The 252,897-nt window shown below is 37.5% G+C and overlaps 11 protein-coding genes across 15 annotated transcripts; 5 read left to right on the forward strand and 6 right to left on the reverse strand.

Annotated features, from left to right (window-relative positions):
- Positions 1-312: 312 nt before the first annotated feature.
- On the reverse strand, positions 313-25,386 carry LOC114245935 (NHL repeat-containing protein 2). Its single transcript, XM_089740220.1, has 11 exons — positions 25,041-25,386; positions 24,448-24,614; positions 23,407-23,566; positions 22,850-23,028; positions 14,886-15,033; positions 14,542-14,709; positions 10,950-11,117; positions 9,352-9,471; positions 7,991-8,095; positions 1,974-2,083; positions 313-1,290 (listed from the first exon to the last, which is right to left on the reverse strand). The coding sequence occupies exons 1-11, from the start codon at positions 25,195-25,197 to the stop codon at positions 487-489; spliced, it is 2,286 nt and encodes a 761-aa protein (XP_089596346.1). The 5' UTR covers positions 25,198-25,386; the 3' UTR covers positions 313-486.
- A 3,312-nt stretch (positions 25,387-28,698) lies between these two features.
- Atg4a (Autophagy-related 4a) lies at positions 28,699-34,201 on the forward strand. The gene is made up of 9 exons (XM_028173279.2): positions 28,699-28,956; positions 29,869-30,064; positions 30,279-30,425; positions 30,661-30,740; positions 31,243-31,388; positions 31,794-31,928; positions 32,528-32,626; positions 33,567-33,732; positions 34,009-34,201. Exons 1-9 carry the CDS (start codon positions 28,833-28,835, stop codon positions 34,065-34,067), a joined length of 1,152 nt encoding a protein of 383 aa, XP_028029080.2. The 5' UTR covers positions 28,699-28,832; the 3' UTR covers positions 34,068-34,201.
- A 2,484-nt stretch (positions 34,202-36,685) lies between these two features.
- LOC114242204 (protein phosphatase 1L) lies at positions 36,686-39,886 on the reverse strand. The gene is made up of 2 exons (XM_028173276.2): positions 38,739-39,886; positions 36,686-38,634 (listed from the first exon to the last, which is right to left on the reverse strand). The coding sequence occupies exons 1-2, from the start codon at positions 39,735-39,737 to the stop codon at positions 38,251-38,253; spliced, it is 1,383 nt and encodes a 460-aa protein (XP_028029077.1). The 5' UTR covers positions 39,738-39,886; the 3' UTR covers positions 36,686-38,250.
- A 1,217-nt stretch (positions 39,887-41,103) lies between these two features.
- On the reverse strand, positions 41,104-92,146 carry Ziz (dedicator of cytokinesis protein Ziz). Its single transcript, XM_028173386.2, has 33 exons — positions 91,903-92,146; positions 89,920-90,039; positions 88,103-88,275; positions 87,111-87,405; positions 86,353-86,527; positions 85,415-85,622; positions 83,506-83,809; positions 81,585-81,802; positions 80,770-80,960; positions 77,197-77,441; positions 76,427-76,626; positions 75,935-76,328; positions 75,748-75,864; positions 75,335-75,517; positions 74,754-74,891; positions 74,343-74,538; positions 74,190-74,260; positions 73,948-74,107; positions 72,782-73,018; positions 72,522-72,642; positions 71,961-72,104; positions 71,646-71,866; positions 71,077-71,313; positions 70,364-70,524; positions 69,168-69,288; positions 68,232-68,336; positions 67,033-67,163; positions 65,477-65,618; positions 50,291-50,703; positions 48,384-48,600; positions 46,697-46,862; positions 45,526-45,651; positions 41,104-45,091 (listed from the first exon to the last, which is right to left on the reverse strand). The coding sequence occupies exons 1-33, from the start codon at positions 91,948-91,950 to the stop codon at positions 44,878-44,880; spliced, it is 6,192 nt and encodes a 2,063-aa protein (XP_028029187.2). The 5' UTR covers positions 91,951-92,146; the 3' UTR covers positions 41,104-44,877.
- Positions 51,293-55,559, forward strand: LOC114242283 (prostatic acid phosphatase). The gene is made up of 7 exons (XM_028173389.2): positions 51,293-51,534; positions 51,670-51,783; positions 52,690-52,929; positions 53,478-53,660; positions 53,734-53,854; positions 54,483-54,694; positions 55,297-55,559. The coding sequence occupies exons 1-7, from the start codon at positions 51,397-51,399 to the stop codon at positions 55,453-55,455; spliced, it is 1,167 nt and encodes a 388-aa protein (XP_028029190.2). The 5' UTR covers positions 51,293-51,396; the 3' UTR covers positions 55,456-55,559.
- LOC114242282 (venom acid phosphatase Acph-1) lies at positions 56,916-65,464 on the forward strand. 3 transcript variants are annotated; one of them, XM_028173387.2, is made up of 10 exons: positions 56,916-57,069; positions 58,037-58,158; positions 59,143-59,210; positions 59,747-59,854; positions 61,151-61,232; positions 61,323-61,480; positions 61,808-61,990; positions 62,089-62,209; positions 62,571-62,812; positions 64,882-65,464. In XM_028173387.2, exons 1-10 carry the CDS (start codon positions 57,041-57,043, stop codon positions 65,038-65,040), a joined length of 1,272 nt encoding a protein of 423 aa, XP_028029188.2. In that variant the 5' UTR covers positions 56,916-57,040; the 3' UTR covers positions 65,041-65,464. The 3 variants fall into 3 exon arrangements, with proteins under 3 accessions (XP_028029188.2, XP_028029189.2, XP_089596350.1); XM_028173388.2 differs by lacking the exon at positions 56,916-57,069 and adding an exon at positions 57,563-57,788; XM_089740224.1 differs by lacking the exon at positions 56,916-57,069 and adding an exon at positions 57,823-57,841.
- Positions 92,147-102,799: 10,653 nt separating the features above from the next.
- Positions 102,800-179,392, reverse strand: LOC114240890 (tyrosine-protein kinase transmembrane receptor Ror). 3 transcript variants are annotated; one of them, XM_089740223.1, is made up of 8 exons: positions 178,990-179,392; positions 111,482-111,563; positions 110,824-110,967; positions 109,071-109,171; positions 105,647-105,838; positions 105,162-105,321; positions 104,484-104,642; positions 102,800-103,958 (listed from the first exon to the last, which is right to left on the reverse strand). In XM_089740223.1, the coding sequence occupies exons 1-8, from the start codon at positions 179,047-179,049 to the stop codon at positions 103,174-103,176; spliced, it is 1,683 nt and encodes a 560-aa protein (XP_089596349.1). In that variant the 5' UTR covers positions 179,050-179,392; the 3' UTR covers positions 102,800-103,173. The 3 variants fall into 3 exon arrangements, with proteins under 3 accessions (XP_089596349.1, XP_089596347.1, XP_089596348.1); XM_089740221.1 differs by having other exon boundaries at positions 105,162-105,375; XM_089740222.1 differs by lacking the exon at positions 178,990-179,392 and adding an exon at positions 135,659-135,679 and having other exon boundaries at positions 105,162-105,375.
- Positions 179,393-203,784: 24,392 nt separating this feature from the next.
- On the reverse strand, positions 203,785-210,813 carry LOC114250222 (uncharacterized). The gene is made up of 4 exons (XM_028183997.2): positions 210,353-210,813; positions 206,768-206,959; positions 205,551-205,762; positions 203,785-205,089 (listed from the first exon to the last, which is right to left on the reverse strand). Exons 1-4 carry the CDS (start codon positions 210,532-210,534, stop codon positions 203,924-203,926), a joined length of 1,752 nt encoding a protein of 583 aa, XP_028039798.2. The 5' UTR covers positions 210,535-210,813; the 3' UTR covers positions 203,785-203,923.
- Positions 210,814-214,307: 3,494 nt separating this feature from the next.
- RsfS312 (ribosomal silencing factor RsfS-like protein, 312) lies at positions 214,308-216,633 on the forward strand. The gene is made up of 3 exons (XM_028183986.2): positions 214,308-214,725; positions 214,958-215,218; positions 216,358-216,633. The coding sequence occupies exons 1-3, from the start codon at positions 214,443-214,445 to the stop codon at positions 216,525-216,527; spliced, it is 714 nt and encodes a 237-aa protein (XP_028039787.2). The 5' UTR covers positions 214,308-214,442; the 3' UTR covers positions 216,528-216,633.
- A 125-nt stretch (positions 216,634-216,758) lies between these two features.
- Positions 216,759-218,961, reverse strand: CycY (cyclin Y). Its single transcript, XM_028183985.2, has 2 exons — positions 218,809-218,961; positions 216,759-218,706 (listed from the first exon to the last, which is right to left on the reverse strand). The coding sequence occupies exon 2, from the start codon at positions 218,582-218,584 to the stop codon at positions 217,574-217,576; it is 1,011 nt and encodes a 336-aa protein (XP_028039786.2). The 5' UTR covers positions 218,585-218,706; positions 218,809-218,961; the 3' UTR covers positions 216,759-217,573.
- A 1,938-nt stretch (positions 218,962-220,899) lies between these two features.
- On the forward strand, positions 220,900-248,120 carry Acci (apoptotic chromatin condensation inducer-like protein). The gene is made up of 20 exons (XM_089740406.1): positions 220,900-221,034; positions 221,109-223,069; positions 223,164-223,368; positions 223,519-223,663; positions 223,794-223,906; positions 224,980-225,074; positions 227,445-227,719; positions 228,627-228,724; positions 229,605-229,679; positions 230,120-230,172; positions 230,548-230,735; positions 232,220-232,389; positions 232,854-233,084; positions 234,033-234,265; positions 235,259-235,469; positions 237,218-237,455; positions 238,220-238,367; positions 239,032-239,192; positions 242,831-243,042; positions 247,528-248,120. Exons 2-20 carry the CDS (start codon positions 221,115-221,117, stop codon positions 247,618-247,620), a joined length of 4,899 nt encoding a protein of 1,632 aa, XP_089596532.1. The 5' UTR covers positions 220,900-221,034; positions 221,109-221,114; the 3' UTR covers positions 247,621-248,120.
- Positions 248,121-252,897: the final 4,777 nt, after the last annotated feature.

A 252,897-nucleotide genomic window follows, 5' to 3' on the forward strand; every position in this document is an offset into this window, starting at 1 on the left:
TAAATAAAAATAACGATTTTGTTTTCCCTTTGATGTGTCCCCCGTCGGACGGATTCCTTTTGTTTGTTTTAAGTTTATTTTATACAAAATTTTAGGTCTTTTATTTATCGATTGAGGCACTACGAAGTCTGCCGGGTCAGCTAGTAAAAAATAAAATATAATGAACTCCAAACAAAATTAAAGTGTTTGCCTGTGACCTCGAAATTAAACTTTATTTTAGCTTATAATAAGGTTCGTTGCATTTGAACAGACCAAAAACAGGCATAGGTCTCCTTGTAGTTTTTGCTGAAGTGATTAAAAAAGTAAAAAAAATACTTGAAAAACTGTTTTATTAAACAAAACAGACATGGAGTATTCGTTAAATTACATTAGTATTATAATATTTATTTATTGCAAATGTAACGTTTTACACAGGTAACTTTCGGTGATTGTAGAAATTAAAATAAACCTTCCACGGTACATACAAAAAATCAGTCACTCATTTATTTAAGAGGCAGTTTTATCAGTTCTACTGTCACGATTGACGGGATTCACTTTACAAGTGATCTTGTACGACTCGATCATTTTGACGGAGTCACGAACCAAAATCGTGGACCGTATCGTGAAGGTGTGAGAGAAACAGACCGACGCGTCGCACAAAGACGTATGGAAACTGAGGTACAAGCGATAATGCGTCTTATCGGTTCTCTGCTTTAGTTTCATATCGACTCGGCCGGGGAGCTTCGAGCCTTTGTTGGAGCAGCCGACGAAATCGAAGTCGTCGAGCGTCACGTCCTTATTGTTGCTGTCTCGGACGCAGATTTGCCAATTCTGCGGCGCCCCAGGTGTGAACTTAACATTCTTTATATCAACGTCCAAGCTAACGTTGAAATAAATGATTAAACTGCCACATTTCCTGTTCACGAAGAGATCGCTCTTGTACAGTATCAAGTTCTCCGGCTCCGTGAACTTGGGCTCGGCGAGGCGCACCTTCAGGTCCTGACAAACGTTCTTAACTAGATTAACGATTCTAACGCTGTGATTGTTCGTGTCGGCCACGTATAGATATTTCCCGTCGGGACTGATCGATATCCCGGAGGGTTCGTTGAACTGCGCCGGCTCCGTGGTTTCGATTTTGGTCGGGTTCAGTGACGTCACCTTCTGCAGGCCGATGTCTACTTTCTTGATTTTGTGATTGTACGTATCGGCCACGTACAGAACTTTGGAGGTCTCGCAATAAGCGACGGCCAGCGGATGCTGAAACTTGGCGTCTACTCCTATCTCGTCGACGTCACCGAACGCAAACAGATTCTGAAAACGATAAACGTGTAAATGTGTTTACTGGGTTTACTGTGTTTACTGGGTTTGAAGGGTAAGGCAGCCGTTGTAACTATACTGTCCTTAGAACTTATATCTCAAGGTGGGTGGCGCATTTACGTTGTAGATGTCTATGGGCTCCAGTAACCACATAACACCAGGTGGGCTGTGAGATCGTCCACCCATCTAAGAAATAATAAAAAATGTGTATGTATATGTATGTGTATATGTATATGTGTATATATTTGTAACTTAATATAAATTTAATTACACCTACCACTATTTACTCTGCACTACCTTTGGTTGACTGGTAGAGAATGCCTTGGGCATTATGTCCGCCAATGTAAATTTTACATGAAGTGTAATAAATAAATAAACAGTCAACACCGATTGTATTCATTATTCTACCTTTAAACACATAATATTCCGTTTAAATCGGATATCAACTTGACCTTAACAAATACTCCACATTGGAAGCATTAAATAGGGTAACCATGATTTCAATTATTACATTTTAAATTGAAAAAAATTCCGTCATAGATACCACTACACGTCCTATTATAGTTTGAAGTTATTTTAATCAATTCGATTCAATCTATATATACAGAAAAACGAATAAATAAAACAATTGGACTATTGTAAAGACCAAAATCCCGTAAAAAAAAACGTATACTCACCAGAGGATTACGGTCCCCGCCGCACAACGTGGACACCTGACCAGTATTTAATGCAAGTCGTCTTATTGAGGAGCTTTCCGAATCCGCTATGAACATTTCCGGATTTGAACCTGTGAACGATTACAATTACATATATACACCAATGATCAATGAAGCTGAAAATCCCAAAAACTACTGCAATTTGTGGTTACACGATACTGTTGATACGATATTCAACTATACACTTCCCTGCGGTCCGTAATTTTTGTTTGGAGACACGTACACACTCGTAAACCCTGTTTATAAACTTTAGTAGATTTCTAAGCACATTAACTTACGACTCTTTCAACTTTTCGAAGTTATTATAAAATCCGTCTACATACTCGTTTTCATGTTTATTATTTTTATATTATTTATTATATTATATTTTATATTAGTTATTTTATATTTTTTACGGTTACTTGAGTTCATTGATATCATGACATCAACACTACCCTCAAAGACTCGAGATCGAATATTCAATTGTATTGCATAACTACAGCCCCACCCTTTTTTTTTTTTTTTTTTTTTTTTTATTTATTGCCTTTGTAGGCAGACGGGCATACGGCCCACCTGATGGTGAGTGGTTACCGTCGCCCATGGACTTCAGCAATGCCAGGGGCAGAGCCAAGCCGCTGCCTACCGCTTAATACTCTCCACAAGCCTCGTTTGAAGAAGGACATGTCATAGCGCTCGGGAAACACCGTGGAGGGGAGCTCATTCCATAGCCGGATGGTACGTGGCAAAAAAGATCTCTGGAAACGCACTGTGGATGATCGCAGTGGCTCCAGGTAGTATGGATGAACTCTACTCCGGTGGCGGGCGGTGCGATGGTAAAAACGAGATGCTGGTATCATCTCGAACAATTCCTCAGAGCACTCCCCATGGAACATACGGTACAAAATACAGAGGGAACCGAAGTCCCTCCGCAGACCCAGAGGCTCCAAACGATCCGAGAGAATGGGATTATCGACAATCCGAGCGGCCCTCCTCTGTATGGAGTCAAATGGAAGAAGCTGGTATTTGGGAGCCCCAGCCCAGAGATGGGAGCAGTACTCCATGCGAGGCCGGACTTGTGCTTTATAAAGCAAAAGTCTTTGTCCAGGCGTGAAGTACCGCTTCGCTCTGTTGAGGACTCCCAGCATTTTGGACGCCAACTTGGCTTTGCCTTCCAAATGACTCCGAAACTGGACATCGCTCGAAATGTCGACCCCAAGTATCCCGATACTCTCGGAAGGTTGCAGGGATACTCCTTGGAATTGCGGCGCCATGACAAAGGGGTCCTTCTTCGCAGTGAACGCGCAAACTTGTGTCTTTATCGGGTTGAATTGAACCAAGTTCAATTCACCCTATTCGGAGACTCGCCCCAGAGAGTTCTCCACTTCAGACACAAGTTTTGATCGTCTCTCTTGCACCACGCTCCGAGAGAGACTCTGATGGCCGATATATCGCGCATCCCCCGTGCTGTCATCCGCATAGCAATGCATGCCATCAATAGACAGCATGTCATTGATATACAGGATGAAAAGCGTGGGGGAGAGCACCGAGCCTTGTGGAACGCCAGCGTTAATGGTCATGGTATCAGAACAGTCACCGTCTACAACGACCGTGATGCTCCACCCATCCAAAAAGCTAGCGATCCACTTGCAGAGACCCTCGGGGATTCCGTAAGATGGTAACTTCGATAGAAGTGCCCTATGCCAGACCCTGTCGAAGGCCTTCGCGATATCAAGGCTCACAGCAAGAGCCTCGCCCTTGCTCTCCAAGGCTTCAGCCCACCTGTGAGTAAGGTATACAAGAAGATCGCCAGCTGAGCGACCGTGACGGAAACCGTACTGTCAGTCACTGATCAGCTGGCGATCCTCCAGATACTTCAGGAGTTGTATATTAATTATTCGCTCCATCACCTTGGAAAGCAAGGAAGTTATCGCGATAGGCCTATAGCTCGATGGGTCCGACCGGTCACCCTTCTTGGGGATAGGGTGGACGTGGGCAGTCTTCCATGAAGACGGAACCCTGTTAGTGCAATAAGAGAGGCGATACAAACGCGTTAGCGCAGGCGTCAGCTCAGGGGCGCACGTTTTCAGAACCACTGCAGGGATGCCGTCTGGCCCGCTCGACTTATGGACGTCCAGGAGTCGGAGTTCCCGCCTGACTGCACACTGTGTAAAGCAGATCTCCGGCAGGGAACTATCACACCGGAGGATGTTCGGTGGTGTGGCACCCCCGTCGTCCACAGTCGAGTTCGAGGCGAAGAGTTTGACCAGAAGGTCAGCCTTCTCTTTCGCACTATGGGCCAGACTGTCATCGGATTTGCGTAGTGGTGGGAGACTAGACCTGCAAAAGTTACCTTCTGCAGCTTTGGCGAGCGACCAAAAAGCACGGCTCCCAGATGGATAGCTCTTCAGTCGCTCGCCAATTCTAGCAACGTGCTCCGATTTCGCCCTGGCAATAACCTTCTTGTAGGACCTGGAAGCGGCGTTATATTTCCGCCTTTCCCCTGAGATGTTAGGATCCCGACGTCTCCTGGCATTATCCCATGCCACGTATGCGGACCGCTTGAGGTGTGCAGCATCCCTGCTGGCATTATTATACCAGGGTCTGCTGCGACCCCCAACGGGCACTTCAGAGGAGGGAATAAACAATTCCATCCCCTGGAGCACCACGTCTTTAAGACGGTCCGCACAGACGTCAGGATCAGCAGAGGAAAAGCAGAACCGCCCCCATGGGTAGGATGCGTAAAATTCACGCAATCCATCCCAATCTGCTGACATATACCGCCAAACTCTTCGATACCCGGTCGTCGTTCGACGATCAGGACGAGAGAGTGGTACGGCAGCACGAATAAGGCAGTGATCAGACGATCCAAGCGGAGCGTCGACCACCACACTGTATCCGGCCGGATCTGTGGTCAGCAGAAGGTCCAACAAAGAAGGCTCGTGCCCCTCGATATCTGGGACACGGGTGGGCTGTGTCACCAGCTGGGAGAAGCCGTAGGCCAAGGCGAAATCGTAGGCAGTCCGACCCGGGAGGTCAGTGGTTCTGGACCCCAACCACTCTTGGTGGTGAGCGTTAAAGTCTCCAAGAACCACCACCTCCGCAGATGGGTACTGCTCAAGCACGCGGTTAGTCCCCTCTTGCACATGCTCAAACAGAGCTGAACCTGCATCACTGCTGTGGGACCTGTACAGGCACGCGTAGATTCGGCTACGGCCCCCGTGATCTACGCGCAGCCACAAGAGGGACAGGTCCCGTTGTTCGAGGCCCCGAAGACGGCGACAACAGACATCAGCCCGGACGAATACGCACACCCCGGCTTTACGCAGGAAGTTGTGCTCCAATACGTAGCCGGGGTATTCAAGGTATGAGGTATCATCCGGAGCAGATATCTGCGTCTCCGTTAAAAAAAGCAGGGCAGGCTGCGCCGTCTCAAGGTGGTGGTGTACGGCGTCAAGGTTGCTATGTAGGCCCCTGACATTGCTGAAATCCACATTAAATGTGGAATGGGGAGCCGCCTGTAAAACCCTTTTCTTTTTTTTCGACTTCATTAATTAAGTTGTTATATTTCCGGAGAGTAGGATAAGGAGAGGTAGGATGTTAGAGGTGAGATCGAGGCAACACCTGAATGAAGCGCGGAACATAGTACGTGCTCGACCACGGGTTGCGTGAGAGACTGACGCAGGGCATGGAAGGGCCCCCAGTCCACTCTGTGTGCGATCGCCGGGATCCACTCCGGTCTCCGACTCCGGCACGACGACCGCACGACAGAATTTTACACCGGTTGGCGGGACAGCTTCCCGGGGCGGAGTTTAGTAGAGACACCCGGGTTCAGGTCCCCTATTGACCGGCGGGCGGCAGCGGGTACCGTTTCACTGGGTCTCCCTATACCCCCGTCAAACAATCACGCCCCGTGAGTTCGCACGCACGTCTGCTCCGCAAGTTCCAGGCGTCACCAAGACTCACCCACAACAAGGAAGGGGAAAGGGAAGGGATAGAACTGGCTCTCCAACCCACACGCCGGAACACAGCTAGGCTATTTGGCGGCGGACTCTAGTTGGAGGGTGGTCGCCAGCCAGTCGGACTAAGTCCTACCACCGGTTATGTTTTCGGCTCCCGTTTAGCACCACCCAGGGGTCACTTGTAGGGAATCGCGGGTTAAACCTACGGAAGCGGGAAGCACCAACCCTTCAAACCCTTCAGTAGGCAGCGGCTTGGCTCTGCTGGCATTGCTGAAGTCCATAGGCGACGGTGACCACTCACCATCAGGTGTGACGTATGCTCGTCTGCGTACAAGGGCGATAAAAAAATAACCGGAAAGCGCGACTTCGCGGTAGAAATATGTATATCAGATGATGGGTACCTACTCGTGCTCATAATTACCCTTTTTTATTTATTGCTTAGACGGGTGGACGAGCTCACAACCCACCTGGTGTTAAGTAGTTATTGGAGCAGGAGTTATTGGAGTAGTTATTTAGACATCTACAACGTAAATACCGCCACCCAACTTGAGATATGAGTTCTAAGGTCTCTGTATAGTTACAACGGCTGCCCCAGCCTTCAAATCGAAACGTATTACTGCTTCACGGCAGAAATAGGCAGGGCGGTGGTACCTACCCGTGCGGACTCACAGGAGGTCCTGCCACCAGTATATTATTAGAAGTAAAGTATTAGTTACAACGGCTACCCCGCACTTCAAGCCGAAACGAATTACTGTTTCACCTCGGAAAATAGGCGGAGTGGTGGTTACCTACCCGTGCGGACTCACAAGACGTCCTACCACCAGTACCATTAATGTATTGTACTTCAAAAACGCTTTATTAAACAGGAAAATACACCATTTCGGGGTTTAAGAACTGACGTTGTATAGTAAATTATTAGTTTACATTTCATTCATTATACGCAACACGCCCGGGTTGGGCATACGGGCAGGGCATATGGTTAGAGGTAAAGATAAATGGAGCAAAATTGTGACACGATGGTATCCTAGAGAAAGCAAAAGGAAAAAAGGTAGACCGCAAAAAAGATGGGATGACGACATAAGACAAGTGGCAGGCGTCACATGGAACAGAGTGGCTCAAGAAAGACATGAGTGGAAAAGGTTGGAGGAGGCCTTTGTCGATTGGCAAACAGATCTCCAGAAAATAAGAAAAAATCAAATAATAGGCTAGATTAAGGTTTAAATAAAATTTAAGTTTTCTATATAATATTATATTTAGTCATATAATTGTTATATGGATCTGAATAAAAGGCTATATATTATTATTATTATACGCCAACACGCAATACAATCACGATAATTACGCAGCTTTTAAACTATTACGTTTGTCCGTGAGTTTGCTACACGCTTACGAATTAATTCTCTACTACTGAGACTCTTGACAGGGTCAAATTCGTTTCTCATACGAGCGTTCGATGTCAAGTCGTCGATACGATTTTTTTCCAAGTTTGAGAAACATCGTATTGCGCGCTTAGGAAGGAAAAAGGTAAGGTATTAAGCGTGGACAGTGATCAGATGCTACAACTAGTGATGGGGAATGTAGGTGTTCCTACTATATTTATTCATATAATTTATTAATTTACAATACACACCTACTCAATTAATAATATTTATTTACGTATTCTATAATACAGTTTTCTTTGTTGCGATCTTTCGCTCGTACCTATGATTCATATTGTTTTTGGACTTACTACCGCTTTATCTGTGCCTACTGTTCTCCGTACTTTCTCCTTCTTCAAACGAGGCTTGTGTGTACCTAACGGTAGGCAACGGTTTGGCTCTGTCCTTGGCATTGCTGAAGTCCATGGGCGACGGTAGCCACTCACCATCAGATGGGCTGTATGCTAGTTTGCCTACACGATCAATAAAAAAATATATTGTGTAAATAGGAAATAAACTCTCCATCCTATTATGGACTCCTTATTGTGTCGCCCGGCACTGGTGACCCTACAAGCGACCTCTAAAGAGAAATAAACTGGGTGGCCAGTACAGCGGTACGTACCGTTCCTGATGGTGAGTCCCCCGGGCTGCGCGAAGGCCGCCGTGTTGGGGTAGGCGCTGTTCCGCGCCGCCTCCGCGCCTGACCCCGCTATGCACGCGCACGTACCTGGACACGACGGGGGGAAATTTAAAAACAATTACGGGGGGGGGGGGGGGGGTTGGTTCGTACCTAAGCCAATGGTCTTAAGAGACCCACCTCAAGCACCAGGTTGAGGTGGGTCAAGGCTATCAGCATAGGTAGGAACACAAAAAATGAGAGACCATTTCAGCGTTGCCTTAACCAGTAGGTGAGCTCACGGGGCTCAAATCTGACGACGTTGCTAACACTAGCCCTAGCAAGAGCAATCCTTTGCAGAATCTAGCACCGGATCTGAAACACTCACCCACCGAGAAGATCCGGCGAGAAACTCAGTGGGCTCAGGGCGCTGCTGACATTACTGATAATTCCAAATGCGTTCGGGTCTAAAGGATGAGACAGCCTTTATAAAACACTAGCGACCCGCCCTCGCTTCGCTTCGGAAACATTAAAACACACACGTAACAAAAAAAAAAAATTAAAAAAAAAAAAAAAAAAAGTAGCCTATGTTCATCAGGGACAATGTCGGCTTCTAATGGAAAAAGAATTTTTCAAATCGGTCCAGTAGTTTCGGAGCCTATTCGAAACAAACAAACAAACAAATCTTTCCTCTTTATAATATTAAGTATAGACAAACAAGACGTCGACCTCATGTGTAGGAAGGAAGTATTTGTATGAAGGCAAATATACCAGTACAAAGATTCAAATTCTTGAGCCACAAGATATTTGATAGATACCTGAATCTCGATTTATCTCGATTTCAAGATAAGCGCTTGGATATATACAAGTTCCGAACAACAACATTGGAACCGCCGATCGACGGTCTACCGATAAATTACATTTTATTTATTTTTATTTATTTATTTATGTACACACAAAAAAAAAGACATAGTACATAGTAATAGGACAATTATGTACAAAGGCAATGCTTATTTCTTTAAGAAATCTCTTCCAGCAGACCTGCGAGAGGATTATGAGAATAATAATTAAAAGTGATGAGTGTGTTGTGTGTGGCTGTTCTACAGCCAAAATAATAAATACAACACGAGAATTATAGTAATGCACATACACAGCAAATATTGTTAAATTTGAATACAAAATGTTATAAGTAACACAGTATATATACAGTTATAAGTAACACAGTATATATATATATATACAGTCGCTTGATGGAAGATCTTTCCTTTCGTCGTATGCCTCCACAGATTATAGTTGAATGAATTTTAATTATCTGCCAACAGCTATGAGAAAATTCCTTAAAAATCACGCATATATATAGGTCTCACCTTCAGTATATGTTTTGTATTTCCACCATATGGTAGTGTCCAGGAACAGCGCCCAGATCTGATGGGAGCCGGCGCAAGCTATCACGAGTACGCGTCGCTTTTCATCCTTCTTCTCTTTATCTAAAATAAAAATATACAGAGTTTTAAAACTTTTTATTTTTAATGGAGGGACTGTTAGTGGCTCGGAGGCCTTTCTAACTTCAACAAACCTGGTAAGAGTTTAAAAAAGAAAACGCTTTAAGAGCTTTATCCTAATCACGATAATTTGGGTTCTTAATATGTGTTAAATTTTCACGTTATAATAGTAGGACGACTTCAAGTTTTTCAAATACTTTTTCCATGTTTGCTATTATTGGAACGAAGTTCCTTACGGCAGGCTTGGAGGGGATAGGGATTTTGCTGCGCGACCGAACTGAAAAAAATGTGATAATAAAACCGTAAGAAAAAATCCGTGGAAAAAAGTGCGTGGAATAAAACCGTTAAATGAGACGTGCGCAGGCGCGACAGTCGCATACACAAGCGAGTAGTGTATAATACCTTTCTCTTTCTCCCTCTTTCTTTTCGTTCTCTCATCCATTCTCTTTCTATTATTATTTCTATTTTTCTATTTCTATGTAATTTTATGTTGTCAAACAAAAATAAAGAGACATATTTTGTTATTTTAGTTGATAATTTGAATTACGATGTTTTTTTATTTTAAGTAATTTATTATTTCCTAAAATACTGAATTTCCTAAATACTTTCTTGTACTTAAATAAAAACTAATCAGCAAAATTTAAGAGAAAAATCAAGAAAACCTACATAAAATTGAGCACGATTTTTTTGCAATTTGTGTCGATGCTACATTAGCCGAAGGAACTTCGTTCCTACCTGGTGTCCCACGACACCACATATTTTTTTTTGTTGAAACGGTGGTCCATTCGCTCGGACTCACTGGCTCATGTCGAAGCACAGGAATTCGCAAATACAACGTTTTCTTTTAAATTGTAAAAATATCTCTAGCTCGCGACTATCGGGCTATTGACTTGCCATACAATTCAGAAATATTATTGTTAATTGTTGAAGACCTCCTACTCTAGTCCACTGCGGCTGAAAATCATCTAAGACCATCAATTATTTAGTCAACTATCCCTAATAGATAGCTTCGCAGCAATCATTCGTAAACGAACCGCTTACCTGATTGGCCGAGTGCGGGTCAGTCACAAAAGCTACCTGCGGCTATTCGCCTCGTGGTTGGATCTGGACTGCCCAAATAATGCAACCCTGGACAGGTGTGTATATTGAGCACTTTGAATCCAAACCAGCCTTTAGGTTATGGTAGTTTTGACATTCATTTTTACTTTTTATTATTATTTTTATTTTTTATTCCGAAATTGATTCGATGGAATTGATTGATGAATTCCGAAATTGTAGTAGTAAAATCTGAGGTAAATTAAATAAATAAAATAAACTAAACTAAATCGGATAATCAACGCGCATACTGCATGAACAAAAACTCACTATGTTCATTTTTAAAATGAGCAGATTTATTTGAGCAATTCTTCAGTACATAACAATCAGTATTTTTAGTTAAAACTGATTTTAAGAGCACATCTTACCGGTAGCCTCTGGTTTGTTGCTTTTGTCGTTTCTGTCGGCGTCTGCGGGTTGTCCCGGGGGTCGGGGCGGCGGGAGGAGAGGTCGCACCGACATGTCGAGGTCCGGGGTGCTGTACAGGACCACGTCCCACGGCGACGATAGCGGTTGCATTCCGAGACATTTACCTCCTAAATAGTTCATCAATATACGTTTTAGTAGTACTCTAAGCGAGAGAGAGAGAGAGAGAAATAAACAATATATGTAGTTAAAATTAAAATACCATAACCTAAAATATTTTTTATTTTAGCCTTTATGTCTCAACGTGGATGAGATTTATATTCTGACATTTATGGGCATCGATATATTACCACTAGATAACGCATCACATACAAAAACCAAACACAAATATGGCATCGACTAACTGATCTGACTATACCATCAAGTGGAGAAAAACGATGTATAATATAATAATTGTAACCTAAACTATGCCTTTCCCCAAGCAATAAAGTGCAGTTTAGATTATTTTAACATTCACTTACGACCTTACGCCATGAATGACAGAAAAAGATAGTTTTTTACAATAACTTTTATTCCAAATTTAACCTTATCTCATTAAAGATAAAGAAAAAATTTACACGCATAGCATTTTACTTACGCCCTTTTAAACTTACGATATTAAGACTACTGCTCCGAACAAAGTATTACGGAGTCGCACTTTATACTTTTTTTGTAAGAATATTTTGAGTAATTTATTTTTTATTGTTTTTTTAATTCATATTCATTCAATTTTTTCAATTTAATTCCTTATGATTAACAACAAATATTGTATAACTATAGATAATTATACCTGAGTTAGCTATATTGTACCTTGCACATCGGTGGGGAAAATGGATAAGAGCTTTTTAAATCACAACAACATAATCCCCATCAAATTGTTTTATTTATTAAATACATGTCAGATTCGGTAAAATGATCTGCACAAACCACACTGGAGCAATTAGGTTTGAAATAATTGTCGCTTCTTTTTTCTTTTATTACTCTGTTATTAAATCTGTAAAAATGTAAAAACAAATTCCAGTTTACAGATTTCACTTCGCCGTCCGTTGTACAGACGTCTGTTGCATTCGTATCTGATCTAGCGATACACGGAGTGTTCGAATCCCAGACGGGTACCAATTTTTCTAATGAAATACGTACTTAACAAATGTTCACAATTGACTTCCACGGTGAACGAATAACATCGTGTAATAAAAATCAAACCCGCAAAATAATTTGCGTAATTACTGGTTGTAGGACCTCTTGTGAGTCCGCACGAGTAGGTACCACCACCCCATCTATTTCTGCCGTGAAGCTGTAATGCGTTTCGGTTTGAAGGGTGGGGCAGCCGTTGTAGCTATACTTGAGACCTTAGAAGTTATATCTTAAGGTGGGTGGCGCAAATGCGCAAATGGCAGCGTAAATACGCTGTAGATGTCTATGGGCTCCAGTATAACCACTTAACTCCAGGTGGGCTGTGAGCTCGTCCACCCATCTAAGCAATAAAAAATAATAAAAAAATATAAAATTATGTGACTCCAACATTCAGAACAAGTGTAGATTGTTCTGAAATAGCCCTATTTCATCCTTGTCTTGCATGTAACCGTTATTATGTGTGCGAAAGAAATAACTGCGAAGCAAAATAATAGGATTTAATTTCTTGAAGTACTAATTTGGTAAGAATAACTGATTTATTTCAAATATTTATCACTATCTGTTAATAAAAATTATAAAACTTACCAAAAATACTAAATTTCATATTGTTTTCTCTTTATAAGCGTGTTTTTTACATCTTTTTACAGCGCATTTTAGGATCGTTCCACTCGACGGTCGGTGTGACACTGACGGCAAAACAGTGCTTAATATGAATCTAAGCACTGTTTTGTTTGGTTACTTTTGACGCCTTTACGCGGGATCTAGTGGTAATATATCGATGTTTATGGGCACTAACAAGCTCTTCAAAATCGCGATGAGACATATGTACATGCATAATTGAAAACCAGGGCTTCTAAGTACGAGTACGGAAAAATACCAGAGTCAAAAACCAGGTTTTAAAAATACTTGAATTTATTTGTTGGTATCAATGATTTTTGAGAATTAATATTTTATGAATGCATATTTACGCAATTATGCTCCTAATTTTGTTTCAGTTATGTTCGCTTATTTGATTGACGAGTTCCCGACTCGATCGGATGGCATGTGCATTAAATTTTCGTTTCATGCATTCGGATTTCATCGGAAATACTCGGGCTCGGCAACCCACTCCTTGCGCGTCAAATGCGTCAACGCGCTGAGTCCCGTACGCGGCGCCGCGGTGTTCAAATTTGAAAATACTTGCATAGGAATTCAACCCGTATCCCATGACAAATAAGGAGCAAAATCATATAAATAAAAAAAATACTTTGAAGTTCAAGGTATTTATTATTCACAAATCCGATTGTGTTTTTTATTCCTAATAAGATATGAATCATTTTCCTATGCAGTATTTTCATGTGCAGTATTTTCGTGTAAATCAAATGTTATCATAGGGCTTTAAATGTAAAAATACATCAAAATTGTATTGCCTGTTTTTATACTGGCAAAGTTACCCCGTTCTCAATATAATATTGGCCCACAATTTTTTTGTCAATTTTGTGAGATTTTCACTCTATGCTCATGAAGAATCATTTAAATTTCAATTGTAAACGTTTAAAACCCACGGAAAATCCATAGTTTTTATTAATATCCAGGAAAACTGAGACAATACGTACAAAATTGTTTGCATGGCGGGACAAAGTTACCCAGATGGTAAATATTGTTTGTCTTTATTAATATTTTTCTATAGTGTAGTCTTGGCGAAATTTGAGATTATAGAAGCATAAGTCTTTGAAAATAGAATCATAATAGTGTACAAACTTACAACTTCAATTAATTATAGTCGAATTTCGACTACTGCGGGACCACTAGTACGTGTAAATACCCTGAGTAGATAATAAACACCCTGACAGAGAGCAAACGAACCTGTTCATCGAACCAACGACCCTCAGCTCAACAGTCAGGAACACTAAGTACTGCACCAGCAAGTCAGTCAAGTCAAGGTAATTAGTAGTAAGAGTAAGTAGGTGAATTGTATTATTGTATAAAGCTATTGTATTCGAAGTCTATACAAAAAATGTTTTAGTATTCAATGAAATATCGTCTTGTCGCATTAAAACTGTATAATCTCAAAACTTACTAATTTTACAGGAGTGTTTTAAAGCTTTATAGCATGTGATATTTTTAATATTAATAATCATCTTTGCAACATTTATTTTGTATTTTGTACCAGTTACATTATCTGTCTTTTAAAGTAAGATAAAATTATGTATTAATTTGGTTAATAGTAGTCAAAACATAGGTAAACTAAAAAAAAAATTAAAACGTAACTACACTCTTTTTAACAGTATTTATTAGAAAAATACTGGTGATACCAAATGATTCCGCATATTAACTCAATTTCGAATATTTTTGGAAATTGTACAATTTTAATGCGAAAAGACGATAATATGTGAAAAACATGTTATTTTGCCCGATTCATATTCAGTGAATTGGACTGACCTAGGTCTCCATGCGCGCTCTGCTGTCCCGTCCCGGCCAGCAGCTCTACGGTACCGTCGTCAAGGTGTATGGCTCGCAGCGCGTGGTTGTTGGTGTCACAGACTGCTAGCACTGTACTTGACAGCCAGCACAGACCCTGGGGCGTATTGAATTGGGCTTCAGCAAACTCTGTATGAACAAGAATTCAGGTCAGAGATTCCTACCCTTATAACAGAATGTATGCTATATACCAAAGGAAAGGATACAGCTGTAATCGCAAGCTAATCAATATAGAGATCTACCTACTTATTGAACTTATTTAAACTAATACACTGCACTCTGTCAGCTTCACATCAAATACATACTTCCATCTTTGAATCCGGGTTTTGGTCCTCCAATGATACGTAAGACGATTCCAGAACAGTCCGTCAACAGAACACGGTGGTGGCCCGTATCAGCAATAGCTAGGAATGGTTCTTCTGATCTACCTTTGTAGAATGTATTCAGCGCCAGCTATGAGGAATGAAAGATCATTTTCATGTGACATGTCAATGTTTAGCTACACTAATATTTTTCTAAGGATTTTATTATTATTTTCTTATTGATTTATTGATTATTTTTATACTAAGCAATAGTCATCATCATCATCATCTTAGGCCTTACAGCCCAGGGTGGGCCTTAGCCTGGTCCAGTATGTCTCTCCAGACTGCTCTGTTCAGGGCTTTCTCCTTCCAGTTCTTGACGTCGATATTTTTGAGGTCGCGCTCCACGCCATCCAACCATCGGAGTTTGGGTCTCTTTTTATACTAAGCAATAGTACTAAGTAGTAAATCAATACTTATAATTGTTTAACAGATATTTTGATATGAATGTTTGTTTTCCTTTTTACCAATAATTATAGCTTACTAGCTGTACCTGTCCACTTCGCTGGGCATTTAAAATTAACATTATTATTTCTTACCCCCACAAAGATTCTCATCATGATCATGGTGTAGGGAGTCCAACACTCCCCGGGATCTGAACGGGACCTGCAGCACGCAATGATTGCGTGCTGCGGGTCTCGCCTGCGAGGGAGATGCTGGACTTCCACCGGGCGCGTCCGTAGGTGGCGGATCACGGGATCCTCTGGGCGACATTCCCAGAGGTATCGTCCGATCTTTTTCGTTGCAAGGATTCTTAGGTTTAGGTCCTAGGTTTAGGATTAGGTTTAGATGTAGGTTAAGGTCCTAGGTTTAGGATTAGGTTAAGGTTTAGGTTTAGGATTAGGATATTTTAGCTAGGCTTTGCAACGAAAGAGATCGGATGACGCGGACCAAATCAGCACTAGGAGGAACGGAAGGTCGGCGCCCTCCACACTCTTCACTAAGTGAAGAGTGCTCCTTCTGGAGAGTGCAGCTTCCGATGGCACCGGTTTGCCGGCATGCCGTGAGCGGTGGCACCCTGTGCCCCGTTGTCGTGGAAGTGAGCCGGCGTTGCATTTTTGTGACTGCTGGCCGCTGGTTGCCATGTCCCCGGCTTCGGCTACAGGGGAGCGCCCCTCAGATATGGGGGGTACCGGTTCGCCGGCGTGGCTCCGTGGTTGCTCGTTTCGAGCGTCGGGCGGTGGTCTACCGAGTTGCCCTGGGCATTCGGTGGGCGACCGGCCAACCCGTAATCCCCACTGAGTGGGGGGCGGTGACCGCTGCCGCAAGGCACGGGGTCGCGAGGACGTAAACCTCTATAAAAAATACCCCAATCCCAAGCTCCGATGCCTGGCGAAGGGATGAATGGCTGGAGGGAGTCCAGTCCCGAGGGCATCGCTCGATCCCAGGGGACCAAACCCCTGGTTAAATAACAAAGGAAAAAATGAAAATGGTCAATTGGAAACAGATATTACCCCAGGAGGGTACCTCTCGCTCAGCGGGAGGAGAATCCCTCCGTGCCTCTGAGCAATCGGAGGCACGCTGCCCCTCGTATTCTGGGGGGGGCAACAATTGCTAAGAGGATGGCGGCGGCAGCACGAGCCGCGTAAGGGAGAGGGTCCCACTCGTGCATCCCGAGCGCTGTGACAGTGCGCTCTCACTGCGCTCGACCCAAAGCTCCGCAAGGGGCTGCGTGTCGAGCGGTCGAGAGTCGCCACTTTTTGTTCACGACAGCGCCGGACTTTTCGTCAGTCGGAACCAGGCTGACCCGAGAGCTCGAAGGAAGCGGAAGTCGGTCAAACGACCGGCGGCTCCCGCTCCCTCCGAGTCCTCGGAGGTGGAACCCGCACCTGCCAAGTTCCTGGCAGTCGAGGAAGGGCTGGTGAATGCTGCGGCGTTACCCCCCATAGGATGCGGACCTACACGAAATTTGACGGTGACCTACGGCGAACCGGTTGTCACCACCCCGGTGCGGACCAGTGCCTCCCGCCGTAGAGATGCAGCTCATGTGAGGGAAGGTGAGGTTGAGCGACTATCCCGCTCCCTCGTCAAAGAAATGGAGGCTACGGATCCACGGGGGACATTCGTAGTCTCGAAGGAGATTGTCTCCGCGGTGGCGACCAAATCGGGCTCGTTGAAGGGCACATATGTGCAAGCCCTGAACCGCGTGGCCACCGCCGTGGAGACACGACTGGACGATCTCCTAAAGCGAACAAGCACGGACGAAGTGATTAGCCTGCGGTTGCAAATGGAGCAACTGCAGGCACTGTACACTTCCGTGCAGGTAGAAAACGCGGAGCTTCGTGCGGAGAGTGCTCGGGTGCGGGAGGAGATGGCCAGGATGCGTGTGGTCCTTGACGATGTCGTGGGAGGTCAAGGCAGCTCGGCCTCTCCGCCACCCGTGCCCTCACCGCAGGAAGCAACGGATAAAGACCGCGAGATAGAGGAATTAAAGAGGTGTCTCGCGATAATGGAGGCCCGCACGTCTACGGTGGAACGCGCAAGGCCTCCACTGGCGCACGAGCGGCCTGTGCCCACATATGCGACAGCGACCGCGGTTGTACCAGCGCCCACGGGGGCTGCAGCCAAGGTGCGTATGGCACCCGCCACACGAACGGTGCGCAGCTCTCGTGCACCGGCCAAGCCCGCTGGACGACGAACGCCCGCCCAGCCCACGAGGCCCCAAGCCGCTGCTTCTGCCCCGCCCCAGGCCGCTGCTTCTGCCCCGCCCCAGGCCGCTGCTTCTGCCCCGCCCCAGCCTGCCAAGTTGGGGCCTGGCAGAAGCCGCAAAAAGCGAGAGAGGGGCGTGAATGCCGCTGAGACGGCGCAGATCCCCCAGCCCCGCCCATTACCTCCTGCTCCGTCCAACATGGATGAGGCCTGGAACACGGTGGTGAGGCGGGGGCGAAGGAAGGCTGCAGCGCCAAGCACCCGAACCACCCCTGCGGTCGCCTCCCCTCAAGCAATGGGTCGAGCGACGACTGGAGGAGGGAGAAAAGGGCGCAAGGTGAAGAAACCGCGCGCCCCACGGTCGGCAGCGGTCGTATTAGAACTGCTGCCGGCTGGCAAGGAAAAGGGCCTCACCTATGGGGAGGTGATGGCTCGGGCGCGCGGTAGCGTCGACGTTGACGCCATAGGTGTGGAAGGGGGACTCCGAGTCCGGCAGACGGCCAGCGGGGCTCGGCTGTTGGTATGTCCTAGTGCTGACTCCGGCGCGGCCGCAGACAGACTGGCAGCCCGGCTTCGCGAAATTCTGCCGGACCCGGAAGTGGTGCGCATAGATAGGCCTGTCAAGATGGCGGAAGTCAAAGTGACGGGCCTGGATGAATGTGCCACTAAGGAGGAAGTGGCCGCCGCTATTGCGTCGCAGGGCAACTGCGCCCTCGCGCAAGTGAAAGTGGGGGAGCCTCGGAGTTGTTACTCTGGATCTTTCACTGTGTGGGCGCGTTGCCCTGTGCAGGTGGCCACTCTTTTGGCCACGCCTCCACAAGATCGGCCCGCCGACTCGCCGGGGAGGCTGCGCGTGGGCTGGGTGATAGCCCACGTGCAGTTGCAGGAGGCACGTCCATGGCGATGCCTTCGGTGCTTTGGCACCGGTCACGGCCTCGCCAAGTGCCCATCGGCTGTGGATCGCAGCGGACTTTGCTTCCGTTGCGGTCAGGCTGGGCACAAGGCAGCCTCTTGCAGCGCCGCCACGCCACACTGCGTGTTGTGTGACGCGGCGAAGCGGCGGGCCGATCATCGAGCCGGAGGCCCGGCCTGCTTCTCCGCCCCCTCTTCCACAAAGAGGCGGCGTGGCGGAAAAAAAAAAAGAGAAGAAAAAGGCAGAGAAAGAGCCGGCTGCACGTGAAGCAGCCGGCCCGTCAGTTCCCGCCGCGGCCGTTGAGCCGCAAGGCGGGACGGAAGACGAGGGAGCGATGGATGTGACACCTCAATAATGGGTCACGTCCATCGCTTCCTCCAAGCGAATGTGAACCACTCCGCCAGGGCGCAGGATCTCCTCGTCCACACCATGGCGGAGTGGTTCATCGACATCGCGATCGTCGCGGAGCCATACTTTGTACCTCCCGACCGGGAGGATTCCTGGGCCGGAGATGTCGATGGCTCTGTGGCGATCGTGATGCGACAGTCGGCGGCGTTACCCCCCCTTGGAATGATGGCCAAGGGACCCGGGTACGTCGTAGTTAGGGTCGACGAAACCGTCGTGATCGGGGTGTACTTCTCTCCGAACAGGAGTCTCGCCGAGTTCGAGCAGTTTCTGGGTGGGCTCGAGGTGTTGATCCATCGCTTCGAGTCTCGCCCGTTGATACTGGCGGGGGACCTCAACGCCAAATGTACGGCGTGGGGTTCCCCTCGCACGGACTCACGCGGCGAGTTCCTGTCGGAGTGGGCCTTCGCGACCGGCCTCTGTCTTTTGAACAGAGGTTCGGTCGCGACCTGCGTGCGGTGGAATGGGGAATCACACGTGGACGTCTCGTTTGCGTCCCCATCCGCCGCGCGCCGTGTCCTTGGCTGGCGTGTCCTCGAGGGGGCGGAGACGCTCTCAGACCATCGGTTTGTCCGATTCGAGCTCTCTGCTTCCAGCTCGTTGAACGCGCCGGCTGAAGACGCCCGCGGCGAGGAGGAGCTCCCGCGTAACGCTCCCCGATCATTCCCACGATGGGCACTGAAGCGCCTGAACAAGGTGCTCGCGGTGGAGGCGGCCACAGTGGCCGCGTGGGCGCCGATGCCCGCGCGTCTAGTGGACGTGGAGTCGGAGGCCGACTGGTTCCGGGGTACAATGCGTCGCGTCTGCGATGCTTCGATGCCCCGGATCAGCGGTCGCGCTCCGCGTGGTGGTGCGTATTGGTGGACGCCCGAGATCGCGCTCCTCCGAGAGGAGTGCGTGCGGGCGCGCCGCCGAAGCGCCCGCCACCGCCGTCGCCGCGTTCGCGATGCGGACTTCGCGGAGGTAGCGGCCCGCTTGCATGCCGACTGCCGTCAGAAGCAGGAGGCACTGCGGCGGGTCATCGGCGAGGCCAAGTCTCAGAGCATGAAGACGCTCCTAGAGACGCTCGACCAGGATCCCTGGGGGCGCCCGTACCAAACGGTCCGCAAGAAATTGCGGCCGTGGGCGCTCCCGGTAACAGAGCGTCTCCAGCCTCAGCAGCTGCGGGAGATTGTCTCCGGGCTGTTCCCGCGGATGGAGAGGGACTTCGAGCCCCCCTCCATGGGCGCGCCGCCACGGGGTGATGTGAGCGGTGATGCCCCTGCTGAGGTGGTCCCTCCGAGCATCTCGGAGGAGGAGATTCGTGCGGCCGTGTCGAGGATGCGGAGGAAGGACGCGGCCCCCGGCCCTGACGGTGTTCATGGTCGGGTCTGGGATTTGGCCTTCGGTGCCCTTGGGGACCGGCTCGTGCGGCTCTTTGAAGCCTGCCTCGAGTCGGGACGGTTTCCGAAACAGTGGAAGACGGGCAGACTTGTTTTGCTGAGGAAGGAGGGACGCCCTGCAGACTCACCTGCGGGGTACCGTCCAATCGTGTTGCTGGACGAGGCGGGAAAACTGCTCGAGCGAGTGGTGGCCGCCCGCATCGTCCAGCACTTGGCGGGGGTGGGTCCCGATCTGTCAACGGAACAGTTCGGATTCAGGGAGGGCCGCTCGACCATCGACGCGGTGATGCGCGTGCGCGCCCTCTCTGATGAGGCTGTCGGCCGGGGCGGGGTTGCACTGGCGGTGTCCCTGGACATCGCCAATGCGTTCAACACCCTGCCCTGGTCGGTGATCGCAGGGGCGCTGGAGTATCACGGTGTCCCTGCGTATCTCCGTCGGCTGATCGGGTCCTACCTCGAGGACAGGTCGGTCATGTGCACCGGGCACGGTGGGGCGGTGCTCCGCTTCCCCGTCGAGCGCGGTGTCCCACAGGGGTCGGTCCTTGGCCCGCTCTTGTGGAACATCGGCTACGACTGGGTCTTGCGGGGTGCCCTTAACGCTCCTCTCCCGGGTCTGAGCGTAGTTTGTTACGCGGACGACACCTTGGTCGTGGCCCGGGGTAGGGACTTGCGCGAGTCTGCCCGTCTTTCCTGCGCGGGGGTGGCCTTCGTCGTCGGCAGGATCCGAAGGCTGGGTCTGGAGGTGGCGTTCGATAAATCCCAGGCCCTGTTGTTCCACGGGGCCCGGAGAGCGCCGCCTCAGGGGGCCCACCTCGTGATCGGAGGCGTTCGCGTCGAGATCGAGGCGACCGGGTTGCGGTACCTCGGCCTCGTACTGGACGGTCGTTGGAGCTTCCGTGCTCACTTCGAAAGATTGGGTCCCCGACTGATGGCAGCCGCCGGCTCGCTGAGTCGGCTGTTGCCGAACGTCGGGGGTCCCGACATGGTGGTGCGCCGCCTCTACACGGGGGTGGTGCGGTCAATGGCACTGTACGGGGCTCCCGTATGGTGCCACGCCCTGACCCGTGACAACGTCGCAGCGTTGCGACGTCCGCAGCGCGCGATTGCGGTCAGGGCGGTTCGTGGGTACCGCACCGTCTCGTTCGAGGCGGCGTGCGTGCTCGCCGGGACGCCTCCCTGGGACCTGGAAGCGGAGGCGCTCGCTGCGGATTACGCGTGGCGATGTGATCTCCGCTCCAGGGGGGAGCCGCGTCCCGGCGCGGCGGAAGCTTCAATCTCGGCGTGCCGTGCTCGAGGCGTGGTCTCGCCGCCTGGCGGACCCCGCCTACGGGCGACGGACCGTCGAGGCGATCCGCCCGGTCCTCTCGGACTGGGTGAATCGCGACCGAGGACGTCTCACCTTCCGAGCGACGCAGGTGCTCACGGGACACGGCTGTTTCGGTCGCTACCTGCACCTCGTCGCCCGGAGGGAGCCGACGCCGAAGTGCCACCATTGCAGTGGCTGCAACGAGGACACGGCGGAGCACACGCTCGCGTGCTGTCCCGCTTTCGCGGAGCAGCGCCGCGTCCTCGTTGCAAAAATAGGACAGGACTTGTCGCTTCCGACCGTCGTGGCTGCGATGCTCCGCAGCGATGAGTCCTGGCAGGCGATGCTCGACTTTTGCGAGTCCACCATCTCGCAGAAGGAGGCGGCGGAACGGGAGAGGGAGAACTCTTCCTCCCTCTCGGCGCCGTGCCGCCGCCGTCGAGCCGGGGGTCGGACGAGGGCGTTTGTCCAGCTCCGGCCCCTATGAGAAGGCAGTCTCCTCCCGGTGATGGTCACGGGGCGACCTAAGGGGGTTGAGACTGCGCCGCACGCTACCGTCACTCTAGCGCACTGGCACCAGGAGGACGGGACGACGCGTCGGTGGCTGCGGACTGCGATGCGGCCCGCATTTTTGTCGTCGCTGTCGTCGCCGAACATACTGTGGAAGAGCAACCCGGTCGGCGGTGTATCGCGTTCCGACCCGGCAGGCTGGTTCTGGCCCAGCGGGGTATCCCGGAACACCAGCGGCATCGCCCGGGCGGCCTGAAGGGCCGCCGTACCGCGGAGACTGACGTCGTTGGTCGTCGACTATCCCCTCGACGACCCGTCGGTCGGGCGTCCTCGGGGTGGCGCCGCGTGTCTGGTTGTAGTGTTGACCGCGGGAACCCCCCTACTCTGACCGGGTTTTGACCCCGGACGGAGATCGGACGCCGGGTGTAAGAGTGCAGGGGAGTCGTTTAGTGGGTGGGCCCTAAATTCCTTGGGCCCGCGGTCTGCTCTCAACACCTGCAGATCGTAGAGTCTCACATACCCCGCGCGCCCCCCGAGGCGCGGGGACCTCGTAGGAGGTTCGGCCCTCGGCCCGAAAAAAAAAAAAAAAAAGGGAGTCCAACACTCATATAAATATTAGCCTATCCATTAAGTACATGTATTTTCTACATGAATAACAAGTTTCAAGTCAAAAGGATGCATGGTTCAGTAGTTAGAACATCCATAAAAACCACTGCAGATTTATATATTAGTATAGATTTACCTTACTGGGAAATGAGAGAACATCATCTTCTTTAGATTTGGTTTGATTTGAAATTGCAATGGGCAATGCAGCATTTGAAATCCGTGATGAAAAATGTTTTAATGTTGCATCAACAAACATCACCAGCTCATCTTTATGACCTTCTCCAGTAAAGACAAATAATGGTTTGCAACCGAGACCTGGAAATTTATGTACTTACAACCGTCTACTTTATTATTAGTTTTCACATTAAAAAGTAGTGATTTAGTTTTTTAATTAGTTTCCTCGAAGCTTAATAGTTCTTATGTGAATTTATTCTCTAAATATAATTAGTTTGAAAATATGCACTAGAAAGTATATGGTGGCTGTGTCGCTAACATTAGTGATGTTCATGAGCCTCAGTAGCCTCTACCATCAGGCATTATATACAATTTTTTGCCTATATTTAATAGGCAAAAATAAGGCTAAAACTATGTATCGTAATTCAGAATAATAATATTATATTAAGAGTGAAAATGTGTCATATGAAAAATTATGTTAAACCATCTGATTTATTATTACTATATATTAATATTTACCAAGTATAAGTATAGTGGGCCAGCACTTAATACCAAGAGCTTCCCAAACAGAACTCTCGGCATCGTTCACAACGGGATGCTGAATGTTGTACCTTTGAACAGCAGCTGCAACCTTACTGTAGTCTTTTTCATTTAGGAATTTAGCTGAATGTACACCAATCTATAAAATAATAGCAAATACTATACTGCCATTGATGCAGTACACAAATACATCTACGTCTACCTTAACAATACATGCCACTAGGATGAAGACCAGAGTAGTTATGAGAGAAAGATACTTAAAATTAGATGAGCGAAACATACATAAAATAGCGCGTTTTTTTTCCTTACTGCTTAGATGAGTGGACGAGCTCACAGCCCACCTGGTGTAAGTGGTTACTGGAGCCCATAGATATCTACAACGTAAATGCGTCACCGACCTTGAGATATAAGTTTTAAGGTCTCAGTATAGTTACAACGGCTGCCCTACCCTTAAAACCGAAACGCGGGGGCGAAATAGGCAGGGTGGTGGTACCTACCCGTGCAGACTCACAAAAGGTTCTGCCATCAGTAATTACGCAAATTATAATTTTGTAGATTTGATTTTTATTACACGATGTTATTCCTTCACTGTGGAAGTCAATCATGAACATTTATTAAGTATTTCATTAGAAAAATTGGTACCCGCCTGCAGAATTCGAACACCATTGCATCAATCATTAAGAAATGCACTAAACATCTTATCCTTTAGGTCACAACAACTTCGAATCGTTTATAGTGCTGATTGGGCCAATGAGCTCTATCAGATGGATATGCATGGTCCCCCACATTTATATGGTATCAAAAAAGTGACATTGAATAGAAAAGCTCAAATTGAACACAAGTTGAATGGTCTTCATTCTTCATTAAGTCAGCTTGACAAAATTCATATTACGGTCTAAGGCCTCCAGTATCTACTTGATACCAGTAAGAAGCTTCAAACTTGCTGCAAGTGTAATCAAGTAACAAGGGCTATAAAAAAACTTTTTTTATGGAAAATATTTTGGTAAAATAATTACTTACTACAACAAGTCCATTTTCAACCGTATACAGTTTTTCTAAATGTGCCAGGTCGGGTAAAACATGATAACAGTTTATACAACAATAAGTCCAGAAGTCCAACACTACCACCTTATTGAGGCAATGCTGGGACAGAGTTATTGGTTCTGAAACATTGATCCACTCTAAACCTGAAACATTTGTGATATTTTGACATCCAAAAAGTAGAAATTCAGTTTTGTAAGCAAATGAATTTTTTTTGATAAACATCATATTGTTTAAACAATTCCAGTCTTAAAAACGTTTTGTACTATTTTCAATAGTTTGAAAATTTAAATGTTCTATTATTGTTAGATAGAACTGGGTTGCTCTATGGCTAAACCAATATCATACATTTTTATGTTTTAAGTCTGTTTGTACTGGAAAAGTTAATGTACTTCCGCTAAGAAAAACTTCATTCACTGGGATGTGTAATGTATTTTAATGATTACGATTATAATGAATTAATCTTGACTACCTGATTATTTTTTTGGATTATATTGTTTATATTGTTAGTAGTTTATAACATATAGTCGTTTATATTGTTTAAATATTGCAGTAACAATTTCAGTTCTTACTCTTTTTGAAGTCTTCGACTGGTGCCACGCACGGCCATACTTTCTTGATATGGTTATTTATTAGAGTGTCACGTTCAGCTTCGTTGTTTGCACTACTTAGAGCTTCAGTGAGATCCATACATGATTGAGCTACAAAGTCTAAGGGGCTGTGCTCCATTGTATTGTTTGAAGATACAAATAAATATCTATCTTAAAAGTTGTAAATACTACTTAAACTAGAAACTTTCATTGAAAAGCCTTTATTTTTTTAATGAAAAATTTGTAAGCGTCTTTACGTATTTTCCATTTAAATTAATGTAATACATTATCATTCAAGCACCTTTCTATTCAAAAATTTTTTTAAATGGATTTTATGACCTGGTAAGTAAGACTTTTAGGTCATGTCTTATTTTAATTTAAATTCATTATTTTTATGAAAAATGATCATATGCAGAGAAATGAAGATGATTAATTTGAGACATTAATTGACTGGGATGAAATTAAATGAAATGAAATGAGATGATATGGGATGAAATATAATGAAAGATTTTTTCAGTGGACTTTTTGGAGGATCCCGATAAGTTACGTCCAGCGGTTTTATTTAATTTTTCCACATTTGTGCATTTTCACAGGTATTAAACAGTCAATAAGCTACCGTTATTATACATTTAAACCTGAAGAAACACTAAATAGACAAAATAAAACAAATCACACAACTTCACTCTTCGCGTTCCCGCCAAAAAGTTTTAATTAAGCTTTCAAAATAGAGATTGTCCATAGATTACGTACATGTGGACCTGTTGCTGCACCTGCTGTGAACCACTGTGAACATGAAAACACATTAAAAGTGTCACTTTTTAAACTTGTCCCTTAACCAAGATGGTACTCCTTAGTTCTATACTCCATGCTTAATATGCAGTGAAAGTAGAGCTTTTTAGTTTCAATTTTATAGCTTGGAGCATAGGTTTTCGCGAAACCATTGGAGTGGTGACCACCACCTTATGAGTGGTGATTTTGCCAGAAAGATATCGATCTGTAAAGCTAGTCGAATTGAAGTCTAAATAATTAATTCATGAGCAAATCGAGGGCAAAAAGATCTACCTATAAACCCCTCTACATATTCTATGAATGTCTATTTTTAATGCGTAGATTATAGTACTTATAGATATCATAATATAAATACCACCACCCACTTTGGAGATGATCGAAGGTTCAATTATAATTTATAGCGCCTAAATGGAACAGGCACGTTCCATTTTTTCTTCTGTCACATACTTTTCGAACCAGAAAGTACAACTGCTTCTTATCAATTAAATATTATATTACGTGTCTCCATCTATAAATAGCAGTTGGCGATTGAAGTACGCTGGTATATTATACTGAGAGTTTTTTTTTTTTTTATGATTGATAGTTTACTGGTGGCCCGAAGGCCTTTCCAGTTTCACCAGGACAGGTGGGCGAGCAAAGGCTCAGCCAAGAGGGGCGGGATTAGCTAACAACTGCTCGAGCGCCTCCGAAGGAGACCTAACAACTCAAGAGCAATTGCTTCGCGAATGAATTTACTACCGGATCGGAATCGCGACCCGCTGAGAAGATCCGGCGAGAAACTCAGCGAGCTGATTCATGGGTTAGGTTGCACGGCGAACTCTTTGTCGAGTTCGACGAGTACGGTTACCGAGGTCCCTAAGCCTGCTCCTAGTGTTAGAGCTGAAGGCGTCTAATGCAAAGGTTATTGGATCTGATGGATCCGTAAGAACGTGTCTAGGGCGTCGACGGTGACTGGCTCTTGCGTGATCAGGATTCGGGGAGTAGTCAGCGGCGGCAACGATAAGGCGATTATCATGACGCATAGCCTTATCGAAGTACCGTTCCGACGCTGACTTCATGTGTTTCTGGATAGATTCGAGGCCCAGGTCGTCGTGTAGGTCAACGTTCCTCAGGAACCAATATACTGAGATTGAAATTTATTGAGAGGAGAACATTGGAGCTTACGAAACCCACGAGAAGAAATGCATGGTGCTATTCTGGGCCGAAATCACGCAGCCAAAACACATTAAATGTATCTTTAATTAATTAATTAATTAATTTTTTTTGGGTAATTGCATTTTTATTAAAAAGAAAACTTGAATCTCGATTCACAATTCGGGAAAATGAAACAAAGCCGCTGGACGTAACTTCTCGGGATCCTCCAACAAGTCCAATGAAAAAACCTCAGTAAATTACCACCATTTTACTGGGATTATATTTCATCCCATATCATCTCGCCTCATTTCATTTAATTTCATCCCAGTTGATTAATGTCTTAAATTAATCATCTTCATTTTTTTTTTTTTTTTTTTTTCCTACCTAAGCTGATAGCCTTGAGAGGCTATGTCAGCGTAACCCTAACTTTAGTAGGTGAGCTCACGGGGCTCAAACCTGACGATGTTGCTAACACGATCCCTAGCAAGAGCCGTGCTTCGCAGAATCTACCACCGGATCGGAAACGCGACCCATTGAGAAGATCCGGCGAGAAACTCAGTGGGCTGTGTCTGAGAGTTAATTTACTCGTCGAGCCCTTCGTCGCAAGCGACGGGTTCGACGAGAACGGTGACCGGTGCTTGAAGTACCTAAAAGCACCGTTAGTGGATCGGGAGGATCCGAGATGACGTGTTTTGGGCGACGTCGACTGCTTTCCATTCTGTCCGCAGGATCGGGAATGTAGTTACCGGCGGCCACGATGAGAGGGTTCTCGTGTCGTGCCGCTTTATCGAAGTGGCGCATGGACGCCGACTGCAGATACTTACTGATGGACTCTAAGTCCAGGTCGTCGTGGAGGTCGACATTCCTGACGAACCACGGGGCTCCGACGGCTATCCTGCAAAAACGGGATTGAATGACTTGGAATGATTTCAAGTGTATGCGGGCCGCGTGAGCGAACACTACACTTGCATAGGTCATGACAGGGCGTATGCAAGTTTTGTAGAGTGTCACCTTATTTCTAAGGGACATTTTACTTCGCCTACATATCATCGGGTAGAGACGTCCTAGAATGAAGGCGGCACGATCGCGTACCGTCTTGATGTGGGGGCGGAATGTCATCCTACTGTCGAGGGTGACGCCTAAATATTTGACCTTCGGGGCCCACGGTATGGGCTGGTCGAACATCGTGATTGGGCGAACGGCGGGGGCGGAGGTGTTGACGCGCCTAGTCGGGAGGGGGATGCTCAGCGTGGTGTTCGGAGGGCGACCCCTTTTGAAGAGCACCGCTGTGCTTTTCGTGGGGTTGATGTCGATGCGCCACTTCCGGAACCACTGTCCCATGGTGGTAGCTGCGGTCTGAAGTCGTCGATGAAGCAACGCCTTCTTCCTACACGAGTAGTAGATGGCGGTGTCATCGGCGAAGAGCGCCAGATGGGTCTCCGGAGACCGGGGTATATCATTGATATACAAACTAAATAGTAACGGGGAGAGGGCGGAGCCTTGCGGGACTCCGGCTGTGACGTGACGGGGCCGGGAACGCGTTCCCTCGACTCGATATCGGAACGATAATCATCTTCATTTCATTTCACTCCTTAAATATCATTTTTCATAAAATTATGAATATAATTTAAATTAGGACATGAATTAAAGGTCTTAGGTACCAGGTCATAAATCCCTTCAAAAAAATCAGCTCATTACGTCTATTATCTATGCATCAGCTGAAGTCTGCTGAACAAATGAAGTCACGTTGTTGTTTTCGTGTTGTTTATTTTATTCTAAAAGTAGTAAATACTATACATTGACGTTGTAGATGAAACAATAAAACTTTTCGTAAAAAAACTATGATTTAAAATGGATGCTGTATTTGATATGTGTTATCTGTCGGGAGCGGATGGTAATAATGTTGAACCTAACGATATTCCTAAAACAAAGGAAAGTATATGGGTACTGGGGAAAAAATACAGTGCTATACAAGGTATGATTTAAATTAGAATTTACCGAATATACAAATAAAATTTATACACTACGTAACTGAAGAAATCTATCTATTTTTGTTGAGTATTGACGTTCAATTGTGTTTAAGAATCGTCCACAGTATTTGTTCACAAAACTTTTTAATTGCAGGCTTAAAAACTCAGAGCAAAGCTAACTTATTTAAAGTTACATAAACAACGTATTCAGTCTCTAATTTTGAATTTGAGACATGAAGTAAATCACTATACATTACCTTGATTAGAACTATTTAAATTTTTTTTTTTTATGATTTTATGAATTGTGTGTCAATAAGAAAGAAAATAAATGCTAAACTTTCCTTTATGGTCCATCGATTTGAAAGTTCAGATTTTAATTTTGTACGTAATACTCTTAAATAGAAAGCTTTTTGTAAAATTTTAAGCTATGAAAACTCATGGCTTATGAGATATATTTTTTTAGTTTCTATAAAAAAAAGTATTCGTCAAGATAGACGTCAAAGTTGACATTTTACGTTCCATTCACAGTAGATGTGTATCTTAATCCATTTCATATCATGTTTTTTATTTAAATATATTTTATTGTTTTAATATATTCCCATATTACATTTGGTGCAATTAATGTGCACAGTGATTGTTGCCGTAGTATGCAATTATATTGTATTTTTATACAAAATTAACTAATTTTTGTTTACACTATGGAAAGGAATGTGAAATGATGCACTTTTTTTATAAGATCTTTATATCTGTCTGTAATAAAATATTTTTTTTTATTAGATTAAATATAACATTAATTAAATTGCTTTTTTCTTGGACATCCTCGTCAGCAACATTGCACTCCCTTTTGTCCTTCAGTACTACATTTTTCCACATTTAATTAGATTAAATAAAATTAAACAGAAAATAAATGTTCACAGATTTGGATCGTATTAGAAGAGATATCACATCAATAATATGGTGTACGTACAGAAAAGGCTTTGTACCAATTGGTGATGAAGGTTTGACTTCTGATAAAGGATGGGGCTGTATGTTACGATGTGGACAGATGGTATTAGGTGTTGCTCTTGTCAGAGTACACTTATCTGTTGACTGGGTATGGTCACCAGAAACAAGGTAATTGTATTTAAATGATTGCAAAATAGTTAATTTTCATAATACTTCTTTATCAATTACTATCTTGCTGAATCCAATTTCGTTTAATAAATGGAGTTAATTTTTCTAATGTTGTGTACCTTTATGTAGTTAATGGTGAAAGGTCTCTATTTCACTTTATATTATTATTGAATAAATTATAAAAATGTGAAGAATTAATTATAAAATTTTACAGGGATCCAACTTATTTAAAGATCATACAAAGGTTTGAAGAAAGGAAACAAGCACCTTATTCTATCCATCAAGTGGCATTGATGGGTGCCTCTGAAGGAAAAGAAGTTGGCCAGTGGTTTGGACCTAATACAATCGCTCAAGTTTTAAAGTGAGTATAGTATTCCAAAATTAAAGATGAGATATGAAAAATCTCGAATTCTTTAGGTGTGAAAGGTTAAGAGGTGATATAAAGGAAATTTAGCACTGAATTATTTTTTCCCAATACTTTGTTTGCTCTGTGTTTATGGAATATATTTGTAAATATAAAAAAATAATACTAATGAAGTACATCAATAAAATTAATTTTTATCAAATACATTACACATTAATTGGTATGTTTTCAGAAAACTGACTGTGTATGACAAATGGAGTTCATTAGCAATTCATGTTGCTTTAGATAATACTGTTGTCAAGGAAGATATCTGTAAGCATTATGGACAATTTGTTTATTTTCCAAATAATTTGTAGTTTAATTGTTAATTAATTAATTATATAGCTATCATAACTCTAGGATAGGAGATTTAGATGTATAACAATTACACTAGAGTTTGAATTAATACAAGTATTACTTTGTAGAGGAAATTTGACAGGATGGCCAAACTCACTCTTAAGGGCTGCAACTACTTGATAAAACAATCAAAGTTTTCTGTTTGCTAAAAAAAATTATTTTATATTTCTTATTGTTGCTATTGACAGTTTTTAGTGTTATCAATAGTTTTATTTATTTATTTAGTAGCAAGTTTTTTTACTTCAAAATGTGAATAACAAACGGGAAACGTAGTACATTAGAACTAGAATGTTGAGGTGTAAAAGATTTTAGCCAAATTTCCACAATTGGGCGAACACTATTTGTCATTAATATCTTTTGATTTAAAATTGTATAATACCTACATTCTGTCTTTGTAATCTGTTCGTTTTTGTTACAGTGCAACAATGTTTAGTTAACAATGATAGAGGTGACACTTCTTCAGCGCCTGACGGTGTGGTGTCAGACTGGATGCCTCTATTGTTAATAGTTCCACTTCGGCTCGGACTTAGCGAAATTAATCCTGTCTATGTAAATGGATTAAAGGTGTGGTTTTCAGAGCACTATTCCTTACTACTAACACTCGTGGTAGGACGTCTTGTGCATCCACACGGGCAGGTACCACCACCCTTCCTATTTCTGCCATGAAGCAGTAATGCGTTCGGTTTGAAGGGTGGGGTAGCCGTTGTACTGTTAAAACTGAGACCTTAGAACTCACGTCTCAAGGTGGGTGGAGACGTTTATGTTGTAGATGTCTATGAATTCCAGGAACCATTTTTTTTTTTATAAAAAAAAAGCTTTTGTGTAGTAAAAACAAATTTACATTTGCATTAGAAAGTGTACTCATTTTAATTTTGTTATTTTATCACATGTAACATATATTTATTACAGTAAAAAAATCAGGAAATGTTGTTCTTATAAAGATTAAAATAAATGCATATCTTTCCCTAGATGTGCTTTCAATGTCCGCAATCGATTGGAGTCATAGGAGGCAAACCAAATCAAGCTCTGTACCTGATTGGTTGTGTTGAAGATGAAGTTATTTATTTAGATCCCCATACAACTCAACGGTCTGGATTAGTTGAGGTAATGACTTAATAATCATTCATACAAATTTACACTTGTTCTTTGTTATCCCATCTTCAGATATATTTTTTAAATAAACTACTAGAAATGTATTACTTGCCTTTACTTGTGTATGTAAATTTTGATTGGCTATCAATCATGAGCTCTCATGAGCACATGTCTCTTAGCTTTCAGCAAAACTGAGATTAGCAGCCAAAGCTCAGACATTCGCATGAGTGGCAACCTATGTATGCAGTCCCACTTTCCAGATTATAAATTACTTATATACTTAATTTAATGTACTGAAACATGTTTTCGTAGTAAAGAAATGTATTTTGTTTATTGGATAAGCCCATCTGGTGCTATTTGTATTTTGGTGCCTATAGACATCACAACATGAATGTCACCAACCACCCTATAACATGTGGTCGAGGTCTCAATGTGGCGCCATCTAAGCGAGTTTCAGATTCCCTGCCTGAGAGAAGCCTGTTGGCTGTGTCCGATGAACACCAGTTTAAAGAGATTTGACCGTTAATTATTTTAAGTAAAAGTATTAATTTAATAGACTTTTATTAATTTAATAGACTTTTACATAGATAAAAAATATTTAATTTTTTTAGAGTAAGATTACCGACGATCAAAAGGAAATGGACTGTACATATCATTGTAAATATGCATCTCGAATACCTATCCTTTCCATGGATCCTTCAGTGGCGGTGGTAAGTGATAATTTTTTTAAATACCAACTCGACTAGTACCAGATTAAGCTATTGATTGCGTTGCATCGTAGGGTTACATTACATTAACTGACAGGAGAATATCGGGCTATCATAATTTGAATGCGTCACTTGAGAAGGCGGCACGACATGAGAACCCTCTTGTCGTGGCCGCCGGAAACTACATACCCGATCCTGTAAACCGAATGGTAAACCTTCGACGTCGCCCAAAGCACGTCATTACGGATCCTCCTGATCCATTAATGGTGCTTTTAGGCACCACAAGCACCGGTTACCGTCCGCGTCGAACCCGTCGCTTGCGACGAAAGACTCGACGAGCGAATTAATCCATAGACACAGCCCACTGAGTTTCTCACCGGATCTTCTCAGTGGGTCGCGTTTGCGATCCGGTGGTAGATTCTGCGAAGCACTATTCTTGCTAGGGTCAGTGTTAGCATCACTCCGGTTTGAGCCCCGTGAGCTCACCTACTAGATAAGTTTACGCTGAAATAGCATCTCAAGGCTATCAGCTTAGGTAGGAAAAAAAAATTGAAGTGTACTTTCCCTTGTGGTTAAGAGGTACTTACTTGTACCTATGGCGATGTTCAGATTTCGGGCCGGTTATTCGAAACAAGACAGCGGTTTAGCTGTGCCCCTGGCTTTCCTGATATCCATGAGCGACGGTAACCGCTCACCATTAAGTAGTCTGCATGATCGTTTGCCTAATGGGCCTTTAAAAAAATGTACATACAAGATATATCGTTTCTTGTTTGAAAATGTCATTGCAGTACAACTGAGACATGCGTCAGAACGACGGCATTACTGTTGTGTATGGTTTCCAATTAAAGCAATTAAAAGAAAATAAGTTTAAGTATGTTCTATCAACTTACCAAGCTAACACTACTATAAATAATTAAAGTTTTTTTTTCATGTATTTTTTTAGTGTTTCCTTTGTCGTACTAGAGGTGATTTTTATGAGCTGTGTGAAACTATAGAACAGGAGTTTATGAAAGAAAGCCAACCATTGTTCGAAATATGCGAGAAACGACCGCCGCATTGGGGACCGAACACAACCGACATTGACTTTCAAAGCACTTCACTCTTTACGGGTAAACTCGGATTTGTTCTTGTTTATTTATTCTTAAACTAGCGACCTGCCCTCGCTTCGCTTCGGAAACTGTAATTTATTATTGATTTCTTCACTATTTAATGGATGTTATTATACATATAGACCTTCCTCTTCAATCACTCTATCTATTAAAAAAAACCGCATCAAAATCCGTTGCGTAGTTTTAAAGATTTAAGCATACATAGGGACAGAGAAAGCGACTTTGTTTTATACTATGTAGTGATTGTTGTTGCTAAATTTATACTTGTTGTTCCAGAGTTTGAAGACGTGGACAGACAGTTTGACGACTCCGATGAAGAATTCGAAATTCTTTGAAAAACGCAGATAATGTGGCCTTATTGTGTAAATTGAACATTACGAAAGAGTATTTACTAAAGACATTTTTACGAACCCTGTCACAGGTTCGCTATTTTTTGTAATCACTAAACTAACAATTCAACGAACTATAAGCAGATTATTTTTCTGATAAACGTGGTAGGCTCTTTCATTGAATAATCTTTTTGGAATTCATTGTCAGCTGTTTATGTGTACAGTACCAAATCAACATTTGAGTCTTCTGATTTTAATTAACTTAATAACATCTGGTTTCGTGTAACTCATAAACACGAGATTTTTTTTTTTCATATTTGTATTATTTATTATTATTAATTATTATTATTTACTTCTACATAAATCTGTATTAAGATTACATAATATGGCTGCTGTTTTGTTCCTATTCAGAAGGACACGACGTCACCTTGAGCTTAAAATTATTAGACCAAGGTCTTGTCCTGTTCGTCGGTATGGAAAGAGATACAATTCTATAAACAAGGATCATTTAAAATATGAAACTTGCATTGTTAAATTATATTGTCCTGGAACGGGTAGATACAATATTTGAAATGCTATGTCATTTAAAATTTATTATAATTTATTTGTTGACAACTAATAGAAATTCTTATTAGTTTTATCTTTAGAGTTTACAACTCGCACCAAATTTGGAGAATTTTTGGTTCAACCCGATAATTCCTAAATCGAGTATAAAACATTTTTTTTTTGGAGATTATGAAGAGTCTACTCCTATAACCTCCCCATATGATCTATCAGGGTAAATGTAAAAAGTTTGCAACTAATTACCCTGTAATTGTTATGCAATATCGAGACATGGTATTTATTATAGTTTATTCAAGCACTCTTACGTTTGTTATTGATACGGTTTTTTAAACTATTAATTTGTTCATTGCAATTTTAACTCGCACTGTGTGTCGTTATTTCAATATTAACATAATGAGAATGCCAAAACTGTTGAGTGATTTAGCACGATGGATTTTTGATATATTAATTGTAAACTTTGTAACGTTATTTTATATTTACGAAGACGACAGCACTATATTTAAGTAAGTACTAGAGTATATTATAAAATCCTAGTACGCGTATTTTCTTAGTGCCGAGTGCATAAGCTGTTGTTGGATAGTTTGCAGTGCCTTTAAACGCAACAGTGACTTGTAATTTAGATAAAATTATAACATTCCTAATTTCGGAATCGTAGTTATATTATGGTTTATTTTATTTTTTTAGGTATGTCTAGTCAATAATAAGCCTCTGATATTATTATAACTCGGATCTTCTCTTTTATTTGTTACATACGTCGCTTTGCTGCATTGTCTCCCATGATTTGTAATTTTAGTTAATTAGTAGATAAAAGAAATTGCCGTTCATTTTATTTAATTACATCTTACAATGTTTGTTTTACATATTTATGTGTCGCATTATTTTATTTCTAATGTTTTACTCGGCAGTGTAAAAATGTAGATATTTAAATAATGGAGAAAATGAGTCAAATGTACTGTAACATTTTTGTAACTTAGATAACTGCCAAAGACCTGAATATTTTTGTATTAAAGGGAAATAATATTTTAACTGTGTTTTATTTACATGATACCTGTTATTGATTATTTATTTTGTAATAAAACAAGTCTTTAAAATTACCACATTTATTTATCGAAAATTATTTTATTTTATTTGGTAGGTACGAATATTATTAGGTACGATTTTATTTGGTAGGTACGAGGTAGACTGAATATGAGTTTCAAACAGGGACGAAATATTTTAGTAGGTAATCAGATTTCATTATTAGGCATAGTATACTTGGAAATAACAATACTTGAATTTTTTAAGGATAAATCTTCTTACTATGGCTAATGGTCTTTATAGATAAAACTGTGTTAAAAAAATATTTATGCGGGTACGCACATGTATTTTTTTGCGCTCACCTAGTTTACCTACTAACTGATAGATCGCTTGCACACTTTCCATTTCAATTAGGTACTGGAGTAAAAGCCTGTAATATTTAATTGCTAAGGATAAAATTAGGTAAATGTAAATTCATTCCCAACATACATGTACACGATGATGGCGATAAGGCGTTGGGTATAAAAATTGCTTTTTAGTCAATATTGTCGAAAGGATTGAACTAATCCTTAATAAAACCCAGCATAGATAAGTTGCAAGGTGTGGTATGGCATGTATCTCTAGAGAAGTTTGATAAAATTTAACCAGTTCCATGTAGCGCGTTAAGATGGTTACTTTATTATTAGATCAGAAAAAAAAACTGGTTATTTTTATTTTTACTTTTTAGTCAAATATCCGCCAAAAATTCTTGTGTAAAATTCGTCCACGATTAAGCGATTTGGTAATGCTTTTGATATGTTCACAATAGAAAATAAATTATTTATGAAAAACTGGTCACGAGGAACAAAATACGCACCGCAGCCAACTAGTATTAATTTGCAGTCCATAAATTACATTTCATTACCGCGATAGAGGAATTAATATATTTTATGTATGATTCATGCCAAAGATAGAAGTCATAGATAACCTTTGATCATGGAACACTTGTAGGTATTCTAATGAGGTTAGCAATAATCAATAGACAGTTTGCAGTACAAACATAATTTTAGCAGTATACATTTTTTTATTTGACACCAATGAATTTCATAATCCTATTGAGATGACAACATAGATAAGTAATTTAAGATTTTATGGAAATCTTATTCACACTGTTTACTATTCCTATGGTATATTTGCATAAAGTTACGAACAACAAAAATAACAAAAAAAAAATGACTAGCACCACAGGCAACATAATAATTATGGGGGCATTGTTTTTACTTAGCCAAAATAATAACTACAGTTCAACAACATAACAAGTGTTAGTAAAGAGCAAAAATAATTACCTATCTTAGCAAATTCAGACGATCATATAAACATTATATGAGTCGTCTATTATCAAAGGTGGCAATCTGTGCATTTGGACAAAAAAATGTTATTGATATGTCAATACAGATTGATATGAATATAATCGTCTCCTTCAAAGAATACGGTTCAAAACCTGCATTAAATAAAGGTTAATACTTAACCTGTTATTTATCTAAGATGTCGTTCAGAAGAGTTTTGTGACTGCCAATGGAATACAAAGTCAATAATTCGTTTTTCTGATTTACCAATAATTGTCCAAAAGTCACATTGCTGGCTTTGATAATAGTCGACTCATATATTGTAAATAAAGCTGAATATTGTAGTTAATGTACTTTTCAGACAATCAGATGAAAAATATCGAGGCTTTCATGAATATAAACGTCCAAAATATTTATTATATAAGAAATAAATTTAGGAAAAAGTGCATTTTTATAGCATTCTTTTATAATATCTATTACAACATTCATTATCATACAACTGTTTTCATACTATATATTATTAACTACTTGTACACAAATATGACACCTGATAAGTACATAAATTTATCTCTAATGTTGTTGAACAACTTTTTTTTCAGAATATCTTATCATCAATAACATCAAATAGATTTATGAAAATCTGCATACACTTCACAACCATCCATAAATTCAAATATTAAATTTCAAAAATATATAATTAGGTACATGCACATCCGACATTATAAAATATAAGTTACTCTGGTCTAAGTAACAAATTTACTTTTTAGTTAAAAACATTTTCTTTAAACTTTATTTTCAGAATAGTTGCTTTAGTAAAAATACATTTATTCTCCCTCAACTTCATAAAACATTAAATGTATATTATGCTTGTTATTTTATTAATTTGTTTCTTCACACAAAAGAAAATTTGCCACATTAATGTTTTTAATTTTGGGGTTTTTAGTCATTAATTACTTGTCTTGCGCATATTTATTTATTTACAATATATGTATATATAAAAACACTAGGGTAATCTTTTAGAAAATAGTATAAATTTTTTACTGGATGGAAAGATTCCAAATAAATACTTCTTCAAATGCACTATGTATTCATGGTAAGATACTGTATTAACTTTTCAGAAGGTATTCTTTATAAGTTATCATGGCTCTCAATTGCTGTAATTGTTCAAATTGCTCCAAGTACGAGACCTAATTGTTATCAGGCATAAAATTTCTAGAAAACTGTGAAAAATGTACCTTGAAATCTCTTACGAAGATCTAAACTAAGGAATAAAATTATAATTTCTACTGAACTCCTGCGATGGTTATATTGGTATTTAGGAAGTTTATGACCAAAACTGTAATATTATCAACCGATCCTCTATAATATGCTTGTAGTGTTAAACTTTTTGCCCCATAATCTGGTTCATCAAGTCTTTCTTTAATAAATTTCACAGCTTCTTCATTGGTAAATGTGTCCCAGAGACCATCAGAGGCTAAGACTAAGAACATAGGTTTATGATCATTTAAGTTAAAAGTAAGTATATCTGGATCTGCTATGACAAATTTCTTATCTTTGAGTGGGTAATCACCCATAGCTCTTGAAGTGGCTAAGATACCTGCAACTCTCCAAACTCCATTATAAGCAATGTAACCTCCTGCTGCCTCAATTCTTTTTTGTTCCCTTACCTGAAATTACAACATTACATTTAAATCTTAAATATTTGCTTTAATAACATTATTTATAGACTAATCTTAACGTTCTAAGTATGAGGGATAGCAATTACATTTACCTGTTGTGGTTTATGGTCAAATGAGACAGGAATAGCATTGCCTCTCGAGTCACACATGACTCCCCTGGAGTCACCAACATTGGCCACTATCAGATGATTATTTTCCATTATTGCAATAAGGGCTGTAGTGCCGGCAACATTCAAAGACTTCTTTGCAGCTTCTACTAGTAATCTATCTGCTGCTAAAACTTCATCAGTCAATAATTTTCCATAATTAATTTTTCCTTTGTCAATATAACTAGATAATGGTATGTTGATATTCTTAACTGGCTTAGTTGTGGTCCGCACTTCTCGGGTGATGATTGGCCTTGCTTTAGAAAGCTGGGCAAGCAATTCAGGATCTGTTATTTCTTTTTTTGATGTATCATCTGCAGTACTAACTGACTTTTTGAAACTTGTTTTACGTTCAACATTTTCCTCTTTAGGTGCATACTCCTCAATAATTTCTCTAGATATATCAGATATTTTACCTTCTTTGAAAGCGTTAAGTTCAACAATTTTGTTGTAAAGATTCTGTATAAGATGGTCCTTAGCATAGTTAGCAGCAAACTCTCCGCCGTGTCCATCGAATATAGCGAATAGTGATATGCCTGTGTTGTTTACATTTTCGTTTATTATAAATCTATCTTCCATGTGCATTCTTCTACCTTTGATTGCGTAAGCAGCACTTAGCGTGCCTTTCAGTTCCCAACTTTGCTTGTCTGCATCGGATCCCTCCATGAGTTTCATTCGTTGAACAGCGCTCATAGGATTCATCGCTTGCGACAGTCTGCTTAGCATTGTTCGACTCCATAATTCTATACTTTGAAGATACATTAAGAAGATCACAATAGCTAGTGTGATCACAACTACTTCAGATCGCAGAAAATAAAGACGCACCATTTTCCATAAATAGCTCACAGGAGCGTCAAGAAAAGTGCTACTGGTGAATCTAGACAATATTTTTACAAAAGAAACGTATGTTTGATGTAATACTCTGTCTTCTATCTCGTCTTCCATGTCCCCGTCAGAATTACTTATTTACACAGTAGAAGGCTTAATTAAACACGTTTAATACACTTGATCAGCAGTATTTTTTGTATACAATATAAATACACTATTAAGTGTATAATCTATGAATACACCCAATCAAAATCAAATTCAATGTCTCGTTTTTTTTTATACAACTTCTTTACGGCCATTTGTTACTCAACATTTTAGCCTGTTTCAATTGTAAAGTGGCGGGAATTAACTAGACTTCAAAGTGTTTGTAAAACACCAAGAACAACATAGCGTGTTTTTTTCGATTTCCTCACATTTTTCATTTTCTAAAGTATTTATTGGTTAATAGTCTACTATTATTATACATTTAAACTACACGAAACACTAAATGGAGACTATACTTTCCCGCTAAGTCTGTTGTCCAAAGTTGTCCGATATTTATTATTGATCTGACTGTTCTTTTTTGTTTTCTATTGTTCTGAATTTTACTCTTTTAGCCGAAATTCTTATTTATAATTTTTTTTTATTAGTGATTGGGTATTATAAAATAAAGTTTATGTATTTCAAATTAAATATAATATAAAAATGTCCCTTTAAATACTAGGAATTTATTGTTACGTAAATTAATTTGTTGGAAGAGCCCGATCAACCGCCGCTAACGTGTTTGTGGCATTTTTCAGTTGTACACGTTAACAGATGCTAAAGTTCATTAGCTGTAATAATGTAATGTTTACCAGATTTAAATTTTTCTTAGATCTGATTTTTTTTTGTATATTGCAAATCGTTTCCCATTAATGCTAGTATTGCCAGTGCTGAACAGTACACTTGAGTTCTTTTTAAGAACATAGACGGACGATGAACTCACATATATCTTACCTGGATCTTGGGCCAGTTACTTTAGAACTGAATCCTTCCAGGGGAAAAATTAAGACAGTAGCACCGACGCACACAACTGTTCTGACAGATATCAATACGCAATAGGCGGAAGACGCAGATGTTAGCACTCTCCCAGGCTGAGCACCATGGCTCGCTTAAAAGTTCGATGCAGCTCTAGCATAACCCCGGAGGCAAAAAAGAGGAAAGAGCACAGGAAATTAATATCTAAGCACTTTCAGCTTATTATAAAATTATCGACTATTTTGTCAAGCCAAGATCGATAATTAGAAGTTATAAATTCCCGAATTTTTGGGGAAAAATTCAATTACAATATGTATCAGTTTACTACATGTACTTACACATGCTATACTTTTTTGAATTGATTATTTAACCTTAACCTATTTTTCAATTTTATGTTTCTCCTATTTATTTTGAGATATTAATTTCGTATTTAGAGTCGATGTTAGCTTAAATTGCCTCAGTTGGTTTCGGGACAAGAAAAAACACGTTTATTTTATAAAATGTATTAAAATGGTGAAATAGAGATTACATTAAAGTATTTATTTTTAGTATTAGGTATATATTTCTTACAGGGACTATGCAGTATTAATTTTAAAATTTCAAACCAACACTTTAAAATATTATAAATATTAACAGAAGCGATCAAATCGAGTATTATACTTGTTCATCATTGCCTGAAACGAAATCTGGAAAAGTCAAACCAACTTTTGTTAAATGTAAATTTAATCTATTTTGTGAACATACTTTCAAACGCATGTTATACGTGTGTATCACAGTGATGATACAATACATTTGAGTCGTCTATTATCAAAGGTGGCAATCTGTGCATTTGGACAAAAAAATGTTATTGATATGTCAATACAGATTGATTTGAATATAATCGTCTCCTTCAAAGAATACGGTTGAAAACCTGTATTAAATAAAAGTTAATAGTTAACCTGTTATTTATGTAAGATGTCGTTCCGAAGAGTTTTGTGACTGCCAATGGAATACAAAGTCAATAATTCGTTTTTCTGATTTACCAATAATTATCCAAAAGTCAGATTGCCGGCTTTGATAATAGTCGACTCATTTAAAGTACTGCATGGGTCGCAGAATATATTATTATAAAATTTTTTAATTTAATTTAAGCAGAAAAAGTTAAACAGCTTATGTATTCCAGAGAAATAATTAACAACTTTTATATATATTTTGAATAATATCTCTGTGTACGTATATATTTATATAAATGAAAGAACGTTGAATGAATGAATTCCTTTTCAATACAATTACGGAGGGTAGAGGTAAGGAGAACCGTCTCTTTGTGTGAAAAAGTGTCCGTTAAAATCAGCTAAATAAGAGTGGCGCTAGTAGCAAACGAGTAAATTTTAAAAAAAGCGCTGAAAGTTATTAGAAAAAAGTAGAAAAATAAAAAACGGACGAAAGAACTGTACGTACTACAAAAGCACAAAAAGTATTTTATTTAAAGCTGATAAGAAAATGCAATCGATGTCTCCACGTTTTACTACAGCTATCATTTTAGGTTATATTGACGAAATTCGTTTGGGACTACGTAAACATGTGAGGTCTTGTATATTACACTGTCACTAACTACTCTAGTCATTAAATATATTAAATTTCATAGCTCAGCATACTTCAATCAGTTAACAACTGCTCAATTCATATCATCATACCCTGTGCCTATGCTAGCGCCATTCTGGAGAATTTTTGGACTGTTATGTAATGCTGAAAGTGGGACACTTTTTCAAGCTTCTCCCATATGAGACGGTTCTCCTTACCTCTACCCTCCATAAATACAATGTACACAAATCTCAGTTTGGGTAGTTTGACAATTATGTTGTAATATATTATATGTGTTTATACTATTTCAAAGTTTATGATTTTTTTTAAATAAAATTTATGTGTAAAAGTAATACAATATACTTTTCTCCAATCTTGATCAAATCACATAATTTGTACATACATAAATATAACATGATACTATTAGAATAAAACTTGTTATCTATTGCAAAACATTAAAAGCAGCAGTGGATTAAAATTCCAGTAAATCATCGAAGCCATGCATTAAAATTAATTTATAAGCAAAGAGTGGAATGAAAGTAAAGTCAGCAGAGTCTTATAAGATAAAATAAATTATGTAATACTGTATATAAAAGAAAAACACAGAAAGAACATAATACGATTACTTATGTATCGATTAACTAATTATATTACATTACAGTCCTATAAGATTATTTGAAAAACACAATTAAGTACGTAGAGAGACAGAGAAAATAGTATTATAATACATTTCAATCCGTGATTTTACACATCTGAATATTAAGAAAAAAATTAATATATTTTTAAAATACATTTGACAGTAAATACATTCTAAATTTTTACCTATTATGTTGTACTGTAATTAAATGTCTTAGAAATGGAAAAAAGTAGAAATTGTAAAATTTTAAGACTTATTTCTGGTTTTTGGATTTTACAAAAACAAACTGAATATATTTTATATTCACATTAGTTTATGGTACATAATTATAAAGCGATTTGTATAAACACACGGCTTGTCACATATTATAGAAAGGTTATCTCTTACAAAATTTACACAAAACAAACAAAATAAATTAAAACAAAAATACATTATTTGTTCATATAAAATACGATAAAACTTAGAAAAGATAGAAAACAAATAAAAAAACAATTCATCTTTGTTACTTACAGTATTTTATAGTCAGATATATTATGTGACTGATATAAAATAAAATCAAATAAAATAAAAACATGAAAACTGGAACAGAATTTGTACAGGGATGGAATGAATTTATTTAAAATAAACAACAATAACTTAAACGCATGTTCTTCACGTGACAACAAATTCGATATCTATTACAGGAACTTACAGTTGGCAAAACCAACTTTCCAGGATGAAAGATAATATTTTATTCATAGTTACCACCAGGTAGGTAACATTTTCAATTTATTTATGTGTGGATATTAATTTGTATAATAAGAACATTGATGATTGATATCTTTGTATTAACTCGAAATATATAATCTAAGTCTACATTACGAAACCACCATTAATGGTTTTCTTTAGATTAAATCAATGAGTAGTTCGATTACTTCATTCGAAGTTTCTATTCATATAATGTATTTCGAATCACATACTATTTACTTATTGGTTTCTAAACGATTAAGACGAATCAAGATCTATCGATTATAATAATTTTTTTACGCCAATAAAGTATTATACTTTTAGGTAGTTTTGTGTAGTAACGTTATAAGTAGGTATTAAATGCTACTTTTTGTGCTCTTGTTTCAGCTGGGTGGATCGAGGTCAACTTATAAATTATCGATTCGAATCGATTGCTATCGATTATTATGATAAAATCAGATCTAAAAAACATTGTATAAATATATAAAAGTCATGGCACGTCCATTATTCGGAAATTAGATTTAAATTTTAGATTGGAAACTGCAATTGACGAAGATCGATATGAAAAAAAAAAGTGTTATGTTGTGTTTTTTAATGAGACGTTTTTCGATAATTTTCAGTCTTGTTTACATTTAATATTTCATTTGAGAATGTTTATTGTTAGTTTGAGATAATCAATATTAATAATATACCTCATTGCACAATGCAATTTGTTTTTTTGAATACTATAAGTGTAAATATTGGTGTTATATTTTTAAATTGAATATGTTCTAAGAGTATGAATTTTAGGTTCTTATTGTCACAATTATTAGATTATAGACAAATAGATCATTAACAAACTACAAAGTATTGGTTAAATTGCTATTTTTTATTATTATTATTATCAAGACAATCCAAACTAAGGTTTTAAGTTTTGTAACGATTTTTACTATCATTTCCTATGTTCGTGCAGCTACATAATTGATTTATTTATCGATGTATCAATTGACTTTGTTCATGTCGCCTATATTTAATTCAAATAACTATATTCTTCTAAGATACAAGTTAAGAAACTATTGGTAAATTGGTTGAGTTAAATTTGTGTTTATTTATTCTTGGCAATTCATACATTGCAAAGACATCTGGCCCACTGACGTTCTCGCCGCATCTTCTCAATGGGTCGCGTTTCCGATCCGGTGGTAGATTCTGCGAAGTACTGCTCTTGCTAGGGTCAGTGTTAGCAACACTCCGGTTTGAGCCCCGTGAGCTCACCTACACACGTTAGGGTGAAGCTGAAATAGCCTCTCAAGGCTCAGCATAGGTAGTAAAAAAAATAGATGTAGAGATTATTTTAGGAGGTTAAGCGTTACTAGATTCGATTTCGACACCGGTGACCGTGGTACTGAGGGTCCCGTTGACGAGTATATCGTGCAGCGGCTGTCCGAGCACGGACGACAGGGAGTCGCTGAGCTTGTAGTAATTACTTTCGAGAGCTTCGTGGTACGACGTCTGGTCGGAGTTTATCAGTTTGGCGTTGAGTTGAAGTGCTGAATGACACACCGTCAGAAATTCTCTGTTGAAGAAAAATTATTCTTTATCAAAAATCGTCTGATGTGAAATAATGTTCACTACTGAAGAGTGAATTAGATTTCTAAACGAAAAAAAAAAAGTATATTTCAGAGCAGTTTCTAAGATCTTTTTCATCGAAGTAAAGTTACATTTCACATTGAATGGGCTTAAACTAGATTTTTTTGCACTATAGTTTACGACAGGCATACATCAGGTGGCCTGTATGCCAGTTTATCTACAAGGACAATAAAAAAAGACATATAGACCTTCAAAATTAGTAAAATACATGCATACCATAAATATCTTTACAAAATAACTTTCACTAGAAAAATCTATGAAACCTTTCAAAATTTGTGGGATAAAATTTCGCAATGATCTTTTATCGATCTCACTCAGTGTACATGATTCGTAAATTGAATAATTTTTTTTTGTACTCACTTAAATATGGCTTTCAATTTATCGACCATCTCATCGGGGTACATGTGGACTAGAGTTTGATCTAAGAATGCGTTCGCGTACGCCAATGGTCCGGCGTTTACTTGTACGCACACGCTTCCTTGCAATCTGAAAATTTTATTATTATGTTATTACATTACGCTGTTACTATTATACGCAAGTTGTTCGTGATTAGGTTAGGTTTTTTTTTATTGCTTAGATGGGTGGACGAGTTCACAGCCCACTTGGTGTTAAGTGGTTACTGGAGCCCATAGACATCTACAACGTAAATGCGCCACCCAACTTGAGATATAAGTCCCTACCGTTCAAACCGAAACGCATTACTACTTCACGGCAGAAATAGGCAGGGCGGTGGTACCTACCCGCGCGGACTCACAAGAGGTTCAACCACCAGTAATTACGCAAATTATAATTTTGCGGGTTTGATTTTTATTACACGATGTTATTCCTTCACCGTGGAAGTCAATCGTGAACATTTGTCGAGTACGTATTTCATTAGAAAAATTGGTACCCGTCTGCGGGATTCGAACACCGGTGCATCACTTCAACACGAATGCACCGGACGTCTTATTTTTTAGGCCACGACGACCTCAAAATTTACTAAGGTACATTATTTACTAAGGAAAATTGTTCCCAACTCTCAAGATTAGAGTCCCCGTATAGTTAAACAAATCTAAACGAATACACTGGGCTTCTTATCCAGTACGACACAAGTTCTTGGAACAATAGGATATTTCAACATCATCACTTTTTTAATTACATACATGAGTGAATGGGCATTTCAATATCGCCATACACCTTGAAATATAAGGTTAAATTTGCAGTGGTATTATTTAGGGGCTGTCTCATTCTTCAAATGGATTGCATGATTGCTTTGCGGCAGAAATAGACCGAATAATGGTACCTACTTGATTCGGCTCACATTACGCCTTAGCACCAGTAAATGGCGGTTTACCATAGCAGTACGCTGGTTTAATACTCGGAAAAAATAGATTGTGTTGATTGGTTTTCTATGTTCTTAACATTACGGACATTGAAACCCTCGCGTTCGAGAGAGGCAGCAACACATATCCATCTCTGTTTTCGGAACTGTTTTCACAAACAAAAAAAAGTTATTAGCTGTTGTGTATCAACAAATATAGGCAATAGATACCTTAGTTGTAGTTTCTTCAGATCTGGAGATTTCGTGTTGACAACTTCGGCGAGTTCAATTACTTGAGTCTCCATCTCGGTGATAGCGACCTCTATAGGACTTTTCTCTTCAACTTGCGTCTCGATCACAGGCACGCGACGTTTCACGTACGGAAACCAGCTTTCGGCTGCAATAATTATAAAAAAAAAATTACGAAGGGTTTTCGATGTTTTTTGGTATTTATTACACCATTAGCGAACACAGTCTACAGTAATTTCTGTTACCCGGATGAAATAGCCTATGTTTGATTACAATCGTTTTTAACTAATGCTATTTTTGAAAATCTAATAGTAGATAGCCACTGAGTTTCTCGCCGGATCTTCTTTCTCAGTGGGTCGCGTTTCCGATCCGGTGGTAGATTCTGCGAAACACGGCTCTTGCTAGGGTTCGTGTTAGCAACGTCATCAGGTTTGAGCCCCGTGAGCTCACCTACTAGTTATGGCGACGCTGATATAGCCTCTCAAGGCTATCAGTTTAGGTAGGAAAAAAAATTTGTAGAAGTGGGGAAGTGTTCCCAAAAATAGTACTGGCTGGTAGACTGTAGACTGCTAGATTATCTAGGAAATATTTTTTTGCTCATTTTGTGGACTTTTAAACAAAGTCTAAATTAAATGTCAAATAGCAAGTATCAGTTCCTTACATTGTAAAGCATCGCTAAATTAAGAAATTCATATCACGATAAAATGTATGATACAAATGCAAATAGTTATGTATCGCAACACGACATATTATTGTAAAGTTCATTATTTACTACGTGGGAATGAGGCGGTCCGTTCTCGGTCTTTTCATATTATTTTTAAATGTTTACTTTTTTACATTGAAAACCTTGTTAGTATGTAAATAGAATAGAACATAAAGAGCGGTTCTTCTTGGCTCATATTGAAACCGGTGGTCGTTTTGTGATTCATCTATACTTAATATATAAATCTACAGTGGTTTTTACGGATGTTCCGTTATAACTACTGAACCGAGTATCCGATTGACTTGAAACTTGGTATCCATGTAGAAAATACATGTACTTAATGGATAGGCTAATATTTTAATGAGTGTTGGACTCCCTACACCAGTTGTGGGGGCGTTAATGACGAGAATCTTTGTGGGGGTGAGAAATAATAATGTTAATTTTAAATGCCTAGCGAAGCTGACGGGTACAGCTAATTAGGTATATAATGACACAGAAGTCGAATTATATTATTTTAATTTTATCATCCAGAGTTACCATCGTACTGCCCGCCAACGAGTACGAGTTCATCCATACTACCTGGAGCCACTGCGTTTCCAGAGATCTTTTTTGCCAAGTATCATTCGGCTTTGGATCGAGCTCCTCGCCACGGTGTTTCCCGAGTGCTATGACATGTCCTTCAAACGAGGCTTGTGGAGAGTATTAAACGGTAACAACGGCCTGGCTCTGCCCCTGGCATTCTGACGTTTATGAGCGACGTTATCCACTCACCATGAGGTAGACCGTATGATTGTCTGCCTACAGGGGCAATTTTTTTTTTATGTATTGCCCTTGTAGGCAGACGAGCATACGGCCCACCTGATGGTGAGTGGTTACCGTCGCCCATGGACTTCAGCAATGCCAGGGGCAGAGTCAAGCCGCTGCCTACTGCAATAAAAAAAAATCTATTCAATATAGTAGATTCACCTGTTAGATGCGTCAAGCGCAAGTGCTGTTCGTGCACTGGTCCGCGGGCCGCGCCGCTGCTGGTGAATGGTGTCTCGAAGACGAATCTGCGCACGTTGTGCACGCGTTCGAACGAGCTCTCCGCGCTGGAGCCCGTCGTGGTGACCCCCTCTGGGGCCGCACGTACCCATGTAACTTGGATGTAGGCCAGCTTACTGTCTAGTTCTTCGCGATTAACCTGAGTTAAAGCATTAGATTAGTTTAGGTTCACATAATCCTCTAGATCAGTGTTACGCAAACTATGGGTCGCGGCCCCTATGTGGGCCACCAAAAAATTGTTGAGGGCTGTTCGGCCCTTCAAACCGAAACACATTACTGCTCGACAAAAATAGATAGGGTGGTGGTATCTACCCGTGCACTAACACTAAGCACTAGCACTAACCAGTGGACTAACAAGACGTCCTACCACCAGTAATATTCGATGTACACGGTCAGTGCATAGCTGCTTCTACTTACGCCTGTCGGTTGTTCCTTTTATTGGATAGTATTACTATGGATATACTCTTCAGAAAAAAAAAATCAAAAATATTATCTTGTTCTACACTTTCGAGTGACCTTGTACCCGCAAACTAGTCAATATAATTTAAAATGTCGTAAAAACATGTATGGACCAGGCTTGACGATGAAGTAAAAAAAATTACACCATCAAATAATAAATTAGAATTCGTTTTGTTCTTTACAGTAAACGGTAAAACTACATATTCACATTTTCTTTCACACCTCTTCATTGTTCGTCTGTAGATTGTCTGGAAGAGATCGCTTTCAGCTGTAAAGCTGACCATCAAAATCTCTCCTGAATTTATTTGTGATATTTATAGCATTTAATGAAGTCTGGTCTACACTACTGTCCGCAATGCTACGCGTAATAACATCAGCTCGAATAGCACAACTTTTTTTATATTGCTTAGATAGGTGAACGAGCTCACAGCCCGCCTGGTGTTAAGTGGTTACTGGAGCCCATAGTAACGTAAATGCCGCCACCCACCTTGAGATATCAGTTTTAAGGTCTCAGCATAGTTACAAGGGCTTTCCCACGCTTCAAACAGAAACGCATTATTGCTTCTCGGCAGAAATAGGCAGGATGGTGGGACCTACCCGTGCGGACTCACAAGACGTCCTACCACCAGTAAAGAAGGCATAAAGAAGACAATACCGATAATAATATTCAAATTTAAACGATTAAAGGTAAATAGTGTTAATATGAATAATATGAATAGCTGATAATGTCATACAATAGAACGTTTAACGACACGGCCTTTACAAAGACTATGAATACATTAAAATTATACATTACATACATTATTCAGATAATGGTGTGTAGTGAATTATCTAAAAAAAACAAAAATGTAGGTCTACAAATTGAACTCTTTTTCAAGGCGGATGTAATATCTATCTACCTATCTATTTGTTATGAACGTATGACCTTATATTAATAGAGCATGGACATTTAAAAAAATTAACTAAATATATAGTAGTTATTGAGGAAAAAGACGAAAAGTTTAGGGTCGTCCACTGAAATTTTCATATATTTGATTTTAATCTGACACTACGAACTATTACTGGTAGTAGGACCTCTTGTGGGCACGCACGGGTAGGTACCACTACCCTGTCTATTTCTGACGTGAAGCAGTAATGCGTTTCGGTTTGAAGGGCGGGACAACCGTTGTACTGTACTGAGACCTTAGAGCTCATATCTCAAGGTGGATGGCAGCATTGATGTTATATGGGCTCTAGTATCCACTTAAAACTAGGTGGGCTGTGTGTCGTATTGCTTGATAATGGTTAATACAGAAATATAATAATGTATTAGTGCTATTATTATACATATAAATGTATTAGTAGTCACTTGTACTGTATAAATTACTCACGGGCGCCGAATCCATAATGATCTTAACGAAGCCGCAACCGAATTTTTGTTCGTAAAACGTTTGGAGGTTCTCAGAAATTTCGCTGAGCGACGTCAATTTAGGTTCCTTGTATATAAATTCGACGCCCTCTTCGTCTTCACCGAAATGCGCTTTCCCAAAGAACGCGACACGGTAAAACCTGCCGAGTAATCTTTTTCCTGAATTCGTGACTTCGATTACTTTAGCGTATGCTTTTGTTAAATGCTGGTAGCATGTTAAAAGCGCTTGATAGTCCTTTCTTTTCTCGTAGATCGGAATGACGAGACGATACAAAGGACCCAGGAGTTCGTAACGTTCCGCCTTGTCGGCACATTCTGCGCATATCAACAACTGATCCAGCAATGCTTGCTCGTTGTAATGCACGTCAGCCATTCCTGAAATAATAATACCTTTATTAAATGAGTGCTACTTCTTATTGTATTTTTTTAAAGGTACTTACTACATTGAGCTGTGAAACGGAAAACAAATAATATTTTAAAATTGTAGCAGCAATTATCTTTTACGTGAAATACCCTCTTCAATTCGTCCATGTTTTTTAATATTATATGTAGACTAGCTGTACCCGTCCGCTGCGCTGGGCATTTAAAATTAACATTATTATTTCTCACCCCCAAAAAGATTCTCATCATGAACGCCCCCGCAACTGGTGTAGGAAGTCTAGCACAACATATAAATATTAGCCTATCCATTAAGTACATGTATTTTCTACACGGATACCAAGTTTAAAGTCAATCGGATGCATAATTCAGTAGTTATGACGGAACATCCGTAAAAACCACTGTAGATTTATATATTAGTATAGATATAATGTTCCCGGACATTCGTACTATTAAGTTCTAGGTTCTATTAACTAAATTCATATTAATGTTTTCATTTGAAAATTAAATGACGTTAACACTTTGAAGATCGATCCCGCAGACCCTCTTTAACAGCCTATGCGGTGTATATCTATTTAAACAGAGCAGAAACTACACGAGTCGCAGTCGAAAACGGTCCGCGAACGCGCGTACCAATGTACCGCTGATAACAAAATTAGCTAAATCGACTCGGCTACATACGTATCAAGCATGAAACTATTCTCGACTGTATGGTTTCTGTTAGTAGTTAGTTGGTGCTCCGAAAGTACGCCCACGAGAAGGCTCGTCGAGCAGAATGTCGTGTCTGACAAGACTCTACAGGATACCGATTTGCTCTTAACGTTCGTGGTAAGTGTTAGGATGAGTTTTTCATCCTGCCACGCATTTGTAGCGTGACCGTGGTTCCAGGTTACGAATGATACATTCTTTGTATAGCATTACGATAAGAAATTCTGTTATAAATGCGATTTTATTTTTTGTCAGGTATTTCGTCATGGGGACCGTACACCGGATCAAGAAGAACTGGCGTTGTTTCCGTCATCTACACAGGGCAATAAGGACTTGTTCTACCCTTACGGGTTGAAGGCATTAACAAATGTAAGTCTTATGACTATTATTATTAAGCCTATCACGAAATCTAGTATTAAAATATTATGGAATTAAATTGTTTTTTCACGCAAAAACCATATAATTACATTTGATTCGTGTTAAAACGAAATGTTTAACAATAAATGTGTTTGTATTTAGATTATTTACAGATTTGCGCATCCAATAACTAACTGATTTTGTAAAATGTATGGTTCACTATTTGTCAAAAGTATAAACGCGATTAAAAGTAGAACAATCTATCCTAATATTAATATTATAATTATGAAAGTTTGGATGTTTGGATTTTTGTTACCCAATAGAGGGATGTTCCGCAAAAATTGGGGAATATATTTGCATGGAATTTCAAACAAAGATAGTTCATAATCTGAGCTAACACAGGATCCTTTTTATCACGATAAATGACATGAAACAGGCAACGTTAGGTATATTTACAATAATAAATAAATACCATAAACCATACCAATAAATACCATAAGGTGATCGCTAACAGATTTACAAATAAATTGATGTTTTATGACACAAGCAACTTTTTATCTTGGGAAATACGTTTTATTCATCTGAATTAGAACTTTAATGAGGGGGAAATTGCGTGGTACGTCTAGTATTTTGTATAAAAACAACAAATTTCTACATAGCTTTGATATTTTGCTCTTAGTTTTTTTTGTAAGCATGATGCTAAACGACCATTAGAGCCCTAATACTTGTTTGATGGGCAAAGAATTCGTGGCTCAGGGTAGCATACTCCATCTTATTATTGATAGCTGGACAAAATATTATAATGTAAGATCATTTGATGTAAGCGTCTCTGTTAATCAATAAAATTATCTAATTCTTTTTTATAATAATATAGGATATTTAAGAGATAAAAAAATGTAATAAATGTTATTTGAGCAGATGGGTAAACGTCGAGCCTGTTCAGTCGGGAAATATCTCAGAAAGAACTATGATGGATTCCTTTCAAGGTTATACCTACCAGACGAGATTGTTATCCGCACTACGGATTATGATCGCACTAAAATGACAGCTTTAACTGCGATGGCCGGATTGTACCCACCAGAGCCGGAGCAACGATGGAACCCCACATTAAACTGGCAACCCGTCCCATATAACACTCCACCGCGCGATGAAGATGACGTAAGGACCTTCACATAAGTAACTAGTTTTTTACTGGTGGTAGGACCTCTTCTGAGTCCGCATGGGTAGGTACACCCCGCCTATTTCTGCCGTGAAGCAGTAATGCGTTTCGATTTGAAGGGTGGGGTAGCCGTTGTAATTACAACTCTAGAACACCAATGAGACCTCTAGAACTTATATCTCAAGGTGGGTGGCGCATTTACGTTGTAGATGTCTATGGGCTCCACTAACTACTTAACACCAGATGGGCTGTTAAAGTTTATATAGCAAATCCCACTTACGCGAATTTAATTTAGCCATGAAATTAAATCAGAAGTACTCCGGCAATATTTGTGATGAGATAATTGAAAAACCTGTTCTACCACTTTTTTTACAATCAAGTTTTACAATCGTAAACTGAATAGTAGTATAACTTGTTGAATATAGGATAAAAAAATAAAAAAATATCTTATAATATGTTAGCAAAAATATTATCTAATCATATCAGTTTTGTAACGATGAACTTTGACAGATCAAGTTGCGTAAAAGGTTTCTTTTTCGATTTTCAGTTATTATATTACTACAACTGCCCTCGTTATATTGCACTAAAAGATGAAACAGCTAGTTTGCCGGAAATCCAAGATTTATTGGCGCCGTACAAAGACCTCTTTCAATATTTAGAACAGCACACGAAAACTAATATTACTACATCGGAAGATGTTTTTTATTTAGACAATCTATTTCAAACACTGGTTAGTATTTTAATTTATTTATTGAAGATAAAAGTAGTATTTTACTTCTAATGCACTATTCGATGTATTCCAGAGAAATGTCGGCGTAGAAACGCCAAAATGGGCACAGGAAGTGATGCCGCAAATAAAAGAAGTTACAAAAATCGAATATGCCATTCAGTATTATACTCCCGAATTGATAAGGCTATCAGCTGGTGAGATATACCTATCTTAAGTATATCTTATAATACACGTGCAGCTGATTTCAGAATTTGTCATGTTTTTTTAAGTTAGCTTTAAGACTACGATCTGTACTTGACATCTGTTCATAAACTCTTTAGCTATAAAGAGATAAGATCGTGTAATACAAGCAACCCTGAATATTTTATTGATTCTGTGGTTTCGTATTCATGAATGAGGTGGCGGGTACAGTTGTGCCTATTTCTGCCACGAAGCAACCTTGTGTTCTTATTTCTACGGTAAAATAGCTGTAATTCTAAAAGGATGAGATTGCAATTTTATATCTCAAAGTAGTTTAGGCAGCGCTATTCATGCTGATGCAAGGGCTAGATTGAAACCAATTTTTTGTTTTTAATTTTCTTATATATATTGTTGGTCGGAGCATATTTTTTATTGCTATTGTCGGCAGACGAGCGTACCGTCCACCTGATGGTAAGCAGTTGCTCTCATTTGCGGACTTCAACAATGCCAGTAACACAGTTTAGCTTCTGCCTACTGGCGAACTTTCCTCAAGCAAGACTGCATTTAAACATTAGACACAACGTTTGTGCAAAAGGCCAGAGTGAAGTGCCAGTATTGAAAACAGGCTTAACCTTATTTCAGGGGTTTTGTTAAACGAAATCTTAAATGCGACCGCTTCATATTTGTCCGGTGATACCGAGCAACATAAAGCACGTTTGTATTCGGCACACGAAAACAATGTAGCGGCAATAATGGCAGCCGCTAAAGTTTTCATACCTCATCAGCCTAATTACGGGTCTACGATAGCCATTGAATTCCGAAGGAATCGCACTTCCGGAAAATATGGTTTCGCGGTAAGTCTGGATTTCACGAAATCTACAATGTTTTTACTTCTTTCTAAAAAAACTTAATATACATTTTAGGTAGGAAAAAATGTAAGCCACTATGTAAGCCACAATATACCTCTTACTACTCTTATAATATTTCTGTCTTTTGTTTTGATTAGGCGTACATTGGAACAACGCCTTGTGAAATGGATATGAAAAATTCAGTGGTCATCTATTTAAATACTATTCACACACCTGTTTAATCCGGAATCTTTTCAGAATCCGATACTTCTATATTGTGAATAATACAAACGACTGTTCGATGACCTTCAATAAATGACAACCATACAACTACTTAGTGAAGTAATTTAAATTGACCGTGAAATTAAAACCATTAATCTATTGGTTTAAATATTGACTTTCATGTAAACTTGAACTTTGTTTTATTTTGTTTTAAGTTTAATAAATTTAGGAAAACGTTTGTTCTTGTGAAACCTCTGTCACAAATACAAAATCACATTCGTGACGAATTATCGTGAATAGGATTAATTTTGTACAATGTTATTTTCAGTAAATATTATGACGGTGTCTTGTGTGTTTGTTAAAGCTTATTATTATTGTGTGCTCAGGCGGTGTATGCACGCGATGCCGGCGGCCCGGGGAAGGTCCTCTCCGTAGACGGATGCGGCGGAGAAGCGTTTTGTGAATACGAAAAATTCGTCAATCTAGTCCAATCGTATAGAATTACATTAGAAGATTTTGAATACATCTGTCCGATATTAACTTAAGCTTGAATTGAATTTCAATTAATTTGTTTGTTAGTTTGTGTTTCATTGATGCGATTTAAAAATGTGTTGTTTAATAAAATGGCTGTGATTACGAAAGAAAGGTTTCTGGTGCGTTTTTATTTACCTGCTACATTTAGATATTCGTGTAAATGGCCGACATGTCGCGCAGAATCTGCGTGTACGTGCATAGTATCAATCTACAAAATAATTGTGGATTTCGATTTGGTCTTAGCTCTGTGACATGTCGTTCATCAAATGAGGTCCTTAATTATAGAAAACAGCTTGGCTGTGTCTATGGTAAAGTTGAAGTTCTTATAGTTGAAATCGACTTTTTATACATATCATAGTTTTACTCAGGATTTCGTCTTCATACGACGACAATAACAGTAAAAAGTAAAAAAAATATGATAAATAGCAATGCCAACGAATAATTGAATGAATTCGTACTATCTTACAAGAAAAACACATTTTATTAAAAAGAAACAGTTTGTAATTAATTAAATAAATGGGTTTTAGGCATAAAAACAAAGATAATACTTTTGGCACGGCAAACTGTTGCGGACTAATTAAATAAATAAATTGGTTTAATAGTTAATTATACAAAATTTGAACGAAAATGCAAAAACCAACCGCTACAAATTAAAATTAAAACATCGTGAATATAGATGAAGTCTATTAAATATGCGTTACAAAGGATAATTCAAAAACTACTGGTCAGAACTTGATAAACTTTAAATGGCATTACACGAAAAGAAAGAAAAAAAGAAACGAGAAAGTTGTTAGAGGCCACGACCAGAAGCAACTGTGATATTAAACAGAAACATCAAAATCGGTACACTTAAAAACTTCTGGAGTAACACATAAAAGATACAATATTATAGAATTGTGAACCTCCTTTTATAATATGTTAAAAATGGTAATTGTACTCTTGGCATAAACTAGAACTACTCAGGAAGAAGTAAAATAAATATCAAAAGAAGAAACAGAAAAGGTCCCTTTAGATTGGACGTTGAAATTTATATAAGCCCAAGGAGGTTTAACGTCTTAATGTGGTATAAGGGGAAGAAGACCCTTGGCAAAGGAAAGTACAGGATTGAAGAATACGGAGACATCTCGTTACAAGCTCACGTTTCATTTTAGACCTCACTCGGCAGATTACTTATTATAATCGGATATTTAATTCCTAATGCGTCGTATTGTAAACTAAGAGCAAATTTTAAAAGTACATTCTTATTCTTTCAGACTGTATGTACTACAGACGTGGCAGTGACCTGCAATAACCATTCAATCCTAAAATCTTTTATTATTTACTGTAGTTTGCTTTGAATTAATAAAATAAAGTAAAGCTACCACGATAATGACAAGGTCGTTTTACGTTGTGAAAATAATGTGAAACATCTTGGTATTGTTGATGCAGTAATTACTGGTAGATTAGATATAATTAAACGATGATAGTAGCCTACTGTGTCTAGCACAACGTCTGTTTCTTTTGTGATTTATTTTAAATGTATGTGGATATCAGACAACGTGTACCATTATTATACTTCATGATTTAGTTTGTTTTTTCCCAGTGATAGTTTGAATTATGGTAACCTTAATAACCATTTGCACAAAGTAAGTAAATTCACTTTACTTTTAAAGTTTTAATCCGAATTCGATATTTTTTGTGATGCGAGATTGTATTTAGAAAACGTAAAGGCTAATTGTAATTCTAAAATGGTATTGTATTATTAATTCGCAGATTTAAATGAGGATGTGTGTGTGTGAGCAGGGCAGTCGGAAAACAGGTTTGGTTCAAACGGACTTGCGCGATTTATTAATTCACACTGTCAGACAAATCAAAACACCCTAGCGATTACCAATGATACAATGTATTTCAGTGCTATTTATAGCTAATATTTACAATTGCTATAAAGATTATTATTTCTATGTAATATACGAAATTTTCAATGATTATTAATAAACAAATTTGAAATCAAAATTAAAAAAAAATTCTAAGGCTGCTGTGGTATCCTTACAAATAACATGTTCGGATGTCATGTGTAGATAAGTACTGTGGTATAATCGATTGGGCAAAGTCAATCATCATAGGTCGCAGCGACCGTGAATCTCCCGTGCGTTATTCAGTGGGACCCCGCCTCCCGAGCAGTGCGCTTCCCATCTGTCCACACGCAATATTACCATACATACGAACAAATTTGTATCGAGTGCATCTTCTCTACAAGTGTTCAATGATAGAATTTTGACAAGATCAAAATATGAACCACATTAATTATTAAGAAGCAGACACAATTGGAATACAATGTAGAGGTGCCGACTCGGCGTAGAAAAATGTGAGTGACAAATAGAACGACATGTGATCGAAGAAAATTTAAGTCGCGGATTGGTAATTTGTTCCGGAATTCTCTACCGTAACACTATTTATTTACATCACCATGACTCAAACATTAGTCGAAGCTATAATAAAAAGCAGTATTTCTTTTGAAAGTTATTAGGATATAAGTAGTGCAATGTATTTATGGAGGAGGTTATTCGCTTAGTAAGGTCAAGGTGCGTAATTTTAGTAAGTGCGTTTGTGCAGGAAAGAGGGCGGTCGCGAGGAGGAGCCGACCAACGCGCCGGAAGCTACACCGGCACCGGGTATGCGCACCGAACACACTTGCTGTTGCCTCGGCGTGTTGGTGGGCATCTCGCTCATAGCCGGTACACACACACACACACACACGATTTCTTGTTTATATATATTACTAGCTGACCCGACAAACTTAGTAGTGCCTTAATCGATAAATAAAAGACCTAAGCTTTTATATAAAAATAAACTTAAAACAAACAAAAGGAATCCGTCCGACGAGGGACATATCTAAAGAAAAACAAAGTTGTTATTTTTGTTTAATTCCGAGCATTTTCATATTTATCTACCTTTTAAACCTTCTCTGGACTTCCACAAATAATTCAAGACCAAAATTAGCCAAATCGGTCCAGCCGTTCTCGAGTTTTAGCGAGACTAACGTACAGCAATTCATTTTTATATATATAGATAGATATATAGATTATTTATTGCTTATATAGGTGGAAGAGCACACGGCCTGGTGTTAAATGGTTGCCAGAGCCCATAGACATCTACAACGTAAATGCCGCCATCCACATTGAGATAAGAACTGTAACAACATAAACGTCTCCACCCACCTTGAGACGTGAGTTCTAAGGTCTCAGTTTTAACAGTACAACGGCTGCCCCACCCTTCAAACCGAAACGCATTACTGCTTCACGGCAGAAACAGGCAGGGCGGTGGTACCTACCCGTGCGGACTCACAAGAGGTCCTACCACCAGTAAATTGATATTAAGATAAAGTGAAGATTATGATACATGCTTTTTCCTATTCCTCATTTAGTTTAATTATTGGTTAAAGTAAGTATTTCATTAGAAAAATTGGTACCCGCCTGCGGCATTCGAACACCGTTGCATCGCTCGAAACGAATGCATCGGGCGTCTTATCCTTTAGGCCACGATGACTTTCAAATAGAAACTTTTACGTTTCGTAGCTATTTAGAAAATAAAAAAATAAACTTTTTTTTTTATATATTTTCAATTTGGATACAACATATGCTGCTTTAAGACTGCAGTGAGTTGAAATAGTAAATTTAAAAATGCCTCATTTTTTTGAGTTTATTGTATTTCTCTTATAGCCCTCGTAGCAGTAATACTGATGAAGGATACTACGGTAGAAGTCACAATACTTCGACAGGTACATGTGGTACGTAAATTTGTATGGAGTAACGAAAATTCTATGGGTAATAACAGCATGTTAGATGCTCTTTCAGTGATAATATTATAATTTGATTTTTAATCAGAATATTTATATGTATTATATTATATTAACTAGCGTCACGTATCCCGAATTCCTATCACTCGGGTTGTAAGCTTTTTTTGTAATTGCATGGATTTCAGGGTTGATAAGTAGAATAGATAATCAATACAAGGATTAGAAACTCAAATTTTATGGTGGGCGATTGCATCAATTTCATCGACAATGTCTATGTGGCTCCCAAGCCGGTTAACGGAAGGTTGAAGGACAATGGACGTTGATCTTGTCTGACCACCTATGCTAATATTATAAAACTGACAACTCTTCTAGTTAATGAAGATTTAATAATATGTTTACCTTAAGATTTTTTAATATCTTTTTTATTTCGGATTCATGAAGTAAGTTATATTTACGGAAAACCAATAAAGAAGGTAATTTTTTGCTTTTGCGATAAAAATCATCAACATATTTGGTTTTTTTTTCAGTTGATGTCTCATGGCGAGAGGACTCCAAGTGAACGCGAACTCGAAATGTTAGGAACAAGTCCCCCAGAGCATGTGTTTTCACCTTACGGCGCTGGTGCTATGACAAATGTGAGTTGTATTTTTAATTATATACATATTTTTCAAATGTTACTTAAACATAATTTTGATGTACTGGCAATAGTCACTTATTGGTAATGTACAAAACAATGCCTTTTTTTTTAATAAATTAAAACTCATTGGTACTTATTTACTTAAATAGATAGGATAGTTTCGCTAGCGACAAGTATTATTAACTGTTCGCTCTCTATAGCCAAACTCATCAAAGAAGCTATTGATATTTCAGAATCTTTAAACTTCAACTTTGGTGATGTCTTCAGATTATCTGTGATTCAAAACATATTAGGTTCAGTCCAAAATATAATAATAGATTCTCAAGTCTTTGGATATCTACGTGCACAACCTTTTTCAAATCACAATAAAACTATTCAGCCGAAATTCAATGAACAATTGTAATTTTAAAATGACATGATAGTATGTATTAAATTTTCGAACAAATGTGTGCGCATAAATTTCGTGGGAACCGCGGAATACCTAATTTATCACAAAGGCGTGTTTTGTCGTAGTTCCTCCATTCATTAAATTATGCGACCGTGGGTCGTAACGAATGGATTACCTCGATGCGGGCCGCGCAGACGTCATGACTTTACTCTCTCGGCGATTGAAAATTTTGCATATAGAGATTACTTTATATGCGCCGGCGCTCCTCTCCGTCCACTAACAATACAATACTATTGAAAGTAATAATAGAGTGATTGTTGCGTTAGCCCAGAGAAAAACGTTCGTATTAAATATAATAATATGTATATTATTATCGCGTTTTGTGTTTCGCTACATTTGCACGTAAAGTTTTTTAGAGGTATTAACAAAAAAAAAATCAATTAAGTGAACAACAGAAACAAAGAAACTTGTCTTGATTCGATTACGTTAATTAAATTAAAAGTTAACAAACATCTTAACACGTTTTATGATACAAGATTTTTTAGCGTCATTATGCAATATCGAATTTGCGGAACTAGCGCCAAGGGTTCTGCTAATTTGGAAGGAAGGCAGAAGATAAATGACTTTATAACGAAGAGCTCACTTCCCGGTACGCGGGAGGGAGTCTCTATTCCCGAAGGTCGCGGGCGGGAACGATGTGTTCCTCAAGAAGCGTAGATTGCCGCTCGCTCGCTAATAATGATTTATTACTTGACACATGTCACCGAGGATTAACAGTAACGCATTCAGATGATGAAAATAATTTAATTTAACTCTATAAATTGATGGTTTGCTTTATTTTCAAACGAAACAAAGATATACGATGTAAAGATTCATTTTATGTAATAATTTTATTTTCGTGGACAGGAAGGAAAAATGTTGACTTTCGAAATGGGCGCATTACTTAGAAAGAGATATAACGATTTCTTAGGACCACTTTACGACGCAGGTATTATTTTTCTCAATTAACTTGCACTAGATATTGATAGTTTAAACTTATTAGATTTGTTTCGTATTGTTTTTTTTTTGTATGCTTCAGAAAGCAGCATCGTTATAGCCTCAGATACAAATTTAAGTAAGATGACAGCTCTGCTGATATCGGCTGGATTGTGGCCGCCGCCGGAAGAGCAGCTCTGGAATGACACAATCGTGTGGCAGCCGGTACCTTACAAATATCCGCCACAAAGCAATGATTTTGTGAGTCTATACTATAATAATATATAAATCTACAGTGGATTTTACGGATGTTCCGTTATAACTACTGAACCATGCATCCGATTGACTTGAAACTTGGTATCCATGTAGTAAATACACTTGTACTTAATGGATAGGTTAATATTTATATGCGTGTTGGACCCCTACACCAGTTGCGGGGGCGTTAATGATGAGAATCTTTGTGGGGGTGAGAAATAATAATGTTAATTTTAAATGCCTAGCGAAGCGGACGGGTACAGCTAGTCTCTTATACTTCGATAACGAGATTAGGCATAAATATATATTTTTAATCAAGGTTTCGTTTCACAGCTTCTGTACGAAAAAAATTGTCCACGTTATAAACAAGAAAAAGGAAGAATATTGAATGCGTTCGTCGATGAAGGCCTGCTGGTGCCGTATCGGGATCTGTTTCATAAAATTGCGCAAATGACGAACACGAATTTTAGCACACCACAAGAGGCTTATTTCTTAAACAACTTATTTCTTATACAGGTCGGTGAGCGAATTAGTTGCAACGAATGTACTGGTTTATTTTAAAACGAAAGTTGTTTTCTTGAACATGAATTTTGAAATGAATTTCTTTACTTTAGGACGATATCAAAGTGGCAAATCCGAAATGGGCAAAACACGTTAAAAGGAAATTGATGGACATCGCCCGTCTTGAATACTCAATGATGTTTCACAACAATCTTTTAAGGAAATTGAGTGGCGGTATGTTTTTTTTATTACATTTTTTTTTTCAAGGGAAAATATGATGTTTAGTTGAAAACGATGGATTGAAACGTGGCTTTAGAGATTATCAACGCAAAAATACACAATAAACGTTTTAGGGGCTCGCACCGACCACAGAAACCATTTATATAAAAATGTTTGTTTAACTTGATATTTAAAAGGCGAATGATAAAAATAAGGATATTCATTTCATTGCGTACTTGCGTAATTATTATCATTAAAATGTCACGCTTGTACATAATTGGTGTTTCGTGAAACCGGCATGAAACGTAAATGTAATTAGTTAATTACCATACATCTATTATTTATCATGAATCTACATTTTTATTATAAATCGTAGGGGCTTTACTGCATCAAATAATAAAAGAAGCCGTTTCGAACGCATTGGGAGCGTCGCGGTTACGCATGATCGTACGCACGGGCACGCCCGTATCCGTGGCAGCCGTGCTGGCGGCGTGCGTGGCGCCGCCGCCGCGTCTCCCCGACCCCGGGGCCGCGTTACTCTTCGAACTACACGAACGACAACCGAATAAAGGAAAAAACGAACCATCACTCAACGACGAGCAACGTTTCGGATTTAAGGTATGAGGTACCTACCTACTTAGTCTGGCCATAAATACTGTTACAATTAAAAATAAACAAAATATTACATTTGAATTTGGAATCTGTCATTTTTATATGATTGCTCATTGAGTTTTCTCATTTTGGCGCCAATACATTGTACAATATTTTGTGATCCAAAAGATCTGGCCGTCCACGTAGTGTTCGTACGAAAAAGGTGGTCAAAGCAGTAAGGGAAACAATCCGTACGATTGGCAGTGAAAAATTTTCCCATGGAAAGAGTACGTGCTTCTATTGATAACTGGCCTCAACGTTTAAAGGACTGTATTGCAGCCAATGGAGACCGTTTCGAATAAGCTTTTTATACTTTAAATTGTTTTATATTTATGTATTAAACTAACACACTGTAAAAGTAATACATGTTATTTGTAATAGAATTTTTTTTTCCTTTGTCTCAGTATTTATGGCAAGACTAGGTATACTTTATATTTATTGTCAAACTTTTGTTATTGCTTAAAGTTTGTGGTCAAATTGAGAATACGTTAATATTGTTTATATTTAATATTATTTATCCACAGTGTAGTCTTGGCGAAATTTGTTAATAAAGAAGTAGAATGGTCTTTGACAATAGAATCTTAATAATATTCAAACTTATAATTTCAATTAATTAGAGTCGAATTTCAACTACTGGGGGCACCAAGTTTGTATTAAAAACAAATAAGAACTTCTAGTCAGGCAAGTGTTTCGCTAATTTGAATTGATGTGATATTACAATTCAGTGAATAGGATTTATTGCCGGCTATACGAGTCCTAAAGTGCATTTACTAAGGTATGAAAGAAAGCGCTATAGAAGTGAATTCTAAAACGTTTTTATAAGCCTAACCTGTACCTATCAATCTACAACTCTAATTTGCACAAGTACCAATGTTCAAAAACAATATCACTATTTTATTATTTTTGTGTAATAATCTGAACTGAAAAAGATAAAAAAGACATTATTCGAATTTTATTTTATTTGCTCTCTATTATATAAAAACGTGATTTTTTAGTTTGTAAACTTATATTTATTGTTAAGCTTTATTGCCGTATTTTATTTTGAACATAAAATTTTAATAGCTTACAAATATATCGTGAGCACTCGAGCAATAATGAACAATTTGGAAGTCAAATACATTATTTTCAATTAAAAAAAAAATGTTTTGGAATCGAACCTCATTATATTATCGTACGATAACGAAGGATGCGCGGTGTGTAATCTCATAAGACACGCACCTTTCAAAACGGGTTTTCGAGTCTTTGGCGTCATTACATAATATAATTATCTGTTTTATACAAATTAAATAGTACTTTTATGTATGAATAAACTAGTTATGCTTTAGAGAAACCCTTTTTTGTCTATACTAGGGGTAATTTCCAAAGCTGCTACGAGAATAAACTACTATTATAGTCCAAAATAGGCGGACACCAAAAAATATTTTTGCTAATTGTGGCAGGTAGCCATCATACAACGCAAGATAATTGACAGATGCCTGAATCTCGCTTACGACATTTTCAAGATAAAACGCATATATACAAGTTCCGAACAACAACATTCGGACCGTCGGTCTACCGAGCAAATATCGCCCGCTCGGTGGAAGATCTTTCCTTTCGTCGTTAAAGCCTCCCAAAATAAGCTAAGCATTCGTAATGCCCGTCTTAATTTCCGTGAACTTTAATAGAATTTATGTTAAAAATCGTTTTCTTCTAGTGTATAAGTTCTCTTTCCTTTTCATTATTAGATATATTTTGTTTGTTAAGCGCTTACGTTATGACGTATGAGGATAACGCGATCACTATTTCATTCTTAAACTACACTATTTCCTTGAACATACTTGTTTTAAAAAATTACCTATATCTAATTTTACGATTCCAGGAAAATCCGTAAGCCGCTAAAAATTGATTACAATTTTTTTAATTAGCTGAATACCATCATTTGTTGAATAAAAACTACTCGAATACGAATTTCACGAAATTACATGATTACGCGCTCGACTTAACCATCTAATTATTGAGATGACTGGAATTATTTTGTGATAATATATTTTTTGCAGATCTATTACTGGGACGATGATTCGGCTGAACCTCGTCTCATGGAAGTACCCAATTGCAATTCTTTCTGCACGATTGAACAATTCAAAGAGTTAACGAAATACATAATTGCCCATAATTATGAAGAAGACTGTAAGCTCGTTGCGGAACAAACCAATTGAGTTACGTTGTAAAGCATTCGATTTAGTGACACCTTAGAGACATTCTCACAACACGTATCCATTAAAATCAACGTGAAACTTTAAATTTATCTTTATTAGCGCAAAAAATTAATGTGTGTTAAAATTTTATGTGTGTAGATACGTAAGTAATCAAATTATTTATGTACAGTTTGTCGTCATTAGTGTTAGTAATGTTTGATAAATATGGTTTTACGAAAATGCTTGCTTACCTTAAAATATTTTTTTTGAATTATTTAGCTAAATTATAGTTTATTCCAATTTTATTATTGGTTGTTAGCTTTATTTTTTTAACTACCTTAGTTCGAACAACACTGTAACTGTTCTAAATTAGACTGGCCGTGGACGCTTTTATGTTATTATAAACCTTATTTTAACACAATTAAAATTAGTATTCGTGTACAAATGTTTTATTTACCTTCGTCTATCTTGAGGCCGGTCTCTTCGCGTGGAATATTCTTGGAAATGTCTTCGAAGACATCGGCCCCCCACTGTATGGCGCCGCGCAGCTTCAAGTACTCGGCGATGAGGGCCGCTATGTGCAATTGACAGCACATGGCCTGAAAACAATAACATGTTGAATATTTTGTTTGCGAATTGTTTAAATATAAATTTTGTAATCACTACATAGTATAAAACAAAGTCGCTTTCGCTGTCCCTATATCTGTCTGTCCCTATGTATGCTTAAATCTTTAAAACAACACAACGGATTTTGCTGCGGTTTTTTTTAATACATAGAGTGATTGAAGAGGAAGGTTTATATGTATAATAAAATCCATTAAATAGTGGAGAAATCAATAATAAATTACAGTTTCCGAAGCGAAGCGAGGGCGGGTCGCTAGTTTAATATAAATTTCATTGCACCTACGACTATTTACTCTGCACTACCTTTGGTTGACTGGTAGAGAATGCCTTAGGCATTATGTCCGCCAATGTAAATTTAACATGAAGTGTAATAAATAAATAAATAAATAAATCATTTGAAATTGCTATAATTTTTTTTAGAATAGTATCAAATGTATCGGTTGAAAATGCATACATTATTCTTAGATTCATACTATAGATTAGAATGTTTTAATTAATCTTCAAGGTGATTTAAGGATTATTTATGTCGAAAATTATAATGTTTAAGAAAAACACTATGCTAGTTTTTTTTAGTAGTAAACTAGTAGTAACTTGTAAAGTTTTTTTGGACGGGCAAACGAGCTCACGCAAATGCTGCTATTTTGAGACATGAGGTCTAAGTCTCAATCATATATTATAGCGGATGTCCCTGCCTTCAAACCGATAAGCAATAGTGTTTCGCGGCAAAACTAAGCAGGGTGATGGCACCTACCCGTGCAAGTGTAGTCGTCGTGGCCTAAAGGATAAGATGTCCGGTGCATTCGTGTTGAGTGATGCACCAGTGTTCGAATCTCAGGCGGCTACCAACTTTTATAATGAAATACGTACTTAAAAATGTTCACGATTGACTTCCACGATGAAGGAATAACATCTTGTAATAAAAATCAAACCCGCAAAATTATTATATAATTTGCGTAATTACTGGTGGTAGGACCTCTTGTTAGTTCGCGCGGGTAGGCACCACCACCCTGCCTATTTCTGCCGTGAAGCAGTGATGCGTTTCGGTTTGAAGGGTGGGGCAGCCGTTGTAACTATATGTGAGACCTTAGAACTTATATCTCAAGGTCGGTGGCGCATCTACGTTATAGATGTCTATGGGCTCCAGTAACCACTTAACACTAGGTGGGCTGTGAGCTCGTCCACCCATCTAAGCAATAAAAAAATAAAAAGCATTAGTATATATAAAATAAATTATGTAAATTCGAAACACTATGACAATAAATCTAGTTTTATATTTGTTACAAAATCATGTATTTAGGACGTAATTATGCAAAATTCGACATATACTGTGAAACAGACTTGATTTCACAGTATTCGCATATTCGTTTATTTATATAATATTATCGTTACCTCATCGTGGTCTCCTTGTCGCGCGTTGTGCTCCGCGAGCGTCGCGAGCCAGGCGTGGCGCAGGCGCGGCGTGGCGCGGCACGACGCCGCCAGAGCGTGCTGTAGCTCCGCGAGGTGGACGCTACCTGCACCTAAGTCCGAAATATATTTTTTAAATCAGCCAATCATGTAATCAATTCAATTCAATTTGTTATTCAATAATAATAATAATAATAATAAAATCATTTATTGCCTTTCACACAGATCCAGATTAATACATTTAGATAAGATTTTTTTTTAAAAGGATTTGATGACTTGGTAACTAAGACCTTTATTTAGGTCAAGTCTTATTTTAAATTTAATGTAAACTTTTATAAATGAAAAATGATACTATGAAATGATATGAAGTTGATTAACATGGCATGAAATGTAATGAAAATGAAATAAAATGTAATGAGATGAGATGATATGGGATAAAATATAATCTCAGTAAAATGGTGGTTATTTACTGAGATTTTTTCAGTGGACTTTTTGGAGGATCCCGAGAAGTTACGTCTAGCGGTTTTGTTTTATTTTTCCACATTTGTGCACTTTCACAGATTAAGCAGTTAATAAACCACCGTTATTACACATTTTAACCTGAAGAAACACTAAATAGACAAAATAAAACAAATCACACAACTTCACTACTCGCGTTCCCGCCAAAGAGTCCTCATTTAAGAAAAGAAAAGTAAAAAGGCAAAAGGAGGTGGCTCAGCTAATGCTGTTCAAAGTAGATTATATATATTATGATATACTAGCGACCCGCCCTCGCTTCGCTTCGGAAACATTAAAACACACATGAAACCAAAAAAAAATAATAAAAAAAAAATTAAAAAAAGTAGCCTATGTTCATCAGGGACAATGTTGGCTTCTAATGGAAAAAGAATTTTTCAAATCGGTCCAGTAGTTTCGGAGCCTATTCGAAACAAACAAACAAACAAATCTTTCCTCTTTATAATATTAGTATAGATTAGTATAGATGAACAGCGCTGATTTTGTGTGACCCCCATTCCCCTTTGGTTTATTGCGCGAGTCAATGTGTACTGACTTAAAAAGTGGTATAAAATATATACAAAAATTATATTTAATTATAATATGTTTTATTCGTATGAATATTTTAAAACTAATTATAAATCCTGTATTTTGATCTGAGAAATACATGCGTATAAGAGACCCACCTGAGAGTCCCGAGAGACCGGAGCCCCCCACTCCGGCGAGGCGAGCCCGCGCGCCCACCACTGTACGGACGCGCCGCATCAGCTCCGCCACTTCGCTCGACAATCCTGTTACAAAAGCAAATAACATCATATTTAGTACTTTCTAAGTAATGTGCGACGAGTCTTAAACCTAATATATCTATATATATACTAATATATAAATCTATAGTGGTTTTTACGGATGTTCCGTTATAACTACTGAACCATGCATTCGATTTTACTGGTGGTAGGACCTCTTGTGAGCCCGCGCGGGTGGGTACCACCACCCTGCCTATTTTTGCCGTGAAGCAGTAATGCGTTTCGGTTTGAAGGGTGGGGCAGCCGTTGTAACTATACTTGAGACCTTAGAACTTGTATCTCAAGGTGGGTGGCGCATTTACGTTGTGGATGTCTATGGGCTCCAGTAACCACTTAACACCAGGTGGGCTGAGAGCTCGTCCACCCATACCCATCTAAGCAATAAAAAAAAACTTGAAACTTGGTATCAATGTAGAAAATACATGTACCTAATGGATAGGCTAATATTTAATTCGTGTTGGACTCCCTACACCAGTTGCGGGGGCGTTAATGATGAAAATCTTTGTGGGGGTGAGAAATAATAATGTTAATTTGAAATGCCCAGCGAAGCGGACGGGTACAGCTAGTAAATAATATAATTATATAAGTAAACAACCTAACAACCTAATATAAGTAAACCACTACATTTGTAGTTATTAATTTTAGTAGGTACTGTGTTAGAGATGTGCACCGAAACAGAATGTTGCCTGTCGCGACAAAAGAAATATTGTAAATGCACATCTGAATATTCTGCACAATTTCCTTTCAAATTAAATTTCAATTCATAATTTTCTGTGATGATTCTTTTTAATACTGATTAACGTAATTACAAATCCTTACCCGTTCCTTTCATTGCCTTGTCACCTGTAGCGAAGCAGTTTATAACGGACAGACTCTCTTGGAAACGTTTGCAGTTTAGTGCGTTTGAGCTGTCTAGCAGTTTTGAGACCGCCATTATGACCTGAACAAATCGAAATTTAACTTTATACAAAAATCATAATACATAATAATATTATCAAATCTATTAATACGTTATATCTATATATTAATAAATGAAGCAAAAGCTTTGTATCCCTTTTTACGAAAATTTCGCGGACGGAGGAGTATGAAATTTTCCACACTTATAGAGAATATAGAGAAGAAGTGCACAATGTTTTTTTTTTTTTAAATAATGCATAAAAGGTACAACAAATCAATAAAGAAAACATTACACACACTACCATGTATTTGACGCACACGCGCAAGCATACTATTTATTTATTGTCAAACTTTGTTCTTGACGTCTGTGGTCAAACTGAGAATAGACGAAATATTGTTCGTCTTTATTAATATTTTTCTACAGTGTAGTCTTGGCAAAATTTGTTGATTATAGAATTGTAATAGTCTTTGAAAATAGAATCATAATAGTGTACAAACTTATAATTTCAATTAATTATAGTCGACTACCGGACAACCACTATTATGTATACAAATATGGAAAATTGTTCATATTATTTTTGTGAATGATCCACCAGTGTATCAAGATAGAATCAGTGCTCCAAAATACACCAAAAAAGTATTACGATTGCTGGTGGTAAATCGTAAGCCCGGGTAGGATACCACCATTGTCATTTCAGTCGCGAAGCAGTCGTGCGTTCCAGTTTCAAGTGTTGCAGATCCGTTATATAATACTATTGAATCTATAGTATAGCAATCTCTTATAACACACTATGACATGTTACAGCAATTTTACAAACAGCTGAAAAAGAGGTCAAATTTAAATGTTAACAGTACGACATAAAAAAAATCTTGAAAAGAACATGAAAACTAGAGTTAACTACTTAACATTCTCTCATCAATTATAAACAAAGTTACTTGGATACTATAATAGTTTGTTTTTGAGACCAGGACACGTATCGTTAAACATGTCGATGCCGTCAATTAATGCACATATTTGGTTAGTTTATTGGTTTATTCTTTATTGGTTGGTTATTTTACTTTTAAGTTAACATCCAAACTCGATGCGAAACGATTTTGTTTCCTATTACGATTCTTACTTGCAAATGAACTCTGGTGAGATCCCCACCGGCTCCGTGTTGGAAGTTAGCCCGCATCAGCAGATAGAGGGCGGCCGCTGCCTCCCGCCGCAGCCACGCCGCGCGCGCCTCGCACAGCCGCACCACGCCCGACACCACGCCGGCGCACAACGTGCTGCCCCCTTTAGTCATATTTTGTAACTTGGATAATTACTATATAGGTACTACTACTAGCGACCCGCCCTCGCTTCACTTCGGAAACTGTAAGTTATTATTGATTTCTCCACTATTTAATGGATGTTATTATACATATAAACCTTCCTCTTCAATCACTATCTATTAAAAAAAACCGCCTCAAAATCCGTTGCGTAGTGTTAAAGATTTAAGCATACATAGGGACAGAGAAAGCGACTTTGTTTTATACTATGTAGTGATATACTATAATTAATAATTTACCGGTGGTAGGACCTCTTGTGAGTCAGCGCGGGTAGGTACCACAGCCCGGCCTATTTCTGCCGTGCAGTAATGCGTTTTGGTTTGGAGGGCGGGACAGCCGTTGTGATTATGACATTAGATGTCTATGGGCTCCAGTAACTACTTAACACCAGTGGGCCGTGAGCTCGTCCACCTATCTAAGCAATAAATAAAAAAAAACAAAAAAAGTTTTTTTTTTGAATTTCATTTGGTGACGACTATACAAATAATCTATTAAGAAATGAATTAATCGAACATACCTTCGAATAGTGTTTCAGAGAACTGGTTGATGTAGGCTCGCAAGGCTGCGAACAGGTGTTTGTACAGAGTTTCGCTTTGTGGACACTGTAGTAGTTTTAGATACGGTTTGGCGCTAACTCCATTAGCCGCTCCAAGATTCTTCATAAATAAGCACGATCTATCTATTATAATGAGGCCCACTTCTGTGGACAAGCATCCTGCTGCTAACACCGTATGTTCGGCCATCGCTTCTAATTCTGTAAGAAACAAAATTAGACATTTCAAATTTATTCACCTAAAACAATCCAGTTTTTTTTTATAAAATAGCCTATCCATGCATTATAGTTAGTAGTTATCAGTAAATAAATCTACTGCTCGTAGGACGTATTGTGAGCGGGTAAGTGTGAAGTTATTACAATACGATTTAGACAACTAAGTTCACCATCGATGTTTTAGGGGTCCGGTAAGTACTTTTAAACTAGGTGGGCTCGTACAGCCATAATTGTATATATGTAAAAAATTAGAAACAATTCCGTTTGCAATAGTAAATGACCTCACACCGCATATGCATATTCTAAACTTGACTTGCCTGTTGTAATCGTGGCAGTATTAGCCAGATTTTCTCTGTTAACTGTGTTATTCTTCTCGACAATTATGGGAGGTTCCTTAGAAAAATCCGGTGGGCTCATCCGGGCGGGCAGCGTCCTGGCCTTCACCGGCTTCGGCTTGCCGTTGCAGTCCGGCGTCGTCGCCTTCAGTTCACTCAGAATCTTCTTTCTTCCAACATACTGGAACTGTTCTGCGCAGATTCTATTTAAAAAAAAGGTTTATTTCATTAAAATTTACTAACACTAACACAACGATAAAATAATGCTAAATTAATTATTTCGTTAAGAAAACTTACTCTAAAACGTTAAAGAATGACTGTATGTAGGCCTCAGATAGAGTCTTCCACCAATCAACGAGCCTCTCTTCATCCAAATACTTCAATACAAATAGGAAGCATAACAGAACATCGCGGACTTCCTCGGCAGACATCACGCCGAAACTGAACAGACAACATTGCATTTCACTGTTAAAATTGTTTTTTCTAAAATTATGAGATTAATTCGTTTCTGAATTAAAGTAGTGTAGGATATGAGAGATAGTTGCAACCCTTATATAAATAATAAATAAAATAAAATAAATTTAAATAAAATAAAACGATTACAGATTGCTGTTTGCTGTGGGACAGGAAAATAAATTTACCAGCCACATTCATTCGCAAATACAACGCAGTGTTATCTTTTTATGAAATTTACAATAAAGGATGACATAGCAGAGGGTAACCTTCAAGAAATATTATGGAAAAATCAGTTTATGTACGAAGCCAGTTGTATTCACTCTCCACAATTACCCAATTTTTTAATAGTTTCTGAATATCTATATTGAAAATATTATCTACCGGGCAAATAGAGTTACTTACCGATTAACTTGATCACCAATTTCGCTCAAATCTAACTTGCCTATATTCCGAGGAAGCGAGTCGCCGCCGGACATGGTCGAAACCGATTCAAGGGAACTGTGCGATGCGTTGTTTCCGGGATCTAGAATAAATATAATTCAGTAGCAGGCTTATTGTTAGTTATTCAACATCAGTTCGAACGTGATATGGTATATACTACTGTAGTTAAAGTTAAAGCTCATTAAGCTTAAAGTCTTTAGTTTATTTCCGACGAGACTTACCTTTTGCATACAAGTGATTACTTTGAACGTTTGGCGGTTCTTTGAAGTGAGTGGAGTTGCGAGCCGGCGTGTGCTCGAAATGCAAAGTCAATCTATTTCTGCGCGGGGTACTGTTGACTGAAGCGGCTTCCTTAGCGCAGCTGGTAGTGGTGTTGGCAGCGTCGCCGTCCACCTTGTCTACCCCGTTCTCTAGCACTGGACTGGCTAGAGACTTGGTGACGAGGCGATGAGCGTTATCTAGAATTTTTATTTATATATGTTCATTATTATGCTTCTCATATAATTATACATGATCAAATATCGTTGTTGTTAAACCAAAACCTGCATATGCACTTTTTGAGATTTTTACTTTGTGACTTTTTCGTATAGTTCACAGCCCTATCTACCGTATAAAAAACTGTTATGTGTCTATAAGCTTTAATATTTATGTATAGCTTTCATTTCATAGTAGTAGTAGTAGGTAGGCAGCGGCTTGGCTCTGCCCCTGGCATTGCTGAGGTCCATGGGCGACGGTAACCACTCACCATCAGGTGGGCCGTATGCTCGTCTGCCTACAAGGGCAATAAAAAAAAAATATATATATATATTTAGTTCTTAAGAATTCACCTTCATATAAAATTTTATACGAAAATGTTTTTACTCGTTAATTCAAAATAGAGTTTTTGCACATACCTTTTTTTTTTTCCACAGGAGAAAATCGCCGGATCCCCACCCGCGCGGCAGGTGGGGTATGTGGGAGTTGAACTTCACTAAAAACTCCTGCCGCTCACAACCGGCGCCCTACCTCGGACCGGGCCGGAGCCCAGTCGGGGCTATTGAAACGGCGGGACAGGGTTGACGCAGAGCACATTACATCCATCCCACCGTCCCACGGACGCCGGACCGGCGGCCGCCAGCGACACGACCACCGGTTCCCTCGTTCAGCGGGCCGAGAGCCCGCTTTGATGGCGCCGCGTTACACCTTCCCCCAGAGCGGTCGGGGGAACGCGGTTTACCATCACCCGGCTTTTTGCACATACCTAGCAGATTTTGGTTTGACAGCGACGATATGCTGTCTCTCTCTGACAAATGTGTGTTTTTTAAGCAATTAATTTTTGAGATTTTATCGATGTTTCCCGTAGTATAGAAACGTTTTGATATTTTCATAAAATTTACGGTTGATTTACCTAAAACAATAGTAAGCCAGGGCGAATAGAGATGTGCTATCCTCGCACGGCACTGCTTTGATCGATATCGATCATCGTGTTCGTGTTTCGTCAGCAACGTCCTGAGCACGTTCAGAGCCACTCGGCGTTTCTGAGGTGCTTCACGAAGTGATTGTTCCACCTGTTATTGAAATTATTACAATATTAATGGGATGACCTAATTACACGCGTTTTCGATAACTTTTTTTTTTCTACTAACTTACATGTTTTAGTAGTGTTCCGGCTAGAAAATGTCGCATTATGAAGTCTTCCGTTAATTTTAATCTGGCAGGATCTGAAAATATATTTTTAGGAGCGAAATTATTTTGACGCAAAATTGTAGATTTGGTAATTGTAATTGTAATCACTTCGCTTACCAGTATCACAGTCTTTACCGATCTTATTCGCTTGAAGAGGTAAATTGAAGGGTACGTAATGTTCGTGCAAACAAATTGTCTGTAAGAATGTAAATTTGAAATCGAACAGAGCTTTGGGATCGCACGCCTTAAACTTGTCGAGGTATTTCTTTATTTGACGAAATACAAATCCACGATCCATGAACGATAAGCAAGACTGTAAATAATATGTTACGTTTATAAAACTAAAATTAAAATATAAATAAAACTGACATTCGGAATACGTTAAATTACGTTTGACATTATTTGTAAGAATGCACTAGTGAAAACTGAAGTGTTTTAGTTAATTGACTAATAATTTTATTTGTAACTTCTTTAAATAAGTTTATCGATATGACTCTAAATAAAAAATGTACAGCGAAAAATGTCTACCTTAAGAAAAATGGCAAGATTTCTATTAAAAATATGAGTCTGCATCGGCTGTTGTAGAATGTACGACGGCTCTACCATCGTGACCAGTTTGTCAATATTCTCTAATAAATCTGAATGAAACCTCTCATTCCTGGACATCTGTAAAATTAATTACTTCAATTCAATTGTTTCGTCTACATTTTTTGTCTAAGCCGGTGCGGTCCATGGACTTGAAATTTTATACACTCGACTGTACCCGAAAAAGACAAGTGACAGTGCTCGTGATCACTACGACAAAAACCACGATCGAAACTTATGTCGTTAACATTTTTTTAATAGTTGTATACAATGAAACCCAAATAAATATAAGGTGACGCGGGCGATGCTGTTACAAGGGAATAAGGGAGGCCTGCGTTTGCGTTACATTGCAGGTTTACGAAATATGAAATAACAATGTTTTTGTTTTAGTAAATCACTATTCTTTTCCGGGTATAGTACCATACTGTTATTTCGGCTTTGAAAACGGTCCTCTTATTAACTGTATATTTCAAAAAATATATATTAAAGTTATATATATTTTATTTGTATTTCGTGCATCTCACCTTTATTCGTCCTGTGTTAATTAAATACTGAGCCATACTTTTCACAATTATTTCGAAGAAGAAGTTGGAGTACTGCATGAATTTATGATTTAGCAAAAAATCTTGTTGATTGGGGTCTACGAAAATATGTAGAGGCGCTGTTAGAACTGTATGTAACTTATATTCAAGACAGTTAAAAACATACTGAAAAAAAAAAGATTTATTTTATTGGTGTCACTCTTTTGATATCATGGATCTCTCCTTTCTTTCAATGAACGATGACAGAAATGTTTCACTGTTTACTTGGTGACCTATAACAACTAAACTATAAACTGATCACAGAGACCCATAGACATATACATGTTTCATTCAGTCAGTAATATCATAACGATACGAGTAGCAAGCTTTTACTAGTTTATTAACAAATTCCATACCTTCACATAGCTGTCCAACAAATCTTTTCTCCCGTAATCATGAATCAAATGAACGAAGTGAACAATTAATTTGACAATCTGATAGCCCATTTCCGATGTGTAACTCTTTTCAACAGTCTGTAAAACAATATATACATGTCAAAAACTATAGTATTTTTTTAGCATTTTGCTTGTAACCTTTACATACCATCAGTTCGAACAGCTGGTTTAGGATCGTCGGTAAGAAACCAACAAGTGAGCTGAGTTTGACTGCGTGTGCGGCTTTCAGTGCGTTGCAGACGTCATTCCACGGCGGGGGAGAAGGCGACGTGGGAGGCGAGTTACTCTTCACCAATCTCTCCGCATGATTGAACAGATTGTGCAAGTGATTATCCCTGGTTGCGACTGTCGAATCTAGTACTATATGACACCGGAACAGTTGCTTCTCTCCTTCGATCCATACTATTTCCGGTCCGGAATTCCCTTTGCCGAGCCCGAGAGGTTGTATCGATAAATATCCGGAGGGCAAATGTGTGGAAACCGGTAGGTTTATAAGCTCGTCGACAAATTTATCGTTTTTCAATAGCGGGACCCACGCGTACCTAAGAAAGAAAGTCACGTTAGTGTTGCCAGATGACTGACTAAATGATTTATTATTATATAACACATTTGAGTGTTATCTGTTTATAATTCCACTTACCCGATACACGTTTCGACATTCGTGTCGTTTTTCTTGGCGATATCGCAAGAGATGTGGTAGAATGTGAATAGTAAATGATGCTGTGAATTAATTGTGGCGGGCAGACGGATTTTCGCTTCGTCCGACCAGGCCGGATTAGCGTTATGATGTAAAACGCAACATCTGTATTGACTCGTCATTCCTGTGCGGCCATATATTGCCTAAAATTGTTATTGTTGATATGAAAAAATTTAAATCAATTGTCAATAATAATCATAATGGCTGCGGACAAGTCACGCACAGTCGCCTGGCACGAACCTAAGATTCCTAGTATTGTGGGAACCAGGGATTGATATACATACTTATATACGTTTAAATATTATACATTTACAGATATTAAACACCCACATGTACATCATACGAATGTTTGCCTGATGTGGGAATCGAATCCACGACCCTCGGCTCAGCCGTCAAGAGCGCAAACTAGTGCATAGCCACGTCCGTCTAATAATGAAATGAAGACATGAGTTGAATGGGATGAAAGGGTTAAGCAACATTTTTAAGATTTTTGTGTTTTTACATTGAATGAAGGGGTTATGTGACTATAAACCATATTAGACCTTAAAACTCTAGGCTTAAAGGCTATTTTTAGAAATTGTATGTGACGAAGGAGTTATGTTCGAAGAAAAGTACAAGTAACAAAAGTTTGTTGTCCGTTTTCTCAAAATTAACAAACTGTATCATATCTCCTTCGCCAACTCATGTCTTCAAATATACAATAACAATTATACCTGTAGCGGTTCACTGTCGCCCGTGTCGCTATTCCTGAGTTCGATAGTGCAGGCGATGTTCCTAGCCCTGGCGAACATTTTTTGAGATTCGAAATTCAGAGCAAGCGGTCGCACGTAGAGGTGATGCACGTAGGCTGCGTACGGTTGCTCCGGCTCCACGTTCAGTGTTGCGAGCTCTAGCGTCAGGGGCGCAGCCGGCGGCAGCGGAAACGGCTTAAGGGCCGCGTACGCACTCGTCATACAATCTACATTAAAAAAAGAAGAAGATATTTTGACGTTTTATTGTCATTGTTGGAACGTAAAAATTTTTGAAATAGTACGGTACTTAACTATAGGTGTACTATACATGAGGCCTATAAAATCAAAGGCAGCTAATCGAAGTCTGTCAAATATTCAGGTAAACTACAAAAATCGGCTCTAAACACGTCATTATGGATCCTCCCGATCCATCGAAGTACTGCTCTTGCTAGGACCAGTGTTAGCAACACTCCCGGTTTGAGAAGCTGAAATAACTTTGTTCGAATAGCTACTGTTAGAGAATTTGTCACTACTCGGCCCCTCTACTCAGTGACGTCAGGCGGTGGGGCGAGAGTCACGTCATCGCGCCAGGTGCCTATAAATAGCAACGCCTTTGCTCGAAACATTCATTCGATCGGTGGCGTTCGTGAGAGAAGGTAGTCGTGGACATGGTGTGCGTGAGTCATTGTTTTAAGTCTTTGTAAACGTGTCCCAACTGTAATTTTTTTAAATGGTTCTTCTTCTGATTTTTAATATCAGAAGTGGGATAAAGGACTCAAATAGCCCACAGTAGAGTAAAACTCTGAACTTTGTTTTGTTTTACAATTACTGCTTACTTTGATGCTTTCATACTTTTCTCAATCCGTGGACCTTACCCAATGGTGAGGATGGTGCCTCACGGGCATTGTCGCCAGCTCGGGCCCCTCAATGGTTCCTGCGGCAGTAGCACGCAAGCGACGTGCCGTTGCCTACGCGCGCCCATCTACTTTTGGCGTGCATACTGCACGTGTTGCTCGCGTACCGTAACTGTGCGCGTTTGCCTACTTCTGGCGTGCAAAATGCGCGCACTGCTCGCGTACCGCTGCCTGCGCGCGCTCGCCTGTTTCTGGCGTGCATACCGCACGTACTGCTCGTGTGCACACTGCACGTGATGCTCGCGAGCCACCAACTTCACGGTGCCGTACGACTGGCAGTGACGCAGAGGGCGATGTCGCTTAGTCTGCGGCCTGCTGCTGCGGACTACCCAACGGATTATCTATCAGGACGGTCGAGCGGGACGCCCGCCACACGTGGTGCAGCCTCGCATCGTGTGAGCAGATTGGAGCTGGGACGGCTGCCCTGCCTCCACATCATCCTTACGAGTGGACCCTGGTGACATGCAGCCTTTTCTTCGAAATTAATATGTGAAGGTCGAGGTGGGCACTTCGGTGCTTTCCTTCCCATTTTTGAGGTTGAGGTGGGCACGACGGTGCTTTACTTCCCATTTTTGAGGTTGAGGTGGGCACGACGGTGCTTTACTTCCCGTTTATTTTTTTGAGCAGTATGGTAGATGCGGATTCGGCCGGATCTTGCGTCCCTACTGTTCAGCTGTGTTGTGTCTGTAATGTTCAGTATCTGTATCGGTGAATATTGCCGACAACAGCGCGCTACTGTTTTAGACGTTTCCTGTACCGGCTAACTCAGTAAAGGAATCGTGCAGGTGTTTCAAATTGCGCAGTTTGGGACAGTTGTGCGATATCTATTCTTCTCACTTCAAATGTTTATCTTTGGCTCGTCCTCGCTGCAGATGTACGAGTGCACGCTTGCGTCTGTAGTAGGGATTGAGGTCTGGGTGTAATTTTTTTTTTTGTTACGTTGCAGAGGGTGACCTTGTTGATGCAAGCTCTGACGTAGCTGGAGGAGATATGCTTCTGCTGAGGGATGAAGCGGTCGGGGACGCCTCGCCGTCGGAAGCGGCCGTGTTACAGAGTCCTGGCAACCCCCGACATTGTGGCTGTTGTTTTGCCCCGACATTGTGGCTGTTGTTTTGCCCCGACATTGTGGCTGTTGTTTTGCCCCGACATTGTGGCTGTTGTTTTGCCCCGACATTGTGGCTGTTGTTTTGCCCCGACATTGTGGCTGTTGTTTTGCCCCGACATTGTGGCTGTTGTTCTGCCCCGACATTGTGGCAATGCCCCGACATTGTGGCTGTTGTTCTGCCCCGACATTGTGGCAATGCCCCGACATTGTGGCTGTTGTTCTGCCCCGACATTGTGGCAATGCCCCGACATTGTGGCTGTTGTTTTGCCCCGACATTGTGGCAATGCCCCGACATTGTGGCTGTTGTTTTGCCCCGACATTGTGGCAATGCCCCGACATTGTGGCTGTTGTTTTGCCCCGACATTGTGGCAATGCCCCGACATTGTGGCTGCTGTTTTGCCCCGACATTGTGGCAATGCCCCGACATTGTGGCTGCTGTTTTGCCCCGACATTGTGGCAATGCCCCGACATTGTGGCTGTTGTTCTGCCCCGACATTGTGGCAATGCCCCGACATTGTGGCAACGCTTCGTAGTTGATATTGCCCTCTAAAAACCCCGATAGTGGTTATTGGATGTGCACACTTGTGGTCTGGTTGGAGTGGGTGACTGCTAATAATAGCAAGAACAAACATTGAGCAGCTTACTAAGAGTTTTCTGTTTTGAATGACGATGAACACAATGGGCACTTGTCCAATGAGAATGAGTCCCATGGTGATCGTGTTGAAGAGGAGCAGGAAGACCAGGTTGGGGTGGTCGAGGGAGACCAGCCTGAAGGGAACCTAGCTGACGAGGCCGTTCAGCTGTCAGGAGAGGCCGTGTTAGAGAATTTGTCACTACTCGGCCCCTCTACTCAGTGACGTCAGGCGGTGGGGCGAGAGTCACGTCATCGCGCCAGGTGCCTATAAATAGCAACGCCTTTGCTCGAAACATTCATTCGATCGGTGGCGTTCGTGAGAGAAGGTAGTCGTGGACATGGTGTGCGTGAGTCATTGTTTTAAGTCTTTGTAAACGTGTCCCAACTGTAATTTTTTTAAATGGTTCTTCTTCCGATTTTTAATACTACGATATTCTTTATTTTAAAGTAGATTTATAAAGAATGAGAATATTACTAATAATCAGAATTTTAAATGATAAAACTTCGTTTATTAGTACTTAGTACTGAGTAAAAATAAAATTTTTGAACTGAATTTGTTAGAGATTTAGCTGCATTTGTTATAACATGAAAACACTAAAGCGTGTCCAACTAACTAAACAAGATAGCGCCATTGTTAATCAATTTTACGACATTATGGCGTTTAGCTGCCTTTGATTTTATAGGCCTCATATATTATTTATAATGGACAGACGAACAGGTCGTTTGAATCGATACCTACACTGTGTGGATAAGGTTTATTGATGGATACATGTTTTTTTCACGTTTCGATTTCGTAACAAAAAACAATATATCAGTTATTTTAGGGTTATGCAAACATGCAAACGGATATTTTCCGAAATCCGAATAAAACATTATATTTAATAATATCCTACATATCTTACTTGGTATTTGTTCGCTTGTCTGTTGTATATTTATAGAGAGCCAGCCGGGTATAACGGTTAGTCGAGCCAGTTTCTCGGGTTTCCGATAATCAGATAGAATTTTTAATAAGTCATCATCCGACATCTTATTAGGCTCCTGTCGGTATATCGCAGAAAACTCTGAGGTTACATCCAAATCGTTGCTGTACATTCTGGAAACGGGCGGCGATTAATTTTGTAACACTTAAAGCTTTATTTAATGAAAGGCGATTGCATGCAGCACAGATGCGAATGTTGCGATGGATGTGTGGAGTAACGAGAATGGATAGAATACGGAATGAATATGTTAGAGGAAGTCTGAAATTGGCACCTGTGACAGAGAAGCTGAGAAGTGCGCATTTGGGATGGTATGGACATGTGATGAAACGAAATGAAAATGAGGTTGGTAAGAAAATGTTAACTATGAATGTGGAAGGATATAGAGGAAGAGGTAGACCTAAAAAGAAATGGATGGATTGCGTGAAAGACGATATGGGTAAGAAGGGAGTGAGCGAAGAAATGATATATGATAGAAGAGTATGGAAGGAGAAAACAGCTTGCGCCGACCCCAGGTAACTGGGAGAAGGGCAGGATAATTATGAAATGATGACTTAAACATTTATTTAACATAACATTAACAATGACATAATGGATCTTTACAGTTAAAAACTACTACAATCTGCTCATTACTTTACATTATAGAAATAAAAAACTGCTTTTTATTCATTTTTTAATGCAATTATCTATTTACTTTCAATGCTGAGGTGCATAAAATTAATTATTAAAAAATTACTTACTTGTACAAAGGCTTTGCTGCCCAAGCGAAAGGCATTTTGTAGTTTCCGACGCGATTCCCATACGCTTGCACGTTTTTGTGAACTTTAAGACCGAGCCTGGGGTCTTTGGTCGCTTTCATATACGGTTCCAAAACTTGACTAACATGACCTTGGAGTATTTTGTCTATTTTAACTACTAAAAATAAGTCCGGATGTGGATTATTCACCGATAAAACCACCTGAAACGGTTTTATTTCATGTTTGAAAAGCGCTTTTATAACGGACGCGCGATAAGCCGACATCTAAATGAAGCGTATGACCTAAATACCTCGATATAATGCTTGTGAACTTTGATCTTATAGCCGGGAATATATTAAAATATAAATACAAACGTAGCTAGTATTTCGTTGGTAGATTTATTATTTTTTACTGCTGGTAGGACCTCTTGTGACTCCGCACGGGTAGGTACCACCACCCTGCCTATTTCTACCGTGAAACAGTAATGCGTTTCGGCTTGAATGGTGGGGTGACCGTTGTAACTATACTGAGACTTTAGAACTCATACCTCAAGGTGGTAACCACTTAACACTAGGTGGGCTGTGAGCTCGTCCAACTATCTATGCGATAAATAAATAAAAAATATGATTTTCACAGATGAGCAAACACGTTCATAGTTCGTCTTGAAGTCAAAATCTCAAGTGTTTTGTAATATGGCCTGTCTCAAGCAATTGAAGGTATGATGATTCACGGCAGAATCGGGATATAAATAGTTGTTTACATAAGCTCACAATATCCTCTATCGATAGTAGTATATATAAATTAATTGATATGTTTTTGGCGGATTCGTTTTCATTACCTAATGTTTTCTCATATATTATATATATATATGTCGTGGATAACGACTTTTAGTAATATTCAGACGGTGGTTTTGACTATTATTTTAAATGATGAAATGTGAGACTTTTTGGCGGGAACGCGAGGAGTGAAGTTGTGTGATTTGTTTTATTTTGTCTATTCAGTGTTTCTTCAGGTTTAAATGTGTAATAACGGTGGTTTATTAACTGTTTAATATCTGTGAAAGTGCACAAATGTGGGAAAATGAAACAAAGCCGCTGGACGCAACTTCTCGGGATCTTTCAAAAAGTCCACTGAAAAAATCTTAGTAAATGACCACCATTTTACTAAGATTATATTTCATTCCATATCATCTCATTTCATTTAATTACATCCCAGTTGATTAACGTCTCAAATTAATCATTTTCATTTCATTTCACTCCATATTATCATTTTTCATAAAAATAAGAATATAAATTAAAATAAGACATGACTTAAAGGTCTTAGTTACCAGGTCATAAAATCACTTAAAAAAAATATGATGAAATGTTGTTTTGATAAATATCACAAAAATGTAGGGTAGACTCCGTAACGTATAAAATGGCGGTACGTGGACAGAGTCGTGGCAAACCGTGTCAGACAGTCATTCCGTCCGTGGAACGAAACTGTCGGTTTCCCTGTCATTGTGAAAGTTGTGTGTGTTGAGTTTCAATAATTATTATTGAAAAGTTTTATTGACTAAACTGAGTTCAATCGAATACGAGTGATGACAGAAACTACCGCTTAGCCATCCCTGGCGCGTGCTGACATATATATATATTTTGGTTGTTATCACATCGCAAAACATTCTGAATCGAAGCAAAAATTAAACTTATATATATGTATGTATGAATGTATGTATGCATATATGTATGTATGTATGTATATACTTTTTGTAACTTAATATTATAAATTTCATTGGACCTATCACTATCCACTCTGCACTACCTTTGGTTGACTGGTAGAGAATGCCTTAGGCATTAAGTCCGCCAATGTAAATTTTACATGAAGTGTAATAAAAAAACAAAAAAAAAAAGATCAGATTAGAATTCAAAACAAAAAAACCTACCTGTCTCTTCGACCGATACCATTCCTCCGGTATCTGTTTTACATCTAATTTAACATCGTAACTAAAGTTTTCGACTAATGACTTTGTGCATTCGTCGTCCTTGACTAGATCCTTGACGGCGTCGTGGTTCAGATCGAAGTGGAAGTCCTCGGTTAGTTTCTTGCCGCATCTCGCGTCGTACAACGCGAGACGAGTGTAGTAAGGTTCGACCTGACATAACAACTCTTTGTCCCCGTCTATGGGCGCTTGTAACCTAAACTTTAAACTTTCGCATTTGAGCAATATTCTTTGGCCAAAATGTTCTCTGTAACGAACAAACAGCGTCGTTTTAATATTTTCAATCTATATATTAATACGTGAAGCAAAAACTTTGTACCCCTTTTTACGAAAATTGCGCGAACGGAGGAGTATGAAATTTCCCACACTTATAGAAAATATAGAGGAGTGCCGAATGCTAATATTTTTTCTTAAATTATATTTATAATACATTAAACCAATAAAAAAAGCATTACACACACTACCACATATTTGACACACACACACTTATATAATAATATTATACTCTTTGTTTATTGTCAAACTTTTGTTATTGCTTAAAGTCTGTGGTCAAATTGAGAATAGGTTAATATTGTTTATCTTTAATATTATTTGTCTATAGTGTAGTCTTGGTGAAATCTGTCACTATAGAAGTCTATAATAGTCTTTGACAATAGAACCATAATAATGTTCAAACTATATATAGTATTTCACGATTGACTTCGACGGTGAAGGAATAACATCGTGTAATAAAAATCAAACCCGCAAAATTATAATTTGCGTAATCACTGGTGGTAGGACCTCTTGTGAGTCCGCACGGGTAGGTACCACCACCCCGCCTATTTCTGCGGTGAAGCAGTAATGCGTTTCGGTTTGAAGGGTGGGGTAGCCGTTGTAACTATACTGAGACCTTAGAACTTATATCTCAAGGTGGGTGGTGCATTTACGTTGTAGATGTCTATGGGCTCCAGTAACCACTTAACACCAGGTGGGCTGTGAGCTCGTCCACCAATCTAAGCAATAAAAAAAAATTGAGAATAGGTTAATATTGTTTATCTTTAATATTATTTGTCTATAGTGTAGTCTTGGCGAAATCTGTCACTATAGAAGTCTATAATAGTCTTTGACAATACTACTATAATAATGTTCATACTATAGTATTTCAATGAATTATAGTCGAATTTCGACTACTGCGGGACCACTAGTTCAATTAATTTCGTTTGCATTGAAATTGTAATTGAATTACTCAACGAACGCAAACGAGATTGAACATGTCCAAAATTTTTTGTTATTACGTAAATGCGATTATTGCATTTCGTATTATGTTAGTGACTGCAATATTATGATGATAGTTACAAATGTATTTTTCATGGTCACTTTCATCAAAGTAGATGAGGTCAACTGTGTATAATATTATGTTGGTTTGACCAAAAGTTCTACGGATGACGTCAAAATCCATCGGAACCATGTATCCAAAGCAAGATCATTCCAATAATACTAATAGTGCAAACTGAAGACTGAAATACGTACGCTTACTAAGCAATTTTTGCAGATATTACATTCGAACTCTTTCTAATATCGCACCTTTAGTATAGAAGTGGCGTAACTAAAAAATTATGAAAATTAGTTTTAAATTTCGAACATCTTATAAACATGTTCAGAATAGGACAAACTTACTTTTTCCGTCTCTTTTGAGTCGCGCATACCCTATAGTATTAAAATCTAAATACTAAAAATATATAATTCTTAAATTACATTTTTGGAATTCAGAAAAAAAAAAAAATTTTGGATTAAGCCACTTCAATTCTAAAGGTGGCGATATCGCTTTTAACGATTACTTCATACGGTTAGGAAAATCACTCTCGTAACTTACTTGAATGGTTCCAACTGAGGTTCTGGCGACGGCGCTCGTTTGTACGGCAACATGAATACGTTGAAGCGGCTCTCGTTGCGCGCCGCCGCTATGGACAGGTCCGTCTCCCGGGAGTATCGGATTAGAAGGGGGTTCATGCTGTGCTCCAGGCCCTTGAGAGTGCCGTACGTCGGAGGAGGCGGCTCTGCGGTCAGCGACACGTCCGCATCTACAATGAGGAATTAGGAGAATCGATTTTAGAATAAAATTCGAATAAGAATCGATTTTAGAATAGAATAGATTTTAGATTCCAATTTTACTGGTGGTAGGACGGACCTCTTGTGAGTCCGCGCGGGTAGGTACCACCGCCATGCCTATTTCTGCCGTGAAGCAGTAATGCGTTTCGGTTTGAAGGGCGGGGCGGCCGTTGTAACTATATTGAGATCTTAGAACTTATATCTCAAGGTGGGTGGCGCATTTACGTTGTAGATGTCCATGGGCTCCAGTAACCACTTAACACCAGGTGGGCTGTGAGCTCGACCACTCATCTAAGCAATAAAAAAATAAAAAAAGATACGGTACAAAAAATATACATTTAAAATTGAGCAAACTTATCCAACGATGCTGCCGTTATATAACTTCAATTTTATTAGAAAATCTTATTTCAGGTTGATCAAAATTTTAAATTTGTTTAAAAGTAAATCTTATTATTTTTAAATGATGTCATATTAATAATGTATTTTTGATTTAATTAGATTTATATTTATCTTTCATCTAAAACTGAAAGCAAGACACAATGACGAACTATTTTCAAGTCAGGTAGGACCTACTTGAAATAGGTTAAGAACGACTGCCGAAGTAGATAAGACCTATTACGTTTAAGTAGAACTAAGTTGGTATTACATATGTAATAAATAACAAACTTATAGTAATACAGTAAAGTGATTTATCAAGTTAACCTTTATCTAATGCCTCGTTGCTTTGGTTTGTTTCCTGATTATCTTGGTTTTTCTTTAACGTTGCTTTAAATGTGTTAATCCATTGATTCATTTCCTCTTCGTTTTCCGCTGAAAACGTGTACCCTTTACCGCCAGACATGCGTAGCTCGAAGCTAAATCTGCCGCGTTTGGTATTCTGTTATGAGATTTTACAAAACTGATTTAATTATTTCATTTCAAACTTGTATACATTTTAACAATTCGATGACGATAGTTTAAATTTGATTATTTTTTTACGTTTTTTATTCATTAAACTTTCTGAGCCACCAAGATCACGAACTATTCTGGACTAGGACTGGAGCAGTTACCAGTCAGTTTTAGTCATTTCGCATATTTATTAGAGAATGGCTACAATTTTAATACAGTCTTGATCACATTCTATAGTGTATATTGCTCCAAATGCAGTTCTTTCATATATACAAATAAACATACACAGAGAGGCGAAAACCTGAAACGATTGATTACCAAGCGCAACTTTTATGATACTAAAACCGCATTCATGAGACTTGAATAAACAGCATCATGTTTCTAGATTGTGTGCGGTGTTGGACAGTTGATATCATGCTTCTTAAACCCGTAATCGATATGAAACATAACAACGCTAAAATAATATCCGGAAAGTTACTTCACATATTATATTTATACATGACCTGGTGGATAGCCGCCGCAATGCAGACAGACACACGCGTTCATCGTACAATTGTACAATATGTACTTACACGAACAACATCAGAGCAAAAATCCATTACGATAGTGAGCTTTGTTTCCGTTTTCTTATCATCTTTATAAATTTCGAGTATGTAGGTGCCGTCAGCTTCTCTGATCATTGAGCAATAGCGTTTCTTAAACGATTTAGATGCGAGATTTCCGAAGAGCCTATCCGATCCGATCTCAGGGCCTTTGAGCAAATATCCTTCTTTAGTACCGAGGTCAACTTTCGTAGGTTGGTTCTCATCATTTTCCGTTTCCGCGTCTATGTCGTATACCTCTTCAGGCAGTTTGCTTACGACGAGCCTTCGGAGAGAAAGCATTCGTTGAAAAACTGGTATCAGTTGTAGGTACTTCCGAGATGAGTTGCGTCTAAATTTATTCTGAATTGAAGAATCGCTACGAGATTATTGCCACGTAACGAGAATTAAATTGCCCCATATATTAAGCATTAATTATTATGCACGATTTCAAACAAAATGAATAAATTATAATAATGTTAGATTTTACGTAAAAACCCGTTCGAACAATCCCAGTGAAAGCGTTAAAACGTCGCGCATAAGCATATTTTTTATGATAATCCGCGCATCCTTTAGTTACGTAAATATTTCCGTCATTATGTTTGTGTTTAGGAAGTGACTCACAAATCAGATTTCAGTAATGAACATTCCAACATAGCCTTGAAAAATTGTTTCAGTTATGTTATCCATCCATCATGGTCATGCTAACTGCGTTAATTGCACACTCAATGAACACTGATACATATCTAGCACTAAAATTATTTATGTGATTTAAACCATTGTTTTAGTGTACCCCAAATAAATGTTAACATTACCAAGCTGCGGATTAATGAAAATTAAATACTTAAAAATTGATTTATGACTGAATTAAGGAAATACCTATTATTCTTGCTTTTATCATTAAATTGGAGTCTTGTAATTTAATTTTTATATACTAAAGTTCTAATGTACCAAACATTCTATTGTAACAGAGGCATACAAACCTTGGCAGATTTACATAAGTCCCAGAATAGTTGCTATATTTGTAGTGAATAAGATTCCAACTAGAGGCATAGCTGAGCAGAGCTTGTCTCGTGAGCAAGGGACACGATGCAGCTATCCTCACATCTGGAACTGCAGTAGTGACAGTTCTCCAGCGCCGAGGAAGGACTACACTCTATGCATAAAATTTATAAGTTTTTATGTATACAATTTATTTCAATTCATTTAAGTATATATTTATGAGAATTAAAGAAGCAGTACTCATAGGCGTTTTCAAAACATCGCCTCTACTAAGAAGATCAGAGAGAGCCTTCTCTTGCCTAGTGATATTCTATTTTAAGGCTCAGGGAAGGCCTTCCTGTCAGCTTCATTATATAAATAAAAATATCGAATTATACTTTAAGAGATCTTGATCTGTTACATGTGTTGCTAATAGGGTCCAAATCCTATATGCATAGAAAGTTTAAAGGGATTAAATAAATTAATCAGCATTTTCCCTATAATTTGCACAAATTTCTTTTAATCCATAATTATTTATTTAGTGCATTGGCAGAAGTGCTTTTAGTAGATAAGGTTGTCTAATTTTATGATATCTACTTAAGAATTCAAATGGTAAAGTAAAATATCCATGTAAAATATTCACATGTTAAATGTATTTACAATATATTGTTATTTTTAATGTGTTGAATAAGGTATATAGTACATATTTAATGTGTATTTTTATTCTCATAATTTGTAATCAATAAATTACTCTTTTAATTGAATTTTAATTTTAATTGAATTGAAAATATTTTGAAGTCGTCGTGGCCTAAAGGATAAGACGTCCGGTGCATTCGTGTTGAAGCGATGCACCGGTGTTCGAATCCCGCAGGCGGGTACCAATTTTTCTAATGAAATACGTACTCAACAAATGTTCACGATTGACTTCCACGGTGAAGGAATAACATCGTGTAATAAAAACCAAACCCGCAAAATTATAATTTGCGTAATCACTGGTGGTAGGACCTCTTGTGAGTCCGCACGGGTAGGTACCACCACCCCGCCTATTTCCGCCGTGAAGCAGTAATGCGTTTCGGTTCGAAGGGTGGGGTAGCCGGTGTAACTATACTGAGACCTTAGAACTTATATCTCGAAGTGGGTGGCGCATTTACGTTGTAGATGTCTATGGGCTCCAGTAACCACTTAACACCAGGTGGGCTGTGAGCTCGTCCATCCATCTAAGCAATAAAAAAAAAAAAAAAAAATTGTTTTGACACAGACATCCACTGCAGGATATTGGCTTGAGATATAATTAGATTAAATAGTTTTGTTACCCTACTTTGTGGCTGTAAAGTCTTAATTTATGAAACTTCATATGTACCCCAATACAGGCTTGATAATGTGGGTACCATTGTTTAAATAAAAAGGTAACTGCCAGAAATTTTGAACAGTATTGTTTTGTTTAGGATTCATTTATGTTTTATTCACTGTTATATAGTTATTTCTAATTTTCCATTCGAGTCTGCATTGAACTCTGCTCCTTGGTCTTTTTTTCCTGCTACAAGTTCTTATCAAGCTCTGCTTGTGGCATTTAGAATGTCAAATTGCAAATGCAAATATAATTAGCTTGTTTAGCAATCCAAGAAAATTACAATAAAGAATTACGAGAAATTATATTTTCCTGGAAGAGTACAGTTATATAATGATTCTTACAACATTCACTATCTCCTTTAGCTGCTGTGAAAGATTTATTGTATTACAAAATTTAGTGACATCATACACAAAAGCAACTTTGTCTTGTTAAAACAGCAAGTGATAAACAACAGCTTGTGATACTTACTGAAATATCATCTGTTGGGTATAAGAGGATATCCCTCAATGGATCATTCAGAAGTAAAGTTTTATTATCTTGAATGTATTGTTCAAAATCAAGTGCTGTGCATTTGCGGGCGATGATGTTCTGAAAAAATTTATTAAAGAACAGTTCACAAAAAAAATATATGAAATCAACATAACAACTTATTAATGACATTTTATTTAACAAAGAAATTGATTTCATTCATGACTCTAATGCATGATGCGGTACAGTATTTAAAGTCACCAACCACCAGACCCACAAAACAATCTTTTTATCAGTTACCTAACTCCAAAATCTTTTTTTATTTTTTTATTTGCCAGATAGGTGGACGAGCTCACAGCCCACCTGGTGTTAAGTGGTTACTGAAGCCCATAGACATCTACGACGTAAATGCGCCACCCACCTTGAGATATAAGTTCTAAGGTCTCAAGTATAGTTACAACTGCTGCCCCACCCTTCAAACCGAAACGCATTACTGCTTCACGGCAGAAATAGGCAGGGCGGTGGTACCTACCCACGCGGACACACAAGAGGATACCACCAGTATCATCTGGACATAATCTTCGAAAATCTTAGACTTAGCAGAGGCAAAAAATAGATTTACCTATAAAACTTTTTATTAGATTTTTGTAATGCTTTCACAACTAGCTCAAAAAACATATAGTATACATAGTTACTGAAGCACAGCATTATATTTCTAAAGTCTGACAAAATCCTAAGATTCTATCAAACAGGGATCAAACCTACTGAAAACTAAGCAAATTTAAATTACATTTTGGTCAAGGGTAACCTAAAGCCATTTTAAATAACAATAAAGAAGCAGCAACATATCTACCACCTAATTTTAAAATCACACTGATGTAAATAAAGCCATTTAAAAAGATTTCTTACTTATAGCTTGAAAGTTGTAATTATACTTATTTTAAAAGTAATCAATATCCTAATTGGTTATTTATAAATGCATTACATATATCTGAAAAAAGTCCTCATTTATATTTTGCCTGTAATGCTTTTAATTAAATAATTTATATTTGACTTGTTGGCTCAATGATGATATGGTTGTATGACATGTTCTATTGTGATTCTGATTTCTACAATAGTGATACTAAAATGCTAAGAGATGATATTAGTATAATCGATCTAGTGAATTTATCTTATTTCCGTATTTATTTAATTTTTTATTACTGATTAGCAGAAAACCATTTACTCTTATATTTAAAGCCAGGGCTGAACATAAAAAAAATGATATGGTTTGGTTGATTGTATGTAATTATAATTATAAGCTTTGGCATTTTTACATCTCTGGCTTCCATCATCACAGGTAGATTTTGCAATTTTCAAATATGACTATGAGCTTTTCAACACAAAGTTCTAACATTTTTACTTTTTACTTATTCATCTGTATAATTACTACAAATGACAATGTAAAAATTACTTTATTACTTAAATATTAATGTTTCAATGACAATAGTGATGGCAGCTTAGTTTACAGTATTCATACAGTAATGTTATGTAAACACTGTTTGAATGACAAATTGAGATTGTCAAGCAAAACCTATTATATTTTTCTATTATTATGAAAGTAAGACAGGTTTTAAAGTTTGTGTAGCCCTTTGTTTACTTTGAATAATCATTTAATGTTTGACTGATGAACTGACTAAAAATAGGCTTTTGTCGACTTCCAGACCACTTGATTCGTTTTATTTAAAAATAATGAAAATGCGATTTCTAATTCCAGTTTTTGGAATAAACAAAAGTGTTATCTAACCAATTACTAAGTTATACTGTACACTTTTACTAAAAAATAATGTTTTGATTTATTCAGTTTTCTGTTATGAAAAAAAAAGCGAAACAGTTTTTTTAACTATTTTTAATATTTGAAAACCAGAAACAGATAAAAGGCAGCCCGTAAACATATTTTTTACTGAACCAAAAGCTATGAATAGAATAAAAACTACTATTTACCTCATATTCTGCGCCAGCCTTTTTTACTTTAGAATTGACCGGAGGCATTATGAAGTTTCACAGATTTTGCTAAGCATTCAGATAGAATATATTCATTATTTTAATTATAATGCGATTATTTACAGTACGTTCATTTTCTTTCTTACACAAACAGCACATCACTTAAAAACCGCAACGAAATTCTGCCAAATTTTTGTGCTAATGTTTGCCCATCGCTGCTGTAACTAGTGCTTAGCTGTTGATGGATTTCGAAAAGTAATGTCAAATGACGATTTTTGATCGATTCAAATTCTCAATTCGAACGTTAAGTCGATCGAAAATAATTCAAATCGAAAATTTTCACGTATCGGAAGTTAATGACAAAACGTACATACACGTTAGAGTTCGTTTTAGTGTACCTATTTATTTGTGTTTATTATCTAATTAATTTACTGCTCTCATTGGGCTCAAGCTCAAACTATATCTATCTTCTATCTATATAATATATATAAAAATGAATTGCTGTTCGTTAGTCTCACTAAAACTCGAGAACGGCTGGACCGATTTGGCTAATTTTGGTCTTGAATTATTCGTGGAAGTCCAGGGAAGGTTTTAAAAGGTGAGAAAATATAAAGAAGCTCAGAATTATATAAAAACAAACAATTTTGTTTTTCCTTTGATGTGTCCTCTTGCTGTGTATTTTATTTATCGATTTAGGCACTACGAAGTCTGCCGTGTCATCAGTAATAAATCTTTAGTATAATAAATATGAATATAACTGAAACGTAGTTTTAGAAGTTTTGTTTTTAATTAACATTTTCTCAGAGTTTTAAACGAGTACAATTGCATAGAATATTACATATTTTTGATTTTTTAACAGACGTGCTTTTTTTTCGGGCCGGGGATTGGACCTCCTATCAGGTCCTCAGGCCTAGGGAGCGCGCGGTGTATGAGACTGGTCCGCAAGAGTGAACCGCGGGCCCTGACATGAAATTTAGAGCTCTACCTACTAAACGACTCCCCTGCACTCTCATCCAACTGTTTCATTTCTCCCGAGGTCAGAACCCGGGTAAGGTAAGGGGGTTACCGCGATCAACACCAGACACCAGACAGTGAAGCTCACCCCAAGGACACCCGGGCGACGGAGTTTTCGAGGCGAAGAACAAAAGCTCTGAAAACGTCAGCCGTCTCGGTACGGCAGCCCGTCATGCCACCTAGACAGTGCTGCTGGGATCCCGGAATACCTCGCTGGAACAGAACTGGACTACAGGGTCGGGACGTGATACACCGCAAACCAGTTGCTTTTTTCACGATGTTGGTGTTTCTTCTCGATAGTGTGCTTGAGTACTGTTAGCGTGCTCTGCAGCCTCAACCCCTTCAGGTCACCCTGTAACCTTCAGGTGGGGAACAGACGCGCCTACCAGGTTTTTTTTTAGTTATTTGGGTACTTTCGAGGTTTATCAGGTTGACCAAATGTGCAGGCGAGCTCACGGGGCTAAGCTTGGCGAATTTATTAACACCAGCCATAGCAAAAACAGTGCTTTGCTGAATCTACCACCGGATCGGAATCGTGACCTGGCTAAAAACTCAGTGGACTTCGAATGGTTATTAGTTATTATTGCTCATGGATGTCAGCAATACCAGAAGCACGGCCAGGCCACTGCCCAACGTTGAATACTCTTTGTTTTCTTATCCAAACTTAGTTTGGATAAGGAACAACAACAACAGCAAACACAACTCACAGTGCTTAGGAGACATTGAGAAGGGAACTTTATTCGATAGCCGGATGGTACGTAGGAAAAAAGATTTTAGGCAACGCACTGTGGATTAATGCAATGGTTATATAATGATTAATGAATGAATAGTATAATGAACCTAAAAACTGGTACCGGGTGGTGAGATGGTTAAATCGAAACAACGGAATCATCTCAAACCTCCTTCACACATTTAAAATTGAAGAAACACTAAATAGACAAAATAACACTATTTATGTACCTACACAACTTTGTTCCTCGCGTTCCTGCCAAAAAGTCCAAGAATAGATAATACACTATTTATGAAGTAATAAATCCAAGTCATGTCAATTTCAAGTCCATGGATTTCGTAAAATTTAAAGAGAAAAATAACACAAGTACATGATTTAACAAAAATATTGGATTTATTCAGTTGAACTATCAGAACTGTTATTATTATAGTCATCTTTATCACTGTTGTCAGCACTCAGAGATATTATGAACTCATTTTCAATAGTATTGTCTATTCTCACATCTTGTTCAAAATCTTGTAAAATTATTTTCTTTGTTTTCTCTACGACTTTTCTCCAGTCTTCTGTAGTGACTTCTGCACACGCAGTTTGTAGCAGAGTCATCTTTTTAGCAGTATCGAACATTGGTTTATTATTGTTCCGCGCTCCAAAATAAGGTCGATGGCATTATACTGGCAATGGTAGGGAGGCAATCGAATAACTTCGTCGGAACGGTACTTCGATAAAGCTATGCATAATGAAAATCGCCTTATCGTTGCCGCCGCTGACTACTATCCGAATCCTGATCACACAAGAGCCAGTCGCCGTCGACGCGCTAGACACGTCCTTACGGATCCATCAGATCCAATAACCCTTGCATTAGACACCTTTAGCTCTGACACAAGGAGTAGGGACGCCGATAACCGTACTCGTCAAACTCGCCAAAGAGTTCGACGTGCAACCTAACTTAAATATCAGCCTGCTGAGTTTCTCGCCGGATCTTCTCAGCGGGTCGCGATTCCGATTCGGTAGTAGATTCATTCGCGAAACAGCTACTCTTGAGTCGTTAGGTCTCCTTTGGAGGCGCTCGGGTAGCTGTTTGCAAATCACACCCCAATCGCACCTCTCCTGGCTGAGCCTTTGCTCGCCCACCTATCCTGGTGAAACTGAAAGGCCTCCGGGCTACCAGTAACTTCTCAAACATAAAAAAAAAAAACTTCGTGTTCATGCTCTTGGGCTGGTTCATCGATTATATAGCAGAGCTTGGACGGCTTAGTTGCTTTTACCAGATTTAACAACTCAACTTTTAATAAAGTTGGACTTGCATCTACACCATTTCTTACCAGCCACGAGAAAATTTCTTGGTAAACGTAGTCAGTAAGATCGGTCCAATAAAAAAGGCGGGTCAGAAGAAAATAACAGAGAGCACACCAAAAACGTACAGTCACTTCGCACAATTACAAAAGACTGCGTCATGTAATGGCGACAATCCATAGGCACTGGAGCTGCCAGCAACATCTCTCTTAAATTGTATCTAACATCAATGATTTTTCCATAATACGTAGTAATTTTTTGTATTTTTATAGTTAATTAAAAGAATAATAAATTTAATTATGTTTTATTATAATCACAACGTGGTTATTGATTTATGGCGATATTTCTTCACAAGTAATCATTGCATTCGATTCTACTTATCAGCTTTCGATTTTTAGAGTAACATCCCTAGTGCTTAAAAAGAAAAAAATGTTAACTGACGCAACATTGTAACAACGTTCAGTTCTTTGGATCAGAAATTGTTTATTATGTTTAGAATGGTTTATTAGTGAAAGTAAATCATAAAATTACTCGTATCAGTCATTATTACAATAAATATTTAATCGTAATTGAAAAAAGTGTGCAGTTCTAACAAAACGAAAAAATATATTATTTTGCCCGCCGTTACAAGGCTACGTTGTTGAATTTTTATGAATTGTTTTATTTTTAAGGGATTTTTTGACCTGGTAACTAAGACCTTTAGGTCATGTCTTATTTTAATTTATATTCCTATTTTTATGAAAAATTATAATATGAAGAGAAATGAAATAAATTTGATTAATATGAAACATGGCATGAAATTAAGTGAAATGAAATGAAATGAGATGAGATGATATGGGATGAAATATAATCTCAGTAAAATGGTGGGCATTTACTGAGACTTTTTCAGAGGACTTTTTGGAGGATCCCGAGAAGTTACGTTCAGCGGCTTTGTTTCATTTTCCCACATTTGTGCACTTTCATAGATACTAAACAGTTATTAAACCACCGTTATTAAATATATAAACCTTAAAACACACTAAATAGACAAAATAAAATAAATCAGACAACATCACTCCTCGCGTTCCTGCCAAAAAGTCATCTTATGAATTGTCAGGTGTATGTAACATAGATTATAAAGACCTATGAGTAGCATAAATTATTGAAGGTAGAGGTAAGGAGAATCGTATCATATGGGAGAAGCTTGAAAAAGTGTCCCACTTTCAGCACTAAATAACAGTTCAAAAATCCTCCAGAATGGCGTTATATAATAAAATACTTTTTGAGATTTTGTAGTGCTTACAGTTCTTTCGTCTTTTTTTATTTCTCTATCTAATTCTTATAACTTCAAGCGCCTTTTTTAAATTTACCCGGTTGCTACTGTAGCGTCACCCTTATGTAGCAGATTTTAACGGACACTTTTTCACACCAGAGACGGTTCTCCTTACCTCTACCCTCCATACATAACATTTTAAAGACAAAGACAAAAACAAGATTTTAAATCTTGAAAACGCGACCTTTCAGCCAAGTCTTGTGTTTATTTTCTTCTTATCTTCTTCCTATTCGTACACTCTTGACAGAGTGGTGGTGGGCATGCATTAGTCGGATCCTGCGATACCAATGCTCTCGCGATGCAACGCCATGTGGCACGATGTTTCGCAAAGTGAGAGCAATAATTTATGTTGGAGTGAGTCACAGATTTTATGAGGTCGGTCCATCGTGTTGGAGATCGTCTGCAAGATCTTTTTTCTCCTATCAGGCCGAAATGTACTATTGCCCTAAACTTTCCCTTGCACCACCAACCGCTCAATGGAGTCCTCATTACGAGGGACGTGCCCGAAGAATTTGAGGATTCGTATTTGGATTGTTGACGATAGTCTCTCTTTGATGTTGAGCTCTTTCAGGATCGAAACGTTGGTAAGGTGCGCGGTTCCATTTCCACATTTCCAGTGCGTCAATGCTACGACGGTCTTGCATCCTCAGCGTCCACGTCTCAGCCCTCTATAGAAAGATTGGAAAGACGAAGCGAAATTAGTGTAGTTGATTAATTTAATACTATTTTAGTGAACAATTTAGACGACCCCAAAAAAGTAGATTTTGCCCACCCAGCGACTTTGTTAAAATTTTCTTCATTCTCACAGATGCTTAACAAATAATAAACAAACATTAAATCCCGAAGAAACAATAAATTAACAAAATAAAACATGCAATTCAGACAACTATGCTCTTCACGTTCCCACCAAAAAGTCCGTCAATTTATTCTGTTGCTTTGAATTAAAATTCAAAATTGATATTTTGAGGTTGCAACAAAGAAACTTACGGAAGCAGCATTTTTGCAGCTCACTGACATTATAAATGTGCATGGTACAATTAAGGAGGAGGAGTTATCGTTTTTGTCCTATAGGTTAATGGTAATTCCCTTAATGCGTCTTGATCATGGAGTTAATTCCAAAAGTTCCAAAAATCTTAGGCCATTCAATGTAGCGGGCAAAATAAGAGACCCTTAAAATATCGTCTATCATTCCAGCCCATACCTTCACCGAAAACTTTGCTGAAAGCTACTGGGAATCACTGTAACAGCTGTCTTAAGACACGCCCATGGAATTATGCCTGAAATCTGGGGTCTGGAGTATATTGTTTGACATGTGTTATTTATTTAAGTTTTTAAGTCATATTTAAACCATGACAACTTTTGAACTATCTTACTTGTATGGCTTTTATGTAAAGATTATTTTAATGAAAATATCCTGTTTTATGATAAAACAATTAAAACAAATAGCTTGACAGGGTTAGTTTACATGAAAAAAAAAGAAAATGCAATAAAAAATTATAATTTTTATTTTATTTATACTTTTTTGTGCTTTAGCTTTCAAATGACACCTCTTTCGTATTCCTAGTTAAGACCTCTACATCGATGGCAATGATTAAACACTGAAGTATGAAACCTATTATAACCTAAACCTATTTTAAAGGTCTATGTGATTAAATCAGTGCAGGCGCCTGAAGTAAAAAATAACAAAATGGCTGCCATTCTAGTATGGAGGGGCCAAGAGAAAATTGAGATAGTAATTTGTCGATAAAAGTCCTTATATTTTACCCCCTTAAGTCTCCGATACTGGTGCACGGACACATTGTATATGGCGCTGTTTTAAAATCCTTCTTGCTACTATGGCGCCACCTTAATTGGCGCCCTTTCGGCGGACACTTTTTAATACGCTAAGATGGTCGGTACAGTAAAAGCTCTTTATGCCGAAACCGTGAATATGGAATGATAATGCGGCTTTTACCAAAGGACGGAACCTCTCATGTGGCTATATTTAAAAATATACTTCATGGATTCAGGAATAAAGTTGATTTCGTCCTGTTTGTTTATATTCTCAAAAACCCCGACTGCGGCGAGAGCTGACTGTGTCAAAGGTGGTGGTTCCGCCTTATAGCGGCGATATCAATGAACAATATACTTTAGGCATAGTTGTAATAAGGTCCATTTTATTTTTTATTAGTCCATTTGACGACGCGCTTACAAAGGATATTCGGTAGGATACATAAACTGTGGAATCCTTTTTACCAATGTGTATGTACTGATGTATGTACCGATTAGACCCGCGAATAAAGAAATCTTTAGCCGCGAATATAGAAATTTTAATAGCATTTTATTAAAGCGCGAATAGTGAAAACTCGAATGAAGGAAACACGTATAAGAAACTTTTACTGCATAGGTTTTTTCTTTTAATTTTATATTTTTTCTATTAATAATAATTCTCTTAAAACGATAGCTTGCTTATAATTTGGCAGCACTGAAGTTGCAATGTCAATGGGTTCTGGTAACCTAGGTACCTGGTAACCTAACCACTTAGCACTAGGTCGTGATTTTGTCTATTTCATTACTAAAAAAAAACACTTTAAAACATGCTATCGAAGTGTAAAGTGTAGCAGCTGTTCCATCCATCGAACTCGAACGCATAATATGTCTGTCTCATACATAGACCTTTAACATACTTCAGTGGTTCCATAACTAAGTACTTAGACATAATATGTAATATGTAAAGTAATCGAAGTATCGGAAATAATATCGTGTACTAAAAATCAAACCCGCAAAATTATAATTTGCGTAATTACTGGTGGTATGACCTCTTGTGAGTCCGCACGGGTAGGTACCACCACCCTGCTTATTTCTGCCGTGAAGCAGTTATGCGTTTCAGTTTGAAGGGTGAGGTAGCCGTTGTAACTATACTGATCTTGGAACTTATATCTCAAGGTGGGTGGCGCATTTACGTCATAGATGTGTATGGGCTCCAGTAACTTAACGCCAGGTGGGCTGCGAGCTCGTCCACCCACCTAGGCAATAAAAAAAAAACATGAAAATTATGAAGACGAAATTAAGCTGTTCAAAGTAGCTTTAGTTAAAATATTTATGTTGGGATCAAAAGAAAAAGCAGTTTTTCGTTTACTTTCTTTTAATAACACGGATTGGGTAAAGTCTGTAACGTACTGGTGTAATACCTATATTATAAATTTATATAATGTGTTATATTGATATATTAAATTGTAAATTCACAGGTAAAACATTCAGTATGAAAATGTTGACAATGATAATAATAATAATAATATTATATACAATTCCGTACGGAGAGGATATGCTAAATTTAGAAATACAATTTTAATCTTAATATAAAACTACTTGATACAAAAATACGAAATGTATAAAAATTTGCATCAAATTTTTAACCCAGGATTAAAGAGAGAAAATGAAATCGTCCTATTCGAGTTCGAGTTCTATTCGAGTGATCCAAAAAAAAAACAAAAACAAAATTCTGTTACATAATGAGATTTATTTGTACAGTTACAATATTTGATTTAAGAATTTGATTGTATGGTGTAAAAAGAGCCGCAGTAGTAAGTAGCCTCGTATCATTAACACACTTTGCCTCAGTTTTTAATTTTCACTTTTAACAACAAGCCATACTAGTCTGTCTTTTGTGTTTCGAAATTGTTCCTCTTAGGTTTCAGTGAAAATGTTGGAAAGTTACGATAAGTATAGACATATAGATTGATTATTCTCAAAGTAATACTTTTGAAAACGACGAGCAGACGCTCTCGACAGCGTAAAAGTTAACTCACATTTGTATGCAGTTGAGACAGTGGGCCTAGCGGCCCCTATGAGGAGGCAGTCTCCTCCCGAGGACGGTCAGCTCCCAACACCTTGCAAATCGTCGAGTCCCACATACACCGCGTGCCCCCTAGGCGCGGGGACCTCGTAGGAGGTACGGCCCCGTACAGAACAAAAATAAATTGCCCCTAGCGGCAAACGTAGACAAACGTTACAACTCCATACAAATTAGTGCAAACTTTTACACTATCGAGAACATTAAAAAACTCGCACTAAGCACACTTATCGCTGTGTATCACGTTGCTGTAGGCAGTCGGCCTTTTTACATTTTCTTATTTAAAATATGACATTTTTGTGATGTTATGATTAAGTTGAGAATATTACTTTGCATTTTTTCGAATGACTGAATAATTATATGCCTTAATGGCTAATAATTTCTATAAGCCTCCCAACACTATACACAAATTTTGGGCATCTCAAAATTGTTATTAGTAACACAGTCGGAAAATCAATGCTTGGCTCACACACTACCGTTAGCGTTCCAAAATTGTATTCTTATTAATTTAGAATTTAAATTTAAAAACAAAATTAAAATATTCACGACCATCATTAGTGGCCACACATTATCAGGAGTACTGTAATCTTATTTCTTTCAAATGCAAAATTCCAAATTTAATTCTGGTACTAAAATTCTCTTGTTCTGAGTTTCGAATACCTTACTTCTCTATACGAGTATCTCTATAAACATTTTATTTATTTATTGTACCACTCCGTGAACATCAGGACCAGCAGTGGACGTCTGTGGGCTGATAGAAGAGAATAGAAAAAGGCTGACGAATCAACAGCCCTGTTGGTTAAATGGTTACCGGATAGATATTACAAAGTGGAGCCTGCCTCTATGAGAAAAAAGGACGAAGTCTTAATTGAGGCGATCAGCGCAAAAGTGGGTTAATTGCCCTTGTAGGCAGACGAGCATACGACCTACCTGATGGTGAGTGGTTACCGTCGCCCATGGACTTCAGCAATGCCAGGGGTAGAGCCAGGCCGCTGCCTACCGCAAGCTTATATGACGTATATTGGAATTTAATTAAAAAATAATAAATTTTGGTTCAAAGCCAGCCTATCCATAGTTTCACCCATAAATAAGAGAGTTTTATAAACATTATTCTTGCGCGTATTGTTTTTTGTCTACTCAAACTCAAATTCATGAAAATTCAGACCTAGTTGCCTCCATAGTAACTATGATAAGCTTAGGCCACTTTTGTGCTGACGGCCTCAATTGTATTAACACTGTCACACACTACAAACTGGACTGGACGACAGCTTCGTGCTGATGTGGGCAGGACGGGGATGTCTTACCGTGCGGGCTTACAATACGACATACCACCAAGGATTACGTAAATATTACCGCTCTGATGCGCCAGACAACCGGCAACAACCACTTTAATTAAATAATATTCTATATTGTATATATTGTAATGTTCGATGAATATTATGTACCTCATTACGTGAAGTGAATAAAAACGCATGTCTACTTTAATATAAAAAAAAAACGATACATACATATACTCGTACTTATGACAAATTGAAAAGAAAATTTAAAAACCAAATTCGAAAGTACCCTCGAAAAGTTTGTACACATTATTGCACTTTTAATTTTCATTACACGAAAATTCGATTGGTTTTAATGGACTTTAAATCAAAAAGGACTATCGAGTCCTATATCGATCGGGCGTATGTTATATTTACACAATTGGCACGATTTCTGACGACGGTATTATTCTGTAGAAACTAAATTACAGTCGATTTCTAATATTTCTATAAAACCCGTAAATGAACACACTTTTTGAACTGGAGACAGTAGAGTTATGTCACTTTCAGTTTATATGTTTCACTTATGTACAAAGAATAAATCTGTTGATTAAATATAATGAATGCACTAAAGTATTTGGAATATTGGACATTTAATCATCTTGATTAAATATCTTATAAATATATAAAATTGTTCTTTGAATTGTTTAAGCCAAGATTTTTAATCAAGTTTCATTGTTTACCTACAGATACAATCGAGATGTACTTTATTTCTGATTTCAATACTTAAATATGTGGATTTATGTATGTACATGCATTTAAATTTTTAACAGTGAGTAGGGTAGGAATGATGGAAGTCGACAATACCCGTCCTACTATGCTTTCTCCTAAACTACGAATAACATGAATAACACATTAGTGTTTCGGGGGATCACGCCTCGTAACACTGCGTCTGCGATCATCGCATAGTTCATAGATGTCAGAATATATTAACGTTTTGTTCCCGACGTACCCAGAGGCGTTGGGAACGTCATGTTTTTTTCGTCAAATTTATAAAATTTCGAGCAGTTATCTTCGGTACAAGTATCTGTTGTTATAATTATATATTGACCTTGTTTGAAGTTTAAACATTGGTGATCTTATTTACTGCCAAATAGTTAGAAGACTGATTATAAGTTGAATTAATGTTTATTTTTTAAAATATAATGTAAGCTTCGGAGAATTTATTGATGTACCTTATAGGTAACCACCATTACCAATTCTTACCCTACTCTTTTTAATAACACACACTAACACAACAAATAGGTATGAAAATATTGGACTAGAAAGTAACTGTAGTCCGCTTATAAACAATTTATTAACATTCATTATTTTTTTATTATAGTAGGCAGTAGAAATACAATGTTCAGTCTAAGGATATCTTATGTTCTTATTTAGGTACAAAAAGATACAATATAAAGTGGGTTGGTATAATTTAATAAACAAATTTACCTATTATAATACACATAACGCGAATTTAACGTACACGCATCTATTATATATTTTTTGGTATATAGCACAAAATTAAAATAAATACATGGCTACACAGATATTTCGAACGACATTTTATACCTAATTTATTATGAAAATATCACACACAAAACAGTTGAGTATTATTATCTCCTTTTCAACCATTTTCCATTACAATTATTAGTATCATTCGAAAATCGCTCACAAATTAACATTCGGATTGATCGATACTATTACGTGAAAGGAATGTGGACGTGTGAGCCGGCACTATGTCCGACAGTGAAAGGCGCGACACGTATTGCGAATTCGTCGCCTTCGGTATCCGTCAAGTATACTCTTCTTCGTCTTCCTCTTCTTCACTAGACTCAGATTCGGGCTCATGATTTTCATCTCCTAACAATAAAGTCAGATAATCAACTGGAGTTTGCCGCGCTGGGATCAAATATCCAGCAGAGTCTTGAGAAGGATTTGGTGGTCGCGGCAGTCGCACTTGCTCGGTCGTAGTACCACCGGCCGCAGCTATTTCTAATTTTCTACAAATCTCATCAAAATCGATCCTATTTTGTGGATCGAACTGCCAGCATTCGCGCATCAACTCGCAAGCAAACCGAGGACAATCTTCTGGCGGCACCAACAAAATACCCTGTACGATTAACTTTGTGGCATCTTCGTTATTATGCCCATAAAATGGTTGTTTACCTCGGCTGTATATCTCCCAGAGTACGACACCATACGCCCACACGTCTGATTCGTGAGTGAAACGTGCGTATAGAATGCTCTCCGGAGACATCCACCGTACTGGCATTGGACGTTCACCGCCCATTTTGTAATAATCACAAGTGTAAACGTCTCTAGACATTCCAAAGTCAGCTATCTTAACTGTAAGATGAGATCCGACCAAACAGTTTCTGGCAGCTAGATCACGGTGGACAAATCTGCGGGAAGCGAGGTATTGCATGCCCCTCGCTACTTGTAGTGCTACGTGTAAGAGAGCAACTTCGTTCAGCGTGGGTGCAGGTCGAACACCATTGCGAGACCCCCTCAGGACACCGGCCAAATCACCCAGCTCCATATATTCAAACACCATCCAAGGGCTGCATATAACATTATCTGAAATTATCAGCCATTTTAATAATTTCCCTCGAACATGCTACAGTAATACTCATAATTATACTGAGACTTTAGAACTTATATCTCAAGGTGGGTGGCGCATTTACGTTTTAGATGTCTATGGGCTCCAGTAACCACTTAACAGGTAAGAAGTAAGTAAAGAAGTAGGTAGATAGTAAAATAGATAGACCTAAGAAAAAATGGATGGATTGCGTTAAAGAGGATATGTATAAGAGGGGAGTGAGCGAAGAACGAGTGGGTTTTTTACTGGTGATAGGACCTCTTGTGAGTCCACACGGGTAGGTACCACCACCCCGCCTATTTCTACTGTGAGGCAGTAATGCGTTTCGGTTTGAAGGGTGGGGCAGCCGTGGTAACTATACTGAGACCTTAGAATTTATATCTCAAGGTGGGTGGCGCATTTACGTTGTAGATGTCTATGGGCTCCAGTAACCACTTAACACCAGGTAGGCTGAGAGCTCGTCCACTTACCTAAGCAATAAAAAATAATAATATTAAACTTACCTTTATAGACCACTCCGACTAGAGTAAGAATATTTGAATGTCTAAATGCAGACATTATCGAAACCTCTCGTATGAATTCCTCTTCCGCGCTGCGTCCGGCACTTTCTTTCAGAACTTTAATTGCGACTTCTTGTTCCAAGTCATTTACTCGAAGCAAACCTAATAAAAAAGAGGGTTGTAATTATAATGTTTATATAATAAAACTAGCGGCCCGCTCCGGCTCCGCTTGAGTCTTTAACAAAAATTTCAACGATATTTGATGTTGTTTTATTTTTTTAAATAAAAGAACACTTATTGCGGCATAACTATAATAATTAGACATATGCTGTCACGACACTTCTTGTAAATAATAATGTGTTCTACAAAGTCGTAGTACATTATTTTATTCTATCATCAATAGTTTTCGCAGGGCACGCAAGGTAAAGAATATTTTAGGTAATTTTTTTACACCTTGTAGTAAGGATCCCCAATTTTTTCAAAAAATATTATAGCCTATACCACTCGGGAATAGTGTAGCTTCCAAACAGTGAAAGAATTTTTCAAATCGGTTCAGTAGTTTCGGAGCCTATTCAATACAAACAAACAAACAAATCTTTCTTCTTTATAATATTGGTATAGAAGTATAGATTAAGCTTCAAATTGAAGGGCGCAATCAGTGCGTCATAAAGATTAGCTAACCTCTGTGCACCTTGCCAAAACATCCTTCACCGACTTCTTCGAGGAATGTCAAAGCGCTTCTATCTAAGAGAGGTACTCTGGGTTCTGTAGTGTCGTCGACAATCGGTCCGTTCGCCGGACCCGTGCCGGTCGCGGTCGCGCCGGCTCCGTACACTCCGTACTGGGGGTTCGTTATATACCTTTCAGCGAGAAGAGGCTCTCCTGGCCGCACTCGCTAAAAGAGATTATCTTACATTTAAACAACAAGCAAATTATCTCACAACTAGTTTTTAGATGTTTAAATAAACGTAATTCTCTTATTTGTTCATTTATAAATTAATTACTCTTATGTATGTAGCAAAATTAAAAACGTTTTAAGAATATAAAAGGAAATAGGATAGATAATGGGTAATAATATAATCCCCAGCAAAACCTTTAATAAAAATAGAATTGGATGAAATAATTACACCTATTAATTAGTAAGTTAAAATGTAAAAGAAACATACCGGCTGAGTTTTTCCATCGACGCGACATATCCTTCTTCTAAAGTACCAAACTAGAATAGATACCACGAACAAAAGAAGTAATGCTCCACTAACTAGAGCTGCCAGAAGTACTCCTGTTGTAACGTGTACACCGGCTCCCACAACATTTGGTTCATTTCCAGTCGTTGCTTCCGCCAAAACTTCTCCACTGAACTAAAATAATAATTTCAATTTTAAACATTTGATTGAGAATCAAAGTGTATTCACTTATGATGGTCTGCTTCAATCTTATATTTTTAGCTGCTACTGAAGTTAGATCGCGCTGTTTTGCGACTAACGCAAAACATGGTACAAAACACACCAATTTAATGAAATTCTTAGAGCAGATTTTTCCATTTATTACCCACAAAGCTTATACATAATTCAACAAACTACAAACAGAAACACAGCTTATTTTTAATAGGCTGCAAAATATTACAATGTTTGATTAAATATGTAATTTTATGTTTATCTGTGCATGTTCATTTAATTTTGGTAGCTAGCAGTCTTGTTTAAAATACTGCTGTTAATCTTAATTTTATTGGCTATATTTTTGTATTAGTGTTTCTAGATTTTTTTGATTCGGTTTTAAGATATAAGATATCATATTCTTTCCTATCATCTGCCGCAAAATTTATTAATGCATGATAAAACTTTGCGGCTAAAGAAAAATCGGGCATTTCTACAGCTTGTTACAGCAGGCAGTCTGTTAGATTGTTACATTGTCTATACTAGTAAAAAGAACTGAAACGAAAGATTAACAAAACCGAAAACTAAGTAAATTTTAAACATTTGCAAACCAAACATGCGTAATATTAATCAAATTATGTGTCAAAAGTAAATAGCGAGTAGTTGTTTTTAAAATAAATTATTAGTATTATATGGATTTATGAATTTACGCTATATTTCGGATTTGTACGGATAACATCCATTAAAAAGTTACATACAAGAATACAAAGACAAAATGTCTCCACTTTTTACGTCAAATCGAGTGACATCCTACGTTATCGGCGCCGCGGCGCTGACCTATCATGAATATTTATCAGTCGCCATGGAAAAACACTGATTTGACTTTCCATCCCATATATTTTATTGGGCTTCAAAATCAATACACTTAATGATAACCTTTATACACTAAATATTCATATACGATTGGATACTTCATACGATTTGTCAGTGCACTGTTTTCTATTTTGTTGGGTCGGTCAATGCACTTTTATTTATCAAAAAGTTCAAAAAAAAAAATTTTTTATTATGTGTCTATAACAAATTCGAGTGATAAAACTCTATTTTTACTGTTGATACTAGTAAATCTATGAAATGTTATACTGTAATAATCTAATACCTAACTTCTAAATCACCCGTGTCTTGTACGTAATTGTATTGACCTGATTCACTTGATCATCTAAGCTTCCTTACAAATTATCTTCCTACTTTTATCTTTGAACACTGCTTGAGCCAACAAGTTCTCTATATGAAACACTACACATACTTGTTTTTAATGTCTTTTTTATTATTGCTTGGCTGGGTGGACGAGCTCACAGCCCACTTGGTGTTAAGTGGTTACTGGAGGCCATAGACATCTACAACGTAAATGCGCCACCCACCTTGAGATATAAGTTCTAAGGTCTCAAGTATAGTTAAAACGGCTGCCCCACCCTTCAAACCGAAACGCTTTACTATTTCACGGCAGAAATAGGCAGGGTGAAGGTACCTACCCGCGCGGACCCACAAGATGTCCTACCACGAATAATTACGCAAATTATAATTTTGCGGGTATAATTTTGCAGTTTATAACGCGTATCGCTTTAGATACATTTACTTTTATTTCAGTGTAATTGAGATTATAATTCTGTATTTCAAAGTCGATCTGTAACTTATAAATCAACGGATTTCCTTAAGCAATTGTACCGCTGTCTATCCAGCAAGAAAACCAAACAAGGGTTTCTGAATTTAGGAAAAATATTACGTATAAAATGATTTAACCCTGAATATACATAGTATCATGATCTGGGCAGTTTATGCAAAAAAAGGTCAGGATATCATTGTAATATTTTTGAAGTGAAAACTTCTTTAGAATCGTTGTGATTTCAAACAGGATGCAACGGAAAAAACGACAGGTAAGAGACACAAATACAAAAATGTGTAGGATGAAGCCAGCAAAGAATGAGACAGAAATATACATACTATTTAATACAGCGCCATCTGTGAGATTTTTTAATACTAACGTGTGTATGAAAGCTCTTGTAGTGAATTTTAATTTAGGATTATACGTGAAATTAAAATATCAATTCACAGAGGGCGCTACCTTACAATTATTTACTAATGACAAAATTTTACATATACTTAAGACGTTTAGGATAATTGTATTTTAATTTTGAAAGGTTTCACTTCTACCACGTGTGAATTGCACACTTTTTTTTTAATGAGTAAAACTAAATATTATTTGTTATTATTAATTTTTATTCAATCATGAATTTTGCTAGGCCATAAAAATAATGAACCAACAAAGAAGCGTTCAGAAAAATCTGCAAGCAAAATCGGTGGTAAAAGACTCCTTTATAAAAGAACACACACTGATACGTGCTGTAACATAATATGCATAAACAAACCGCATTATGTCTTTTGTATTGATAGTAAACTTTGAATATTATAGAAAGACATGCAAGAAATTGTAAGTTCAAGTTGTTAACATCGTACGGTTATATTTTACGATACAAAAATTCTTTGGGCACTGAGCAGAAATGTAAGTATAACTCCAGCAGAGAACATAAAAATGACAAATCTTTTTCTGGCAAATAACTAAAACTAGTGGCCGAGATTCGACTATTATTAATTGAAATTATAAGTTTAAACATTATTATGGTTCTATTGTCAAACACTATTATATTTCGATAATATAATCACAGTATGCGCTAAAACTGCACTGTAGATCAATATATATTTAAGACAAACAATATTAATCTATTTTTAATTCGACCACAGACTTTAAACAATAACAAAAGTTTCCCAATTGACAGTAAACAAAGAGTATATTTTTATCAATGTGTTGTGTCAAATACATGTGTAATGTAGTGGTAAAGGTAGTGTGTGTAATGTTTTCTTTATTGATTTAAAGTATATTTTATGCATTATTTAAAAAAAATATTAGCATTGTGCACTCCTACTCTATATTCTCTATAAGTGTGAGAAATTTCATACTCCTCCGTCCGCGCAATTTTCGTAAAAAGGGGTACAAAGTTTTTGCTTCACGTATTAATATATAGATTCTGTTTCAAATGAGCGTTTATGGGCTGTCCACACCAGGTGAACTATAAGCTGGTTGGCCTACAAGATATAATAATAAAAAATAAAGGCTGCACAGATAAGAAGTTAAATATGTACTAATTATGATGGATGAACTTACTTGAGCAGTTGGCGGTGAAGGCGCGTTTCTTCCGTCGAATGTGTTAGTGGTGCGAGTCTGCGGCGGAATCACATTATGGATCGGTTTAGGAGTTGCCGTCACTGGAAAACAATAATTGTTTTTGAATTTTTTTAATCGCTATTCACCACTATAATTCTTCTTCGTAACGTGGCCGAATAAGTAAGTCGTCCGGTTTATTATAGTCTTTATGCAATTATTAATAGTTTATTAACATGAACTATAATTCTCAACTCATTGATTTAAGTCTTAAGACATAAATTTAACCTAAAAATACCTACATGTTATTATCCGCAACACGCTTCGTCAGATTATAGAAACAGAGTTATCAGCAACACGCTTCGTCAAAAAGTACAAAACTTACTTTCAGCTACAAGCATCGTCATAATGCAATTGTGTAGTTGTTCGATTCCACTATTTTTTCTATCATAGCTCCAAACGATTTCTAAACCATCATGAGTAGCCATGCCATGACCTCTATTTTTATATGTTACTACTATATACCTATAACTGATGAGAGGCAGTCAAACGTTACAGGTTAGAGGTTGTATAGCTGCTGATTCAGTGTCATTGAGATTTCGACCTTATTTTCCAAAAAATAACGCCTCACACTATGATATCTCTGGTAACTGCTTAACATCGGATGCTTATCTCGTCGGTTCAAGTATGACAATAAAATTACTGATGATACGGTGTCTTGTGAGCCCGCACGGATAGGTGTCTGCCTATTTCTGCCGTGAAGCAGTAACGCGTTTCGGTTTGAAAGGTAGTCGTTGTACTGTAACTGAGTCCTAGAATTTATGTATCAAGGTGGGTGGCCGCATTTACGTAGCTTATGTCTATGGGCTCCGGTAACCACTTAGCAACAGGTGGGCGGTGAGCTCATCCACTCATCTAAGCAATAAAAAAAGCTATAAGAAATGTATGCCACAGATATGGGTATTTATGATTGTAAGGCTTCAACAGAATAATTAAGGTGTGGTTCGAACGTGAGGCCGCCGCCAATCATCTTCAAGTGCATCTCAAATCCATTAAGCTTGAACGTACTTCAATTTAAAAATAATTACACTATTATTAGACGCAATTCGTTTGTTCGGTCCGAATATATTTGGATATACCTACTTATCTTTTGGTTTATCTAAATTTTTACAGCGCATATTACAGCTCTGCACTGGTGAGCCCTATAGGTACTCCGAAGCAGTCGTCGTATCTGTTTGACATATCCTTCTTCAAACGAGGCTTGTGGAGAGTACTTAACGATAGGCAGCGGTTTCGCTCTGCCCCTGGCATTGCTGAAGTCCATGGGCGATGGTAACCACTCAGCATCAGGTGGGCCGTATGCTCATCTGCTTACACGGGCAATAAAAAAAAAACTCACCCTTCAAACGGCTGTTATACTCTATAACTGAGACTTCTCATATCTCAAGTCGATTAACTGGCCATTCAAAGCCAGATCGACTGTGAGTTTGTTCATTCTATGCAATAAATAAATAGAAAGTTTTTTTTTTGCTAGGTGGGTGGACGAGCTCACAGCCCACCTGGTGTTAAGTGGTTACTGGAGCCCATAGACATCTACAACGTAAATGCGCCACCCACCTTGAGACATAAGTTCTAAGGTCTCAGTATAGAACAGTTACAACAGTTGCCCCGCCCTTCAAACCGAAACACATTACTGCTTCAGGGCAGAAAAAAAAAGTCTATTCATGAGTATTATATGACAAGTAATGTGCCATACCTGGACTTCTTGGGCATTGCAAGTCCTCAGTAATGGGCATTCCGGTGGTCGTGCACCAACAGAAATGAACGGTACTGTTATATTCCGTACACGCAGCTTCTTCTCCACAGGACATCGGCTTGCAAGCTCCTTGAAAGTATTTAACTGGAAAACGACGAATTGGACTTTATTGTTATAGTTCTACGGTGCTTTCTTCAGTTTTCGTGAGTTGGAGGCATAATTAAAACTTACGGTTTAATCTCGCGTTTCGCATTTAATTATATTGTATCTGACGTTCTGAATTTTTTACAGTTTTCATGGTCACGGTGAAAACATTACTGTAATTGCATTGTAGTAAGTTACGAACCCTTACTGTAATGCCTTAGACAACAGATTTTTTTATTTATAACCTTAAAGTAGCGAAATTTACGATGCCTTGTCTTTGGCTCTGGTAACCGGTTAACAGATGTAAGCCTGTTTTCTTAATCAAGGTAGTAATATTTCATACTAAAATAAAACATACACGTGAAAAGAAAAAACAGGGAAACGGGAGCAGAAACCGTAGAGAATTTATGACGATGCGTAACCGTTACCATGCTGGTGGTAAACGATAATGATTTAATAATTCTAGCCTTGAAACGTTCACTTCGAAGTTCAGAATGAAATAAAAATGCATTACTTGGTCGTGGCTCCGAATTTTCTTCCAGATTCGATTCATCTCTGGCAAACCTCGTCAGATTTTCTTCATGGCCCCGATGCCTCTGTAGGAAATGATGAGCATTATAATTAATCACCTAAGAAGTTAAGCGAACGAGCTTGTAGCCAGTGTGAACTTATACATAAATGTACACTCTAATTGCCTTTTACTACCGGAGCCTAGTTCATACACAAAAAGGGTAAAAAAAGTGTTATAGCAATGTATCATCTAAAAGAGCAAATTGATGAATATTTGAAAGCATTTAAATCGTAAAGGTACTAGGTATATTACTACTCATGTCAATCGTATCTTGTAAAATATTACATTTCATAAATTCATTTTGATGGCATTAAACTTCAAAAAATCTCTTTCTGTGGACTGTTACAAACCGAAGTTATAATGTTTGAGCCATGTTTAAAAATAGTTGAAGTACCCTATGTATTAAAAGTATTTACTTGTAATACAAGCATTAAATTAAAGATATTGAGAATAAAACAAATATATAGTTACTATCTGTATACAATAAATCCAATACACTTATGGTTATATGAAATGAAGTCTTTTCTGTGGACACGATAAAACGACACCAAATTTTATTTATTCGACATCATCAAGTTTATATTTTTAACTGTTGGCAACACTAAATAGTGGTCATTCCGGCGCGGCGTTTGATATTTTGTTGTTTCAATTCCAGTGCGAGTGAAAATATATTTTTCATTCCAAAACACACATAAACGTAAAAGATCAAGTGCTCTATCCTGTTCCAATTATAGACATGTAAATATTCTACATAAAAATGTATATTTATTGTTTTTATATGAGCATTTAGTACAAGTAAATGAAAAATATGTTGATTGACTTCTAACTTCAAAGTTAACTTCTTTGCGCAAGAGTTTTTTTATAATACGCCTTTTCTGTGGACATCTTTCCGGTGGTCACGGCGTACAATGTAAAGACAATATCCACAGAAAAGACGTAAGAAACATGCCTTAGTTGGTCTAAGTAGAGAAGAACTAAAAAAATAGTCGAACTGAGGACCTACTTCTTTTTTAAAATTGGTTAGAAAGAAGCATGATTTTGGCAACATTTTTTATTCTAAAAGTAAGAGCCTCAAACTTTTAAGTACATTTTATATACGTAATAAAAAAAAATATATAAATCTATTTAATGTAAATAGAGGAAACGAAAACATTTTTTTTATTTCTATTGATTTCGTTCAGGGGGTTCAGTGCTTGGTCGTTCTTGGTCCAACTCTTGCTTCGTTTTCGTGCATTTTTTTAATAAATATGCCACGAACAATCTTATCTAAAATTCAACTCTAAGAAGAAAAAAAAAATAACCGTCATCACGTAGACTATACATTAGACACTGTAAAGCCATCATACTAAGACTATACTATATACCTAGTCAGGTCATAAGTATTGTCACACAGTAAAAACTTTTCTTTTAGAATGCTGGCCACAAAAAAGTTTATTGAATTCGAATTTCGAATTGTTCATGAAAATAAAAATGTATACTTTTAGAATTTTTACTCATTTTTAAATATGGAGTGGACGCTTAAAGAAGACCGTGTTGCAGTTATTGCGTTGCATCGTTGTGGTTACGCGCCAATTCTAATTTTTAACATACTGAAAATTTTGAATATAACCAAAAGACTCGTTTATCGTACCATCAAACGATACAATGAAGACTTTAGTGTAGATGAAAGGTCAAGAAGTGGTCGCCCTCGATCTGTTAGGACTCCAGCAGTGATAAAAGCTGTGAAGGCGCGAATTCAAAGAAATCCCAAACGTAAGCAGAAACTGTTGGCCCTTCAGATGGGGTTAAGCAGAACCACGGTGAAAAGGGTGTTAAATGAAGACTTAGGGCTTCGGGCATATCGAAGAAAACAGGACATCGTTTGAATGCTCGTCTAATGGACCTGAGACTGAAGAGATGCCGCGCTTTGTTGAAGCGGTACGCGGGAAAAAAATATCGGGAAATTCTTTTTTCGGATGAAAAAATTTTTACCGTAGAAGAGAGCTAAAACAAACAAAATGATATGGTGTACGCACACAGTAGTGAAGAAGCGAGCAACCATATTCCGCGTGTCCAACGAGGTCATTTTCCATCCTCGCTCATGGTATGGTTGGGAGTTTCTTATTGGGGCTTAACAGAGGTACATTTTTGTGAGAAAGGTGTAAAAACGAATGCAGTTGTGTATCAAAATACAGTCCTGACGAACCTTGTGGAACCTGTTTCTCATACCATGTTCAATAACAGGCACTGGGTATTCCAATAAGATTCAGCGCCAGCTCATAGAGCGAAGAGCACACAAGACTGGCTGGCGGCGCGTGAAATCGACTTCATCCGGCACGAAGACTGGCCCTACTCCAGTCCAGATTTGAATCCGTTAGATTACAAGATTTTTTTTTTTTTTTTTTCCACAGGAGAAAGTCGCCGGCTCCCCACCCGCGCCTGCAGGTGGGGTATGTGGGAGTTGAACCGCTCACAACCGGCACCCTACCTCGGACTGGGCCGGAGCCCAGTCGGGGCTATTGAAACGGCGGGGCAGGGTTGACGCAGAGCACATTACATCCATCCCACCGTCCCACGGACGCCGGACCGGCGGCCGCCAGCGACACGACCACCGGTTCCCTCGTTCAGCGGGCCGAGAGCCCGCTTTGATGGCGCCGCGTTACACCTTCCCCCAGAGCGGTCGGGGGAACGCGGTCTACCATCACCCGGCTTCCTACTGCGGGTGAGCGTGCAAAGCACGCCACCCCACGTCTGGGTCTCTCCCCGCACAAAACGGGTGGGACCCCTAGCTCTTAGGGGGCCAGGTCACGGATTAGATTACAAGATATGGCAACACTTGGAGGAAAAGGCGTGCTCAAAGCCTCATCCCAATTTGCAGTCACTCAAGATATCCTTGATTAAGGCAGCCGCCGATATTGACATGGACCTCGTTCGTGCTGCGATAGACGACTGGCCGCGCAGATTGAAGGCCTGTATTCAAAATCACGGAGGTCATTTTGGATAAACTTTAGTGTCATAAGAATCTATGTTTTGTTAAGTTCATTTTGGTATATGAATGGTTACATAATGAATAAACTTGTTTCAATTATTTTACATTAAACATGTGACAGAATTTATGACCTGACTAGGTATATACATATATGTAATGAGCATTACATATTAAAACTCATTAGCTATCTAAAGAATTATACAAATACCATGGCTGTAAAAGTATTATCATTCGATATTTTTTTTTTGTTTCATAAGTCCACAGAAGGGATTTTCCTTTCTGTAGACATTATTATTTTATTTTTTATTTTGATTGATGTGATTATTTTGACATTGTCTTTGCGTTTTTTTTATTACTTAGATAGGTGGACGAGCTCACAGCCCACCTGGTGTTAAGTGGTTACTGGAGCCCATAGACATCTCCAACGTAGACGCGCCACCCACCTTGAGATACAAGTTCTAAAGTCTCAGTATAGTTACAACGGCTGCCCCACCCTTCAAGCCGAAACGCATTACTGCTTCACGGCAGAAACAGGCAGGGCGGTGGTACCTATCCGCGCGGACTCACAAGTGGTCCTACCACCAGTAATTACGCAAATTTTAATTTTGCGGGTTTGATTTTTATTACACGATGTTATTCCTTGACTGTGAAAGTCAATCGTAAACATTTAATTTTGTTAAGTACGTATTTCAAGAAAAATTTACACCCGCCTAGGTTTTTTTTTCTCTACCAAAGCTGATAGCCTTGAGAGGCTATTTCAGCGTAAGCTTAACTAGTAGATGAGCTCACGGGACTCAAACCGGAGTGTTGCTAACACTGACCCTAGCAAGAGCAGTGCTTCGCAGAATCTACCACCGTATCGGAAACGCGACCCACTGAGAAGATCCGAGAAAGGCGAGAAATTCAGTGGGCTGTGTCTATGGGTTAATTCGCTCGTCTAGCCCTTCGTGCTTGTGGTGCCTAAAAGCACCGTTAATAGATCGAGAGGATCCGTAATGATGTGCATTGGGCGACGTCGACTGTTTACCATTCGGTCTACAGGATCGGGTATGCCCGCCCAGGATTCGAACACCGTTGCATCGCTAGATACGAATGCACCGGACGCCTTATCCTTTAGGCTACGACGACTTCGAAAGTTTTAATATGTTTCCTATATTTCTCCACGATTTATTATTCTAAATTCAAATATGCTGCAAAAAGCGACTGCACGCATGGCTTGAGTGAAGTCATTAAATCTCAATTTAGGTATTTTCGAATACGTTTGAAGTATAAATAATGTTAGGTAAATTTGATGGTGTTAAGATTTGGTCAATGTCATTTTTTTATTTAACTCTTTTTTGTGTGACATGGACGACAGCAATTCCAGGTGCATTATCAAGACGGTGCCTACCGCTCAGTATAGTCCATAAGTTTCGTTTGAAGAAGGATATATCATAGCGGTCGGGAAATACCACGGAGGGGAGGTCATTCCAGAGTCGGAGAGTCGGATGGTACGTGGCAAGAAAGATCTTTAGAAACGCACAGTCCATGAAAGCAGCTATTCCAGAACCGTAGGTAATTAAAGTTTAAAATTTGAAGCTAACATCCGATTAGGCAGGCATGTTAGGTACGTTTCCGGAATATTGCGTGACATAAAATCTTACCGACACCACCGTAATACTCGTCTACCTAGTAAGCGTAATGTTTCACTGCAATGATTTATTTATGGAGCATAAACTTGTAATGAAACTTAAACCTTTCAGTATTTATTTTCTTTGATTGCAGCCCCGCCCGCTCCGTGGGATTTATTATCGCTGCGTTTCAACATTTTAATACAAACTATAAATAACTTAATTGCTATCAATCAGAACGAATTTTCATATGAATTAAGTGTCGCAATTTTATTGATATCCCATTAACATATTGTTCATGTTTAAACGAAAATCATGTTAGAGTAATGTTATTTTCAGTCTTATTATAATGATGTGATGGTAAATCAAAATAGGACATCATTAGTTTTCTAATATTTTAGATCGAAATTCAACAACGGAAATCGGAATAATTTTTGCACAAGTCGATTATGTACCGTGTATTCGTGTGAAGTATTTTTCGTAGTATGTATTTCTAGAGATTTTCACTGAATTATTTGATGACATCTTATCCTAACAATGTTCCAATAGAGATCTGTATCAGACATTAGGATCAGTTCTAAAGTGAAAATGTTTAATTTACAATAAAAATACTGTCTGAATTGAAAGCGTCTTCTTGAAGTCTGTTAAAAGATGAAATCGTGGATATCCGGGAATTAATTTTGACAGATACGGTCTGTTGTGAGACCGCACGCATTCCGAATTGAAGGGAAAACATCTGTGCCTGTGATTCCGAAATAAAAAACTCATATTGCACTTTACTCAAATAAACTTATTATTTGTATTTAAAAATTTGTCTGTGTTTATTTAGTTCAAAGAAGATTTTTTATTGGAAGTTCGATAATTTCTCAGAAAAAGGCTAGGCCACAGTTATGTAATTAACATAGAACAGATAAATAAACCTTTCTGTTCCTGTGGATAGAAAACATTTCAATCAAATTTTATACATTGGCTTGTCATTCGAGTTATAATGTACGAGTAATTTAGTTCGACTAGAACATCTAATAATACTGAAACTTTAACATCATTTTGCGCGGTAAGCTTTGAATTTGCTTTGGTGAGCATTCTCTGTATGAAGCAGGAGTATTTTTTCCTGTAGATATCCTAACACCTTAAGTATTAACTTCACGGAAGATCTCCATTTTCTATCTATCTTTCCTTCAAAGTTTCGATTGATTCGAAGATTCGATTCGAACTATTAAACTAGTTTTGATTTATGCGAATAATAATACTATACATGTCAAAGGAGTTATTTAAGCACAGTTTAAAAAACTCTTAAGCCTAACTTTTTTAGATTATTCCTTTGTCACGGAATAGATAAATTTTTCCTTTACCTATTTAAAGGACCTATTAGGAGTCCATTAACATGCGTTACTACGCAATCACTAAGAAAATTTGTAGTTTGCCTTAAGGCTCAATCACAGTATCTTAAGTCTCAATTACAGTATAATCGCACGTTATATATAATTTAATATCTATGTCGTTGGCCGTCTAAGATATTGTTATGCCGGTATGAGCAATGTCATCTGTTGTCAAATTGGAAAAAATGTTGAAACGAGTAGTAGGTACTATCGGAAATGTTCTGGAAAATTGTAGACAAAGTCATAGCGACTATAAAGGCGCTGCATAGACGACATTAAGGCAGGCCCTAAACACGTTATTTCAGATCCTTTCGATCCACTGACAGTGCTTTTAGGTATTTCAAGTACCGGTTAACGTTTTCGTCGAACCTGTTGCTTGCGACGAAGGGTTCGGCGAGTAAACTAACCCATAGATACAGCCCACTGAGTTTCCCGCCGGACCTTATCAGGGGGTCGCGTGTCCGATCCTGTGGTAGATTCTGCGAAGCACTGCTCTTGCTAGGGTTAGTGTTAGCAACATTCTCAGGTTAGAGCATCGTGAGCTCACCTACTCGCTCGGTTCGCTGGCTGGTTCTAAAAGCTCCTAGCTTAGATAAAAAAAAAACGAAGGCAGCTCTATTAGAAGTGAAACAACGAAGGGATCACCTGTAGCGAAGCGAAAGAAGTTAGTTGCGAATTGTGAAGTCCACCTTATATGCCGTGTTATTGAGTTTTAATTAGTATTTCAGTGAATAGTTTTATTTATCGTGAACCCAAGCGCGTAACAGTTTCCACTAACAATTAGTCACGAATTTTTACTCGAATACTAAAAAAAATCGAATTTTATATTTTTATAAGTATTTGAAGTAATAACATTTAACAGCACGTTTTTCAATATATCTTTTATATTTTAAAAGTAAGACATACAACATTGACAAAGGTAATTAATTGTAAAATATGTAGATGCACGATTTGTTGACGTGTGTATCTGCTTACACGCTAATTACCTTCACGTTTACACAGGTAATTTCTAGGTTTGATTTAAATAATTAATTATTTATGTTCAGATCCTTCCCGGCAACTTGCACTGAAAAACACTTAGTTAAAACTATAGACAACACACATAAATGCTTAAAACTACCCAATTTTAATTTTTTTGGACTTATGTCAATTACAAAAAAAGTTTTGTTTTAATATATCATCATTCTTCTGCCCCTCTCCCAGTCACCTAGGGTCGGCGCAACATATTTTCTCCTTCCATACTCTTCTATCATATACCATTGCTTCGCTCACTCCCCTCTTACACATAATATCGTCTTTAATGCAATCCATGCATTTTTCCTTAGGTCTACCTATTTTACTACCTACCTATTTATTTACCTTTGTTTTAATACATATATTTTTAAAATATAAAATAATAATAAAAAGGAGACAAAAATTAAGTATTATTTGAAATTTACAAGAACAAAAGCTTCATTAACAAATCAAACACAAACAAACATGTGTATATTGTTTACATGTCAAACAATGGATTACCTTAATTTAAAATACATTTTCAATTTAATTAACTTTGCATGCTTTTGCATAACATTCTAACTAATTAATTAGCATCGAGAAGCCGACCCTTGTGTCATTGCAATCAAGGCACGATCTTGTTTATCTAGAATAATAAAATTGATAGTTAAAATACCGTACAAACAAAAGAATTTACGACTTTAAGTAATGAGCATTAAAACCACTCAAACTATTTTAAATAAAACAATAAAATAAAAAGTATGTGAATTCGAGGGCGCTTCGTTATCTGAAAAACGTTTCGAGATGTTTCTTTCGAGTTATTTTGGACACGTTATGAAGGACTGCCTGCTCTTCAGTAGGTACAGAGTTACGATAAATCGTTACCTAAGTGAAGTATCGATATTTTAAATTTTATGTTTATTTATCAACGTCAGATCGGATTTGCTGTAACCACATATTGTTTTCCGTGATACGTTGGGCGTTTTTATGGACATAAAGTAAACAAACAAAAACTAAAAGTTTTATCTGGCCTCTTTTTCGGAAGACCAAGTTTGATATAATGAATGAATAGCAGTGCTCGGTTGATTTTGTTAATTTTCGTTAAATAGGGTTGGCGATAACCGAGTTTTCGACTAGCGTTGCGTTGGGTAGATTTTTTTTTTTTTTTTTCCACAGGAGAAAATCGCCGGATCCCCACCCGCGCGGCAGGTGGGGTATGTGGGAGTTGAACCTCACTAAAAACTCCTGCCGCTCACAACCGGCGCCCTACCTCGGACCGGGCCGGAGCCCAGTCGGGGCTATTGAAACGGCGGGACAGGGTTGACGCAGAGCACATTACATCCATCCCACCGTCCCACGGACGCCGGACCGGTGGCCGCCAGCGACACGACCACCGGTTCCCTCGTTCAGCGGGCCCGCTTTGATGGCGCCGCGTTACACCTTCCCCCAGAGCGGTCGGGGGAACGCGGTCTACCATCACCCGGCTTAGCATTGGGTAGCTAGTACATTTTAAATTAATCAGTCTCATTGATGTCTAAAAATTAAAACAACGCCTTTACTTATGTAATATTTGGTAATAGTGAAATATCTGTTTTCTTTTTGTTTTCATATGAATAAGATACATACGGTAAGTACACTTAAACGGTAAGGTGTAATGCAGTCTCACAATGACGCTTTGAACTAAAGAAGTTTTTATTCTACTATTATATAAATTTAATGAGAAATATGATCGCTACCTACAGATGTTTGTGAGGTTTGTTTACAAAGGTGATTTTAAAGTTTTGTTTATTGTTCGAGTGGAACATACGTGTCAAAAAACGTAAATTATGTTCCTATAAAGGCACACGTAACTCAAATCGGTAAGTAATAAATCTCTACCATTAAGATATAATAACAGTTGGACTGTTCATTTTTCTTATATCTAAATTTCTTTTGCTATAGATGAAATTTTATATTGTTGTTGTTAGTACTGGCATAGGGCCATTACGGAGCATATATACATATCGACGCTTGAAAGGCAAACATGACTAAGCGACAATGAGTGAACTTTACAGTAGAGCAATTTAAAGTTGTAATATCTGGAAAAAAAATTATTATAACGAATCTAACTGTAGGATTGAAATTATTTTAATAGACCTAGATATAGTTTTTTTTTGCCCATCGAATATACTTAAAGGTTATTGCCTATCATTTGTGTATATAGCAGTTATTGTCGCTTATATATATTGTCCATAATTTGATAAACAGGTAAAATTATCTGAATTTTATATAAAAGGTTTCTCGTCACAAGTAAAATTATCTAAGCCAGCATTGAAAGATTTGGAGTAACATGTAAAACAATATGAGCTATCGTTGAAAGATTTTCAGTAACATGTAAAGTTAGACAAATTCGCACAGCTTACAGTTTCGTTTTGGGTATATTGGACTAAAGTGATCCCATAGTTCACAACAAATCGAGTAAATGTATCTAAATACTATTCCACTTTTTAAAGCATGTAGAAAGTGTAAAGAATTGAACTAAAATGTAATAAATTACTTTGATAAATCATGCAAAAGAGCGAAACCAAAAGAGCGAGACATTTATGAATAAACATTTATTGTAAGAAACAATAGGGATATCTTTTTTTGTAACAAAATCACGCTATTACTATTATATTTTATACAATATTAAATAAATAAACCATATCACATTGTAGTGTATTCCAATATAATACCAAAATCTAGTTATTGCCTCATCAGTCTTAAAAACAATAGAGAATTATTAAAACTCATAAGAGCTCTAGTTTTCAGAGTAAATCAACAACAAAAACAAATAATAAATTGTATTCTGGTATTGAACATAACCAAACTTAACACTCTTCTTTTTCTCCACCTTATCCCACTATGTGGGGTCGGCACAGCTAATTTTTCTCTTCCATTCTCTTCTATCAGCCGTCATCTCAACACTCACTCCTCTCTCTCTCATATCGTCATTCACACACTCCATCCATGTCTTCTTCGGTCGACCTCTTCCCCCTCTACCTTGCACTACCATTTCCATACATCTCCTAGTCACATGCATCTTCTCTCTACGCATCACATGTCCATACCACGCTAACCGTCTGCTCCTTAATTTGTTGTTTACCGGGGCCACTTTCAAACTTCCTCTGATATACTCATTCTTTATCTTATCCATTCTTGTCACTCCACACATCCATCTCAACATTCGCATCTCGGCCGCAAGCACTCCTCTTTCATGCTTAACTTTCGTCGCCCAACACTCAGATCCATACAGCACGACAGGTCTAATGATCGTTTTGTAAATTTTACCCTTGAGCTGAAGGGGCATTCTACGATCGCATGCTGTTGCAGAGACCTGTCGTCATTTCATCCAACCAGCGTTTATTCGATTTGTGACGTCCCGGTCTATGTTGCCGTCGTTCTGGAGTATAGAGCCGAGGTACTTGAAGTCGGAGCAGACTGGCAGGGATACACCATCTAAGGCGATTGGCGTGAAGTCTGAAGAACCACCAAAATCACAAAACATGTGCTTGGTTTTTGTTCGACTGATCTTCAAACCCACGTTTTCCAACCTTTCTTTCCATTTTGCCAATCTCCTCTGTATCTCAGGCCCTTCCTCTCCAACGAGAACAATGTCGTCGGCGAACAGCATACACCAAGGCGCCTCTTCCTGTATGTCCGATGTTAGGGCATCCATTATTAGGATGAACAGGTAAGGGCTTAAAGCTGATCCCTGGTGTAAGCCTACCGCCACACTGAACTCGTCGCTATCGCCAGCTGCGGAGCGTACGTACGTACTAGCTCTACCGTACATAGCTCGAACAAGCCGTTGGTATTTCCCTGGCACTCCTTTCACTTTCATGCTCCACCACAAAACCTCACGGGGAACCCTATCATACGCTTTTTCTAAATCAACAAACACCATGTGCACATTTTTACTTGCACGGCGATATTTTTCGCACAATTGGCGCAGGCAAAAAATGGCGTCCGTTGTACTGCGTCCCTTTTTGTATTTTTTTGTAATTTAATTGTAATTTAATCACTCTCCAAAGGCATACGATAGATATGGGACATGAGATCTTGTTATTTTTTGTTAATCAATCACAATGTTCAATATCGTGCAATGTCGTGCACGTGGAATGCTCAGAAACTCTTGTTTAAGACAATTAGGAATGACTTTGTCAGTGCGAATTTTGAGCAAATCATCATATTTGGCTTTTGATATGGGTAACTGAGACCTATAACAAGATGTCAGTGATAACTTGATTTTAGGCTGAACTTCGACATCAAAAGATGATGCAGAAGCATTCATAGATGTTTTGTATTTAACGCTTTGCTTGTATTTTTGGAAAGTCATAACACGGATCTTGCCTTGGAAGTACCTACTTATCACTAATACTATCCCATTTATAAAAATCTTCATAGCTCAGTCTTTCCACCTGAAAAGGCGATGAATCTTGCCTAGGTGCGATATATTTGCACTCCTATTACAGGAGTGCAAATATATCGCACTCCTGTAATGATGAATGCAACATTGCTAATACCGTATGGTTCCGGTTTTGGCCTGGACAACAGTCGCAATAGAGAAGTAATCGCGTAACGTTTCTTCTAGCATCAATGGACTGAATATATTTATGTAAAATAGTTGCAATCTCATTGGCGCCACGCTTGCCACTTTCATCCCAGTAGTAACAAAAAACATTACGAGTTCCGTTTCATAAACACAAAAATTATATACGGCTAGTTTCCTACTACGAGCATAATACAAAAGCATAGATTGTGCAAAAGGCGTGTTGAGTACTTTTTCCGAAATTAGCATATGAGATGACGTATCATCTCGGTGTATATTTTTGTGGGCTCTAAAACGGGTATAGCTTTCTTCTTTTTCTGTTTCATGTTATTGCTTTTCACTATAGTTTTTCAGGATTTTTCATTTTTTTGGTAGTGAAGACGCTTTAGACACTTGACTTTTTAGGTAAATGAAATCCGATGTTGAAATTATTTTGGAATATTTTACGAAAAATTCTCTCGCTTACAATATCCATGCCCTGATCTATGTTGTGCTTTTTGTATAGTTTGTTTAAGTTAGAGATATTTCTAATTTCTTCAGAAACGTAAACTTTGCTCGAATCTTGACGATAGTAATGCGAAGGTACCGCTGGTATTTTTTATTTTTAGTGCTCAGATCACGAGCTCACAGCCTAGCTGGTGTTAAGTAGTTACTGAAGTCCATAGACATCTACAACGTAAATGCCACCACCCACCTTGAGATATGAGTTCTAAGTTTTCAGTATAGTTACAACGGCTGCCCCGCCCTTCAAACCGAAACCCATTACTGCTTCACGGCAGAAATAGGCAGGGTGATGGTACCTACCCGTGCTGACTCACAAGATGTATCAGCGTAACTTTAACTAGTAGATAAACTCACGGGACTCAAACCTGACGATGTTGCTAACACTGGCCCTCGCAAGAGCAGTGCTTCCAGAATCTACCACCGGATCGGAAACGCGACCCACTGAGAAGATCCGGCGAGAAACTCAGTGGGCTGTGTCTGTGGGTTAATTTCGGTTCGACGGGTTCGACGAGAACGATGACCGGGGAAGTCAATCGTGAACATTTGTTAAGTACGTATTTCATTCCAAAAATTGGTACCCGCCTGCGGTATTCAAACACCGTTGCATCCCTACATACGAATGCACCGGACGCCTTATCCTTTAGGCCACGACGACTTTGTAAACTTTTGATATCTCTTTTTACGGAATCTATAGTCTTTTCTTTGGTCTTATTTGGTGCTTCACATCTTCCTCATGGGAACAAAATGCAAAATAATGTGACAAACGACTTTACTAAGCGACGCCCAGCTTACGAATGTCACCTTTTACCAGCCCGCCAAAACGTGGTACGCGACTAGTTGCGCATACCCACGCGACGTATTTAAACTCGCGCAGTTCCTTAGCGACGAAAAATTATATTTTGTTTACGGGTAAACATAACTAAGCGCCAAAAGTAACCATTGAAATTAATCAAGTAAAATTATCTAGGCGACGTAGTTATTAGAAATGCTGTCATGTACAAATATTTACGGATGGAAAGGGATATTATGATAAACAAGTAAAACTATCTAAGATTCAATATTATTCCATTTTGTTTCAAGTTAAATTGTATAACTGTACCAATTACGACTACTTTGTATAGGTACAATCTACTAAGTGGTTTCAAAGAAAAATTTCATAACAAGTAAAAATAAATAAATACAAACAAATGAAAATTTCAAAACATGCATAACTGACTAAGTAAATAATACCTTATTATTAAAATGTCCTAACTGCAGGATGTCTCTAAAATAACTTTTTTTTTGTCGTTTGGTAGGAAAAAACTCTGCATTTTTATGAAAATCACACCATATCTAAGCGACATAAAACACGTCACAGAGTGATGAAACCTATACTAAATGACGCAGAAAAATCAGACGATTCCAATGGTGTATCTAACTCATTTTACCTACTTTTGTCGCTTAGTCAGGATTGCCTTTCAAGCGTCGATATTTACATACGTGGCATTTGAGTCGTTTTTGTTGAGAAGTATTTTATATTGTAGATTAGTATATGACGGCGTTAACGATATTTATGTTATATAGCACGTGCAATAGGAGTGACTCACACAAGCCAGGTGCGCCGGCCGTGTCGTTCCACTCGTAAACAACAGCTGCAACAGAAGTGACTCATAAGCCAGCTGCGCCGGCTAGTATAAAAAGGCGGAACGTGCCTTGAAATGAACATTCGTTCGACTGCGTTTGCCCGGTGCACTTACTATATCGTTGTTACGTTGTGTGATTCAGTGACTGTTGTACGTACTGGTTAAAGTTGGACAAGTGTTAAAGTGAATTGTCAAGTTAACATATTGTTGATTAAATCAGAAACCAAAGGTGACTTCGTTTTACTCGGTGTTCAACAAGATAATATCTACCCTCAAGCTTACATCAGAAGTGAGATCAGGACTCTACTCTCACTGGCGTGACGTGTTTGAACATGTTCGAAGTACAGCAAAAAAAACATGATGCAGATCAGAATACTAGTAGTGGTACGCCACAAGAGCGTGAATGCAGCATACGTAAGTCGTGTAATAACGTCTCTGTTACCTCGATGGAAGATCTGAGCCACGAAGAAATCGTCACATCTTACGTTCTGGCTCATGTTGCCCAGTTTGACTGTCGACTTCATCACATGGCATTTACTAACGGAAATACAACACGTAACAAGCTATTGCAAGAAATTAAGGCAAGTGCAAATCTCAAGTGAAACTTCGATCGCAATAATGGATCTGTCATGACGAGTGGGTAGTTCCGACACGAATCGTTTTTAAGCCAATGACTACTGCTAGAGTTACATGGCACTAGTACAGTAAACCAGGACATGAGACTGTGAATTGTCGCTGAAATTTTAGAATCTACTCGATTCAATACCAATAACACTACACGTTCGATGACTTCGGGCTCCAGCAAGCAAGCAAACAAGAAAGCAAGCAAGTTTCCGTGGGGAAGAAAAATTGACAAATCTGAAGTCGTCGTGACCTGTAAGATAAGACGTCCGGTGCGTTCGTGTCTGGCGATGCGGCGGTGTTCGGGTTCCGCTGGCGGATGCAGGTTTTTCCGGTGAAGTGCGTGCTTGTGCGTGCTTGACATGTGTTCGCGGTTGGCTTCCTCAGTGTGGGAGTAACATCGTGTAAGAGAGGTGGAACCCGTAAAATTGTAGTTTGCGTGGTGGCTGGTAAGATTTGTTGTGGTAAGAAGTTTGCATGGTGGTAAAATGTCTTGTGAGTCTGCACAGGTAGCCGGAGGTGAGACTTCTGCGGTCGCGGCCCACCCAGTCCGCGAGAACCGGGCAGATCGCCTCGACGGTACGGAGGCCGGCCGACGGGTCCGCCAAACGACGAGACCACGCCTCCAGCACGGACTGCCGATATTGGAGCCCCCGCGCTCCGGCTGCACTTGCGCTAGGGCGCGCCGCCTCGTAGGAGACTGTGAGGTATCATTGAATAACTCTGACTGCGATCGCGCGCTGCCGGCGTCGCAGCGCGGCGACGTTCTCGTAGGTAAGGACGTGGCACCAGACGGGTGCTCCGTATAGTGCCATCGACCGCACGGGTACCATCACCCTGCCTATTTCTGCCGTGAAGCAGTGGTGTATTTCGGTTTGAAGGGTGGGGCAGCGGTTGTAACTATACTGAGACCTTAGAACTTCTATCTCAAGGTGTGTGGTGCGTTTACGCTGTGAATGTCTATGGTAACCACTTAACACAAGGTGGGCTGTGAGCTCGTCCACACATTAATACGAAGAGCATAATCAAACGAAATTAGATACGAAGTTTAAAGGGCCGTTTAAAGTAGTTGAAGTATTGGATGGTGTCGATTTAATTTTGACTCTCACACATTCGCTTAAGGCTCGAGCTGCTACTTGCCTCGCAAAAATACAGCCTGGTACGATATCCTGGCCTACTATTAAAGAGATGCTGACAAAATTATCTAATGATGCAAGACCACTTCGACCTGGTTATTAAATTTGAAATGGAAAGCAAAAAGGGACCAGCTGAAGCCGGTATCCGGCTATGGCAACTTATAAAGAAGATTCCCGACGCTAATGTGCCAGAACAAATAGCCACCGGATTTGTTATATCAATACTGTCGCAGTGTGATGAACGAATCCGTCGGGAATTGAACTCTGTCGTTATTACCACAAAAAATCGTCTATTTCACACATTACGTGGCTTTACCCTCAAAAGAAAAAACGAAGATCCTGATAAAGAACCAAAACGCTCTCGAAGTTTTTTTCCGTGGAAGCCGCCATTTCTGCGGAAAACCTGGGCATCGTGCCGAAGGGTGTTGCGACAGATACTGCTCTCAAACTTTTTTCGATATTCCAGCAAAACCTGAACAACCTCCTCATCCGTGGGCGCCCGGCTCTCGCCTGCAAGTCAGCTGTTACGTGTGCGGTGATGCGAGTCATGTAGCTTCTGGGTGTTCCATGCGCTACAAGAAGAAAAACGACACTGCTCCAGGTGCTGTGGCAGGTGCAACCAGAGACATCAACGTGTGTTCCAGAGCTTCAGTGTGTTACAGATAAGTGGTTTTGGCTTCCCCTTTATGTTCCATTCAGGGTCAGAATGTAGTCTTATAAAACAAAGTCATAGTAATTTATTCAATGGTAAGCGGTTTCATGAACAAGTCACTCTTTGATCTGAAAGTAACTTAGACCAATCATGATGGCAAGAGCACTTAGGGGATATTCAACTCGCCCTTAATAGTGCACGTTGTCGAGTAACAGGGTTTACTCCAATAGAATAGACGTTTGCCGTTCAGGGTAGTTCACTTGAAATATCTTAAAGTTTCAACAGAGTGATAATCCCTCTAGATTAGATCTTGATTTAGCACGGTCGAAGACCGGCGAAAACATAAAAAAAAAGGGGCACAAACAGAAGCTTGGTTTAGTCGAGGCAAAGCTAAAGTCAACCTCTTTTCCGCTGGGGATTTTGTTTTCGTAAGTTGACCGAAAATGTAAAGGTCCCTTCAACATTACTGCAGTTTTGGAAAACGATAGGTATAAATTGAGACATGTAAATAGTTCTAATAGAGTGTACAAATTTCCCCATGAAAACTTACGTGAAATACCTCGAGGCCCGTCAGGCCTACTAGAAATTTCTGAAAATTATAGTGACGATGACGTGACGGCGTACACAGATGGGTTAATTAATCTTGTTCATGAAACTGATCTTAATGATGACGACTCTATCACTGACAATAGAAGCGACATTTTTGTCCGCAAATAGCGATACAGCAAACATAGTCTGTGGGTAGTGATACAATGTCTGTAAAGCTCAGGCACCTCAGGTGCAGGTGTTGGAAATGTAGAAAACGATGGTCGGTCTCGCACTATTTCTGAAGAAATTCCGTACAAATGTTCTGGTTTAAGAAATGTTTTAACAAACGCTACCGTACACGCAGATTAAAAAAAAAAAAATGAGAATTGTATGTGGCTAGAGAGATGTTAATCCGGACTAGCAAAAAAAAAAAGAGAAAAAAAAAAAAAAAAAAAGAAAGTGTGAAGTCATTGAAGGGTCTGTCCGGTCCAATGGCTTGGCTATAGGGATTTTCATCCAGATTAGCCACAACAATTAGCTGCAGGGATTGCGATTCGGTCTAGCATTATCCGGTCCAGTTCGAAAAACTGAAGGGATAACAATTCCGGTCTAAGTTAAAAGGGACATACTTACATACCTGAAGAGTTTTAAATTAACTGGCCCAGGTATGTAAGCAGTCTGAAGGTTATTTATAGCCAGTATAGGATTTTCTGAAGAATTATGCGAACCGAACCGTACTAGATTGTTAATATCATAGACCACGTTTTAAGTTGCATCCGTTAATGTCAGGATGAACGAACACGTTTGTTGTTCACAGACATACCATAAGAATGCGCGCACGTCAGTATGGCCGTGACGGCGTTAACGATATTTATGTTATATAGCACGTGCAATAGGAGTGACTCACACAAGCCAGGTGCGCCGGCCGTGTCGTTCCACTCGTAAACAACAGCTGCAACAGAAGTGACTCATAAGCCAGCTGCGCCGGCTAGTATAAAAAGGCGGAACGTGCCTTGAAATGAACATTCGTTCGACTGCGTTTGCCCGGTGCACTTACTATATCGTTGTTACGTTGTGTGATTCAGTGACTGTTGTACGTACTGGTTAAAGTTGGACAAGTGTTAAAGTGAATTGTCAAGTTAACATATTGTTGATTAAATCAGAAACCAAAGGTGACTTCGTTTTACTCGGTGTTCAACAAGATAATATCTACCCTCAAGCTTACATATATTTGTAATTTTTGTAAAGCATATTAGTTACAGACAGTAACAATGAAGCGTAATCGAGTTTCACTATAATAGTTAAATAAAGATTAGTTTTTTTGTAAGTTTCGTATAAATAACGAAAATACTCTAAGGTTATTTTTCAACAAAGTTCGAATATCAAATACAGAAACACAATTTACACACAAAAAAAAACTTTTTTTTAATTATATTTGATTGGCGCTCTTATTATTCTATCCTATTAAACTGGACATCACTTTCCGCACGGGTACTACCACCCTGTCTATTTCGGCCGTGAAACGGTAATGCGTTTCGGTTTGAAAGGTGGGGCAGTCGTTGTAACTATACTGAGACCTTAGAACTTATATCTCAAAGTGGGTGGGCACATTTACGTTGTAAATGTCTATGGGCTCCAGTAACCACTTAACACCAGGTGGGCTGTGAGCTCGTCCACCCACTGAAGCAATAAAAAAAAAGTGATTATCAGAGACCAAATTTAAGACTACCCTACACCATGGACCATGTGGCTTCCCATAGTGCAGCTTAGCACTCTACGGCCATTTCCATTGTCGAGTTCGTCAGGTTAAGCAATATTCAAATTCGTCTTTTGTTTCAATGTCGTATAGACTACATTCTAATATTATTTTTCTTTTGTTTCGTAATGCTCAGGTACTAACTAGCCGGGTCATTATCGGACGTCGCGCTACGAAACTAATCATATGTCCACGTAACGTCGCACTCATAGATTATACACTTAATATATGTCGCACTATTCATACAATTTCAGCTTAAACAATGAGGGAGACGATTGTGAAACACGTCGGTGATTTGTTACACTGTACCGTCTGTTTTACATGCAAATTTTTGAATATTTGTTCCCTACGTTCCGTAACTATATTTTAACGTGTTTTTTTTTTAATATTAGGACCTTGAATAAGTTCTCGCCGTAATTCCGTATCGGAAAAAAGATGTGTCTTTTGAGGCTATTCAAGAATCGCTCTATTTTTTAGCTTCTTCATACGAATGAAAAATATTTAAAAAAAATTTTTTTATTCCTTAGATGGGTTGACGAGGTCACAGCCCACCTGGTGTTAAGTGGTTACTGGAGCCCATAGACATCCACAATGTAAATGCACCACCCACCTTGAGATATAAGTTTACAACGGCTGCCCCACCCTTCAAACCGAAACGCATTACTGCTACACGGCAGAAATAGGCAGGGTGGTGGTACCCACCCGCGCGGACTCACAAGAGGTCCTACCACCAGTAATTACGCAAATTATTATTTCGCGAGTTTAATTTTATTATACTATTATTATATTAAATAATATATACTATTCTTATATACTATACTATATATATACTATTATTATATATTTTTTTATACTATTATACATTGAGCTATATCAAACTAATGTTTTTACTTGTGGATAGTAGTAATGTGTGACTGCACACGTAATGACCGTCATCTCTTCGGCTTGTGCTGCAAAATAGTTACTCAGACAGATTTGGACGATGGGACAGTCGTCCGTGTCTCTAATATATTTTTTTTATTGTATAGTCTTGTGAAAGAGCTCAAAGTCCACCTGATGCACCACTACAGAGCTCATAGATATCATCATTTGTACGGCATGACGAATGTCATACCATTCAAACCGAAACGTATTACCCAGCGGCAGAATAGGGAGGGCGTATTTATTTCTAGTTTTCTAGAGCAATTAACTAAGAATACCACTAGTAAAATATACCTACGTGACTGTATTTATGGATATATAGTGCGTAGTGGCTTAAAATGCATTTTAAAACTTAAAATAAATCTTTTTATTGACAATTTTAGTGTTGTGCTGTTTATTGCTCAACCGACAATAAAATTCCAAACGAATTGTGCCACAATATAAAAACTTTAAAACTTTTCAAAACGAAACTCACATAATGAATAATCAATTCATTCATACGACCGATCGACTCCGACATCCAAACCATACATAAGTAACACTAGAGATATTCTTCAAATCATAACCGAATAGTTATATTGTGAATATTTCATAACAATCGTAATATAATACAGATTTACGATCATACTTTCACGTAAAGGGCGTGTAACAGAATCTGTATATATATTCTTATTTCTTAGATCGCAACGAACATTTCTCAATCAATAGACGTTTATTTCGTCTAGTCTAAATTATTTGGTTATAAAATATGTTACGATGGAAGAATGGATTTTAAAGAGATATTGCAAAGATAATCTCGTTATCGATTTGTAATACAGGATATTACAGGGCTTTGTGATTAACTGAGATATCTATTTACTCCTGAGGCGAGGCGCAGAGGGGGAGCGATATAATGAGTCCACGTACATGATATTGGCGACACAAGATGTGGTCTCTGAATAGCGGATATGACGTTGGAAGAATTACCCTGTACTTACCATCTGGTACTGGCATATATAAGCTCAGCGCAAATTCAAGGAGATCATGAACCGAACGATATCTCTTAGACGTCGCCAACTAGACCTACACAATGTACCTAACGTCAGCGAAAAAAAAAATTGTTACGGTTTGTGATGAAAGTAATGGAGTGTCAGAGTGAGATCGAGTGTCACCTAAAGTCGACCTTCTGAAGTCGTCGTGGCCTAAAGGATAAGACGTTTGCATTCGTATCTAGCGATGCAACGGTGTTCGAATCCCGCAGGCGGGGTACCAATTTTTCTAATGAAATACGTACATAACAAATGTTCACGATTGACGATTACGGTAAAGGAATAACATCGTGTAATAAAAATCAAACCCGCAGTTCTAATTTGCGTAATTACTGGTGGTAGGACCTCTTGTGAGTCCGCACAGGTAGGAACCACCACCCTGCCTATTTCTGCCGTAAAGCAGTAATGCGTTTGGGTTTGAAAGGTAGGGCAGCCGTTGTATTATACTGAGACCGAGCTCGTCAAAATAGTACATTCGTGGTCCATCTTACTCGACAAATGCACCCACGTCGTATATTGATTGATCACCAAATAAATAACAATCAAACAGCACGGCTAGAGAAAACAATATGTCAAATTACTATTTTCAACACCTACGGGATCCAACAAACAAAGATACAAATGAAGGGTATTGTTAAAACTTTTGACGAACAATAATTGACCGGTGATTTTTATTGTGACATAGTTTTGAATAGAAATCGTACCAGTTATTCTAGAACTCTTGTCTTTGCCATAAAAGCACATTATATGAAATGGATATTAAACTCACAAAGAAAAAAGATTAATCGCGTGTACTTTCAATTTTATTATTGTTATTTTTTATTAGTTTAACACGATTGGATAAAATCTACACACATTTAAAATTTAACTAAAATAGAAAAAATGAATATAATAATATTATCGAATTCACCCTTTTGGGTGTGAATGCAACTTGTATGGCTTGCATGGTCGATTGTGAAGTCGTCAGAGACTGACTTTTATTTATTAAATATTACAATAACAATAGAGATGTACAAACTATGAACATAAAAAAACTGCAAATAAAAACTAACAAAAAACATTCAACAATTAAAAAAAAAAAGAGGAAAATTAACGTTCAATAAAAATCAAATGAGGTCAAATGAGGAAATTGTTTTGACGTGAACTTTTAATATGACAGACGGCATTAAGATATTAAAAAAAAAAAATTACGTTAGTTTTTCTATTTCCATAGTAGTTTGATGACACCACAGATTGTTACTGAACAGCAAGCAATCCTATGAGTCTTATGCAGCTGCTGTGTTAGCAATGATTTGAAGAATAAGTTAAGTCAAGGACACGTATTTTTTAAGGGATTTTTGACCTGGTAACTAAGACCTTTAGTTCAATTCTTATTTTAATTTTAATTTGAATGAAATCATTTTATATGAAAAATGTCATAATATCATTTTTCATATAAAAAATGAAAAAATGAAATGACGTTGTTTAACATGAAACATGACTTGAAATGAAATGAAATAAAAACGAAATTAAATGAGATAAGATGATATGGGATGAAATATAATCTCAGTAAAATGGTGGTCATTTACTGAGACTTTTTCAGTGGACTTTTTAGAGGACAGAGAAGTTACGTTCAGCGGCTTTGTTTCATTTTCTCACATTTGTGCACTTTCACAGATACTAAACAGTTAATAAACCACCCTTATTACACATTTAAACGCGAAGAAACACTAAATAGACAAAATAAAACAAATCACACAACTTTACTCCTCGCGTTCTCGCCAAAAAGTCCCAAAGGACACGTATCAATAAACAAGAGAATGTGATCCGGCCGTATATAAAATGAATGTAAGTTGCTTTTTCCGGTTCCTGTCTTGAATGGAATGATTCAAAATCGTGAGTTGATAATAGTAGTAGGAAGGAAATTGTGATTCTCAAAAATAAATGGGTTACTGTTTTTGGTAACAAAAGAAGAAGTCGGTGGCTTCGTTGATGGTGGGAGGGGAGCGGGCGCGCCGCCTGCGTGCACCTGGTAGTACAGGCGCGGGCCGATCATTAAAAATGTTTATTTAAAAATCCGACCGCTTAACGTGAACTCCTATACAAAACTGAACAATTCACTATTAAAGCCAAAGCGTAAGTGATTCAAATTTATTTTTATTAATTTGAGAACTCGATGTAAACAATAAGAAAATCTTACGGCCTCGCCACGGGGATCGGCGGTGCGAACAGCGAAGCGGTGGACGAGGCGACCATTCGCGCAGCACCGTTTGCAGGCCACGGGTACTCACGTTCGCCGCCGCGACTAGTAAGGAAGTCCGACAGCGAAATGTCTATATCGAAATTATCTCGATATTGCTTACAAATTAATAGTTTTTTGGTTCAGGACCTATTATTTGGAAAAGATTGTGAAGTACATGATTTGAATAAGAATCGGAGTGTACCTATAGATGGAGAATTCCACAAGAAGTACGAGAAATACTTTGGGTGGCTAGACTTCCAAATAGCTGGTCTAGCTAGTATTTCAGCTATTTTTTTTTTTATTGCTTAGATGGGTGGACGAGCTCACAGCCCACCTTGTGTTAAGTGGTTACTGGCCCATAGACATCCACAACGTAAATGCGCCACCCACCTTGAGATATAAGTTCTAAGGTCTCAAGTATAGTTATAATGGCTGCCTCACCCTTCAAACCGAAACGCATTACTACTTCACGGCAGAAATAGGCAGGGTGGTAGTACCCACCCGTGTGGACTCACAAGAGGTCCTACCACCAGTAATTACGCAAATTATAATTTTGAGGATTTCATTTTTATTACACGATGTTATTCCTTCACCGTGGAAATCAATCGTGAACATTTGTTGAGTACGTATTTCATTACAAAAATTGGTACCCGCCTGATATTCGAACACCGGTGCATCGCTCAACACGATTGCAACGGACGTCCGTTAGGCCACGACGACTTTAAAAATATAAAATAAAAAATAAATAAAAAATATAAAAATTTCGGTTTTAATTTTTCGCGGCGAAAACAACTAAACTCATTTAATCACTGTACTATTCGCCGCGACTACCGCTCGACTCCGTGGCTCGCGCCGTCCGTATTCATGCATTTGTTTTGCTCGCCCGCCGCATCGCGCGATTCGCTCGGTACATTTCGCCGGTCGCTTCGCCGGTCGCCCGTGCGCGTGGCTTGTTAGGTACATTTCTATGCTCTTATTTTAGTCGCTAGACGCTTCGCCGTTCGCACCGCGCGAATATTCGTATCGGCGAATGTCCCGTGGCCAGGCTGTTATATCTATAAAAATGAATTGCTGTTTGTTAGTCTCGCTAAAACTCGAGAACTGCTGGTCCGATTTGGGTAATTTTGATCAATATGAGATCAATATGAAAATGCTCGGAATTAAATAAAAATAATTGTTTTTCCTTTGATGTGTCCCCCGCCGGACGGATTCCTTTTGTTTGTTTTAAGTTTATTTTATACAAAAGTTTAGGTGTTTTATTTATCGATTGAGGCACTACGAAGTCTGCCGAGTCAGCTAGTTGAAAATAAAATAAGAATAAACAATAAAACCAATTTTTTAACAGGACAATAATAAACCAATTTTATTGAAAAATCTATTTAAAGTTTATCTTAGAGACATAAATATGATGTTCGCATTATTTGTTTAGCAAAATTGTAATGCAATTATATCATATCTACGTGCACTTATGTGACAAATAAATCTGCCATTCGTATGTTGACTATGCACATTAATTGGTTAAATTAGATAAAGTTATTTACAGCAATTAATTATGATCGATAACTTTGATCAATGATCATGTCGAGAGGTCTTTGCTAGTTATTTATGTACCTGCATATTTGTTGCATAACATCGTCCCGCGTCTACAAGCGCTCTGTCTATTTTCCTAATGTGTCGGAGCGCTCTCTCGCTCTACAGTGCTTTTTAACATAACAAAGATCTTCCTGAAATATCAAGAGCATATCAATAAAAGCATTAACAGATTCAAACGAATAATCCTTCACTTTATTTATTCATATCATCAGAATTTTATCTAAAACAAATTTTAATGCGGCTTCTGATAAACATTATGGAATTTTAACTCGGGATAATCTAACATTCGTCGAGACAAATTTTATGACTTGCCACGACAATATTATAGCACAGATAAAATATAAAACTACGGACTAATTTTAAATATGTCAACACAATGTAAAAGTTCGTTAGGGCTGCGGCTGCGACGGATTTTAAATATGTTTGTTCAACAATAAAGGCGCCTAAGGACACTAAACAACGTCATAAAAAGTTTAAAAAGCTCTCAGTAGATCAAACAGGTCGAACCGTGTCGGTCGACAGACGGCGCGGTGTCATATTACACTCTAAGAACTTTTGGATGGGTCACATTTGTCCTGAATAATAAACACCAGATTGGTGTCAAAAAGAACACTTTTTATTATACCGACAAACCGTAAAGCCCCGTTCCTGCGCTGAACGAGTGTTTGTTTTTAATAAATCATCCGCGAAGGTTACCGTGGCCTTTGATCTGCCGATACATGTTTTACATTTTCCTTCTAAATTATTGTTTTAATCTTATATTCATTTTAACTCACAACAACTTTAGCGTTGTGGTTAACGTATTGTAATAAGTCAGTTTATGTTTAACTTTTCTAAATATCATTAAATATTTTAAAAGTCTTCTCTATTATATTACTACGTAGGCATATTTCGAAATTTCTGTACGAGCATTGTTTATTGAATAATAAGGTAAAGTTTATTATAGCGTTTCTCTGATAGCTATTGAAATTAATAATGTTGATATCATGTCTCAATTTGTGATCTTTATTTACATTGCCACTTTACTTAAGAACAAAACCAAAATGAAAATGATGTCTACTGCTGGTTGATGGAATTATACATATAGCCACTATTAGTGAACTTAGTTATTTAAATAAAGGAGACATTCAAATGCAACAGTGATTGCACTTAAGTACAATAAAGAATTCGCTAGTTACCTATATATCTATGAGTATACACCGGTGTAGTCGTATCGAGCGATACGACTTTGACGGTGATCGAATGCTTTGCTGCAGGCACCAATTTTTTTTCCACGGAAGCCGTACTTACTTACGAATTAATTTCATAATAAAAGAATAACATCGTATAATAAAAATTAATAGCTATAAAAATTTTATTTACATCACTACTGGTGGTAGTATGTGGTAGGGGGTACTGGTGGTAGGACCTCTTGTGAGTTCGCGCGGGTAGGCGCCACCACCGCCTATATCTGCCGTGAAGCAGTAATGCGTTTCGGTTTGAAGGGTGGGGCAGCCGTTGTAACTATACTGAGACCTTAGAACTTATATCTCAAGGTGGGTGGCGCATTTACGTCGTAGATGTCTATGGGTTCCAGTAGCCACTTAACAATAGGCCGGCTGTGAGTTCGTCCACCTATCTAAGCAATAAAAAATAATAATAATAATTGTTCCGTCTTTAGAATCAAAATGTCTGATAATTCAGCTACTGAAATAAGCAAAGTTTTAGTTGGTAGCACCTATACCGTTAGGAAGTTATATGTAAATGAGTTACATATTTATATTTGGTTAAATGGAAGTATAAATTTAAATTAGCGAACCCGATCGTCTGAAATCCGAAGATTCTTTTATTACATTTTTTTTGTAGTAGACTAAATCGTGAATCGAAACCATTCCCGAATTTACATGAATGCACATAAAAAAATCATCAAAATCGGTTCAACCCTTTAGGAGGAGATCACTTACAACACACGCATAGAACAATTATATATTAAGATTCAGAAGAAGTCTCCTCATATGACTAAATTTTAAGGAATAGTTTCCAAGGATTTAAATTTATTACTTAAAAACTTTTTGTGTTTTGTCCACCGTATTTTATGTCATTTGACAAATTATAAGCGCTTACTATGTTCATTAAGAATATTCTAATGATACCCACTTGAGCAGAAGTATAAAATGTTATGCTTAAAAAAGCAATTGAAGATCTCATTGTCTCGAATAGGTAGCTAGAAGTCGCAACACTATTGGCCATTAAAATTAAAATAAACATGGCAGAAAGTTAAAGTTTCCGTGTTAATTAATTAGAAGGGATTTGCGTGCACCTGTGAGAAAGCGGCTGTAGAGAGGATGTGCCGGAATGCGAATCGTTCACGAATAGCGATTTCAAGGAAACCTCAGCAATACAGGTACCTAGAATGCCTCATTAATTTACATATTTTATTATATGTATTTAAATATACTAACGCTTAAGCAGCAAAACGATATCAAATTACTACACTATCATTCGATGACACGGAAATAATGAAAGATACATACACAAGGTAAAATATCTTCGTATATTATATCGAATGCATCTTGTGATTTAAAAACTGTGAACATATAAAAAATATCTAATTAATTGATAAATAATAATTGTTTGGGTCAATACATTAAAGTGCAATGCACCTAATTTAATAGATTATTTACTGGCGATGAGCTTTATTAACCTTGCACCAAGATTAGTTGTATCAGAGTGACCTGTTTAATTGTTTATAAAGTAAATACATTTTCTATGAGCATTGAATTTAGGTTTCAACATTATAACGTAATTTAAGTTATATTTTATGATTACTTGGCTCACCTGGTCTTAAGTGATTGCTGGATCCTATGGCCTTTATAATATAAATTTCGCCGCCCCACATCTTGAGACACTACTCCACTAGCTCACAAGATGCTTTATCGAGACTAAGCCCCGGTTCTGGTTCATTAGGCTAGTCTTTTTTTATCGCTTTTAACGTATCATCAACCGCTTATATGGACCGACGAGCTCACAGTCCACCTCGTGTTAAGTAGGTAGTTACTGGAGCCCATAGACTTCTACAACGTAAATGCCGCCACCCACCTTGAGATATAAGTTCTAAGGTCTCACAATAGTTACCACGGTTGCCCAATCCTTCAAACTGAAACGTATTACTGCTTCACGGCAGAAATAGGCAGGGTAATGGTACCTACACGTGCGGACTCACAAGAGGTCCTACCACCAGTAATTACGCAAATTATAATTTTGCGGGTTTGAATTTATTACCCGATGCTATTCCTTCGCCGTGGAAGTCAATCGTCAACATTTGTTAAGTACGTTTTCATTAGAAAAATTGGTACCCGCCTACGGTATTCGAAGACCGGTGTTGCATCGCTCGACACAAATGCACCGGACTTCTTATTCTTTAGGCAACGATGAATTCTATTCTATTTTAGTTTATTAATAATAAAAATATATTTTATTAAACAATCACAACTCTAAAGCTCATTTTACGATGAATCCCTTAGTATAAATTTTTACGACACCCACTGAAAGAGACACAGCCAAAATTTGTTCATTCTTGTGACTACTTCTATTCCGTTTGTCTAAAGCGTAACATTATTTAATAAGATACAAGCGCGTGTAAACTGACACATTTAATAATTTATAAAAACTTAAATAAACTTTATATAGGTTTGTATAATCTCTTAAAAATCTTAAAGAAGGAAATACAGTCAAAACCGTTTACTGCAACATCGTTTAGAACAACATACCGGTTATAATAACCTAGAACAAAGGTCCCGGCTGAATGCTATATGACCGCCTTATTAAAACCATTGCTTTATACGACATTGCTAATAACGACATACCTCATAAAACGACCACATTTAACTAATATTTCGGAGAATTAGATCTGTTAGAACGACCGGCTAAGCTGTATTGTAAACAATTTGAATAGGTATCCACATTTGTCTTCAATGGCTATTAAAATCAGGAAAGAAAACAATAGGATTTCGTTTAGTGTAGGGTCTTTTCTAATTCTTAGAAACAAAACACTTGCATGCGGTAGAGTCAAAGCCCGCTTCTTCATATCTCTTCAGTTAGTTTGTTACTTATCTATACAAAAGATGTACCAAAACTTTGTGGAGTTATTCGTGAAACTTTCAAAATGTCGCAAAACAAAAGAAAACAAATTAATATTGAAGAATAATCGCGTATTATATCCAAGCTAGAGAGCGGAATTTCAAACAGACAGGAAAGGAATATATTATGGTGTATGACACTCGACAATTTCAACCATTTGGAAAGAGCGATGACGATACGTTAATTAAAATCCAACGTGAATTACAAAATATCTATGCACAAAAGAAGTGTCCCAAACAGACCAATATTACAGATTTTATGCTCACAGAAAAATAATATGCATTGTACTTATGTGTAATAAACAAAATGTATATATGTAGTTGAATAAATATATTTTTCCAATAATTCCCTATTGATTTGTTTGTACTTGCACGATACACATTAAGCATCACCGGTTGTTACGACTATCGGTTTTTACGACTGAATATGAGCAGTCCCTTCGATGTCGTTATAACAGATTTTGACTGTAATCCTGAATATTAAGCGACGTCTTGGCTTTGCATTGCCTCTGCATTGCCGATGTCAATGAGCGACGGAGACCATTTACCAGGTCATTATCAATTGCCTTCGAAGGCAATAAAAAAGAGAACAATACATCACTGCAAAAAGTTTATCGTATATTAAGGTCTTTTGCCCATATATATATTTTATTGCTTAGATGGGTGGACGAGCTCACAGCCCACCTGGTGTTAAGTGGTTACTGGAGCTCATAGACATCTACAACGTAAACGAGCCACCCACCTCGATATATAAGTTCTAAGGTCTCAGTATAGTTACAACGGCTACCCCACCCTTCGAACCGAAACGCATTACTGCTTCACGGCGGAAATAGGCGGGGTGGTGGTACCTACCCGTGAGGACTCCCCCAAGAGGTCCTAATATTGTAGCTAAAGGTAACAACACATTTTATTAGTTGCCTTTGTGATCTGATATCTTTTTGAATTATTGCGTCTACAGATTTAATTATGTTATTCCGCTTTCTCATTATCACATTTTTTGTTATATCGAGTACTAGGTCTACCGTTCCACTCGCTTGAAATTGGAGTAAGACGAATGGTCTTGAAATTGAAACTTTTGTTGTATATGTTCTTGTTATATACCTAGTCAGGTCATAAATTCTATCACATGTTTAATGTAAAATAATTGAAACAAGTTTATTTATTATGTAACCATTCATATACCAAAATTAACTTAACAAAACATAGATTCTTATGACACTAAAGTTTATTCAAAATGACCTCCGTGATTTTGAATACAGGCCTTCAATCTGCGCGGCCAGTCGTCTATCGCAGCACGAACGAGGTCCATGTCAACATCGGCGGCTGCCTTAATCAAGGATGTCTTGAGTGACTCCAAATTGGGATGAGGCTTTGAGCACGCCTTTTCCTCAAAGTGTTGCCATATCTTGTAATCTAACGGATTCAAATCTGGACTGGAGGAGGGCCAGTCTTCGTGCCGGATGAAGTCGATTTCACGCGCCGCCAGCCAGTCTTGTGTGTTTTTCGCTCTATGAGCTGGCGCCGAATCTTGTTGGAATACCCAGTGCCTGTTATTGAACATGGTATGAAAAACAGGTTCCACAAGGTTCGTCAGGACTGTATTTTGATACACAACTGCATTCGTTTTTACACCTTTCTCACAAAAATGTACCTCTGTTAAGCCCCAATAAGAAACTCCCAACCATACCATGAGCGAGGATGGAAAATGACCTCGTTGGACACGCGGAATACGGTTGCTCGCTTCTTCACTACTGTGTGCGTACACCTTATCATTTTGTTTGTTGTAGCTCTGTTCTACGGTAAAAAAATTTTCATCCGAAATAATAATTTCCCGATATTTTTTTCCCGCGTTCCGCTTCAACAAAACGCGGCATCTCTTCAGTCTCAGGTCCATTAGATGAGCATTCAAACGATGTCCTGTTTTTCTTTGATATGCCCGAAGCCCTAAGTCTTCATTTAACACTCTTTTCACCGTGGTTCTGCTTAACTCCATCTGAAGGGCGAACAGTTTCTGCTTACGTTTGGGATTTCTTTGAATTCGCGTCTGCACAGCTTTTATCACTGCTGGAGTCCTAACAGACCGAGGGCGACCACTTCTTGACCTGTCATCTACACTAGAGTCTTCATTGTATCGTTTGATGGTACGAAACGAATCTTTTGGTTATATTCAAAATGTTCAGTATGTTAAAAATTTGAATTGGCGCGTAACCGCAACGATGCAACGCAATAACTGCAACACGGTCTTCTTTAAGCGTCCACTCCATATTTAAAAATGAGTAAAATTCTAAAAGTATACATTTTTATTTTCATGAACAATTCGAAATTCGAATTCAATAAACTTTTTTGTGGCCAGCATTCTAAAAGAAAAGTTTTTACTGTGTGACAATACTTATGACCTGACTAGGTACATATAAGTATCGAAACGGTTGTATTGTCTTATTAGAAGACAGAAGAAGAAGATCATTTTGCACCATTGTAGTTGATATAAATCATATTTTGAGTCATATGATAAATTTTGTCAACAGAGTAATTTTTCGTTACTTCTTAAGACCTTTAAGTGATCCTCGAATTAACTTATAAAAAAATCAGTCATTTAGATAATAGTGTATGTGTCTAAAAACAAATCAATATCCATAAAATATCTATAATGCCCCTTTGATCTGTTACAGTTTAATAGTAATTTAAATGGGAACTTTTTTAATCCCAACAGTTTACAGGGCTTGAATCAACTTTGCAGGAAATTAACTTTAATGACGTTTAACTACATTGTACGTGTAGATAATTCTGAATTATTAAAAAGACTCCTTTTTCTTTAAATTAGATATTCAAATTGTGGCTTTCCTTCACTGAAAATGGACGTATATTAGACAATTTCAGAAATATTGCATTACAAAAAAATATTTTGGTGATTATTATAATATTATCTTTTTGAACGATATGTCTTTTACTTGTTGTGATATTTATTTGCAGCTTATTTGCGGCGAATAGTACATTGTATTGATTTTTTCAAATAAATGTGTATGCTAATTTCGTCAGTTCAGGTTAACAAACTAAGTATCGATATTTTCAAAACATAATTGCTTTACAGTCGATTAGTCTTCACGACGTTTTTGACTGCTTTCACATTTTTATTTCGCTAGATTTTTTTTACAATAAAACAATTATTTTTCCAATCAAAATAGTATAGAGGACTTACGTAATTACTCTTTGGTAGAGAACTTTTATTATTTTGAAACTATTAGATACATATTTCATAATATAATTTCAAATACCCTTATTGCTAAATTAAAAATACGCCATTTGAAATTAAAAGATTCCTTTCATCTCCTCAGACTGTATAATCCGGTTTTAGTCATGAAACCTCTTTTTCTGTAAAGCCAGTTCTCTTTCTTTCATAATATGTACCTATGAACCAAATTTTGTTACAGTTATTTTTAGTGAAAACCTGCATTTTTAAATAATGACAACAATCACAAGTAAATTGAACAGTTTTCTTTTTGGAACTTGTATTTTTTACTTCACTAGTACAGGCGTTTTTTTTTTTTTTTTTTTGTCAGGAGGAAATCGCCGGACTTCCGCCCTTCACTGGGGATGGAAGGCGGGGCATGTCGGAGTCGAACCGACTAAAACCTCCTGTCTCTCAACAACCAACGTCCAAACCTCGCATGAGACAAAACTCATGAAAAGGCAAGGGGGGGAAAGTGAAGCGTTTAGTGCGGAGCACATCTCTCCCATCACCCTCCCCCTCGAGACGCCGGACTGGCGGTCGTCGGCGCCACGACCACCAGCCCTCTCGGTCGGCTAGTATAGGCGTAGTATTTTTTTTTTTTTTTGTATAATTAGCTACTAGTGGCCAGGGTGACTCTGGCAGATGGTATGGCTACAGAAATAGCATACAAATGCCCTTATCAAAGTAGCTCTAATTTAATAAAATGTTGTTAAAAAAAAAAAAAAAAAACAAGTATATTGAAAACATAGTCTTCCGACAAAGAGATCATTTTCGTCACGACACTCCAATTCCAAGGAGTATATATCCCTGCATTGTTGTAAAAACAACGGAGCATTATTAGGATTATTTACATAGTATAATAAAATTTATTAAAATAACAGAACAAATAATTAAATAGATTTCTAATTAATTATTTTTCACTATGTAAGAGCTATAATTTAAATTTATATAGTCTTCTATTATGTTAAATAAATATATCTAAGGTCAGCATTTTTTAGCCCTCTCTCTACAAGTATACTAAAGTTAAAAGCATTTGGTTCTTGTATTTCCAAAATGCGTTTAAATATACTCATTAACATATAAAAGTATACGTTTTTAAACTCTTTAGTTTTAAATAGCCTCAAAATGTTATTACTATTCGTTTCTGCAAAGCACGACAAAGTCGTTGGGCGTTTTATAGTCTCTAATATAGATAATAATTTTACGAGTAAGTACTGACCTCTTTTAAATTGCATAATCTGTTTGTTGGAATATTTTAAACATTGATGTACTTTTTATTATCTAACTAGGTACGAGAGACGTGCGAGACTTTTAACGTATCATCAACCTCTTGGTTTCAACACAGCTCTACGGAGTAAAGCAAACAAATGCGTAATTCGCACTATTCTCTTACGGGGAAATGGGCTATAATTTTGCGTAGCGAGTTTTTTCTTGGTGTTGTATCGTGCAAAAATAACTAATATCGACGTCGGCGTTAAGTGCTAGACGACAGTCGAATAAACACAGAGCGGCCGCCTCAAGGACGATCTTGTTCTATTGCAGCATCCCACGCTGTATGAGCACGGTAATTCATACTAGCCAGCTCACAGTTTGCCGAAACTATATTTTAACCAATTACGTACCATCTACATATATAAAAATGAATTGCTGCTCGTTAGTCTTGCTAAAACTCGAGAACGGCTAGACCGATTTGGCTAATTTTGGTCTTGAATTATTAGTGGAAGTCCAGAGAAGGTTTAAAAGGTAAATAAATATGAAAATGCTTGGAATTATATAAAAACAAACAATTTTGGTTTTTCCTTAGATGTGTCCCCCGTCGGACGGATTCCTTTTGCTTGTTTTAAGTTTATTTCATACAAGAGTTTATGTCTTTTCTTTATCGATTGAGGCACTACGAAGTCTGCCGGGTCAGCTAGTATGAAATAATTTTGAGCTGAATACTAGTTATTAGAGGCAAAATAAAATTGTCGGAGAACAACGTTATTGTCAGAAGTTGCTGTCTGCACATATCCATGATGCAATTTCATGAAAACAATTGGATTTAAAGAATCAACTAAGAAGTTGTAACATAAAATATAATTGAAAGGTCTTTTTCATTAATAACAAAACAATATTAATGTGTTATTTATTAAAAACAATTTTTAATGAAGCAGTTTTAACGGGGTTCGAGGCATTTATTGCAAATAATTTTTTATTTGGGCATTTTCTACAGGTTCCTAGAAAAGCATTTGGTACTCAACATCCGCACACTAGAAAATTACTAGGGAAATATGAATAACGTCCCGTAATTAAAATCCACCCACAAATTTTATACATTTGCGTGCTCACTGACTCATTTATGTTAGAATGTTTTTGACCTCCTTTGGGGATTTAAAACGTGTCGACTGTGAACTGTATGTACTATGAAGTATACAAAATAAGGTATTTTTTCAAACTGCATCTCCTTTTATGATGACATATTTTTGTTAAACAAATGTCATAGTATGAAATTAAAAGAGATTTCCAAATACTAGAGGTCCCGCAGTAGTCGAAATTCGACTATAATTAATTGGAATTGTAAGTTTGTACACTATTATGATTGTATTTTATACTTCTATAATCACAAATTTCGCCAAGACTACACTATAAAAAATATTAAGTAAGACAAACAATATTTAATCTCAATTTGACAACAGACGTCAAGAACAAAACTTTGACAATAAATATTATGCATGCGTGTGTGCGTCAAATACATGGTATGTAGTCTGTGTAATGTTTTCTTTATTGATTTTATGTATCTTTTATGCATTACTTTAAAAAAATATTAGCATTGTGCACTTCTTCTCGATATTCTCTATAAGTGTGGGAAATGTCATACTCCTCCGTCCGCGCATTTTTCGTAAACACGGATACAAAGTTTTTCCTTCACGTATTAATATACAGATTAATAATAGTTAACTAGTTTCTGATGTAACCTCAAGTTTTAAATAAAATAATACACACACAGCTCGACTCTTAGACTGTTCAAAGCCCATTAGAAACGGTGCTGAACGAACATGAATAATTGAATAACATATTTCAGTTCACGTAAAATATTAGAACATTAAGCGAAATCGATCAAGTGGATTGAGTATGTTCGTCAAGTGATCACGTTGCAGATTCAATCAGCTGAATAAATTTGATTCATATACCAGTGTTTTTCGTAACATACAAGGTCTATGTTATAATAATTAATATTAATACGTGAAGCAAAAACTTTGTATCCCTTTTTACGAAATTTACGCGGACGGAGGAGTATGAAACTTTCCACACTTATAGAGAATATAGAGAAGAAGTGTACAATTCTAATATTTTTTAAAAATAATGCATAAAAGATACATTAAGTCAATAAAGAAAACATTACACACACTACATACCATGTATTTGACGTACACACGCATGCATACTATTTATTGTCAAACTTTTGTTCTTCACCTCTGTTGTCAAATTGAGATTAAATATTGTTTGTCTTTGTTAATATTTTTTATAGTGTAGTCTTGGCGAAATTTGTGATTATAGAAGTATAAAATACAATCATAATAGTGTACAAACTTACAATTACAATTAATTATAGTCGAATTTCAACTACTGCTGGTCCTCTAGTAATAATTAATTACCTTTAAACGGTTAGCGTTTTATGGACATGTCGCCTTTTCTCATTCAAAGTGTACAATTTCCAAAAATATTCGAAATTGAGTTAATACGCGTAAACATTTGGTATCACCAGAATTTTTCTCATAAATACTGTCAAAAGAGCGTAGTTTAGTATTAGTTTTTTTTTTTAGTTTACCTATGTTTTGACTACTATTAACAAAATTAATACATAATTTTATCTTACTTTAAAAGACAGATAATGTATCTGGTAAAAAATAAAAAATAAATGTTACAAGGATGATTAATATTAAAAATATTACATGTTAAACCTTTAAAACACTACTGTTAAATTAGTAATTTTTGAGATTATACAGTTTTAATGCGAGAAGACGATGTGATGCGTAGAGAGAAGATGCATGTGACTACGAGATGTATGGAAATGGTAGTGCAAGGTAGTGAGGGAAGAGATCGATCGAAGAAGACATGGATGGAGTTTGTGAATGACGATATGAGAGAAAGAGGAGTGAGTGTTGAGATGACGGCTGATAGAAGAGAATGGAAGAGAAAAATTAGCTGTGCCGGCCCCACCTAGTGGGATAAGGTGGAGAAAAAGAAGAGAATTAATTACCTTTAAAGTTTTTTTTCACGGTACTATTTGTTTCAGACGTTCTCAGACGTCTGAACAATTTCAGCCAATAATCATTTTGAGAGCGAATACAAGTCGCTTTGAGGATCATTAAATAGTTATCAATGGAATATTTTGTAAAAACCATACTTGTTTATGTTTCGTGATTAAGTATCCTGTCTTAGTTATTTTACATAAAAGCTAAGAAAGAACTATTAATTTTTATGTTAATATTGTTTGAATGAAATAATATTATATATAATACATAGAAGTACATAAGCCTTGTTTCAGGCTATTTGAAAGAACAGATATCTGTAATTTTGGCCATCTATAATAATTTAAATCGTTTGCCCCCTTTTCTTGTCAATTCCACTTCATCGCTTTGATTTTCTCGACTGATCCTTTCCTCATTCAAGTTATTCGGCTCTGGAAAGAGCTAAACTAGTCAGTATTTTAACAAATTAATCTATTTTGATTTCCATAGTTACGTAATATATAAAAAAAAACGTTATAGTTACTTTAACTATTTCCTATCCCTGTTCCTTTGTTATCATAAATACTAACGGGATTGTTTAGAAAAAAATTGGCTTTAAATTTAAAAATAGGCTTTAAAAATAGGCTTATAGGATTTAAAAATAGGCTTATAGGATACTCCACAATTTTAATAAATAAAAATATATAGGTTAAAAACAGATTGACAGGCATCTACTGCTGTGCGAATGAAAATAAGCCATTATAATGGTTGCTGTTGAATCGAAATTTGAATTTAGTAGTACTGCAACGGGTAATTTCGTAATTCTATCCTTCCCGTATACTAATGCATTCGGACCTTTGCCAGATGCCTTACTTTAATGTTAGTAAGATGCAATGACCTAAATTACGCGAAATGGAACGTACTTCAAAATTTATTATGGAAGTTAATCATAAATATGTACGAAGAATTCATGAATTTATTTTGATCGTATTCAAGATTAATAGATGAACATTGGTTTTTATTTTATTTATTTATACTTATTGTACACACAAAGAAAATGCAATAAAAAACAGATTTAAAGAATGTCTAAATACTATGTACAAAGGCGAGCTTAACTCATTCATGAGTTTTCTTCCAGCAAACCAATAGCAGAGTGAAAAACGATGTATAAGAGGGGAATAGTGTACAATATAAAAGCTATTAAAGCATGATTTTTAAACTAAGCTTTAAAAAAAAAAAATTAATATAAAATGAAAAATACATATAAATAAACATACATAAAACAATAACTTAAATACAATTAAAGTGACAGGAATTGTTTCTTCATTTGAAACATTTTTTACCTACTAACAAATTATTCATGTTTTCGTCATTTTATTCAAACATGAAAGTAGCTTTAGAATAAGCTAGTTTGTTGCCGTGGAGCCTGCAAGAGCTTCTTCCAGTTCAAGTTTCCGACTAGCGAGAATTAGAGAGACTCCAACATTTATAATTGAATTGAATTTTATTCATAATGAGGCAATACCAAGAAATCACTATTGAGCTAAAGTAATATCTCAATTTTATTGTATTTACCACAAATTATGGGCTCATTCATGTGTCAGGGCGTCTTTAGGTCACAGAGTGCGAGATTTATAAATCCTGCTAGTTTAGTTGTCGTGCCGTCCTGCACATACCTTCAACGCTTGTGCTAAGCTTGAGCGAGATAGCTATTGTAAATTTCGCATCAGCATGATTTACAATCAACTTACTACTTATAGGCGACGGGTGATGTGTGATAAGTGACAATAATTAAGTCGAGGAGTTTGTAATCACTTTCAGTCGTTTGATTGTAAGGTCCGACTCGTAAGACTGTTAGAAGATTTCTTTACTTTCATTTTCATGGTTGAATTGATGAACAATATTAGACAATTCTTTTCACTAAAATAACTTTGCTCACAAAGAACGTAGTGCATATTTTATAATTATTAATTTAAAGAACACTATTAAAACAATTATTAATTTAAATTATTAATTTAAAGAATTATTTTTATATTTTTATTTTACAATTATTAATTTAAAAATTTTTATTAAAATAAAAAATAAGGTGCTTTATTAATATGGCGTTGTATCTATGGAAAGAAAGAAAATTGATTGTTTTTCGTTACTCTACTTGTGTTAGAGTGGCTGTGAAAAATATTCTTTATTTGCACTAGTTGGGTATATCAGTCCATAGATACCATAACGTATTTTGTTGTCAGACAAGCTTACATGGCCCTAATCTCAATTGTGTTGTTGTAATTATTGGTTATTCTACCCTTCTAACTGGAACATAGAAATGGTGTGGCTAGAACTACTATTACTAGGTCTTCTTGAAAGAAATCATTTTATGAAAGCAAGGCGGCGGTATAGATAGTGTAACAAATATTTGCTCGAGTGCTACCGCTACGCGTATTATCCGTGGATGTAACGGGCCCACTTTTGGATGGACTAAACGCAGCCCGTGTTCCACTTCAGAATTACATATAGGTATTACATATACATTTATGTAGAGTAAAGAGACCCTATATGACATTATATAATATTATATATCGGCCCAGCCCTTCTATATAGTTAAATAAGATTAGTTAAAATTAACTGTTTCTTCAAAATGTTAAAATTGTTGGCTAGCGGTTAAAAGTCCATCACAAGTCAACAATTGTTTAGGACGGTATTCAGGAAAATTATTGAACAAACTACCCCACTATTCAACTATAAATACGAATTGTACGGGAGTAGTCTGACGAATTGCTTCAAATGATTCCATCATCTCGTTTTTACCATCGCACCGCCCGCCACCGGAATAGAGTTCATCCATACTACCCGGAGCCATTGCGTTCATCAGCAGTGCGTTTCCAGAGATCTTTTTTGCCACGTACCATCCGGCTTTGGAATGAGCTCCCCTCCACGGTGTTTTCCGAGCGCTATGACATGTCCTTCTTCAAATAATACTTGTGGAGAGTACTTAAGGGTAGGCAGCGGCTTGGCTCTACCCCTGGCATTGTTGAAGTCCATGAGCGACGGTAACCACTCTGCCTGCCTACAAGGGCAATAAAAAATGAATAAAAGATTCACACAACACAACAGTACAGTACAACACATTCCGGCTCGAGCAGTCAAACGGAGTGGAGCTCTCTGTTGTTATTGTTGTAAACTTGAAATGTAATAAATGGAATTCATTGGAAAAGTGAGTCTTAATTACTGTCACTACGGAAGGAAATGATAATCATGAAGAGAACGGCGTCAGCGATGTCATCATTTTAAAAACACCATTGAACCAGCCTCTCCGTCATATATAATAATAGTATAAGTTATAATATAATACATATTATGAGGGTCAACTATTACCAGCAATTATAAGGTGCATTATTCATTGACTTGGTGGTGTAGTATTTAGTACCATTGTCAGATGGGCCGAGGGCCGTGGGTTCGGTTTTAATGTGAGGCAGACATTCGCGTGATGAACAGGTGTGTTTACTTTACGAGTTTAATTAAACTGAGCAAACCATGTCAAAGTCGATCAAAAGTCAAAATTATGTTGACTGTTTTCTTTGATTATTGCAGTGTTGTGCAGTTGGAATTCGTGCTGGAAGGCCAATCGGTAAATAAAGAACATTATTTGAGCGTTAGGCGGCGCTTAAGAGAGCAAATTTGACGATAAATCGGAAGAAAGAAAATTATTGTATTTGCACTACGATAATACGGCATTGCTTGTGCAATTCGGCCATCATTGTGAACGAATTTTTCAACAAAAACTCAATAAATGCCATCGATCAACCACCCTATTCACCGGGTATGACTCCAACTAACTTTTTTCTTTTTCTTAAACACAAATTAACACTTAGTGGCCTCCATTTTCATTCGATAGAAGAGATAAAGGAGAATACGCAGCGAGAGCTGAATGAACTCAATTCCGGAAAAAGCGTTTAAAAATGTGTTCATGATTAGATTATTTGCTGGTGTAAGTGTATCGTGTCCGAAGGAGCATACTTTTAAGGTGATACCATAAATTTGAATGAATAACTAACATATTGTGTATTATTGACCTTTTCCCGGTACTACATTGACAGAGTAGTAGTATATCAAAATATATTTGGAATTATAATAACGTGATTATAATTCTAAATAGGCATTAGTCTTTTTAATAGTTATGTGGTAAAAGGAAATATGTTTAATTTACTACTTTAATAATTCATGTTTTATTACCCATGTCATTATTCTTTGCAATGTCGTTTCCTTTTCTATAATGAATGGTAGGTACATTCACTGAATAATGAAATTGGCAATTATTTTGATTGCATAGATTATATTAATATTGTATAGATAAATATAAAAATATAATAATATTTATTATAGTAATTCGTTGTGACTAGAGGCGTCTTACAAGGGCAATAAAAAAAAGACTGAGTTCTGACTGATTGTTCGGTGCTTGGAATACCGAGAGCTCTGAGAGTGGATTAGGAGACCCCGAAATGCCATGCTTAAGGCGACACTGGCTAACTGTGGCTCCGTCTGGGTAATTTTTTGAACGCCTTGTGGTTACAGAAATCCTCAGATATCACAAAGATAGCGCCGCAACGCCACCTTGGAATTCCCTTGAAATCAAAATCTCAATTGTACTATATAACTTGTAATAAAGATGTTGCCGCAGGTGATTGATGATATGATATTGCAAATACATTTAAAAGAGGTTCGTTATATATTATCATTAAGTAGGTAGTATTCGGATACTACTAGAATACATATTCCATTAGAATTTGAAATTCAAAATTTCAAATCCTGGATATTCCCACCTAATATGAACGCTTTCATTTAAAAATAATTTATTAGCTTAATAGAAAAAGTGTTGAAAATCAATATTGTGTAATTATCTTTAATCGAATCAAGTATGTACAAATTACTATAGTAGTCTTATTTGATAGTCAAGTCAGGTAACATTAGAAATTCGCGTTATAAATTACACGAACAGTTTTAATGATACCTAAAAACGGATACATACATTGCTTGGATAAGATTTATTGCTCGCCAATAAGAGTTAGATAGATTTGGCATCGTTTTTATTCCGCTTAAGGTTTTGTTTTGTGAATTACATTTATAAATAAGTTAATTTTATTACGAACTACAGTATCACTTCATCTTGCGCGAGAGAAATAACATAAGTTAATGAGGTTATCAAAAGGAGGTTAAAAAAAGAATTAAAATCGAAAAAGGTTTTAATTCGTTAATTTTTTTTCCTGTTTATTATAATATATTGTACAATATGGTATCATACATGTTTTGTACATTTATTGAAATGTACTTACAGTCGGTCACCATTGGTCTGTCACTCACTTATTTACATTGTTAATGTCATGGTGACATTGTGTCATCACTACATGATCGTTTGTTAGATCATTTACAAGCAAGTGTACTGTGAGAAGTTATTCAAGCCTGTATAAAATTTCTGTTAACGCAGGCTTGTTTAGCTTCAAATCGCTTTGGTACTTATGAAGTAGTTTGTTTGTCTTTCATTGAAATATATTAATACGATCTAAATATAATAGAACCGATGACCCTTAAATTTCTTATTACGTTAATTACAGTTCACATTCGTATTGTATTTGATATATTTATTATGTATATGTAAAAATTCAGTGGAGCGTAAAGGTTTTGATGAGGTTTTTGGGACCCTTTGTGCCTGGAGCTTAGCGTAAATACTTGTTTAAGCAGGGCCTCTGGCTGTTCCGGGAGCAGTGGCCTAGGGATCAATGAGAGTTGCCTATGTTTCTTTTTTCTTTTTCTTAGATGGAGTGGACGAGCTCACAGCCCACCTGGTGTTAAGTGGTTACTGGAGCCTATAAACATCTACAAAGTAAATGCTGCCATCCACCTTGAGATATGAGTTTTAAGGTCTCAGTATAGTTATAACGGCTGCCCCGCCCTTCAAACCGAAACGCATTATATTACTGCTTCACGGTAGAAATAGGCAGGGTGGTGGTACCTACACGTGCGGACTCACAAGAGGTCCTACCACCAGTAAAATTCCCTCCCTTGGGCCCGTGGTCCGATTCCAACATCTGCGAACCGTCATGTTTCACATAGCCCTCGCAATCCCCAAGTGTGGGAACCCAATAGGAGATTCGGTACTAGGCCCGAAAAAAAAAGAAGGAAGAAGTTATCTTGGGGTTGTTTAATGTGAATCTTTTATTTGTAATATTATTGACATGACAAAAGTTACTTAGCTTGTTATTGACAAACGCGGTGTAATGAATACTATTACAACTTATGATATGTTTGGTTTCGTTCGTTTGAAACCGATTGTCAGGGTTTTTTTTTATTTTTTTTTATTGCTTTGATGGGTGGACGAGCTCACAGCCCACCTGGTGTTAAGTGGTTACTAGAGCCCATAGGCATCCACAACGTAAATGCGCCACTCACCTTGAAATACAAGTTCTAAGGTCTCAAGTATAGTTACACCGCAATGTAACATAATTATCCCAAGGTTACATCACGTTTCATAAGGCCGCTATTTACGGATAAACGTCACAATCGTTTGAATCGAAGCGGCAATGTCTATAAAGTAAAGTATTTGTTTTGGTGCCCAACTTGCAAAAGTGTGAGCATTATGTACCTACAACATCGATATATCGATGACCTACAACACTAGAAACGTTTCAATAATAGAGGCACTGACAGTGCAATCGCGATTTTTATTTCGCTATACCGGGTATTTGTCATTAGCTGATATTTAAGGAACGCAGCACGTTAGTTGGTACCTCCTAGATGTGAGATATATTGGCTTAGGATTTCATAAAAACAAAATACTATTAGACGTTGTTTTCCCTTTTTGTAAGTGTTTTAATTTAATATAATACATTAAAAGCATCAAACAGATGCATATGAGACTACAAAAAGAACTTTTAATTACAAGTCGTGAAATCTTTCCACAGTAAATATCTTCTCGGAGTCAACCGATACCTGACTTTAAATGGTCACTATAACTCAGTGACTCAACGAATTAACTTCAACTTGTCTTGTGGCTTTTACTTTCAATTTGTGTTTTCTGTGCAGTTTTTTTATATTATATTTCTGTTGCGATGTGAGAAAAAAATGCTCATTGAATTTTAGTTTTTTCAATAAAATCGCATTGACGAATTAATGACTTCCTTTTTGCTTGCTTTGGCAGACAAGACAAGCAATTTGCGTAAACACAAATGTCACAACAGGTTATTATTAATAAGCACTCGTGATCAAAATTTGCGTAAAAATGTAATTTTCAGTAAAATTGCAAACGTTTCGTAGTCAGTCCCGAATCTTCGACATGTTGCATGAAATTCATGCGTGATATCTATGAAGCATTTTTTTATGATTGAAGGATTACTGGTGACCCGGAGGCTTTTCCAATTTCACCAGGACAGGTGGGAGAGCAAAGGCTCAGCCAAAAGTGGTGGGGTTTGCTTACAGCTGCCCGAGCGCCTCCGAAGGAGACCTAACAACTCAAGAGCGACTGCTTCGCGAATGAATCTACTACCGGATCGGAATCGTGACCCGCTGAGAAGATCCGGCGCGAAACTCAGCGAGCTGATTCATGGGTTAGGTTGCACGTCGTACTCTTTGTCTAGTTCGACGAGTACGGTTACCGGGGTTCCTAAGTCTGCTCCTAGTGTTAGAGCTGAAGGCGTCTAATTTAAAGGTTCGATGAAGCATGTGATTAGTTTCTTTAATTCTGTAAATTCTTATATCGGAACACCGCTTCAATTTACTCCGAATATAAAAGTCGAACTACGAATAAAAAACAATAAATAACAAAAAAAAAGTGAATAGTTGTGAAGTTAATTTGAAGGAAAATTATCAAAAATGTTTAGAAGTACATGTCAAAATTATTTTATGATAAAATCTATACTAATATTATAAAGAGGAAAGATTTGTTTGTTTGTTTGTATTGAATAGGCTCCGAAACTACTGAACCGATTTGAAAAATTCTTTCACTGTTTGAAAGCTACACTATTCCCGAGTGACATAGGCTATAATCTTTTTTTTTTAAATAGGGATCCTTGCTAAAACTCCAATAATGTAACCCAACGTTATTCAAAACTATCTTTATAATTTTCTTTTTTTAGTAAGCTGATGGAAATAGAAGGCTTGATGTGTGTGTATTATGATTGTTAATTAATGATTGTTAATTTTTATTAAAGTCCCGAGCGAAGCTGGAGCGGGCTGCTAGTAGGTCATAAAATTTGATCGGAAAAACGGAATGCGTTCAGAAATAATTTCAGTGTTCATTTCAAAGATTCCACAGAGTAATAAATTAAATCGTCGTCAATATTTTCTTGCTATTTTAATCGCCGAGATACCTGTTTAGGGGCAATAAGCCCGGCCATTACCGAAATTCATTGTGTCATTAGTTATACGTGATGAATCAAACCTTTAGGGAATACTTCTATTTTAACTATCGATAAATCATATGCGTTACGATGATATAAATCGATATAAAAGATGCGTAACGATTTAATATTCAAAGCCGAGCTTAATGGGTCAATTAGATTTTTGTAGGGCTGCCTCAATGTAGGTTATATTTAAAATGTTTGAATAATTATAAAAATTCGTCATTCAAATGATTGAACTATGCCGTTGTCACACGAATCTGACAAAAATAAATTCAATTGTACATTTTCTAGAAATCTATCGTATACTCACGTAGTCGTACTTAGTACTCGTGTACATTTGATTTCGCAAGTGATATTTTTTTTTTGGTTCAGAACGAATCGAGACTTATCTCAGAAGGGTGAAGGTCTAAATTGTCGTGTGTAAATAGTTGGGTCGCTGAGCATACTGATGTAGACAATTACATAATCCGCTTCGTCGTAAAACTCTGGTTTAATTGCCGTTTAACTGTTTGTTCAATGTTATAAAACAAGTATTCTATGACGATAGTGTTCTTAGTCTGAGAAATATTATTTTCCAAGATCAGAGGTCTAATATTCTGCTTTCTATTAAGCATTATTGACCTCGAGGTCGACATTGTATAGAATCTGTCGTTTGACAAATGATTGTGATTAACCAACAGTTCTGATGCATTTAATTTTTTTTCTTCTATTTGATAAATTGAAATTTAATCCGTAATTTCTCATAAAGACATTGGTAATAAATCACGACGTCGTATAATATATTTTTGTAATACTTATTGTTTTGTTTCTTTGCTTCTCAATGTAACCGGTAAAGCATGTTTCGTATCATTGAAATTTCTACTGAGCGTCGAGGCTCTTTTTGTTTATTTCCCATATTTATTTTTATCTAACACTATTAGTTAGATTAGTTTTTGGTTTGACAAGCAAGCAGTTAATACAGGCATACGAGCGGCGTCAAAATATTTTTTGGCTATTCGTGAGCGCTCGTGATCCCGCTTTCCCTTGCGTTTCATCGTCGTGAACGTCGCAAGGACTAAACGCACGGTATACTTTATATCAGAGTATGCCGGTATTTGAATCCCGGCAGGCATATAACAATTTTTCTTAAGAAATACGCACTTCTATCGTTAAGCAGGCGTTTTTCATGTCTATAGGCTACGTTAATCACTTAACACCAGATGACCCGTGAGCCCCATAAATACAATAAAAAAAGAATACAACCAAATTGAAAGCAATTTAAAGTTTATAAAAAGGGTTTCATAGGCCTCGATGGATGAGTTAAGTTCCCAGGATCTAGCTGCTATCCACTTTGATTTACTTTCATTAATTACAGCTATTGCTGTATGTATGTATGTATGTGTGTATGTATGTATATTGCTGTATGTATGTGTGTACCACGTAATTTATAAACCTTAAACGGATTATATGGGCAAAAAAACAAGTAGAATCTTCAAGGTTGCGAATTCTATCGATCGACATTTGTATATATCGATTTTATATACTTGTGGGATTTTGTGCCTATGAAACGTACACATTGAGCTTATGTGACTCGCTTATTCGTAATACTGGGTTAATAACGTTTCTAAGTACAACATGCCTTATATCTTAAATACTATGATAATATGTAGTTTCCTGTAGCCTGTCCCTAATGTGTGTTTAGTCAATTATACAATTGCAGTAGTATTTGTATCTGTGTGTACAGTGATTGCAGTTAATATATAACTTAAAATAAAACAGACAGTGGTTTTGTCAACACTTGTTTTTGGTTAATATAATTATTTTGCAAGACATTTAAACTGTCTTTGAATTCTAATCAACGTGAGGTATGTAATATGTTAATTTATAATAATAATTATCTATTAATTAAGTGACTAAAATAGATAAAAGTCGTAGACTGGCAGGCGTGCTCAACTTTACAATTTTATTATTACATTTTAACATTCCATTCACTTTAAAACATTCTTATAACGTTGAAGCCCTAATTGCATTGGAATAAAGGGCATCTCACATCAAACTGTAACGTATTATTGCTTCGTAGTAGAAATAGGCAATAATAAAACTTAATACCATATAGACTTTTTTTTAAGTAGAGTCTTAATATAACTATTATCTAGGTTCGATGAGATAGAATAAGAGATAAGATTAAGGATGATGAGAAAGCAATAGCACATTTTATCAGTTGATTAGGGGTCGCACTCCCATATTTTTAGCATTGTACTGTTAGTAATAATATCAAAATTAAGGATTTACATACAGAAAGAAATCACGATTCATTCACACTGTTTTATGTCATTTTGTATTTATATATCCTAAATAGAATCAAAAAAGAGTCCTACTTATCTAACTATTAATTGTTATGGAATGACGAAAAATCTATGATTGTAAGATCTCGAAATTTACATTCAAAACGTTTACAAAAATACTCATGCCAAAACTTATTGGGTCACGATATAAAGTGTGAACGCTCACATTTCTACATTCTCTATTATTATAATAAATACTAATAAAAATCAATTTTAAATGTATAGATGAATTAAGCTAATCGTGTTTGCTGGCATAAAATAAAACGATGATCTGAGAATAAGTAGTTATTGTTCAACAACATCGAATGCGCTTCGTCAGTTTGATGCAAAGACAATCGCTGTGTGAAGACGTTGCCTTATCTACAGCTTTATCTCGGGAACGTGACCCGGCTATCTCGTGGTGCGCCGCCCGCCCATCTCACTTAATATATTTATTTATTTATAACTTCATATACTAGAAAGTATAAAGGCGGACTTAATGCCATAGGCATTCTCTAACAGTTTACCTTAGGGGACTGCAGAGATGAATCTTGGTAGGTGTAGTGTGAAGGTGATATTACTTAAACATATGTGTATACCTCTTCTCGAAGCCCCAACGCAAATAAATATTGTTCGGGTGTATTTTACTGGATCAAACTATTAATTTAGGTGCGCCGGTCCATCATAAGATTGTTTATGGGCCGACCGGCTTTGGGACCACCTTGTCCGTGTTATTAAATGATCTCAAGATAAGCACTCGATACGTTTCACACGCATCGAGATCGGAGTGCGGATATAATTCGCTCCTTGCACGACTCGACACCGCTCTGGTAGTTTTTGTACGCGATGGAATTCACAGACTCTTGCCCGTTGTTTTTAATATATAGGTACATATCGACGCTTAAAAGGCAAACGTGACTAAGCGACAATGCGTGAACTTTACAGTAGACTAATTTAAATAAAAAAAAAAAAAAAAAATTTGAAATTAATTTAAAATATACCTGAGAAATACCTGAAAAAAAATTTTATTTAACGAATCTAGCTGTAGGATTGCAATGATTTTAAAATAGACCTAAAAATATTATTTTTTTTGCGCATCGAATATGGTTATTGCCTATAATTTATGTACAAAGCAGCTATTGTCGCTTAGTCACGTTTGCCTTTCAAGCGTCGATATTATGTACATCTGAATTGTGAATACATATTTTTATTTCTTCTGATTCGATTAATTCAAATTAAGATTGTTTTTTGGGTTTTTTTTTAAAGTAATTAGTGCGTCATATGTTTTTCGTTTTAAGTTTATTAAAAACAAGCAATAAACATAGCATTTATTTTATAATAAATAAAGGCGAGTATGAGTCATTAATGGGTTTTTTCAGCATATTATCAGCACAAACACGCGAGAGGGCAAAAGTGAACAAATATCAAACTTATACGATCATTAACTTAAATTTTTATCAATGTATGTGTCGGCGTTAAGCCAGGATTTACACACATAACTTCTTTTACAATGAAAATACAATACAATTCTATAAAACTTTAACATTACTTGTTTACAACAAAAAGCCACGCCTGAGTTATTCAGTGGTTTTTACACAATTAGCCATTTTGTGTTGGTTATAGCAACTACAACTTCTTTTATACAAACAAATGTAATTACTGCGAAACAATTCACAAAACATAGCTTAATATTCAAAATACATATTTTAGTGATTTTACATGACTCACATTTAATTTAATTTACATGAATTACTTTTAAGTAATATTAACTAACATTGTTATTATCCAGCCTAATAATAGATGGCGCCAACAACATCATTGCATAACAATTACAATACTTAATTAAATTATTAGTACTGTTAATTATAATATAAATTATTATTAATATTTATGCTTTATTCATATTTAATCATTTATACAGTCATTTGTGTTTTTAAACAATAATATAAACATTAAACATATTCTGAACATTTTCACATCAAAACAGTGTCTGCTAATTATTAAATATGGTAGAATAACAGTTTTGTTGCTAACAATAAACAAATATTAACATATAATAAACTAAACTATATATTATTATGTTAATTATTGCCAACAGTGGCGTTTGCGCCCATACGGCCATACTGATTCCAGCGCGTCCCTTGCGCTGTTTTAGCATTTCACATAACAGTAAACAAGGCATATCCCCTACTGGCATCTACCCAACACACAAAGCACATTCACCCTTACGAGATCTAGCTAACACACAAGAGGATTACCCAACGGGATTTACCAAACACACAAAGCATCACCCATACGGGTCTAGTTAACTCGCAAGCCATCACCCTTACAGGATCTAGCCCACTTACCAGGCATCACCCTTACGGGATCTAGCCAACACACTCGGCATCACCCATTCGGGATCTAGCCAACTCACAAGGCATCACCCACTTGGGATCTAGCCAATCCACAAGGCATCACCCATTCGGGATCTAGCCAACTCATAAGGCATCACCCACTCGGGATCTAGCCAACCCACAAGGCATCACCCATTCGGGATCTAGCCAACTCATAAGGCATCACACATACGGGATCTAGCCAACTCACAAGGCATCACCCATACGAGATCTAGCCAACTCATAAGGCATCACCCATACGGGATCTAGCCAACTCATAAGGCATCACCCATACGGGATCTAGCCAACTCATAAGGCATCACCCATTCGGGATCTAGCCAACCCACAAGGCATCACCCATTCGGGATCTAGCCAACTCATAAGGCATCACCCATACGGGATCTAGCCAACTCACAAGGCATCACCCATACGAGATCTAGCCAACTCATAAGGCATCACCCATACGGGATCTAGCCAACTCATAAGGCATCACCCATACGGGATCTAGCCAACTCATAAGGCATCACCCATACGGGATCTAGCCAACAAGACCAGGATTAAGGATGCGCATGGTGGCCGGCCAGCGTTTTAGGAAGGATAATTGGATAGGAAAATAAAAGTAGACACTTTAACAAATTATAAATCATTTTACAGCAGAACAAATCTCTCTGCCCATACGGTCAATTTTTCAGTTATCAGCATCCTCTGACATTAACAGGATAGATTTACCTGTATCAAACCTTTACCATTACCAAACCTTTACCTTTACCTTTATCAAAACACATTGGATGGCAGAGACCGCTCGTCCATCCATTTCTCACCAGCTGATTCAACTTCCCCTAATTCATCATTCAGCGGACCATTTCCAATTGGCTTTATTTTAATGGCAGGTAGGGAACATCATCCTCCTAATGCCTCTGCATTTTTGTTTTATTTTTGTGCTGTAGCTTTTAATCAACTGTGATTCTTAAAGCTGCCTGTTAGAGCTTATTAAATTATATTTTACAAACATGTGACATTTATAATAACCCATCAATAGTTCAGCATGCCTGTTGACCATGCTCGCTCTCTTTGCAATAATGTGGTACTGAATTTCATACTGTTCACAAGTTTTTAAAACTCCTGAATTATCTTTTATCTTGGTGAATTTTTTAAAAGTGACAGGGTTCCAAAAATGTAACTAAGATTTTGAAATCAGAAATCAATACAGAGATCTGTGCAATCCTTTTTCTTGACTAATAATAAAGTGGCATCCCCACTAGAAACCTAGGGTGCAGAGAGTTAATCACCCACTCATCCAAAAATAAATAATTATGAAAGGAAAAGTAATAATATGGAGCTGCTGAACAGGGATGAGCTGTCTCTTATTATGGCATTTTATTACAAGTTTATGTTTATTTTTATTGTAATATGCTTGACCTCCTCGCAATAAACAGGAGACATACAGTAAGTACAGCGTTGTACTGTCCTATCCAAATTAATTATTTCAAATCCAACTTTTATCTGCCTGATTACCATCTATGAGAACTGATTTGCCAAAGTTACATGATGATTGAATAATGACTCCAAACTTGAGCATTCACTAGATAGAAACTTATAAAAATAGATAAGTTCTCTTCAAAGAGTGCAACACTGAGAACAGTTATTTTTAAAAGATTAAAACCTATTAGGATGTCAGCAAGACTGTCAGTATTACCATATGATTATGATTACCATATGAAATTCTATAACAGTTCTAGTATTTTTCTCCATTAAAAGTCACAATGCTTTGTTTTGAAATCAGTTGACCCCTTATGCTCAAAAACTTTACATGAAGTTGTTTAGCTTACTAAACTAGATCTGCAATGATTGAAGTCTTATTTGTGGTGATACGTTTGTCATCTTGACGGCGGTAACAACTTTCCTCGAAATGACGCAAGTGACGCAGTAACCACATTTAAAACCTTAGTGTTACTAAAAGTGCCACGAAAACTGAAGGAATCATTATGTGATTGTGATAAAACTGAGTTATGTTTAGATTATTAACATTATATTTACAGAATATTTTCAATTTGACGCTTTCGGAACGTTTTTAGAATCGATATTATTTAGGAAGCGAAATACATACCACAGCGTATTTCTCAGTAACTTGGATCGAATAAATTTAAGATAAATACCTGAAATCAGTATTTTTACCATCTCAGCGTCAGTAGCTTTTCCAAAACATCCACGGTCTAGAACTCATTTTAAATATCCACAACTTTACTGAATGCATGGATCAGTTCGTCCCTCACTTGCTCCAATGCGGTTCAATACAAAGACCAGATATCGGCTTATGTCTTGCTTGCTCTTTTGAACTCGATGTTCATGCGATGAAACAATTAGCTTCATGATAGTTTCGTCCACATTTCCGCATCGGTCTTGATGTCACGCCCTCATCGGAGCTGAACGGCGGCAAATAAAAGTTATAATGCCACTACAAGGGTACAGCATTTGCAGCTATCATCACTTTTCGCCTTTTTAATACAGGTTGGGAGACCCATCACTAGTTCAACAGTGGGCTACTTCATTCGGAGGCTTACGATTAATTTTGGGGCTGTGATCCCACTTCTGATGTCGGCGTTAAGCCAGGATTTACACACATAACTTCTTTTACAATGAAAATACAATACAATTCTATAAAACTTTAACATTACTTGTTTACAACAAAAAGCCACGCCTGAGTTATTCAGTGGTTTTTACACAATTAGCCATTTTGTGTTGGTTATAGCAACTACAACTTCTTTTATACAAACAAATGTAATTACTGCGAAACAATTCACAAAACATAGCTTAATATTCAAAATACATATTTTAGTGATTTTACATGACTCACATTTAATTTAATTTACATGAATTACTTTTAAGTAATATTAACTAACATTGTTATTATCCAGCCTAATAATAGATGGCGCCAACAACATCATTGCATAACAATTACAATACTTAATTAAATTATTAGTACTGTTAATTATAATATAAATTATTATTAATATTTATGCTTTATTCATATTTAATCATTTATACAGTCATTTGTGTTTTTAAACAATAATATAAACATTAAACATATTCTGAACATTTTCACATCAAAACAGTGTCTGCTAATTATTAAATATGGTAGAATAACAGTTTTGTTGCTAACAATAAACAAATATTAACATATAATAAACTAAACTATATATTATTATGTTAATTATTGCCAACAGTGGCGTTTGCGCCCATATATGCATTGCTAGTGTAGCTGTATGATAAAATTATACACATATATATATATACATATATACAATAGAAATAATATATAAATACATACTTTTAATAAATAAAACTGCTTAAATTGACTATCAGCGCAATGTGAGTTCAATGACGCTTTAAAAATTTAACATCAATAACCTGTTTAAAAAAAAAAAATTTAAAATTCCAATATAAATATATATAGAAATACTTAATAGTTTTTAGAGTTGCGTATGTTTAAATTAAATAATGTTACTAAGCTTCTAAAGAATCTATTATTATTCTATCAGTAAACACAACTTTTTGCATTTACAGCAAAGGAGCTATAAATGTCGAAACTTTAACGACTCCGTTGTGTTTGTTGCAACTGTGTTTCGGCTGTGAAGCGTTTTCAAAATGACGATGAGCTATTACTAGGCGAAATAGGCGAACAGGAATCGCGGCTTTAAATAAACCGATCGTTAGTGAAGTGACACTGTCACCGGACATACCCAGAGGGGTCTGGCATGACGCGTGAGTCCGCGTGACACACCGGGGCCCACGATGTGCCGCCATCTTTAGGTGGGTCACGTACTATATAATATATAGTATTTTTCGTTCCAATTCTATAAATATTTTACTATATTTGTAATTTTCTATCGGCAAGTTATAAAACTTAAAACGTACAGATTTTTAGTTAATCGTTTTAAAAGTGCGGCTTTTGCGGTAGGCTCTGGCTTGGCTCTGCCCCTGGCATTGCTGAAGTCCATGGGCGACGGTAACCACTCACCATCAGGTGGGCCGTATGCTCGTCAGTCTACAAGGGCAATAAAAAAAAAGTTTGTCTTGTGCACTTTGCTTTATATTCAATGTAACGTTGTCGCTATATCCTAAATTACATTGTGAAAGAAAACAAAAAATAACAATCAAACAAACAAAGTACGTTCTTATTGAATACTAGCTGTGCACGCGACTTCATCCACGTGGAATTTAACAAAATAGAAGTAGCCTAAGTTACTCCTTGTAATACCAGTCGAAATCAGTCCAGCTGTTCCAGACATTAGCCGGAACAAACAGACAGACAGACAAAAATTATAGAAAATGTCATTTTGGTATAGGTGTCGCATGTGCATTCATATTCCTGTATTAAAAAGTGGTTATTTTAATATTACAAGCAGATACTTCAATTTTATTTATTTGTATAGATTAAACGAATCGTCATGTGACGTCATAAACTCGGCGTAGCATATATTAATATAAAAAGAGACCGAAATTTAATGCTTTAAATTTATAGTAATGTGTCGAAACGATCGATAGCGGTCGCAATGGATATCAATAATGCTAGGAGCATAGTCGAGGAGACGCTGCTTACGACAGACGTTTTCAAAGCCCTTAAAGTAGGTCGCGCAAAGAGGTCAGGAAACTTTTACTGGTGGTAGGACCTCTTGTGAGTCCGCACGGGTAGGTGCCACCACCCCGCCTATTTCTGCCGTGAAGCAGTAATGCGTTTCGGTTTGAAAGGTGGGGCAGCCGTTGTAACTATACTGAGACCTTAGAAAATATATCAAGTTGGGTGGCGCATTTACGTTGTAGATGTCTATGGGCTCCAGTAACCACTTAACACCAGTTGGGCTGTGAGCTCATCCACTCATCTAAGCAATAAAAAAAGACATTAAAAAAGGCTTTTTTAAGCCATTTGTGCTTGGCTAAAAATGATCTCTCGTAACATACGATTACTCTCGAAAGTGGATGGCATCCAATAGTCAAAGCACCTCCATGGAGCATATGGTACAAATCACACAAACTGCCTGTAGGCCCAGAGGCTCCAAGCGAGCAGTGAGATTAGGATTATGGAAAATCGGAACGGCCCTATTCTGTATGGAGTCGATCAATAGAATCTACAGTATGCTTTTTTGTATTCTTCCTAGATGTACTTAAAACATGAAAACTACATTTAATCGATTTAATCTTGCGTTTATTTTTTTCATTTCATTAAATACAACGTTTTGAATACATTAAAGGTTTCGTGGTCAAGGACGACTAAGGTGTTATTCGTCGACAACTAAATACTCTGCTAACTACCGTCTATTTTACTATAAACAATTCTTGACATTGATGTGAGAGGAAATGCAAATGTCAAGTTATTCTTCCTATTCGTACACTCTTGACAGAGTGGTCGTGGTTATGCATCAGTCGGATACGACCTGCTCATGACTCTCGTGGGAAATTAGTGCAGTGGTTCCCGTTGCCTTCTGCACCAGCATTTCAGGGGGTATTTGATCCCCAAGGTTTCGGACGCCTCTTCCGTACAGGTTGTCCTGACGGGTGTGTATGGTTATACCGCCATTGCTCGGTCGCCATTGCCCCGTTCGTTCTCTAGCAGGGAGCACCACGGCAACATGTTGGTCGCCGTCGCCATCCGGCGCGTGCAGGTGGGGTTGACAATAGAGCCGGTGAAGGTAGCATTCTGATCTCCCCTTACTCCCTTAAGTTAAGATTAAATGTCAAGTAACAATAGTTTAAAGCAGTAGTAGTAAAAATAGTTTTATTTTTATTATGTCTACGACTCGTAAAAATCGAAGAAAATAACTTTGCTTCAAGTATATTCTCAATAAATGATTTTATAAGTTTAAGTTTTCCAAGTATTTTCTAAGTCTAATAAAACATGATAGAGTAATAAAAAACCAAGAAATATTTGTTACGAATACACATGCAACAATTCAACTTAATATTTTGTTTAGCTAACATGCTCGAACTTCTTGAAAATACATTCATTTCGCCAATATTATGAACGTGTATTTCACAAAAAATATATTTCAGTATCAAGTTCAACATATTGGCAAAATGTGTTACGTAACATCTCGATTAAATCCCAGCCGAGTGTAGATCTATCTAGACTTGCTTCTTCTATGTCTGGACCGAATAAGTTTCTTCAAAATTTCATAAAATAAGTGAGTTATTGAGTCGGCGTTGGAAAAGGTGTATTACGTCAGTCGAATACTGCTAATATTTGTAATCGCGTTTTATAATTCGACAGTTTCTTCCCTATCGCTATAAAGAGAATAGGTCAATTACTATTGGTATTACTTCAATGACCGTTGTTAATGTAGACGCAGTGTACTTAGTGTATTGTGTAAATAAAATTATCATCGACTATGCAAACTCATTATCTAATGTACAATATGATTTTAGAAGAAATAGACCTTATATTTATGAACCGTTCTAAGAACTTATGAATCATTAAAAATATTTTTTTCTGGAATAATATAAATATCGTTGCCTTATCAAACTATAGATAAACTAATTTAATTTAGAAGCTCTTAAAATTAATAATGATTTAGTGAGCTTTGTAACTGTGAGGCGATTCCTTAAGCTTGATGTTTCTGATACAAAGTTTTACAATAAATAGCATTATCGATCCACACTTTATTCCTTTAAGTCGTCCCATAGTTGGAATATAATAATTCATTTCTGTACATTTCATGTTCATTTAATTGTGAGCTCGTCTTATTAATTTTCATTTTGCATAATGACGTCATCAGTGATAAAATTACACTGGCTTAAAACGACTAACAAAATAAGCTTCGAAGGAAAATAAATATACCACGAACTTAATATTAATAATATATGTAGAATTTAAATAATACAGAAATTGTAAAATTGTTCATAAAACATGATGTTATATTTTAAATCATACAAAATTGAGTATATGCAATTTAAATCTTATGTACCTAACAAATGGTGAACCGTCGACGTCGCCCACAGCACGTCATTACGGATCCTCCTGATCCATTAATGGGGCTTTTAGGCACCACAAGCACCGGTCACTGTCCTCGTCGAACCCGTCGCTTGCGACGAAGAGCTCGACGAGCGAATTAACCCATAGACACAGCCCACTGAGTTTCTCGCCGGATCTTCTCAGGGTCGCGTTTCCGATCCGCTGGTAGATTCTGCGAAGCACTGCTCTTGCTAGGGCCAGTGTTAGCAACTCTCCGGTTTGAGCCCCGTGAGCTTACCTACAAACGTTAGGGTGAAGCTGAAATAGCCTCTCAAGGCTATCAGCTAGGTAGAAAAAAAAAGTACCTAAATAGAAATTGTAAGTAAGCTCTAAATTTATAATCATATTCCAGTTTTAATCCTAAATTGTATCTTTAGAATCTCTTTTATTATTTTAAATACTACACGGCCTTATGATTTTGAATACTGATAAAATTTGTTTTTTCAGTAGATTTAAAATTAACATAACCACTTGATAGACGTAACGAGTTATCACGTTTAACTATGAGGAAACGCAGGCTGCGTTATGTTTCTGTTCAAACAAACATATCCTCTTGTATCCTTCCTGGATAATGACGTTACAATAAATATTTTTACATCATACGATCCACCCCTGACGCTGCTATGCCCTTCCATTTTATTTTTGAAATAAAATATTTATGTATCGTGTTACTGGTGACAGGACCTCTTGTGATTCCGCACGGGTAGGTACCTACCACCACCCTGCCTATTCCTGCCGTGAAGCAGTAAAGCGTTTCAGTTTGAAGGATGGGGCAGCCGTTGTAACTATACTGAGTGAGACCTTAGAAAATATATCTCAAGGTGGATGGCGGCATTTACGTTGTAGATGTCTATGGGCTCCGGTAACCACTTAACACCAGGTGGGCTGTGAGCTCGTCCAACCATCTATGCAATAAATAAATAAAAGTGGAGATGCGAACGAAAAATTACTGATTTTTTAAAAATTATGTTCTTTCCGTCCAATCTGCATATGACCCCTTTTGTATTCTATTCGGGGAGATTAACGAGAAGAAACAGTAGATTTTTTTCTGAAAATCCATTTCACAGCACCCGCATATTTGATGAACGCGCTCGTCGTGAAATGTTACCAAGCATGGCACTCATTCAAAGAACAGCACTAGTCACTAAAATCAATATTTTAGTTAAAAATATCCGACATCGATTTCACGATTACTTGTAGTTATCCAATGTACTGAATAGACGGGCGGCAGCTAAGACAATAAATCTACATTTAATAATAGTTTGCATGTTCGTTGTCTATATAAAATTACTTGAATATAAACACTTAAAAATATTTACGAGTGCGTTGTTCGTCTATAAATTGCAAGATCCTAACTTCATTGGCCCATTATCATTATCAGTATCCGCTTTCGCTGTCACCTGTCATGGAGGTCCCGTTCACGGCATACAATGAACTCAATTTATTTATATGTAGTTTTTAGGTCGTCGAGTATAATTTTCCACATTCGTTTACAGTGTTGAAACTGTAGGGACTAATCGTGTAACTATAAGCTAGAATTCTCTACAGCTTAGACAAAAGAGGCTTGTGGAGAGTATTAAGCGGTAGGCAGCGGCTTGGCTCTGCCCCTGGCATTGCTAAAGTCCATGGGCGACGGTAACCACTCACCATCAGGTGGGCTGTATGCCCGTCTACCTACAAAGGCAATAAAAAATAAATAAAAAAAAAAACAAAGAAATAACACTGAAATGACGTTAAACCATTTTTAACACGTTGACTGCGGGACTATTTTTGAAAGACTCAGCCAATGCGTATGAGGTATTTTCGAGGCAAGATTGAACTTCTTAACAATGCGTTTGAGACGAGTAGAGAGAAGATTCATGTACTAGAAGATGTATGGAAATGGTAGTGCAAGATAGAGGGGGAAGAGGTCGATCAAAGAAGACATGGTGGGGTGTGTGAATGACGATATGATAGAGAGAGGAGTGAGTGTTGAGATGACGGCTGATAGAAGAGAATGGAAGAGAAAAAATAGCTGTGCCGACCCCACCTAGTGAGATAAGGTGGAGAAAAAGAAGAAAAACAATGTGTTTAAGACCTGATAAGCCTCCCAAAGGACCCACCCACGCTCGTAGAAATCTGGACATAGTCGCCTCCTGCACCGAGCGAAAGAACACGGGTATGACTGCCGCATCAGAGGTCAGCTGCGCATGGGGCTTTTTTAATCTCATAACGCAGTCAACGGATTAATTAAGTATCACTTAAGTACTGACTAGCTGTTATTTTATCTTTCACTGGTTCTAGTTTACTTGACTATGATTCACGTAAATTACATTATGCCTTGTTTACACCAAAATAATATATTATCAATTCAAATAATACATAAATATCTTTCACACAACCCTTAGCCGAAAATGAAAGGAAAAATAATAAACATCTCCAATAAAAACGAACTAAGTAATTCGTAACGTTTATACCTATATATTTGCTTTACCATAATGTTTACTATGTCGACCAACCCTGAATGTAAAGGGTTTGAAGGAGCAAGAAGAAACAGAAAGTTCTTCGTTTAGAAATTGTAATTAGTAATAAATCTATACAAGTCATGACCGACAGCAAAAAATGAAAGCCTTCGAAGCGATTTTTGAAGCATTTATTATTACCGTTAAACTAATTATGAGAAAAAAGGCTGGAATTAAAAAGGAAGTTCGTTGCTTTAGTACCTACTTATTTATATTTCAAGTCAACTTGAGGAAATTGTCTACGAAACCTTTTATCAGCCATTTGAAATCCAATTGAATCCTAGATGAAAATAACAAAGGCAGAATCAAGATCGAAAACCTTTTCATCAAAGAAACAGATAAAAGCATAAAATTCGTAAAATTTGTCGATCACACTAAATTTCCTAAATTTAAGGTGGACAAAGGCATCCAACGACTTTCAACTGAAATACTTCAAATCAGATTTCTAAAACCTTATATTGATCTATGCTGATATGCTTTTAATTGTTGTGCTAATACTTGCTAAACTTGTTGCTATTTTTATTTTATTGAAAGTACCGATATCTATAACTTAGACATACATATGTATACAGAAACTTATTTTAAATGTCATTAAAAATAAAAATGTTAAGCTATTTACAATAATATAATTCCACTTTGAAATCAAACTACAATAAAGAAAATCAAATCACTGCATTGCTTTGATATTGACGTATAAAAATTTCATGTAGTTACCTCATGTAAGAAAACAGACCTTTTTAATACGCTTTTATTAGCTTCAGACGTATGTATGTTAGTATGTAACGGAATCTTTGATCATGATTTTGACCCCCTTTTAAAACGTCGGATTAACTCGAAATCTGGTATACTTATTAAGGACCGATGACAAATCAATATAAAAAAAAATAGAACAAAATATTTTACAATAAAATCGTTTTTCTTACACTATTTTTAATTCAAATTTATTAAAATTTCATTTCTATTTTTTAGTTGGATTTTCTATAAAAGCGTATTTTCTTAAACTATAATATTATTTATTTTTTAACGCTGGGGAAACAAGAAAACATTCCTGCCACAAATTTTCTAGTATCTGAGTCGAAGGTTTGAGTTTTTAACACAAAATTCTGGTTGATTTTTTTATACGTTTCTTTAATTTAGTTTGATGTGATTCTTACCAGGATGTATAATACATGGATATGATTATGATTGATCTATTGTTTAATTATGTAAATTTTCCCTGAGTGTGTTTTTATGATTTTGAGCTGGCAAGCTTTTTGAATGCGCAATAAACGAAATAGCACGATCAAAGAAAACGATACATTAGGTTTGGATTTACGTTGACGGGCATACGGTCGATGACCAAGGCCGGCACTGTCACGGTCCGGCAGATCTGCGGATATCGCACAATCTCGAAAGGGACAGTATGCGTTTCGGCCGGGATGCCACTCTCGGTACTTTGAGGACGAGAGAGACACTTTCTGCCGAATATCTGTGGCCCTTCGACCGGGAATAGCTGTTTCTTGAATTTGGTGCCGTTAGAGCATGGAGGCTTTAAGTTCACCGTGTCGTGCCAGCTGGATACCTAGTCTCGCCAGGCCACGAGCCTACAAAGTGATTCATCCGGTCATCACCTACTGGGTGAACCATGACTAAGGCATAATCTTTTGGTTGGTGTAAGAACTGATAAAAGGAGCCGACAAAGGACGACATGCTTATGGCAATGAAAAAGACACCGTGAATCACACGGTATAAACTTGTTCCTCCTGGGTGGAGCAACGTATTATTCACCTCACTTAAATAGGACAGGACTCCTTGTTGCCGACCGTTAGTTACGATTCCCGGACAGTGACGAGCCCCAGAAAGCGATGCTCAATTTGTAAGTCTATCATTTTGAATAAGTACGGTGGATTAAGTGAGAGAGATGTTACTTGTATCTTCCGCCGAGCCGGAGACAAGAGGAGGAGGACTTACACTTACGCTCAGCTCTAGCGCCTGTAGGAGGCAGTTTCTCTCGTTTTTACAGTTTGAGGTGACCCAAGTGTTTGAAGCTGCATCATTAACTGACGCACTTAAATTCATATTAAAGAGCGATCTGTTAGTAGTGAGAAGGCCGAATTTCTCACTTCAGTGAATATCTGACCCGAACTGAGACCAGTATGCTCTCATGAAATCATTGTAAGAGGACTTATGATGCGTAAGGTGTTTGGTAAGCATTAATCTATACAGGCTAGGGGTATAACAGATCGATAGGAAGTAGTTGTGATCCAGTGTAATCGTTTAATTGGTCCTTTAACCATAACTTCAATATCCTGAGCAGGAGAATTGGACCCGGCTTAAAAAAAAGGCCAGGAGCCAAACTACAGGCATTCTGTATTTTGGCAGCCGAATGCGCGCATTTCATACACACACGTAATGTTCGTAAATTTTCTAAATATGTATATACTTTTATTACATCACAAAAAACCTGATGCTTACTACCCGTATAAATAAACATTATTCCAGTACGCTGATTCACTAAGCAGCCTTCAATTATTTTATTGATCTAGTTGTTAAGTGAAATCTTACTTTGGCCATTTCATGGTTAAAATAATAGGCATTATTATTTAACGTCTTATTTACATGTTGTTCACCATTTCAAACGGACAAAGCCATTTTAATGAGTTGTCTTGCATGCTTAACCTAGCAAATATAATTGTAAACATCGTTATTAATGGATGGCTAAGTTGGGATGTTCAAGAACCCAGTAAAATGACATACCACATACTTTTTTAATTTGAGTGGTATTTGTGGTAAGATTTATTACTTCTTTCGCAGGGATAAACTTATTAAACTTACGCATAATAATGTTTTGTAGGGTTTTCACGAGTCTCAATCTTTATATATATTAATTATTTATATTTTACGATATTCATATATTGATACCAATGTCGGCATAGATGTCGGTAGTAGAGTGTATTCTGACCCGCACAGGTTGGTACGTACCACCAAATGGTCTTATACTTCCATATACGAGTACAATCAATTTTTTTTTTTTTTTTTTTTTTTTTTTTTCCCTACCTATGCTGATAGCCTTGAGAGGCTATTTCAGCTTCGCCCTAACGTTAGTAGGTGAGCTCGCGGGGCTCAACCGGAGAGTTGCTAACACTGACCCTAGCAAGAGCAGTGCTTCGCAGAATCTACCACCGGATCGGAAACGCGACCCACTGAGAAGATCCGGCGAGAAACTCAGTGGGCTGTGTCTATGGGTTAGTTCGCTCGTCGAACCCTTCGTCGCAAGCGACGGGTTCGACGAGGACGGTGACCGGTGCTTGTGGTGCCTAAAAGCACCGTTAATGGATCAGGAGGATCCGTAATGACGTGCTTTGGGCGACGTCGACGGTTTACCATTCGGTCTACTGGGTCGGGTATGTAATTTCCAGCGGCTACGATGAGAGGGTTCTCATGTCGTGCCGCCTTCTCAAAATGGCGCAGCGATGCCGACTGTAGATACTTACTAAGGGAGTCGAGCTCCAGGTCGTCGTGGAGATCCACATTCCTAAGGAACCAAGGCGCTCCGACGGCTATCCTGCAGAATCGTGATTGAATAACCTGAAGGGATTTCAAGTTGGTGCGGGCTGCGTGAGCGAACACTACGCTTGCATACGTCATGACGGGGCGTATACAAGTTTTGTAGAGAGTTACCTTATTACGGAGGGACAGTTTGCTTCGACTACAAAGCATTGGATAGAGTCGTCCTAGAATAAACGCGGCGCGGTCGCGTACCGTTTTTATATGGGGACGGAATGTCATCCCTCTGTCGAGGGTGACGCCTAGATATTTGACCTTCGAGACCCACGGAATGGGCTGGCCAAAGAGAGTGATGGGACTAACGGCGGAGGTGTTTGCGCGCCTACTACGGAGTGGGATGCTCGAAGTGATGTTCGGAGGGCGACCCCTTTTGAAGAGCACCGCTGCGCTTTTCGTGGGGTTGATGTCTATTCGCCACTTCCGGAACCACTGTCCCAGGGTGGCTACTGCGATCTGGAGTCGCCGATGAAGCAGCGACATCTTCCTACACGATTAGTAGATAGCCGTGTCATCGGCGAAGAGCGCTAGATGGGTCTCCGGAGACCGGGGTATATCATTGATATACAAACTAAATAATAACGGGGAGAGCGCGGAGCCTTGCGGGACTCCGGCGGTCAGTTGACGGGGACGAGAACGAGTTCCCTCTACTCGATATCGAAACGAACGGTTCGACAAGAAGTCTCGTATGATGAGCACGAGTCTGTCTGGCACTCCCATGTTGTACAGTTTATAAATTAAACCGTTGTGCCAGACTTTGTCGAACGCCTTCGCGATGTCGAAGAAGAGGGCGCCGGTCGGGATTTGTTTACGCCTATTTAGTCCTATCAGAATGTGCTCCGTGAGGCGGTGCACTTGTTGTACGCACGAGTGTTTAGAGCGGAATCCGAACTGTTCGTCAATGAGAATTTTGTTCGCGGTAACAAAATCCCAGAGGCGTTTCCTAAGGAGCCGTTCGTAAATTTTTCCTATCGTCGAGAGGAGACTAATCGGACGGTAACTAGAAGTTTCGTTTGTCGGTTTGCCCGGCTTATGTATACCGATAACGTCCGCTTCTTTCCACACCGCGGGAAAGATGCAGTGCGTCATAGCGGCATTTAAAATTGTAGCCAACATTGCTATCAGTTGGACTGGCAAAAATTTTAGCGCGCGGTTGTGGATGCCGTCGGAGCCGGGTGCCTTCCTAGGTTGGAGGTTGTGGATCGCGTCTCTAACTTCGTCAGTGGTAATGGGGGGTAACGCGTCCGAGGGCGGCAGGGAAGCTCTGCGCTCGACCTCCCTGTCGACTAACTCGGTGTGTTCGGGGTCCGCGTGTTGAGTGCTGGTGGTGCACTGCTCTTGCAGTGCATCGGCCAGCAGCTCAGCCTTGTCATCGTCATCGAATGCCGGTGGTTGGCCTGAAGGGCGTATGAGGGGAGGCATAGTAGCGGTAGTTTCGGATTTGAGAGTCCTAGCTAGTCGCCAGTATGCTTGGTGGGAGGGCGCGAGTTGTTCTAGATAACTATGCCAATTATCGTTACGCGCGTCGCTTAAGCGGGAGTGGACTTCGCGTTGTAGACGACGCATCCGAATCCGGTTTGAATGCGTGGGAAGACGATCGTAGGCCCGGATTGCCGCGTTCCTAACTCTTAAGAGATTCCTAAGATCGGGGGACAGTCTGATGCGGTGGAAGCTGTCCTCCACATCGACTTCTTTAGAAGATCTAATGATCGCGGAAGATATGTGATCGGTAATGATGTTTATGGATTCGACGGTGTCCTCGGGGGATAGATTCGAATCCGGGCCGTAAGGGAGGATTGGCGGAGCGGTGTCGGCTAGGCACGTGCCCAGCTTATTCCAATCCACCATGGTCCTCGTAACAGTGACTGGGTTGTGGGGGCGACCGAGCTGCATAACGACAGGTCGGTGGTCTGAGTCGAGCTCTGACATTGCTTCGATGGAACGTAAGCGCAGAGTTACGTTCCTAAGCAATGCCAGGTCTATAGTGCTCGGACGGAGCGCGATGTTATACGGATAACATGTTGGAGTTGGGGGACCGACTATTTCAAAGGTGAGGTCGTCTATAAACGCGTCGAGACGCCTACCGTTAACGTTAGTACGATGGCAGTTCCACCTAGTGTGGTGGCAATTTAAATCGCCTGCCAGGATGACGGAGTCTCCCATGCCGAACAGTGACTCGATGTCACTGCTCAGAAGGGGCTTGTCCGGGGGGAGATAAACGGATGCGATGACGATCGGCTGGTGTCCCGTCAGCGAGATACGGCACACTGACGCCTCGATATGTGAGAGGTACAATCTAATACCGACTTCCACTTCATATCTCAAAGTGAGCTTAGTTTGTGATATCTATGGGCTTCGGTAATTCTAGATCAAGCATAAGCTCGTTCATCCAAATACGCACTAATTAAAAATCCAAAATTTTCATTGTGAATTAATTGGCTCCTAAAAGGATTTTGTGCATATTTTAGTGCTTTAAGAATAAGTTCAAGCCTGAAAAAAGTATATAGTACCTATATATAGCGATACAACGCGGTTCAATGTCGGAGTACGATTTGGATGAAAATTTTACGACCGACCTTCTGCTTGACGTCAATCCTATGGAACTATCTGGTGAATTAGTAAAGCAGGATGGAAATCAGTGGGGGAGTAAGGAAAGTATGAACGGAAGATGTAAGAGAAGTGCTCGATAATGCGTTAGTATACACTTATGTACATTTAAATTTTGATTAGTCGGACAGACCATTATCAAGTGAAGTCTGTTCTCTTCTGAGTGTTATTGATTATTTAAATCGGGAAAACTTATTTAGCTGACTTATGTGATAAGTCAATCCTGTTCGTTTACCCGTTAAGAAAAGTACAGAATTCAAAGTTCAAAATACATTGGTTTGAAAAATCTGTTGGATTAAATCGCAAACACATATTTTAGAGCAGTAATCAAGTTGTTAATTTTATTATAGTTCCAAACAACATTAAACCTCGTTATTTGAGCTATGAATTTGTTCTAGATTTTTAGATGCTACTTGAAAATAAATTTCACGGGCTATTTCAGGAAATGAAAGCGTTAACAGTTTAACTGTGTCATTTTCAGTGACACGCGATTTCTAATGATGTCGATAAACCTAAACAAACGAACGCTCGATGCAGAAACTAAGTTATTGTTTAATTAGATTGCAGAATCTATACTAATATTATAAAGAGGAAAGATTGGTTTGTTTGTTTGTATTGAATAGGCTCCGAAACTACTGAACCGATTTGAAAAATTATTTTACTGTTTGGAAGCTACACTATTCCCGAGTGACATAGGCTAAAATCTTTTTTGTAAAAAAATTAGGGATCCTTACTAAAACTGTAATAATGTAACCCAAGTTGTAAAGAAATTACCATTGTAATAATTAATAGATAGTATTCTTTACATCGCGTGCGCTGCTGATGATAGAATAATGTAGTACGACTTTGTAGAACATTGTTATTTACAAAAAGTGTCGCCACGGCATATGTCTCACTATTGTAGTTATGCCGCAATAAGTGTTCTTTTATTTAAAAAAATAAAACAACGTCTAATATCGTTGAAATTTTTGTTAAAGACCCGAGCGGAGCCGGAGCGGGCCGCTTGTAAAATAATAATGAACTAGTAATGAAGATTTGATGTAAATTTTTATATTATTTAATATTTTAGGCAAGATATGAAATTGTTTCGTACAATCGTAATTGTTTTCAGTTTTGTGCACAAAATATTCATGACATTTCAAAGAGTGCTCCGAAATTTAATCTAGTCCCAGCGCTATTGCTCGGCAGAATATTGAACAAGTTATATTCACAGAAAATCGTTTTGTCTTTGAAATACGAATTCAACTGTTATTTGTTCAGTTACAAGCAATTTTCGCAAGTACTTTGATATGTAGCTTATTCTTGCAAATTTGAGACTTTTTAATGTCACCTAACTAGTGCAATAAATTAAAGTTTACGTTATTAAAGCAACAAATTTGTGAATTTTGGAAATATCATTTTCCTGTGTTTGTTTTTCGGGATTGTGAAATGAAAAAAAAATGGTTGGTTGAAATTATCAAATTTCAAGTTAGTTCAAATACATCAGTATTATTCGACATTCGTACATTGTATTTGAAATATTTTGCAATCTAGAAACATGGCAACAGAGTTAGGAAAGTCGAAACAATTTGCAACATTTTTTAAATGTAAATCAGCCTTTCTGGTTACTTACAGTTGGCAATCCTTTTTTATCATTATTTCTAATTTACTTGTAATTTAAAAAAAAAATACGCACGGCTTTACGAATATGGCTATCGTGCGTTACGTTTGGAAAAATAAAGAACATTTACCTATTTTTTAATTGGTTATCTTAAATAGGTCCTGGATTTGCAAAACCTCATATTCGAGTTTTTCTTATTAATGTGTTCTTTCTTGAAACATGCGTAGGCATTTCAAAGAGTATTCATGTACAGTAACAATATTTCATGAACAGATTCTGCTCTTCTCTCTCTCTCTCTCTCTCTCTTCTCTGATGGGTTCTCTCTCTCTCTCTCTTCTCTGATGGGTTGCTCGCCACTTAGTATGACCGTCAAGTTGGCTTAGCGGTAGTAACCTAAGGTGTCAGAGGATCCGGTTTTGTTTCCCGATCCGAGTTAGGATTTTTGTGAAAGTCATAGAAAACTTTAAGTACTTGCTCTTGGCTTGTACGTGTTTTTGTAAATCTATGACACTAGAGAATACTAAGTAGCTTTTGACGGTTAAGTGTGTTTATTTATTTAATATTGCGAACATTAATATTATAACTCGGGGCTATAGAGTACGAAACAATTTTTTTTATTGCTTAGGAGGGTAGACGATCTCACAGCCCACCTGATGTTAAGTGGTTACTGGAGCCCATAGACATCTACAACGTAAATGCGCCACCCACCTTGAGCTAAGTTCTAAGGTCTCAGTATAGTTACAACGGCTGCCCCACCCTTCAAACCGAAACGCATTAATGCTTCACGGCAGAAATAGGCAGAGTGGTGGTACCTACCCGCGCGGACTCACAAGAGGTCCTACCACCAGTAAATTTGTTTAATTTATTGTTTTATTCAGTAATTAAGTTTTAGCTAATTTAAAACTACATGTAAATAATAAATATTATACCCTTATCACATACAATTGAACGCGAAAGGTGCCATTTAATGTTAATTAAATGTTAACTACGAATAATGGGATTATGAACCAATTTAGGAACGTAATAAAGCTTTTCAGTATAAAAAAATTCATGTAAATCGCTGCAGCAGCTATTTTATAATTCGCGAACGAACAAAAAAAGCAGCAGACAAAATAAAGGGTAATTTGGGATTTTTTTTTATTTCGTTCATTATTTTGTTTCTTCTTAAAAAGCTTTACTGTTCATAACGAGACAAGCCCGATTTTTTTAAAATTCTCTATTCGATAAACTTGAATACACATTATCATTAAATTTGAGGAAAAAATTGTAAGAACACATCCAGATACGGTTTATTTTAAATTTAATTAAAGGTCAGAGGTGTTAGATAAGGAGTAATGGCGCCATTCGGTATTTATAAGCACTTTCAATGTTTTTTTTGTCAATTTTTGTCTTCGTTAGATACACTTTGATCTTAAGAACTGTTTTTTTCAGAAGTAGCAAAGTTATACTGTGACGTTTCGAACCAAACTTACCCTTCGTTTTCCTTTCGGCTTTTCCGATGTCGTATGATTTCGTTTCCTCATGATGGCCATTATATTAAAACATTTTAGTACACACAAATATTAAAACATTAATTGTTTTCACATTACACTGATTTAATTTATACACATAGTACGAACCATATCCATATACATATAATTCATGGGCACATGTCCTACGATTCACATATCCGATCGAACGGTTCCAACTTTTGTAATGCAAGTTGCGTACAATTTGTGTGTGTGTTTGGAAAATGCGTGTTCCGCGTGTTCCCGCGCGTACCGAAGTGTTTTAAACGCTGGAGGCGTCCGCGTCGCTCAGCGATCCCAACTTAGAGTAGAGCGAGCAGCGAGCATCATCTGCGAGGCGTCTCTGCGTCCCGCCACCCACGCGCCCCTCACTCCTCATCAGATAAGCTACTTTTTCTGATATCAATATTTAAACTCATTTAGCGACCCTTTCTAATGAGGGTTAGATATTAATCCCCACAGCTCGAACATTCCATTCTCTCATGTCTCTTTCTATTATGGATTTGTCTTGACGATCAATAGATGTTTATATTACGATTTGTAATGTTTTCTGTTCGCGAAACGAACGTTTGGAAATGGAAGAAATCCTAATCTCTTCAAACCGTTTATGGTTGTAAATTTTATGAATATATTTTATAGTGTCGTGGATGGTAGAGCATACGCTTAGTGTTAAGTATGGCATTCATATTGAGACGTGAACGCGAAATCGTAACTGCATTAGTTTAACGCTCTCCTAATGCTACCCCGCCCTATTAAGTGGGGTGAGGGCTCTGCAGAAATAGGCTGTCAGTAGCATGCAATCCTACAGCTCGCCACACGGCTAGCGATTACGCTTAATTAATATCTTTAAATTTTATTTGTTTATTAAATGTTGTTTTATTTGTTATCTTTATCATGGAAGTTGTTTGTGAATTCATTATGTTATGTATACAATTTAAAACAAATGACAATGAAATAGTTAGATAGTTGGCTTATGGTCAAACCGTGATAATAGTCCCCGGACTACTAAGCGTCTTGCTCATCAAGTTCGTTTAAACTTAGTAAGAGCGAGATTGCAACAATTAATTTAGATCTTTATTTAGTGAAAATCAAATATTGATGTCATTTTTTTATAGTTTTAAATAAAAAAATTAGAAATTAAATTTATTCGATTACAGAGTACTCATGTTCACAAAAAAAAATCTTTGAATGAATCAAAACACTACTGTTGAAGTTAACTCGACTTTAAGTTGCAATTATTGTAAATTGGTTGAACGGGGTTGACTCTAGCGTTGAAGTATAGTTTTGTTTCGATTAGTTATTACAAAATGGTCTGATCATAAACAGTGATAATAAATAAAACCGATTTGGCACAAACCTACACAGCGACAAGTGCTTTTTTGTTCCCCGTCTGTACCGAACCATATTTGGTAATGACGTATTGCAATGCAGTGCGGGACCACAATTATTTAAGTTTTTATCGTCAATTACACCTTGAATAAATGACAAAAAAAAATGTAATAAATGTAAATGACACACAATAATGATTACAATCATTTTTACGGTTATAACCTCCGGTCAATATAAATTCATCTTATAGTTTCCAAAGTTTCCAATATTTTGTGAAGGGCCTGTTTCTGTCCGGTCTCGAAAAGGCTGACAATAGCTTTCGTAATAGTTTTTTAATCATGAGTACGAAATAGAGTATTGATAGTGATCGAGGATTTTTAAATTATATTTTTTCCAAAACCACGCCCATCCCACGTCAGAAAAAAAAAGTTAATCGCACTGACAATTTCAAGTTAAAGTTTTTAATCTTAAAAATCACGGAATACAACATTCGGAGCATCGCCGCATCGGTCTACTGACAATCATTGAAAGAAATTGAAAGATAAGTACGTAATTTCATTGAAATCGGAATTGAAAAATTGGTACCTGTCTGCGGAATTCGAACATCGGCACATCGGTTGTAGCGTACTATACTAATACAACGACTGTTTTATAAATGTGGACACGACGACTTTCAGGCTTGCTCCAAAAGATTTTCTTCCGCTGAACTTTTTTCAATGTGGATTGCGTGGGAATACCTACTTTCCCTATAGATGAGTAAGTAGTGTTATACAGTACTATTAAGTTAATTTTAACTCTTTTTTTTGAAGTTTCAAACGATAAAAAATTCAATCGGCATTTTTAGAAATAGAAAAATGCGTTGTCAGGCACGGTTTTGCTCCGACGTTTTTGTTATTCCAAAAGATAGTATAGTTAGCTACAGTTTCGATGCAATTAGGACGACAAATCTCAAATCTTATTTAGGCGACTCGGAGGATCAATAAGGAAATATTTAATGTTTTGATCATCGCTCTGTAGCTAACGAAGAACTCAACCATATTATCATTAATTATACAAAAGATAATATAAAGATGTCTTTTGCATAACTAGGTACCTAGAATAGGGTTGAAGCATTCAATTGGAACTAGTTACATACGAAACGAATTGCGTTGCGAAAAAAATCACATCAAATCAATCACTCTTGTGAGTCCGCGCGGATAGGTACCACCACCCTGCCTATTTATGCCGTGAAGCAGTAATGCGTTTCGGCTTGAAGGGTGGGGCAGCCGTTGTGACTATATTGAGACCTTAGAACTTATGTCTCAAGGTGGGTGGCGCATTTACGTTGTAGATGTCTATGGGCTCCAGTAACCACTTAACACCAGGTGGGCTGTGAGCTCGTCCACCAATCTAAGCAATAAAAAAAACACATAATCATTACTTTCTCGTAGCATCCTCGTTCGCCTAGCATCAATGAACATTAATGAAAATAAACTTGATATACCTAGTCTTGCCATAAACACCGAGACAAAGGAAAAAAAAAAATTTTTATTGCAAATAACATTTGTTACTTTTACAGTGTGTTAGTTTAATACATAAATACATAAAATAATTTAAAGAATAAAAAGCTTATTCGAAGTGATCTCCATTGGCTGCAACACAGTCCTTTAAGCGTTGAGGCCAGTTAACAATAGAAGCACGCACTCTTTTCATGGGAAAATTTTTCACTGCCAATCGTACGGATTTTTTTAGGGACTCCAAATTATCATAGCGTTTAGAGCAAGCCGTACTCTCTAAAACTGACCATAAATCATAATCCAGTGGATTAAGATCGGGACTAGACGACGGCCAGTCTTCAGCTCTGATGAAGTCCGAAACGTTCGTTTCCAACCAAGACTGCGTAGACTGAGCTTTATGAGCTGGCGCCGAATCTTGCTGGAAGAAACATTCTTGATTATTGAACATGGTGTTGTTAAGGGGCTTCACTACCTTCTCAAGAATAGTATCTTGATACACTTGTGCCGATGTTTTGATACCTTTTTCACAAAAGTATAGCTCAGTCAGTCCTTTATAGCTAATACCCCACCAAACCATCACTAAAGTCGGATAGTGCCCACGTTGCATTCTGTCGACTAATTGGGAAGCTTCCTTAGAGCTTTGAGCATAAATACGGTCATTTTGTTTGTTAAAATGTTGCTCAATTGTAAAAATTTTCTCATCCGTAAACAAAATTTTTCTATGACCTCCCTTTGCGTACCGCTTCAGTAGTTGTTTCGATTATACCACCCTATTCTCTTTTAAATTATCAGTTAAGAAATGACCAGTACGTCTCTTATAGGCTGCAAGTCCTAAGTCATCTTTTAAAATACGCGACATGCTTCTAGGTGCTATCTTCATCTCCCGAGATAAAATCTTTGGCTTTCGGACAGGATTTTTTCAAATTCTTTCCCTTACTGCTTTGACCACATTTTTCGTACGAACACTACGTGGAAGGCCAGATCTTTTTCTGTCAAAAATAGAGGAGGTCTCATTGCACCTATTAATAGCCCGGTACACAAACATTTTAGCGTATGGAGAGTTTTAAAAATTGCATTTGGTTCCATACCTACTTTGTGTAATGCAATCACAGCGATTCGGTTCTCTTTATCACCCCACTCTATTTTAATATCGCAAAATATTGTACAATGTATTGGCGCCAAAATGAGAAAAATCAATGAGCAATCATATAAAAATGACAGATTCCAAATTCACATGTAATATTTTGTTTATTTTTAATTGTAACAGTATTTATGGCCAGACTAAGTATACAATATAGAAAATTTGACAGCAGTTCGTTGTATATTTAAATGTGGACGAATAACAAACACCTTATTCGTTAGTGATCAATAAAACTGTTAACTATTCGAAACGTTGGAAACAATCATCATCATCATCATTATTCTGCCCTTCTCCCAGTCACCTGGGGTCGGCGCAACATGTTTTCTCCTTCCATACTCTTCTATCATATACCATTTCTTCGCTCACTCCCCTCCTACCCATATTGTCTTTCACACAATCCATCCATTTCTTCTTAGGTGTACCTCTTCCTGTTCCTCTAAACGTTGGAAACAATATAGTGAATATAATAAATGCGAGTAAACCATGAAAGTAGTTGAATTACTTAATTATGTATATAGCTCGCGGAAATCGAATACTAAAGAAAATTGACCTTACAATTGGTTGAGTTTAATTTACATAAAATATATTATTGAAAGAAGCCGCGAAGTCTAATGTTAATGATATAATTTAAACTTCCATGTGAGTATTGTTGTCATAGGAAATGTAATTGAAAACTATATTTATCGACACAAAAAGTCAAACCTAAATAAACCCTATTTTTTAACTGGAAGGAATTTTAAATAATATCACGACAAACCCTTTTAGTTCAGTATTAATATTCTGCGATATAGCAAAGCAATCGGTAATTTGTTAATAATCTGTGAACAAGGTTTAATGTCTTAAATCAATACATTTATATGTAAATTGTTATGTACGTTTAAGTGACTATTGCTGTAGGCAGGGCTGTCTGTGCGTTTTGAATATAAAGAAATACTATGAGATATTTAACCTAGTTCCAAAATGGAGGAGGTTCTCAATTCAACTATTTTTTTTGTTTTTTTTTTTGAGGTGAACTTATTTTAATGATTCTTTTTTATTTGAAAACTGGTGTTTCTAATGGTCTCAAGTGGTCCCATTTAAATTTTAACAGGATCTGACCAGTAGTTTTGAGGTATTCCCAATAATCCATATTTAATTGATTTCGACTACATTGACGATATTCTCATTCTATTTCGTTGAAGGCGCTTTTTTATATTAAGAGTCGAAATTATACTAGTTGTTGAGAGATTCCATTCAAACACAAATTTTATAGATTCCAATGAACATTATATTTTATTTCTTAAAGCAAATTATAAAGAAACCATTAATAGTATTATAACGTTACCGAGTCTAATGCACGTTTATAGGTACGTCCTCATTTCACGAATCAATGGAGCGTGCAAACAAGCTTTTAGGCAATAATTTGGGAACTAGACTATTTTCCTGCAGTCCGAAAAAACGACGAAATAAATTTGATTATTTCTGAACTACAAATTTAAGTGATGTTAAGCTGTTTTCGATTATTCAAGTTATCGTTTCAGTATTGTTCCGGTATTGTGAACGCCACCAACACTTTGAGATGAGAACGCGAAGTCTCAATCAAAGAACAGAATCTAAGTTTCAAAATTTTAACAAAATTTGGTGGCTTCAGACTATTAAGTTTTCCACGATTAGGGTTTAGTAAAAAATGATTCCTTTTCGAAGAAAATCCGTCTATAGGATTAAGTGGTAAAACTATCTAAACCAACTAGGAGGGTAGGTAGATATATTTGTCCGTTCATACCATTTTAGACGCAGCTTTTTACTGATGGTAGGACCTCTTGTGAGTCCGTGCGGTTATGTACCACCAACCTGCCTATTTCTGCCGTGAAGCAGTGACGCGTTTCGGTTTGAAGGGTGGGGCAGCCGTTGTAACTATACTGAGACCTTACAACTTATCTCAAGGTGGGTGGCGCATTTACGTTGTAGATGTCTATGGGTTCCAGTAGCTACTTAACATCAGGTGGGCTGTGCGCTCGTCCACGCATCTAAGCAATAAAAAAAAAGAAGCTCACTCGGAATCACGGCGCTTGCGGTTGCGTTGAAAAATGTTTTAACGAATAAAACTTAAAGCGTGTTAATGAAAATGTCTATAATATTATAACAAAATGTATTTATTTTGGTAACATATTGTTAGCTGCCAACCATCGGTCGGGCTTGAAATTTCTTGCTAAAAGCTAATAATTATCTTACTTATTTGATGACCACTAAATGTCAAATCGCATAGTTTCGCATCAACGCTGCACACAAAATAAATAGTACTTTAGCGAAATTTGTTTAAATAAGTATTACTTTAGGTTCCTGAATGCACACAATAAACACAGAGACGTGTGTCACTTCGATTGTTAATCAAAAATAGTAAGAATGGTTTCAGCGGCAGTAGTAGTAGTTAAATTGGTTGCACATAATTCATGACGTCAGCACCATTAGGTGCGCTTGTTCGAGAGAGATAGCAGAATTTTTCCTACCTATCTGCCAGTAATTTCGAGGGACTATTCTGGATTGAAGACGACGGCCGAGTTCACGGGACTCGGCGTAGGAGAGCTTGTTATCACTTATCCTAGAAAGAGCAGTGCTTCGCTGAATGTACCACTAGATAAGAACTGCCATCCACTGAGAAGATCCGGCTAGAAACTCAGTGGATAAATTTGAACGACGAACTCTTCGTCGCATTCGACGAGAATGTTAACTGGTGCATGGAACACCTAAAGGCACCGATATATTTTAACTATACATACACCCAACGTTTCTAGTCACATATAAAATAAAAATTATCACGTTGGCTTGTTCACTACGAATTTCGATGGCGTTTATACAGAAACATTTCGAATCAATTAAATTTACTTTTTTTTTATATATTTTTTTTTTATTGCTTTGATGGGTGGACGATCTCACAGCCCGCCTGGTGTTAAGTGGTTACTGGGGCCCATAGACATCCGCAACGTAAATGCGCCACCCATCTTGAGATATAAGTTCTAAGGTCTCAAGTATAGTTACAACGGCTGCCCCACCCTTCAAACCGAAACGCATTACTGCTTCACGGCAGAAATAGGCAGGGTGGTGGTACCCACCCGCGCGGACTCACAAGAGGTCCTACCACCAGTAAAAAATTTATGTTTTAATTATTATACGCAACAAATATAATAATATGTATGAAACGAATAAGTTACGTAATGGGCTTAATTTCACGGAGAAAGCTCTCGATATATAATATAGCATTCGGATTGTTTGCTAAATAGTTTGTTTGATTATTATTGATTCAGTGTTTTTATTGTGTCTCACTGGTAGACTTTATTTGATTTTTTTTTATTTGCTCGTGATTATGCGTTTAACATGTCTTTAACGATGGATTTCAAAATTTTTACTGGGATCTTCTCCTGTGTTTTAGGGACAAATGCGAGAGAACAACATTTTTACCCAAATACCAAATTTTTCACAAAGATCGACCGGTATTTGAACCAGAACCTTGATACAGAAGTCAAATCACTAACTACCAGACCAACGAGGCGATCAACTGAGTAGGTGTAAATGTAATCAGTAATATTTATGCTGACTTGTTCCTTGTTATTCATTATATCGGCTTGTTTGTTAACGGATCTAGGGTATTAGAAATTGTCTGATTAACGAAGCTCAATAAAGATTGGGTATTTCCAAAGTAAAATAAAAACCGATTTCAGCCTCAAGCAAGATGGCTGGCGGAATTCATGTTTTCATTTTTATGGTATTTTATTTTATTATTTTTTATGGTGACCACTATACATCGGGTGGGCTGAGAGCTCGTACGCCCACCTACAGCGATTCTGTGTCTTCAATATTCAAGGGTCCTGTGCATACCAAGGCAAGTTCAATTTTTTTTAATACTCGTAGGTTTTATTTTGTATTTTATAACAAAAAGTGCAGAGACCAAGCTATTGTCACATTTATCAATGTACAGTTTTATTTCCTAGTAGCTATTTATACATTTTGAAAGGTATTTTGGTATAAATTTTTACGGAACGCAAAGATAAAACTTGATTTTTAAAAAAAAATACAAATTTTATTAACGAAGGAAATTAACGAATATGCCTCCTGTACGATTGTTGCATTATATGTAGGACCAGTCGATGTTCCTAAATCTGTTGTTCAGTTGTCCCCTTCATATTTTTATTTTTGACAATCTTGTCTTCCAAATATATAACTATCTTTTTCTGAACATCTTCTCTGTAAAATTGTACGTGCAGAACCAAATTCCTACGTTTCCATTATCCAGAAGAACAGGTACTAGTTTCTTCAAACAAAAGCTTTTGAAAGCCGAATTATTTATCGAATTACGGGAAAAGCCAATAGCCAAACCGCACCGGGCCCATTCTTTTGGTAAGCATTAGCATTCTACAAACATAATTAAGGACGTTGATAAGAGCCACACTCGCAACTAAAACAAATAGCACTCAGCTTGTTGACGGGTCGCGTATTTTCGCCCACAATCTTAATGAACTTCTTATCTTTGTTTTTTTTTTTGCTATAATAGTCGTGTTCAATGTTGTGACTGACTAAGCATTTTGTAATACTGAAACTACACCACACATTTGACTGCTTTTGATGAGAACTGGTAGATGATGCAGGCCGTTAACTTCACATCGTCACGTATGGTTCGTTGACCTAAGATTTTCTTAATTAGCGTAGATGATAGATGAGAGAGCTTACTTAGCTTAGCTGTAGCCCCTAATGTTAATATCATCGCCAACCTTGAAACGTTGAGTTATGCTACCTTTCAAATCATGTAGTTTGATATTTTTGATCAAATATGGGCAGTAGTACCATTATGTGTACGAGTACTCAAAATAAGAATGTTTTTTTATTGGCCCTGTAGGCAGAGCGCATACGGCTCACCTGACGGTGAGTAGTTACCGTCGCCCAAGGACTTCAGCAATGCCAGGGGCAGAGCCAAGCCACTGCCTACCGTAAAATTGGAAAGTGAGATAATTGTACAAATAGTCCTTGCTTTTAAGGATGAGACGCCCGGTGTATATACACATATACATCCTATTGAGGGATGCGGCTATGCCTGTTTGTGTTAATACATACTTAAAGCATTTGAAATAATAATAAACGTCGCAAAATTTATGTACTGTTTGCCATATTACTGGTTGGTACTATATAGTAGTATTGTAAGCCTGAACAGGTAGATACTATGGACCTGTCTATTTCTGCCATGAAGCCGTCATGCATTGACAATTGAGACTTAGAGACTGCTTCAAAGTGGTTACCGTGAGGCAGTAAAGCGTTTCGATTTGGAGGTTGGGGCAGCCGTTGTAACTTTACTGAGACCTTAGAACTTTTATCTCAAGATGGGTGGCGCATTTACGTTGTAGATGTCTATGGGCTCCAGTAACCGCTTACACCAGGGGGGCTGTAAGCTTGACCACCCATCAAAGCAATAAATAAATAAAAGCGTTCACATTATGAGGCCGGTGCGCCTCATAATGTGAACTTACTTCTAGTAAGCACTTAAGACTAGATGGGCCGTGAGTTCATTCTCGCACAGATGCAATAAAAAATGGGGATGTGGTAGATCGATGTTTATTTTAAAAGCCGAACTGATGACTGGACAGACAGTGTAGAGACATAGCCTAAGACATCAAAATTAAAGTTGTTAAGGTTCTTCTTCATCTTAAAGTTACTTCAAAAACTTATCGTAAGATTTCCTTTAGCACAAAGATACATTTAGTTGCTATAAGTTTCGAAAACTATGTATCTATTCACCATTAAATGGCATATTCTATTATCACCGTGCCTAATCGAATATGGTTGTAAATTTATGGAAAGTTAGCTAGGCTTGATTACAAGTACCCATTAACCAAGTTTCCTGACTGCCAATGGTTGTAAACGACTCAATATTTCAACATTTACAGTTAAAGCTGCGATGTATACTTTAACTTAGGTTTTGAATTGGTCTTCATGTTGTAAGCTGATTATTTTAAATGGTATTATTAGTTATTTGGAAAAATAGGCAAACACATGTAAGTGATGTTGTTTTTCATTTGATTGTATTATTATTAGACTAAATAACCTCCACAACATAAACTTAACCCCTTAGCTCAGATGTATGTTCATTTTTTTTCTACATCCAATCGATATAACACTTTGTAAATGTAACTTTCTATTCCGCGGCCGGGGGCCGAACCCCGTACGCGGTCACCGCGCCTAGGGGGCTCGCGGAGTATGTGGGACTGGTCTGCGACTGCGAGACCACGGACTCAGGATATTTTCAGGACCCTACCCTGCACTCTTCGCCCAAGCGTCCAATCCCCTGCGAGATCAGAACCGGATGAGGTAAGGGGTTACCGCGGTCAACACTAGAATCAGACGGCGCAGCTCACCCCAAGGACGCCCGGCCGACGGAACCTTCGAGGCGAATCGAAGGCTCTGAAACGTCAGCCGTCTCTGTACGGCAACTCGTCAGGCCGCACAGATGGTGCCGCTGTTGTCCCAGAATTACCCGCTGGACCATAACCAGTCTGCCGGATCGGAACGCGATACATTGTTAACTGGTTGCTCTTTTTTATCTCGAAGAGATTACTCCTTGGCAGCGTACTAGAGTGCTGGTAGCGCACCGCGCGGTCTCGACTCCCTCAGGTTGCCCCATGACCTTCACCAGGGGGAAGCCGCCACCTACAGGGGCCGGGACGTACGCTGCGTATGTCTCTATTGTAAATGTACCCTACACAGTAATCCTTTTTAAACAAAACAAAAAATCATTCTCTACACGTTGTTATGACGTATTATGTTGTTACGTGCGTATGTTATACATAATATATTTCGTCATTTGATAAGCTTGGAGATTGTTTACAACTTTTTTATTTAATATTAATTTATTTTAGCTTACCTTAAATTATCTTAACTTCCAAATCTCTATCGATTATCGCTCATCAAATATTTTAGAGCACAGAGGTTTGCTGTTTCTCCTGTGCAATTGATTTCTCAAAAGCCTGCGAGCTCTTCTATTTACATTGTCTTTCGTATTCTTAACAAATGGTCACGAGTTCAAGGCATCGTGACCAAGGGCCTAGTTCGATTCCCACAGGCCACTAGTGCATTACGTGTGACAAATTAAAATATTACGGTGCATTTGTTAAGTATGCGATGCGGATAGTAAAATACACTGAACATTCAAACAATGGCATTCGTAACTTTCGGCAATTACTCATAGTGATTTATGTTGATGCGTGAGTTCTGAGGATAATACGAAATTTTGGAATAGAATAAGTATTGGAGCTATGTAGTTCAGTATCATAAAGTTGGTAGGGCATCAACCTTTATCGAACTCGTAAATTCGAATAATAGAATTATGTAATAATAATAGAATAATAGAATTTTAATTTGTGTGATTACTGATGGTAAGACGTCTTGTGAGTCCGTACGGGTAGGTACCACCGACCTGCCTATTTCTGCCGTGCAGCAGTAATGCGTTTCGGATTGAAGGATGTGGCAGCCGTTGTAACTATACTGAGACCTTAGAACTTATGTCTCACGGTGAGTGGGGGCATTTACGTTGTAAATGTCTATGGGCTCCGGTAACCACTTAACACCAGGTGGGCCGTGAGCTCGTCCTCCCATCTAAGCAATAAAAAGTAAAATAAAATAAAAGAATCCGAAAAAGAAAAAAGAAATTGCGTGATTATCGGTGAAATGTCTGTTGTTAATTTATGGTCTGTCTATTGCTGCTGTATAGTATTGCAATGCAGAATTCCACTTTCATATTTTACTGTATTCATTTTGTCGTATTTATACTCCGTTAACTACTCTGTGACTATAGTTTTACTGACCGCCACGAACAACAGGGATTTCTCTTCATTAAATAGGTCGTATACTCGTGGGCCGCACCTTGGTCTTAGAAAACAATTGAAAAACAAGTACCCAATCGCAGATATTACCAGAGTCGGTTCAGTCGTCCAAGCTCTACGAAAACTACGGAAAGAAAATTAAAAAAACTCGAAGATTCTAAAATGAATCATAAATTAAATAGGATAGGTTAAATAAATTGTTTTAATAACAACGAATGATAATTCGTTTCTTGATAAATTAATTAAAGCAGCAGAAAAAAACTTGACAAAGACCGAACTTATTTGTTCGTCATACGAACGCTTACTCAAATTGGAAATCGAACGCATGATCCTCGTTCGTCGAGGGCCTTAGCTACTACACCACCATACAGAGAAGAAATTTACTAATGAAATACGTACTTAAGAAATGTTCACGATTGACTTCCACGGTGAAGGATTAACATCGTGTAATAAAAATCAAACCCGCAAAATTATAATTTGCGTAATTACTGTTGGTAGGACGTCTTGTGAGTCCGCACAGGTAGGTACCATCACTCCGCCTATTTCTACCGTGAAGCAGTAATGCGTTTCGGTTTGAAGGATATGGTAGCCGTTGTAACTATACTGAGACCTAAGAACACATGTCTCAGGGTGAGTGGCGGCATTTGCGTTGTAGACGTCCTCCCATTTAAGCATTAAAAATAAAAATAAAAACAGCCGTGGATAAATAATTGTAATGTCCAGTGTTTCTAACATACCATATCTCATTAAAAAACACGAGATAAACTAACGATTATACCTAAACGCGATGACATGCGTGCGTGACGTTCCGTTCATACCCAAACACGGCTAATTAACGTTGGCGCCTTCATTGTATATTCGAAGCGCGAATGTTTCGGAATATAATTACCCTTCTTCGCCTACATGATGCTGGATTGCTACCGTCCAAGTGTTATCTGTTTGTGACGCAGTTCATTTTGTTGATAAGTAACTTAAAGTGTGTTTACATATAGCGTAGATGAGCACAAAAGCTTCCGGCTCGTATGGCGTTAAGTAGTTAATAATGAAATGCCTCCGTTTTTGTTGAGAGATGAATCGAAATTCGAAATTAATTGAATTAACGGCTATCCTAAAAACGGTTTTTTTTGTCTTTTGTTTTTATTGCTGAGATGGGTGGACGGGCTCACAGTCCATCTGGTGCTATTGGTTACTGGAGCCCTTTAAACATCTATAACGTTAATGCTGCCACCCACCTTGAGATATGAGCTCTAAGGTCTTAGTACAGTACAACGGCTGTCCTACCTTTCAAACCGAAACGCATTACTGCTTCACGGCAGAAATAGGCAGGGTAGTGGTACCTACCCGTGCGTGCCCACAAGAGGTCCTACTACCAGTAAAAAACAAGTAAAAATGTTGGTGGTACCAATCCGTGCAAGCTCACTAGGCTCTAAGTTGACATTTGAAGAGTGATTGCAGATTATAGTGAGTAAGAAGTTTTCCATAGTTGTCTTGTGAGAATGTGATATTTTCCTGCATTACGAATGAACATCTAACAAGATCATTAAGTAATGATCACCAATGTTTTGTTAATCAAGTCACGTAGCATATTAATTGAAGACGCCACGGGGTTTTGTTGTGTTGATGTTGTAGATGAGAAAATAATTATTTTCTAAGAACGACCATTGGTTCCGTTATGATGCCGCTACGATAAGTGTTGAATTTTAGATTATCCGTTTATAAATATATAAAGACAAAACAGTACAGTAACATTTTCAATTTTGCTTCTTAACCGATTTTCGGGATATTTTTGGTTGTTTAGTAGCTATTGATAAGCTTAGATAAGTGTTATCGATAACATATAATATATTTTTAAACTTTATTACTTTTTTCGAAATTTCAATAACAAAACAAAAGAAAAAATGTAATAGAAGCAATGAATGAAAATCTTGAAGTATCATTGTTGTATGATTGTGTACGAATTTCCATCAATCTGCTAAGTACAGTTCTTGTATTATTATGCTACAAAATCTAATGTTGTCAAAGTTCATAATGATAGAGAGTGTGGCATTAGAAGCCTAAGAACAAATAGATATCTGTTTTAGACTTTTGAAACTACGGCTTTTGAATTGCAATTGATTAGGTATCGCTTGTTGAAGATATGCCATATGACCATTATTTATAGATTGCTTTCTGAAGGTCAAAAAACACAATAGAAAGCAAAATACTCAGCCGTGGAAACGGTTGTTTTTTTTTTTTTTCAAACCTAAACTGTTAGCCTTGAGCTCACGGGGCTCAAACCTGACGACATTGCTAACACGAACCCTAGCAAGAGCCGTGCTTCACAGAATCTACCACCGGATCGGAACCCACTGAGAAGATCCGGCGAGAAATTCAGTGGGCTGTGTCTGAGGGGATGATTTTTGCAATATTTAGGTTCGACCCAGTTTTCTGTTTTTGATAAACTTTTCATTAATTCACCCGCTGATGATAGGACATGATGCAATATATCTATACCAAAGCTATCCATTCCGGTTTTGAGGATAAACATCCATTAAACCAATCCGCTAGTACAATCTTCAATCGGCTGGATCGGTCAAGTTCGTGTTCTTCAAGCGCCAATGCATTTGTCCGATTTGTGAAGTTGGAAATCATGTCAACAAACAACCGCCAAGAAATTTAAGTGGGGAGTGCTCTGAGGAATTGTTCGAGATGATACCGACATCTCGCTTTTACCATCGCACCGCCCGCCACCGGAGTAGAGTTCATCCATACTACCTGGAGCCACTACGTTCATCCACAGTGCGTTTCCAGAAATCTTTTTTGCCACGTACCATCCGGCTACGGAATGAGCTCCCCTCCACGGTGTTTCCCGAGCGCTATGACATGTCCTTCTTCAAACAAGGCTTGTGGAGAGTATTAAGCAGTAGGCAGCGGCTTGGCTTTGCCCCTGGCATTGCTGACGTCCATGAGCGATAGTAACCACTCACCATCAGGTGGGCCGTATGCTCGTCTGCCTATATGGCAATTAAAAAAAAAAAGTTAATTTCTCTACTGTCATGTCGATTAGTACCTTATGTATCCAACCGATCGGGTTCCAAATCATGATTTCAACAGACACCTGACGTACTGAATTTGTCTATATCGAACATAAAATGTTACCAGTAATCAATTCAGTCTGAATCAAACTAACAGCGAGGCATTGTACGAAATGTGGGTCAAACAAAAAAAAAAATAGTTCCACATGTGGGAGTGATTTACCAAACACAATTCTGCCAAATCCGATATACATCCATTTTGAATAAATATTTACAGAACAGAATAGTGATAGTTTTTAAAACGTTACCTAGTTTATAAGAGAGCCAACACCTATGTAGACGGAAAGTGCTAATTTTGCTTAGTAGAAACGTAAACAATTCTGGAACAAGTATACTGAACTAATTTTCTGTTATGATAGTAGCTATGTTAAATGTTTGTACAAATTAGATTCGTAAGTGATCGTTGTTCAACTTTATAGGAGTTTTTATTTCCTCACCCTCTGTACATTGGTCAAATACATTGGTCATACTCTGTACATTGGTCAAATACATTGGTATCAAATACATTGGTCATAAGGTTTTTACTGGTGATAGGACCTCTTGGGAGTCCGCGCGGGTGGTTACCACCACCCTGCCTATTTCTGCCGTGAAACAGTAATGCGCTTCGGTTTGAAGGGTGGGGCAGCCTAACTATACTTGAGACCTTAGAACTTATATCTCAAGGTGGGTGGCGCATTTACGTAGTGGATGTCTATGGGCTCCAGTAACCACTTAACACCAGGTGGGCTGTGAGCTCGTCCATCCATCTAAGCAATAGATAAAAAAAGAAAGCATGTCCCGTCTAATGATAAGTCCAATATTCGAATCTATTAGGCTTTATCAGGAAGTCACTATACTACTAGACGAAGATACTGGAAGTAGAGCGTTTTGTAAGAAGCCCGCACGGCTAGGTACTCTTGCCGGTTTCTGCCGCGAACCAGTCATTCTTTGAGTTTGACGGGTGGGACAAATGTCAAACGACACCAATGAAACTACGACCTTAAGTCTTAAGGTGAGTGGCAGCATTCACGCTTTTATAATGACGAGAGATCATCTCAACTCATCTGTTCGACACTTATCGGTTCTTCATTATTTTTTTATTTTATTTTATGAAATAAATGGAACGACATTTCGTTTAACCTCGCATTAGACACCTTTAACTCTAACACTAGGAGCTGGCTTAGGGACTCTACCGTACGTTAACCTAAACATCAGCCCGCTGAGTATGTCGGCGGATCTTCTCAGCGGGTCACGATTCCGATCCGGTAGTAGATTCATTAGCGAAGCAGCTGCCCTTTGAGTTGTTAGGTCTCCTTTGGAGGAACTTGGGCAACTGTTTGCAAATTTTACCGCTCGTGGCGGTGGAATTTCTTTTGAAATATACATTTAATTCTCAACAATTTTAATTCTAACAGCACAGGGAATCCTACTGCGAGGCAGATGGCCGTCTGAGTATTTTGAATTGAACAAATTCAAAACTAGAGAAAGTAACCTCCTGAACAAATGGATATATGGAACAATCAATTAACCCCACTGGGTATATATATATATTCTATGCAAATATCAAAACAATTCCTATCTATTATGTCGCTTGACTTTGGCTTTCAAAACATTAGATACTTGACGGCATTATGTTTGGAAATAGAAAGATTACGGCTGAGTATACTATTAATATTATCGGATTTGGCACTATGACGCAAATGATAACGATAAGGATTAAGTTACTATATTTGGGAGTCATCGGTAAATCGATTAACAGATGGACCACACACCTCGTCTGTGACGTAAAATTTATTGAAAATTATACTAGGGATTGATTGTTATTGTCTTAAAAATTTTGCCTTTTATTTATGGTCGAAATTGCTGGCTGGATATTGAAGGATTACCGACATAGACGGCAAAATGTGAATGTTGCCTACCCTAAAGACATTAAATAAAAAATCCCAATTGTAACGGCAAACAGTGCTGCTCTTCTACTGACGCGTTGTACGTTCGCAAGTGAAGTGGTGTAAACAAATCGGTTCTATATTTAACCGACCTCAAATAAATCTTGGGAGTCCTAGATTAGGTTACGTATTTTTGACTAATTTCGTGTTTATAAAACTAACATTTTATATATTTTTGAGATTTACCACTCTTGAGGTGCTTCAAAAAGAGAACTACACATAAATTTAAGGGTTCATCTGGCATAATTTTATTTCTTAATAAACCAGGGAAATTTAATACCGGTATCGATATTTGTACGGTACGTTATGAAGCTCCGGAAAACGTGTGCCATTACAAAATTCATTTCTTACGATAACACGTGACATAAATTTAATATCGCTCGCTCCGCTAGTTCATAGAACTCGTGTACCAGAAGTATATTATGTGTTTACTTGCATAATAACTGTTTGAGACGGTCCGTGAGTCAATCTCGTAGCTCGTTACGTTATCAAATTATATTTTGTTGTTGTATTGCTGAGAAATGCACTCGGCACATGGACAGGCTGGCTCTTATCAGCAACAGCGAGCGTTCTCCGCGTGTAATCAATAGCATTCTTGAACTTAGACGCGTAAACATTGGCTAATAGTCTTTGTCATCGAGAAAGGAAGTTTACCTACTATCTTTAGTTTTAACGTTTTTTGTTAGTGATTATTAATGTATGATCATATAATCTACATAAAAAATTTCACTAACATAACGATTTTGTTTATCGCATTTCATCGCATACGTCGTGTTACTGTATGTTTCTACTCTAGTTCAATACTAATTTCCCAATATTACAATAGTAAGCTGCTACTAATATAACTATTGAATATATTTACTACTATTTCTACTATTTCTACTACTATTTCTACTATTTCTATTTCTACTACTATTTCTACTATTTCTACTATTTCTATCCGTACCATTTTTTTAAATGAAGCCGCGAAGTGCTATTCTTTATTATCTGTCAATTAAATGACTATCACGAACAACTAAAGTTGACATCATATAAATCTCTCTAAAACACATACAACAAAAAAAAAAAAATTAAACAACTTTTTTTTTATTGCTTAGATGTATGGATGAGCTCACAGCCCACCTGGTGTTAACTGGTTACTGGAGCCCATAGACATCTACAACGTAAATGCGCCACACACCTTGAGATATAATTTCTAAGGTCTCAGTATAGTTACGTATTTCATTAGAAAAATTGGTACCCGCCTGCGGGATTCGAACACCGGCGCATCGCTAGATACGAATGCATCGGACGTCTTATCCTTTAGGCCACGACGACTCAAAACGAACAACCCCAACTGATAAAGACAGAAAGATGATTTATAATTCAATTCAGTTGTTCTTTATAAGGAACTTAAGAAGTGCGTAGTCCAAGCCTGACAGTTCGACGATATTTTTTTCCAATAATACGTACATATGAGATATCAATGCAGTATATCATTACAAAACGTCTGTCCCGTCGAAACATTATAACTATAAGCTTCCTCTAGTCTTGATAAACGTAAATTATTTTCTGTTATTTATACGTACAGGGATTTATGAGCGGTCGACTGCAACTAGACTGGCCCGCGGGCCGACTGTCGTTAACAAATTATCTCGTCGGAGCCGGGACGATTCTTAACAGAACATAATCGTAAGTTCAGTAATCTTGAACGCTGATCTGCGTGGTGTCGTCGCGGAATTCGATTTATAACCGAGGAAGGCACAACGCACTCCTTTGTAAAGTTCCACCTCTTTGCTCTCGTGTCGGCCTAGGTAGGGCTATCTCTGAACGATATCACCGCTAACAAAGTCGTTTACTTAACATCAAAACCTTAGTGTAGCTTCTATTGACAGCGGTAATAATAGTGCTTTGATTTATCGGGCCCCCATATCTTGATCCCAATAAAAAACTTCCTTTATTCTTTTTTACTTTTGAAGAGGTTGTCATTGTTTTTTGATGTTTATACCGAACGTAATCTATTGCCTATCAAATTAGGTAATTCTCTAAATACATTTAAATGTATTTATGTATATATTTTGTAAATCGTGCGGTATTTTCTGAATATTTGTATTCATATTATATCATTGTTCACAAACGACTGAATCTGACAGCCCTATAGCATCGTGCTAGCGAATTAGTAGAGAGTCGATTGAATACAAGAGGTGTCGGATTACGAACGTCCAGGATCCGGGTTAAGACAAGGAAAATTGAGAGAATCGTGTACTCACAATTGTTTTAACATTTAATTTGTAAATATTGAACAGCTAATGCGATCAATGAAAAAAATATACATAATTTTTTAAGTAATCGTTTTTTCATTATGTCGCTGTCTGCGATATTTTGTTCAATTGTGAATGAAAGCTTTTGTTTTCTTGGAATTTATTTGTTTAATCATTTGGCGACGCCATTAAGTATACTCAAGTATTGATGGTTTGGGAAAACAGTCACGTAGTTTATTAAAACCGTGTACTTGGTAGAATTGTGATTGAAAATTTTAGGACACCTACTGGTATATTGGATTTTTTATGCAATGTATAATATCTCTATATATAAAAATTAATTGCTGTTCGTTAGTCTCGCTATAACTCGAGAACGGCTGGACCGATTTGGCTAATTTTGGTCTTGAATTATTCGTAGAAGTCCAGGGAAGGTTTAAAAGGTGAGAAAATATAAAAAACCTCGGAATTATATAAAAACAAACAATTTTGTTTTTCCTTTGATGTGTCCCCTTAATGTGTCTTTTATTTATCGATTGAGGCACTACGAAGTCTGCCGGGTCAGCTAGTACATTATAAAGTAAGACATTAATATAATTTTTATGCTTAGTTTTAAAACATTTATTTTAGATAAGGTGTTTGTGCTGTGATTAAAAAGTGACATACTCAACTTATTGTTTTTCAGTTCATATCTTTAACTACATATAATAAGCATGGTTGAGTAGACAAACTCTTGCCCAACTTGATTTTAGTAGAGACTGATCCCCATAATAATAATATATATATTGCAGCGTCAACGCTACCACCCGTCTCGTGTTATGTGGTTAAAGTCTCAAATAATGTACTCATGAACGTATCAAGTCGTAGCGCATGACATGGCCGTAGGTTTATTTTTTATGATTGAAGGATTACTGGTGGCCCGGAGGCCTTTCCAGTTTCACCAGGACAGGTGGGCGAACATGGCCGTAGGAATAAGCAGGACGGTGGTACTTTACGCGCGCGCGAAGCTGATAATACGCCCTGTCTACGAAATGTATAAACCAATTAGTGTTCGTTTGCATACAACTATATAATTTCTTCGACGGGGAAGTTGCATGTAAGTACATGTTGATATTTAATTTAGAATTTTATTATATGGAAAAATAGTAGCTGCCTGCAGGACTTGTAGTCCAGAGTAGTTGCGTCACTCGGAATTAATGCCACCAGTTAGAAAATGCTCTCGAAGCTGGGAAAATAAGGAAGCTAAGAATCATTTTTTAAATGATTTGAAGAAGAGTATGTTGATATGATGACGCCCTCAGGAGCGCCGTTAGGGGGAGTCCATCCCGAAGTCGGTACGTAACAAAAGCTCTCTAGAAGCTTACTGTGGATGAAGTCGGATGAACGCGTATTTATAAATATACTAGCTGTACTCGCCCGCTCCACTGAGTAATTAAAATTAACATTATTGTCATCATTATTAGGGAGTCCAACACTTATATAAATAGCCTATCCATTAAGTACATGCATTTTCTACATCGATACCAAGTTTCAAGTCAATCGGATGCATGGTTCAGTAGTTATAACGGAACATCCGTAAAAACCACTGTAGATTTATATATTAGTATAGATTCTTTATTTATTTAACGTATGGTCGGTTCTCAATGACATACAATACGATTAGTACTTTGAGCTCAAGTTTATAAAATTAATAAAAAAAATGTAAAATAAAAAAACTGGATATTGTAATTTGACCGGTACAAAGTTGACGAGTAAGTTCCAAACTTATTAAAGAACAAGTTCCTGAAAAAAGTATTCGAGTAAGATAACCACAATAAAAAACTTTTAAATTTATCCTCATAATCGTGAATGCAACGGTTCGCGGACGTCGGCGTGCTCATCTCCGGCCCTCAGACTCCATTAGTGTATGGTAAATTAGCAAAAAATAATCATTCCGTCTTTATACACGAGCTTGCGGCATCTTCAATGCAGCCGCTCGATGCATTCTTCGTAAGCGACGCACAGTTAGCCTTACTGAGAAATAGTATGTGCAGATGAAGTAACTTGTAGCGCTTGCTGTTTGTGTGTAAGTCGCTCACCGTAATTTAACTTCGGAACGCTGACGACTCCTTAAACACGTTTGAATTTTTATAGGATTTTATCTATCTGTACTTACCTATATATACATAGGTAAATGTGAAAGTTTGTATGTTTGGATGTTTGTCAATAAATTTATTTTTTTTGCTTAGTTGGACGAGCTCACAGCCTACCTGGTGTTAAGTGGTTACTGGAGCCCATAGACATCTACAACGTAAATGGGCCACCCACCTTGAGATATAAGTTCTAAGGTCTCAGTATAGTTACAACGGCTGCCCTGCCCTTCAAACTGAAACCGTGGTGGTAACCTACCCGCGCGGACTCACAAGAGGCCCTACCACCAGTCCTACTACCTGAATGGATTTGAATTAAATTTCGTATAAAAAATTCTTTATAACCTGGATGAATAAGTATCATACTTCTTATCATGGTATATGACATGACCCGCTAACGTCGGGTGTATGTTTTATAGTTAATAGATATGAGGGTGAGTGACATGAATTACAAATTTAACACAACATAACGGCCGTCTGGTGTAGTAGTAAGTGACATGGTCACTACACAAGGGGGTCGCGGGTTCGAATCCCACCAAGGGTAGATATTTGTATGATAAATATAAAATGTATTTTCCATGGTTATGGATGTATTTTAAATATATGTATGTGTATAATAAAAATCTTACATTTATTTCCGTAACACAAGCTCTTTACGAACTTAGCACGGGACCAGTCAACGTGGCGTGATTGTTAGTAAATATTTATTTATTTAACTATAAACATATCTATTAAAATATGTGGTTAATTCGTTCCTATTCTTTTAATAAAAAGTGAAAACCGAAACCAAAAAATATGAGGTATTCATTCATACAAGCTCATTTAGAATATCAATGGTGCTCATTCAGCTACAACATCGACTCGGCCACATCACGTATCGTATGGCAAGGCTGCTGACCTATGCTCACACTTATGAACATAATACTGGCTTTTATGTCAATTATATCAAATAATGTTTTAATTCTTTTTTGTAATTTAAGCATTTAGTACCTGAAGTTGAAGTTATTTAGTATCAAAATACTCTTATTGTTAGCGGGGTATATAATGACAGCGCACATCAAAGTAGTTGTATTACGTCTGGCCTATTTTTGCCATCAAGCAGTCATGGTTCGAAAGATGGGACAACACAATTGAGATTTGAGAACGATTGCTTATGGAGAAAAAATATTTTTTCGTTTTTAATATTGTAAATAAAATTGAACCTGTATAGTTATTTGAGACTTGTTTATTTAAATAGAATATGGAAATAGATTGCTGCACACAGAAATAGCGCTCAGAAGTCATTCGTGACTATGAAAACTGTAAATTATTAGTAACGTGGGAGATAATATGATGACAATAAGAAACGCGAAATTAAAACGAAATTCGATTTAATTATGTCTGCAACTCATGAAAACCGGAGGAAATGGTTCAAAATCGAAAACAACGAATATTAATTGTGTAATCAATTTCTCATAGCGCTTTTGCAGATGGGGTTGGAGCGTTCTAAAAAGACTTGGATGGGCTGCGTGAAAGAAGAGATGTGAGAGAAGGATGCGAGTGTAAAGTTGATGTATGATAGACTTGTATGGAAAAAGAGGACACGCTGCGTCGACCCCACATAAGGACAAGAAGAAGAAGCACTTTTATAGGTTATTTCTCCTAGCACTGACTGGTCTGTGAACAGAGCTACAGTTTTTTAATTTTATTATATTAATTAAGCAAACCTAACATAAAAGGCAAATTAATCACCTTTTCTCTTTTAAATTTCTAAATTCTATACATAAAAGGGCCTTCTATATGTAATTATGTTAACGTTTTTAAAAACACATAACTAAACAAGCTTATAGGTCTACAAGAATAGACATGTAAAATTATTTTACTTTTCGTTTGTAGCAAGCAGTTGCACTCGTACAAATCATTTACATCATTTATTGTCATTTATCTACACAACACACATATATATATATACATACATACATTATATTTAAGAATTCATCGTGGCCTAAAGGATAAGACGTCCGGTGCATTCGTGTTGAGCGATGCACCGGTGTTCGAATCCCGCAGGCGGGTACCAATTTTTCTGATGAAATACGTACTCAACAAATATTCACGATTGACTTCCACGGTGAAGGAATAACATCGTGTAATAAAAATCAAACCCGCAAAATTATAATTTGCGTAATTACTGGTGGTAGGACCTCTTGTGAGTCCGCGCGGGTAGGTACCACCACCCCGCCTATTTCTGTCGTGAAGCAGTAATGCGTTTCGATTTGAAGGGTGGGGCAGCCGTTGTAACTATACTGAGACCTTAGAACTTATATCTCAAGGTGGGTGGCGCATTTACGTTGTAGATGTCTATGGGCTCCAATAACCACTTAACACCAGGTGGGCTGTGAGCTCGTCCACACATCTAAGCAATAAATAAAAAAAAGAATTTAACAAATTTTTACTAACAAATTTATTTTGCAAAAATAACAACTGTCAGAATCGGCTCAACCATTAATACATTGTTCTATGAACTATTCAAAAGTGTTGTTTATTAATCAAAGTTGCCTCACTCTCTTCAAGAAGTGCAAGCATTCATAACTAATATCTATAATATGTACAATGACAACTGTAAATATTGTTATTCGTTTAGTAATGAAATTAAATTATATTTGATGGAAGATAAAATATATTGGTGAACATCTGTCCGTTTAAGCGTTCCGTTCTAGGCATATGATAGGATTAATACATATAAAGTCGTTTTAAAATATAAATAACTCAATATATTGCTCACATACATTATTAATGGTATACATTAATACGAGATCTAATTTTTTTTTATCTACTGCCAGTTGGTAGCCTCGAGGGTCTAGTCTAGCTTCACCGGATGATAAAGGGGCTCAACATGCAAAAATTTCCTAACACTAGTTCTAGGAAAAGCAGTGCTTCGGTGAATACAAGATCAAACAATTGAGGCCGTCAGCGCAAAAGTGTCCTAACCTACAATTCATATTCGTGCTTATGTATCGCAATTTATTTAAAACATAATAAATTTTGATGCAAAATCGGACTATCCCTAGTTTCATCCGTAGATAACAGATGACTTTGTAAACGTCATTTTAGCGCGTATTTCTTTTGCCTACGAAGTATTGTAAAGGTAAATTCGAACCTCATTATATCCATACTAACTATGGTGAGCTCACGCCACTTTTGCGCTGACGGCCTCAATTACAAAATAAAAAATCAACGAAATATTATAAAAATCAATCTGTAATGAAGTGTCTTTTATTTCATGCTGACTTCCATGACGTTGACGAAATCGCACTGCTATAAGTATTCCTAAAAATTTTACGGTGTTTATTTTGGATGCGTCGAGTCAGTTTTGTATTTTACAGTTCGACGTGAGAGTATAGGTTAAAACATTTCGTATGGTATCTTCGAAATCCCTGGAAGCCGTTGTTTTAAAACAAAATAAGCACTCCACGCGTTGCTGAATTTCGTAAGACTTCAGCTGTCTGACTTTAAAAGAAATCTGTGAGACATAATTCTCACTAAACTATCCTATGTTATTAGTACAAGTTGTAATCTGTATCTCGAACGTGATGCTTGTAAAAGACTCATTGATTCGATTAATTGTTTATTTTGTTTTCAATAAGCATTAGTGTGGAAGCGGCTGTTCCATGATTATAGAAACATCGTTTCCGTTCAGTAGAAATTTAAATTGATTTATTTGTATCTCATGAAACATTGTTCTTGGTATTACGTACTATTATTTTTATTCTTAAAGTAAACAATAGTTTCCCGCGGTTGCAATAACACAAAATACACTAAAAAGCACATATAACTCAATAACAAACTAATAAAAATCACTTTTACGAAAAAATATCTCCACCAAACCTCCATCGTATTGTCTATAGAGGCCCAGACTCCCGTGAATACAACCGTCTCTGTAGTACACACGATAATCCAAAACACATGCCACACGCGCACGTGCCGGAAACGTATTTTGAACTCCATCAAACAGAATAAGTAGATAAACGCTAGGAACAAGTAGAATCCTCGCTTCACGGTACTCGCCTGAGGAACTATCAAGAATAACAGCATTATCTGATAGTGAGAAAATAGAACTATTATTGCAACAAACGGAAAGAAACTTATGAAACAGGCAATAGAGAGCAACCTACTTACAAAGAACGAGTACCAACCCAAAAAGTTAACCAAAGCGGCAGTGGTGTCTTGTGGTTCTAAACCTCGCATGTATGTTATGGGTAGTTTACGGGGAATATCGGGCTCTTCTTTAATCACTTCTTCACAGTATTTTCGCCGGGGTGGAGCTGAGAGCCAGCTTGGTATAGATTCGGCATTTTCAACAATCTTCTCAGCCCAAACAGCGATGGAGCCCGGCCTTGGCGCGGGTATTATTGGAGGTGGAGTTATATTTACTCTTTCTATATTGTATTCTGTGCCTCGACGTCTCGGTGCCACCCGGTCTATAATCGAAACAGGTTTGACGTACTCTTCATCGCTTTCAATCGACGACGATTGAGAATATCCATACGATGGCACCGATGATATATAATCAAAATTAAGATGTGAATCTGTTGAAATGTCATCATAAAAATTGGATTCGTAAGTGTTCCTCGGCGAGAACTGTATTAGATCGCTGTTTGTTTTAACTGGATTTCTGGAGTCAGAATATGTAGTTTCACTTTTGGGAACGGCTTCATAAATATTTTCCGAAAGATCTTCAGGTATTTGTTTCTGCATTACGTTTGCGTTTGAATGAATTAAAGGATCCTGTTCAACATTTTTACTCCAAGGATATTTGCGACCGCATAACTTTTCTCTTTCGAACCGTCTGTAAATTGTAGCAGTACTGGCCATGCGAAGAGAAGCAGCGATTATACTTATTGCTTGAACCGATACTAAAAATAAAATGTTGAACAAAAGTTAATACAAATAATGAGAACTCAAAAATTATCAAAGCAAAAAAACATGTGTGGTGTCGTGGGACACCGGATAGGAAGGAAGTTCCTTATTATAAAAATAATAATTTTAAGTTCTATTCAAGGTATAAAGAAAATAAAACTAGAGGTTTCGCAACAACCCACGGTCATTCGGTAACGTGCGAACTTATTGTGGTACACTTCATTCACGGTTATTTGCATAGGAGTTAGTGTATTGTGCAAACGAACGCTCTGAGATCGTGGTCAATTAATGATAAAAAAATATGTTATTTTTTGTACGTTATTACAAAGTTACAACGTACACTGTGTGCATTACTAATAAAAATCTTACGTTACGGACGTTTTTTCCCGGTTAGGGTACCCCTGCGCATCGTCCCATAAGAAACTTCGTTCAAAAAAAAAACAAATCCAAATAATACCTTTGCCGTACGTTATGTCATTAAACCTCGACATCAGGTACAAGATATTAATAATTGCGTGTGGAGCTGAATGTATGAATGACTGGAGAAATAGATAGAGTTCTATTGGAGACGAAGCCCTAGCTAACTGTATCGCTTCTTGCGTTCTTTCTTTGTCACCCGCCCTCGAACCACATACAGCTTCCACCCACCAAAATATCAAGAAACAATATCTGTAAATAAAATGATTTAAATGCTGATATACTATTTACTGGCAATATCTTTTTTAAATACATGAAGATATCTAAGGAAAGGAAACTAATGTAAAAGAGAAAGATAGGGCTTACTATCGGGGTCACTTGGAACGTAAAGTAAATTTGGGTTCTAAAGTCCTCAATAAGTGCTGTTTATTTAAAGACTCGCATTCTTAAAAGGGCGGATTTCGTCTAGCAGTTAACTATTGTTACCATTACTAGGTCGTGACTATTTATACAAAACTCACTTTCATTTGATAGCACAAAGAAGACGGCAATTCGGGTTTCTAAATCGTGAATTGAAAAGAGTCGTTGAAAGCGCCTTATGCCCCTAGCCTTATTGACATCAATTGTGATATCTCCTTTTTAGCGATGACCATGATTATGAGGACAAATATCGGTTGATAATAATGAATATAACAATCTTGAGCGACTACTACGACGAAAGAGCAGCATTATATTATAAAACTAGCTGTAATTTATTATTGATTTCTCCACTATTTAATGGATTTTATTATACATATAAACCTTCCTCTTCAATCACTCTATCTATTAAAAAAAAACGCATCAAAATCCATTGCGTAGTTTTAAAGATTTAAGCATTCATAGGGACAGACAGATATAGGGACAGAGAAAGCGACTTTGTTATATACTATGTAGTTATAAACAAGATTTTATTTTTATTTTGTGTAAGTAGGTAGCTACCGATTTCACAGTAGAGCGCGTTGCTAACGGCCACGAGTCGGTGCTTTAATCCTACACCTTTCGTAATAATACTTTTAGGTTGGAAGAACAGGGCAATGTTAATTGATACAATGCAATTGAAACTCTAATCACGTATCACAAGGAGGGCAGCCCATTTATCTTGTGCGGTCTACGGATATGGATCTTCTCGATACCAGGGAAGCTTAATACATAGCTTCATGTACAAGTTACGTCAAGCTAATGAGCAAGCATTAGTTATTATGAATACGCCATTCTTACCTGCCTATAGCTGCTATAGGAAAAAATATAGCATTGACGACCTGCATTACAATCCATTTGATATCATTTTTTTCAATATTTATAGTGAATCCAGATAATTCAGTTTCCAAGCCAGGTGGGGGAGAGGCAAGGGTGAAAACCGTTGACACTATTGACGGCAAAATCATCAGAATTATGCAAATGGCTCCTAATCTGAAAATCAACATAGGAAGGGTATATATATTTTATTGCTTAGATAGTTGAACGAGCTCACAGCCCACCTGGTGTTAAGTGGTTACTGGAGCCCATAGACATTTACGACGTAAATGCGCCACCCGCCCTGAGATACAAGTTCTAAGGTCTCAGTATAGTTACAACGGCTGCCCCACCCTTCAAATCGAAACGCATTACTGCTTCACGACAGAAATAGGCGGGGTGGTGGTACTTACCCGTGCAGACTCACAAGAGGTCCTACCACCAGTAATTACGCAAATTATAATTTTGCGGGTTTGATTTTTATTACACGATGTTAATCCTTCATCGTGGAAGTCAATCGTGAATATTTGTTGAGTACGTATTTCATCAGAAAAATTGGTACCCGCCTACGGGATTCGAACACCGGTGCATCGCTCAACACGACGTCTTATCCTTTAAGCCACGACGACTATCAATATATACCTGTCAGTATAGAATTAGTTCATTAAAACACAATAATATGTTAACCTATGAAATTGCCGTTTTACAAGACTGGCCTTTTAAAACGTAATTTATGTATGACTACCAATAAATTATATTCAAATGAATTTTATTTAAAAAAAAAATGGAATTCTATTTTCGAGTTCAACCATTTGGTTATTGATTAGTTTTCACTACATACATTTGGTTTTTTTTCATCAATATGGAAACGATAAAAATACGAATAATTCTGGAATAAGAGTTGCGTCGCGATAGCAATTCCACGCAAATGGCTCATCACATTAGTGACGTGTACGGAGTGAACACTATGGTACAAACCAACGCACAACTCGCTATCGGCTTAAATGACTCCGACATGGAAATTTTGATCTAAAATAATCGTGGTCAAAGACGGTTTTTCAAGTGGTGGTGGTATTTAAGTTGGTAACTCTCTGTATACTAAACGACAACTATGTGGGTAACAACTTAATTTTTTATATTTTAAACACTGTTCGTTTACGTGCAAATTAATAAGCTTAAGTTGTGTTTTATTCGGAATTTTTAAATAGTATTCAACTACACAAGATCACCATAAGATCTAGTTAAATAATACCTAATGGCAAGCATTATTACTATTCTGCGTACTGTTTGCGGCCACAGAGTCACGGGATTACGAGGGCTGCACTAAAAGTATCGGGAATGGAATATTTCCACTGTTCCTGTCATATTAAAATCTTTTTAATTGAAAACTCCTTGGTTTTAAAAATCGAATACCATTTATTTATTTAAAAAAAGATTCTCGGTCTTGTCACGAGGTTTTGTCAAACTTGTTTAGTCGTTGAGAAAATGGAATTGACTCGAGAAAATTCAAGAGCGATGATTTATTATGACTTTCGAAGTGGTTTAACACAAAAACAGTGTGTTGACCGGATGATTTCTGCATTTGGTGATGAAGCCCCATCCAAAACCACAATTTATCGCTGGTTTGCTGAGTTTCAACGTGGACGTGTCAAGCTCAGTGATGATCCCCGTCAAGGTCGTCCAAAAACTGCAGTCACCCAAGAAAACGTTGATGCTGTGCGTAAGCTGATTGAGGAAGATCGACATGTGACATACCGCGAAATTCAGGCAACTTTAGACATTGGCATGAGTCAAATACAAATAATCTTGCATGAACAATTAGGTGTAAAAAAGTTGTTTTCCCGATGGATACCGCATTCGCTCTGTGAAGAGCAAAAAGCGGCTCGCGTTACTTGGTGCGTCAGAACTCTCGAAAGATTCCACGCAGGATCCTCAAATGCTGTATACAACATTGTATCAGGTGACGAATCCTGGATATACGCGTACTAACCCGAAACAAAAAACCAGTCACGAGTTTGGGTGTTCGAAAATGAGTTATAGCCAACAAAAATTGTTCGTTCACGGAGTGTTGCAAAAAAAATGGTGGCCACGTTTGTCTCCAAAACCGGCCATGTTACGACTATTCCTCTTGAGGGACAAAGAACGGTTAATGCAGAATGGTATGCTAGCATTTGTTTGCCACAGGTCGTTTCTGAACTCCGTAAAGAGAAATGCAACCGCCGCATCATCCTCCATCACGACAATGCGAGTTCTCACACCGCGCACAGAAAAAAAGAGTTTTTAGAGCAAGAAAACATAGAATTATAAGACCATCCACCGTACAGCCCTGACCTAAGCCCTAATGATTTCTATACTTTCCCTAAAATAAAGAATAAATTGCGTGGACAGAGATTTTCATCACCTGAAGAAGCTGTGGACGCCTACAAAACGGCCATTTTGGAGACCCCAACTTCCGAATGGAATGGTTGCTTCAATGATTGGTTCCATCGTATGGAAAAATGTGTCAAATTTCGCGGAGAATACTTCGAAAAGCAATAAATACATTTTTAAATAGTAATGTTGTGTCACTTCGTTAATTCCCGAAATTTTCAGTGCCGCCTAGGTATGAGTAGTAGGGGCTATTTCAGAGACGAATCCTTAGTACACAACCCCTCCACTGCTCGTCCACCCAAGCATCTGACACTCACCGAGACAGAACTCAGAAAGGAATAGGACAGTAAAGACGCTTTCAGACTACGCTATACTATAGTGCCATATAGTATAGCAAAGAAGGACGTAATGCTATGCTGTAAAGCATGGCGTTCACATGACGCGATATTATCGGTAGCATTTTTAGTATATATGTAGCAAGCTCAGTTGACCGCGATCTGTGAACAATGTGCACAGTTGCTCATCACGATTGAGTTGGAGTTAATACTGGATCTTGAAATCTTGTGTCGCTCGTTTCGCTTGCCGGACAGCTGGGGGTGAGGGAGGAGGAAGAGGGCGGCGCGTGATATAGCACAACATGACATCGCATCAATATTATAGTATAACAGTGTATAGTTAGCCAATAATAATATATAGTACAGTACAGTGTCAACGTGTCCATAAAAATGTATGGTGCGCGATATCGTTGTGCTATGAGCTACATACTATATACTATAGCATAGTCTGAAAGCAGCTTAAGAGCAGGATGGGCGTAATACAGGACCGACTATTTTAGTTTGTAGGTGGCACAAATTTAATCTAGTCGGTACTAAACGATCCCCACGATATCCTGCTACGGAGAGCGCCGGTTGGAGTGAGACGTCCGGTTCCCTGTAAGCTTTTTGAGGTAATGACAATGCACAGAGGGAAAACGAATTTTCCGTATAAAGCCTTCGTCTGACTTCGTTGACTTCCAGCGTTAATTGATCTTACATTCCGTGGAAGAAAATTAATCTAAGGTAATTAGTAAATAATAGTAACAATTTAGGTATGGTTTCAAAAGTTACCATGTGAACAATCAATGCTAATATCTACCTACTGTTTAAATTTTTGGGAACGACCCTTCCTTCCACACCCTGTATATAATTATAAAACACTTACCCGTTGTCATTGTTTTGGAAATGCTCAACAATTAATGTTAAGTCGAAACATATGACTATTAGATAAACAATAAGCCCACCGCAAGAAGGCAGTACTCTGTTCAGCAACAGCGCCTGCCATGCCGGGATCTTCCAACCTAAAACCTCGCCAGAAATATCCTTATCCAATTCACAAGTCACCATTTTAACTGATTCATTATTATTCAGAAGAAAAACACTTAATTGTAATAGTATAAAAGACTGTATATAGAATTAAACCACATTACAATTAGTTGAACTGTGTATAGTTGGAATTAAAATGGGTACAATTGTAAGCCGCAATACAATGTTTTGGGTACAGACAAACGAATAAATGGTGTAGACGCACACCCATTGATAAATTCAGATAAGATACTGGTTGAGTCAGATAAGTTCGTGATGCTACACTTTGGCGCAGGTGCAAGTGTAGTGTTAAAATTTGTGAATAAAGCAATTTGTGCTATTAAACTTAAATGCTTAGATGAAAATGGCCTATGTCGAAATGATTTGTGTTCGTCATATACTATATTATTATGAAACTATTTTTATTGCCTAGTTGGGTGGACAAGCTCACAGCTCACCTGGTGTTAAGTGATTACCGGAGCCCTTAGACATCTACAAGATAAATGCCGCCACCCACCTAGAGATATGACTTCTAAGATCTCAGTTTAGTTACAACGGCTGCCCCCCCCCCCCCCTCAAATCGAAACGCATTAATGCTTCACGGCAGAAATAGGCAGGGCGGTGGTACCTATCCGTGCGGACTCACAAGAGGTCCAACCACCAGTAATTACGCAAATTATAATTTTGCGGGTTTCCTTTTTATTACATGACTAGCGACCCGCCCTCGCTTCGCTTCGGAAACATTAAAACACACATGAAACCAAAAAAAAAAAATAAAAAAAAAATAAAAAAAGTAGCCTATGTTCATCAGGGACAATGTCGGCTTCTAATGGAAAAAGAATTTTTCAAATCGGTCCAGTAGTTTCGGAGCCTATTCGAAACAAACAAACAAACAAACAAATCTTTCCTCTTTATAATATTAGTATAGATATATATATATATATTGTCCCTGATGAACATAGGCTACTTTTTTAATTTTTTTTAATTTTTTTTTTTGGTTTCATGTGTGTTTTAATGTTTCCGAAGCGAAGCGAGGGCGGGTCGCTAGTATATATATATTAGTATAGATGTTATTCCTTCTTTATTTTTGTATAAGTTTATTAATTAAAAAATTGCGTAAGTTGTGATACCCATTCTGAGTTTCTAAACATTTTCGTAGAAGTATGTATATAGATAACGCGTTTAGTAGGATAAGTGAGACAAGGACACTTTTGGAGTTAACGTGTATGATTGTAATATCCCGGATTACAGCTTCAACTATCCTCTTTAAAAGTTCAATCACTTCACAATACAATATGTGTGAGTATTGTATATGCATATTTATTCTAACCGGCGCCATCTAGGTGGGCTTCGGATAGCCTGCCGACCGAGAGGGCTGGTGGTCGTGGCGCCGACGATCGCTGGTGCGACGTCCCGAGGGGGAGGGTGATGAGAGAGATGTGCTCCGCACTAAACGCTTCACTTTCCCCCCTTTGCCTTTTCATGAGTTCTGTCTCATGCGAGGTTTGGACGTTGGTTGTTGAGCGACAGAAGGTTTTAGTCGGTTCGACTTCGACATGCTCCGCCCACCATCCCCAGGGGAGGGCGGAAATCCGGCGATTTCCTCCTGTCCAACAAAAAAATGCATATTTATTACATGCAAAATGGAAAACTTTGCTACAAATAATAAAACTGTAAGCTCTTAAATGTGTTACTTATGCGCTTAATCTACATCGTATTTTATTTTATTGTATTTTATTATAGTGATGGCAAAAGCAATTTTCCACAACAACACTCCTCTAAACTGGCTTCATGGTAATCGGTATTGTGTTATATTTATGAGGAAGCAACAAAGAGTGGTTACCTAGTGAGTAAGAGATACGTCACTTACCGACACGATGATAGTGGCTTAGATTTCATTGGTGATAGAGCGCCCTGAGAGCCTAAACGGGTAGGTACTACCAGCCTGCCTAATTCTGTTGTAAATCAGTAATGTGTATCGGTTTGAAGAGTGGGGCAGTCGTTGTACTATAAAACGGAGACTTAGATGTCTCAAGATCGGTGGCGGTCTTTACGTTGCCAATGTCTAAGAGCTCCAGTAACCATTTAAAACCAGGTGGGCCGTGAGCTAGTCCATCAATCTACGAAAAAAAAAAACTAATAAGTCCGCCTTAATACTACATGATGCCAAAATTTTGTTTCTAAAATAAGTTCCGAAGTAAAGTATTATGTCTTTAGATAGATAGAATAGACACCTGAATTCGAGATTCTAAGAAGATCCTGAACAAGATCGCGTGTCAGTTTGGTTGGCATTTATCATTTTATGGCTAAGACGTACTTGACGATTTTTGATAGTTTTCGGGTTGAGTATATTAAATTATAATTAACACTAGGTATATGCACGACCAGAGTGCCTTCCAACGGCTCCTTATTATTTAATTCTCGAATCCTCGAACTCGTTAAAGAGTTCGACGAGAGCCTTAGTCCTTAGCCCACCCTTACTTTAATAAGGCGAAACGTCATGAAAATCGCTGGAGGAGCAGGCATAGGGAACCTGGTAACCGTATTCATCGAACTCGTCAAGGAGTTCGAAGTGAAATCTACCCCATCGGGTCGTGATTTCGATCCGGTAGTAGATCCATATACGATGCAACTGCCCTTGAACTATTAGGTTTCCTTCGAAGACACTCGGGCAGCTGTTAGAAAATCACCCCTCCTGGCTGAGCCCGTGTTCGCCCTCCTGTCCTGGTGAAACTGGAAATCCCTCCACGTAATATCCTTCCAAAAAAAAAGCCCACCCCGCTGAGTTCAGTGCCGGATCTTCTCAGTGATGTGATTGTGATTACGATCCGGTGGTAGATGCATTTGAACTAATAGGCCTCCTCTAGAAGCGAACGGGCAGTTGTTAGCAAGCAATCCCTTCCTACCTAGCTAAGCCTTGAATTCGCCCATAGCCCCCACTTTGTCGCTAGGTCCCTAGATTAAACGAGATCCCACTATCTCAAAAATGATTCCCTCTTTTTTTATTACGGCAATCAACATTTGTAACATTGTTGCCAGCGTCGAATTTATTTATTCTTCAATAATTTTTTTTTTTTTTTTTAAGAGATTTTATGACCTGGTAACTAAGACCTTTAAGTCATGTCTTATTTTACTTTATTTTCTTAATTTTATGAAAAATGATAATATGGAGTGAAATGAAATGAAGATGATTAATTTGAGACATTAATCAACTGGGATGAAATTTAATGAAATGAGATGATATGGGATGAAATATAATCGCAGTAAAATGGTGGTCATTTACTGAGATTTTTTCAGTGGACTTTTTGGAGGAACCCGAGAAGTTACGTCCAGCAGCTTTGTTTCATTTTCCCACATTTGTGCACTTTCACAGATATTAAACAGTTAATAAACCACCATTATTACACATTTAAACCTGAAGAAACACTAAATAGACAAAATAAAACAAATCACACAACTTCACTCCTCGCGTTCCCGCCAAAAAGTCCTCTTCAATAATTTTAAAACAGAAATGCATAGATTATACACTTAATCAGAAATGTTTCGATAAATGAAAAATGAACAATGAATCTAAATAAAATAAGAGTTTACTTTTTTAAATAACGAAACGAAATTGAATGAAATCAAATGGAACAAAAAGAGAATGAAATGAAACAATTTTCCAGTTAAATGGTAGAACTTTAGCGATTTTGTTGAAAGAGCACGTGAAGAATTGACTACTTTTATTTTGGGTTTAAACAGAAATGAACACTAAATTAAAATAATAAAACAATTTACAAAATCTTCGTTATCGAAATCTGATAGTGATTGACAAATGACAGCTCAAAATATGTCTCAAATTTTAAATTAACCTTAAAGTTTGTTTATTTTCCCAAAGATTCGTTTCAAATTTCTACACTCGACGCTCTAAAATTCTATTTTATTCTGCGATTACTGCTTTAAACTTAATTATGATAAGAAACCTCTTATTACGTACTCGTAGTTTACATAACAATTCACGAAAATGTTTTCTTGATAAGCCAAAGATTAGGCAAATACACTGTGGAATATGCTTAAACAATCCTAGGCAAACTTCCAAATCAAATAACACGCCATCACCAGCTTTAACGAGCAAGTACCAGGTGATAACGGATAACAATTCGCCTATTATTGAACATACTACTGATGAGATTATTACTACTATGGATAAATATCCAATGATAAGTGATGAATTTGATGGTATAAATTTAGAAAGTAAGTATGATAATTAAATTAATGCAAATCAAAGAACTACTTTAATTTATGCACAAAGTTTTATCTAATTTTTACTGAACTAGATGGGTATTGCTTAGGGCCTACTTAATGTTAAGATATCACAGCTTGAATACTGCCACCTGCTTTGTGACTTCAAGTCAGTTACAACCAGTACTATATGATCTACAAACAGTAATAAAACTAATTCCTATTTACTCAATTTCATTTGCAGGAGGAAAGTCAGGAGTGTTTGAAATAGAAGATCTCGTAGAATTACTTAAGCGTGAGAATTCTAGGGATATCTTCGTTGCAACTGTACCCCAGGACATCAGATATGTTGATTATATTTGTATTGTGAGTGCCCGCAGTAAGAGGCATATTCAAGCTCTTGCAGAGTTTGTGAGGAAAGTCTACAAAAAGAAACGTTGTCAAAGTGATCTTATTCCAAGGATTGAAGGAAAAGATTCAGGTCAATGGGTTGCACTGGACTTAGGTAATATTATTTTTCATTCGTGTAAATACATTTAGGAATTGTGTTAAGAGCTCTACTCAAAATTCAACCTACAACATATTATTATATATATATATATATATATATATATATATATTTATAACATATTGGAACAACTACATAATGAAGTGTTGATTTCTAATTAATTTGTATCAGTTGTAACCATGTAACCAATGTCAACCATGAGTTCATTCAGCTATCTAAAATAAATAAAACGACCAATCCACCATGTTTAGATTAGAGGAAGATTCAGTATGTACATAACCTGGAGATATTTTTATATCACTGCAATTACCTCAAAATTATCAAATCAAAGGCGATCCAACTTAGATGAGGAGAATTGCATTTTTTTTTCTCTATATTTATCTGCAATCGGCTATATAGCCATAATCAGATGTGTTTCAAGAGGTTCGAGTTGTGGATGACATTACATTAAATGTCATCAATTACAGCAGTAGATTTAGTTTCTTTGGTCTAAGTCTAAAATTTGCCATCTTTTTAAACGTTTCACATCTCCAGTTGTGTCTAGCAGGCACCTTGCCAATTCATTTGAGTGCTCATTTAGTCTTTCCTTATATCTCTTGCTGTTCTTGTTGACTTCCTCTCGAACAGTCGGCATTTCTTAGAATTCGTGAATCTCACTATTTCTTACAGGAGGAGAATTGCATAAAATAATTAACTTAGAACAGCCAGTTTGATTTTAATAAATTTTGAATGTTTTTGAGATGAAAAAAAAATGCTGTAATTTTGTGTTTGTCATTCTCATGTCCATATGATATGACATATCTTTCATTAAACGAGGTTTTCAGATAGTACTCAGCAGTACGCACAGGCTTGGCTGCACCCTTAGGGTTTCCCACTTTGTTAACTGACAGTAATCACTCACCATTAGATGGGTGATCTGCCATGAATGACAATAAAAAAATTTCATCATCCTGGCCTAAAAATGTTACTGAAATGTTGATAACATATCCACAAAAAACCACTACTAGTAATACTAATTTCATTTGGTCTTAATAGATTTATCTGAACTAGTATATGTTGTAAGATCATATTTTATAATGCATAAAACTTACAAAGTTAATAGTTTTTAAAATAACTAATTAAAACTGTCTTTTCAGGCAACATTGCACTACATATATTTTCAGATAGCACAAGAAAAATGTATGATCTAGAAACCTTATGGTCTGTTGGGCCAGAATTTGATGGACAGATTAACAAAAAAAGTGATGTTATAGATGTATTTGAGAACTATAGTGCTTATTTGAAAGATTTGAAACCATTATCATAAGATCATAAGATCTGATGTACTGAATAAGCTGTAATATGGATTTTTTTAAGGTTTTTATGAGTTGTATTATTGTTATATGTAAGTGAATAAAAATTAGTAAATATAATCTCATGTTGTTTTTTAATATTCATTTTGTTATAGCAACAACTGTATTATAAGAAGTTTAATAACAGAAACAGGATATTAAACAGTACAGTACTCGTGTGTACTGTAGTAATTAATACCACTCAGTCTCATATAAAATGTTTTATTGAAAGATACATAAAGTATGGATTGTATAATTGAATTTTTAATACACATATATTTTATAAATAAATACGAAACAGCAGATTCAAAACTTCCTGTTTCAATAATTGTTTTGTTCATAAATTAACACATTTTTAAATATGAATAATGATCACACAAATAGTTGTTATCTAAAATAATTTGGCATTATTAATATTCAGTTCAGATATATTTAAATGCTGTATGACAATGTAATAAAATTGACAATAAAGACTACAATACATCCATACCACAATCAAAAGATCATTATGTCAGTCAAAATGCATTTGCACATACTATAAAATCTAAAAACTACAAAATAGCATATCAATAAGTATGGAAGCAACTTAACATAGAAAATTTAAATTAAACACAAAATTGGAAGCCAATATAAAGTATGTTTCATTTAATTGTATTTTTAAATAACATAAAATAATATTGGACCACTTACTAGTCTTTCAATTCTATTAATTGCAATTTAATAATAATACTTAAGATAACCATCATTTTAATTGAAAAATAATTTTATGTACAATCATTAAAATTTTGTATGGATAATTTTACACTTACTCTTGAAATAAAGTAACAAAATAATGATCCTTTTTTATTAAATGTGAGATTTTTCATTTAACATAAACTTACTTGTGGTTTGAATGTTTATTCTATATGTAAAATGTTATCTCACTGTAGAAGGCAAAAGTTGGTGTCCTCTGTTATTATTTAAAATCATAACTTGGTCAATTTTTTTACTACTTTGGAAATAAATTTGGCTCCAACATGAATTAAGACAAAATGGCTACACTTCGTCTTACTCCAGCACCAGCATTAACATTGTCTAAACTTGACCATTTCTTAATACCATTTTTTACAATTTCAGTAGTTATTTTGTCTTCCATAACTCGTGACATCGCTTCTAACTTTTGTGCCCTTTCCTTGCTAAGAGGCTCACTAGGAAATGCTAAGTCATTAGCTTCAGCAAGTGTACGTAGATCAAAATAGTATTTAGCATAGACACTCGATGGAACATTGATATTGAATTGTAACATTTCTAGAAATTGTCGTTCAAGCTCATTCATATCTTCAACAGTTATATCTTTTAGAATTTGACAGTAGTCAACATTCCAAACTGCTTGATCGTCCCATACCTTACTCGCTAATAAGATTGCCCCTAATACAATTCTTTTCCAATTTGAAGGTGCAATATCAAGTTCAGCACAAATTAGAAGTCTCTCTAAATAGACTAGAGTAATAATAGCACATTCTGCAGTTAATTGTGCTGCATTAAATAATGTTCTTACAAATTTATAAATCTGCTTGTGCTCTGGATTGTATTTATCATAGTCATCACTCACACCTTCTTTGCTCAAAGGATGAAGTTTCTCATCAAAAATATCTAACCTGCGCTCAGACATTCTATTCTTTATGTGATAGTAAATAGCAAGTGCTACACACCTCACAGTGTTTTTCAAATTTGGTTGAGACACAGTACTATCATCTAAGTAAATTGTAGAACAGGAACTGCTTTTTTTTAATTTATTGTCAGCTATTTGATGTTGGCTCCGCTTCCTAGTCATACCATTCTCTATTGAAGCTTTAGAACGTTCCATGAAAATGGTGCCAGCCATCGGATCTTGCGATGGATCGATGTCGCCATCATCAGGCTCCCTCTCGCTGATGTGTTGTATGTTATTTGAGCTTACTTCTCCTTCTGGAAGATAGTCTTCCAACTTTACTATATCTTTGCGAATGGGAGATGGACTCCGATAGCAGCAGCAACTATTTTGATTACCCATGATTTTACAACATATGACGATTATAAAGAATGTTCGTTATCATTCTACACACATTGTGTCACGACTAGATATACGGAAATAATAAGCCGACACAGAAATAAGACATAAAAGGCCCATAGTACCTGAAACAAAAGGCACAGATGAATGTTGAGTTACGATTTATGATACTTTTGACGGTGTTGAATATAATCTATTCATCAAGAACAGTCTGTGCCGTATTATACCTTATCATTCTTGATTTGTGGAATTTTCTGATTCCCAAATTGTAGAAATTTTAGAATTCATTGCATTCATTCATGATTTTTTTGACAATTAGTGAGGGAGTTCCGTAATCACTAAGGCGTAGGCACACAGTAAGGATTGACGTAACCGATAATTCGATTTTCATAAGAATCGCCATGATTGATTTTAATTTTACAATAGCCAGAAACAAGTAATATAAGTAGAAATAGGACTATACATAGGCAATGATTGTATAAACACCTTTTTTATGTTTTTATAAACACCTACAATGATGTTACATAAAATAATATTTCGGAGATATTTAATGTCATTAAATCTACATTTATTAACTTTCTATTTTTTTTGAGCCGGAAAACCGAATCATGATCTCATAGTACAAACATGTATGGATTATTAGGTGTTGTTTGTGGAGACGAAGCTCACGAGTCACCTATGGTTACCGGAGCTGGATCACAACTTGAAACTTGTAATTCTTTTTAACTCGTGGGATCTGCCTCTTTCTAGTAAGGTAGCGTTAAACGTTTAACGCAACCTTGTTTGAAGTCGCATTAGAAGTTTCACTTAAATATTATATATAATTTTAATTAAATATATATTATATAATGTTTAATTTGATTTGGTATTATTTCCTTCTGTCAATGACTTTGTTTTTATTTAATTAGCATCGATTGTGTATTAAAATTATTTTCCAATAATTTATTTGAGCTTAAAATTTATATGACAATAAACTTCTTCCTACCTAAATTGTTATGCTAAAGCAAATGTTCAGTACTGCGAAAGTAAAAATTAAATGACAAAGTAGATATAATAATATAAGGTACCAATTTCAAAGGAAAAAACCTTTTAGGATCATTTACCTAACTGTATGTCTATCCGAAAATTACTAACTATTTTACAAGTATCAAATATTTAAAACTGTGTTTTTTTTAATAAAGGATTATTTATGCCTGGAGGGCCTTTCCAGTTTCACCAGGACAGGTGGGCGAGCATGGGCTCAGCTAGAATGGATGAGATTTGCTAACAGCTGCCCGACCGTCTCATGAGGAGACCTAACTAACTACTCAAGGGCAGCTGCTTCGCGAATGAATCTTGTACCGGAATGGAATCGTGACCCACTGAAAAGATCTGACGAAAGCTTCAGTGGGTTAATGTTTGAGCAAGGTTGCACGTTGAACTCTCTACAGCACAAAGTTCAAGGAGTACGGTTACTAGAATCCATCCATAATCCATCGTTTTAGAGCTGAAGGCGTCTAATGCAAGATTTATTAGATCTGATGGATTCGTAAGGACGTGTACACACAAACGACTTCCACGATGAAGGAATTGTATAACAAAACACAATACATTGATGAATTTTGTTACATGATGTGTAACAAAGTTAAAGACGTTCGCACTTTGTTTACAGTTTACTAATGGAGGGTTCCATTGATCATGGAACTCCAAGGCCTGAGCTTTGATATGGATCTATTTATTTATTAAAAGCTTTGCCTCAACCACCTCTGAGATAGTAGTGTCCTATATTTAATTAAGTGTATAGTAAGACTGCAAAGGTTGATGCTATTATTATTCCTACAACGTTTTACAATGTTTTTCTCTTCTTTTGCCTCAGTACACTGTCTTCAAGTGGACAGTTGCATGCATTTTACTACATCATAATTAGTTACCAGCTAATTACTATCAGATCCTACTTCTCAATAAGCAATAATTGAATAAAAAGTCTTTATGTTCGAAGAAGAAAGAAGATCATTGAAACTCAAAGACCATCATCAATACAGTTTAAATAAAAACATCAATCAAATCGATTGTTTCATCAAATTCAATGTATCGAAACGTCACACCAAGTGTTTTAAAAACATCGATATTTTTCATACAACATCCCTACTTATAATGAATTTGATGAAAATTAAGTCAGATTTTTGATCCCGCCCGCCGCCGCGCCGCAACTTGCAGAGTTATTAAAAGACATAAACACTTACAAACCGATATACAAATATATTAAAAACAGTATAAAAACAATTTAATATTAACAGTTTTCATTAAAATTAAGATAAGACTTGACCTAAAAGTCTTAGTTACCAGGCCATAAAACTCTTTAAAAAGAAATGATACTTTTTCAAAATGGTGGGTTTCTTGTAAATTGTCGTGTGCTCTTTATGTGTTATTGTGAATTCGTGCTATTGTAAACAGTGAATTTTATAGACGAAAGCGTATGTAATACCACAATATTATGTTAAATCCTCATGACTTAAATCCGTGTACATAAATGTACTTATTATTTTAGGTGAGGATGCGTCGGAAAAGTGAGCGTACCGCCAGTAAGAAGGCAAAGGCCTCTCCTGAAGTAAAAGTTGAAAAAGCAAAGAAAACAAGAACGCGACGTAGAAAACAATCTTCTTCATCAGAAAATGATTCTCCAGATGAAGCAAGTCCAGTGCGTGTAGCTGAACCCGTGGCGGAAGAGGAACGTAAACCACCACAAACTCCCGCCAAAGAGGAAAATGTGGACGAGTCTCCGGATCAAGTTTGGCAGGTTAAAACTGCTGAGGGATCAGGTGATGGTGGAGAAATACAAAAACTCAAAATTTGCTTAACACGTCCGCCATCTACACCAGAACGTGCTGAAAGATCGCCGCGTCAAAAAAGGAAACACTCGCGAGCTACTAGTTCTAGTGATAACCCTAGTGATACGTCGGAAGAAAAGAAAAAAAATAAACACCGTTCTAAAAGATCTTTTCGAGATAAAGATGGCACTGATAAAAATCAAGACAGCCAAGAAGAAGACCAAGACGCTGAAAATGAAGATAAAGAGAAAAGTGATCATGAAGTATCTCAAAGTGAAACAGAGGCCAAAGTAGAGACTTCTGTGTCTACAACAAATAAAGAAAATAAATCAATTGAAGAATCATCCGAAGATGCTTCAAGCAGTATAAAATCTAGTAATGTTGTAGAAATTTGTGCTTCTGTACAGGACGATCCTGTTGCTGATACAACTGTTGGATCACCCAGACCTGAAACAAATGCTTCACTCAAACTCGACTCAGTATCAGCTGCGGCCGCTGAAACAACTGAAGTAAACAATGAAAATACTGATGAATCCATAAATGATGAAAAAACAGAGATAACAAATGAAGACAAAACCGTTGAAACAACAAATGCTGAGTCTGTTACTGAAAATAATGAATCAACATTAGATACCCTAAAGGATGAAACTGTTTTAATTGAAAAGGAGGAAACAACTGTTGCAACTACCAAAGACACATCTCAAACAGAGATAAATGAAACTGAATCCAATGACAATAAGTCAACCAGCAGAGAAAGAAGTGATTCTGTTGACAAATCAGAGGTATTAGAATTACATCCAGAAGAATCAAAAATGGAAATACAAGATTTGGAGATAAGTAAATCAAAGGATATTGAAACCAGTGAGGAATTAGAAGTAACTGTGGATCATAATGCTGAGGTAAGTATTAAAAAAGGACAAACAGACAGCAATGAACCAGAGACAAACACTGGAAATGCAAAAGTTATTAATGAATCTGATGTTGTAGAGAAATCCAGAAAAACTTCAACAGATTCTGGACAAAGCAATGAAGTGACCAAATGCAATAATGGGAAATATTCATCAAACAATAATAGCAGCAATAGGAAAGATCTAGGACAGTCAGATGAAACAACAACATCTCAAAGTGAAATTGTACCAAATGGTCAAATTGTTCCAATTGTTGTAAATAGGAAAAGAAAATGGGGATCTAGACCAAGTAAACTAACAACTCAGAAGTCAATTACTATATCAACTGATGTGTTGAAGGATATCATACCAAATGTAAAACCTGTTGAATTTGATGAAGTTATTGAAGAGAAGAAACATAAAAGAATAGAAGTTAAAGAGAAAATTGATCGGCCTGTCTTGCCCAAAATTGTTATAGATAATTCAGAAAATGTTGAACAAAAGAAAAAAGATGAAAGAAAAGAGAATGACAAAGACAAAGAAAACGTTAAACTGAAGGAAATGAACTCCAATAGAAAAATATCGATTATCAAAGAAAAAGACAGTATAATTGCAAGACCGCCCAGTCCACCAAGGCACAAACAGTCAAATATACTCTTTATCACCAATTTAGTCAGGCCATTTACACTATTGCAACTCAAAAACTTACTGCAAAGAACTGGCAGGATAGAGGAAAATGGGTTTTGGATAGATAAAATAAAATCTAAATGCTATGTGAAATATGAAACTGAAGAGTAAGTATAATTTTGTTTAAAACTTTGTTATAATTTTCCACAGTTTAATTGCTGATATTAATGTACTTATAATATATTTAACTACTAATTTCAGTCAAGCTGTTGAAACAAGACATGCCTTGCATGGGGTGACATGGCCTGTATCAAATCCAAAGACTTTACATGTGGACTTTTCAACAACAGAAGCATTTGACAAAGCATTATCCAGTGAGGAAGCAGAGAGTGCTCCACCTTCGGCAATTCCAGGAACAGTTGAGGATTGGCTTCGGGAGCAAGATCTGAAAAGAGAGGCAGAAGTGGTACGGTTTCTTAATTTTTATGAATGAGGACTTAGAAAAATATAAAAGAAGTCTATTTTTGTCACATATAAAAATTGTTTGCCTTTAGTTTTTATTGATTTTTTTTGTTCTTGTAACTAAGAAAATTAAAGAATTCACTTTTATATTCAGGAAAAGTCATGGGAGCGTAAAGGAACTATGAGGGAGTGGGATGTAGGCAAAAATGATAAAGACAAAGAGAGAGACAAGTTGCGACGTGAAGAGCGTCCATCTGAGAAAAGACGACATCGGACCCCAGAAAGGAGCCCCGAACCAGGTCTATACCATAAACCTTACTTTCAATTACAACTCAAAATTTTTATTATTTTTTTATATATACGTCTCTAACTGCATATATGAGTGGAAATGTAAAAAGGGGAAATATAATTACGTTTTTATTCTTACAGCAAGAAAATTCAAAAAGAAAGAAGAAGAGGCTCCTGCAAAATTACTTGACGATTTATTTAGAAAAACAAAAACAACTCCCTGTATTTACTGGTTACCACTGTCTGCTGAAACGGTAATTATATTTATTCATAAATAGAAATACAGAACAGAACAACATAAATGAAGTGTGCAACTTTAGTAATCACATGAATATCATACTAAACCTTGTAGCTTAACTATAGTAAGATTTCAAAAACTGAAAATGTCTTTTATCAAGTAAATGAATTAAACCATGATAAGTTATTAAATTAGACATTTATTTATTATATTAAATTAGATATATTAAAGCAGCCACTCGCCCCAACTTCACAAAGCCCCCAGGTGAATTAACCAATTGTGCTGAAAGTAGATGACAGTATGTAATGAATTAAATATACTAAATGTATTGTAGATACTACTAAAATATATTTCAAAATTTTAGGTCTCTGAAAATCTACATTTGTTTTAGTTTAATTATTATGTTGGTGTTCAATTATTTATAAAATAAATTAAAATATTAAATGATGAATCTCCAGAAGTGATGAACTTTAAATTTATTTGTAACTTGTAGCAGGTAAATGAAATTTCGTGTATGATTGAAAATGTCAGAGTCCCTTATTTTACCAGCCTAGATATAGATCACATAATAAAAAACTCATTAACGAAATTATTATAAACTGACAATGTTCAGTGTAGGGTATTGTCAGCTTTTATGGGAATGTGCAACCATTTAGTCCATTGTTATGATATCGGGTGATTATATAAGAGGGATTCGGGCAATTTGTTTACCATCTAGAACAGGGCTGTCTAGACAACGGCCCGCGACGCATGTTTTAATCAGAAAATAGTTTTGGATATAAATTGTTTGGATAATAGAATTTTTTGTCAAAACATATACCTGATCAATATTTGGTATAGTTTATCTTTATTCTTGTAACATTCCATTCCCGTGACATTTAAAAGTGAATTTATCTTTTACCTACTATAATTTTTTTGAAAATATTTGTCTACGGTCCTCCCGCTTTTGTAGTAAATATAATTAGCCTGCAAAGGTATGTATGTAGTTTGGACAGCCCTGATTTAGAGAATTAAAAAACAGAAAGAAACTTGGGTAAATTGTAATTGTTTTACGACAAGTACTGACTGTATTATTCATATCCGTTTTAGATTGCAATAAAGGAAGAGCAACGTCGCCAGCACATGGCCGAGTATGAACGTCGCTTACTAGAGCAACGTCGGCCGCCGCCCCACCGACGTCATTAGCATGGTCCGTCCTGCATACATTCATTGAACATTTACATAATCACACCACTTATCAAACATAACACTCACACATTTCATATTAAAACACAGTGACACTTCACAAGCTCATACTCATCTAATATAACTGTCGATCTTCGACATTTTTCTTTCAGGTAGCATTTTCTTAAGAAGTACTTTTTTAATTACTGTGTTAACTAATAATAGCATATGAATTAGGTTCAAGTGCACAGGAAACTCGAATGGATTTTAAATTGTAAAAAAAAAGATATCAGTCATCGTCTGAATTTATTTTATACACAATGTTATAGAAAGGCAAGCTTGGAGGGAAAGCTATGATTTAATTCGTCGGAGTACCGCGGTCACTAACACGATGCCGGGGGATATGAAGTTCGGCTCTGAGGATGTGCGCGGGTCCTACGCTGACTTGATGATTGTCACAACGAGATATTGGCGATACTTGTAGACGTCTTGGGACGTTGTCGATTAGTTGTTGCTAAGCAAAGTTGAACTGACTTGCTGGAATTTTATGACCGGCGATAAATGTGCGAGCGATAAATGTGACGAGAATGGAGCCGTAATTAAAAATGCTCAAGTCAATAAGTCTATCGTGAACTAGTTAAACGAGGGCGCCGTTTACAGTATATTTCCAGAGAAACAAAAGAATACAGGAGGCATGTTTGATGTCTGTCTAATGATTAGTCTAGAAAGCTGCTCACTTGGTGGAACGCTGATCGGCATGGCTTAATCGGAAGACGTTGTATGTTTCCTACGAATCACGCAGCTATGTGAAAATGTGTTAGATCCTTCTGTCATATAAATTCTGTTCTGTCCAATTATATATTCCAGTCACTGTACGTTGAATAAATACTTTTCAAACAGTAGTTGGTTTTAGTTGCTATTTTTATTTACTTCTTCTAATGCAGATTATTAAGAAAAACAGGAACAGACATAAAACAAGAAAAAACCTTGGTATCTAATTGAAAAGAATACTGAGTAAAATAAGGACGCACAACAATTTAAGTACCCCTTGTGTTGCTGATAATTATAATTAGTCACGAGATTGGCCAAATGCCCGTTTCGCTCCAATTGAAAAAAACCTTTGTACTTTAAATATACGCCCATAGACATCTACAACGTAAATGCCGCCACTCACCTTCAGATATAAGTTCTAAGGTATACTCGTAGTTACAACGGCTGCCTCACCCTTCAAACCGAAACGCATTACTCCTTCATGGCTGAAATAGGCGGGGTGGTGGTACCTGCCGTGCGGACTCACAAGAGGTCCTACCACCAGTAATTATGCAAATTATAATTTTGCGGGTACGATTTTTATTACACGATGCTATTTCTTCACCGTGGAAGTCAATCGTGAACATTTGTTAAGTACGTATTTCATTAGAAAAATTGGTACCCGCCCGGGATTCGAACACCGGTGATCGCGAACATGAATGCACCGGACGTGTTAGGTATCCTTTAAGCCACGACGACGACGACTTGAAATTCTTCTAATTACCAGCTCATCCTTAAAAGTAATAAAGAAGTTCCTCTTCTGTTATGATTTTTGCCAGGATGATGATGATGATTGGGCTTACTACCACCATTGGGTATTACCACCAATAAAATGACTGCTAATATTTTTTCGAACGGGAACAGATGACTACTTCGAATCAAACACTGGTAGGAACCTTGCGGACTTACAATAGGTACTTTTAATTTTATGACTAGTAGGTATTAATTTTGGCCAGTTGATTCCTGCGACTAGGATTTGCACCACTCGATAGCAATGTTTAATATTTTGATTCGTATGAGCCACCGTGATTTTATTAACGGGAACTTTGAAAACGACTAGAAATGAACTTTATAAACAACTAAGTACCAGGATAACAGGATTTAATATGTATCAAACACTGTCTATCACCTATATTTGTTTTTAATCTATTGTGAAGAATTCAGTCGACCTTTTTACAAGTGACGACAGAAAACTTGGTCAATTATCATTATCAGAAGATATTCTTTATCAATGGGATAAAATGGTAATTTTATTAGATAAGTTAGTCGCGTTGGCGCTTCAAGCCAACCGCATGTAGTTTTTTCTGTAATCCACCATATTACAAAAAAAATGGTAAGTGCAAAAACATTTTATGATTAACGAAAATTTATTGATTTAACTATGTACCATAAATTACTAAATATTAGCAGCTTGTTAGTATTATTGTGTACTGAAATCGCCTGTCGACTCGTTTGTTTGGGATAAATTAAATATTAAGCCTACAAATTATCTTCAAAGAGGAGGAGGTAGACTTAAGAAAAAATGGATGGAATGCGTGAAAGACGATATGTATAAGAGGGGAGTGAGGTAAGAAATGGTATATGATAGAGGAGTACGGCTGGAGAAAACTTGTTGTATCGACCCTAGGTGACTGGGAGAAGGGCAGGAGTATGATAATAGTGATAAATATCACCAAATATGCAATGGGACATATGAAACGTTGGATTAAATTGCTATTTGTAATAAAGGTCGGGATGTGGTGGTGCGTGTTAGCCGCTGTGGTTACAACTGCATCAAGCCAGAGCTCCTTTACTCTGGAGGAGTTCGTTACAGGACAATTCACGCAACGAGGTTTTACCGGCGTCTGGATTTCTGGTTGGTAATCGAGATTGTGAAATCGTCATCATAATATGAATTCATCGGTGATTTTATTCGTCAGAAAGACAGCAAACAGATATTCTCTTTTGCAATCTGTTAAACGGTGTACAAATGAATAAACTAAAAAAAAATTAAATATGTCAAGGCGTACATCTTATCTGTGGTTCTCACTTGTATTTTATTTAAAAATTTATTTAAACCTACATATTTTAGAGGTTTTAAAGCTTAGGAATCAATTTATAATGACTGGTTCCATGTATGCCTGAAATACCGTCCTGCTTGTTTCTTAGAAGAAAGAAATATAATTTGTTTTCCGTTAATTTAACCACTCAATGCTATATATACCTATCGTAGATTTCATCAGACATCAATCTTCATCAATAACAAAAAAAACTCTTGCTAGTGCCAGACAATAGATAAATATGGTAAACATTACGTACACCACTAAAAATTGAAAATATTTGGAATGATCAACAAAAACAAAAATTAAAATATTAAGACATACATTTCGAAAATTATTATTAGAAAATTAAGCTCAAAATGTCTTCAGTGTATCATAATTGAGATTTATGATACTTTTAAAAGGAAATTATTACACCTACAGTTTTAAGAACTTTATCATTATTCGAAAATATCTTGATGTGGGTACCTACTAATTTTGTAGTACATTAAAAAAGCATAAGTACACTTGATAGGGATAAAAAGAAAATTGAAACTTTTTGGTAAATATGTAACAGAAGGTGTACTAAAGACGAGATGATATAAAGACGAGATGGTATAAAGACGTTACCTATATTAATTATTTGTTTATGCTTCGCAAATATCGATAGGTTATTGTTATTTTATATGTTATTGTTATTTGAAACCCTTAAGAAAATATAAGCCTTATAATTTTGAATTTCAGACACAGAATTCACGTACACAATTGCTGGTGAACCTGGTATTCACATGTTCAATGTACAAACTTTGACAAGTAGTGTACTTGTTGCTGGCGATCTTATGGTTCGTAATTATTTATAACATACTGAACGCCTACAAATCGATTTATTCATCAGCTTCTAAAGCGAAGTTGTAGGCTTTCTTTGCCAAAAAGATAAGGCGTCCAGTGCAAAGCGAGTTTTAATAAACCGATCCACCGCATTTAAATTTTTACCGAAACCCATAAATGTCACATCATGAGGTGGTTACCTTGAGATGTGATATCGAAGTCTCATGGAACAGTATTGTATAATATTTGTGCAAACGGGATCGTATGTTTGGGCGCTTAAAATAGACTGATTAGTGCTGTCTATCCGAGTAGGCTTATTATGTAGGTATAGACATCATATCCCAAGTTGTTACGGTAATTAATTTACTATGCTGGTATGATTGCGGTGCGCCAACTTCAGTAGGTACATGCACTTAGATTTGTTTCGGATCTGATGCCGATTTTTTGGATTTATGTGACATAATAAGGGTACAGTTAAATGTTTTAGAAATAACATCCTGTATTTCATATGTTTATTAATTCCCTATCTATTCGCTGGTAGCATAAGGGACTATTCCAGCTTCACGCGGACAGACACCTAATACAACAAACAAAGCCCTCACGAGTTACTACCATTATCGTTACTTTCGTGCATTTGACAAGTTCACTTCAGTTTGAATGCAACTAAGACTAATTTTATTTCTTAATGTTGGTGAAAAGGTACTGTTTGTTATCTTGCTTATTTCTAGCCCAAAGCCATTAGAAATTGTAATTATAATGGATTTCGTTTTGTAAAGGCCTTTATGTCAGAAAGAGCACTGGTATATGCCCGATGAGGTTATAGCGATGTATCGGCTATCTCTATGACAAACCAATTTTGACCTCATTATATTAACTTAAAAAAATTCTCGACAGGCATTTTTGAATACTAACAATCCAATTCTGTCAGCTGATAGAGCCTACATTCTGGCTCCTAGTGAAGTTCAACAAGTAAGTGTTACTACGGAAATAATTAAGTACAGGATTTTGTGAGTTCTTCTCTGATTATAGTTTAGTAGTTTCAAACACAGGTAGAAATAGAGTTTAAATTGAAAGTGCTACCAAGCATGTTCCTATAACATCTCAAACTGAAAAACGACAAGATGCAGACATCTAACTATTAAGCTATTGAGGCTAATTATTCCAAATATGTATAGTTTCTAAGAGAACATAAGTTTACAGTTAGGATTTGTTGTTTCACGCTGATGATGTATTTAAAAAAACCTTTTTTTTTTCAAATAACTCATTTTTGGCCGAGTGTGCCCAATTACGATTAATAAATTGTACTTAATATGTATTCCTTATCAATGTGTTCTATAAAACACGATAAAGATATTGATAATCTTTTAATAATTATCGAATAATGCAATAAGTCCTTTATTGTTTTATAGGTTTACCGGTATTCAACAACAGCCAAGTTCGCCCTGTACAATATAGCTACAGCGTAAGTACCTACGTTGTGATACATTTAAGTCGTAATTAGGTTAGGTAGATTGACGATAGCTTCAGTCAGACAGATCTGAATGTTTTTTTTACTACAATGCTATAGAAGAATAGGGATGGTTTTTTCATTTAATCAGAAATAATAAAATCCAGATATCTTTTTTTATTCATTTAAATTTAAGGCAAACATAAAGGTATTTAGGTGGGTGGATGCAAACATATCGTATGGTTTGATGATGTTATTGTAACGTATCAAATTTTTTTCGCTTTTTATCATTCAAATCGGAACGCATAGCTGTTTGGATGCAAAATAAGCATGAGATCATAATACACGCAATAATTACTTACGCAAATAGATAATTTTCATCCAATCCAGGACATCCGTCGACATCGCGAATGGCCAACGTCTCCAGTTATGCATCTTCGGCGGTGGACACTCCCTCGCCTATGTGCTTAACAACAACGTTTATTACCTACCCGAGAACAGGAATCAAGCTATTCAACTTACGAATGACGGTATACCCGGAGTCATATACAATGGACACACCGATTGGGTGTACGAAGGTATAAAAAATAATAATGTAGTTTTTAGTGATATATCGAAGTTGGAGAAATGTGATGCTTTTTCTCGTTCCGCAGAGAAAGGATGTTAGAAAAATCAATTCGTAAACGTAAGGTTGTTTATGTATGTTTCATACTGGTACACGAGCCGGACTTCTTCTAGATATGACTTCTCTCACCTAATTATTAGCATTATCAGCGTTTTAATTATTTTCTTCTTTGAAAATTCTTCCTGTACCCACTTCTGGCTTCCATAATTTTAGTCCGTTCAAATACAGACAGATAAAAGAAATATAAAACATTTATTTAAGTATTCTAGAAGTTCAAAAACTATGTAATCTTTACAAAGCTTTTATTTTGAGACTTAAGGAAGTTTTAAATAGAGATAGAGCACGAGCATACTTTGCACAGGCACAGAATAAATGATTCAGTACATACATCTATTTAAAATTTTACTGTCACCCGAGTGAAATGTCCAAGTTCACCAAAATCAAAACTACGTCTAAGTTCAGCTAGAGTCGAAAATCGTGGGCACAAACGATCATGTTTTTGCTATAACTATGCATATTAGGTTATGGCCAGAGTGGTAAATGTGGTCATAATTTTTTTTTTTCATCTTAGTTGGAGCTCATGGCCCACCAGATGTTAAGTGGCTACTGGAACCCACCTTGAGATATGAGTTCTAAAGTCTCAGTATAGTTACAACGGCTGCCCCGCCTCACCCTTCAAACCGAAACGCATTACTGCTTCACGGCAGAAATAGGCGGGGTGGTGGTACCTACACGTGCGGACTCACAAGAGGTCCTACCACCAGTAATAATAATACTAAAACGATAAGTATTTATGCCAAGCGCTCGGCCCCACTGGTGCTAATCAATACTGGAGCCCATTGAAATCACAAAGTAAGTGGCATCACCCATATTTAGTCTAAGTGTGGGGTATAAGTCTCAGTCGTCTTAATTATTTGCTTGGAGCAGGAATAGGCAGGGTTCTGGTATTTACCCGTATGGCTCAAAGTACGCCCTAGCATACCAATCCGTGGAACTAAATTTTCGTTTGTAATTGCTTTAGGGTGGTACTTTATTGGCGTTACCGTTTCTAGAGTGCTCTGAGGAATTGTATCATGTCGTTTTTACTCCACCCGCCAACAGAGTAGAGTTCACCCATACTACCTGGAGCCACTGCGTTCATCCACAGTGCGTTTCCAGAGGTCTTTTTTGCCACGTACCATCCGGCTTTGGAATGAGCTCTACTCCACGGTGTTTCCCGAGCGCTATGACATGTCCTTCTTCAAACGAGGCTTGTGGAGAGTATTAAACGGCTGGCTCAGCCTCTGGAATTGCTGACGTCCATAAGCGACGGTAACCACCCACCATTAGGTGAGCCGTATAGTCGTCTGTCTATAGGGCAATAAAAAAAATTTAGAATAGTCGGTATATAGTAAAATATTAGATTATGTGTGTTGATTTCAATATATTCTTGAACAGAGGACGTTATGTATACCGGACAAGCGACTTGGTTCTCCCGGGACGGTTCATATCTTGCGTTTGCAACGTTCAACGATACCGAAGTCGAGAGCTACTCGTACTACTACTTCGTGGACAAGTCCAACCCTGACGATTTATATCCCGAGCTTGTTGATCTTAAGTATCCGAAGGTAAGTCATTTATAAGTTAAGTGAAAAAATATGTACTATTTTGAAATTCCGTTTAGTAATCAGTAAGTTTGAATGCTTTGAAATTTGATTTTTTAAAATTCTGTGATATCTGTGGTAACTGTAGGGTCACACACACATGCTTAATAACGTACGTGCCGTGTTACCTGGCTTCGTGATGCAAGGTGTCATCTTCACCATTCCACGCTTGTGGGAAAAGGATATTGGGACGATAGTCCAGTTGTAACGGTCATACAGCGAACACAGTTCCACTTAGATAGCTATAATAAAACTGTATGTACCTATTGTATTTTCCATAAATATACAAGTGTGTGAGTTAATAACACCTTTCATTTACAACAACTGGGCTCATCCTAAAGTAACCATTAACATCGATTGGTCTGTAATCCCTATGCAATAAATAAACCAAGATTAAAATCCATATTATTTTTTACTATGATTGGCAGGTCGGTCGTACCAATCCCACAGCAGTGCTGCGCGTAGTTAACTTGAGAGCTTTGGTTGAAAACAACAACTTTAATTTCATCACCGTTGAGCCCCCGGAGGAGGTGACTGCAGACCACATCCTCGGCGGAGTGGTGTGGCCAACCGACAACGAAATCGCGGTCCACTGGCTTAACAGACGTCAGAACAAAACTGTGTTGCGAATTTGTAATGTGGTCACATGGGTTTGTGAGGTTAGTATAATAAACAAGCCCGCTGAGTTTCTCGCCGGATCTTCTCAGTGGGTCGCGATTCCGATCCGGTAGTAGATTCATTTGCGAAGCAGCTACTCTTGAGTTGTTAGGTCTCCTTCGGAGGCGCTCGGGCAGTTGTTAGCAAATCCCGCCCCTCTTGGCTGAGCCTTTGCTCGCCCACCTGTCCTGGTGAAACTGGAAAGGCCTTCGGGCCACCAGTAAACATTCAAACATAAAAAAAAAAAAAAAAAATTATAAACAAAACTGTTATAAAATTGGCAATAAAGTTGTGAACTTCGAGATGAAGCCGTAATTTTCATATTCGAATTTGAATGAAAAGTTTTTCTCGAACGATTCCGGTTGCAAAATCAAAAAGTGGCTAAAAACGATTCCACCTCCGTCACGTGTGCTCAGTGAGTTTCACGTTTTTTTTTTACTAATCGCAGCTGGTCTTTACCAGAAGTTACAAGCTAAACGTAACCTACAGAGAAAAATAAAAAAAGTTGTGTGGTGTCGTGGGACACCGGATAGAAACGAAGTTCCTTATTATAAAAATATTAATTTTAAGTTCTATTCGAGGTATAAAGAAAATAATTATTCGGGTATACATTTTGTATTATGATTTTTTTATTGATAAAAAAAACTACTTTACAAAGGTATCAAATTTATTTTATTCACAATGATTTATAAAAAATATATAATAAAAATATGTTATTTTTTGTACGATAATACAAAGTTAAGTCGTACACTGTGTGCATTACTGATTTGTACGTTTTTACAAAATTAAGTGGTACACTGTGTGCATTACTAATAAAAATTTTACGTTACGGGCGTTTTTTCTCGGTTAGGGTACCCCTCCGCATCTTCCCATAAGGAACTTCGTTCCAAAAACAACATGATCTTTGTTCTGCAAAAACTTATTTTGGAACTCTTCATTTTCATTAAAAGAATGAGCATCGTGAGCAACCAAATGGCTGGGTACCGATCGCGTTACCCCGCTTCAGTAGCAGAGGCGACTTCTACGTGTCTACCCGGTGGTCCTTCCCGCAAGCCGATGGTAACATCTGGCAGCACCTGTACGTCAGCATGAGGGTCGCCGGACAGATCATATCCAGTTCGATAACACCTGGAGCCTTCACCGTCAATAACTTCGTCGGAATGGATGAACAGAATCTAGCTTAGTATGCATGATTTTAAACATTATTTTTGTTTTACTGTTTTAGCTTTGCAAACAAGACTTTCTTAATTTATTAGAGACCAGCTAACCCGGCAGACTTCGTTGTGTCTCAATCGATAAATAAAAGACCTAAGCTTTTTTGTAAAATAAACTTAAAACAAACAAAAGGAATCCTTCCGACGGGGACACATCAAAGGAAAAACAAAATTGTTATTTTTATTTAACTCCAAGCATTTTCATATTTATTCACCGTTTAAATCTTCTCTGGACTTCCACGAATAATTCAAGACCAAAATTAGCCAAATCGGTCTAGCCGTTCTCGAGTTTTAGCGAGACTAACGAACAGCAATTCATTTTTATATATATAGAAGAAGAAGAAGAAGAAGATAGAAGATTAAAACGTGCTGCCACACACCTTGAGACATGGAGTCGAAGTTTCAATTGTATTGTTAATGACTTTAAAGCGAAACGCATGAGTCCTTCACAGAATTTTCTTCTGGACGTTGTTACGCAGTATTCGGACGCCAGAGATGTCGAGAGATTTAACTTCTTTGAGATTGACTGCTACAGCATCTTCATAGTTGTTCTTCAGATTTGTGCCTGTGTCTACGTTTAACACAAATGTCGTAGTTTATGTAACATGTTCGATAAAAAATAAAAACGTAACGCATGGATTTAAATCCGTGTAAATGGTACATTGAGATACCACACAACTACGTTCTGTATTACTGGTGGTAGGCCCTCTTGTGAGTCCGCACGGGTAGGTACCACCACCCTGCCTATTTCTGCCGTGAAGCAGAAATGCGTTTTGGTTTGAAGGGCGGGACAGCCGTTGTAGCTATACTGAGATCTTAGTACTGATATCTCAAGATGGGTGGCGCATTTATATCGTAGATGTCTCTGGGCTCCAGTAGCCACTTAACACCAGGTCCACCCAACTAAGCAATAAAATAATAATAAAGAAAACGTTCTTTGATATCCCCAATACCTTGAATAGCTACTACACTCGCACCGTGACAGACATGCCGTGGCGGACTCAGTTGCACGTTGCGGGGGCCAATACAGGATGTCTGAGCTGCGATCTGGTGTTGCCGGACGGGGGACCCTGCACGTGGGCCACGGCCACAGCCAGCCGCGGCGGATCCTACCTCACCGTAACCTGCTCGTCGCCCAACGAGCCCTCTGCTACTTACATCATCAATCCGAGGGTAAGGCTTCCTGGGCGTGTCATCATCATCATCAGCTTACAGACGTCCACTGCTTCACAAATGTCTGACACAGTGTAAAATTTTATCAAAATATAGAAAATAATGTACCAGTCGGTTGTTTTGTAGCACTTCAAATATTAGAATTGTTCTAAGCCCTTCTGAAGCCAAACCATCGCTTCTGGTTCTTATAAATAGCTTTGTGAATGATTCCTACGGCAACAGTTCCCACAGCAGCATTAGCCTTTTAAGACGGCAAAGAAAGGCTCTTTCGTGGTGACTATTTGCACATCCAGATTGCCAATGCTTGCAATGATCTTAATCCAGATTGCTATGATCTTAAATTAATACAAAGATTATGACTGGCAACGCCACAGTATCATTATATATGTCTACACATTAGATGACAGCAGGATAAATACGAATGAATTGTGTGCGGCATACTATCTTTATGATCTGAAAACACACAAAGATAAACCAAATAAAATGTAAAGTAAGATTTTCAAGTTAGTTCGTTGTGGAGTTGGGAGGCGAGCCGTGTAACGTTTCTATATAAGCTTTGCGTCTGAATAATCCTTTTTCTTCTCCTAAAGGGTTTTATACTTCCTGAAAATGAAATGAATTATTTTGATGTAAAGATCCAACCAAAGACAATTTAAAAAACAAAATTACTGTTGACAATTTTGCCTTTTGACAACTGTTCTAGAAATAACCAAAAAACCGTGGCGGATTATTTAAAAGCAACTTTCATGTAAAATATAAGTTGAAACGTATCGTGAGAGCTCTCGAATTTTAAAGAATGATTAAAACAGGTTATCGATCATTGGCTGATGCGTCAGTCAGTTATTAGTTTAGTAAAGTTGCAGCTTATTGCAACGCTCCTTAGATAAGTTTTCTTGAGTACTAACGAAGTTTGCTTTTTCTTCTTCTTCTTGCTCATATCTCAAGTTGTGAGGTCGACACAGCATGTCCTCTTATCATGCTGCATCCCGATTTAAATCCCTGTTTGTCATGAGTTATGTGACCGGTCGCCTGTCTGACCTCTTTGTGTTATATCTTCAGTAGTAAGTCGAATGCACCTTGCTATAAGAAGGGTATTTTCTTGTTTCTTTTATTTAATCCGTTTTTAGTTCTATGATTTGCATTTTATTATGATACTAGCCGTACTCGCCCGCTTCGCTAGGCATTTAAAGTTAACATTATTATTAGGGAGTCCAATACTCATATAAATATTAGCCTATCCTTTAGGTACATGTATTTTCTACATGGATAACAAGTTTCAAGTCAATCGGATGCACGGTTCAGTAGTTATAACGGAACATCCGTAAAAACCACTGTAGATTTATATATTAGTATAAATTAGGTGTACACTTAAGTCTTTTCTGGTTTTTGTGATAAAACAAAGACATGAATTTCAAAGGATAAAAATTTTGAGTTTATGAAATATTGGCCTTCGGCTTCTACACACTTAGTCCATCTTTCAGGTAAATTATGAATACCTTTGCCAGAAAAAATATTTGTCTTTTGCGGTAAGGCGTTTGATTTTAAAAATAGCAAATTTTATCCATTATTCATTCTATAGTAATAAGATCCCTTATGCTCCTACAGACAGAAAAAAAAGATATACCTATGTATATAAAAATTGCAGTCAAGAATTTGAAGTGTTCTAAAGATAATTTAACATTTAGGCATAGTTTCATGCGTCTGCTGATACTATCCAATATTTATGGTGTACATATTTACTTTTGCAGACCCGTGAGACGTTATACGTGTGGGAGGACAACGCCATAGTCCGTCAGCGCTTGATCGGGAAGACTCGTCCGGGCAGCATCATCACGACGGTGCCACTTGAGAACGGGTTCCCGGCGCCCGTGAGGCTACACCTGCCGCCTGGACTGGACGTTAACGACCACACTACTAAATATCCCATGGTCTTCTATGTGTATTCAGGCCCCAACACTAACACGGTCTTTGACACTTTCACTGTAGGTATGTATTGGAAGATATTGGTAGGATCTCTTGTGAGTCCGCGCGGGTAGGTACCACCACCGTGCCTATTTCTGCCGTGAAGCAGTAATGCGTTTCGGTTTGAAGGGTGGGGCAGCCGTTGTAACTATACTTGAGACCTTAGAACTTATATCTCAAGGTGTGTGGCGCATTTGCGTCGTAGATGGGCTCCAGTAACCACTTAACAACAGGTGGGCTGAGAGCTCGTCCACGCATCTAAGCAATAAATAATAATAATTTGTACATTTTTTTTAAGTTATTTCTCTTTTTATCAATGTACCATGTGCCACTTTAATTAACTTGTCCCAATCTTCCACGGTCAGTGTGCTTTATTAAGCACTGCTTGACATTTTCAGAAATCTTTTGAAGATCATTGTAATGTATAATGATAACATGCCCCTATTTAGCCGACGTTCAAGACGTATTTTACAACAGATCATAAAATCGCGTTTATATATTCAAATTTTAAATTAGGTATTCGATTATATTGCGAGCATTATGATAAATCTTTCTTTAAAATAAAAATGCCTTGCCATACAGGCAGCGTAGTGGGTGTATCCTATATTGCCATTGGTTAATTGTTGAAAAGGAAATTTTTGAAAATCGATTTTCGTCCTATAGCTCCTAACCCAAGACATTACTGCACCTGTTCCACATATCAACATATGTATATTTAACCAATTATAGACACAGTCGACGTTATGGCGAAAGTTTGAGAAAATTTTAATTTACCCGTTTTCATTTAGGTTATCATTCGTATTTGACAACGAGTCGTAACATGATCTACATGGTAGCCGATGGCCGCGGCTCTGGTCTCAAAGGACAAGACATTCTGTATTCCCTCAACAATGCCCTCGGAACTGTCGAAATTGAAGATCATTTTGTCATACTGAAGTAAGTTTACATCAATGCATTTGTCTAATCTGATTTGAAATTTCGCCAGGTTCCGGATATGTTAAATACTCTTAGTATTCATATACATATATTTTAACATTATATAAGTGACGGCAATATCAATTAACTTATTGAAATTTACGACTACATATTAATCGAACAACATCAATGAAGACACAACTTATTATAATTTTTTAAGCTGAAATACTTGTTACTCTAAAAAAAAACCAGCTTATTTCTAAAGCGACAACTTTTCATTTCACACAAGATATTATTTTACATAATACTCCATTTGGAATCATATTATTATTAATTAATTTTAGTACGTAATAAGATGAATTCATAATTTTTTTTTTATAACAAATAACTAACCAGCTGACATAATTTATTTTATCATTTTTCAATTACAATTTGATAAATACGACTGACTATGTAACTAGTATTTCTGTATTAAAAACAAAGTCAGCCAGTAAACTGAATAACAAACCTATGATCCACATGGTTCGTTGGAGAGAAACGACCCCAGAGACGGGCGCCAATGACAATTCGAACGACCTTCTCATGCATGAGGTCGCATGTGTTTCATGCGTTATAAAATGGCATTTTTAAGATCGTAAACAGATAATAAAAATACGGACGTGCATACAATTGCATTTCATTACAGAGAAGTGTTGAATCGGTACGGGTTCATCGACCGCGACCGGATTGGCATGTGGGGCCACAGTTACGGCGGGTACGCGACGCTCTTAACGCTCGTCCACGACAATGACCATATGTTCCAGTGCGGTGTTTCAGGAGCCCCTGTTACTTCATGGCTGTATTATAGTGAGTTTTTTTTTAATGCTCAAGACAGTTGGTCGAATTCGTGGCTGACCTTGTGCTAAATAAGTAACTAAAACCCGCAGACGTCACAATGAGAAGGCCACTGTAAAGTTTTGTATTGTTTTACAGCTCAAAGAAGATTATGTAAGCGTTTTTGACGAAAATTAATAATTTACAAGTTGTATTTGTTTATTACAGAAATTTATTTAGAAAAGTATTGAAGGTGTCGCTAGTTATCGGATGAAATGCGCCCTTTGCCTCAAGGAATTTCATCACTGTTATAAGTAGGGACTCAATATAAAATAGGGCATAGCTTTTAGATGTGTTGAAATTTTAGTCAAGTATCTCAAAATGGATACCGAATAACTCACAGTTTTCAGCTCTAGTGAACTAAAAGATTCATTTTCAGCTACGCTTGTTTTGGTTGGCTATTAAAAGCTAGTATCGTATTTTTAATACAAGAATATTTCGTCGGAATTTATTTATTTATTAATTTATTTATTAGGCACACAATACACATCACAAGATAAAAAAGATACATAAAAAAGAAACAAAATCTGTCTTGCAACATAAGCTATGTGCGCACGACTAAGCAAGACAAATTGCTGAATTGGTACACAATATTCCTTACAATTATACGACAAAACAACACGATAACGAAAACTAATCTAACTTGTAAGGAAACAATGTTATTCACAATATACATTAAGCAATTACACTACTTAACCTATTATTAACGTTATTATGGAATTACGTACGAAACTAGAGATTCATTTTATACATTGTTCAGAATGAATCGCCAAAATTGTAAATACAAGATTGCATTTAAAATAAACTTACCATAAATCTAAGTTTTCGTGGCCGTAACATAAAATACAAGCAACATTACATATCTGAATTTTTATTTATAAACTAGCTTTCTGTCCGCAGCTTCGCCTACACTTTTTATTTCTCGTGAATAGAGACTCGTGTTTAGAAGTAGGACGAAAGGTAACTTGTATTTATTCGTTCTTAGGGTTGAAACTATTTCCGCACAATCACAATATATCGTCAAAATAGTTTCAGTGATTTGTGCATGAAAATGTATCAAGCAGACAGTGTTACTTTCGTATCAATTATCAAATTTCAAATTTATATCTATCCAATCAATCTGTATCAAATTTATCTCTGTCCACTTGTACAAAAAACTCGCCAAGTAAGCAGATAGACAGAAAATAATTTAAATTTCGTTTTTTTATGTTATATTTCTCTTAAATTATTGCCTGTTTATTTCAATGTACAGACATCCGGAATTCTGCTGTTTTATCATATGTATTGTTTTTACTTATTGAGGGGAATCTTGTCGTGCTAATGGCCGTTTTCTTTAGAATTACCGTATTAAGATTTGTAAAAACAAATGCACAATTGAAGTTTTATAATTATGAAAAGGTCCCATTTGGGTTTGTATTCGATTTCTAAACAATATGAAGTTTTAAATAGCATTATGTTCAGAAATACAAAGTTGTTGGTGTATATTCGATACAAAAAGCAATCGAGATTTGTGAAAAAAAGTTTTTTTATTTTTTTTTATTGCTTAGATGTGTAGACGAGCTCACAGCCCACCTGGTGTTAAGTGGTCACTGGAGCCCGTAAACATCCATAACGTAAATGCGTCACCCACTTTGAGATATAAGTTCTAAGGTCTCAGTATAGTTACAGCGGCTACCCTACCCTTCAAACCGAAACGCATTGCTGCTTCACGGCAGAAATAGGCAGGGTGGTGGTAACCTACCCGTGCTCGCTCACAAGAGGTCCTACCACCAGTAAGATATATACATATATAGTCGAAGAAATCAAATGATTTCATTTTTATTATATAGAAAAACGGTTTTCGTTTTCGAAATAAATTTGCATAACGATGTATTTAAAAGAAATCCGCTTGTGCCTATGCGATACATTGATTATAAACAAACCAGTTTCACGAAATATGCCGTTAAATTTATTTAAATCGGGTATTTCCATGTAAACAAGTGTCGGAGAGAAAGTGTTTTAGGTTTTTAAATTACGTGAAACTAATAAATTGTAACCTGCTTCGTAGTCACGTTTTCTACAAGGTGTAAATTTCGATTCGTAATTTTTTTTATTTTTTAAACTAAAAAACTATATCTGTGATTTTTTTCTCTTGTTTTTATTCAACTAGTTGAGCACCACAGTATGAATTATTATTACTATTGGCCTTATACTTTTATGAATTGCTGCCTGTCAGATGTAGGATTAATACATAAGTAAAACTTTAGATATTGATAGGACGTAATGTGAGCTATTGAGCGGAATGATAATGGTGGTAATGATAGTGGCCTTCACGGGTAGACACTATTGTCTTCTTTAGAACACTATAATAAACATTTGAACTCGACAACAAATTTGGAAGCCGTCGTGGCCTTAAGGATAAAACGCTCGGTGCATTCGTATCGTGTGATACGACCGTGCCGGTATTCAAATCCCACAAGCAGGTACTAATTTTACTAATGTATGCACTTAACAAAAGTTCACAATTGATTTTCACGGTGAAGGAATAACATCGTGTAATAAAAATGAACCTCGAAAAAATTTTAATTTGCATAATTGCTGGTGGTCGGGCGTCTTGCGAGTCCGCAGGGGAGGGTACCGCCACCCTGCCTATTTCTACTGTGAAGCAGTAATGTGCTTCGGTTTGAAGGGCGGGGCAGCCACTGTACTGTAGAAACTGAGATTTTGAACTTGGTCACATGGTAGGTGGGGGCATTTAAGTTACTGCTGTCTATGGGCTCTGGTAGCTACTAAAAAAAAACTAGGCGGGCCGTGACCTCGTTTACCCATTTAAGCGAACGTTAAATAAATAAAAGAAATTTAGGTCATGATATTCACTTTGTATTTCCTATAATTTACGGTTACTATTTGACACCAGCAGAACTGCTGCTAACCAGTAGGTATATAACATTATCAATAGTTTATGTAGTATAACTGCAGTCTTAAAATTATTTTTGTCCAACTTTTTTTAGCAGGTAGGTATATGTCTCACTAGTATTTTTTATGAAGATATTTCGAATATTTTTTGTGGTGCTGTCGTTAAACACTACTTTCTATATTTTTATAAGTCTACATTAACGATAGACATATTCAAATTCGGAGAGCGGATATCTAGATTAATAGAGGTGACTAATCACTGTGTGTGTGTGTGTGTGTCCACATAGCTATGGTCTGCAGACTGTTTGATATATCAAGTTTGGTAATCACAGAGACACAATCAGCTATATGTATTTTGAATTTTTAATAACAAGGAAGTGTGTGTGTCCTTTGATCATTCGTCAGCATAAGCTAATCTGTGGCCCGGACGTGTTAGATAGCCGGTGTTGTATTCATATCATTGTCATTCATAGTGTGATTGCACTGGGGCTTAATAATACACTAGGTATAAATATTTAACAAAAAAAATTTAACGGTTATGGCAACGAAGAAATACATTATATGTACTATAGATTCGCCTATTTCTGCCACGAAGCAGACATGGGGCATTCGTGTTGTCACGTCTATGCACTCTGATAAATGTTGAACATCAGATGTGATGTGGCCCATCTGCCTATTCCTCTCTAAAATGCTCACGAAAAACGCAATTCTTCTAGATACAATGTATACGGAACGCTACATGGGACTTCCGACTCCAGAAGACAATTTATCTGGATACGAAGCCGGTGACGTCACGCTCTTAGTCGACAAACTGGCCGGTCATGACTTCTACATCATGCACGGAAACGCCGACGATAATGTGCACTATCAAAACGCAGCGAAGCTTATGAGAGCGCTGCAAGAGAAGGACATACCTTTTGAGCAGATGGTAAGTTGTGATAGCGGTAGTTGTGACAGTATTATTATTCTGTAATTGTCATTGACATAATGCGATATTTCCGTTAGCCGTTTCCTTACATTACAAATAAAATTGTCAACAAAAGTAGCGCGGGAAAAATTAGTACTGTTTTCAAAAAAGTTCATATGAAAATGATACTACATACGACATTTTTTTTTTATATGATGTATAGGTATAGGTTTTTGAAAACCAACCTTGTCCATTTTGCCATAACGTCTTTTATTGTTAATTATCTTGACACTCCTTTAACAACCCTAAAATATATATATCTAAGTAAATAACAAATAATAGATACTATAATTTACAATAATACTTCAAGAGTATATTTTGTTTGGCGAATATTCTCATGATAACGAAATCGCCGGTTTATGATTTCATAAGCACCCTATTCGGTTTGTAATCTAATATTAATGGAACGCTGAATTTAGTCGTTAACGAACTATAACGGTAATAAAAATAATAATAACACTATAATTTGTAACTTTAACTATATATGAGAACCAAGACAAAAATGATTATTTATAAAGTACGACATCAACACGATTTATATACGACACCAAAAATCGCAAACGATATAATAAGTACTCATGTTTTTCATTATTGCTATAGGTGGGTGAGTTTGTGCCCATAGACTAAGTGTTAAGTGAGAATTCAAGCTCTTAGTTATCATCTACTTTCAGACATGAGGCCATAGTTGGATTGTTTGGTATAACAGCTGTCTCACCCTTCAAACAAGAGGTCCTGATTGTTTCACGACAGGAACAGGCAGGCGGCTGGTTTTTTTTGGGATGTAGGGATTGCTGGTTGCTCGGAAAAAATTTCAATTTCACCACGACGGACGCGGATCTTGAGAGCTAAATCGAGAGGTCTTTCTAACATCTGTCCCAACGCTATCGAAGGAGGCCTGACAGCTGAAAAGCGACTGCCTTACAAGTGTCTCTGCCGCCGGATCGGAATCGCGGCAAGCTGGGAAGATTCGCCGCTGTAGCTCAGCGTAAAACGTTATTTCGAATTGGATCGGGTGGATTCATTAAGGCGTAGAATCAGCGGTGGCCAGTTTCTGTATGAGCCAGGGAAGGGGGGCTTAGAGGTTGTCACGACAAGGGGGTCGTTACGTTTCATCGTTGCGGTGAAGTAGCATTCCAGTGCTATATACTTACTACCTACTTACTCGCGCTTATAACACGTCCAGTAAATATTAACTTTAATAAGGTTTGTGTAAATAATGTTTTTATTCCACGATGCTGCTCCTTCCTTCATCGCGGATTTCTTAATACGCCATCCTCCAAATGCGAAAGTAATCAGAGGAGTACACTGCAATCATTAATTTAAATTTTCTCATAAAATGTGCCAATTTTGCAACAACGAACAGTGTGACGTTAAACAAATTCAAGGTCGAAATGAATGTCAATGTTAGTGGTATTTTAACATTCAATTAATGCAATGACGCGAGCTAACGTAACCGTAACTAAACCCAACGATTAAGACGAAGCGATAAGACGACACGAACGAGTTTCGAATAGAAATTTTAAAAATATTGACGGTTTGTTTTTTAAATTAAATCATATTTTGTTTTTGGAATAGAAAACGAAAGTTATTAGTGATGCCACTCAAGATAAACTAACAGCTTACATTGAAACTATGCTCTTTCAAAAAAGGAGCTCGATGCCAATCTCTTTTCGCTTGACACACAAGAACTTCAGTCCCCTGAATGACCGTCTTCGGTCAGACGATACTCTGGTATAAGAAGATAAAGTATTTGGGAGTTACGTTGGGAAAAACCTTACGTCTTCAGATAGAGTCAGTTTGAGGAGTATCTGTCCCATAGGGGACACTTTACAAAATCTCTTTTCGATATCGAGTCGAGGGAACCCGCTCCTCCCCACGACCTATCACAGCTGGAGTCCCGCAAGGCTCTGTCCTCTCACCCCTCCTATTTAGCTTATTCGTCAACGATATTCCCCGGTCGCCGCCGACCCATTTAGCTTTATTCGCCGACGACACGACTGTTTACTATTCTAGTAGAAATAAGTCCCTAATCGCGAAGAAGCTTCAGAGCGCAGCCCTAGCCCTAGGACAGTGGTTCCGAAAATGGCGCATAGACATCAACCCAGCGAAAAGTACTGCGGTGCTATTTCAGAGGGGAAGCTCCACACGGATTTCCTCCCGGATTAGGAGGAGGGATCTCACACCCCCGATTACTCTCTTTAGACAACCCATACCCTGGGCCAGGAAGGTCAAGTACCTGGGCGCTACCCTGGATGCATCGATGACATTCCGCCCGCATATAAAATCAGTCCGTGACCGTGCCGCGTTTATTCTCGGTAGACTCTACCCCATGATCTGTAAGCGGAGTAAAATGTCCCTTCGGAACAAGGTGACACTTTACAAAACTTGCATAAGGCCCGTCATGACTTACGCGAGTGTGGTGTTCGCTCACGCGGCCCGCACACACATAGACACCCTCCAATCCCTACAATCCCGCTTTTGCAGGTTAGCTGTCGGGGCTCCGTGGTTCGTGAGGAACGTTGACCTACACGACGACCTGGGCCTCGAATCCATTCGGAAATACATGAAGTCAGCGTCGGAACGATACTTCGATAAGGCTATGCGTCATGATAATCGCCTTATCGTTGCCGCCGCTGACTACTCCCCGAATCCTAATCATGCAGGAGCCAGTCACCGTCGACGCCCTAGACACGTCCTTACGGATCCATCAGATCCAATAACCTTTGCATTAGATGCCTTCAGCTCTAATACTAGGGGCAGGCTTAGGGACCCCGGTAACCGTACTCGTCGAACTCGACGTGCAACCTAACCCATGCATCAGCCCGCTGAGTTTCTCGCCGGATCTTCTCAGCGGGTCGCGATTCCGATCCGGTAGTAGATTCATTCGCGAAACAATTGCTCTTGAGTTGTTAGGTCTCCTTCGGAGGCGCTCGGGCAGTTGTTAGCAAATCCCACCCCTCTTGGCTGAGCCTTTGCTCGCCCACCTGTCCTGGTGAAACTGGAAAGGCCTTCGGGCCACCAGTAAACTTTCAATCATAAAAAAAAAAAAAAAAAAAAAAAAAAAAAAAAAAAAAAAAAAAAAAAAAAAAAAAAAAAAAAAAATTAATTCGCATTGTTTTTTATTGTTTAGATGGGTGGACGAGCTCGCAGCCCACCTAGTGTTAAGTGATTACTGGAATCCATAGACATCTACAACGTAAATGCGCCACCCACCTCGAGATATTTATTTCTAAGGTCTCAAGAAGCTCCACTCTTCAAACCGAAACGCATTACTGCTTCACGGCAGAAATAGGCAGGGTGTTGGTAGGTATCTACCCGTGCGGACTCACAAGAGGTCCTACCACCAGTAATTACACAAATTGTAATTTTACGGGTTTGATTTTTATTACACTATGTTATTCCTTCACCGTGAAAGTCAATCGTGAAGAATTTTTAAGTACGTATTTCATTAGAAAAATTGATGCCCGGCTGCGGGATTCGAACCCCGTTGCATTGCTATATACGAATGCACCGGACGCCTTATCCGTTAGGCCACGACGACTTCAAACGCCTTTTCATGAACTATGTGAATTTGCTGTTAGTTCACGCGGTGCTCACCCATGTAGAGTTCCTCGATAACCTACAATCATGTTCTTTTGGGATAGGGAATAGGATGGGAAGACAAAGTCAGAACGCTTATAAACAACGATACGACACGACCACCCCTTTAACGTAGCCTCCACTAACTAAACCGCAGACCCGGCTCACGCAGGACTTATAGGATCCAAGACGTTTTGATGGATCTATCGTCATATTAACGATAATGGAAGCGAACACGTTGAAGAGGTTGACGTGACACTCAGCCCATAGCATTTGCTTGGTGAGTTTCTCGCTCTTCTTAGGGGGTCGCGATACTGATCCGCTGGTAGATCCACTCCGGATGCAGCTGTTTCTGAGCTGTCAGGCTTTCTACAGCGGTGCGAGGGTAGATGTTAGCGAACTTCACACCCGGTTGATCCCTCGTATTCGCCAACAGTCCGGTGAAGGTGGAAAGAAATATGGGCTTTAAACATTTAAAAAAAATTAAGCTATTACACAAGGATTGCTGTGCTCCGTTTATTTTTAATTTTACTATGCAGAAAATATTAATTAAATAATTTAAAAATACGACTGCCCGACCAAAAAAGTACAGTAAAAAGTAATAAAATTATTATCAGTGTCGTTCGGGATTATGTGTTCGGGATGATCTAACGCATTTTCGATACAACCAAATATGTTTAGCGTTTTCAAGTTATGGTGGATCAAAGAAGCTCAAATATATACACACATCTAGATGAAAACATTACATTCCTTTTTTGGACAGTCGTGAAAATTACTACAGAGTCGAGTTATTAATGCCGACGGTTGTGTACCCGTACCGTCAGAGTAATTGAAATAAATAAATAAAAAACCATATTTTTCTTCCAGTCATACCCAGATGAAGCTCACAGTTTGGCGGGAGTGAATATGCATCGGTACAACGCTATGGATCGATACTGGACTAGGTGTTTGCGTATGTAGTAGTTTCGTTTTAAAACAATTTGTAGAATAATAATCATAATAATAATATTCATGGTCTAGTTACATCTGTGGATGATGAGAAATGTCTTAATTTCACTATGATGTAATTACATGCCGAGTCGAACGACCACAGTTTTAGTCCGATTTGGAATTAGAAATATGCCTAATCGTACAAGATTGCTATTAGAATTACCGTTAAAAAATTTTTTGGTAATCTGAACGGAGCTTACAACAAGTTTTTCAATGTAGAATAATTTATCAAGAATAATACACTACTATATGATTAAATAAATATTTATGTAGAATTAATTCATGTAGTGATATTTTGACAATATAATTATGAATATTTTTTGTACGTCATACATTAGAACGCGATATTATTTTGCTTCCTCATCTGTATGTAAATTAATAATTAATTATTGATGTTGAGTTGCATTCAGTTGTATATGTGACTTTTGTACAAAGCTGTCATATAAATGAAATAAAACCATTATTTTGTAGATACCTTGATTTAATTCATATCCTTGTATAATGCCAAAACTTTACACTCTTAGTTGGAACGAGCACGTAGAAGTAACTAAAGTGACGATCAGATAAAATTCGCTAAGTTATAAAATCATAGTTGAGTAAATTTGTTAGAGTAATTTACATACCCGATATTGTGGACCGAATGGTAAACAATTGACGTCGCCCTAAATACGACAATACGGATCCTCCCGATCCATTAACGGTGCTTTTAGGTACCTCAAGCACCGGTCACCGTGCTCGCCGAACCCGTCGCTTGCGACGAAGGGCTTGACTTAATTAACACATAGACACAGCCCACTGAGTATCTCGCCGGATCTTCTCAGTGGGTCGCGTTTCCGATCCGGTGGTAGCTTCTGCGAAACACTGCTCTTGCTAGGGCCAGTGTTAATCACACTCCCGGTTTGAGCCCCGTCAGCTCACCTACACGTCAAGGAGAATCTGAAATAGCCTCTCAAGGCTATCAGCATAGGTAGGGGAAAAAAGGTAAGTTATTTCGAAAGACAGTTTGAAATTTCAGCCTATTGATAAATTCAGTTTTATAAATAGATAAACCTCTATGTCAATTTAGTTCATCAGTAGCATATATATAGAATAAAGATTACAAATAAACCAGATCGATGTGGCAATACAAATTAAAATACCAGTTTCTTTCAACTGGTATCACTATATACAGAAACCGCGTTCCGCCTACAAAAAGGCTTTGTGCGGACGAAAGTGAAAGGAGATGAGTTGACCGAACTATGTTATGTAATGATTGGTCGCGTATTTCAAACTTCGCCGAAGCGATTCATTCTATTTAATAATTATAATTAAATGCACCAAACTCGGTAGCTGATTCTACGTATTTGTGTTTTGAGAACAACAGAATGTTACGGTTTACGATGCAACCGGTTATAATCTGTAAAGAAAATATTCGGTATATTTTCTTTTGCTAATATGGTAAATTGGCTCCTTCGTCTTTTTGACAGACTTCAAATTGACAAGTAGCTGTAGCTTTTAATTCACATGGTTACTATAATTGCATAGTACATTCATCTATACCTTTATACATATAAATAAAATTGGAGTGTCTGTTTGTAATATTGAAATAATCGATTTTTACGACATGCATATGAATATAATATATACGGTACATACACCAAAGTAACATATTTTACAATTTTTGTCTGTCTGTTTGTTCCGGCTAATCTCTGGAACGGCTGGACCGATTTTGACGGGGCTTTCACTGATAGGTAGCTGATGATATAAGGAGTAACTTAGGCTACTTTTTTTAGATTAGCTTTGCCCCGCGGCCTCACACGCGGTACGACAATAACCGCGGGTAACATCGCGGGACTCAGGTAGTTTTTAATATTAGCAACCTAACCCATGCATCAGCCCGCTGAGTTTCTCGCTGGATCTTCTCAGCGGGTCGCGATTCCGATCCGGTAGTAGATTCATTCGCGAAGCTATTGCAGGTCTCTTTCGGAGGCGCTCGGGTAGTTGTTAGCAAATCCCATCCCTACTGGCTGGGCCTTTGCTCGCCCACCTGTCCTGATGTCCTGGAAACTGGAAAGGCCTCCGGCCCCCAGTATTCTTTCAATCATAAAAAAAAACAATCCGAGGCATGGGTTGAATAGTTAGCGTCTAGTAGAAAGTTTATCCATCTTTGAAGTAGGTGGATTCTGTCTCGTGCACACAAACCAAGGTCACTCGTTACAAAGTGCAGCTAACCTTTTGAGAAGATTTCGAGCGTGACATTTATTACTGGTTCATTGTACTTATGACAGGAAATTTATGATCCGATTTATGTAGCGAGGACTTTGTGGGGTGAGTTTTTACTGGTGGATTAACTCTTCCAAAGTCTCTTTGAATGTTCGACCATTATAAATATGTATCGATATCATACAGTGTGTACGTATAGAAATGTATGATTAATGTGAGGTTATGATGGCAAACTAAATTCGGTGAAGAGAATGAATTTGTTAAAAATAATCCGATTTCTTTAAAACTGTACTAAATGTCTAGTGTTAACGTGATTTTGAATGCAAATGACCACTTTAAAGTTTTTCGTGGGTGTTACAGTCCGCACTCATAGTTCCTTATATAATTTAGTAATTGGGTACATCGGATGGTTTTGGAAATTAAACAATCTATGGTTGTTAAAATATTCGCCAAGAATGTGTTTCTCAAGTTATATAAACTTAGTATAGTGTAGTGTTTTTATGAAAAAGAAAAACATTTTCAATTTTACTTTGAAATAGTCGTAGTAGTTTTTCTCATCTGGAGTCCTGATTCCTAAAATTGGGTCCAAATATCCTCCCCAATTAGTGACAAGTCGAAGTAGTGAGTCGAATTATTTTCATCTCTAATGACGCGTACCTATTGCTCCGAGTTTAATCGGGCATGGAAAACCAATCAAAACGTTTTGAGCGTTCAGCTAATTTATTTGCATTTAAAATTTTATGCTCTTGGCGATTACTACGCATGTTTGTAACAAACATCGAGTAAAACACAAGATTACAAAATTGTTATATTCAGCCCTAAGTACGATCATAAAGAAGAATTTTATTATTCACCAAAGGTTCATATTGACTCTGCGAATGGGTATTTGTGATGTAACACCGGTTACTAAGTATGAATGCAATCGCGCCAAAAGGTTAAAGACATTTATGTCCATCACTTAAATGGTCGTACATAAATCAGGCCAAAAACATTTACGAATAATGTTAGTAATCTTTATTTATTTAGAACTAGCTGACCCGGCAGATTTTGTAGTGCCTCAATCGATAAATAAAAGACCTAAACTTTTGTATAAAATAAATATAATACAAACAAAAGGGATCCGTCCGACGGGGGATACATCGAAGGAAAAACAAAATTGTTAATTTTATTTAATTCCGAGCATTTTCATATTTATCTACCTTTTAAACCTTCTCTGGAGTTCCACAAATAATTCAAGACCAAAATTAGCCAAATCGGTCCAGCCGTTCGAGTTTTAGCGAGACTAACGAACAGCAATTCATTTTTATATACAGTCAAACCTGTATAAGCGAGAGTTCAAGGGAGCACAATCTCATTCTCGCTTATAGAGGTTTCTCACTAACCCGAGTTTCTCGCTAATGCTCCCTCTGAAATTCGATTCGCAATTTTCCGCATTCAAATGCATTCACTATTTTAAGTTTGACTTTAATGACAGTACTTTAATTTTCCGTTGTTACATGATGCAGAACAGAACTTTCCTTCGCAATTGATTAACGATAAACTGAGTAAGTCCGACAAACGGCGGTACACAGGGACACGTGTCCATTCGAAAAGAATGCGATAAAATAACAACGTTATTTAGTTCCACGAAATAGAATAGGTTCAATGTTGACGAGAAAACAATACAAAAACAATGATAAGAAGTTCCACGAAAGTTAAAAATGAGTCATAAAATAGCAGATGTTAAATTTGTAATTTGTTTTGTCATTTGTTCCTCCTAAATAATATAAATAAATAAATAAAGCTCGGCTGTCGCTTATAGAGGTATAGATAGGTAGCAGTCTCACTTACGGAGGTCCATGAGGAAGAAACGACTCTCTCTTACAGAGGTTTCTGTTTCTCGCTAATAGAGGTTTTGGGAGCTTTGCTATTACTCTCACTTATAGAGTTTTCTTACTTATCCAGTTCTCACTTACCCAGGTTTGACTGTATATAGATAAGCAGAAAAATACGTAAGAATTGAACTATAGATACGCATCTGATACCTGATCCTGTCGTCGAACTCGGCATGCATGAAGAGAATATTATATATAATATAATTATTATTATATATATAATATAATAGCTTTAATCTAATTTAAATTGGGATTTTCTTAAGAGGAAAGGCGGGAAGCGGATAATTTTGAAGAATATGTATTAAATACTAGATTTTATACAGGATTCATTTTCGAGGGCTAAAAGAGGTAAAATATCTTTTTTGAACTAAACATAACTCGCGTTTCTTCTTAAGATGGACGGACGGTGGCTGTCAAGTTGATATCTGTGAACTTCTATTGTTCAGGAGTTAAACGTCTAACAACGGATTTAAACCTTTTTTATCTACACCAAGAAACATTTTATATTTGTCTATGTATGATGCAAGGATTGGGTTTGGTCCAGAGACATTTTCAGCTCCAACAGGATGGATGGGCGAACTGAATGACTCACCCAATTGTATAGTTTCAAATGTTGAGAATTTAGGAATCAGTTTGTTTTAACAATGGAGCAAATGGATCACGAAATCCGTTGTAAAATTATATAATAGCTTAAGTATAATATTACTAAAATAAAAATTTAAGAGCGACTCTGCTTTTGAATAAAGAAAAGTTTGCATAGTATGAAGGCCAGACATTTGCACATCAAATCACTTTTTGGATCACACAACAAAGTGTTTAATTCAAGAAGTGGCGCATCCTTTTGCTTATTTATTGGTTCGTATTTTACCTCGTTCAAAAATTGTTACGTTTATGCAATAAACGAATAATACAATAAATAACCTGGATGTTATGTCACTAACCAGCTGAATCAGATTAAGCAATAATCAGAATAAGATCAGTGCTGGTTATTGTGCGTCAGCATTGTTTTTTCTTTTTAGTTTTTAAATTAACTTGAAAAATTATTCATCGACGGATATTTGCAATGCTAATTATATGTACGATCTTACAATTTTTTTTTTTTATAAAATTGTTTAATTATTAGTATAGATTCAGTTTAATTGTAAGCTTGAACAGTGACACAGCCAAATGA

Source organism: Bombyx mandarina, chromosome 04 (genome assembly GCF_030267445.1).
Source record: "Bombyx mandarina strain Sakado chromosome 04, ASM3026744v2".
Lineage (NCBI taxonomy): Eukaryota > Metazoa > Arthropoda > Insecta > Lepidoptera > Bombycidae > Bombyx > Bombyx mandarina.

Bases quoted from the DNA above. Each gene is read 5' to 3' on its own strand.
- Ziz (XM_028173386.2), bottom strand. From the start codon at position 91,950: ATGCCTCCGGTCAATTCTAAAGTAAAAAAGGCTGGCGCAGAATATGAG. The intron at 85,623-86,352 runs GTTAACTTGATA...TCCTCATTGTAG, and splicing joins CAACGAGGCATTAGATAAAG to ATGCGGACGTGTCGCTGACC. The intron at 71,314-71,645 runs GCAAGTCAAGTT...TGTTTCTTACAG, and splicing joins TACTGCCACGATTACAACAG to AATTAGAAGCGATGGCCGAA.
- LOC114250222 (XM_028183997.2), bottom strand. From the start codon at position 210,534: ATGGTGACTTGTGAATTGGATAAGGATATTTCTGGCGAGGTTTTAGGT. The intron at 205,763-206,767 runs GTAAGAATGGCG...TTTTATTTACAG, and splicing joins CCTATAGCAGCTATAGGCAG to ATATTGTTTCTTGATATTTT. The intron at 205,090-205,550 runs GTATTATTTGGA...TTTTATTTTTAG, and splicing joins TGACATAACGTACGGCAAAG to TATCGGTTCAAGCAATAAGT.
- LOC114245935 (XM_089740220.1), bottom strand. From the start codon at position 25,197: ATGGAGCACAGCCCCTTAGACTTTGTAGCTCAATCATGTATGGATCTC. The intron at 23,567-24,447 runs GTAAGTAATTAT...ATTATTTTATAG, and splicing joins TTGAAAATGGACTTGTTGTA to ATTGGTGTACATTCAGCTAA. The intron at 8,096-9,351 runs GTGAGACCTATA...CGTCGTGTCCAG, and splicing joins ATACAAAACATATACTGAAG to GTACGTGCGCGTGCATAGCG.
- Acci (XM_089740406.1), top strand. From the start codon at position 221,115: ATGCGTCGGAAAAGTGAGCGTACCGCCAGTAAGAAGGCAAAGGCCTCT. The intron at 223,664-223,793 runs GTCTATACCATA...TTATTCTTACAG, and splicing joins AGAAAGGAGCCCCGAACCAG to CAAGAAAATTCAAAAAGAAA. The intron at 233,085-234,032 runs GTTAGTATAATA...TTTCATTAAAAG, and splicing joins TGGTCACATGGGTTTGTGAG to AATGAGCATCGTGAGCAACC.
- LOC114242283 (XM_028173389.2), top strand. From the start codon at position 51,397: ATGAAACTATTCTCGACTGTATGGTTTCTGTTAGTAGTTAGTTGGTGC. The intron at 51,535-51,669 runs GTAAGTGTTAGG...ATTTTTTGTCAG, and splicing joins ATTTGCTCTTAACGTTCGTG to GTATTTCGTCATGGGGACCG. The intron at 53,855-54,482 runs GTGAGATATACC...ACCTTATTTCAG, and splicing joins ATTGATAAGGCTATCAGCTG to GGGTTTTGTTAAACGAAATC.
- LOC114240890 (XM_089740221.1), bottom strand. From the start codon at position 179,049: ATGGCCATCATGAGGAAACGAAATCATACGACATCGGAAAAGCCGAAA. The intron at 111,564-178,989 runs GTAAGTTTGGTT...CATTTCCTACAG, and splicing joins AGCCGAAAGGAAAACGAAGG to AGGCATCGGGGCCATGAAGA. The intron at 103,959-104,483 runs GTAAGTTTAATA...TGATAATTTCAG, and splicing joins AGTCGGAGTGGTCTATAAAG to ATAATGTTATATGCAGCCCT.
- RsfS312 (XM_028183986.2), top strand. From the start codon at position 214,443: ATGATAAGAAACCTCTTATTACGTACTCGTAGTTTACATAACAATTCA. The intron at 214,726-214,957 runs GTAAGTATGATA...TTTCATTTGCAG, and splicing joins TGATGGTATAAATTTAGAAA to GAGGAAAGTCAGGAGTGTTT. The intron at 215,219-216,357 runs GTAATATTATTT...CTGTCTTTTCAG, and splicing joins ATGGGTTGCACTGGACTTAG to GCAACATTGCACTACATATA.
- LOC114242282 (XM_028173387.2), top strand. From the start codon at position 57,041: ATGGTAACCTTAATAACCATTTGCACAAA. The intron at 61,233-61,322 runs GTATTATTTTTC...TGTATGCTTCAG, and splicing joins AGGACCACTTTACGACGCAG to AAAGCAGCATCGTTATAGCC. The intron at 62,210-62,570 runs GTATGTTTTTTT...TATAAATCGTAG, and splicing joins TTTAAGGAAATTGAGTGGCG to GGGCTTTACTGCATCAAATA.
- Atg4a (XM_028173279.2), top strand. From the start codon at position 28,833: ATGGATGCTGTATTTGATATGTGTTATCTGTCGGGAGCGGATGGTAAT. The intron at 31,389-31,793 runs GTGTGGTTTTCA...ATCTTTCCCTAG, and splicing joins TCTATGTAAATGGATTAAAG to ATGTGCTTTCAATGTCCGCA. The intron at 32,627-33,566 runs GTAAGTGATAAT...GTATTTTTTTAG, and splicing joins TGGATCCTTCAGTGGCGGTG to TGTTTCCTTTGTCGTACTAG.
- CycY (XM_028183985.2), bottom strand. From the start codon at position 218,584: ATGGGTAATCAAAATAGTTGCTGCTGCTATCGGAGTCCATCTCCCATT.
- LOC114242204 (XM_028173276.2), bottom strand. From the start codon at position 39,737: ATGGAAGACGAGATAGAAGACAGAGTATTACATCAAACATACGTTTCT. The intron at 38,635-38,738 runs GTAAATGTAATT...TTGTAATTTCAG, and splicing joins TTGACCATAAACCACAACAG to GTAAGGGAACAAAAAAGAAT.